This window comes from Streptopelia decaocto (genome assembly GCF_964273445.1).
Source record: "Streptopelia decaocto genome assembly, chromosome: Z".
NCBI lineage: Eukaryota > Metazoa > Chordata > Aves > Columbiformes > Columbidae > Streptopelia > Streptopelia decaocto.
The window spans coordinates 54,281,244-54,569,601 of record NC_138657.1 but is presented as its reverse complement, the minus strand read 5'-3'; the positions used below and the strand labels follow the sequence as shown (position 1 = coordinate 54,569,601).

Below are 288,358 nucleotides of genomic sequence, written 5' to 3'. Positions count from 1 at the left end.
TCACACAGACATTTAATTTCTGAGACAGAAAGTTCTTGTACTGTGTAGGATGCTTACTCCAATGGGACTCAGACTTCCATCCTTTAGGCCACAGCATTATACAGGACTTTGAAAAAACCCCAAAATCTGTCAAACATCACACAAGTATCAGTTAATTTCTTTAGGAAACGTATCCTCCAAATTCTATAACAGCTCCAGTGACACTACTTTTATCTCCCTAATAAATAAGATTTTTATTCCTTATTCCTTCTGGGATGCAGAAACCATTTTCTGATTACAAGATTTGGAGCAGTTTTCCAATAGAGGGTACAGTCCAAGAACTGTAATTAATGTCAAGATGGAGACCTGTTTCTTAGGGGATAAAAAAGGAAAGGACTCAATATCCAATACATGCCTTCTGTTGAAATGTCCTTTTATTCCTAAATGTCCTTGTTTTTAGAAGGTTAAAACAGGACCAATCCACGCAGTTCTGCAGAGCTGTTTTTTCAACAGCAGTTATCATAAACTATGTCATGATAAAAGGAAGCTACACATAATAGCTTAGTCTGTAAAAGTCAGAGCAAGATATCACTAGGCTGTTCTGTGGTTTAACCAGCAGCTTGTAAGACATGAGCAAAACTGAAAAAGGACAGGTAAGACCAGAGGCAAATACTCTTCTTCTGTCATTCTGCTAGGTCTGCTATATCACTCTGTGAATTATGTCAGAGAGAGGCAAATGCTGTTCCCCACTAACATAAAAGGTGATGCTTCAATTATTACAATAAAAGCTGCAGCAAGACTTCTATGAGATTTCTTGTTATGATCATTTGCTTGGGTTTTATTTGCTTGGTTGCTTTTTCCCTGTAGGCTTTTTAAGGCAGAACTGAAGAAGATCACAGTTAAAGTAAAATGTGTATGCTTAGATTTCTATGTCAAAATACGTTTTGTTAAGAACCATTGTGGTTCGGTCCATTAGCACACTGACCTAAAGGTCAAAGGAGACAGGTTTTATTACTTATTCTACAAGCAAATTTCCTTGAAGCCTAAAGTAAGTCACAGTACCTTCAGGTTTAACATACTGTCTACCTGACAGGCTGTGGCTATCAGTCTCAATGCCTTCTAGTGATGCAAACAGATAAGCTCTAAAGAAAATACCATTCAAACAAGTAGGTTTAGGAAATATCCACTTTCATGGAGTTCACCCTCTGTTCACTGACCAAACTTTACATATCGTAAAATAAAGCAATCATGTGAAGCAGCTTTAGGCCTGAGGTATTATTCACAAGTTATTATTGTATCAGCCTCTCTTCTAACCTTTTTAATGCAAATTTGTCCCCACCATGCAATTATGCTGGTGGTCTCTCCTGGTCTACACAAGTCTACTGGCAGGATAGTCTACTTCTTGCTATAAATTACTCTCATTTCTTGAATGGAAGGCTTTGGTGGCAAAAGGACATTTTCTTTAATGATGTTATCTATTTCTGCATGAGAGTTTCTGCTGTGTCAGTTAGGATATCAGATTTAAATGCAGACCAAACTGAAGATTGTGCCAGCTTTTCCATTAAAAAATTATCTCAAATTACTCATTGCTTCCTGAAACTGTTTGTTTATCATTGCCCTGAGCTAGTTTTTGCCCAGAGCTGTCATTCTGCTTCAGGACTTTAGCAAAGAGACTACCTCTAAATGTGCTTAAATCTGAAGGAAAAAAAAATGTTTTCCATACAATAATACAGTTTTGTTACTGGTCAAGGAACTCTGAGAAAGAGAAATATTCTGGTAAAAATATTTCCTCAACGAGGAAAAATGTCTTCAAAAATGTCTTTGGAAATACTGACGATGATGTTACTGCTTTATGCAAAATTCAAAATTGTATTTTGGGAATTATTCTGGTTTCATCACTTTCTTACCCAAGTAGGACTGTGTGTGCATGTGCAGTTAATTAGCTGATGGCAATATCTCCAAGGAATGCATTAAATGGAATCATAATTAGGAAGAAAAAAAGCCTATGTTTGTGTCCATATTCTTTGCTCTTTAAAAATATTCAGGGTGGGAATTGCATTAACTTGTGTTCTGAAGGCTGGAAATTAGCAGAGGGTAAAATTATGGTGTAATTCTCATGAACATATTTTAATGATCTTTCTTTTGTGCCAGATGCTTTACTGCACATATGTTATCACAAGTTAGTTCTTAACATGTAGGACACATGGCTCTTCATTCAAGCTCTCATTCAATACATCTGCATCTTTGATGAATTCATGAGCTTCCTACCAGAAAGTCTACCAGACAGCTGTTACAAAAAATGCCTATTACAGTTTGAAGGGGAACAAATCCAGGAGAATCAAAAGTCATAATTGTATGACCTGTATATAAAATCCTGCTGCAAATGTTTCTGCAATTTCCCTCCTACTGAGAATGTCACTTGTTTCAGTGTTCCTTACCACAGATCTGAGTTTCATAAAAGCTTTAAATGAAACAACGAACCCACCCCCCAATTAAATAACTTGCAATAGAAGAATAAGTCCCCAAAGGCTGGCATGCTATCTTGAAGCTATAATAACAGTGCAAATCCTACTGCCCTCAAAGGAATAAAGTCAGAAAACAAGATCCTACGGGTTCAACCTGTATAAACCTGCCTCTACCCCTGCATATATTTATGTTCTATGGGAAAATCCTTCTGAGGATGGACATGTGATTGCGAGGTTTGGAATACCAGACACAGACCTGGAAGTTAAATATCTAACCAAACATCCTCCCTTCCCCATTCCCTCAACTAAAGATGATTGCTTAACATGCCTTCTTTTCTGGAGCTCAGCATGTTTCTCTGTCACCATGTCATAACCCCAAAACCTGGAAGAGTTCCCCTTATCAGCCCTCATGGAGAAAACAAAAGACCGAGACTCTTTGCAGGAACAAATCTCAGTCATTTAATGGATCTTGACATGTGAGTTTGGCACCCTGCAATGTGGGTGTGTCTCACATGGAGGTTATAGCCTTGCAAGTAATTTTTTGTGTTTGGGGTTTTTTTGGTCATTCCTTCTTATTAATTAATTCCTGTACAATGAGGCCACTGTTCCTTTTAAGTGGAGTCATAGAATCTAAGAGAAATACAATCACAGAGCATACAATTTACACCTGGAATCAGACCCATGAAATCCACAGGGCAGATGAAAGATTTGACAGAAAGTATGTGGAGACTTCTGCCAGAATTATCCCAAAGGAAAAAATTACAGGATCTATTCATCTGTCTAGTATCCCAGTTCCAAACCTCAGTCTTGACAAGCAGGGTAACACCATAGAATAACTGACACCTGACCAGGCTGTGAATATTTGCAGAGATCAGTGTGAGATCTGTTTAGAATAATTCATGCATGAAGATCCATTTTTAATGTTACCTCACCCTAGCTTCCATCACTGCAGTCTGAACTATGAAGCACATTGAGCTAGCTTATGAAGATATTTATAGATTCCCACATAAAACCAGTGCTGCAAGTTTGTTAAAGAGATTTTTTTCATTTCTTTCCTTCTAATATACCCAATATGTTAGAAGCAACTTGTCTGGCTCCCATTTGGGATAATTTCACACATGCAGAAATTCTACGCTAAGAAACTCCTTCTAGGTGATGGGATCTGTCTTCCTATTTCAGTACTAACTGAAAAAATGTTAGGCTTGTTCCATAGAATCTGATATACAATTTGGCCAGATGAATTCTTTGTCCCTTTGTCTCATAACATTCCCAAAGCATACACAGTTGCCTCAGGCTTACACACCCTTGTCTGGATTATTGTTGTAATTAAGCCCTAGACCTATATACCTTTTTTTTTTTTTTTTTTCTTTTTTTGTATTCTGAAGTAGTCTAACAAGCAGCACTATCAAACTTTACTTTGCAGTTTCAGCCATTCCAGTCTCAAAAGCAACAACCATGCAAAAATGCCATGCAGGTGAGTGTAAAAAAATTCTCAGACAGTTTCTTGAGGCTCTCTTGGAGTTGGAAAAGACTGAAGATAAAGTTAAGTGTTCATGCACATAGCTGACAATGGCTAATTTTCTCTCTGGAAAACAGCTGCAGTAGAATTTACAAATGGAAATAAAGATAATTAAATTCCCTGGGCACTCTAAGAGAGTTCTGACCAATTTCTCAGGGATTATTTCCAACTCTATTAAAACATATGGAAAATCTCTAAATGCAACACAGTAGTTTTCTAAATAAACTGTGTGCCCATATAAGCTTAAAATGTATCCAATTCCTTTCAATTATTATTTAGCAATACTTAGTCAAAAGGATAGATCAAGGATTGTGGGTTTTTTCAGTGTCAATGCCGCAGCTTGGATCCTACTGCTGATGAAAGCGTTTGGCCAAACTGTAATATTTGAGTGGCATTACCAACCATATTTTTTTTCTGATAGGTACATCATTATCCTGGCATTTTTGCCCCCCTATGCTGGCCCTCTGATTGCAGCCTAAGCTCTGCCACTGCCCTAGGCAGGGAGCGGTCAAAGTGGGCTGTGAGAGGAGGAGAGCTCTTCTGGCTCAGAGAGGTGAAAGAGCTGTTCATTGTGACCCAGCAGAGCCAAGCACCAGAGGAGCAGCTCTTCCAGTGCTGTCTGAAGAACAGGGACAACTGAGCTCCTCAGGGCACAGAGCTTTATTGTCTGCATATATGCCTCACAATGCCAGAGAGACACCGCAGTCACTGATTATGGAATTGCCCTGCAATTCTTTGGATCACCACACATTATCGTGTTCACCCTGTTTCCAAATTATTCTTGACTATGTTTAACAGCATAGGATTCATCATAGCTTTTTATGGACTATATTGATAAATCCTTCCACCCTGAAAACTCACAGTTTATTTCTGTCTTTTAATTCCTGGTTTTAGTATATCATAGGCCTACAAGAAGATCTCATTCCATAACACTATGGTTTCCTTAAAAGCTTTTGGAGAGGAACTATAGCAAAAGCATTTTGAAAATCCAAATAAATGTTACCATTTAGGCCAAACAATCCATATCATCAATGTTTTATTCAAAGAATTCTGATAGAATTATGAGAAATTATTTTCTGTACAAAAGAAGTGCTGGCTATTTGCCACCATATCATAGTTATGAAAGTGTTGATTCATTTCATTCTTTACTGTGATTTTTATCAGTTTTGTCAATATGGTCTGTAGTTCTTTGGATCACCCCTGAAATTATTTTAAAATTGGTGGCATGTTAACTATCTTCCAGCACTCTGGTACCAGAGGATTCAGTGTAACACTTATCTAAATATCACTGTTAGCAGTTCAGTGATTTTGTATCTGAGTTATTTTAGAACTCTGGAGAGAATACCATCAGCATTAAGCAACTAGTGTTCATTATATTGATTTATTTTAGAACCTCTTCAATGGTCCCTTTATTTGAGGTGATCCCTCAGTGTAATCTCAAATGTTAATTAAGCTGATTCATTAAAATGCATTATAAAGTGTGGAAAGTAAATTACCCTACAGTTCTTAGGAAAAATGAATGCAGGCTAGAGACATAGAATCAGTGACTGCATCTTGGAAAGTTACTCATGAAAAGGATGTAGAAATCCTATTGGAAAAGCAATAAAACCTCAGCTTGAACACAAAAGATATTGGCAAGCTAGCTACTACTACCCTTTGACCAAAAAAAAAGTGAGAGATAGAGAGAAAGAAGGAGCTCCTAAGTAGGAGCTACATTGAAAACAGGATCTACACAATTTTGCTTGACAGAGACCATGGTTAAGACATTACTAGAGAACATCAGTGCTGTTGCATGTATTTTATAAGACTTCAATATATTAGGAAAAGTACAGAGAAAGTCAGAAAAATCACCTGAAGACTTTGTGAGTTATTCGCAGAGAGGCACAATGCAAGCTGAAATGAATATGTGAAACTACAGTTTCACATATTCAGAACAAGTTAGAAAGCCATTTTGGTGTATACACTTTGACAAACATTAAAAGCAACTAATCTCTCCCTTCCAAAATTCCTGTCTGTAAAGAACATTTATTTCATATGGGACTTAGGAATTTACAGTTTCCTCAGCATGCTTGAAAGTGATATCATTTCTTCCCCAGAACTCCTAGGCCTACAGCCTGAACAAAAGGGAGAAATAATATGGATGCACGTGGATGCCAGAAATTCTGCAAATCTGTAAATATATACATAAATAAATAACTCAGCTGACAGTGTGGGTAAGCACACAAATGACCCTGAATCGCTGCTGACAGCCTGATACCTGTGAGATCACACCTTTTTCTTTGGTAGAGATGTATTTCTTTTCGGACCATTTGTGTTTCATGTACTATTGAACGTAAGTTGTGTCTCAGTGATTGAATGACTGATTGAAACAAGGACAGAAAAAAACAATCATTAAACATTTAAGCAAACAAAGCCAGTTAAGTAGCTACAGGTGTTCAATTTTCATTGTACAGTTATATGAAACAGTTTTTGCACAATAAGAAAAGAAAGCTCATTCAGCATTTACAGTGGAAGAAGTCCTGTTGATAACTGATGTTTAGGTTGTTACTCTTTCCAGAAAAAGTTATTTATGCTTGCACATGAGGTCTTACACAACAAGTTAATAACTTGGGATTCTACAGCAAAATCTGGAACTATAAACCTCACAAATAACTGTGATCTACAGTTTGTCCCAATATGAGCTGTGATTACTGTCAGGCTAAACTGCATGAATTTTCCAAATTGCAGCTGACTGGAGACATGAGAGAAAATCAGTCCTGGTCATGCCAGTGGATTTGAAAGCCTAAGTTTCTCAACAGTAAAGGCATTCAAATATGAATGCAAGATCAGGCCTGGGGTGAAGGTTTGGCTCTCAGATTGTTCTAATGGAGACCTGCATCTATTCAGTGCTAATCATTCTGCTAAATCAGAACCTGTCCTCACTTGTTGTGTAACTTTAGACATTGTATTCCCCAGCCCACTCTTTGTAAAAGTTTGCAATTAACTCTCTACCAAATGGCAACATGGCATGAGACCAACTGATCTGTTGGCAAGTTTTCAGTGCAACACGTCAGTAATCCATCATTCCACTTCATTCATTGATGAAACACAGTAGGGAGCTGAACACCAGCCAGCAAAACAGTCCTGGCTATGCTCCCGGCCTCCTGTGTGATTAAGACAGACGGACTTCAGAAATGAATGGACATACAGAAGAGGGACAGGCTAGCATTTCGAGGACATTTTCTCCCACTGCTTGGACAGAGTGCAAGCTAACAATGCCATCTGGGAGAGAAATCTTTACCAAAGGACAAGCCTCTCTCACAGCTTCAACCAGGTTCACTGGGAAAATGGACCAAGTCCACTTACCTATCACATTGACCATGAAACAATCCCAAACAAGTCCCTAAAGCATGCACTCTGCAGATTACTTCATTAGCAGTGAACCACCCTTGACAGGCTCAAGTTAGTTTGGTGCCTCACGCAATGCGCAGCTGCAAATGGTTCTTTGAATGGCTATGATTGCTGATGTTCTTTCCCTCTAATCTTTCCTCTCTCTTCCTTTGTCGGCATCATTGACAAAGAGAGTTGTATTGCAGGGTTGCACGGGAATCAGAGACAAGCTTCTGGCAGAGGCCAGGTTCACGTCGAGTCCCCAAGCCCTGCTCAGCATGGGTAAATTCACAGCACACCACCTCGATACAGCTAGTTTGTACCAGAGTCTCATAAGGATGCAGTACCTTCCTCTGTACAGAACAATTCCCAGACTCTCTTATTGTACAGGAAATACATAGACTAACATCCTTCTCTGTTAGAGTCTTACCATTTTATTAACAACCTGTTTTTAACAAACATCTTCTTAAGCAGCAGAAAGTCTGCCACTACAAATTTTACTCATGGGATTACTTGTACATGCCATAGCCATAGGATTGGAGGGTGTCCTTTCAACACATTTTTGACCTCCATGATATCTAAAAAAATGTGTACTACCAACAGCAGGACTTCCAGTTACTTTTGTCAAGGTACAATGCTCATACAGGACAGGACCTGTGAGATATACTTGTATCAGAGCATGATGGAGTGCTGTGTTTGTGCACATAGAGTTTTGTTTGTGCTTCCTGCAAAGTATGTTGATCATTGTAAATTTAGACCTCATATTTACAAGCTGATGAAAGAAAAGATTTTCAGAAGACATTTCAAACACAGCAGCAAGACACTGAAACTGCCAGTTTTGTCTTCTCTGACTTGTTTTTGTCATGGAGGATTTGGAATCTTTGTGTGGTTTTTGGTTTTTTGTTTTTTTTTTTTTTCCCTAATAGATTTCACTCCATCTGGTTTGAAACTCTTTCAATAAAACTCCTGTAGCAGTATCAGCAGTGTACATAACATGAGAAGCCCACAAATAAACAAAAGGCCAACACAATTGCACAAAGATAGAGTGAAGAAAGCCTTTACAAAACAGCATATATGCTGGTGGATTCAGAGGTTCACTTTAAATGAAATAAAGTAGAAATATAGGCATGCCCAGATAGCAATAATCCAGTCTTGTAAAATTCACCCTTAGTGGGCAAGTCAAGGGTCTAAATAATTTCCCTGGGTTTGTGATAGGTCACAGTGGCTCACAGCGCCCTTACAGCTCACTGATCACTTGGTCTCACAGACCTCCCAGAAACCCTGTGGTTTCAAGGGCCCTTGGAACAGAAGAGTCTGTCTAAGTTCAGGGCATGTCAGCACTCTTCCAACAGTTCTTCAGCAATAGTTTATTCCTAAGTAATTACTCATTCTAACCACAAGCATATGTAGACTCTTATTCATAACACTCAGAGGTGTCTTAAAAATCTGAATGTTCAGCTGATTCTCATAAAAAATCTCCCATTTTCCTCAAAAAAATACCTCAAATTTCATTTTGATAGAAAACAAAGTTTGAGGTGCATGATAAAAATATTTATTACAGTAGTCTCTTTGATCTAGTGATCTGATTTTTATATGGTTGTTTGACACTTTACAGTTGGTTAGAATACAACATTACTGAGTGAAATTGTTAACTAATCTAATTATTTTTCAGCAAAGGACACTTAAAGACATTATGTGCCAGCAGAGTCAAAAAGCAAATCAGTCTGAGAACTGGAGCTTCCAACAATGGTGACGATCAATCGTTCGGTCCCTCAAGAAAGTAATTTAAATAAAAAGAGGAAACAACTGCAATGATATAAAAACATGGCTTCTTCATACAAACATGTTTTAAAAGTCTCAGTTTATATTTTTTAGAAATCTTGAAATATGACCTCTCCCCTTCCTGTGCCCAACGTCCCTCAATTCCCTCAGAAATCTTGCTGTATACATTCTACAGTAAGGCATTTATTTCCTTGACACTCTTTTTTTTGCAGACTGGAAATCACATGACAGCTCTAGAAGAGCTATAAAATGTGAAGATGGATGGTGAAACACTGGCACAGGTTGCCCAGAGAAATTATAGATGCCTGATCCCTGGAGATATTCAAGGCCAGGTTGGATGGGGCTCTGAGCAACCTGATCTAGTTAAAGATGTCCCTGCTCCTTGTAGGGGGGTTGGACTAGATGACATTTAAAGGTCCCTTCCAACCCAAACTATTCTCTGATGTAAATATGTAAATGAATAACAAAATCAGATTAGTGGTTTCTTTTTAATTCTCTTCTTTTACTGATCTCAGATTTTTTAATAACATGTCATCTGACGTAGGCTAGCCTCAGAGGCACTGTCATGCAAATCACATTTGAAAAAAAGATGCTGAAAATGCATATCTATAATTACAGAACTCTCACAAGAAGTCAAGGGTTCTGAAGTTTGAGCCCTTCCTGAGCTTGCACTGTGCTGTCAACATTAAGGAGGACAGAAGTTTTACACGAGGAGGCCAAACTCATTGCTGAAATATTAACAGAAAAAGCAGTTAAACTGTACACTGTTAGAAAGTACATGCAATTCATTTCAAAAAGACTCATGACAGCAAACTGAAAGCTATTCTGAGAGGAAAGGCCACTCTAGATGAAGTTCTGTTACTGCACAGAGACTGAAAATTCATTGGGCAAGAAAATGAACCAACTCTCTTGAATAGGAAGACACTGTCGCTGTCCTCTAGCAGATGTGAGCTGTGCCTTCTTTGGGTGATAAAAAGCATTTCTGCATTTTACCTAGTGACTATTCAACATGGAATAAGGATCTTCCCCAGAATAGGCCTGGGATGTATGATTTTCCCTCCCTGCCATATGTTCAGACTGGAACATGACACTCCTGAAGCATTAGGCTTGGAGGATCACACTAAGTACCTTGCTCCAGATGATTAGATTCTGAGTCCTTTGCAGGTGGAGGGATGGCAAAGATCTCTGACAAATGTGAAAAAGTCCTGGTGATGCATGGGACTGAAGACATGTTTTTGTTGCCACACTTCACGTGGCAGTACTCCAGGGGCCTTTTACAGATCTCCCCTGAGCAGAATCTCACTCCAAAGAGTTTAGCCCTCCATGTTACACTGTATCAAGACTTCAGGTAGGTCTTTTGATTCCCCTGTTAGGGCATGAAAAGGTAAATAGTGCAATGCTGAAAAGTGTGGAAGCCTCAGTCTCTTTTTTAATGAATGTTTCTTTCATTACAAAGCAGTAGGTTCATACATAATTGATAGTGCCTGGATAGAGAAAAAAAATGCCTTATGATACTAAACATCTCTATGGCTCTGCATATTTTCACTTCTGTGAGCAACAGAAGGTTTGTGGAGACTTGAATTTTGGTATACGAGTCTGCAAAAGGGTAAGTTCTCAAAATGACACACCTGCAGTCTTGCAGAATATGTGGTAGTTTCAGTAAAAATGAGGACAAATCCAAAGCTGCAACTATCAAGAAGAAATGGGACTTTGAAGCTGCAATGCTTCAATGAATATCTGACACTGAATTAGCCACTACAGCTTTCTAACCCAGGGAACATTTTGAAATATGAGTGCATTTGCTAAGAAAGAAGGACAGTCTCAGGGCAACAGGATCTCTTCTGTATCTCTCTTGATTCTTTATTTAAGCATTATCCATTTGGTAAACACTCAGCTCTATATAGGTCAGTCAGTGCATGGAATTATTACACTCTGAAAAGGAATATTCATATCAGAAAGGGAAACTGCCTTATTTAAATATGGTAGGAAATAATTAAGTAAAGTCAGAGATAGGGAAAAGTTCACGGAAAGAATTTGTGGCAACAGTAGGTCCTGCTTGCACAGTGAAAGCTTTGACACAAAGCTTGTGTCACTATTAGCTCAATGGAAGGTTAGTCACTCTGTATTAGTAAGCACTTGACTGCATGATTTCCTAACAGAAGGTGCAGGACAAGTCTGAACACTTTTTAAAATAGTGAGAATTCCTTTTTCACATTGAAGAACCTTAGCTCTTCCTGGAGGTGGGAGGGAACATGCAGTGCAAAGCTCTTCTGTTACTTCACAGAAATACATATCAATAGGAATGTATTTTTAATCTGTAACTACTTTCCAGCTCGACCTTCATTAAAAGTCTGCTAGGCTTCTCCTATGAATCTCTATTTTCATGACCTATATTTCAACTGTAAAGATACAGTGCAGTGTAACATTTGGCAAAAAGTCTCAGCCTCAGCACAGGTCTCACCTTCACATTTAAACCATAAATTAGTACACTATCTCTAAAAAAAAAAAAAAAAAAAAAATGCAGGATTCATGCAGGATGTTGCATGCCACATCTATCACTCAGGTATTGAAATAATTTCCTACAGCAGACTGTCTTCCTGTGCAAACACTTTCTCATTGTGTACACATGTACTAAAGGCTGGAATAGGACAGGGTTGGGCCCAGCTTCCTCACTCCTTGCTAAATGCAGGTAGATGTTGGACCCCTCATTTTAGTAGACTTAACAGTAAAGCAGATGTAGTATCAAATCTTAGTAACAGACATATCTACTGTCAAGATCACTGATATGTTGAAGTTTTTCCTAAGCTTAGGAAAGCATAGTGAAGAAATGGCTATAACTTGCACTGACCAATAATACTGCCCCAGAATAATCTGCCATGAAGTATCATTTCTGAGTGCTTCTATTGTCCATGCCTGTGCTGGACCCTGCAGAGAAAGGAAGAGGTGGTGGTTATGCCCACACAATATTCATCAAGAAGCCCATGACAAAAGATTTCCCAGCTATTTTTTTTGCAGTGCCTGGCTGGTACAAATGGATGGAAGAGGACAGAGTTCCTTCATCTTCTTGTTTATTCTAACTTCTACTGCAAATATATACACTCCAGGGTTCCTGCGTACAATACAATACAGATGGGAAGAGTACTAGTCAGTTTCCTTTCATCTCTAAAATAATTCTCCACCTCAGTATCCTTAGGCACTTCCCAATGACACATCACTAATTAAGCAGAGATATCACGGCCAAAACCCATGAACAAATGACAACATAACAACTAGGCTGCTCATACTGTCATTGTAAGGAAAAATAAAGCGCTGAGAGCTGAGTCTTTGGGGATCAGCGGTTTACTGGATACAGACTGAGCAATATTTGTTAAGCTATAAATCTTCCTAAGCTGCAACACTTTGGGCTTTTTGCCTCAGCTTTTCTGCAGGACATTTGCAATATGTTTCAGTCTACCACATCCATGGCTTTCCAGATAGAGCCTCCATAGTTACGCACGATGGAACTAAGCATACAGAGACTAAGACTCCAGTCAGTACTTGAATGAATGTATGGAGAATTTGTTACTTAATTTGCATGATGGGTTACATACTGTGATTTTAAGTAAACTACACCTTTCATATAGACCTCACTAATTGTAATTAAAATGTGTGTAGTGTAGCAAGATTTTAAAGAAATGTCCCTGGAGCTACCCAAGTAATCTTTCACATGACAACTAAAGCTTTGTATCCCTACCTCTAGTACAATGAGATGGCACTGACACATAAGCTAGCTTTGCTGTAAATGCAGGGTGATTATATCACAAAACTTTACATTTAAATAGATAATACAAATATGATTACAGCATTGTCAAGGATGATAGCAGTGGCCACTATCACAATTTTTTGTTAGTATAGTTATCTTCACTTTTGGTCCATGACACATAATGAAAAGCATCAGAAGTCTTCCTGCGTCATGAGGATATTCTAGAGAATGAAAGCCTAACTGTATTTTCAATGGCTGGAATTATTATTAAGTCATCCACTTGAGGAAATGACAGATGCTTCCAGAAGCTATAGCACTGCGTTTTAATACAAAAGAGGTATCTGGAAAAATCTCAATGACCATTTAAGAGCAGGCTTTCCCTTTGGTGTGTAAATGGAACTCAAGTTTGCACTAATTAGAATTTTCTTGTGGTATTTAAACAAACAAACAAACAAACACGAAAGTGTTTAGGAAACTACCACGCTATATTATTGTGTAATAATAAATAAAATACACATATTTAAAAGGAGAATGTTGCCACAATGCAACTATTTGATTTGGCTTATTTATACAATTTGCAAGATTAATTGCTTCTCTGGTTGGTGGTTTGTTTTGTTTTGTTTTGTTTTGTTTTCAGACTTCATTAACACTGAAAATACATCTGTCTGCTTACGTCTAATTCTTTGCTTGTAGCACCATTTCTGCTATGTTTACGTACTTCTATCAGTATGTCTCTATGGCTGAAGGACAGACATGCACAGTTTTTACTGCATGTCTTAGGAGACACAGGACAGAAAACTTAGCCCAAGAGGGCTTGAGAAAAAAACCTTGTGTTAAAGAGACTGCACACATCTGCTCACCATTAAGGCATGATAACTGCCCATTGCATCTGACTAGTGAACTGGTGACTGCCAAGAGCACTTATAAGCTGCTTCTCAATCAAAAATTACCCCAGTCGACAATTTTTCAGTCACATTCCTCTAACTGTGGGTGCTATGAGGTGCTATGAAGAGGAGCAACATTACGAGATTATGTCAAGTCCAGACTGCAATGTATATAACAAATCCCTGAGGTTTTGTTACAGAGTCTTTGCATGACATTGTAAAAGCATTAAGAGCCACAGGAGGTAGAAAGAGAATTTTTCTCAAAAGATTTTTTTTAAAGGCAAGTTACAACAGATACCCTAGGTTCTACATCCAAATTACAAGCACTGACTCCCATGCAAGCTAACCACAGTGGAATTCCTGAAGTGGTAATTGCATTCATAACACTTAACCAAGATGGGAAATTGATATTGCAAAAAAAAATTACTAAAGCTTTAGGCTGTTAGGCATCCTTGTTTGCTAAGCTTATTTTACATTTTTTGTTCTCCTCTTTTCCCAATATATAACTAGAAGATGAAATGCCAGATGGAGGTAAAAATGTTGCTCTTGCCATATTCCTGATTCAGATGTAACTCATACAAAAAATATCTTCAGATTCTGTTTCAAATAACTAAATCCAGTCACAAGTTACAGCATTTAAGAAAGTTTCCTGCAACCTGAACATTTGAGAATTTAATCATTATCTGAAGCTCATCCATTATTACTGCTTTCACCCCTTAGGGTGAAAGGCACATAGGGGTAATCTTACGCAAAGCTCACTGATATGCCACCCTAGAACTGAAAATGGTGGTAACCGAAAGATTACCCAAAGAGTTTGAATTTATCTTTGCCCTTGAACACGGAAGAACACTTCTAAGCTAACACACAATTGGTTGTACTCCTATGGATCCAAACACCCCAATCACTTGCACAGCCTCAACAAAGCATTTGTGCTTGGTTTCAATGCACATAAATTTAGACCAGGATGTGAATTCTATCTCCCCACAGTCCATTATCAGATAGAGAATTACTCTCTTTTGTGCTTTTGTTGTGAAAAGAGGACAGGGGAAGGGGTGGGGGGAGGGAAAATTTTTATCAGCCGTTATAATTAACTGTTCAAAATAAGTGTTACATTTCCATCTTCACGTCAGTGTCAAGTAATGAGATTTAAAGATGTCAGATGGGATTAGTCTAAAAGAGGTATTGAAAATGAAGTTTTATTCCAAAAGGCATGATAGAGCGGGAAAGAATGAAAAACAATTTGGCAATTGCTTGAAAAAAAAATCCAGGTTTCTTGTCTACCACATTACGTTCTGTCTGGATAAATAATGTAACATATTTGGCAACAAGTAGACAATGCAATGGCAGGCCACGAAGTACCATGTTATTCTTTCAGTTAGACATATTCACTTATGTATATATATATAGAGAGAGAGAATTATTTTTAAAAATAAATTTGTTTAACATTTCGCTTCAAAGAAAGCAGGATAAACAATACTTTTTTTTTAAATCCAGTAGAGCTGATTTGCAAACTGACTGCTGCCACAAAGAAGGGTCCGATCCCAGCCTTCTTGGTAAAATCTTATTAAAGGGGCAGGTGCTAACTAGGCTGTTGAAGCTACTGAGTGAATGACAATCAGTGAGTAACAGCATCTCCCTTTGTTTTTTGACCTTTTTATTTTTTCTTTTTTATTATTATTGTACTATCTCATAATCACATATCCTAATCTTTCAAACTGACAAGTGCTGCTTGAGAATTTAAGCAATGAACAAGACTAGGACACTCCTGTGCCAGGCAGCTGTTCCTATGTCTGGATTTTAGTGTCATGGCCACATCAACAGATTTAAAGTGCTGGCAAAGTGCCAGTTTCACACTTCATCCTTTGCTGTTATGTCTTTATATGAGTGGCATTCAAGAAAAAAGATGTTTTGGAAAAAAAAGTAAGAGATAACTTCTTTGTCTGTGTTATATCCAAGAAAGATACAGAGAACTTCTGTTGAGGGCCTTTCTCCTCTTGCACAAAATAGATCATTTTATATGGTTGCTTTTCTCAATTTTAGCCTCTCAGCCTACAGTCTTTCAAACACTCATGCATGTGATTAACTCTGACTACCCACATGCGTGAAGTGCTTGCAGGATGGGGGCTTTAATTTGTTGTGACACTGTCATGGGGAAGCGAGCTAAGTGGCGATGTGTGAGAAGAGCTGTGTAACTGAAGGCATCAAGACTGGGCTGTGTTAACCCTGTACTGGACAAGACTTTGTAAATGACTGTTGCATCTTGCATCTCCCTAGACCAGAAGTTATGTTACACTGTGTTTTGTTTCTGGAGATGCCAGAATCACTATCAAGAAGCTCAAAGGAAAACACAAGAAAGTCCATGCAAATTTTTATTTTGAAGAACTATTCTCCCCGATGCCTTTCTATTACCAGTTGACTTAGAGTTTACCCTTGGGTGTGTAATGAGTTTGCTTGCCTGTCCAGGATGACAGAACAGAGATACATCAAGTGTTTGGCATTCCCGAGAGCAGACATGCACATAGTGAAGAGCATAGCTCCTGCATCTATGCAGCACAGTGCCAGGGCATCTTTCTCTATCCATGATCCCCTGTGCCAGATGAAGCTGGTCTGCAGATTAGGGTGATTCCTTAACTGTTTGCATCTAGGACAAAGAGCAGAAGTCACAGTGCTGAGTTGTGTCCAATATTAAGAGGAGCTCTGCTTTGAAGCATTTTCTCCAGCTGCAGTTTAGCACCAAAAACACACATAAGTTGCCACAGGACTAACCCAGATTATGTGAAGACAAGAGCTATCACATGCAAAACGGAGCAGGCATGCACATACCCCAACCAGGAAAAGGTGACCATGCTGTCTCATGTGCTAGGAAAGACAAGACCTGCTACTTGGCTACCTGATTCAGTTTCAGTCATACGAGTTCACAAGATAGTGCTTTTCCTGAACTTTTGCGTTGCTTATTTTACTATGAAATGATGTTATTACTGTTTGGCATAGGTTGTGCTCACCGAATACGCCACACTGACATCCATTGCTTTTGTCTAAATTGTAAGCTCATTATTGCTTTTATCATCTTAAACATTGCAGGACGTAATAATTTCTCATTTTAATCTCAATGTAATAAAAGTTAGCGGACAAAATGGTAAGCAGAACTTATAACAAAATATTGAAATGTCACTAGGAAATGAAAAGAAAGGGTGGGCCACAAGTATTTCTTCCCAACCAGCACTAGCAAAAAAAACTATAAAGATCAGCTTGTTGTTGTAATTTAATCAGAGCAATTTAATAAAAACAAAGAATATAACTTTTAGAACTACAAGTAAAACCAATTTGTCTAATAGAAATTGGACAACATGAAGAAAATGCTTACAATTTTAGTAAGTGGCTGAGCCTCTTATATAACTCCCTGTTTCACTAGACTGTAAGTGCCTGAGGAGATTCTGCCATCATAATGTGTTATCAAGTGCCTTACCTCCAGTCTTCAGTTCTGTGAACAATTCATCAACATCTATAAATAAAAGACTTCCTATGAAATTATTCACTCCAGAGGCGGCCATCACAAACATATACGTAAACGCACAAGGAATTGAGAGGTCTCAAACTGTAAACCATTGAGACTCGAGAGAACACTATTGGGGTCATAATTCTGTATGAAAGACAGCAGGTTTTATAAAGTAAATTCTGTAATTAATGGAATGTGGAATGGATAAAAAGTGGTTGCCTATGGCTTCTTTTAGTGTGGTTTGTTTTTTCCCAAGAAAGAGCAAGCTCTCACTGGTGCTTTTCCTGCTTTCAGAATTTCTATCTCTCACGTATATTCTCAGGTATCAAAATGTGAAATGATAACATTGCAGCATTTCTACTGGTGGGAGAGCAGGAGTATCTCCACCATATGCTAGAGCCACTACTTCACAAGAGAAGGGGAACTTTAATCTAAGCCACTCTATATCACTATTAAACACAAAAGATATTGGACAAAATATTAAAAATTGTTGGTAGAAACATATAGGCTCTGACTCTATGAGCTCTACTTCTTTTGGAATTCAGGTTAGAAAACCACACACTAAAAGCTTTGTAATTTCTCCATATAGCCAGATACTTTGAAACTACATCCATAGACAAGAAACAGAACACAAGGAAGGAGAAAATCTTCCAAGAAGTATTTAAATTGCAGTTTAAGAGACTCAAAATAATTCAGGGCTCCACCTCAGAATCTAACGTGTTGGAATGACCACCATAGACAAAAGCCCCCTGTGATTTAAACTAAGGTACAGTGTGTCTACATATGGGACTCCTATGTGTATCAGTGCATAATGTGATCAGAAATCAAGGATACAGTTTGACCGAGAGTATTTCTCAGTATATCTCATTGTGAAGAATGGAAAATTTGAACCTCTATCTGATGAGTTTTATGTCTTACAGGATTGAAAAGTGTTTAACATAGCCATGGTCCTTTCAAAGTGTTTTTGTTCCACTAGACATTCAGAAGCTGGTAGGATTCAGCCAGGTTTTTTATTCCCTTAATATCTTATTTTGAATTTTCTTGATTTTCTATTTCTTTTGATCTATGGCAGCAGAGTCAATTTCTTCACAACAGACAGATGAAGCTTTCTTCTGGCCACATTTAGTGCAATTTGGGCAGATGCAGAGCTGTTGTTCTGTTGCAGATTTTGAGTGAATAGAATGGGGCAATGTTTGTACTGGAAAAGCACTTTAGCAAATTCACACATAAAAGCAGAGTCTGTGATGTAAACACATTTTCTGAATTTGATTTGAGAAAATCAAAATATTTCTGTTTCACTTCCAAAAGATTTCTGCTTCTGAAGCCTTTTTTTTCTTTTCTTTTTTTTTTTTTTTAATTTGTGTTTGATTGCAGAATATAGGCTACTTGTCCAAAGGCAAGGAGATTCAAAGTTGTGAACCCAACAGACGTGGTACATGATGCATTGTAGGACCAAGTTGCAGGTTCTGAAACAACTGGAACTTTTACCTGATCCAACACAGCTCAGACACCACATGGCTGAGAAGATGCAGAGCTGCTTTAGGATGGTGCTACCTGAGCTATTATAAGTCCTCAGTAACAATTAAATAGGGTGCAGCACTGTGCTGACATAACAATTCAGCATCCAGTTCTGGAATTAGCTGAGATACCTCTGCCTGTCACTGGATTGCAGGGTGTACACCCTGCAAAAGCATTTACAAAGAACATGATCATGTTCTGCACTATCTTGCGCTAAAGTTCTAATTCATCAAAGATCTTAGCATATGTTTAAATTCTGACGAGAGATTATTTTTTTCCTGTATCAGAGTCTTTTGTCCTTCAAATATAGAGACATGGAAAAGACATAAGGAGATGAAATAGACTACCACAGACCAGATTCATACCCTCCTACATGTTGTTAGCACAAATGGCTTGAATAGCCTGCAATACTTTTCTAATTGCAAAGGTAAAAAAAAATGAAAAAGGATGCCACTTCATGTCTTCTTAAAGTTTACAGAGTATCCCTTTTTACCTTTTTAGACATTGTCCTCCCCAAAGGAAACCCAGTGACAGTTTATGCTTCCTCAAATCAATCCAAGTCTTTTGGTGGGTTTTGTGAAATGTGGAAGTTTGCATCCTGAGTGTCACATCTGAAAGACCATCCTAAGGATGGTCAGAGTCTGAAGTTAAGTGCTTCCCTGTGGAATATCTCTCCATTGTCATACCTCCAAGGCAATTATTTTTTTCCTTCCTGGTCTTTCTGAACATAGGAAATTTAATTAGATTTTTACTAAGGTGCTAAGTATGTCTCCCGTACAGAGATAAGTATAGTCAAGCCAGCATTAAACATGCTAACTCAAAACCAAATAAGGCTGCCTCTACATTATTAAGTTCTGTACACCTCAGGTCATTCCCACCACTGAGACTTGAAATTAGCAGGCTGAAAATACCCTGTTTCTAAAATTTAAACTCCTTCATTGTCCCAAACACAATGATCACATGCCAGCTGCTTTTCAGGAATGACCTTCAAACCATGCTGATTCCCTTGCCATGTTCAGGAATTGTTTGGCCCAGAGTTAGGTGGTTCATGTTAAATGTGTGCCCAGGTCTAATGATCTAACAGTATAAACAATTGAGTTTCAGAACCTAGGAATGCTGTCTAGCACATTTTAATTTAACTGTATGATCCAAACTTCTGGACAGGTGTATTTACCCTGACTGTCTAGCAGGCTTGACCAGTCTGAACCGAGCTCTGTGGTGTGGCCACAGAACTGCTAATCAAATTGCTCTTTAAAAGTGCTGTAAGCTTGTGTTGTGTAGATAAGATATGCCCTGTCTTGTTCCAAGAGCTGTATGCTGTTCAAAAGGGAACAGCAAAGATGCTGTGGCAAGAGTGGCCCCATGATATCCTGCAATCTCAACCCACAGTCTTGTCTGAATTTATAGCGCCAACTGTTATGATTTGTTTTACCTGACAGGAAAGACACTAAAAGTCCTTCTGTAGTAGATTACGTTAAGTGTCCTTGTTTCCAGACAAGATCAGGCTCTCTGGCTGAGGCTTAGCCATTTATGTATTCTGTGATCATAAAGGACTGGCACAGTGACAGAGCAGTCCTGTGGAGATTGTTAAACACTTTAGATAGCTGTACTTTATTACACAGCAGTACACAGTTAACACCATGGGCAGCCAGCTGGACTACTTAAGAGGGCTTTTTGCAAGAGTGCCATCCAACAATGTTTGTACAAATACTTCAGTGATCATCCCAGAGCTCTTTTGGCCTAAAAGTTTGTAACGAAGATGAATTATTAGGTTAATCAATCTGTGCCCTGTCGCTGACAATGGCCAGCACTATACACTGCAAGTAAGAGATCTGAGAAACCCCATTACAGACTGTGGAGGAACAACTTCTCCAACAGGAAGTTTCATTCCACTCTCAGGCAATTATCAATTGACTCACACTCTAAAGCAACAATCTTTATATCTCCCCTGAAAAATTCAACATCTTTTATGTTATTGTGGGTGATTAAGTTTGAACAAGTACCAAGAGGCTTTTGAATTTTTTCCAAGTCTTGGCCTCACTGCATCTTTTAGCAGTTTCCCAGGCTGAATATATTTTCTCTTTTTAATGTATGCTGCAATTTCAGTATCATTGGATTCTCTCCCCATGGCATGTTCTTTGATTAGGAAATAGGACCACACAGTTTACTTTCACTCAATTATTCCTATCTCTACCATCTCCCTCTTGCTGTTTTCTTGCCTAAGCATTGCTGACATTTTTCAAACTCTAGAAGCAAACTATTTCAACAACATGTACTTGATAGGATATGTCACATACTCCCTGCAGCTCTGCATCAAGAAGATCTGAAAATAATCACTGTCTGTGTGGTTGTCTCTAGATTCGTAACGATTTAGAAAATGCTTGGGGTTTTGATCCAAGGTTCTGGGGCTTTCTTTTTTTATATACAGTGAGAAATCTTGCGCTGGAATTAAAAGAGATCTCTTGTTGGAAGGAATCTTATTTATATTATCTGCCCAACAATAATTGGAAGAAATAACAATAATTTACAGTCAACAATAATTAAAAGACAAATTAGCAAAGCTCTGTCATGAGACAACAGAATGTGTCACCTCTGTCCCCATGCATACTTAACACAACGCCTGTCTTCATGCTCTGAATGTCAGTCTGAAGTGGAAAGGAAACAGAACCCTTTTCAAACAAATTTCAATGATATGCTCTGCCTGAGAACAAAAAGAAACCAGTATGCTAGCCCTGCTCATTTCCTTTTCTTCTCTTCAGGCTTGCTGACAGTGAGAGAGAAGGCTGCAAGCCCTGCCTGGATATAAACCTCAAAGGATTTGATGACACAGAGAAATAAACTCAAACAGCTCCTTCACAAGAGGTATTTTGCACTGTTCTGTTCTTACAGTGTCTCTCTGACCGGCTGCTTTGGACCATTTCTTCAGATAAAGAAGCTCCTAAATGCTAATTTATTTCCTCTCATTCATCAGCCTTTGAGAGTATAACATCATAAGTATCTACGAAATGCAGATATCTGCTGTCCAGATAGTATACTTCCAGGGAATTTAGCATGATATGCTAAGATTTATCTTATGGATGTAAACCTGGTCCCTGAAGAGTCAGCTTTAGATTCTTTTCATAACATAGCATAGCTCTTTTCTTTGCAAAGAAGCACCAACAGACCAGTTTTAAAAATAAGGCATTGATGAGGAGGAGCAAGAAAATAAGAATCTGTTCTTCAGTGAATAATAATTATAAAGAGCTGGGAAAACGTACATGGCTCCTCAACAGGGAACAGTACCAAAAGAAAGGACGCTTCCAGCAGGTATAGCCCCTCAAGAACGTTTTGTAGAGATGGTCCTATTTAGGCCCTATGGCTATAGATATTAAGCTATTCCCCTATAATGGTCTGAAGAGGCGGACCTCATACTGAAGCCATTATGCCTCAAACAATGAAGAACAATACCTTGTAGTAGAAAAATCCTATGTATTCAGAAGGAGGAGAGAGGGTAATTTGGCAAAGATAAATGCAGTGACCTAAATCTGCTGACGAGGGGGAACAATTATCCCTTTAAATTCTACACAAAAGGAGACTTGTTTAAAAGTTCATATCAGTGTAAAGTGAACACAGCCATATAGAAACTCAAAGATTTAATACATATAATGGTTTATATTTTACCATCAGGAACAAATCCACATTTAAAATATCTGAAGTCTCCTTACCAGGAATCTCTCCAGCGTTTGTTTTGTTGGATTTTTTGTTGTTGTTGTTTGTTTGTTTGTTTTTCTGTTTAGATGTATTTACGGATTTAAAACTTTCCACAGATAAAAAAAAAAAAACACACAAAACCACACAACAAAACAAACCTTTTGTCACGTTTTGTTTATATTTTTGCAGGCAGAAAGTACAGAGAACTCCAAAGCACTAGTGAAAATTGAATGGTGTACATCAAAATGGAAGGGACAAGATGATTTCACAGAGGAAAATTTTAATTTTCTATTTTTAAAAGGGATGGGTGGTTTTTATTGTTTAAGCAGAGAAGAGGTGTTGATTTGAAATCTAAAGTAGTAGGAGGTTTAATGATACAGAGATAGAGAATGTTTGGAGATTATATGATTCATCACACCAGCATGGTTGTTTTAAAATAGTTATTTATGTAGCTAAATTGATGGCTACAGATTTTCCACTGTTTCACTTATTCACTGTGCAATGTTTTGGCACGCAGGATATGCATGGCTCTGAAGTCAAATACAATTAACATACAATACATGCATAGGGATCTGTGTGCTTTCTTTCCAAATTATTGTATATTTCATAAAAGTTCTCTGGACCTCATAATAATACAAAAGTCACAACACCTTCTGTCCTCTTCCATATTGTGCGTTAGATCATTAGATTAAGGAAAGCAAAGAGCCAGTGTCATTTTCCTTGCAGATGTCACACATACTCTCTTCTACTGAAAAGGTAGCAGCTGTACTAATGCTATCAGGTGCCAGCAGTATCGAGCTCAAATTGACTAACCACTGGTCTTGCAACACTGGTCTTGAGCCCATGTTGGGCTCTGTGCTACTGATACCCACATCAGGTGGTTTACACTATTTTGGATACATCTATAAGACAGGCCACAACAACAATATAAGCTTCACAGACTAATCTCCAGATTGTTAATATTACTAACCACTTTCTGTAGGCTACTAGGTACCAATTAGCATCAAAATTCATGTAGAAAAAAACTGCCATGCTACAGATCACCTAGCACAGCCTACAAAACTCCTGTGAGACAGAGAAAGCCCTGATAGAAACACAATCTTTGACTTTATTGATGTTATGGGTGAATGGGAGGGCAAGAGAAACTGCACAGATGTAGAAGATGTCATGCTGCACCAAGCACTGCTAAAGGAGCTTTGACCTTGTCAGCCAAAGGGTATATCTGCATCTGGATCACTGAAAACAAATTGACCATGTTAGTAACTTATGGTATTTCTATACAAGTGACTATTGTGTTTGCTTTCAATCCTGCTTCCCCATCTTTGTCAATACTTCATTTTCTATCAAGGTATGGAAGTCTTTGTCAAAAAGGTAATGAACTGTAAAGGGTGGAATATATAAATAGAAGCACCTCTAGCACACAGAAATCACTGCAAATTAGTGGTAGTTTCAGGATTCTTGATGTATTGGCCTTTAATCCCAGGAAGAGGAAAAAATGGGTCATCCTTTTCACATTGTTCTGCAGACAGTAAAATACGGTGAAATAACATGAGCTTGTTAGTTTCAGTTGATAATTTTTACCCTTTTCACAAACTATCAAATCAGTCAGCTGAGAAATGCAATGCTAAGGGCATAAGAGAATAATGCAATCAGGGGAAAAATACCAAAAAATATTTTTAGACAGTTCGATACAATGAGAAAAAAAGTCATGGTGTACTGTTGAACAGAAGTTAAAGAAAATGCGTCCATCCCCATAGGGTGCTTGAAATATAAAGCAGAGACACCAAATGTGTATTATGAGTAAATCACATATGGATTGAAGTGTTTCTTACAAAAGGAATTTTTCAAAGCTAATTGTCAAATGTCAGTTTAAAAATACAGTACATAATATTAAATAAACAATCTAGAGCAGCTAATTTATACTTCAGGCATATGAGACCAAGAAATGTATTACCTCAGATTTTTTATATTGCTCTAACAACAGAAAGGAGAAATCTGAAGACTACATTAAGTACCTGAAGAAAGGGTAAAACAGTCAGGTGAAAAAATCTGTCAGGCTTGGTCACAGGCGAGGCACTTATTTTTTCCCCTCCCTTTAGTACCATTCAAAAATTACCTGAACTTAGTGGCCTGTGCTATTCCAGCATGTAAAAAATGAGAGATTGACCTATTTTTGGTGCTTCCTGCATTCTGGGGAGCAATAAGAAGTCAGCTCAACCAGCAGGGTCAAGCAAAGCAGCTCCCAGGCTGCTCTTTGTGGTTTGTTCCCACAGCATCCAACAGATTGTAAGCAGCATCACGGAACTGGAGAATAATAGCCCCAGCCTAGAATACAGCATCTTGTGCCTACCTGCAAGATGATTCTTTTGCTAGCAGCTGGTAGACGAGTTGGCTTAGAGCTGCCCCAGCTGTTCTACAGCTTCTGTACAGCAACCTCATTGGGATTTTTCCACTGAAGCCTTGCCTACTGTTCTATATTGTAAAGGGACTGACATCCCATTGTAGCCAGCCGGGAACCGTGCCCAGTGCAGCACTAGGAAGATTGTGGATCTGATGCATGCCAGGCCTGGTTTCATTCCAAATAAGCAGCATCCAGACTGTGTTGTTTAAATAAAAGAGTGCATGAACTCCTGTATTAGATATTCACATTGTGCTAGCCCAGATCACAGCAATAAGATGTTCAATTACTTCTGGGGAGAACAAAAAAGTATATTAGCATATTTATCATTATACTTTAAAATAAGATTGAACACTCATTAGGCATGCATAAAGGAATGTAAATGAAATTAAATCCTCACAGACAATTTTTGAACACAGAACTTGAACACAAAACCTTTTGCCATGGTGCTCTGTTGAGATTAAACGTGCATGTAAATTGGTGTTTTCCCACTGCTTCTTCAAAAAATCAGTTTTCATAGTAGTTAGTATCTACTTCTCCTTTTGCTCCTGCTACCACCTGTTCACCCCTATAAATCAGATGATATAGGTAAGTAGGCTAAATTCTTTTTCTAATCCATCCAACTATCTACAGACTTTGCTAACAGCTTCCTCACTGGACCAGTTCCTGAAAGTATTAGGTGTTTAATATGATCAGTATTTTTTCCTCTTTGTGATTTATAATCTATTCAGAATAGAATTGGTTGATTCAAAGAATCATGTTGCTTTTCATGTACTAATTTATGAGTGCCTGTGTTAAGGGGAACAAACTAACTGCAATATTTAAAATTATTGTTTTCAGCAGGAAATGAGTCCTGAGACTCATGTCTCAATAAAACAGAACAGGCTGTTTGCAGATTTGTCAAATCTATGTTGTTATTTATTATGTATATATTAATAGCTTCATATAGATAGGATGCTTATAAAACAAACACAAATCTAGTTCAGTGTTCTTTTGATTTGAGACTTCACAGCAGTCTTAGAGCCTTGGATAACAAGTAACCAAGGCACAGGTTCAACCTTGAGCTTTACCAAATGCGGGAACCTTTCTTACTAAATCTATCTTACTATGCTAAATTTACATTGAAACTCTATAGTTTATACCTAGTATAAGTAGCATACTCTTTATATGTGTTGTGCTTTTCACCAGGCAGTGGGCTGGAGATAGGCTGACTAAAATCTGAGAAATATTTTACAATTTGGACTTATGTCAGAAAAGAATATTGAAGAAGTATTCCTAGCCTTGTTCTTAAATGTTTTCCATTTTTCTATGGACTGGTCACTGAAACAGTTACAGTATCACATCTGACAGAAAATTATTTTCCTTTCACTCAATTTGTAGCACATATGTCAGAAGAGGGGTTGGTTTATCTTCTGTAAAGTCAGAAGTTAAAACAGCCTCCCATCTGATATATAGTATTCACTTAGATTACAACTACGGCTACAGAAAAGTGCAGAAGATAGCCGTAAGTGGGTGAGGGAAGGTGGAAAAGTATCATATTGATGTTGCTGCTGTAAAGAATTACCTTACTGTGACACACTTCGTTATTCATGCTGATGTTGATTTGGCACAGGAGAACTGTCAAGTGTGTAAAGCTGCTTCAAAAAGCTGAGGTAAAACATGAGGTGGCTTACATTTGTCTGATGAATAATTGTACTTCAGTAGAAAAACAAGAAGTCAGATTTTTTTAGGAAGAAAATAATCAGTACATTTGCAGCATTACTGTTAGAGAATGTTAATTCATATAGCAGGGTAATTCCAAGAAATCCAAGCTGTTAAATGGTAGATGTGTATACTGGACAGGACATTAAAACCATCTGTATCTTCACAGAGAATATGATATTACAGTAGATTAGATCTTGGAAATATAGCACTTAACATCCTTGGTTTATGAGTACAATGTTTTTTATAGAACTCACAGCAATGCTTACTACAAGGCTTTGAAATTCCTGATTTTATTATTTCTAAGTATGAGGTAAAATAAAAATCAAGCCTTGCTCTGTAGCACAATGCTTAAGTTAGTAGCAAGCAGACAACGGAAATTAATATTCTGATCATAGAGTGAATGTTTAGTTCAAGTTTGAACCACTAATATGCAAAAATGAGACACAATGTTTTTAATTGCTTCACAAAGTCCAATCAGCACAAAACATTCAAAGAAGTCTGAAGGTGACAGCTCTGAAACAGATTGAAGTGTTAAGATACTGAGCACTGAAGTGTTTAACCATTAGCTGTTTACCATAACTGAGATTCAGAGACCCAACGTAAGCATAAGGATGAGGCACTTCCAAAAAGCTCTGCCAAATCAGGCGAAGAAGCTTGCCACACTCACCAAAAAGAAATATCAAAGACAAGTGTTAAAGTGTACTTCTGAAGGCCTTGGACAACTTTCCCCAATCTGTAAAGAAATGATTCTGGTTTTTTAAAGGTTAGGAAGTCTGAAACCTCAATTCAAGGTCGTTGCCTACAGCAGCCTTCCTCCCAAAACTCTGCCAGCATCTTCCCTCCCTGTACCAATAACTCAATGAATGAAGAAAGACCAGAATGTTGGATATGAGTACAACGCTAGATATGCAGTAGTTACATTTACCACAAGTTTCTCTTCTGACTTCATCTGCCAACTTTGTACCCACTGAGGGAGCAGCTTCCTTCTCCTTCTAATAACTATTTTATCCTTCACCAACAGAAAGGACGGTCAGGTAATAGTATGTATTGGGTAAGCAGTTACTTCCACAAACTAGCAAAATAATAATTCGTAATAATACTGTAGTGCAGTAGAACATGGTCCACCAGCATGGACTGTGTGTAATCTTTCACATGCAAGAAACCTTGACCAGTCTATAACTACAGACACTTGGGAAGAATATTTCCTGTCCATTAGAAGGATAACACTTATATTACGCTATCTGACTGGCAGGAAGGGAAGACAACATCCAGGAACCTTTATAGTGGTCTCTTGTAGGTGCTTTTACAATTCAGTATATGACAGTGTTCTCCTTCAACATACTGGGAGTGGCCAGCATGGATTTGCCAAAGGCAGATCAGGCGTGACCAACCTGATTGTCATCTCTGTAGAAATGACTGGTTCTGTGAATGAGGAGAGGGCAGTGGATATTGTTTACCTTGACTTTGGCAAGGCTTTAGTGTGGCCTTCCACAGTACATTTATAGAAAAATTGAAGATGAGTTTCACACGAGTAGTCTGCAAAGTGGTTGAAGAACTGACTAGTAAGCAAGGTTTTACAATTGCAGTGGTTTACCATTGGAAGTATAACCAATAGTTAGAATCGGCATTCCTGAGAGGCTGATGTGCAAGCCAATGTTGTTTAATATCTTCATCAAGGACAAGGACCATGGGATGAACTGCACTCTCAGCAAGTTCATGGATGACACTAAACTGGGGAAATGCTCAGTATTCAAGGGGAAGTGGCCAAGGGGGAATTTAGCTGAAGGCTCTCACAGAGCCTTTTGGATATGCACAATGAAACAACAAGAGTTACAACAAGGGAAACTGCAGTTGTAGGTAAGGGAAAAATTCTGCACAATGACAGTGGTTAAGCACTGGAACAGGTTGCCCAGGGAAGCTGTGGTATCTCCATCCATGAAGAGTTTCAAAACTGGAGTGGACAAGGTCCTAAGCAAACTAGTCTACCTGTTAAGTTTATCTTGCTTGGAGCAGGAGGTTGGACTAGATGGTCTACAAAAGCCTCTTCCATCCTAAATTTTTCTAAGCCTCAGTTCCTGCATTCTTCAGATCTGCATGTGTTACAGAAGCTTATGGGCAGGCACAGCTGAATATTTTCCCTGAACTAGGATATTTCCTAGAATAAAGTTTGCTTTTTACAAGTTTGCATTAAAAAAAAAAAAAAAAAAGGAAGAAAAAAGACATTGCACTTTGAAAAGTGAAGGTACCTTTCAAAGAATCTGAGAACTCTCTACAATAATAAAGATTATTATGTCACAGAAATGGAATCCACTTACTTAAAATTCACATATATGTACATACATTCATTTGTGGGTGGGCAACAGGAGAAAGATATCTTGAGTCTTGTCCTATAAATCTTTTGTATATATATAAATAAATGAAAACTATTACATTGTTCTGACACCTCAGACTTCACCCCAGTATTTATACAGGCTAGAAAAGCACCTGATCATTCATGACATTGTTTTGTTAATGGAACCTGGCAGAGTGTAGAAAAGTTTTACTTTCCCACCCATGAATCTAAGAAAGATTTGCACTTCAACATATCAAAAATAAAACATAACGTCTAGCATTACTTTGAAAGTACTTCAAGCACTGAAAAAACTCATGTTAAGAAACTTGCTTACCAGTATCACTTAAAGGTTACTTTGGCAGTGCCATGTGAGTGATGATTTATACTTCTTATACTAGGCTCATGTCCTAGGACATTGCAGAGCAGTTAGTAATTTTAAGAGGTCTGGTGCAGGCAGTGTTTTTATGTGTGAATTTCTGAAGAGCCTGACAGTAAGAAAATATAAAGTACAGTTTATGAGTGATGTAAAGGCAAAGTCTCATAAAACTGTTGAGAAGTGAGTCAGTGATGTTTACTGAATTTTTACTGAAATTCCCGTGGTACTTTCAAAACTGTATGAGAATTAAGCTTGCATTACAGTTTCCTTTTCCAGATAAACTGACGTGTATACATACCTATGCTGGGAAAGAGTTTGGAGTACTCCTATGATTATCTTCCTATAAGGAAGGAAAGGGAAAGGGAAAGGGAAAGGGAAAGGGAAAGGCAAAGGCAAAGGCAAAGGCAAAGGCAAAGGCAAAGGCAAAGGCAAAGGCAAAGGCAAAGGCAAAGGCAAAGGCAAAGGCAAAGGCAAAGGCAAAGGCAAAGGCAAAGGCAAAGGGAAAGAAAAGATTACTCTGGTTACCTTTATACCCAACAAGAATATTTAAGGATCTATTCCCAGTGGGAGAAATCCTCTCTGGTTAGCCAACTGGGAGTTAATAGGATGGATATACGTACAATTGTCCTCAGAGTACCTGCACAGCAGGGCAAAGATACCAGTGAATTGCCACAAGGGGACTGAGAAGCAGGGCTGTAAAGCAAGCCACATATGGAATGCCTCCCCAGCCTCACTGTGGGATCAGTGAACCCTGTGCTCCTTTTCAGCCTGTTCCTGAAATCTGCTCAATATGCACCAATCTTATTAACTAGTCTTAAAATGCCTCAACTTTCTTCTTCACTGTTGTACTATCACAGGATGGTTCCTCATGCAAATTGGCTCCATTGCTGAGGAGCACACTCTAAACTTCAGTTTAATCTATGAAATAACAATTTGACTATCCTTGTGTAGGAAGTTTGCGCTGGCCTGCAAAGTACTGACCCAGGTTTTATTTGGATGATGCAATATAAAATAAAATAATAAATAAAATAAAATAAAATAAAATAAAATAAAATAAAATAAAATAAAATAAAATAAAATAAAATAAAATAAAATAAAATAAAATAAAAATTTTAAAAGCATATACCAAACATTTTGAAGAAAAGTGAGGGAGCATTGTGCTCTCACAGTAGACAGCCTTCTATTCAAGGCACTTCATTTATTCTGTAGGAGTTCTTCACTATTCCTCTAGATGAACTTCCCTAAATTACCTATAAAGTATATGAAAAGGTCACATACATCATCACAATCTCCATCATGCAGGAAATTGCCATGTAATCCCAATCAAAACTGACAAACCTTAAGGAGAGAAAGCTGCCAGAATTTAACTCTTCAGTTTTACTTAGCCATAGAGTATCAGTGAATAATTTTTCCTTGTTTTCTTCCTCCTTTCCAGATATAACCTACTTTTGTAGATTCACACAAATAGAAGATGGATAGAACATTTTATTTTTGGGAATAGCATTAATTCTTACTCTTTCATGAGGTAAATAAAAAAATAAATTACACGGTACCTTGTGAGAAAACAAACAAACAAAATTAACTAAAAAAAGTGGTTAAGTAAATTTAATGTCATCAATTTCAACACAAAATCAATTTGGAAAATAAAATAGAAGTGTGAACCAAAAAAAAAAAAAAGAAAGGAAAAAAGAAAAAAAGAAAGGAAAAAAGAAAAAAAGAAAAAAAACACAAACAAAGGGAAATATCCAACATGTAAAAGCTAATGAGTCTTTTAGCTGAGTAGCTGCAGATAGGCAGAACATTGTGTTAGAAGAAGTGTTAAATTATCTGGTAGCATAATTAGAACATTTTCAGATTTTCAAAAGAGAATAATGAACTTGAGTGTCTCATTTTTTTTTGTTTAATGAGGTTCCTCACAGGAACCAGAAATGTTCACCCACTCCCTGAAAAACGTATCTTCCTTCTAACTTGGATAAAGATGAACTGCTTACATTCAGGAGGTCTAAAATTCAGCTCTGAGTAACATCACTTTTTCTGTAATTAATGAGATTTTAGTTGTCATATTATGATTTTATCTTTTGCTGCATATAGTGTTTATAAACCGCATTTAGCAGGAAAAGATTGTTTAACTTGTGATCTGCACCAGTACTGGTCCAGTTCTACTTCCAACACTAGCAAGCTAGAGCAAAGAATAAGACTGTGTGAAATGTAAACAAGTCCAGTGTTTACTGAGGAAGTCCAGCAAGTTCAAATGAAGGGAAAGCCAAAGGCGTGTGCACTTACACCAGAGGTGTGTGATGTCTTCACAGGCAAACTACAAAGACTAAAGAATAAAAGGAAGAATCAGTTGACATGACAAGGAAAACAGCTGATAAATAAGAACCGAACAAGGTGGGATGCCAGCTGTTATTTTCAGTCATCCTATACAGTAGAAAGATGTCCTGTATTAAATGACTAGATCTTACTTAGTATATTTATATATGTATATGAAAAAAAAAAAGAGAGAAAGAAGGTTTCCTCATATTTTTGCAGTATGTCTACTTTTCCCAGTGTTTCATATCCCTCATTTCCCTAACTGATGTAGAGCAGACTGTTCCAGAATTAACTATATTTCCCATACAATAAATCCAAAGAGTCGGATTTGCTGTGTGTGTACAATAGCATACGTTCATATTGACTCACTTGTGAACACTTGTAAATGTTTAGCAGCTTTGACAGAAAAAGACGATTTATTTCCTTCTTTAAACCAGTTTTCTTAAATTACGAGACAAAACTTCTTACTGGGAATGTTGGACAGCTATTGTTTTTGTGAGTTTGGAAACTATCCACAAAAGCTTTTCATGCTGAGGGGAAAAAAAAAAAAGGTCCAAAATTAGGAGGGCTGATCAAGTACAAGCAGCTCGAAAAAAGAAAGTATCATGCCTCACAGAAGATGGCAAGATTTGCAGCAGTTTTCCCAAGGAACACAGTTCCAAGCACAAGTATCAGAAACCAGCTTTTCACAAGCCGGCCTTTGAGTCTTTGTCCCAGAGTTCATCCACTGCATATTTAAGCCATGTTACTGGCAGGAGGGTGATGGGGGAGCACATTCTTTGAAGTGTGCTCCCAGGTGGTATGCATTAATGGAAATTCACTCCTCAGAGGACATGTTTAGAGTTACCCGTTTGTTGCAATTTTAAACACTGCGTGGAAACACTCTAGATCCGGAACTGGAGATTTCAGAGTTAGTGGCAGAGTCAGTGTGTTTACACAAATGGCTACAGTAGGTGTGATCACCACTGCCAATTCCAAGCAGCCTGATTATAAACCAGCTCCATCTACAAACCATATAGCTACGCCATACTCAAACTGTCCTTTTCAGGGTATATTTGGGATGACAGCTATGAGAACCAGATGCACTTTTGACTAGCTTGGAGCAACAGGAGCATAAGCTCAGGCCTGTCTCCTTCTGCCTGTGGAGATGTTTTCTCAAAAGTAATGTCTCTGGACTTGATCATGCTTTTTATTTAGTTTAATGGTTCACTGATCTTAGCAGTGTCAGCTCAGGCCATATCACCACTTTGCTGTGTCCTGTTACCCAGGTGTGTGATCCAATGGCCCATGTCCCCTACTTTGCCAATGCCAGCAATCTCAGTATCTTGGTCCAATAGCTATCTCCTTTTTCTCTGCACCATGCCCTCTGCACAGAGTGCTTGTCCTGAGTTGTTCTGCAAGTTCACTGTCCTGAATTCTCTTAAGTCCATCCCTCAGACACACTCCTTTCACAACACCTTAATAACATTGGCCAAACAGGACATATGCCCTAATTAGAATAAAACAACAAACAAACAAACCCCCTTAACTGCATTTTACCAAGCACCACCCCTTGCCAAGTGACCACATAGTCTTATTGTTGTTCCTCCTGTCATTTCTCACCACCTTATTACTCAACAATTATTCTATGTCTATAATTAGTTCACACTGCTGCAACAGGAGGTACTAACTCAGCTCCTTGGGCCTGTCTGAACAGTTCCTGAAATCAGAGGGGTTTTGCAGAGGACAGCAGCCACTGGCAGGAACTGCTTGGCAAGTCCGTCAGAACAGGGGATCTGATGTCCTTTCTCTTCAGAAAGTCACTTAGCCACCCCTAGAAATCATCAACACTGGTCACATTCCAAAAGATCTGCTATCATCTTAGGTCATTACATAATGAGAGAACTAACAACAAATATAGCTTCCCTTTCTCAGTGCAGTTCTCTTGGTATCAGTGGAATTGCTTATGTGACCCAGGTGAGCGTGATTTACCCACAATGAGCACCTAAGGCAATAAGGAGTGTCTATTCAATTTAAATTAGGTAACGATTTCACATTCCTTCATTTCTGGGAAACTTTCATCATAGACAAAGAAAGAGATAACTTCTTAAAATGAGACCAGTAAGTCAAATTCAGCCATAATTATAGAACTTCTCTACATTTACTTATTGCTCTACTAAGAAAATAAGTCAAATCTGTGCTGCAATTTTCTGTGCAGTATCTGAAATATTACAAGGTTCCTTCTAAATTTAACTTAAAACTGTTATGGATTTACTCACCCCTACATAATATTAGGTGAAGTCATTCTACTTGTTCTCTGTGCCTGCTATGATCTTGCTTTCTAGGCTTTCTTGAAAGCATGAGATTTAAAGGACTTAGAGTTTTATGGTTGTTTTACATCTGTTCAGTAGTAGAAAATATTGGATAACTGATCCCTTCTCTCTAGTGAGCTCAGAAAGACTTTAATAAGCACGATTGAAATTACAAATATGAAAATGTGCTTTCTTTAGACTATCAAGAAAAGAAATAGTGAAACTTCTAAAAGTCTTTGAAGTGGCAGACAATACACTGATTACATTTCCTCCATTTTCTAATTTAGTAGAGTCCAAATTGGTTAAAAAACAGTATTTATAAACCCCTGCTAATGAACATAATTACAGTTGCAATGTCCAATACTCAGCTTTAGAAAATGGTAGAACAAAGGTTATTCATATGACATGAACTGGTCACATAATAATTACAGGATCACCCTTTGTTTTTCTGAGACCCTGCTTTCAATAAGTCCACAGCATAAATCCACTGTTTGTGGAAAGAGTTGGGGTTAAGCAGAAAATGCCATGTTTTTCTGTAGGAACCTTTAACGGGTTTGGTTGTTTGGTTTTTGGATTTTAAAAAACACAGTAATCACTAGTTGCGAGTTCTTCATCCTCCAAGTTCCAACTTTGAGATCACAGGACCTAGGAGGAGCACTGAGCAAGGGGAGTAGTAGTTGAAACCACTAAGAGCTCTGAACATTTGAGAAACACTGTATCTCAAACTGATCAACAAATTCCATCTGAAGTCCGTTTTACTTCTGAAAAATGGATGTACTAACACTTCTTACGGACATGGTTTGGTGCTAGAGTTAGGTTACAGTTGGACCCAACGATCCTAAGGGTCTCTTCCAACCAAAATGATTCTACGATTCCTTATCCAACAGGATTGTTCCACATAGAAGTGTACAACTATCCAGGAAGAATTCGTGAAGTGGGAAGCCTTGCAGAAGAGCCCCTAAATACTAAACACATTCCCAAGGGGACCTTCAGCACTCCAGGTGTGAGTCGGGTGGATATAACATTCAAGAAGGGGAATCAGACCGTGAGTTACAGAGACAATGATGCTACAGGCTCTCGTTTTGGGTAAGGCTGCTGTTTCATGTTTGCTGAGTTGTTACTCTTTTCAGGTAACTGTATTTCCAATCTCTGCACACCTTCCTGAAATCTGTTAATATCATAAACTGTCCTGCTGGTCTGTTCTAAATGTTTCAGACTATCTGAGCTCTCTATGGCAAATTTGTGATATCTGGATACACGGGAAAATTTAAGGCTCCTTCTCTGTAGTATGTTTGTTGTTGCTGTCACTTAGGATAGCTAGTATGTGTTTTCTTACCCCTACTTCTCCAGTTACACAAACGCTGCAAGATGAAAAGTTAGACAATAACTAGTAAAACCAGGAGACTAACTCTTCTTCATTTTACGTTTTTCACTGAAGAATGCACAGTTACAATGACTTTCTGCTGTGCTTCTTCATCTGAAACTATCTGCAAAGGTAAACTTGAGGCAAAAGAAGCTACCTACTAAGAAGACACTAAATTCACTTTTTATGCATAAATTAGAACATAGAAATTATTTACATTTTCATTTATGCAGATGCTGGGCAATCAAATGAAAGCAGCAACAACAACAAAAATCAGAAAATAAACCACAGCAAAATACTTGGAGATAGGAAGATATTTCCATTGCAAGTAGCAGTACAGAACAGGTACAGCATACAAAATTCACAAATCCCGATCACTGCTGAAAGCTTAGGTTCACAAAATCAGTGGTCGCTTCTGAAAAGGCCACCCATATCTCACATACCTCAGACAACAACCATCATATCCCTGGTCATCCACCCCATGTAGTCCCTGGCCAACCTAGAGCCTGGCTTCATGGGAACAGGGTGTTTTAGTTGCCGTGCCTGTTGCTTAGTCATTAGCCTTCTTCCCTCAGAAGACTTCCAACAAGGATACCAATTAGTGCAAATGACTTGTAATTAGCAGTGATGATTTTTGTAATGTGGATACCTTCTCAGTATGAACAGGAATAAGCCACCAACTCATTTCACATGGTCCATAGGCAGCCATCAGGAGGTAAAGATTTGCAGTTAATAAAGGCCCATGTGAGAATGAAACCAGTGACTCAGAGGAGTAATGCATTGTCTTGCAATACTGGTCTCCAGTGGTAGCACCTCTAATCTAACTGGATCATTGTTAATCCTTTGTTTTACTGAGAATGTGAAAGTTTTCTAAGCACACACTTGCATATTTAATTTCCTCAGAGATGCAGATTGTGTGTAATAAGCATGCTGCCTCCTGACATGGCACCTACTCCACTACGTGAAGGGGAATTCCCTCACACTGTGTTCCTCCTGCTTTCGCCTGTCTCACCCCATTCCCATCTCCTCCTACCGGCACCCTGCCTGTGTCCACTGCCTTCACTTTCACCTGCTCCAGCACTGCTCTCTCAGCCCTCCTGGCAACAGGTGTGGAGAGGCTACTGAGTAGGCTCAGGTATCTTCCTTCCATTCTCAGCTCTGTTTAATGTGGGAAGGCTATAATTTTTCTGGGATTTTGAACTTTTCCACTTGACTCGGTCCCTTCTTGTTTCTTGACTCCTTTTGCTGCTTTTTCTCTGGTCACAACCCTTTCTCCCCTCTGTATTTCACCCCTGGTCTTTGCCAGCTGTCTTCTCTGTCAACTCCTGTACCCCCAGAGTACTGTCTCTAAACACCTTTCTTTGATACAAACTCATGAGATAACACTTGAGCTCACTCCCCGGCCCCAAACACAAGAGCTCCCACTTCCTCCTTCTTCTTCCCTTTTACTGACTGATAATGGATCAATTCCTCTGTGGTTTTTATTCACTATTATTTTCTCCTCCAAAGATCACTCTCTTCTTCCCTTCCCCAGCCCCGCTACGACCCTCATCCTGTGGCAATGGTGGCTGAAAGTGGCCCTGCCCTGGGCCTGAGCCTGCAGTGAGACCTGTCCCAGGGCTGTCCCCAGCTACTCTGGGCCTGCTGGCCACTGCCTCACCAAGCACCTCATCTGGCTGTCTCCTTTGTCTCAGCCTCCACTTCCTTCACAAGGCATTTGCTCATGAGGACTCAAAATGGGTGCCTCTGCATCCCAGAGATCTCCACTCCATCAGTTGCCCCAGCCAGCCCTGCCCCATGTTTCCTTCCCAGGGATTCCCTCCTCTGAGTCATGACTCTCTAGCACCTTCCCATTTCTGCTGGTGTTATGGGCTCCCTCACTTTTTCCAGAGACCCTCTATAAGCTCACATGTTCCCACATACCCTCTTGTGCCATGACTCATCCTCCCTAGCTAACCTTCTAATTATTTGCAATTAACAAGAAGGAACTGACATGTGGTGGAGATGATCAGGTGTGAGGATGAAAAGCTCAGTGTAAATGCTTAGAGAGACAGAAACAACATCATATACCACTGAATAATCCTGTAATCACTCTGTGTACATTCTCCTTTCCATAACCCCTGCCTGACACTATCACGCCCTGTGTCCTGTTACGAGATACCTAACCTCAATTATAAGCAGAGACCATCCACTTTCATGTCCATGGGTTCTCAGCACTAACAGACTTTGGGGTGTCTGAAAATCAGGCCAGCTTTTTTAATTTGCTATGTAAAACATCATATACAACTGTTGCAGCCTAATACATAATAAAAGGCATTTAAATTATCATGACTTGTCTCAGCTGCCTTGGATTTCCTGTACTAAAAAGTCTAGCCTTTCCTGTTCTATCCACTTATGGTACCTCATGCATTTTTTACTGCAGCTATCCATGACTTGATGTGATGGAAGGCATGAGAAGCTGGCCTTAAGGATGATAAGCAAATAGGCTTTTGTTTTTCCTTAGAGAATTAAACTTGCTTTGATGGCATAACCTTGCTACCTTTCTTCCGCTTTTATTGACTATTCTCCCCTGCCACAGCCTACTTTATAATGCACTATACTTCCCCCTTCTCCTCCCACCAGAACCAGTACTGTTTATCCATTGGAGCCAGAATTGCACTACAAAAGCTCTCTCTCTCTTCTCCACCGAACACCAATCCAAAGCCATAAACCTCCCTTGAAATTTTCAGTGTCATTGTTCATATTAAGTAAGGAAAAAAGAGTTCCGAATTACAGAGGCCACTTTTAAGAACAGAAAGCTTCATGTGTGTAGAATTTTTGTGAATTGTGAGAGTTTACCTATTAATGAGATTCTAATGCTTATGCCTGTGAAATTGATGTTTGAAACATGAGCGGCAGCCCGTAAGGTCTTCCTGAGTCTGCAATAAGATTGAAAAGGTGACCTCAGAGCTTCTTTTACTCATCTTGTTAACAGTGTTGATGTGGTTATTTAATGTGAAATGCTGTGGTCCACAAGAATATCCAAGATGACCAGGTTTTAAGTGGCTTATTTGACTTATAATAGCACTTAGTAGTCATCTGTATCTAGGAAGACCTAGCTGTATGATATGTTATCAGCCCCAAAGATCTTAAATTCCAGTAAATAATTGAAATGAGCTGATGTTTGTTCCTCAGGGTGGGATATTGAGAAAAAACAAACAAACAAACAAACAGAAAATCAGAGGAAAGGTAGAAATGAGATCTCCAGGATGGAAAAAAAAAAAAAAAAGGAGTAGCTGAGACCTCTAGTAATAATAGTAGTAAAGCACTAAATATGCTGTGGAGCAAGTATCTTAACCTTTTTTTTTTTTTTCTTTTTTTCTTTTTTTTTTTCTTTTTAACAAAAATGGTTGACTTAAATAAAATTTTAATCTGAACTATTTATCCATTCAGTAGCCATGGTCAGAATTGTGCTTGTTCTCTGGCGGGAGGACTACTGAGGCTGTGCTGAAGTGCTGAAGTCTTTCAGAAGGATTGGTGAGGAGGAAGGAAGCATTGTGCATATCTGGGGCTCTGGGCTGACTGCTGTTCCCTTCCCTTTTTTTGTCCACCTCTGCCTAAGACTCTTGGCATATGGGAAGACACCTACCCACCCACTCACAGAGCACAGTTGTTTCACCCTCACCCTCTTTTTTATCTGACTTGGAAATTATCAATGGAAAATAAGCAGTCATTTTCCTGACCATTCAAGATAAGCAAGGCAAAGCATAAAGTAATCTTGATTTCTGGCCTGCCACAAGAGGCTGCACTACTACCTTCTGACAAAATGCTTAGGAGTTTGTTCAGTTCTTTCACTCAGAATCCATCATGGCAGCAACTGTAAAGTACTTTATTGCTTTTTAACCACTATAGAAAAAGTGTTTAGTAACTCTTTACCTGAGCCAGTTCGGTACCGATAATGCTTCTGTACAAGGTACTGTTGATTTCATCAAGTCTTTAATGTTCCCATCATGACAGTTTCAGATGTTTCTTCAAATAGTAAGGAGGAAAGAGCAGTAAATGGTCAATCAAAAAGATACCTTACTCCTGTTCAGATCACATCTATGTGATGGGGACATCATAAAATGTTTTTTTCCCCATGATTTCACAGCAGAAGAAAAAAAAAACAAACAGCAATGGTTTCACACTTAGCCTAATTCTATGACAGAATCTTTCAAATCAATTTTGTTTCTATACAGAAGCTAATTTATGTGGATAAATCCCAGAAGCTAAATCTTTACTTTCTATTCCAGTAATTTTCAAACAGTGATGAACCATGATATTAATTTCCGATTACTGTATATTTAAATGGAATTTAACCTCTTAATTTTCATCTATCAATCTAACATTGTCGCAATTCATACAAAGACACCCCTGCACCATTGATGTTAATAAGGCACAAAGACTATAAAAAGAGGGGAAAAAAAAAAAAGAGAATAAAGAGTATATAAGAGTATAAAATCAGAAAGAAAAAAAATCTATGGTCTATGCCATGCAAAATTGTGGTTGATTCCTTAGGTATGCATCTAGCTAGGGGTTCATAATTATCTATCAGAACCTGTAAGTTTGTGTTTGTTTTGTTGTTTTGTTTGTGTATTTGTTTATTTGTTTTGAAAATGCACATTTACATTTAGAATCCATATAATCAGACAGGAAGTTTGCAGTTATTGATGGGTAGCTGAAGGATCATTCTCCAATCTGACTATATAAAGCTATTTCATTATTTCTGAGAAGTCACTGAACCTTTTTCTAGTTTCCTGAGTAAACTGGACAATGACAGATATTTTATTCAATATTGCAGAGCACCATGTGACCCAAACTCTATTTTTTTTCTCGTATACAGTATATGAAGTAATGTAATGAGATGGAATATCTTCAGAACACCTTAAATGGATTACAGAATGCCCTAGAACACTTAAGTGACTAGTGGCATCCCTGGCTAATATATTACATTAACATTAAAGCGTGACCTATTTGATTAGTTTGCCTGACTTGTTTGCTACTGGCAGGTTAACTCACTGGGCTGTACGTATATATGCAAAAATGTATTTTAAGATTTGATAAAGATGTTATTTCCCATGTTCTCCACTCATACCTGAGAAACCTATGCGCCAACTTTCACCTAATCCTTTAATCTCCATATTTTCATTCAAGTACATATGCTCCCAAGCTAAACTCTTATGCTGTGTTTGCTCTTGCTTTCAATAGAAAAGATTAGGATCACTGTCTGACAAGCATAAAATCCAGGCCATAAAACTTTCTTTCAGGATAAGGTAAGACATTTTTTATATAGAGTAGTGGACAAATACTCTTCTAATATTAATCTTCCCATATGAAGAATTACAACAGGGTTGTTACGTGATTGGGTAAAGAAGGTCAACTGGTGCACTACAGTGTCTTATTTAAGTCAGGATCCACCCTGGAAAAGAATTCCAGAACCTTTGTTCCTGATGCAAGTTCTTACATTACGAACTTGAAAGCAGCTTTCCCTCCTTCGGCTGAGAGAGTAGGGCAAAGGTACTGTACTTTGAAATGGGTATTTCTCCTTAACCTGATATAAACATCTCTCTTATTTTGCAATATGAAAATAAAAAGTGAGTTAAGGATTCAGAGCACTAACCAGGAAGATACAGAAGGATTTAGAAAATACCAAGCATCCTGGTACTACACACACGTCATATACAAATAACTGACTCACTTAACTGCATTTCAGTGAGGTGCATTACAACTGTGCACAACCTACTGACACCCTAAAATAGGATTTAGGGCCTTTACATCCACTTTTAAACATCTTGCACTTGGAAGTCACTTTATTTGCTTACACCAGCCTGAATTTCAGTCATCAAAAGATGGTTTTGATTCTGAAAGACATTATAGCAGATGAAATAAACGTTCATACTTTCTCCGGCACATAGACAAAGAAAGAAGAGTTTTTCTGGTGAAGCAGTTAAGTACTTTAGCTCAAGTAATTTTTTGTGTTTTGTGCACACAAACTATATGCTTACTGGTGTAATAAACAGAGAGTGAGATCTTACTTTGTAAAGGAAAAGGGCTCAACAATGGCTCCATGTGTGCTGCAAAATTAGGTAAGTCATGGCCTCCCAGGAATAAAATCAATCATTTTCCCTTGACAAAAGTAGACAGCTGGGAAGCTGAATTCTGCTCACCATACCAAATACGTATTTTAGTTCACTGAACTGCCTAGAGTCACATTAATGAATCCTTCTGAAGAACTCAATTAGTTCTTCCTGTCTAGACTTGAAAAGTAAATAAATATTACCTAATGCATGGTTTCAATACAAGGAAAACAATCACATTTATACACGCTTGCTGCAAAATGAAGCAAGCCAGTACTCCACTGCTATTTTGGGTTGACACCTGTACTTTGTTTAGTTTGCACTTTAGTTTACATGGACTGCCTGCTCCTTGCATTCAGCTGTTTTGATTGAAACACTGATGGCAATTGAGGTCTGTCTTTTAGAACAGACTTCAGTTATACAAAGATTAATCCAAATATAAGTGATCAACTACTGCTTGCTGCTGCATCAGAACAGTTGCTTGAAGACTGCTATGTGTCTATATACAGCCACATGCAACATAATATCTAGAGCCCAGCCCACAACATGTCCCCACTCTGCACCAGCTCATGCGTCCTCAAAAATCCCATGTACTTGCATAGTTTAACTGACGCATGACACTGTGTTCAGTTTAGGGAAGCAATTGCTCCAGTAAGTGTACATATATTAGCAGTGGGACTGCACCAAGCAGCAGGCCAGCCCTATGCCATCCTCACCTGTTTTGAGCTACTTTACATAGAACTTATGGAACAGCCTATGTGGTAGTTGGTCTTGGTACCTCTTGTGGTTGTTTAATGTTACCAACTTGGCAGAGTAAACCCAAATTTGATACTAAGTCAGCCTTTAATCTTCTCATCATTTTGTTTCACTTTAATGGGTTTACCATTTAACTAAGGCTAGAACAATGCTCACAATAAAGTAAAATCTACCATTGAGGTGTCAGGGTACTTCAGTCCTTTGGTAGTCAAGGGCAATGCTTGCACAGCAAGTAAGAGGAGGAAGTTATACAACTCATTATCATAGCTACTGTCCACCAAATATCATCCAGAAGTAAGGAGTTCTTTTCAGAAGTACCAGTTCTGGGATGTAGTATCTTGAAGAGATCCATACTTTCATTTTAGACCCTAGGAGAATAACTAAGTGTTAAGGCCTACATCCTTACTCTGTAAGCTCCATCAGCAGTTGCTTGAATCAGCAGCAGCATGTTGGCGCTTATGATTATGCATAAACTGCTCAGTATTAGAAAATGACATTCATATCCTGAGTTGTAGCAGATTTTCTAAAAAATGGCATAAGGAAAGCAGACCTCAAGATTTTTCATAATGCAACACAAAGCACATGAAGTTATATTGTAAAGAATGGAGAATTATGCTTCAGATTTCCGTACTCTTTATTGCCAACAGATTTATATTTAAAATGTCAAGTCAGGAAAAAAAAGTTGTATAATAAATACTTGACTTTAGGCCGTAATAAATAAAAAAAAATTATTAACAAAGAATGCACTTTTCCAGCCACAAGTGTGGGCATTTTTGAAAAATAAGGAAAAAAAAAGAAGAATATGGCCATAGTTCACAGTTAAGCAGCCAGAGGCTGCTTAGTACAATTATCCCCAACAATGTAGCTCTCCCCTCCCTTTCCAGATGCATATTCACAGTTTAACTCCATCAGAAATGCTCTCTTACAGAGCAAGCACACTCTGCTCAGAGTTCAAGTCAAAAATATCTTTAACACATACATGAAGCAAGGAAAACTATGGTCTGAAGAACTCCTTCTCACACCATTTTAATCCAACAGCAGGTTTAGGCTTCCGTCTAATAGATGTGTGCCCAGCACACTAGGATAGTCAAGTTTTCGTACCACCACACATCCACCATCAACATACTAGTTGCTCCATCATCTCCACTGCAGATTTCACAGTGAACAATAAGGTCCATTTGGTTTAATGAAGTCAGTCCCTTCAGTTACATCGCTGCAGCAGCATGTTCAGAGCATATTCCATTCTGTGCTTTAATTCCAACGAGCAGCCAGAAACTAAGAGAGTTGTCAGACGAAACGTTGTGGATATCCTTTCTTCATTGATGTAGGTAAGGAGATATTCCTCACTCTGATTGCAAATGATGATTTTTGTGTGATCATGATAGAAGTTCACCTGTAAAAGAGAAGCAAGTTCCTGTTTTTATACTTTCTCTTTCTGGCACTTATCTAGTTTTATTGCATTTAAGTATTTTAGAAACATTTTCTCCAGTGATTCTACCAAACTTACTTGAAATGTGCCATCATTGAAGAGCATCATTAATGCTTTATCAGATTTAAGCCACTGTAAGAGGTAAAGCCTGGGCCTGCGTACATCTGTTAGGCTGGGCAAATCTCCTCCCTAGGAAAGGGAACAGACTACGTTAAGCACTCAGTTCACAGGTAGTTTATTTTTAGAGCTCAAGATCCAGAAGGTGCTGAACTTACATCCATGAGGTTCTCTTCCATGTAGTGAGAGAAATACTTTAGTACAGTTACTTGGCTAATGAACTGTTCTGGAGCCTCTGTGGCTGCGAAGACAGAGCACTGGCCCAGCTCAGCATAGTAGTGGACGGTCCTGTAAGAAAAGCAAGGAAGTTAGAGATAAAAGCATTTCATGCTTAAACTGCCTTGGTGAGTTGTCAGTTTTGTAATCATTCTTACTTTTTGTCTGGTAGAAGGCTCATATGTGCCCCATTGTTGAAAAGGACACCAACAGTGTGATCTGACAGCTGGTATCCAAAGCCATACTTGTTAGAATAGTCCACCCATTTTGTAACCCACTGGAAGGATGCTGTCAGCTGTTCTTTGGGAATGCTGTCTGCTTCTGGCATGTTCTCCAGGCATCCTCGCAATACCCTTGCGACTGTATCAGCAACGCTTCCCATGGTACTGTCTTCCAGACCTGAAAGAGAAGGATTATTAGACTGACATGAGCATACGAAGAGAAGACTTCAATTCTAAACCTTTCAGTTATCTAGACTGCAATTTTAAGTTTAGCCTTTATGGCTTTCCAGTTTTAATTATTCCAAAATATTGGCTGTAAAATTTAGAGAATCAAAAATAGGGAGTTGGGAGGAAAGCAGCTGTTTGTTTCAAGTTTCTAAGTCTGAGACAAAAAAAAAAAAAACAAACCACAAACGTAAAAGGTGAGATTTAGAGATTAACCTTTGCTGCACTTACATTCACTGCTACTGCTGCAGCTTCCCAAAGTTCCTCTGACTATCATGCGAATAGAGTCTCCAATCTGTTTAGTTTCTGGTAATGCTCCCAGCTTTGCTACTGTTGTGGTAAGAGGCTGGATCTCCTAGAAGATATGTCAGACATGTAAACATCAAACATAGCACAAGCCTAGGCTTATAAGCCAGTTTTGCATGACTCTTTTTGTCTCACAACAAATGATAAATTCTAGGGAAACCGGTATTAATGTTTCCAGCAAGCACAAAGAGATGCTGTTAGACTGAGCTTAAAGAAGCACACCAGGTCTTTCCATTCTTCAGATCCTCAATTTGCATCTTACATGCTATTAATCAGTCCTCTACTCTCCTGCCCTAGCAAGAGAAGAGCTGTGTGCAGGTCTAAACACCAAATGCTAGGAGTTAGATCTCAGCAATTTATGCTTTATGAAGTCCTAGTTAATCATGAACTGAAGCCCTGTATGTGCAGTATTGGGAAAGAGTACCTGGCAGACAAGTTACCACATAGGTGACAATGGAGTCTAGGCAGATACTATAATTACTCAAAAGCCAAAATTGATAGTGTCCCTACAAAGGCTACCATACCTTGGTGAAGCTTGTTTAAGCCCTCTTAAAGCAACTCTCCTAATCATTTAAGCTTGATTATGCTGTGTACGGCCCCAGCTCCGATATCCAAGGCAAATATAATTTAATTATAGCTACTCCACCCAGCTGTGATTGGATTTGAATTGAAGTGCACTCGCATTTACCTCATCTGTTCTGTGTTTCTGGGGCTGCTGAGTTATCGATGTCTTCTTTAAATCGTGCCTGAGCTTGTAGATTTCTTCATCTTCTTTAGCTAGTCTGTCTGTAATAAAGGAAAAAATACATAATGCTGCATCTGGAAGTGCTGTTCAATTACAAAAAGCCTAACAAGTTAGCTGCAGAAAGTACATTGTCTCCCTCCCACAGCTTCCTCTAAACCTGATAGTCTTCCAGAAGAGAGGTGCAATTATAGACAAAATACCAAGAGACTATACTTCAATAGACATCACAGAATAACAGGTAGCAAATACAGACTCTCAGTATGCCATAAGAAGCATTTACTTATATAAGTTGGCTTAAGTTGCAGGCTACCATCTATATTTGATGATAAAGAGGTCTAAATTAACCCAGGGAAGCTCTGAGACAAATACAAGTGCTCTGTAGCTTTCTCATAGCTATACACTACTAGCATGACGTTGACAGCACAGAGACAAATCTCATGTATAGCTACAATCCACTTACTGTGAGTGTCGAAGTATCTGGCTTTGTCCTTTTTACCACCAAAGAGAGCAGCAGCTGCTTTTTTGAAGAAACTTTTCGCAGGACTTGACAAATGGAAATCAGGAACAGTGTGACAACAGCTAGCAGGAAGTCTATCAGGTGTAAAGCCCTGTGGAAATGAGATTAAAAGAAAATTTTAGAACACAGTGTGCGTTTTTAGGTTGGATATTTTTTCCAGTCAGAACACTAGACAGTACAAACCTGTAAGAAAAATTCATGCCGAATTATTTCATCTAAACTGGGCCGATCTTCAGGATTTTTTGACAACATGCTAGCTATTAAGTGTTTTGCAGGTGCCAAGAGAGATGAAGGCAGGCTGTATCTTGCTTCCCTTATACATCTGTATGTTTCTTTAAGATTTGTGGTCTCAAATGGGGGTCTTCCCAACAGCATTGTATACCTGTTTAAAAGCAAAGGAAACTACTGTTATTTATTTTACACAACCATAATGCTTATCTAGAACTACTGAAAAGGTTTTGTCTGTCTCCTAACACTAAGGAGAATATCTGCACTTGGTCTATACCTGTTTAAAGGGTTGCAAACTGATGCAGTACTGCATTCCCTTGGAACTATTAAAAGCCTAAGCTGGTGATAGAAATATGTAATTTCAAAGGCAACGAAGTACTTACATTACACAGCCTAAGGCCCAGATGTCAGATTCACAGCCATGCCCTTGTTTGTTGAGAACCTCTGGAGAAAGGTAATTTGGTGTGCCACATATTGTTCTGTAAATCAAAGAGGCCACAGAGCTGGTTAGCATTTCAGATAAAAAGAAGAGAGAAGCTAATTTTCATAGGGCAGGTTTTCATCTCAAGTATGGACAAGAGCTTAGAGACTCCTAAGGAGGAGCTGTACGAATGTTAATAGTGTAGACTTGTTTCATGGTGTCTTCATGATATGGGAACAGCGGATTCATATCTGCCCCATTCGTCAGTCAGATTTTTTTTTTCTTTTTTTTTTTTTTAATGCTCCTACCTCCTCCTGTGCTCCAGTGGTTCCAGCCTCGCTGCCAAGCCAAAGTCACCCAGTTTTAGTTCCATATTCTCATTAATAAAGAAGTTACCTAGCAGACAGAGAAATTCCAGTTAGTCCTTTCCTTTCAAGGTAGGAATGTACTTGCCACAGGTGATGAGTCATACTTTGTTCAAAGCCAGAAGCTGGCTAAGATTTTTTTTTTTTTTAAGCAGGAATGCTTAATGTCACCCCTTAAGCACTCCAAGTTTCCACTGTAAAGACAGACTGAGCTGATTCTATTAATTAAGTTATCACCATGCAAGTGTGAAGTGTTAAAATGCTGACAAGGCTGGAGGAGCGTCAGTAAGGCACAAAACTCACCTAGTTTGAGATCCCTGTGCAAGATTTCCTGTTCGTGAAGATACTTTAGCCCTGACACAATTTGCCTGAGGTAGTATCGTACTTCTGGTTCTGTCAATACCTTCCTCGCTTTTAGGATGTGAGCCATTGACTGCAGAGGAAAAACAAAGGCAGAAATGTCCATGAACACTCACGCACAGGATTCACCTTAAGTAAAATCAATGCAAGGAGAAATGACAGCTAAAGAAGCCACAAAAAATACCTTTTACACATCACACATTTAAATTACTTGCAGATTCCAGGTAAGTAAACACTGGATTTCTCCCAGCTGATGCTCACCCTTCTACTGCAGTACTCCAGAAGAATGTAAATATTCTCTCTGTCTTCAAAGTAGTGGTAAAACTGCACAACATGTCTATGATTAAGCTGTCTGTGCAGCTCAATCTCTTTATCAATCTGAAGAGACAAAAGGAGGAGGAAAAAAAAGTGTTGTTAGCCTTGCGTCCACAAGGTTGAGCAGACAGCTCTATCTGAACCATTTTGGGAAAACGGCTGGGCAATCCAGCACACAAGAAGAATCTCAGGAGGGAAAAAAAAAAAAAAAAAAGTCATACATGCACACACACCTTTTCCCTTTGATGAGGTTTTGCTACTCTGCTGTGAGGAATGATTTTTGCAGCATAGACTTTATTTGTTGTCAAATCCGTCATCTCATAACACTTGGCAAATCCACCCTAGAGAGACACACGAGAAAAAAGCAATTATAGCAGGTATGAAAGAAGTCCCACACTTAGTCATCCACCAGCTCATGTATTAGTCAAGGAGCGCAACTTCCTTTGCACAGAACAATTTGGTAAAAGACAGGTCTCAGGTTCATCGCGCATCTAAAGCGCGTTGCAGCTCACCCCCGCCCCGCATGCAACATCGAAGTCCTTTTCGTAGGCTTTCCCGAGCCGAAGGCGCGATCCCGCTTGTATTTAGAGGCAGATATGAATCGGGGGACAGGAAGAGTGCTCGGTGCCACCGCGTCTGGATCGGGGCAGCCCAGGGGCAAATCGGACTCCGATCAGGTTGGGGGACAAGATGGGGAGCGGCAATGCGGCGCACTCCGGTATCTCCCGGGCGAAAGCAGCCCCGCAGAAACAGCGCCCGCCGCACACACCCCGCACCGGCGCTCCGCACCGCGCTTCGCCGAAGAGGGCAGGCGGCACACCGGCCACCGCCCCGGGAGGGCAGGGGTCCCGCCACGGCTATTACCTTTCCGAGCACCTTGCCGCGGCAGTAGCGCTTCCCCGTCGTGGGGTCGGTTATAATCCGGGAGACCTCGGCGGCGGGATGGGCGTGCTGGTGCGGCTGCTCCTCCGCCTTTTTCCTCCGCGACTCACCGCCGGCTGCTCTGCCCAGAGCTGCCTCGCAGCCCTTGGCGCTGCCACCGCCCGGCGGGTATGCGATCGTCCGCAGTAGCTCCATCACTGCGCCTCGCCGGCTCCGTCCTGCCTGCTTGCCCGCCCTAGCCCACCGCCCCACTGCCGACGCGCTCCGAACACCAGGCAGCGGCGCGGATCGTCGCTTATATTGCGGGCGGTGGCTCCGCCCCGGCGCTGCGGGACGGCCCCACCGGGCCCCGGCTCCGCCCAGCGGCCTGGCCCGTCCCCGGGGCGGCGCGAAGGGACCTGGGCCGGACGAGGGCAGCCTGCTGTACCGTGCGGAGCGGTGTGGGGCCTGAGAGGGTGGAGCATTTTGTCGGGATGGGGAATAAACCCCGACGGAGTCCTGGAGCAAGCGGGCGCCTTGGGGCATCGGCCTGCGACGATCGGCTGCTCTGCTCACCGTCGCCCCCCGGGGGAACTCGGGAACCTCAGTACAAGGTGTATTTTGCTGACTTGACTGTTGGTGCCTGTGGGGCAGGAGGAGTTTCTGGTGGGCAATCAGTGCTGTGGCCCGTATGAGCTGCAGCCTCACGTATATCTGTTGGGACATATGAGGAAAGGAAGGAGTTTTTCCCACCTGTGCCTAAGCTGCTCTACCACAGCAGAGAGCCAAGGGCTGGTTTTTATCTCAGTGTGAGGCTGTGGCCCGTGGACTTGCTCAGACACTGCAAGTCATTGAGATGCATGCCTCGGTGCCAAGGAGCTACCCTGTTCCTCCTTTTGCAGGAGGAACAGGGTCACAGCAACCTGTGGCTAGTGACACCCCCAGATCTGTCTGACAACAGCCAGATCGAAAATCTTATTTTCACAAGCAGAAACGTTTTCTTAAACAGCCCAAATGCACATAAACAAATCAGTTTTGAAGGCCTCTAAAGACAATTGTAGCCCAGGACCTTCGGTCTAGATGTTTTGAGTACCAGATTGTTGAATAGTCAAGAGCGTGTATGGGAGAAAAGTTTTGAAATGTGAAATAGTTTTGCATTTCTCTTATTCTGAAGATGCAAAAATGCTAAAGTTCATTACTTCTGTAGTTTGTTACACATTTCTGAAGTTTTGCTTGCTTGTTGGCACACACTAAGAGTATTTCTGCCTGCTTTTGTTGCTGGTAAAAATCAAAGTCTGGTTGATTTAATACAAACAAATCTCAGTTCACGTAACTACAAATTATTTCAGTGTCAGTTTCTGAACATACGTAATTTCAGATCTTAAATTAACAGCAAAATATACTTATTTTACAGTGTCAACATCAGGATGCATGCTTTATCAGAACATCCTCTAACACAGTAAAAGTGAAGAACACCAATATTTACGTTTCTCTACAGAGGTGTTGCATTATGCAGGTAACACTGCTCAGCTGTCAAATATATTGGATTGTGTAGACACTACGCATCTGCCGTTTTTTACTGGACGTGCACTCCTGCATGCAGGTGTCTTACTTCCTACCTCACTAGTCAAGTCATATTAGTAGTGGTTAACCATAGGGATGGAGGTAAAAACAACAAGAGGTAAAAGTTGGGATACACAGACTGCACTCAGTCCTGTGCCCACTCACCCCGTAGCCTCACAAGCGTTGGCTTCCTGTGCAAATATTGTTTCCCTCACACAATTTAACTTTTTCCAAATTAGTATCAATTATTGCAAAATAAGTTACTTAATATAAACATTATTCTTGATGCTTTGTTTTCTGTCAGTAAACTGGTTTAGTCTGCTGTGCTGAAAAGGGAAACGGGGAAATTAGGCAGGATACACGTACAAGTTTTCCCTCCACTGGAAATAAGTGGTACTGCACATGGTAAAGCAAATTTAAGAACAACAGGCTGTGTCTGGTAATGTTTTAGGAGAGATTATTAAGCTTGACTTCAAGAGAACAAAAGCACATGGTTAAACCTGAATATACAGTGTTCTGTTAGGCAAAACTAGGACTATTTATTCTCACATACAAAGTCTTTTAACTGTGTTCCCTCTGAGTTACAAAAGGCCGTGAGACTGCCGAGCTGCCTCATGCAGCCTGTTCAGTTTGTCTAAGATTGTTTATCTCACTTTGGCAGAGGTATCATTTACATAATGCTCATCTAAAGGTGCCCTGTTTACCATACTGTTCATTGCAAGGTTTTACAAGGGAAAAGCTGTTGCAAGAGTAAGAATTTTTGACATAATTATTAACCCTGAGAAGAACTGCATTTCTACCCTTTCTACCTCTGAATTTACTCCTTCTTCTTCCCTCTTCTCCAGTCTTTCCACTGTCTTGCAAGTTCTGTCCTGCCTCCTAAGTCCAAAGATGCACATGTCATCAGGTAACTTTAGCTGTAGGTATAAGTTGAATAATTCAGTGCTCCAGCTGCCTCTAAAAGCTTATGTGGTGGCACTTACATTTCTTACACTTACATTTCTTAGCTTTCCATGAAGAGCTACTGCATATTGGGCAATTAATATATTTTACTTTTTCCCTCTAAAGCTGTTCTTGGAAAAAATAACATAAATGCAAAGACTTGAAACTGACCCTTTCGTATCTTGCAACAGGAAAGCCATCCTAGCCAGCGGTCTGTAATCTCCCACTTTTTCTTCCAAGTTACATCAGCTGAGTGCTCAAGTGTACCTGCAGCCAGCATGAGAAGCTCGTTTGCAAGCTAGCTAAGATAGCAGCAGCCTTGTCAGATTGGTATGCAGAACTGCAGTTACCCTGGCAAGAAACAGGGCTTCAGGCTTCAGGCCTTCTTGTCTCTGGCTCCAGAAAAAAAAAAAAAAAAAAATCTTATCCCTACATCTTTATTTTGACACAAGCGTACTGCTTTTTCATAAAAGCCTGATTATCCAGGATCTGGGAAGCCTGAGTGTGCATAAATGCCTGGGTCAGATGAGGATTGGGAATTTGACAGTCATAAGTGCCCTAATTACAGGCTTGTGGGAAGAAAGTCTTGGCAGGAACTACTTGTTCTGACCCTAGCGTTGGGAAAAAGAGGTGTTTGAAGACTTAAATTTCCAGAAAGAAGTGCAGTAAATCCTGGATGTTCAACTCCCTGCATATTACAGAGGCTTGGCACTGTGTTCAGGGCCACGAATTTGCCAGGGCAACCAAGTCCTTATGTGAAATCAGTACCAACATCATCTACCTGGCCTCCAGACTGTCTCACAACTTCCTTCCTACAGTGCCACCAATACACATTTCCATCACTGGTATCCCAGTCTCGGCCAATTCACTGTGCTCCTACAGTCACATACACCCATAGTCGTGCAGTCCATAGTGGGCTCAGGTGGCAGCCCACACTGTTTTGGCAGGCAGTGCTGGACTTCTGCTCAGCTGGCCTCATCACTTGCTTTCTGCTGGGACAGCGCCTGCTCTCCTGCTTCAGGTTTGTTGTCAGCAGGATCCGTCTTTTCCACTTAGCCAGTCATGGAGTGCCCTCAGCTGCTGAAATGAAGTTATGACAGTTTGTCCGAAAAGAAGCTCATTCTCCTTAAAGACGGGGAAAAATTAATGAGCCCCATTAATAGCATCATCACTGGAATACGTACCAACATATAAAAGTGATAAAAAACACGTGGCATATTTCTAGAATATCACTCTATTGAATATGTGTTATTAAAATAATGGATTTTACACAAAATGCTTCACAATCCTTTGTGACTTGTCAGAGGAGAGAGTAGTTAGGGTCTGGAGAAACTATTGCTAGCCTTACTGTATTTTAGTGATCGACTTCTCCTCTTTGCTTCTTTCCTGGCTCATTCTCCTTATTTCATTATTCTAGTTTAACCTTTTCCACATCACCAGCTTCATAACAGCCTTTTCCCATCACCCCATATGGGTCTGTACGTGCTCTTCTTTTGTGTTCCATGCTTTCTGTGTTCTCCAAGGCACTTGCTGTTCTGCTTCCAGTAAAGTTATCTTTTCACAGCCTGTAGGGTATCTGTCATGGACAGTCTCACCAGATAAAGTATAAAATAGATAAAAGCTGAACCAGATACAGAACTAAGCATTTGCTCTGACGCTGCCATGCAGATTCAGTGTGCCACCTCTGTGCAGGATTTTATTGTCACAGATCATTCTCACACACAGGTGTGATACCATTTGTCCTTCCTGAGTCACTGCAGAGCTCGTGCAAACCACTTTTTTCTGCTATAAGTCATGTATTTCCATTTTCTTTGTTTGAAACTTGGCAAAGTTTCCAAAGACCTGAATTCTGAATTGCAGTTTCATTTGAAGTGATCTGCTAATTAAAAAGCAGGCAGACTACCAAGAGCTTAAGCCAATCATATGTTTTCCCAGAAAAATCTCCAGAAAACAAGGTGCTTAGCTCAATGGTCACATAGATTGTGTTAGTTCCTTTTGGAGTGGTGCCAAGGTCAGTTCCCACCTTGGCAGTTTGGCATGGATTCCCTGGGGCTGGCAGGAAGGCAGGGCTGCAGTTGTGGTGGTTATAGGCTCCTGTGTTAGGTCCCCAAAGACACAAAATTATTTTTATTTCCTGAGTACCTACATGGTTAGGATGGATGGCTGTCCCTAAAACCTGTTCCCTCAGTGCAAAGATCAATTATGGGAAACAAGATAATTCCAGGTGTTAGGGAATAGACTGCCTTAGCTTATTGAATTATTTGGTATACTGCTTTATTATAGAACTTGTTTAGAAACTGCTTATATAGAATTCACTTGAGATAAGTAAGTCTGCTTAGCATAGCTTCTGCAACTTGTGAATCTTTGAACTTTCTGCTTTGTTAAGTAGGAAAGGCCACAGAGTCTTCAAGCGAGAAGATAAGGGGAGCTATGTCTTTGGAGATAAGTACAGAAAGTGAACTGCACCCTGCAGAAGACAAAACAGAGGAATGTTTTGTCTGTTAGCGAGAACTTATTTTCTCCAGCTGCCGGTGTAAAATAGCAAATGAAAATCAGAGATTTAATTGACAGCCTGCCTGACAAAAATGAAGAGATCCAATGAAGAACAGCAAGACCCCAGACTCTGATCTTGCTGTTGGCCTCGACTGATGCACAGGGGGTGGGGACTTGGATTGTGGAGGTATCATTGTACAAGATTTTTCTGCTGAGGGTCCCTCTTCAGGAGGCACACATCTCCAGCTGCTCTACACTGTACCCTGCAGATAAATTATTTCTTTTAGAAGAATTTCTGGAATCCATGCTTGAGTCTCTGTTACAGGAAACCTAGGGAAAAGTAACTTCTCTAACACAATCAGGTTTCAGTGTCAAGACAGTGCCAAGACAGAGACTCAGCTTTCTCTTATTCCTCACTATTCTCACACTCTGTCCCTGTGCTGCTTGGGTTGAATAATGTCTCATAGCTTGGTTTCAGGCACTAGCCCCTGCACTCAGGAAAAGCAGTTACACCTTCATACAGCTGCCTTCTAAGAGTGAAGTCAGACCACAGGTTTGCACATCCTTTTTGGTTTTTGTTTTTTTTTTTTCTTTTTCACAGCTTGACTTGTTTTCCTTGCACATACCAGACCAAAACAAAGGTCATACTAACCTCAAAGTTAATAGTACTGCAAAAGTAAAGGCTCCAAAGCCTTCGCCTTTACCACCAAGGTTGATGAAAATAGTTATTTTAAACTTTGCAAGGCTAATAGCTGAGCATGTGTTTGCACAGACAATACTGTCAGATACATCGTTTCCTTCAATGCAAATCTCTATGGCCCCTATCTGGCCCCTTTGCAATGCACTGGAGAGACCCAAGAGTGCCAACTTTATTATCCATCCATAAAGAAACAGTTTAACCTAATGACCATAAACACGTGCAAATACTCATTCAGTGTCCTGTAGGAATCACACCAACTCTTTCTCTGCCTGCAATGCGAACACTCTGAAGTGCTCCTTTAGCCAAAGGGTGTCCACAAGACATTTAGTGAGAGATCCTGGCACCCTGGTCACCTGTTCTGCCAGCAGCAACTTTTTCCAGCCACTGCTATTGCTTTTGCTGAAGCATTGGTGATTTTCATTATGCTGTTGAAGGTGCTTGGAACTTTGTGAGACCAGCACTCCAGACACTGTGTGCCAGTGATACAACAATTATGCCTAGAATTAGCCTGCCTTCCATATAAAAGACCACTAGGCCCATTATGCAACTGTATCAATCATGCAGAAGGATCAGAGATCTGTGTGATGGTAAAGCATCATGCCGCGTATTAGAGACACTTGGCTTCAAACCTGAGGAACAATCTGATTAGTGTTTTGTGCCCTAAAAGAACTGTCTAGATTTTTGCACTTTTTTGGTAGCACTTCTCAATGCCCAAGTATCTTAAATATAAAACCTCTTTGTTAAAGGAAATAATGCCAAAGGGTAGTCAAAATCCTCTAAACAGAACAAAGAGCTCACTACTTCAGTCAGCATTTTCCCTTCCTGCTCTGTGTTCTTGTTTCCAGTTTCAGTCTTCAGCTACTTCAAGACACAGGGCAGGAGACAGTTTCCTACCGATTCTGCTAAACACTTCTTTTCTTTCTATAGGTAGCGAAGCAGTTTCCTGAATCCACAGAGCAGAAGTCAGAGTTACGAGTGTTCAGATAACACAGACAACGCAGGAACAGAGTTATGAGATATATGGGGTGAGAGCCCATGTCACAGGTTATCTGTCTCCATGACACTCCTTTCTGCCAGAACAACCGTATCTGTTTTTCATGCATATGTTGCCGGTCACTAGACATGTATAGGCCACTTTTGACTATATGTTATAAACATGAATCAAAAGAGAACAAATGTTTAGGAGATTGAAAACATTTGTTGCCTTGTTTTCTGTGATTAACTATGCTTGTAGAACAACAGCTACAAAGAACTAAATGTTCTGGCAGATAGGGGTACAAGTCATTACTCCTAGTCCTCAAGAGTTGCATATAATGTTCAAACTCACCATGACAGTAATGCAGGTCTTAATGCATGTCATAGGTGTACAGGAACTCTGGGAAGTTAGGGTTGAAGGTAGAAGAGTTGACGGTCTACAGAAAACTGAGTTAACTGAGTAATTAGATACAAGCTAGTGCTTCTTTTTAGCACTGCAGGTACTATAGAGGCTACCAAAGCAAGATGTGCCAGTAGCAATCCTGAACAGAGCAGAAGAGATAGCCTGCTCAGAAAGGAGAAGTGGTCTGACAGCACCAGAGCCAAGTGAAGCAACCACATCACCTGTGAAAGAAGGGTATCCTGTGCTCTTCTGCCCACTGTGATTAGATTAAACCCAGTTAACATTTATTGCCTTTCCTAGAATTCTTCTATCCACCACTCTAATATCAAAACAATAGACTTAAGCAAAAGCATGTGGAAAGAACAGTTAGCACCATATGCTACCATCAAAGTCATTTACCAGACATCATATGACAGAGGTACGTGTGCACAGATTCTGGGTAAAGTTTTTGAGAATCAGATTTTCAATAAGCTCTGCTCTCTCTTGCATACATTAGAAGTTCTTCTAAGTGTCTCTTACCTCCATTTTGTTTTATACATAGATCAATACAGCTTTTCCAAGTAATTTATGTAAATATTTAGAAGTGACTGGCACTACATTTAGTTTATTGGAGTTACACTTGTTGAAGCATGTCATCAGAAGAGTGAAAATGGCCTCTAATGAAAGTTAAGGTATCTAGGAAATAGGAAAATATAAAATCCGGTCTGATGGCCTCTTTAAGTATAGAAATGAGAGCAGATGGTGGTTAAGACAGGATGGTTAAAAGAGGAACAAAAAGCATGCCCTATATAGCTAGGTGTGAAAGCAAAAATCCCTACTAGATTTTTTTTCTAGCAACTCATTTTATCTTTTCATTGTAGAATCCTTTTCTGATTGAAGCTATCATTAGTATCAGCCACTCAGGGAAGGTAGGTCAGCCAGTGCAGCCCCTTCTGCTTCCTGAGCTTTAGCTGTGTGCTCCACCAATAGCCAAAGACCTTGGGCAGTTATTTCACATCTGCTTTTTTTTAACTAGAAAAAACAGTACCTTGAATAAAGCTTCTCATCAGTACGAAGAAAAAACCCAGGGGAAGGCATTTGACAAGTGCAAACAAAGCCGGAACTATGACTGAAAACTTGCTGGCAAAATTATTAAGTCCACTAGACAGAAGGATGAATATTGCCCTCTGAACATGGAGAATCTGTCCAGGTGCAGCCACTGAACCCACAGACTGGACACACACTAGGGAGTAAAACATACATATGCCTCCCATCATCATAGCAGATGCTTTTCTGCACACCTGCATTAAGAAGAGGAAGTCAGGAGTACCAAAAGAGAAAATGAGAACTCAGTTCCACAGCTACAAATTCACTTAGGCATTTTGTCCAACCCAGGGGATGTTTTGGGAAAGTTTGGCTCTGTCTAACCTTCAGCTCTATTTCAAACTGACATTTTAAGCAGGCTTGGGTTGTGACTTCTCAGTCAGCCTTTAATGTTTTGTATTACTTGACATGTGGCAGTTGTTTTTGAGAGCGGTTAATAGTCACTCAGATCAAGCACAGCCAATTTATTTTGTAACAAGTACATCACACTTCCATGTCTAAAGTGCATAGTTGTAGCCCACAGCAAATGCAAAATAATGTAGAAAGATAGTGCTCAACTATCAACAAGGTGAAAATAGGAACACAGTGGTTACTGCAGTTCTGTGAAGCTGTGGTACCTGCCTGTCACGAAATATTACACGGAGGCACCCCGAGGTTAATTTAAGGGACAACAGAGTCCAAAACAACTTTTATTAAACCAGTGAGAAACAGGGTTTTAGCACTCCACAAGTGACTTAAATACAGGTTCGGATATCAGTTGAGGAAATAATTTGAAGGGGCAGCAACTAATACAACAGGCGGTCCACAGTGTGCATGCACGTGGCTGCACCAAAACAATGCCGGAGCCGTCTCTGGGTCCCGGAGAAGCACACACTTGCCAAACACGGTGCAGGATTATTTTTTTCAAAGAGATGCACGCACTCGTAGTGAGTACGGGAAGTGTACACTCGCGATTCCGTGAGGGTAAATTTATAATACACTCGCAATTGTGCGAGTGTATTAATTTACTTACACGTGCTAGTGTGCACGGAATCCTACACGTGCTTATGTGGAAGCACGGGAGGAAAATACACTCGCGGTTGTGTGAGGGGCTCTCAGCGGCCACTCGCGATTGTGCGAGGATTAATTTAAAGTACCCGTGCAAATGTGCACGGAAAATACATATGCAAATGTGCACAAAAAGTATAAATGTACTCGCAATCCTGCGAGAAGTTTACTTACACACGTGGCAGCAGGGCAAGCGGAGTCTCCATCCCGGGGAGCGGGGGGCGGCCCGTGGCTCCCGGCGGCAGTGGCCAAGCTCGTGCTCCGAGGGACCCGCACAATGGGCGGAGTCGCCAACGAGAATCCCGTTTTTTATCTGATCAGACCTGACTGGAGGCAATCTAGAAGCTTCTCTGCACCCCCCACACTGATTGTGGGTGCCCCTGAAGCCTTCCAAACATCCCCCACACTGCCTGTGGGTGCCCAGCGGCTCGGCACTCCCTTCTCCTAATGGGCCTGGCTAGTGTGCTCTGGGCCACACAAAAGAAGCTGTTAGCCTCAAGTAGCAGAGAAAGAGGGAGATGTGCCTACTCCTTCCAAACTGGGGGAGAGAAGGGGGTTGCATTCTGCCACACTGCCAAAGTGCGAGAATGGAAGTAAAATATTGCAAATACAAGTTTAGCAACAGGATGCAATAGCTCAGCCTACTACATGCATTATTGGAATTTTGAGAGCTAATTTTAGCTCTAATTTCAAGTAGAGCAGAGCACTTCCTCCAGTGAGAGAGCAGCAGTGACCTTCACAGCAAACCGTGAGGTTTCTCCTGTTGTAGTCTGCATTTAGCTTTAAATGTTCCTGCTTCTATTTTAGACTTCCAGGAGGGCTGGTGTGCTGAAAGACCTGTATCTTTTTTTAGATATATTAATGTGTGTAAAACAAAAATATTACCTCTCCCTTGACTGGTTTATATCTTTAGATTATCATGGCAGAGATACTGCCACCACAAACCTTCTGATTTTCTTTCTTAGTTAAGTGTTTGCCTTTAATGGCAGATTTGAGAATTGTGGAATCAGCAAACTTCTGACTTCAACAGACATGGACAGTTTTGAGTCTTCTGTTGACTGGTGATAGGGACTCTTGGTCAGCATTCCAAGTAACAGCCAATTGATAAGTGAAATGTATGGAAGAAATCCTTCATTACTCACTTGCACAAAATACACCTATTTTTGAAAATTAGAACTTTGTTTTCTATCCCTTTGGCTCCTTGACCATGGTGTTTCTGGTTAGACATATGGTGCTTAAGGGAACACAGCTGCTTCTAGACGAGCTGTAGACTGATTGAAAGGGGCAGAAAGAGTAATACTGGTTGAGGGCAGCAGAAAGAGTGAGCGACTTTGAGAAATGTAGTGATGGAAAACTGGTTTCCTGCCCTTTGAGCAGCCAGATTGGCTGTTCACACTTGTATGTGCTTAGCAAAAAAACAGGAAAAGGTCACCTAAGTGGAAGACAATATGGTGAGTGTTATTTTGCAACTACCTTAGAGTGCTTTACAAAAATGTACCAGAACGTTAAATATACATGACCATTTGTGGTTGGAACAAATGTTTTCAAACACACTTCAGTTCCTCACTGAGCACTGCATCAAAAACCCACTTTAGAGCTATCCTGAGTTGTCAGACTGATCCCCAAGCATGTCTTGTACAGAAAGAAACAAAGAAGACAAACTACAGATAAACAAGGTCTCTGACCAAGAAGTGCAGATGCCCAAGTCTATGGACATTAAGGACTACAGACTTTGTTGGACTTTCTTACAGTCAGGCTTACCAAGTTATTCTCCCCTGTCAACTCAGTGCATGGAAATATTGGTCACATCAGTCTGCCAGCAGAATTCCTTCTCTTGCACAGACCTTGCCATGCTTGACAATATTCACTAGGTAGTGGGGGACTTACTCCAGGTTTACAAGCACAGGTCTAAATAAGACCTAGAGAAACAATTTTCTTATATCACTGTTCACCATAGTTTACCACCAGATAACTGAAACCTTTCATGATGATGAACTCAATGCACAGTCTCATCACTGATGAGAACAAAGAACTGACCAAAGGGAAAAATAAAACAGACCATTCTGCGCTTAAATCTGTGGAAAGAACACCTGGAATTTGCGTTGGACTAATATATATTCATTCCTGGTTGAGAAAGAGACTTAGCTATTAGGATTTCTTTGCTAGAACTGATGGGAGAAAACTTTGGGAATAACAATTCTGTCCCCTAATCTCTCCTGCTTGCCTCATCTGTGACTGTTCTTTTGTTGGGTTTTTTGGGGTTAATTTGTTTTGGTTTGGGTTTTTTTGGTTGGTTGCTTGGTTGGTTTTGGGTTTTGGTTTTGTTTGTTTGGGGTTTTTTTTGTTTGTTTAGTATTTTATTTGTTTTGTTGTGTTTGTTTTTTTTATTTTGTTTGGGGTTTTTTGTTTTTTTTTTTTTTGTTGGTTTTTTTTTGTGCTTTTAATCTATCTTATCTTCTCTTAGTCTCTGTGTCCCTCTTATGATTTTTATTTGGGCGATACCCTCTGCTTCACTAATTTCTTAAGCTAAGCTGGCCTCCATGAGTCAGTCCCTCAGGCAGCTCTCAGACCCTCCTCTGCAGCCTAAACCCTTTCCAGCAGCTGCCTGGGGTTCTCTCCATCTTGAATCAATTTGGAGAGAAACGTCTTCAAGTGGAGAGAAAGTCACACTCAGCAGCACTCTCGGGAAAAATCTCAAAAGACAAAACCTGTGGAAGCATACAGAAAATTAAATATCCGGTGAGAGGGAGAGTAACCAAGTTGTATAGCCAGTGAAAGAACAAAACAATACAATAAATCCAGAGGAGACACTATATTAGAAGTTGTTACTTTGCAAGAAGTTGATGCTAGACACTAAACTAGATGCATTTTAAGGTTCGCAAGTTTTGTATCAAATAGATGTGAGTACACTTTTCTGGAGTTACTCCTAGGAGCTTTTCCCCTCACAGCTGTATGGGAAGGAACACTGTATTCAACAGTCCTCTTAGACACTGCGTCAAGCAGGATTTACTGAATTACAAGGGGTTTAGAAAGAGAAGAATTCTATGGGAAGAGCATGTGCACACCTCACTAAACAGCAGCAGACTCAGGAACTGGCAAACACCTTGTTCCACGAACATTATTATACAGCGGCTTGTTCTGCAGGCATCATCCTGTGCCTCATGAAACAGACACTTCATTGAGGGAACAAAGCAGTGCCTGTGAGGGAGCTGAGATACTCTCCAAGTAGCAATTATTAAGATACTCATCGGCTACACATTCCTTCAATAGATTTGATTCATTAATGTTCAAATTAGTTGCAGGGAAGAGGGGATAATAAATCCTATCACCTGCTGTGTGATCTTATGGGAAATTATGAGCTATTCCTCTCTCAGGGACAGCAAAAGACAAATCGACTCAGGAATGAAAAATGTAAGGTATTTATCTCTAGTTACATTTTGTTGTGTGCATTCGTTGTGGCTAAAACCAGTATTTTCCTCCCAAACTGGAGAGAAAGGTTTGCTTCTGCAGGGATGTGCTGACTGATTGCTCAGGGCATCTGAGCTACATGGTACCAGGGCCAGAGAGCATGTGGGTGCACAACTGGGGCACAGCTCCTCAGATGTGGAGGGTGCAAAACAATTAATAACAAAACTCATCTGGCTGTTTGGAGTTATCACAGGCTGACTTCGTTCACTGGGGGACAGGAGGGATCTTACTGATGGGTGCAAAATACTTATTTTTACCATTAAACAGGACTCTATTTCAAACAGTATGAGAAAGGAATAATTAATGGTGCATACTCTTTCCCAAACTGTATTGAACTTCACACAACATAAATATCTGGTCCTTTCTTCAGGCATTGCTTCTTCCAGGTCCCCAGCTATGACCCTTCTCACGGTAACCTCCTTGCAACTGAACAGATGTACACTGGCACTGTTTGGGCAGTTCCTGACTGCCCCATCCCCTATGCACCCAGGGCCTTGTTTCAATAGGCTGCAGCCAGCAGCTTCCAAGAACCTGCTTATAACACAATGAAAATGCTTTAGCTGAAAACAAACAAACAAACCAACCACCAAAACAAAACAACAAGAAAACAAACCACCAAAAAAAACAACAAACAAACACATAATGCAAAGGGAAAGAAAATAATATTAAGAGACTCTCTGTGTGGTTTTTAATTAAAGGCAAATAGGTGTAATTTATACCTCTGCCTTTTGGGGGTATGACAATCCCCAAAAGAGTGGTTCCCCACTTCCCTAGAGAGTGATTCCCACTGATATCTCTGCAGATTCCTTCCCAACAATGATCTCTTTGGAAGACATAATGGCCTCAAAATGAGCTGAACTGCCATGTCATTTAAGTATTTCCCAAGAGGAGTGTATGACAGTTCATCTCCAGCTCTAGATGTGTGATGGCTGGCAATGCTGCTTCCAAGCAAGTCCAATAAATATATCCAGCTACCATTTAAAAACTCATCAGTAACATTACTCTTGTGAACTCTTAACATGTAACTAAAAAATCCATTACAGACTTTTCCACAAAACTCCCACATTTGTATAAACTCACTCAGTTCTGAAGAACACACATCTTCTTGTGAAAACCATAACTACAAACATGAGGAAACTTTTCTCCCATCCACAGGGGATTGGTTTGGGTTTTTTTTTCTGGCAAGTAGTGGACAGGACAGAGCTACTAGTAATTTTTACTGTCTTGCCATAAGTCATTCTGATGGCTGTTTGTCATCATCATGAAAAATTTCTCTCATGTGTCAAATAAGAACCTCCCCAGGAGTAACCTATACCTGTTACCCCTCATCTTTTCCATGTGACTTCTTGTAAAAAGGGAGTCTCCATCTTCTTTTGTAGCTACCCTTTAAATACTGGAACATGGTGATGAGGTCTCCCCTAAGCCTTCTTTTCTCAATGCTGAACAAGCCCAGTTCTCTCAGCCTTTCCTCACGTGGCAGCTTCTTAGTCCTATGAGCATCTTTGTGACCCTTCTCTGGACCCTTTCCAGCCCATCCTCATCTATTTAGTATTGTGGGGACCAAAATTGAATGCAGTATTCAGGTGTGGCCTGATAAACGCTGAGTATAGTGGGATAATTACTTCTTTGTCTCTGCTGATGGTGCGCTTGTTGACGCAGCCCAGCATCCTGTTGGCTGCCTTTGCTGCAGCAGCACACTGTTCACTCATTGAGCCTGTTGTCCACCAGGACCCCCAGGTCCCTTTCCAATGTCTAGCAGTAGCGTAAACTTATGTACCAGAGTGCCTCTGATGTAGCAACTCTATATACGGACCAATAAGGACAATTTATATGTTTGTCTATTAGCACAATTAATGATTTTCATTAAGCACCTTAGTAATACGTGCATACAAAGTAGGCATATACTTAAGGAGAGCTGTTGATCAAGTAAATTGGGTGGTGGTGGTTGTGTTTTCCTCTAACGGGAAAGCTATAGGGGAGAGTCAACGACAGAAAGTCCTATTTTTTTGGTGACTTCTTTAACAGCGTATTGCTGTACAGAGTATCAGGTAGATTGAGTTGTTAATACATCATGGATTCAAACTTTAAAGAAGGAAGGATTATATTATTTTATTCAGGCAAGTAAAGCTTGGAGGAAAAAAAAAAGGCTTCTGAGTAGATAGGATATAGCTAGCTAAGTCCTTGTCTAACAATTACTGAAGTCCTTTGTTTCTTACATTGCACACGGATACTAACACCTGGGTTTTTTTCCTCTTTTGAAGGAGGAGTCACTCATAACCTCTAGGAAGAGATGATATTTGTGTTCACAGTATTTCTGTGTACCCCGCAGGAGAATAAGCAAGGTAAAATAGGCCTTTTATTCTTCTTCTGAATAGACTAGTTGTAATGTGGAAAGAACAGAGAGAAAGATACATGTTGTATTAGTGACTGTTCCAAAACAGCTTCATTGTTTTGACTGTTACAGTCTAATAACATAGTAATATGTAGGTTGACTATTTTGATGATAATATTAAGAAAAATAAACAATATAATGAGTTCATAATAACACAATCTTCACAGGGACTAGTGACCTTCCAGCATCTCAACAAGATTGTGGAGAGAAGAAAGCAGACTTTTTAATTACCAGCAGCACCTAGCAGGGCGGTTATCTGTCTCAAAACTGATTTATATGCTGCCTTCTTCCAAAAACATAGCTGCCAGCACCCAGAAACTAGCCAGTAGCCTGGGCAGCAGGACAATACTTGCAACAGACAGCACTCTTCATTCTCAAGGATGAACCTAGAGGCTCCAATACTGTGAGAGAAATACAAATCTGCCTTTGAGCTTACAGTACTCATTGTATTCTGTCATCAATATTGCCATATTGGCAATAGCATTGAAAGAGTTTCCCCGGAATGGCTGAGAGCAACAGAGACAGTGTCACTCTTTTGCACTGTGCAGCATCATGTTTTATTATCTACGCATGATGATGTCTAACCTAAGGACAATTTTTTAATGGTGTCTTGTGGCAGAGTAATAGTGGGCACAGAATCACAGAATTGTAGAATGGTTTTGGTTGGAAGGGACCTTCAAAGCTCCTCTACTCCAGCCCTCTGCAATGAGCAGGGACATCTGCAACTAGATCAGGTTGCTCAGAGTCCTGTCTAGTCTGGCCTTGAATGTCTCCAGGGATGGGTCATCTACCATGTCTCTGGGCAATCTGCCAGTATTTCAGCATTCTCATAGAAAAAATGTTTTCCTTATATCTAGTTTGAATCTCCCCTCTTTTAGTTTAAAACCATTACCCCTTGTCCTATCGCAACAGGCCCTCCTAAAAAGTCCATCCTCATCTTTTTTATAAGCCTCTTTATGTATTGAAAGGCCATAATGAGGTGTCTGTGGAGCTTTCTCTTCTCCAGGCTGAACAATCCCACCTCTCTCAGTCTTTCCTGACAGGAGGGGTGATCCATCCCACTAATCATTTTTGGGTCCCTTCTCTGAAGACAGGTCCATGTCTTTCCTGTACTGAGGGCTCCCGAGCTGGACACAGGACTCCAGGTGGGGTTTCACCAGAGCAGAGCAGAGGGGCAGAATCACCTCCCTCGACCTGCTGGCCTTGGTTGGTTTTCTGGGCTGCAAGCGCACATTGCCAGGTCATGTTCAGCTTCTCATTCAGCAATACCCCCAAGTCCTTCTCCACTGGGCTGCTCTCAACCTTTTCATCGTCCAGCCTAAGGTCATACCAGAGGTTGCCCCAACCCAGATGCAGGACCTTGCACTTGGCCTCATGGGCTCACTTCTTGAACTTGTCCAGGTCCCTCTGAATGGCAGGAACAGCTGTGACTTTGTTTAGGAGAGCTTTCCCTCAGATGAGGAATGCTTCAGAAGACATCTCCATGTTACCGACCTTGATTCACTGCCTTTGCAACAGCTCATTTTTTCAGCGAGGAAACTACAGTACATTGAGGTTTCTCTTTTAACTGGAGTGCTTCCCTTCCTGCCTCTTGCCTTGTTCAGGGCTCCTTCACCCTATTTCTCTAGGCTGTGATGAGACACTCCAGCCGTGCTTAATGTAACTTTCTTGGTAACTATTATGAAGCATGGAAAATATTTGTTGGGGTTTTTTTATTTTTAATTTTATTTCTTGTATTTGAAGTTTGGAAATGGTGCAAATTTTATCAAATGATGTTATTGTTCAAATATCCTGGTTTGTTTTTTAATCCTTTGGCAATATCATGTGTTAAAAAAAAAATAATCGACAACAAACACAAAACAAACAAATAAAAGGTATGTCATGGTCCTGAATAGGAATTAAAGTAACTGACTTTAGGACCAGACCTCATTTGTATTCTGGTTGTTAGAATCTGCCAAGAGAAGATTGTCTCCCAGTGTGAGATCTATGTCCATTTGTCTGGACTTCTTAGATAGGCTTCAGCAGTTCTTTTTCCTGCTCACCAGGAGGCATTGTCAAAATATGCTACCTCCTTTCCTGAGTAGGTAGGATTAAAAATATCTGATAAAGTGCATATTGCCCTTTACCTGATAATCAGAGCTGAATATAAAAGAGATAACCAGGTAGAAAATTATCTCCTCAAAAATGACTTTTCAACCTATGAAACCTAATTTAGTCCCTGCAGTATTCATCTTAAAACTGCCCGAAGTTTTACTGAATTATACTTCATACTTTATCCAGGCATGGGTGACTTAGACTGAGCAATACTTATATGAAATCATGCTTCCTAGAATGCCCATAGAATTAAGATTTTCTTCTTAAAGTTCAGATGAGAGGTTTAGTATTTGATAGTCAACAGAGGATATTTAACTGAAAGGTTTTTATTTTAGACCTCCTATAAGACAGCCAGGTATTAACAGATTTGTCAATTCTGTATCTCTTTGCTGGTGGCCAGAAAATGAAAGGTACAGGTGAGAAGACTAGTGTGACTAGGAGAGGCAAAACTCAAGTCCTCAGCCACAGTTTGGACTTCCCAGGGGAAGGGTGCTAACACACCACATTTGTTTGACTTGTAATGGAAAAAACTGCTCAAATAAGAGCAGTTTTCATTTCATTGGGAATCTGCTTCCCCTCTAATGTCCAGATTCCTCCTAAAATTTTTTTGTTTAAGTCAGGCATAAGGGTACCAATACAGTAAACTGGCAGAATTTCCTCATATGGCAGAAGAAACTGCTTAAGAACATGCATTTTTCTATGCCCTTTGGAACAACAGATGAGGGGTTTGCTAAAAAATAATCTTTTAGTTATTAGCTATGACGTGAATTTGCAGTGCTCTCATCACATGCTAACTGAGAGGGAGCTCATACTTCCACACGGACAGTCAAATCATAAATGCTGATACCTCCAGGCTGCAAACACTAAATTCATGTTTTGAACTGCATATGCTGTTATATCCTGAGCAATTCATGCCTTTTAGTATATTTTCAAACAAACAAACAAACAAAAAAACCCCACAAAAGCAGCCCCCCAACAAACAAAACAAACACCCCCTCCAAAACAAACAAACAACAAAAACAAAGCAAAACAAAAAAATGCAAAGATAGTAATGTTTCATTCGTTCATTCATTCATTCTTTTCTCTTTTTGTTTGCAAAGACAACACTGAGTGTGACTTACATAACTGTAAAAAGGAAGTGTGTAGCAAACAAAAGCATGAATCTTTATCTCCAAAGTGCCAGGCCAGTACTTTGTCTTTATATTGCTCTTACTGTGCATTAGACAACTTATATTTTGAATTACTAATTTAACAGAAAATTTTATTCCATTCATTCATATTGCATTTGAAGCTAGGCAAGAGACGTGGATACATTCGCAATCTTTCCCTGAACTTTCTGATACAAAAACTCTTTCAAGAATTGTTGCTTGTTATGAGTAGACTTAATAAAACCAAGCCCCAAATCAAGCTATTTCTCCTACTAATATATGTCAGATGCCATATGTTACAGTCTGTTCCCTAACACCATACAGTAGTTCAGGCATAAGTAAAATGTTAAGTTTAATTGTCATAATTGTAATCTTACATCATGATACTTCTGTTGTCTTCACAAGTTAAGAAAGTAGCAGGTAACCTACAACATTTTTTTTTTCCAGCAAACCTTAAATGTTTTAAGTATTTTGATCACAGGCTGGGAGAGGACCCGCCCCATGCAGCCTTAAAGTGTCCTCATTAGCTGGAAATCTTGTGCAGAACTGCTCCAAATTCTCTCTTTTGCAGAGCTAAGCAGCCACGTGGTGGACGACTAAATGGCCATTTAGGTAGGGTACCGTGTCAGGTTCGTATTCCACATAGTGCAGAAGGATGTAGCAGTAAATGTTTCGGAAGGTTGTAGGACAATGCTGATTTTGGTATAGAGGCTGCCAGATGAACATGGCAGAGATTAGAGAGGAGCAATCACCTTTCAGGTCACTTGTTGAAAGTGGCAAATATCTGAGGCAGCAGTTAGCTGGAGAGCACAAGAAGAGAGATTTTGAAGCTGCATGTAGATCAGAAGATAGGTAACTAAAGAAGGTCAGTGTCTAAACAAGAGAGCGCTCCTTTAGAGCAGTTGTGTATATGTTTTTGTTTCCAAATACAATGCACACTCCAAATAGGATTTCACAACTTGTGAACATTTGAGGTCCCGTGGATGGGATTTTGCACTGCCCCAGCATTACGAGGCGGTGCCTGGCATTGACTTTTGCTGTTCTCAGCACTTCCTCACAAAAACGACAGTTGTATCACTGAGGACCAGCTTATGGGCCCAAGCTGTTGGGGTGTTTGTGGGTTTCTAATGGATATTTCCCCAAGAGGAGTGATTGGATATGGACAGAGACCACCTAAGAATCCAGTGACAGCAGGTGGTGAAAGCATCAGATCCTCAGGGCCCCTTCCCACTCATCCATGCTAGGCTCTATGCCACCACCTGGCCAGTCTTCTCATGTCTGCATTTTATGGTTCTCCTGCAGGAACAAGTTGTTAGGAAGTTCTTGGTGCCATTTCAGGCAGTAACTTTATCTTAAGGATAGCAGTGGTTTGAGTAGCAGCCTGCACGCCTGGTAGCATTTGTCTGATATCTTGTTCACGGTGTTCAGTGTTATATCAGACTTCTACAGTGCATAATAATTTAGATCCCGGATCTAGAGATGTCAAAAGGTTGTATCCATAATGCCATCCCTGTATGGAATAGAATGTCTCCAAAATAAAAACCTTCAGTTTTGAAAAGCCAGTCTACCTGAATAATCTTAATTGGTTAGGTAATAAAGGCTTCATTATCTGCTCAAAACAGAAGATACAGTGTACTTTAATCATGCATTATGTTTCGTTCAGCAGAATTAGTAAGCTCCTTACTTAAACCTATATTATGTAATTTAAAAAAAATGATATATCATTAGGGAAACAGTGGGTAGAAGGTTCTCAAGCCTGATCTATTTTAAAATATAGGCTGGTTGTTAAAGGAGGATAACCGGAAAATTTAAGGGTAGAATAGGTGTGCTGCTATAACTCTTTCACATGCTTCAATTCTCCCCAGTGCCCCTTCTTTTGAACTTGTGACACTTAATGCTTCTCCAGAGGCCAAATACTAGCCTTTCACAGGCATTTTCACATGCAAACCAGTTTATAAAGGAAAGCTAAATCATCTTTTGCAGTGCCTGGTGATTGGGTTACCTCTCCAGATTATCCATGTGTGATCATCAGTGCTCTCTCTACTGTTATTACCTTTTCTAATGGTGGGAACTGGCTGTTTTATCAGTCGCTGGCCTACCTGCTTAAATACCTACCTGCAAAGCCCAGACCACCTTTCTGACATTATACCCTTGGGCTATACACTTAGCAGACTGATCTGCAGCTCTCATGGAGACAGTTGCTTTTTTCCTTATTAAAGAACTTTACTAATTGCTGCAGATATCTATGTCTAAGCTTTATTTGCAAGGACAAACTCCCTACAGGGTAAACTCTGAGCCATGGGGAACTGGTGGCTTTGCTGATACAAGATGGACTCCTGATGCAGAGCTCTGTGTCTTGCAATGGCTCAGTTGTTTATTCAGAAACAGCTTCCAAGTCTCTGATTACTTTGAAGTTATTGGCAACTATGATGAAACACAATTAGAGAGTATGAAATATTCAGGCTTTTTATTTTCTTCAGGATTTTTTGGTTTTTAACTAAATCCAGCAGTGACCCAGATTCCTCATCAGATTTAGGTTTGCTTCTGTTGCCTGGGAGTTGAAATAACAATTGCAACTGTCTAGTGCAGATCATGAATCCTTTTCCCTTATCCCAGACATCTAAATAAATTCTGACACTTTCCAGGAGCACTTTTGCAAATAGTGGACAGGATAAGTATGCGAGTTACATTCTTAGGTTTTGCTTAGTATATAGAGAAGTGTCAGTGATACTAAAATGAGCTTCCATTCATTTACCTTGAGTTGAAGTTTGCATATTCCCCTGGCTTCCCAACATTTACGTTTACACGTGGTACATATTTGTTGTGCTGCTGAAAGACGTAAATAGGATTTTTATATCCCCATATTATGGAAATGTACAAAGAAATACTGGACAAAAGGATGTTATTTGATTTTAACAGAGCATTTGAAGACTGACCCAACTGTGTTTTGTTTTTCTTAGTTTTTAATAGGTGACAAAGTGGCTCTGATTTGAAATTATGACAAGGAGTGCTCATATTCTGTATCAAATTGTGATATATAATTTGACCTCCCTTCATCTTGGAGGATGTACTTCATCTGTGTTGCCCTAATTGTTCCTTTTAGTGTGGGCATTCCTTCAGGGTAATGGAAAAATGGAGTGTGTTTCCTCAAGCTTCAAAAACCTTGACAGTGATAAAGACTCACTTTAATAAGCAGAGCTCTCCAAGCTCTAAGATCATAGGCAAACAGCACTGAGGAAAACCTTTCAGCAAGAAATTATAATTCTAAAGAATACAGCAACACAGGAAAATGAGGAGGAGGGAGGAAATTAAAAAAGAAAACAAAAAAGAAGAGGCTGACTATTTAAAGGAAGTACAAAATTATATTATTTCCTCCTCATACCCTAATAAAAAAAAAAAAATCAAATAAACATCCATAACCTTCATTTTCTGGTTCCAGCAAATGTATGTGTAGCATGAAAATCACTGAAATGGACATTTTAGACTGAAGACCAGGGACCGAAAAGATGGCAAATTATTTCTCATCCTTCACAGCACCCTCCACTCCATGACAAGAGCAATCCTGCTTGAACACTGTGCCTTGGCAACTCTTCCTTCCAGCTGCAGCTGGTGAACCACCCTCCGGAGAAACAGAGACATCTTTTTCTCTGGTCTAGGTTATGTAAAGCTGTAAGTAGCTCCTAAAGGTGAAAGGAGGCAAATAGTGCCATACTTAGTGTATATGCATTCACAGTTTCAAACTTGTGATTTATAGCAGAGCTGTAGTTGGTAACATTGAAGTGGAACCAGTTGGAATTAAGGAGTCAACGACATGAAGACTATTTCTTGCAGGTTACTGTCCAGCCTATTCACAGACAGATATTCCTAATGCTTAACTAGCCTTTCTGTTAGAGTTTTCCTCATGATCAAAACTTTACTGCAGTATAAGCCCATCATTCCCAACCCAATCTCCAGTGAATACAGAAAATAATTCCGTATTTTCCTCCTTCTCAGATATTTGGAGAATATTGTATTGCCTCCCAGTCTCTTTTTGGTAAATGAACCCATTTTATCTTTCATCTTTCCTCACACAGTTTCTGGATGTCTACCTGTATTTTCTGACTGGACTCCTCTGGATACTTTTGAATTTGCCCATAAATTTCCAAAAGCAGGATTACCATGTCAGAACTGCAATCAAAGCTTTGCAAGTCTGGTATGCAATGGAAAGACTGTGGTATGTCTTCCCAACTGTGCTCTAGATTTCATGTTTTAGCTGGTCCCATTTTTCAAAGTATTGCTCTTTTTTTTGTATGGTGGTGTTAATCATTTGATATTCTTTATGCTGTGGATACTCTTTTGCACAAGTGCAGCACAGTCAGTTTTTCTGTTTCATAAGCCATTCTCTTGATTGCTCCTATATCAATGTGTGGAAATTGCTGCTTTCCCTTCACTCATCTCATCCCCTTTTTTCAGTTGATTCTGTCCAGTTTGGGTTGTGGTGGTATTGTTGGGGTTTTTTTTGTTCGGGTTTGCTTGGTTGGTTGGTTTTGTCTGATAGGCAGAGCAGAGTGAGGAAAACACCTTGCACAATTTACATAGCTAATATTATCAGCAGTTTAACAGGAAAAAAAGAGCTTTGTCTTCTCACATTAGGAAAATAAGTGGCAAATGCTGGAAAATTCACTGATCAGGGTAATTCTGGGAGATACTGAGGACAAGGATGAGGTACACACACACCTGCCTGTGTCTGTGGTGACATTCCAGAGACAAACATGGAGATCACGTCTGGGATTTAGATGGGATCTTTATACTGCAAAAATCCCACCCTACCAGTGAAGCTGCATGGCCTTCTGTATATGGTCTTCCATGAATGGTCCCTGTCCTGTGCCTTCCCTAGGGCTGTGCCTGGGCACTGTCTTACAGGTGCAGGCAGCTGTGCTGGGGAGCATGCCAATACTTGTGCATGTGGGGTGGCCTGACCTGGTTCCCATGCTCAAGCCAATGCCCTAGCCTATCAAGGTCTGTCACAAAGATGTAGCTGAAGATCCATTTGTTGTTTGGTAGCTTACTGGCTGCTGCACTACTGAAGCGACATTCAGCCTCCCTGACAATCATGACTAAGTAGCTGAACAGCGGTAACCTGAATCCTGGTTTTGGAGGAATAATATCAATCCACAGTGCAACCTCTCATATGTAAAGATGTTTTTTATGCTGGTTTATAAAGTCAGCTTGCTGCCCTCTGCTAGCCAGGACTGACAGTGACCTACAGCATGATACACCAGATAGCTCTCTGCTTTGTTCTTAAATCAATTCAAAGGTTCAACATCAATTCCCCTGAAAGCAGACTATAACAGGACACGCTTTTCCTTGCATTTGCAGGTAATTAAAATAGCCCAGAGTGACGTGCTGTAACAGTGCACTTAGCAGCCATCAGCCATTTAAAATCCCAGAAATAGGTAGAGGGTTATTATATACTCCATCCTCTGCCAGTAGCTGTCACTCCCACTAAGATACATGATAGTAATATAATTTCCATAAAGGACACTGTTAATTCAGCAGACAAGCAGAGAAAAATACAAAAAACTTAAGCTGAAATGACAGAAGTGTCAGCATAAATGGGGCTTCCTGAGTGGAAACCAAGCATTTATTAAAATACGTATGTATGTATGTATTAAAAATTAGTCTATGTATTACTCTATATTTACTCTATTTACTCTATATTTACTCTATACTCTGAAAGTACTCTATATGTATTAAAAATTACTCCACTGGTAATATATCCTTCATGTTTGTACTCTGAACTCTGAACACAGACAGCAAGTTGAGTTCTAAATGTCTGGGATCATGGATTTAGTCTTATCAAACATATTTTGGAACATTTTACCTGTGCTTTTTGGAAAGTAATTGTATTTGTGAATAAGAGAATTGTACTGAAACTTTCAAGATTTCACATCTTGGCTACCATAATACCTTATTCATCTGTGAAGTGTATGCTGTTTTTTATTAACAATTACTGTATTCAGCAGGATTCTTTCTCTTTTTTAAATAGAAAAGAGCAGGCCTGAACCAGCCTGACCAAATCATTTGGTCAGAAACAGGAAATAATGGTTAAAATTAGCTTGACCTTTCAACTGAAAAACCTTTTGCAACTGCAGGAACATTCAAAACAAGGTTAGCTTGATAGAGCATTGGTGGCTCAGAGATGGTTTCTGTTTTCTTGTTGGGTATGGTTTCTTTGCACACTTTTTGAGTGCCCTGCCCAGCTGCTACCCCATAGCAGTTTCCAAGTAAGATCATCTTGTGTGAGAGTCTGTGCTTATTTCCCATAATGTCGATAATAATGGCTAGAAATGAGTTCTAATCGTACACTGTAATGTGCAAGGCATTTACATCAGACTTGTTGACTTTTGTACCTTAGGATGATGAATTCTGTGGTCTGTCTCAAACTGAAGTGAATGTTGTTGTCCCTCATATAACACTGCCTACCCTCCAGTAATGACAGTCCACCTGCCAAAGGATTTCTCAGATAAATAAACCTATGGTTTATCTGCTTGTTGTATTTGGCTTGTTCTCGAATGTTTTGTGCTCCCTGTGTTTTCAGTTTTGCCTATTCTCTTCTGCCCTTCACACCACTGATCTCATATCTCAGATAATAGTAAACATTTTTTCTTTTTTTTTTTCCCTTTTTTTTTTCTTCCCCAATAAAGGTTATTTGGTCTCATCTGTCCTAAAAATATAGATCAAATAATTTTGCCTAGTGATGTGTCATTTAGCCCCAACTAGCTTTTGCTTGACCTGCTGGGTTTAGGTTATTTTAGAAAGCCAACCAGTGTTGATGCTTGTTTTCCACTTGGAGTTTTTTGTATCTTGTTATCTCTTTAAATGCTTAACTGTTCTTTCCGTTCATCCTGTATCATTTCCAGTTTGTGCTTTGCTGACTTCAGCTGCAAACTTCTTACATCTTGCCTTTCACTGCTATGCTGAAATAATGTGCTACCATCAGCTGTTAGCCACATTTGCAGAGTGCAATTAAATAATCTCTCACCATTTCTCTCACAAGCTAAATCAATTAGGCATCTGTCAGCTGTTAAAAAAATAATATATACTTTTTTTGACATTTCTAAAAAGTAAGGTATTCTAACTCCAGTGCAGGTGAGAGATGTTAAGGATATGGGAAAACTGCATAACAAAGACCCAAGCATATAAAATACTTCAGTGGCCTGAAATGATGTGGCTCAGTCTCTGACTTTCCACTTACACTGTCACTTGTGGTATAGCATAAGCATCCTACATTTTAGTATCCTTCTGCCAAAGGCTTCTTTGTTAATTAAGACTGTAAAAAAAAGATAATAGGCAGAGAGAAAGTGTCACCTTAAAATGGCTGATGGCAGGAGTTATTTTTTATATAACGAGACCATCTGCCACTAGAGGCCCTTCATGTCTAGGAGACTGGCTGAGCCAAAATGCTGTAGAATATCCCTCTGGTTTGATTTAGTGCACCCAGAGGGGAAAAATTAAAATGATAAACCACCTAATTGAGAGGCAACATTCAGAGTACCTTTGTTAGGTACCTCTGACAGGATTTGGTCTCTTCTCAGCTGCTGTGTTACTCAAAATACACCCTTGATATTAAAGTCTCTTTGCTCAGGTACGTGCTTTTTTTTTTTTCATTACCTCGTCTTCATCTTATTTTTCTCAGTTGCTTAAATTGAACTGTGGATGCTGATCTCTTATATTGTTTCTGGTGTTAGTGCTCAAGGCATCTTATCTGGAAAGCAGAAGAGGACCATGGGACCCAGGTGGGAGCAGCAGCAGGGCACATAAGGAGTACTGCTGTATGTCCCTCCCCAGTTCAACAAAGTAAAAAAGTCAGTTGAATCTGCCACCAAATGGGGACTCAGACCTTTAAGTATTTATTGTGACTGCTTAGATGGAATCACAAAAGTCATTTGATGACTGTTCCCGATGTACTCTTGGGGAAGGGGATTCGCAGTGAGTTACAATTATTTATGTTACTACTATGCCAGAGCTTCAATCTGAATTAGGGTTTTGTTGCGCTAGATGCTTTTCAAATGTCAACATATGATGCTGGTACAGCTTTCAACTCTAGAGGGCTGTTGGGATGTACTGATACACTGACAAAAGAGGCTGCCAAAAGAAAAACGATCCTTTGTCTTGTAAAAGAACTAGTATGTTCTGCAAATGTACTTCCTGAACACCAGGAGTGACACCTGGTCCCCTGTACCATCACAGCCTCTTTCACAACACGCACAAGTGATGATGAGGAAAACCTGGTGTTTCTCAGGCTTCACCTGTTTTATTTTTTATTGTGTATTGTCTCTACACCAATTAGTTATCACTGTTGAGGTCATTAATGTTGTTATAATATTCATGCAGAAATTAAGATAGGATGCCAAATGGAGACTAAATGACTTTACAAGACTGTATAATAGTTGAGAGTTATTTCAAATAACTGACACCTTGTTCAGGATCAAAGTAGCCCTTTGAAATGGCTCAGCAAAACTTTGGAAGTCTGATAGGTTAAGAAGAGTCCTTGAGCTACTCAGGCCAACAATAAGAAGCAGAAGACCTGTGTGTTACTGGGAATGTTGTAACATATGAAGGATCAAGTAATTTCTCACTGTGCTAACACCACCACAAAATAAAGCAGAACTGTATCAAAGAAGGACACTAACCTTCAGCAGGACAAGAAACACATTAGTCAATAACACACTAAAAAGTTGTACTGAGTCAACAATCCTGTTTGGGGTAGACAGACTGTGAGCTGTAAACAGCATGATTAATATGGAGGGCCCATTAGAGATTACCACCTTCAGAGCTTTATAACAAAGAAACAAACTGTTCTGTTATGGAGATGTGCCCAACTTTGTGTTTTTCTTTAGTCTATATCCCTTCTTTACACTTTTCGAAAGATTATATTTTCTTGTACTTGGCTATTAATATGGCACCAGGTACTGGCTGATTAGCAAGGAAGGTAAGATATTTTCTGGTTCTGCAGGACATAGTGGTGGAAAGAAAATAGAAGCAGCAAAATGGACTATGACTTGCCCAGAAATACTCACTGGCTGAACAGAAAGCAGATTGCAAGTGATGAGGCATAACTGTAGGGTAAAAAAAATCTGAGAAGAGGCTTGTGCTATTTTAAGCTTCCTAAAGGTACAAGAAGTGCACAAAATGCATGGTGGAGGATATCTACTAGCATTTTGATTTTACCACAATATACTTTTATGAAGTGCAGATCTTCCTCAATCTTTCTTTTCCCTTTCCTTTATTGTCCTTCCCTTTACATGAATGAAGTTGTAAAGAGGGAAGGAAAAGGTTCGTAAAATGTTTGGACTGCTCTCCAATTTTTTTCCCAGGTGAGTGTGGCAGGGCACAGCTGGAGAGAGGGCACACAAGATGTGAAGGACTGCCGGCACGTGTCTGCCTCAGCCCTGCCAGATGGCACAAAGCCTGTGGGCACTCAGTGCAGGCACTGTGACACATCAGCTTTTACAATCAGATGCAGCATGACCTGTGTGTGAAACACATCGTGAGCTCAGAAATGTTGATGCCTGGGCAGGAGTCAGCAGATCCCCAGGGAGGTCCTGGGGTTTGTACCACAATGAAGGCAGGGGCAACTCTGGCCTTTATTCTTCACTTTATCTAGCTGTGACCTTCTGAGGGACATTTTCCTGGAAAATAAGTCGATGTGGCCTGATAAAAATTCAGGCCCCAAGGCGATGGAGAGGACTATGTCATTCTTCCTGTGTCATGATAAAACCCATCTGTGCCTTGTCTCTGTCGGGATTTTCCACTGCAGGCAGACACCACGCTGTGAAAAGACGCCTAAGATAATTTTCTTCAGCTGTTTCCATTTAGGTCCTTATGGCCCTGTCCTGAGTGTGTCTGTATAAGTCTGACCTAGGAAATAATGAGAACAGCTTAAGGGCGTTTGAGGTATTGGGCAAATTTCCTTTTCTCTTTGGATGCTGATTTTTCAATACAAGTTGAGGTGTGGACAGAAGTAGTTTAGATAGGCCAAACTCAGAAATAGCACCTGGTCTTTCACAGATGACACCAAAAAGGCAAGTCAGTGTTGGCAGAATAAATGGGAAATCTACAGATCTTGCCTTGACAAGATCTCCTAGAACAGAGGTGACCAGCATCTCATGTAACACTTGAGCACAAAATAGTTCTTAAGTGGCCATCATTGTGGACAAGAGGATGTTTTCTGCCTACAGAAATGGAAAAAATTAATACAATTTCACAAAAATTAGAAGCTGCTGACAACGGCATTAAATGGTGGGTGTCTGGCAGTGCTGGAGTAGGCTGTCAGTCCCATTTACTACAAGTGCAGGACTTGCTGTGGAGTGAGGATAGCTTCTTCACTTCTATCATTTACTTGGTTTTTTTTTGTCATTGTAATAGGAAAAAAAAAAAAAAAAAAAAAAAAAGGGGAAAAAAAATCAGGCATTTTACCATAACAAATTGATTATTCTTTTATCATACCCTTGCCAGAGCCTTCCTGGGTAACTCGTGATCTAGGCTTGATGCCTTTTGTGAAATCCATGGCTGTTTGGAAGGAAGGAATGGAAAGGCTTTTACAAATTCCCAGTCTTTCTCTCTTTAAATTGCTACAGCTGCGAGAATTGAACTTTGGTAACTCATTTCAGGATCTTCAATTTATCATGATGTCTGATCTTTAATGCATTTCTTTTAAAAGCAATTTTCATTACTTTCATGCTGGATGAATGTGGTCAACCCTGAGAAATGGAAGGAGTGATTGCAGCCGGTGCAATCTGGCCTTTAATTGTTATTTGATTCAGTGCCTTACAAAAACAACAGAAAACTTAATTAAAAACACCTCAGAAAAGAGCAATATTACATGAAAAGAAACTGGCTGTGCATCTGTAAACAAATGATAGCGATGGGAGGGAGAACTGCCTGGATGAGGGTGTGTATGCATATGTAGATGCTCTCTCCTCCAAGAGCCTGTTATGCCAAGCTGAATTTCAGTTCTTTATTAGTGATTGATCCAGAAGATGGAGTAAATTTTTAGCAAGTACTGTACTGGCAATACTCCCTGTGCACATTTAACTTCCAGTAAGAAATGAATAAACCCAAAAAACATTTGCTAATAGATTTGAGAAAAATCAATCTCCTAACTAAGGATTCAGTAGAACAGTAATTACTCACAAAGGAGAAATGAGACACCAGACTACCTGCAAGAGGAAAGATAGCAGAAAGCTATTTAGGTACCTGGTTGCTGTGAAACTAGACAGTTAAAAACAGATGAATGAAAGTGAAAACTCAGCCAGTATAGTTTTCATTAATATGTTGAAATATTTGTCTAGTTTGGGATTAAATGTGTTTGTTTGTCCGTATACATGAAATTCCTGTATTGAGATTCCTTTCTTGGTCCCTTTTAGCTGCAGCAACATAGCTGTCAGAAAGGGTATCTGAGAAGCAGTGCCCATTTGGTCAGAAGATATGGAAATGCACACAAAGCTGAGAACTCTTTACCTTAAAATTACATGGGATCTGAGGGCCGAATTTAATGATTTGATAAAAAAATTTTATGATATGTAACATCCATGGAGAAATGTTAACATTTATGAAATGTTAACATGCCAAGGACATCAGAAGATGCAAGAGGCACAGAAGTCCACCTTTCTGATATCCCCCTGGCTGTATCAGATCGTGGAGGAGACAATGAGGAGAGGCATGCTGCTGGACCTTGTCCTAACAAACTGAGAAGAACTGGTTGGAGATGTCATGGTTGGGGGCAGCCTCAGCTGCAGCAGCCATGAGATGGCAGAGTTCAGGATCCTGTGTGGAGGAAACAGGATAATAAGTAGGACTAGAGCCATGGAATTCAGCAGGGTGACCTTGACCTCTTCAAAGTCCTGCTTGGAAGAATCCCATAGGATAGGGCTCTAGAAGGCTGGGGCATCCAGGAGAGCAGGCTAATATTCAAGCATCACTTTTTCCAAGCATCACTTTTTCAAGCATCCATATGAGCAAGAGATCAAGCCAAGGGAGTAAGAGGCCAACATGGATGAATAAGGAATTCCTGTCAAAACCAAGGCAGAAGAAGGATGTTTATGTAACGTAGAGAAAGGGACAGACCACCTGGGAGGAACACAAGGAGGCTGTTAGAGTGCACAGGGATGTGATGAGGAAGGCCAAACTCCACTTGGAAGCAAATCTGGCCAGGGAGGGTAAGGGCAACAAGAAGAGCTTCTTCCAGTACATCAGCAGCAAAAGGAAGGTTAGGGAAAATGTAGGTCCTGTGCTGAATGAGGAGGGTTCCCTGGTGAGAGATGATACAGAGAAAGCAGTTGCTGAATGCCTTCTTCATTTCCATCTTTACTGCTAAGACCAGCCCTCAGGTATGCCAGACCCTGGAGGTAGGAAAGAGAGTCCAGCAAAAGGAATACTTTCCTGTGGTTGAGGAAGATCAGTTTAAAGATAATTTAAACAAGCTGGACATCCACAAATCCATGGACCCCCATGGGATGCACTCATGAGTGCTGAGAGAGTTGGCAGATGTTATTGCTAAGCAATTCTCCATCATCTTTGAAAGGTCTTGGAGAACAGGAGAGGTCCCTGAGGACTGGAAGAAAGCCAGCGTCACTCCAGTCTTCAAAAAGGGCAAGAAGGACAACCCAGGAAATTACAGGCCAGCCAGCTTCTTCTCCACCCCTGGAAAGGTGGTGGAACATCTCATTCTGGATGTCATCTCCAAGCGTGTGGAGGAAAAGAAGGTTATCATGAGTAGTTGGCATGGGTTTACCAAAGGGAAATCATGTTTAACCAACCTAATAACCTTCTGTGATGGTATGACTAGCTGCATAGACAAGGGAAGAAGAGTGGATGTTGTCTAACTTGACTTCAGCAAGGCTTTTGACACCATCTCTCACAACATCCTCACAGGCAAGCTCAGGAAGTGCGGGCTGGATGAATGCACAGTGAGATGGAGTATGAACTGGGTGGATGGCAGAGTTTGGAGGGTTGTGATCAATGGTGCAGAGTCTGGTTGGAGGCCTGTATTTAGGGGGGTTTCCCAGGGGTCAGTATTAGGTCCAGTCCTCTTCAATCTGTAAATCAATGACCTGAATGAAGAGACTGATGCAGCCTCAGCAAGTTTGCTGATGATCCCAGATGATGAGCCCAGAAGGCTGTGCTGCCATTCAGTGAGACCTGGACAGGCTGAGGACTGCACAGAGAAGAACCTGCTGAAACTCCACAAGGACAAGTGTAGGGTCCTGCACCTGGGGAGGAATAACTTCAGGCACCAGTACAGGTTAGGGGCAGACCTGCTGTAAAGCAGCGCTGCAGAGAAGGACTTAGAAGTTCTGATTAACAACAAGTTGACCGTGAGTTGACAATATGCCCATGGGGCCAAGAAGGTCAACAGTATCCTGGGGTGCATTAGGAAGAGTGTGACCAGCAGGTCGAGGGAGATTATCCTTCCCCTCTACTCTGCCCTGGTGAGGCCACATCTGGAGAATTGTGTCCAGTTCTGGACTCCTAGTTTAAGAAGGACAATGAATTACTGGAGGGAGTCCAGCAGCGGGCTACAAAGATGATGAGGGGTCTGGAGCATCTTTCTTGTGAGGAGAGACTGAGAGAGCTGGGTCTGTTCAACCTGGAGGAGAGAAGGCTGAGAGGGGATCCTCTCAATGCTTATACGTACCTCAAGAGTGGATGTCAAGAGGACTGGGGGTGCCCAATGATAGGATGAGGGGCAATGGGCACAGACTGAAGCACAGGAGGTTCCATCTAAGTAGGAAAAGAAACTTCTTTACTTGGAAGGTGCCAGAGCACTGGAACAGGCTGCCCAGAGAGGTTCTGGAGTCTCCTTCTCTGGAGACATTCAAAACCCGCCTAGGTTCATCCCCGTGTGATCTGCTGTAGGTGAACCTGCTGTAGCAGGTGGGTTGGACTAGAAGATCTCTGGAGATCCCTGCCAGCCCCAACCATTCTGTGATTTTATATAGCATGTGATGGAGGGGGAAGATTCTGCTTAGGGCTTTAGAACAACTTTTCTAAAGAACTTTAGAACAGCTTTAGAACAACTGTTGCAGGAAGAAAAGGAGCTACCTGGATGTATGTTTAAAATGTGATGTGTACTGTCATAGTACTAATATTAATCTTTTCATTATCTAATAGTGAAGAACTCTAAATAAAAATATTACAAAATATTCTGAAGTAAATATTGGGGCATATTCTGAAGAAGAAAGTGACATGAGTACTTGAAAGTAATATATGACAAGAGGAGGGCACAAATGGTGCAAGGCTGTTGATGATTTTATTTAATTGTCATCAGATCTGAGTACTTTGAGGCCATGTTTTCAACAGAACAATATTTTGTTGAGCAACTGAAATACAGTGAACACTAGCAAATACATTAAAATTGTTTTGGAGACATTAGGTTTTGGTTTAGTAAGCGTTTAATTTGAAACAATGTAAACAAGTTTGATAATGAGATTGAGTTAAATATAATCTGAGGCTATGGGGAGTGTTTATTTTCCTTTCTGTGCATTCAGGGATTTGCATGCAGTAGTTAACTCCTGTGAAGCCACAGAATTAACTAGATACGAAGAGTGAATCCCTTGTGAAACAGGTCCCTGTGGCTTCAAAGGGCAAACAACATGAGCAGAGATCAGTTAATTCTGTAAAATCTTTCTGCAGTGATGATTAGAAGTAAAAGAGAACAAGTCCCAAGTCCATTACAAAAGATGCTGTTCTGTAGCAAAGACATGCTGACCTTATGAAAATGAATGGAGAAACTGCTGATTTTATGGACCTGAAATTCATTGAAGGTCTCCAACACTCCAGCCGCCCACTTGAAGTAATTCTTGCTCTAGTTCAAAGCAGAATTCCACATGCTTTTTAATGCATCTTGTTAAGGGAATGATCTCTGCAACACAAAATCCATACCAAGGGAAGTGAGGCATATGAAAAGTCAAGGGACCAATTATACTAAAGGCATCTTCACAGCCACTGATGTTGGTTATTAAGATCCTGACAAATCTTGTCCAAAAATTGTTTCTAGCCTGCCTACCTGGAAAACCCTCTGCTGAACAAACAACAAACAAATAGTGGGAGGAAACAGTGCAAATTATTTTTAAAGTCAAAGTTAGCTTTGTCTAAAAAGGGGAAAGTCATTGCTCCATTAAAATATGGGACACTAACCATCACAATTATACCATCCGCTTGTAAATTGTGAACCTCTGGATATTATGTTTGTCTGGACAGTCTGAAGCTGAGGGAAAACTTAGCTTCTACAAGCCTGTATAATCAAATAACAGAGTCATAGAATGGTTTGGGTTAGAAGGGACCTTCAAACATCAGCTAGTCCAATCTGCAGTGAGCAGGGACATCTTCAACTAGATCAGGTTGTTCAGAGCCTCATCCAGCCTGGCCTGGAATATCTCCAGGGATGGGGCATCTACCACCTCTCTGGGCAACCTATGCCAGTGTTTTACCACAACATAGCCAAGCTCATATAGCTTACTCTATACAAACTAAGTATTCCCTCAGCTTATACGGTCTGGATTCTTTGGGTGGAAAAGTGCAAACAAAGCCAAGCACCAAAGTCAGGTCTGAAAATCAGTGTTAGTCAGTTCAGGATCCTAAGAAGAAGAAATAGAAGGAGGTCATCACTGAAGGATAATCAGATTAAAGTGCTCATAGATTTTTTCTCCATTTATCTCAGCTTCTGGAGGAGAAATGTTCAGCACAGGACATTTTGTAATGGCGCAAATTATATCTGTTAACACAAGCCAAGAGCTTGGTTTAGCTGCTTATTATTTTCTTGTTCAGTGCTCCAACCAGTTTCCCTCTCTCAGTTACCAGAGGATCCACTAAAAGAGATACAGCATGTGAGGCTGAGTTGCAGCCATCAGAGGCAGTATACAGATAAATGTATTTGCTGGACATAATTACATGTGAGAAGTCAATTCTGATTGCTCAGGGGTGAATTATGGGTGGATGTATTTATGACCTTGCTGAGACTTAAGGTAATACAGATTCAGAAAATATCTCATAGTGTTCAATGATGGTAATATTAAGCTACTTTCTCATTTCCTGCTGGGTGAGAGCATTTAAAGAAAGGCAGCACATGTGATCCAGCACTGCCTACTTCCTTTTTTTTTAAATTTTTTTGTACTTGAGGAGCTCTGCGCTGTTGACGCTGTTTCTCCAGAGAAAGTCTTTGAGAAGGGACTTGCCAGCTTTTCAGCACCCATTTGAAAACAAACACAAATGTTTCCTGTTAGCAAATGCAGAAAGAGATGGTAGAGGAAATGGAGTAATAAGAGTCTGCGAGCAGCCAGAAAAAGCTGTATCATGACATTAGCCAGGCCAGATGTGACATCAGCCTTTACCAGCATCCTGGAAAAGCACTGTTGAGGAGGGAATCTGGAGAATAAAGACTGCATTTTAAAGTATCCTAAAGAAACTCTTACTGAGACCCCTTAATGAGGCTTAAATAATCTCCAGTCTCCCCTTTTCAAAACAATTATGTCTTACCTAAAAAATGTACTGATAGCACTTGCATGTTAATCACAGTGTAATGACTTGACTCTGACCCAGAATTAACACCCCTTTCCTTAAACATCCATAATTATTATCTTAGTGAAAATAATTCTAAAAGAAATGAAATATACACTTTATTTGTGTACCCATTAATTAAACATTGTCCTGCCTTAAAATGAAGTCAGTGTAAATTACACATAGTTAATGATATTCTCTTTGTCCAATTTATCAAAGATGCCAGATAATAAATAGGAAATAGTCTATGATACCTACATATTTATTTTGAAAGATGTTGCTGACTTGATACTAATAGTACTCAACATCTTACTAAACTATTAGAAACATTAATTGTTACCTTGAAACACAGACATATTTTATACTTGCATCCTGTGTGTGCAAGAGAAGAAGGAAAATTACCTATGAACAGTTAAATGTTATGAATCACTTTTTTTACTTCCAATTTTAGAACAGATTCCACAATCTACTGCAGAATAGGAACAGCAGAGCAACTAGTATTTTATAACAGTGAGCTGCCAACTTTGACCTCTGTTACTTAAACTGATATTTGCAATATACAGACATGCAATATGAATGTAAATAAAAACCTCTACGGTGGGTGTTCAACATAGCGTTTGTGTGATTTATATGCAATTCTGATTAGCATAGAGAAAAATCTCCTGCACTGAAGATGTCTTCAGAGCTTAATTCTGTTTTTTTCTCAGTGCTTTTACCAAGAAACAACTGATGGTGGTTACTAGGGATAGATGACCTAGAGAAAATTATGAGGAAACCTTAGGGACCGTGGCTGGAGTCTAACACCATGTAGGTCAAAGCTGCTGGAGGACAGCAGTCATTCATTCTTCCTTGCCAACTACGCTGCATTAGAAAGTGTCCTTTATTACCAGGTGCTCTCCACAAGACTACCTTCACTGCCCAGAGCCAGAAATACTGCTATAGACTACATATTCAAAACCTGGAGTGCAGACCCATGGACTTTGGAAAAGCAGACTACTTCAGATACCTAAAACCTGCAGGAGCAAAATAAATGCATGGTGGGTAACTAGATTTGTTCTTTTATAGACAAGTGTTGTGAAGTATAGGGCACTAGTGGAAGTATTTGAGTTTGAATCGGGGTTGGGTTTATTTATGATGTGTAGCACTTACAAACTATGTTCTCAGCATCAGCTGGTCTTTTTATTTTCCAGAAAGCATCAAAGATTCTTTTAAAGAAGAATCCTGGTGTCATGAAAAGTTTGTAAGATCTTCTCCCTCTTCTGGTGATATCTGCTAAGTACTTGGCAGCCTCTGGGCAGTAATGCTTCTTCCATGTTTTGTATTATCCTCCCATCCCCCGCCCCCACATGCAAAGGCAAACACAATTGACTTCAGAATAAAGTAATTACAGAAAACCAGTTTCTGTCAAGTGTCCACAGTTATATGAATTTCCAGCGCCTTAGTCGCCCATGTTGTTGAAATGTGCATGTTTTTCATTCTCATTTCCATTCAGAGCTTGTGCACTGCACCAGTGTCCTTTCCTGAATTGAGAAGGCAGCTCAGGCAGGCTTCTTGAAACTCTTCCCTATGACAACACTTTTGGTAAACACTTTTGCCACAAATCAAACAGAATATCCAGCAACTTTTTACTGAAGAATAGGATCAAGTGCAATCCCTGTGATAAATCTTGACTCAGAAGCCAAGGAAGCCAACCTCTTGAATGCCATTTGGCATGGCTGACTCAAGAGCTGCTACATACGCACAGTGTATTGATCGATACGTCTGCTTTTACTCTGTATAATTAAAGCTCCTGCTGGCTTTTGTCTTCTCTTTCCGATGCATTGCTTTTAGAAAACACTATGTTTTTTACCTGTGTAAAATCAATTGTTCATGCAGCGAAACTATTCTCATTTGAGAGGGGCATGCTGCAAAACTCAGTTAGCACCCATGATAGAATACGCATGAATGCAGGTCTCAGGCAGAAAAATAGGTTCAGCCTTCTCATTATTGCCAGAAAAAACAAAATCAAAAGATCTAAAAGTATAGAGAAAACAAGTTTTCTGCTTAGTTATACTCCAAGCTTTTTGATACTAGACCTTTCAAATAAAACAGAAAACATATAGCTTGTTTTATTCCTTTAGCTTAAAAAAAGGGCCATCTCGGTCTAATAGATGACTTCTTTCCACAGCTGAGTTCAACAAAAGTCATTGCCCTGGCTCCTTGCAAGCTCTTAGAGCTCAGAGGTGTGATGCCAAAAGATCCATACATGAAAGATACAATGTGTTTTTCTCAACTGAGTGTATTTTTCTCCCTCTTTACTGATGTCTGACACTGCCGTTCTGGCCATCCTAAAAATATATATTTGAACAGTAAAGCTCTTGATGTAGTGCTTGGTCTATGCGTTCTTAACCAGAGTGTTCATTGCCATTGTTGGTTGACTGAACTTGTCATATATTTCAGTAGCTGTCATAGGGCTGGAATGATCTGGGGCACTGGATGAATACAAAGAGGTTGACGTTACCACAGTACATATGTTTTCACTTTCCAAAGCTGACGGGTGAGTAATTATGAAGGCAATCTTAGTGACAAATGAGATTAACAACCACAAATCTACATTTCATATTCTTGAAACTAGAGCCATATGACTTTGCTTTGTGTTTCTAACCAGAGGAGAACAATAAGGTACTAAAATCTAAGGAAGCAAATACAGCTTAAAAGTCAGTCCTTCCTTATGAATGTACCTATTCCAAGAACATAAATAACAATTCAGAAACTAAAAAAAATTTAAACACAAACTATCAGGCCCTGCTGAAAACCAACCAGAAGATCTCAGTGAATAATTTTAAAACTGTTTATGCCATGGAGGCTTTTGTTTTCCTTCTGCTATGCAAAGCTAGTAGTAAGACTTCGAGAAATACTTTTTAAAACAACATTTTCCAGAATCTTGCATTTTCTTGAGGGAATATTTTTACTTGAAGTTATTTGAAATGGCAAAATGCTGTCTGAAAAACTATCCCAAAGAGTGTTAGCAAACCCAAAGGAAGACTAAAATTTGTTGCCAGCACAACATTAATTCTTATTCCTCTGCATTTCAATACAGTTACCAGAAATATAAAAGCAAGATTCTCAGAGTATACAGCTCCAACTGTAGAATTAATTTCTGTTCTTCAGAAAGTGTATAGATAGATGCTGTTTCAGGAATAATTGCTTATTATTTTTATCCTTATTTGTAAGAACCTCTCTTTTACTGCATCATATTAAGCACCTTTTTCGAATAACATAAGGTTACTAATTTCTACAAGAACTTTTCTGTTTGTTTTGTTTTGTTTTTTGTTTTGTTTCGTTTTCCTCCCTCCCTAATACCCCCAAACCTGGCACCAATTTAGATGAAATAACAATATTATTTTGGAGAAAAGGAAATGGAGACAAAGGTACTTCCTTAAAAGCCACACAATGGATCAGTGGCAAAGGCAGAACTCAGACCTACTTTTAAACAAATTTCCAACCACATTCATTCTTCCAGAACATGCAGCTTGGCATTTTGATTACACTTGTGAGAACTAAACATGTATGCAGATTAGACTGCTGTTAGGCACCCTAGAAATGAGGAACATAGAATCTGACTGTGCTGGGAGCTTCACTGCAGCATGGCAGTGTAAGCGGAGGACTGCTCGTCACTCCTGGCTAGAAGTTGCTGCTACAGGGGAAGAGATAATGGAACGACTTGTGTAAGTGCCTGTCAACTCTGGTCGGAAATCAGCCAGCTCTGTGCTACATCTTAAAATGACACAATGGTTTCTGTAGCTAATATATAACTGTGGACTCTCTGGCCAGCTGTCAATATTTAGCTCAGTACCTTATGAAGAAGTCATGGTGGTAGAACTGTGTTAGTTTGCAAAACATTAATCTACCACATCCCATCTTTATCTACCCACCTGTATGGTATCACTTTCTACATGTTTTGCAGGTTACAGAGCACTTAGGATGAACTATGCAAACAGCCTAACTCCTCCTCACTCTCAGTCCTGTGTGCCAGATGAGCGTACCCTTAGGACTGACAGGCAAAATGAGCTAAACCACGTTACTATGGCTGAACCTGCCCTTAGGTTCAGATGTTCATGTTCAGTTATTATTTTGGTGAGATGTACAGTTTTGCAATGAGCAAATGCAAGAGAAGGAAACAGACATTCAAAATATGGGCATACTCACATGGGACACAACCCGCCCAATGCTTTTTCAAAACAGATTAAGAGGCAGTTGCTGGTAATAGAGATAGGATGTTATGATTTCTCTGAAACAATTAAAAAGCTCTCCTTTAATGGAAAATAATGGTTACCTAATGCTAGAGGCTATGCCAGCTCCCTAGCATGATAATGTACCATGTGCGTAACATGGAAGACCGTAAGTGTGGAAGCATTTGGAAAAAATAAAAAATTAAAACCATCTTGGAAATAAGGTGTAAAATGGAGGCAATACAATATTTCATTGATCATGTATAGAATCTGCCAACCAGTCAAAATCTCTACTCTGGTGAAAAAAATACTGTCTGCTTTTAGAGACTCCAAGTGATGCTTATGAAGTTGATGTGACATTTAAGGCCAAGTTGGGAGTCCTTCCTTTGTTTGAGTTTCAGCCTAAGATCTGAGACCTGATAGAAGGTGGATGCTTCTAACTGAAAGCTAATGAGATCTACAGGGGATCAGCATCTCACTGAATTACATCCTCACATTTGAACTCCAGAGGCTTATTCTTCATCTCTGTAATGAAACAGGACTGATGTCTGAGTAGGCCTGGTGATTAGTGTTTTAAGTACCTAGGCGGAATAGAAAATCAAGTAATGATTCTTCTTCTTCCTGAGTCATGCATAGCTAAGGAACCCAAAAATAGCTATCAGGTTGTTTCCTGCCACAGCAGCCTCTTCTAGCACAGCTGCAGAGTATTCATGGGAAGCACTTGATAAAATCAACATGATATCATTATCAGCAACTGTGTTTCTATCTTGAAATGCTTATTAGATGAGAAAAAGCAAGCAAAATGAAATTATGTTTGAGCTAGATAAAAGTATATTTATTTCCTCATTCATTTTTACATTTTTGGCTGAAAAAGCTGCAATCTGTCTACACGCACTTCTTTTAACTAAATGTTTCTTCTTTTCACCTTTCTTTAATTCAGTTTATAGTTACTGTGGGAAAAATTTTCGAAAGAATATCTAGTGAACTAGGACTGGGCAGAGAAGAACCTGATGAATCTCAACAAGGGCAAGTGTAGGGCCCTGCACCTTGGGAGGGATAACCCCAGGCAGCAGTACAGGTTAGGGGCAGACCTGCTGTAAAGCAGCGCTGCAGAGAAGGACCTGGTAGTTCTGGTTAACAACAGGCTGACCATGAGTCAGCAATGTGCCCTTGTGGCCAAGAAGGCCAATGGTATCCTGGAATGGATTAGGAAGAGTGTGACCAGCAGGTCAAGGGAGGTTGTCTTCCCCTCTACTCTGCCCTGGTGAGGCCGCATCTGGAGTTCTGTGTCCAGTTCTGGGCTCCCCAGTTTAAGAAGAACAAGGAGTTACTGGAGGAGTCGGGAGCATCTTTCTTTTGAGAAGAGACTGAGCGAGATGGGTCTGTTCAACCTGGAGGAGAGAAGGCTGACAGGGGATCTTATCAATGTTTATAAATATCTCAAGGGTGGGTGTGAAGATGATCAGACCAGACTCCTTTCAGTGGTGCCCGACGACAGGATTAGAGGAAACAGTCACAGACTGAAGCAAAGGAGGTTCCATCTGAATATTAAACGAAACTTCTTTACTTGAAGGGTGCCAGAGCACTGGAACAGGCTGCCCAGAGAGGTTCTGGAGTCTCCTTCTCTGGAGACATTCAAAACCTGCCTAGGTTCATCCCTGTGTGATCTGCTGTATGTGAACCTGCTTTAGCATGTGGGCTGGAGTAGATCATCTCCAGAGGTCCCTTCCAACCCCAACCATTTTGTGATTCTGTGATTCTGTGAACTGCAGAAGAACTAGTGAACTGTAGCAATGTCTGTCACTGTCATTTCCATTAATTATTGGAAGCTTTGTCCTAACATCATACTGAGGGCAGATAGAGAAGTCACATGCAAAATGAATGAACACAACACCTCTAGAAGTCTCATTCACTGTGTGTTTATCTGATAAAAACGGTAAGATTATTTCTTTAAGCAAGCAGTTTCACCAAGCATAAAAAAAAAAAAAAAAAAAAAAAAAAAATCAGCCTCCTTAGCCTGAGACCCTAAACCCCGGCTTATGGCTGCTTTTCCCTTTGGCTGTTCTGCTCAACTGCTGAATTCATTACATGGCATTTGCTGGTAGGCTGTTTTAACAAGTATTTAGGCAGTGCACAAATGATTTACCAGGAGGAACTGTGTAAAAATTCCTACCAGAGCAGAAGCCCCAGAACCCGTCTATCCAGGTCATCTGATTGACCTGAGCCAGCACTGAGCCATCAGTGTAATCCAATGACCATCCAGAACTGTGACACGGTATATCATGGATCTGACAAAACTCTGTTTTGTTTGCCGTGTTTAAGAATTTCCATGCTTGTTAGAAACTAACGCATGCTCTTTTTTCTCCATCAGATCTTCCTCTTGTTTATGACAGATCTTGTGATTAATGGTATAGAAATGCATGGATAGTAAAAGAACCATTCTTCTGGTATAGAGAAAGCTTAGGATGGTGACATTTCACTATGAATAGAAAGCTTGTTGCAGAAGCATTACATAAACAATACATTTAATCTGTAATTTAAGGGCATTTTTTTAATTTGATCATGCACACACTGCTACTAAATATCTCTACAGATATATGCACAATTCATGCATGGGTTTAGTTCCATGATTTCTATAACCCTTATAACCTGCCCATTATGATGAATACACACTGCTTTCCTCTTCCCCTTGAATGGTATGCAGACTCTGAGTGTAAAGCCCTTGTTCAGGAAACAGATCAGCAGGCATTTTCAAAAATTTTAAAGTTACACTGTGTATCAAAAACAGTGCCAGAACACTTAAAGTACTGCCACCTTCACCTCCCGGTGGCAGTTTGTCCCTTACCTGCAGAGGTCACTGGACATGCAGATGCATAGTGATGTGAATGCTCAGATTAGGTGGTGACTGTTGTCAAGAGTAAGAGGCTTTTTCTTCAGCCTGAGGACACACAGCAAAGGGAGATGCTTCAAAAGGAGATGTGTGAAATGTCTATTTGATCTCCACAGACCCAGGTGAACTTACTTAGACAAGTCAGTGTGCTATGCAATAGAAAATGAAAAACACTATGCAAGTTTTTCCCTTTTTATGCCCCAATGAGACCATTGCATATTGAATATGAAGATGCAGGAAATGTGATGGCATATCTGGTGCTGTGACCCAGTAGCCATGGCAACAACAGTGCAAAGACAGATTATCCCAGTGCTCATTTCCATCAACAGCAGAACTGAAGTGATTTATGTTGGTCCCTTATCCTCAAAAAGCTGCATTTCAGTTCTGTGTTACAGTTTTAATGGTTGCAAAGTTTAAGAGAAGAGACTGACAGTATCTTCTATTCTGTGAATCAGAAGAATTAAAAAACAAAACAAAACAGAAAAAAAACAACAGTGACAGGAACCGTTTACTTGTCTTTTGCTGTAATGCAGACCTGTCAAGTCTCATGTGATGAGCATCAGACTTGCTCTTTTAGCCACCGCTTTCTAATTCCCCACTGTAGCATCTCCAGTTCATGCATCAGCAGTGTGCTGTCATGTGGCCTGACGTGTGAGTCTCATCTGCTGGGATTGTAAGGACTTGCAGAATATGGCAAGGTCACAAAACCAAGCATCGATGCAGCAGTGAAGCATCTTCATCTGCTTTAAATATAACAACTTCCACAGTTTACTGCATGACAACATTCTGTGTTTTTCCATCTTCTAGCCCGATGAGAAGTCCCCATGGATTTTTTCAATGGGTGTGTATCTGCAATCTGTGCTTGAGACAGATCTTGTCTTGTTTCAGTGACACATCTGCCCTCAACAGAATTTCTAGTTAAATTTCAGAACTATTTTGTTAATTTATGCTTGCCTTCTTGATGAAATATTGTTTAAAAACGTCATTGGAAAGAAAGGTTCCTGGGATCTTTAATCGCCACTTTATTGCTTTCTACATTTCCTGTTTACCTAGTCAAATATAGAGATCTCATACTTTAGAAATAAATAAATAAATAAATAAATAAATAAATAAATAAATAAATAAAGTCTAAAAAAAGTGTAAACAAGTCTACCTCAATATTTACATTTTGCAAGCATAGCTGGACATGCAAACACAACAGACTGAGTGAGGGTGGACGACTTTTATTACTTAGTGAACGACCTGTGATTCTTTTTTTTCTTTTCTCTGCATCCAAAGTCCAAGCCCAGGATAAGTCAAACAGCTTGCAGGAGTAAAAGAAACTCTGTGTTCTAAAAGGTCAGGGAGAAAAAGAAAGCTATTTGACATTAAGGAAGAGAACATCAGAGAAAACATTGTCAAGAATTATAGATATTTCAAAATGGCTGTCAATTTGTATCTTGAGAGAACCTTTATTTTCTTAAATAAAAAACTGAAATAATTTGTATTTTGCACTAAAAATTACTAGATAGCTAACTCTCTTTGCCTTATTATTCTCCCTATTAACGTAGGCTTCTTTTACTTCAGAATCTTACTTACTTGTTAATTTTATAGCATGGCCTATACTTTGAAAGTTTTGAAAGCATAGAAAATATTTCCTCCCAACATATGCATTCAACTTGTGAAAATAAAGTTATATTGGATTAATTTTTACTTATGTAGACCTCTAGTGCAAAATTGAGAAACAGCTTTGTTAATGTGTCCATCATTCTAGAATTTTCTCACCCAAAGCAACTCAGCTGCATACAAATCAGCTGTTTCTTGGTGCCTTTGTTAATACAAGTTTTCTTACGTTTAGTATCCAGCCCTCAAAGTTGTTTCTCTTCTATGCACTGTAAAATTAGTGTTTTGGGCAAAAGACAAACCATGTTACAAAGATTTTAAAATGTCCTAAAATCATACCGTTCCACATCTAGATAAGTCAGGCTGATGGTACCAGCCTATCTCATGGGCAGCATACTCATTTTAGGTTAGTTTTCATGATGATGTATGTTATTTGAACAACTATTTGTCATTACCTAGGGATAATTAAAATTTCCCCTTTTTTCTTTAGTCTAAATTAACAAGCAACAACTATTTTTTTGTGTGTGTATTCCATGATCCAGCATTTGATATGAAAAAAAAAAAAATCACTCCTTCGTTAATAATTTAAAAGGAAGTAGTGTAATCAGGGTAACTGAAAACCTGAACTGATGTTCATGACTACTTCTGCAGTTTTTCTACTATTCCTCGTTAAAAATATTAGTAATTTTACTAAATTGGGTCCCTTGTATGTTAGTACCTGGTGAAAATATCTAGTCCATAGTAATTATGTACAAAAGGGAACTTCAAGTACACCATGTTCCAAAAATGTTAATGTATTGTAACCCAGTGATCAGTAATCATCAATCAACCAGTAATTCCTGCCCCACAAAAATGGTACTCTGCAGACAAGAGTATTCAGGATTACTGTCACAGCATGCCACTAGACTAAGACACTTGAGGTGCAAAACCTTAGTTATTTCTAGCATCATAGTATTTAATTCTGGTCAATTATTTTCCCCACACCATCATCAAAAGCCCCTGAGGAAGCCACAATTGACAAAGTTACTGGCTGAAGACAAATAATGAACAAAACCTGACCAATTGAAAAACAAACAAACAAACAAAAAACACACCAAAAAAACCCAGTATGATCTCCAACCAATATACAAAACGAAATCTTAGTGTTACTTCTTGCATTTTATGCCTCTTAAATGTTAAAAAACAACAAAACAAAACACAGAAAAGTATTGTTTATGCAGAGATGCCATTTCCTTTAACATTTTTATTTTAGAAAAAGAGATGATCCTGTGTTTTAAAGAAGGACATAGGACAATCTAATAAGTAATCGTATTTATGTTTCATTGATAGTTCCCTGTATGGAAGTTGTAGGTGAGAGGTTGCTTAGAGACTTCAGTGCTAAGATAAATGCCAACATAATAAAAAGATGTGGAGGATCTTTGACTTGGGATAAGTTTGTAACCCAGCATCATTTAAGTCTTGTAATTTCTAATATAGCAACTGCACTATATCTACTTTAAAAGTTTAATAGAATAATACACCCAGAGTATCTCCTTTCTAAATTATATAATCAAAAGCTTCTCGGAATACTTTAATCTCCTGTTTCAAATATCTATTCAGCTAAGATTTCAAATGACATTTCAAAATTGGAACTGTTTTATGGAAAGCTATATTTTAATATAGTCATGACTGTGTAATATATTTCTAATAGTTTCTTAAAAACAAAACTCAATAAAACACCATTTTGATAGGATGAAGAATCTTCCTGGTTTTCCCTAGTTGCAATTGATAACAAATGTTATGTGCCTTGTTTGCAGAGGAAAATTGGTTGTTACTCATGATTTTTTGGTATGTATTCACCTAAAATCTGTAACAAGAATAAATGGCAGGTTTGAAAAGCCGTAAACAAAATAAAAAATGTGCAGAGTTAGAATGACATTACTTCTGGCATACACTGTGATCCATATTCATGTCTCTATTATAGAATTTGCCTGTGCCATATATCCTATAAGTGATGTACTTTACACAACACATACCACATTCGCAGAAGTGGGCAGTCCCCGGAACAGACTGCTGTTTTCATGCTGCCTCAGCCACTGCACCTGCCTCTCCTGCCCTTCCCTCTCTGCCCAGACAATGTCCAGCTCTCAGACCTTGGGCAGACATCCCCAGAGTGAGTCACCTTTGCTGCTCACACCCATGGTTTGCCTTCACACTTTCAGTAGAGGAGAACCTGTCAAATATTAAATCTGAATACAAGACTATACATTTTCTGGCCCTCTACAGACCTGTGTATTTGGACCCAAGATAACTATGGACTCCGCGTTAGAGGGTGGGGTTATGGAAAACGTGCCAGGAAAGACTTTTAAAACATGCTGGACAGTAAGAACTAGCTCTGGGGACACATGTGGAAGGTGTGGTGCATTTTTGGTGTTTCACTTTCATTCCCTCATGATGGCTCCGATACCACCATCAAAAACAAGTGCCATCACCCAGAAGCAAAGACACCACGTCCTCGTGGGGCTGTTGCCATGGTACAGCAGCACAGCCTGATGCCGGCCTGCTGCTTTTTGGCCGAAGGTACAGAAAATCCAAGTGAGAACAGAGAAAGCCGGGACGATGGGAAATGATGACAAGGTGGAGAAATCATGGTGCGTGTAAGGTCTGTCGCTGTACAACAGTAAGGTCGTTAGCCAGCATCTGCCATGCCAGGCCCAGGGCCGACTCTGGGGAAGGAGGAGGGAGGCAGGAGAGGGCAGGTACGGTGGGCACTGCGTGCTCCCGTGGGTGCAGGAGCACGGCCGCCGCACACCATGCCCGGGGCTGCCCGCGGGGCTGGTAACGGGGCCCGCCCGGCTGCGAGGCCACAGCGGGGAGGGTGCTGCGGCGCCCCTGCCGGCGGCAACGAGCGGGACCGGCCCGGCTGCGGTGCAGGCTTAAAGGGACGTGCCCGGCACCACACTCGCTCCCCCGGCCCGGCACTGCTCATCCGCTCGGCCCGGGCCCATGGGGCCGCGGTGAGCAGCGCATCTGCCGAGGCGACGGAGCCCGGCTCCTCCAGCTCCGTCCCTGCTTTTCCGCCTCAGCGCGGACAAACCCCGCCGCACCGCCCGGCCTCTCCCCAACGCCGCCGCCTCTCCGCGGCCCCGGGAGGAGCCTGCAAAACGCCGCGCGGGCTGCGCAGCCTCCGCGGTGGCGGGCCGCGGGGCGCAGAGCATGCCGGGAGCTGCAGTCCTTCCTTCCCGCCCTGGTGGCGGCGGACGCGGGGCAGCGAGGCAGGGGGACTACAGCTCCCGGGGGCGCGCCGGAGGGGGCGGTGCCGGGGCGGAGCGGGGACAGCTCCGGTGCTGATCGCGACGCGGGTTTGCCAGCAGACCCCGGGCGGGCGGCGGCAGCGGCTGTTCGCGTGCGCGAGCGAGCGGCGAGCGGCAGCGGAGCGAGAGGCGGGCCGCGCCCGACCATGAGGCACGAAGCGCCCGTGCAGGTCGGTTTCCGGGCCGGAGCCGGATGAAAGACGAGGGGAGCGGCAGATGCAGGGCGGCCGGGAGCCCGCGGGACGGGGCAGGAGCCCCTCCACCTGCAGCGGCGTGTCGGGGCCACCCGGCCGGGCTCTCCTGCTGGTGGTCGGGGGGTGTGAGAAGGAAGGGGGTGAGGGCGCTCCTTGTGTGAGGGGACCTGACGTGTGTGTGACGCCCCGGGGTCTGTGTGGGAGCCCAGGGGTGTCTGCGATGGGGCCGTGGGGGGGTCGTTTCCCTGTGAAAGACGTCCTCGGCGGGCGGTCTCGGTGGGCGGGGGCGACCACAGCCCGTCGCAGGGCAGGGGTGCGGTGGGGCCGCCCCGTCCCCCGCGCAGCTCGGCTCCCCGGGCCGGGGGCAGCCGGAGCGGGAGGATGGGCGGCACGGCCCTGCGGTGGCCGCCGCCGTGCTGCGGGTGGGTTTCGTGTCTCATTCGGGCAACCCGAACAGGCTTTCACAGGTACTGCCCTTTGAGCGTTGTTCACAACTCTCCTGGGAGTGAGTGGATGTGAGCTGTTCGGTGATGCGATTTAAAAAGGTCCTACCTGGATGCGCAGGAAGTTGGCACGATATCTCCACTTGTTTATTCAAGGAGCAGTTAACCATCTGCACCAGGGAGAGATGGCTCATTGCTAAAACTGAAGATAGAAAAGAGGTGGTCCCTTTTCAGCAGTTTCTGTGTATGGTAAAATAAAATACCCCTTAGCACTGGAGAAACAGATGCTATACAGATACAAGTTACCATATGCGGAGTTTTTAGCAGTTTCTATGTTGTTGGTTCAAAACAGTTTGTGCTGGTGAATTGTACTTCAGTTGTTAATTAGCACCTATTTTATAATCTCATGCAGGAGCTCGGGGAGCCTCAGACTGTACACTCAAACACATGACGTTTTTAACAGATCAGTCATGTTACCAGTGAACTGATAACAATCAATCCAGCTACTTTTATGCAATGGGAATAACACTTTTGCAGTCTACTGTGAGTTAAGTTATGAAGTGCAGCTCTGTTAGTTAATTTTTTCATGCTGGGTATCTACTCTGGCAGTAATAGAATTTCGGCTTGAAAGGAAGATCTGCATCCTCCTCAATATGCACGCTCGAAAAGAAGTTTGAAATCTTAAGTTATGTGGACATGGAGTCAGGTTTGCTCAACTTTGGACAAAGACAGGTAGTCTCATAGATCTTTTACAGAGCAGTTGCTCAGATGTCACATACGGAAACCTTTCAACCAAAGAGGTGCACTAGAAATAAGCCATTCTTCAATAAGAATGTCTTTCAGTTTTCCGATTGGAAATTGGCAATACCTAGGATGCTATTTAAAATGCCTAGTTCTGCATGCTACATCCATGCATTGGAAATGTTTATGTGGTATTTACCATTTACTTAAACATGTGTATTGAGATAGTGAAGCAATGTTTAGTATTTATTTGCTTTGGAGAGCTTTTCATTAAGAGCAAATTTTCCTAGTAAAGGATGACAACTACATATTGGTCACTATTGCATTTAACATTTTCAATGGGTGTTAAATTCACTGACAATGTTAAATAGTTGTGGAAACAAAATTGTGGTACAACCCTAAACCAAAATCTAAAGAAAGGAAAGTCCACATCTAAAAAATATGTACTTGACACATATCAGAGAACAGCTTCTTGGTTTTTTATGTGATTGTCAGTACAAAATTATTGTTAAACATAATTGAATAAAAATCAGCAGAAATCACAATGTTAGTGTAAAAAGAGACAGTAGAGAGCTATAAAAAACTCTACAAATTCAGCTTTTTCAAGGCTGTTGAGATGGTCAAACAGAGTCTATTTTTAAGCATATATCATGCAAAATTATAATCACAAACATCTGGATTTTTCTGAGACGTCAAAATGAAGCCTGGCAGATGAGGTTTGATTTTCACTTGTAGTTTCTGCATGTTTTTGGTTGGTGTTTTTTGTTTTTGTTGGTGGCGGTGATTTTGTTATTGCTGGTTTTTGTTGCTGTTGGTTTTAGTTGTTTATTTGTTTTTTTGTTTTCCTTCTTCTATGTACACTGTTTCCAGCATACTCAAATATTATTAAAGATTCTAGTAAAATGATATTCTATTGTGGATTCTTCTTAACAGTTCTTTTGTTTTCCAACATTAGGCTAGTATTGTTGGGCTTTGTTCAAATGTGGTTTATACTGGTTAAGCTAATTGCTCGATTTATCTCTTCTAGCTATCTGATTTCCTATTATGTTAAACAAATGTACTTGCTTCTTTCCACACAACAGATTTATGGAACAGTCCATTACAGAGCTAACATCTCTCATTTGTAGAGCAACAGAAAGAATGATCAAGTGCATGTCTTTTGATCATGATAAAACAACACAGAGGAGAGTGTAAACATATTTATTTTTCCTTTTCCATTAAGCAATGATTAAAAATAAAACTAGAAAGTTAAAATATTTTAGCAGGGTGAGAAAAAGGGCCTGTGCTGTGGGACTGTTTTTCTATATCTATGAATTCTTTGTTTCAATCTCAAACTCATGCGATTCCTCTGTAGACAAGAAGAGCCAATGATTACCAGAAAGACAGCCCAAACAGTCCTTCCAGAAGGAGCTGCCTAGTATAAAAGTTTGCCATTGTCATCTGCTGGGTATAATTGGATCTAGGTCAGAGTTTGTGACTGCTTTTAATTTTTCTAGGCACGTTTTCAAATAACGTATTTAAGTTTTAGTAGTGCTTATGTCCATGGAGAGGGCTTTGGTTTAGAAGTCAAAAGCAATGAACTCTTTGCTGTGAAACATTGAAGTCTGTATGGTTTCTGCATGTTCTTTTAAGAACTGATCTGAATTAGTCTTTTTTTCTTTCAGTAGTTTCCCTTAAGGTTTTGGTGGCACTTTCAAAAGTGCAATTCAATGTGAAATTTTCGGTGTTTCATACACTGATTCACTTCCTTCAAATTTCACCTCTTATCTGATTGTAGCATGCAAATTTTCCACATACCTACACTTTGCCAAAAAAAAAAAAAAATGGGAAAGTAGTTTGGATAACCTGTTCTTAGTGTTTGTCAGAGCACATGGATATTAATGGTGGTAGTTTGTAGAAAATGCTAGAACTCTAGAAACTCTCTTGTTTCCTTGTGTGCTGGTTTGATTGAAATCAGGTTAATTTTCTTCATGCAGTTAGCAACCCTTGTTTTTCATATTAATAGTCAGCACTTGCATTGTTTGGATTTAGTCTGAGAATTATAAGATAGCATCCTGGGATAGAATGAATGTTTTTCTTCAAGTAACTTTCCAGTGTTTTTGAGTTGGGACAAAGCGAATGTAAGAACTTACTGTTATCTCAGCTGTTGCCTGGGAGACCAAGGTCTTTCTGTCCACAGGTGTGAGACAGCAAGGAATGGGGGCATAAATATGACAGACCTTGACTGACATCCCGGCTGATCAATGAGAATATTCCGTCCCATTAGCATCATGCTTCGTATTTAATGAGAGTTGGGTTTTCCAGCTGGGAGACTGGTTCTGGTTCTGCTCCATTTTGGTTGAGTTTGGTTTGGGAGTTCCTTTAGCTCTGTGCTTTGCTCTTCTGCTGTTTCCAGTTGGCCTCTGGGCCTTTCTGGTTTTTCTTCTCTCTCCTTGGGATCAGACATTCAGGACCAGGGTGCTCTCTCTTCCTGGGACTGGCTGCTCGGTGTGGATGGAGTTCATGAGGAATCGCATTGAGTGTCACTTTTTTTTTTTTTTTAATATTTTTTTATTTTATATATATCATTATTATTAGTTGTACTGGTAGTAGTATGTTAGTATTATTTTGTTATTTTATTAAACTGTCTTTATCTCAGTCCATGAATTTCTCACTTCCCTTTCAATTCTTTAACATATTTGGGGGTGGGATGGGGGGAGTATGTGAGCAGTTATCGTGGTTTTGATTGCTAGCTGCGGTTAATCCATAACAACTTTCCAGGGCATCAGATAATTTCAAAGGTGACTGAGGTCATAGTGGTGAGGGAAAGCTAGGAAGTGGGAAATAATCTGCAAATAATCTGCTTTGCCAAGAAAATAAATAAGAACATTTTCTCCTTAGCTTTTCATATCCTTTTTTCACTGGCAATGGTTATGTCCAGACAAAATAGGGCAATAGCAAGCAAAAAGGCTGCTTCCAGATATTTAAGAGGTTATTATAAAATTACAATGAAAAAAGCCAAATAAAAGCTATTAGACACAGGAGTTTGCATGGAAATTCATCTCCTATCTTTCAGCAAAACTATTAGTTATGTCAGTCTTGTTTCAAATTAGAAGCGCTGGAGTAGAAGAGCCTGCCAAGCCACTCAGTCCACAGAGCAAGTTATATACACCTTCCTGATAACTGATTAAGCTGCATTTGGAGTCAGTAGTTCTCTTGCTGCCACTACCCCCCTTTTCGGAAGTGTACTGAGGAAGCTTGCTCCCTTGCTGGTTGTGTACTTTCTAATCCGTAGCTCAGAGGCACTCAGAGCTAGTTCAGTGTATATTGACTTCTTCATGTCCAATGGCTGCTCCAGTATAGATCAGCCTAAATAGTTCTTATTCCCTAATGTTTACTCCATATTACTATTTACAGAAACAAACTCATGTTTGCTAACTCTTTTTGTTTGTTTGTTTCTCTTTTTTTTCTTTTCTTTTCTTTTCTTTTCTTTTCTTTTCTTTTCTTTTCTTTTCTTTTCTTTTCTTTTCTTTTCTTTTCTTTTCTTTTCTTTTCTTTTCTTTTCTTTTCTTTTCTTTTCTTTTCTTTTCTTTTCTTTTCTTTTCTTTTCTTTTCTTTTCTTTTCTTTTCTTTTCTTTTCTTTTCTTTTCTTTTCTTTTCTTTTCTTTTCTTTTCTTTTCTTTCCTTTTTTTTTTTTTTTATTTTAAAGATTTTTTTTCATCAAATAAACTCCTCATTCTTCTGGTCATCCTATTAACCTTCTTCTGTACTTCCCGGTTTGAACTCAGCTTTCATAAACATGTTTGACCACAATTGTTACTAACGGCATCACACCAGTGCCTTAGACAGTGGCATTAGCATGTTACTTTGTCTCTTGGCCTGATGCAGCTGCTCTGGCAACTGAGAAGCTGCACAGTCTTTGCTAATTTCATGACCCTGAGCGCTGCACTAAATAGGGCAAATGGCAGAGCGCTGTAGTCATCCCATCTTCATTGTTTTTCCTACAGCCTGGTAAATCCAAATTTATTTCTACTGGAGTACTTGACCTGACACAGCTTGTATTTTTTTCTTTTCAGAGCTCCATTATTTTGATGGCTTCTTCATATCCCATGTTAGACTAACCCACTTAGGACTTTATTTCTGGTTTTGCCACTATTTGGGAAAGGGAATTTCGGCCTACTACCTAGAGTGGGAATTAGAAATACATTTCTTAAGCTACCGTTTTAATGGAGAAGGTAAACTTAGGTTAAAGAAGGATAAATGAGGGATAATGCCCTAGCTCATCACAAGTAGATTCACCAGAATCCATGTGCTAGAGTCTTGCCAAACCCACTCTTTACTGCACAATGCATTCTGTTGTCCTGGGCATCTGCCAGCACCGTGACCACGTTCATGGCACTTCTGCTGATGTGAAGCAAGTAGAGCTTCTTTAAAATGTTTTAGACTCTCACCTTTCTGTATCTTCTCAATATTCCTCAACAAGACATTTCAGTATGTCGTTTATAATAAAACTTTGCATTTATAGCTACAGCTTTCAGACTGGGTTATGATATGCTTACACAAATTCATTAATCTAACATCATAATACCTTGAAGCATATAAGCTCCTCCTGATGCTGCCAAGTACATTGGTTCACAAGCTGTGCTCTGCAGATGGCTGGAAATCCATAAATTCCAATAAGTGGCTGGTGCATTGTCCACTGAACTGTGTTAAGACTTATTAATTGGTCAGTTAAAAATCAGATGATAAGGATTTGTGAGAATTGGCTGAGGTCTCTGTCTGTGGATACTGATGTATTTGTTGATACCACACCAAAAGTAAGAGAGGTAAAGCAGCTTGCCCAAGACATAGAAAGAAGGAAAACAAAAGTCAGAGGATACCTCTGTAAGAGTTAGGAATAAAATCCAATTTCTAGACTGTTGGTCTGGTATTTTACCTAGAAAGTAATTTATTTCTTCATTACTGGATTATATTGTCATAGTGTTCTTATATATAAGGATCTTGGTAACATTTTGACTACTCTGACAATGACATTTGATCTGGACATTAAAGACACTCCCTTGTGATGCATCCTACATACAGTCTGGTGAGTTACAAACATTGAATTTCCCCCATTGTATTCCACTGTTTAATATCCATTTATTATGTTTGACTAATCACATTTTACAAAAAGCAAAAAGATCACCTCACAAAAAGTCATGTGTGCAGGGAACTCTGCCTTTTTACTGGAATAATGACTACAGTCAGTTTCTTTTTAGAAAGCAATAGAAATGTATATATTTCTACACTGCTGTCCTGGTTTGAACTTGGACAGAGTTAATTTTCTCCCTAGTACCTGTTATGGTGCTGTGTTTTGGATTTAGTATTAAAATAATATTGATAATACAGTGATGTTTTAGTTGTTGCTAAGTAGTGCTTTTACTAAGTCAAAGACTTTTCAGCTTTCCATGCTCTGCCAGCAGGGAGGTGCACAAGAAGCTGTGAGGGAGCAAAGCCAGGACAGCTGACCCAAACTGGCCAAAGGGCCACATCACATCATGTCATGCTCAGTGTACAAACTGTGGGGAATTGGCTGTGGGGGACCACTGCTTGGGAGCTGACGGGGTATCGGTCAATGGGTGGTAAGCAATTGTATTGTGCATCACGCATTTTATGTATTATTATTGTTTTCCCTTTCTATCCCATTAAACTGTATTTATCTTAACACATGAGGGTTATATATATTTTTTTTTCCTGTGTTGTTTTTTTTTTTTTAATTTAAATTTATTTTCCTAATTCTCTCCTCCATCCCACTGAGGCAGGGGGAAGATGAGTGAATGGCTGTGTGAGGTGTTTGGCTGCCTGCTGGGTTAAACTGCAACAACTGTATATAGAAAAGGAGTGCTGCTCTTTGAAGCAATTGTAGATTAGCTAATCAGTTCCTATTTGTCCTTGCTGTAGATAGAAACAAGGCATTTTCCCTGGGATTACTATCAATCTTTTCCTTTAAGACGTGCATGTTACTGTAGATTTTAAAACAATGTATTTGTGAAAGGCACAAAGGAATGAACCTCACTATTTTCAATCCCATCTTTTCTGGCCTTTTACATCATAGTTTCCAGTGGCAATTCATCCTTCATTAGGCATCCAGAGTGGGGTGCATATATGTGTGCAAACTGAAGTGATGTGCAGGCCAGGGAGGTCATGGCGTGCTGCTCTGCTTAAGTAAGAAAGCTGTTCAAATTAATTTTGTCAAAAAATGAGGTCCTCTGAGGCCATAAAGAGTAACATAGCCAGATGTATTTTTATTATCGTAAAGGTGGCAGGTAAACACATATTTTTCCAGACATTTGTTCTTAACCCTGCCCTGTTTTAACCTATTCTTTTGGGATCAAGGAAACAGCTGAACATGACATTTGGAATGTACTTGGGTCTGATATAGAAAGTTCTGCTTAATGATTAAACTTGCCTGTGCCCATAAATAATCTACATTTAAGGAATTTAAATATGTGCTATAAGCAGGGAAACATACAAAGATATCGTTTTTGTCCATGGACCATATTCAAGCTGGGAATATACCTTCTCCCAGTTTTGATAAGGTACAAGCATATGAGACCTCCTGACTATAGGTCTTGTGGTCATTGTCTTGAGCTTAGATTTCCCAGTAGACTCTCAGGCCTGTCTTGAGTCCTCTATGAGTTGGCCTGAGACTGATTTTGGTCCTAAGATCCCAATAGGTGAAGGAATCTGAGCAGGGACTCATTCTACAAAAAAAGGAAGTGTGCAATATGCTAATGAAAATAGCCTTGTGCATTCTGTCTTCGGTTTTAATAAATTAGGACAAAATTTTACTGAAGAGAAAACTCCATGTGTTCTGCTAAAAGTGATGCTTATTAAATATATTCACTTAATCATTTGAGGAGATAACTTTTTCAAAATAAAGGTAAGAGGTTTTCTTTCCTGGGAACAGAATATCATAGCGTTATGAGGTTGACATGTTTATTTGGTTCTTATCCATGCATGTAGTATTTAATTACAGGTCTGAACGTGGTATTCCTAGTGATTATTTCCAGCATTGTTTCCAAAGGAGGAACATAACACCAGCACTAGCCTCTTCACATTTCTTTGCCAAATGCCTCCATAGGAGGGACAAATCCTTTCAGTAGTGAAACTGACATGTTAATACATCAGGAAGTGGGCTACGGTGCCTCTCATACCTAACTTGAAGTCAGCAGCTTGCATTTAAGAAAAAGAAGCACTGCAGGCATATTCACAAAGTTCCAGAGGAGTAAGCATCTAGGTTTCCCTTACAGTTAGCAGAAAAGTAGAGACTCCTCCAGAGTATAATTTAGAGCAGGATCCTGATGTAGATGATGTGAGTCATACTCTGAAGACTGTCTCTGTGCTTACTACAGAATAAGTGAATTTGGGAAGTAATGGCAAAGTCTTAGTACCTGTACTGAGTTTGATGTTTGTTCAGACTAGTGCAGGCATGAGTATTTTTCTAAAACCCATTTGGGTTTTGGACATGAGAAAGGATCCCTATCTGTAGTCTAGGGAGACTGGCTCCCTAGGCTAAAGTTAGCCTCTTAAAGCATTTTAATTACTATCAATACCTCACCAATCATCTCATGATTGCCCAGGTGGGAGGTGGAAAAATTAGTCCTTTTCCATGCCTTTTCTGTGCCTTCTGTATCCTGTAATAGGCAGACATACTCCTACCCCTGAAATAAAAAGCTGGCCATGTTCAATTTGCCTATAATTCTGCCTGTGGTACTGCCAGTAATGAATCCATAAGTTTAAGGCACAGTGAAGGTGTGTTTTGCTGTTGTCGTTGTTGGTTTGGTTTGTTGTCATTGCTGTTGTTTTTTAAAGATCTTTTAAGGAAGCTCCTGTGTGGGTAATGCACGTAAACATATTCATTTGGACCAGGATTGAAATGTCTTTTTGGGGAAAGTCTATGTTTAAAACCATTCACAAGAAACACTTTCTTACTCAGGAAGACTAAACAATGTACATGATTTAGCAACACTATTACTTGAATCCAGGTGTCCTGATCCCCCTGCTCACTGAATCATGCTGTTTCTGAAGTGTTAGGCATTAAAGTACATGGGGACAAATTGTAAGGCACATAGAACTGAGGGCAGGTAATGAAATGAAAGTTAAACCCCTTTTTTATAAACCTTAAGTGAGCTGAGTAAGCTACATGGAAGGCTTCCTAGGAGATAAAATCAAGAAAGGAAATTATTCTTCTTCTTGCTAGAAGTGGTAACTCCAGGTTTCAGCTGCTGCATTACAGAGAGGAGTCCGAAGGGCAGTGGAACAGGCTGCTGGGGAAAGTGTAGAGGTTACACACTGGCATTCCCAGACACTGCACAGTCTTGTGTGCTGGACTTTATTGACTTGCTGCAAACTGTACACAGAATCAGCATGCAAGTTAGGGGCAGACCTGCTGTAAAGCAGCGCTGAAGAGGAAGACCTGGGAGTTCTGGTTGACAACAGGTTGACCGTGAGTCAGCAATGTGCCCGTGTGGCCAAGATGGCAAATGGTATCCTGTGGTGCATTAAAAAGAGTGTGACCAGCAGGTCGAAGGAGGTTCTCCTCCCCCTCTGCCCTGCTGAGGCCACATCTGGAGTACTGTGTTCCAGTTCTGGGCTCCCCAGTTTAAGAAGGACAAGGAGTTACTGGAGGGAGTCCAGCAACAGGCTGCAAAGATGATGAGGGGTATGGAGCATCTTTCTTGTGAGGAGAGACTGAGAGAGCTGGGTCTGTTCAGCCTGGAGAAGAGAAGGCTGAGAGGGAATCTTCTCAATGCTTAAAAATATCTCAAGGGTGCCTGTCAGGAGGATGGGACCAGACTCTTTTCAGCTGTGCCCGACAACAGGATGAAGGACAACGGGCACAGACTGAAGCACAGGAAGTCCCATCTGAACATGAAGAGAAACTTCTTTACTTGGAGGGTGCCAGAGCACTGGAACAGGCTGCCCAGAGAGGTTCTGGAGTCTCCTTCTCTGGAAACATTCAAAACCCACCTGGACACATTCTTGTGCAATCTGATCTAGGTGAACCTGCTTTAGCAGGTGGATTGGACTAGATCATCTTCAGAGGTCCTTTCCAATCCCAACCATTCTGTGAACACATGATTCTATGATACACTTTACCATTTCATAGCTAGTTGTGATTAGATTGGTCTAACGAACATTTGATTTTCTCATGTTCTTAGCAAAATATTCACAAACAATTTTATAACCAGGGAAAGTAGTGAAAGTGGACAAGATTTGTTTCTTGGTTTTGTTACAGAAATCAGAAAGATGAAGGATAAGTGATCTGTGTCCTTGGTAATATTTAGATCCTGTTCTAAAGCTTCTTTGTTGCATGTCTGTGAAGTTAGTGAATAAATATTAAGGCTAATGCAAACACCCAGGGTGCAAACACACAGGTGCCCAAGACTACATTTAATCAAGAGCTTTAGCAAATAAAATGGTAATTCTGAAATCAAACACTCCCTACTGCATTATAATCCTGGCACTGAATTTTCTCTCAAAAGCTTTCTGCTTCCATTGTCTCCTTCAGGACTTTTTGTCCACACTTCTATATGCCTCTTCAGTAGCCCGAAGAAGCTGGCATACCGTTATTTGTACTATGAGACAGCAAAATTAACTTGGAAAATTTATGCAGTAATTGAAATTCTGCTGAGAAGGTGGGCTAGTGTGCAGGCCTAACCCTGGTTCCATCTGTCCTCTCGAACTGTCCAAATGCACTCTGAGATGTCTAACTTAGAAAGCTTTGACATGATCTGCTTTTCCATAAAGGTAGAATTTTATTCCGGTTTTTAAGTTAAAGCACACTTTTTAAAATTGAACCCATGATCTTTGAAGTCCCTAGAGGAAAATAAGCTTGCTATTTAGGAATATTGAGTAATCTGTGCTTATTCAGGTGTTTCATATGGATTAGAAACTGTATTGTAAGGACTCAAATTCAAAAACATTGATAACTGCCACTTATGATATTGCATTAACGTTGCAAATTCTGAAACTATAGAACAGACTAGAACTAGAAAAAAATCAATGTAATTTCAGAAATATATACCAAATACAGTATATAATGGTATAAATGGAAGCTGGTAAAGGCAAAATGCATTGTATAAGGTTATGGGTATTACAAAAGACAGGAGCATATTTAGAGAGAAATAAATGCTTTGAGAATTTTATCAGACATAAAACATATTAAGGCTTTGCTTGGAAATATATCTCCTGTGTCATAACACAGCATTTACCTATTGTTTTCTTCTTGTACAAGTGAAGTATCCTTGTCTATATTTTCACTATCTGTTTCATTTATCACATTTTCTGAATGTAGATCTTTTTAATGATGTACTCGAGTATGGTCCTGGATTTTTAGAATTATTATTTTTTTTTGTACCAGTCACCAGTGGCATTTACATCCTCTTTTGCAAATAGAACTATTACCATGGGTACAAGAATCATAAAAATGAATTAAACCTCTGTGAACTTCTTGAGTTCATTCAACTAGGGTATCAAAAACGCCAATAAAATCTCAGTGTTTCCAGTTTTATATGATACAAGAGACAATAAAGGTTTTTTTTATTATTTTTTAATTACAGATGTCATCTGCTCAAGATTCCAGATATGGCCAGAAAGATACGTCTGACCAGAACTTTGATTACATGTTCAAACTACTCATTATTGGCAACAGCAGTGTTGGGAAAACCTCCTTTTTGTTCCGATATGCTGATGATTCCTTTACGTCTGCATTTGTAAGCACGGTTGGGATTGATTTCAAAGTAAAAACGGTTTTCAAAAATGAAAAAAGAATTAAGCTACAGATTTGGGTAAGCCAAAAATAATAATTCTATGAACTAAGCAAGCTGTAGCAGTTTGATAGATAGCATTTAAGCTACTGTAGGTTTGCATTGAATGTCATAACCTTTATGTATGTATATATAGCATAGTAATGAAAAAAAGTTAATTATTTTCTGCATAATTTTTCTGTCTTGAGTAATAGAATGTAGTCAGTATTTTTAAGGTATTGAAGTCCAGCAGAGTATATCTTCTGAATTCAATTCCATTAAGAAATAAAACAAGTTGACACATATTGATATCTGTGCAGTGAGGTAAAAACAACTGTGCAATATACAGGCTATTGAAAGTTACTACACGTTACTAAAAACACCAGTTAATATCTAGTTTCTTCCCACAAAAATTATAAATTCATGTAGGAGCTACGATGCTGGATGTGTAACAGAAATCATAATTTTTGCTCTGTCAATTATGCTTGTTATCCTGATCACCGAACAGGTCTTCCTTCTTCTGTGGAGAAAGAAAATGTGTGGAAAGAGTGTAACAGCTGTCTCGCCTAAGTGTACAAAACCCCTTAACTCATGCCTGCACCTTAGAAATGGTAGAAGGATGCCAAATGTAGGAAAGTGTGATGCCAGGCAATAGGTGTTATCTTCCGCAAACTTTCCTCAGAAATTAAGGATAGCCAAAACTTATGTATGCGAGAGCTGCTGATGCTCACATCTCCTAAGTATTGTGTGACAGGGTGATTCTCACTTAAAGGAGAGGGGGTTTTAGGAGAACATTTAACAATGTGGGACCTGGAGTAAAAGCTTCAGGTCACTTCCATATTTCTTGGGTGCTTAAAGATTCTGAGCAATGTTTCCTTTCTGAAATAATAATAACAGCCTTATTAGGCAAGATTTTAGATTTTTTGTGCATGAATGCAAATATTTAAAAAACGTATTTAATGACGGTCAGCCTTAAATCTCAGGAAACCTGGGGTCAAATACAACCAGTTCATCTAATGTGTTTTGAACAGCACATTGAAAATTGATAATAAATTGAATATCTTTATTAATGTAGCACAAAGGTGAATTTCCCAGAGTTTCCTAGGATATAACTCCTTCATGTCTTTTAGGTAGGCTTCACTCCTTGATATCTCATATCATTTGTTGTTCTGTGCTCTCTAGGAGCTGGAACACAACCTACTTGCCTCTCAACTTCTCTACTTTTTTTAAGCTTATCTTCTTGCTATTATCATGGCAGCGCTACATAGCAGATAACTGTATGCCATGTGTATGCTTTCACTGCAATAACTTGATAGTTTCATTGTAGTACTTCGGTGTTGGAGGTGATATGCTAATTCACATAGACATTACCTTATTATTTTTTTACTATGGAGCAATAAAATTGTGTTCACATTATAGTCTTTGCACAGTTCTTCTTTTAATCATCAAGTATATAGATTTTATTGTTCATGTCTCCCCTAGCAAAAGCAGGAACCTGAGTTTATGACGTATTAATGTACTTAGTTTGACACCAGTATATTTCTCATAATGCCTTGCCACGGCAGACTACAAATAAGTGCATGGCTCAAAGCAGTCCATTAATCTAAGTGTATTCAGGGCTATCCAGGGTGCAGAGAGGATGCAGCAGCTGTATTATTGCCAGTTGGAATAAACTTCCAGTTCTGGCAAAATGGACTTTTTTTGCACATGAATGGTAGTAACATGCAAAGTCCAAATGGACCCTGACAGTCCTTGCTTGAAAAATTTTGCAATTTTGCAAGTGAAACAAACACAACAGCTCCATGGGAAGATGGAGCAGAGGTTCAGACCGCAGAAGAAACCTTTCCAAAGTCATCTACATAGGATTAGAGACAGGACTTCAGATCTTCCTTTCATGCTAAAGCTTTTTACCCCGTCCAGCAATGCATCTTGGTGTTTTTAGTTTTGTTTTGGGTTTGTTGTTGTTTTGTGGTTTGGTTTTGGCATTTGTTTGTTTTTGTTTGATTATTTGTATTTTGTTTGTTTGTTTTTGTTGTTGTTTTGATTTTCTCATTAAAACTTTATTGCCAGTTCTTAAAAGGCCTTGTCATTGCCAAATTAACTCAATTTGCAACAGCTCACTGTTGCTTTTTGCACTTTTTAGATGCAGTATTCTGCTTTGGAGCATTGTGTTGCAGTTATGCCTCCTAGTAAATTGTCTGACTGTTGCACATCTGGGATGTTAAATAAAATTAGTTAAGTACCTAAGAAAGCTACTCTAGTGTATGAATTCTGAAATAGAGCACTTTTGCTCCATCTTGTAAGCTATATCAACAGCCATTATTGTCCTTAATATACAGTATCTGTATGTGTAACATCTGTCTATGTTATACTTTATTACTTTTCTTTGATTATGCAAATGTCTTTCTAAAATGAATAGTACTCCTGCTATATCCATTTCCATTTCAAACTGAATTTATGAAACATTGCTTATATCACATAAAATAGAAAATTGAATTAATTGTAGTGAGTGTGATTTGATGTTACTTCTGAGTAGAAACATACATGAAGCTATAACACTTCTTTCAAAAATGTGTTCTGAATGACAAGATCAGAACTGAATTACTTTGCCATGTGCTGCAGTGAAGAAGTACATGGAATGCTGCTGTTCTGCTGTTGTTGCCTGGCAGTAAGATGCAGAAATGTGTGAATAGTGATGCTGTTTATTGCTAAATTTCCCTAGCTAGAGCCAGAGTTAATCCAGTATGTGTTTTGTTACAATTTTGTACATGTTCTTATTGGGTAGACATTGAAACTTCTTGTTTAATAGCCATTTCAGCATGATACTTTGTGTTCAACTTGAAGCATGTTGGAGCTTCTAACACCGATTTCCTCAGAATAAGACTGTCATATGCTTAGTTGTGAAGGGTGCAAGTTTGTTTGAAAGTCAGCATGGGCACTCAAGGAACCAAAATCATTATTTCTTAATGAAATTCACTATATGGTTATCACAGATGAACTAGCAAGGGTTAACAAGCTAAAGTAGGTGCTATCTTACATACTGGGATGCCCTGCAGGTCTTTTATTTGTTTGAGGATTTTTCTTGCTTTGAGGCAATGGTGTCTTATTCTTGGATTCAAAGGACCTGCCTTGAATTGTCTTCTTTCATGTTCAATTCAGGGAGCATGGGGCTCTCTCTAGTACTTACTGTTACATCTTTTTCATTTGGTCAGAAAAAGCCTGCTGGGAGCACTGTAACATTTGCTTTTTTTCCATCTGAGTCAAACACCTTCTTTCCACAATGTTTCTTACTGGAATTGAGAGAGGTTCAGAGTTTAAGTGCTATTCATTGGTGACAGCAAATTACATTGCCATAAGACCACCAGCAGGCCCTGAAATTTTGTTTCACAGCAAGTTATAAATGTGGCAGCCTTGGTATGGACAGATGAAGGCAGCATATTAACAGGTTTTTACCTTTTAAAGGAGAGAAAGCCATTAAAAAGATGTTTTACCTAAAAAAGGTATTGATTTCTCAACAGAAACTATATGAAACTTTGGAAAGGAATTGTATCCATATACAGCACATACATGCACAGGATAGAACTCCATTGGAGGACTTTAAGATGTTTTACAGTGTCAAACAATAAACAGCAATACATTTTTCCTCCATTTGGTTTGAGCTGGCAATATTAAAAGGACAGGATTGGAAAGCTACAAGATACTTTGTGTTTCAAACTGCTAGATTTCAAATTAGGTTGAATTATAAAAAATGACTTGTCAATACTAATTCTGACAAAAACACTCACTAAAGAAAATTCTTAAAAGCTTAAAGAGGTGCAAATCAGAAAACTAAATTAAGTTTAACTTTATAAATCTGTCACTGTATTCCCTGTGTAAATCACTGCATTCAGTATACCTGGTAGCTGTGGTGCCATAAAATTTTGCGTTACTTTTTGTAAACTCAATGGTTTAATAGAAATAAAGACTGCAAGAGCTTATGGAGAAAAATCATAGAATCATAGAATGTCCTGAGTTGGAAGGGACCCGCAGGATCATCAAGTCCAACTCCTGCCCCTGCATATGACAACACCAAAATTCACACCATGTGTCTGAGGGCAATGTCCAGCCTCTTCTTGAACACTGTCAGGCTTGGGGCTGTGACACCTCCCTGGGGAGCTGGTTCCAGTGCTCCACCACCCTCTGGGGGAAGAACCTTTTCTTAATGTCCAACCTAAACCTCCCCTGACACATCTTCCTGCCATTCCCTGGGGTCCTATCACTGGTCACCAGAGAGAAGAGATTAGCATCTGACCCTCTTCCTCCCCTTGTGAGGAAGCTGTAGACTGTGATGGGGTCTCCTCTCAGTCTCCTCTTCTCCAAGCTGAGTAAACCAAGCGACTTTAGCTGCTCCTCATATGGCTTCCCCCCTAACCCCTCACCAACTTCACAGCCCTCCTCTGGACACTCTCCAGTAGCTTTATGTCCTTTTTATCCAGTGTCACCCAGACCTGCACACAGTGCTCCAGGTGAGGTCGCACCAGTGCAGAGCAGAGCAGGACATTCACCTCCCTCTCCCGGCTGGCAATGCTGTGCTGGATGCACCCAGGACATGGTTGCTCTCTTGGCTGCCAGGGCACACTGTTGGCTAATTTGGACAGTAAAATTTTGTTAGCTAACATTTTTCAAAATAAGTCATTAGAATAAAGCAGGGGAAAGGAAAAAATAAAGTGCAGATATTGATTCCTAGGAAACAGAGTGAGATTTACAAAGATAGGTCAACATATTTGTTTAACTGGCAGTGTATCCATACCACACCTTTAGCTCATGCTTAAAATTTACTGGATCAGAACTCTCAGTGATTTCTAACTTATTTCAGTACAAATTTTGTTTGAGGAAAAATGCACCAAGTTTTTCCTCTCTGATCTGTTTATTACGCAAAAGTGTTCTAACTGCATCCATACATCAATATTTGTGAAGCTTCTGTCTGATTTCAGCACTTCGATGCAAATATAAAATAAGAGCTTTTTGCCACTTAGATTGTTTTTTCCTGGGACTAGCCATAGACTTCATGGACTAGTTAAAATGATCACACACAAGTAAAAGATACCCTCCTAGAGAAGACAGTGTAAGACCTACTTGTGTCAGCATATCCTTCCTAGAACTGTGTATGACAGTTTGATTTGATGCCCTAATTGTTGCTGTCTTCACATTAACTGTTTTCTATAAATTGCCACAGGGCTTAGGGACTAAGTGAGGACTAGGTTTTATATGCTGAATGAAGAAATCCAGTGTCACCACACAAAAAACCAACAAAACAAACAAACAACAACAAACCCCACAATAAATGTTAGGCACCTGATTTTTTTTTGTCTCTACAAGCTTCCTAACCATGCTTTAGCAGTAAAAAAGGGTTCAGTTGAAATTTTTCATGAATGTGTGTGTGATAGAGGAGTCTGTGAGAGTATCAGTGTGAATGAAACTTGCCTTGATATTGGAGTGTTTAAAGGGTATTTTACGGTAACTTGCAAGCATGAAGGCAGTGTAATATTGCAGAAATATCCCTTAACAATGACTAAGGCTACAGCATCAGTGCAAGAATCACTAAATACACTTGTTCAGAAGAAAGGTAGTGAAAGATGATGCAATAAAAGGGGAGTTCAGAGTAGCATGTGGAGATAGCAGATAGCAAATACAGCAGATGTTTCATCACAGGAATTTCAGGGCCTGACTTTGTCATGTCTGACTTATCTGAGTATTTTCAATCTATATGATAGTCACATCAATGTTTATTTCATTATTCCTTTTTCAGGTGCTTGTAACAATGCGTAGCTGCTGCTTTGAATACATAGCCTTTTTAGATGAGGATAGTAAATCTAATCTTGAAAATGAAATTTCCTCATCTCAGCATGAAAATCAAATTGTATCCATTAGTTTATAAGGCAACAAGTGACTTGAAGACAGCAATATAGGAGGCTGAAAACTGCAGGGAATTGGGATTTCTCTGGATCCATCTGTACTAATAAATTAAACATACCAAGACTGTCCTTTGGCGTTGAGTCTAGCTGGCATGGTATAGCTTTTGTCCATATGTTTAAACTCTTTACTCTCTGAAAGAGAATGGATACATCCAGATTTTATACTGGGAAAGGTCTCTGTCATGTGCTAAGTCCTGAACCTTGCCCAGGAACCATCTGGCAGAGTGCTGGCAAGCCTGGTTCAAAACTATGCTGGAAAACACACTAGCAGTTTCATTGTATAGATTAATTCCATAACCCGGAAGTGCTCCCTGGCACAACTTAATTTGGTGTTATAGACATGGCCTGAAATGGCAGCAGCTTCAGCCAGCCTTGGGCTAGGGTGACCTGTCTGTGGCGATGAGCAATGTAATGTGTTCACAAATGTGTTCTGTCAGAAGGCTCTAAAGAAACCATCCCTGGGAAAAAAAGATGGTTAATGAGGAATGCAGTTGTGATGACTAGAACACAAACTGTTGTTAGACTTTCCATTGTAGGCAAAAGAAGGTGAAATTCTGGGCAACTTTGGTTTTAGTTTAAGCTGCCCTCCAGGAGGTGAATGTAATCCCAGTTGTGGGTGGATAGTGTTAGCCTAAAATATTCCCTTTCATCTCCTTTGCTTATTTCTACACAGTGCATATCTTTGAAGAACCATGAATAATATTTACCTGAAAGTTTTAGGGTAGGATCCTGTTTTTGTACTGCTATGTTATTTCATGCAGTGCTTCTTACTTCTTCACTGAAAGCTCTTCCACTTATTTGCAAGTCATATTTGGTACAGTTTATTTCTCAGAAATATGGGCATTCATTAGTGATTATTTTTCCGTAACTGGGTTTTCTCCCCATTTGTTTTCTTGTTGTTGTTTTGTTGGGTTTTTTTTTTTTTTGGTAGCACCTGGAGTTTTCAACAACAAATATTAAGATTTTCACAGCCAAGAGAAAGCCCATTATAGTACATACATTACTATTGTATTCAGATCTTAGTCAGAGAACCACCAGGAGTTTTTAATCTTTGTGTGGCTTGGGGGTCTTAGTTACTTCCAGAACTTGTGTATTTTCCTTAATTCAGGGATTCCCGGTGCTCTCTTTACCTTGCCCAGTTTCTTCTGTATTCGGTTTCATGTTCCTATCCTTCTGTTTATATTAAAGTGTCTCCCATGGATCCAATTCAGCTCAGGTTTCCATTGTTTTAGACATGTAGCCAAGAAAAATATGGTTGAATGGCTCACTTTTAACCAGTCAAGTGGGAATGAACAGGTGGGAAGGGGAGACAGCTAATGTAGATATTTGTCAGGGAAGAAAAAACTACTTACCTAAAAAGCAGACAAGACAGCTTACCTTTTCTCTAAACTTTAATAGATGCTAGTAGTTTATATAATCTATATAAAGTATACATAATATAAATAGTTTAGACAGCTTGAAGTTTAAAGGCATTGTAATAGAAATAAATATAAGCAGAGACTGAAAAGATAATATATGTGTTGCTATTTGAAGTTTAATTGCTATTGCTTCTACAACAAAGCATGAAGTGAGAGAAAGCTCCAAAGAGTCTGAGTGAAAATGGGACCAAGAGTTTATGAGACAGGGCACCCTAAATGGTATAAAAACTTAGGAATAATTACAGATACTGCATGTGATGGCTTGTATTATTTCCTTGCAAATCACACTGCGAAAATGGTAACATATGTGATACTGCAATCAATTATTGGAAAAAATGAAACGGAAGTCTGTAAAACTTTTTGCAACAAATACAACCTTGGGACCTATTCTGCAAGTAAAATATAGATGCATCCATTATAAACAATACACATCTTGTAAAACTGCTTGATGTATTTCTTGTATAGAACCAGGACCTAGTCTCCAGTGCCGAAGAAGATCTTGGGAATGTAAAAGGAATACTCAGTTCAGATAGACTCCAGTGCAAAGAGCAGAGAGTCTCTTTGCGAGACTGGCCGCTGATGGCACTTCTAAAACTGGTATGCTTTTATTTAGAAAGTACCCCTGGCTATTCAAATATCGATGTGGTATTACAATTTTATTGATATAAAAAGCATGTGTCTTGAGGGTTTCAAACATTGGCTCTAAAGCCAACTCTAAAAAAGGATGGTGCCTATCACGTCGGCACCCTGGCTTTCACTACTGATACTGCTACTTTACTGTGATTTTAAAGTTTACTTAATGTTTTTGTTATCACAACATCAACTTCTACTGATTCATTGAGACACATTCTTATCTTTATACCTGAGAAAGCTGATAGGATGTGTAAATTTTAAGGCATATAAAGCCTTTTGGTTGCTTAATGCTGCAAGATGGTGCATGTTAGTATTGCCACTTAGCTATAAATGATGTGGTTATTTTAATGTTTCTTTTCAGCTCCTTCCCCTCCTGCTGCTTCTACTTCTAGTCTGTGAATCTCTCTACTTAGGTAAATGCATATTGGGAATTATGACTGTCTTTCAGTTGGACCATCTGTTTTTCTGTTTTCCAAATGAAGTTGTGCTGCTAAGGAACTGTGTGATTCTGGGGAATGGTGACCATGAACAGAGCCACTCAGCCTCAGGCCTGTAATTTAAATCCAGGACAGAATTGATCAGTAGCTGTTTCTGTCTGACGGCTCTTTCGTTGATCTATGTGAAATGAGTTCAGCAGTCTTAGACTGGTTTCTAATTAATGTATGTCTACTTTGCTTCTCTTAAAACTATCTGAAATTCTGATGTCACTAACATTGCTGCACTTTCTTAACGTGCATTATCCTACTGATTATTCTAGATTTAAAATTGGGTTTTAACCATTTGCTTTATGTTATCTATGTCAAAATTCCTAGTCCTTGAGTGTTAGGAGAGTAGTTGGAGAAGTATCATCTGTGCTTGCTCTATATTCCTTCCTAGGTAACTGTTTTTGGCCACTAGCGCACACTAAAGAGCCCTGCAGCCTGATCCTGTGTGCTTGCTCTTATATGCACCAAAGTGGTTGAAAACCCTTGGTGTCAGATACTTTGGAAAGGAAACTTGAGGTAAATGTCAGTCCTGCAACTGCAACTAGCATTAAATTCCACTATTTATCCTAATGTTCCAATAGTTTTGTGAAAGCCTTCTGTAATATTAGGTCAAAGATTTTACTCCTTTACAAAGTTATGTGCTTTACAAAATCCTCCATTGCCTGCTTCAAAACTTTGGCTGTATAGCTTTGCTTGCAGCATAGAAATCAGGTCTCTGTGACCAGCTTAGCACTATATATATATCACAGCTGGACTTTAAATATTCCCTGATGGAGATTTCTGTTATCAGTAAAATGATACATCTGTATTCTGAGGCAAAGATTAATTGGAAACACAAGGTGGCATTTAGCATAATTAAAATTCTAAATAAGGCTTATCTTGCTGTTTAAGTGGAAAATTCCAGGGGATTCTTTAAAAGAGGCTGATCTAGGAAAGATAGAGAAGTTTTTCATACATGTGTACCTGAATAGCAAGACCCTTGATTTTGCTTGAAGAGAGGAGTCAGGATGGAAAGGAGAAAGGGAACAGAATTATTTTGCTGTGCATTGGTCTGAAGCAAGAACAAAAATCTTGTGTTAATGTTGAAAAACAAATAAACCATTTTAATTGTTCAGGCTCAATAAAATCCAGAGAAATCTGACAGAATACTTTGAACTGTGAGACAGAGCTTATGCTTACTAAGCTATTGTTTTAAGAAGCAAGAATAAGTCTATTTCTAAAATGAAATTAATGTTGACAGCATTCCTTAAAGTGAAATCACTGTGATGCCAGGTCCTTGTGAACCATTTAGCAGCACATTTAAGACATCTATACAGCTGCAGTGAATCTACAAAGAAAAAAAAAAAAAGCCTGTATAGGCTCTTTTCTGCATTTTAATAAGATTCGTGTTGTAGATTAGAGCAAACTGTTGCACTCTTGCTGTGTAGTTGTTGCTTTGAAATCAGAGGACCAGTGCCTTGGACAGGAGCCATAATGTAAATACCATGAAAAGGAAAAGGGGGGTTTAGAAACAGTATTTAAAGCTCACTTTTGCCTTCTCCTGCTGCTCAGTGCAAGCTGTTTGCCTGTGCTGTGTTAGGACAGCTTGAAGTCATTCTTAAATTATGTGGGGTTGAGAGGAGCACAAGTGATTGAAGGAGGATGGGGTTCACACAAAACTGACTCATTTATTTGACATTACCCAGTTTGCATTGTGTTCTGGAAGTAAGCTTAAGTGCATTTTGTAAGAAGCGAGAGCCATAAGGCTCTGTGTCAGGGCAGGATAAAGTTTATAGTGGCAAACACATTATGGACAATGCACCCAGCTTTTACATGTGAAATGATGTCATCAAGCAAAACAGCGTCCCTGGAGGACTAAGCTCTATATTTACATCAGCTAAGAAAAGTCAGTTAGGATGTTTTGGTTGCATTTTTTGTAGTAGAGAAGCTGCTTTTTTCACTTTTCTTTCTTTTCAGAGTAGTTGAAGGATAATCTCCCTCAATCCTTTCTGAATAAATATATTGTTCTGTAATCACCGAGGTATTTTTCTGGTTTAGCCCAGATTTTTTATTACTCGTGGCTCATAAACAAGTTATTTCCACAGTTTTTACCTGTAATGACTTATTCATTAATTACAGTTTGAGAAATACAGAGAATTCTACTTTAGTGAATACAGTCAACAACTCAGATGGAAGTTATCAATGGTGTAATTTAACCAACTTCTTTAAAATTGGCATGGTACCTAGGTATAGAGAGTTCTTACTTTCCTGCCCATCAGATTATTTAAGTGTATTTATAAAAATGAAAGTAACTCAGGTCTGTTGTAGAAATCAGTTGTTCTGTTCTGACAGTGAGAATGACACTTAGACATTTTTGCCCAGTATAGATGGATGACCGTTGACTCTCATCTGTTTTATTTGGAAATAAAACCAACCCTGTACAAAGGAACATGAAATAACCTCTCATAGATGTTTCTGTTTTTCCCTTCTTGATGGGTTGGGTCTGTCACAGTGGCTAGCAATGCCTATATTTGTTCAGCTTAATGAATCATTCTAAGATGAGCTGAGCTAAAAAACCCTAGAAGTTTAATGTTTTGTAATTCTATATTCACCTATAACTAGGACTGGTATTTTCTGCAGTGTCCTAAAGTATTCTGGGACTTCTTATTTCTGACCTCTTCTCCTAAAGATATTCAAATTCTAGCCATAATATGAGACACTTCTTGACAGCAATAAGTGCAGTTTGATTCAACTGTAATTTCTTTGAAGAAATGTGTTCATGACGGGTTCCTGAATTTTAGTGGATATGATCACACAAAATGGCTTCACCCTTGCTAACTGTCGCTGCCCACCTGGTGTAGGGAGGCGCAACCAGCTTGTGTAGTGGGTGAGTCCCACCCACACGGTGCTGCAGCAGCGGGCGTGGTAGCTTGTGCAGCAGGGTGCAGAGAGCACTTGTTGTTTGTCAGCCCCTCTAGCTTATTGCCAGCGTCCCGGACTGCTGACGACCATGGTCGCCACCAGAAGGAGAGCTTGCCTCAAACAGACTGTAGCTACACAGACTGAGGTTCTGTCCCGAACGGTGGCTGTTCAGGTCTCCGGCTGCAGGGAGTGCCAGAGCCTGCTGCTGCCGGGGGACGGAGGCCAGCACTCCACCTGTGTGAGGTGTGAGCAGGTGCAAGATCTGCTCGACATGGTCGTCAAACTTAAGGAGGAGGTTGAGACGCTGAGGACCATCAGGGAGTGCGAAAGGGAGATCGACTGGTGGAGTAACACCCTGACGTGCCAGTCGGAAAGGTCCCAGGGAGGTACCTCCCAAAAGGAGATGGACCTCCTGCCCTCTCGGACAGAGGCAGAAGTCCTGAGACAGCCCCACCCTTGTTGCTCTCAGGCAGAGGTAGGGGACCGAAAAGACGACGAGGGTTGGAAGCGTATTCCGGTTCGGCGTCGCGGGCAGCCCCCCTCCCTGCCTGCTTTGTCTCCCCAGGTGCCCCTCCGTAATAGGTTTGAGGCCCTGGATCTTGAAGAAGAGGTAGGTGAGGAGGTGATGCCAAGCCTGCCTACAAGATCACGTAGGAAGAGGCAGTCGACTTCACAACTTAAGACTGCCTCTGATAAGAAAGAAAGAAGGGTGATTGTAATAGGAAATTCCCTTCTGAAAGGAACAGAGGGCCCAATATGCAGAGTTGACCCTCATCTTAGGGAAGTTTGTAGTCTACCTGGAGCCCGGATCAAGGATATCGCTAGAGAGCTCCCCAAACTGGTGCACCCGACGGACTACTACCCGCTGCTGGTCTTCCAGACAGATGGGGAGGAAGCTGCTTCCCGTAGTCTGAGGGGGATGAAGAATGATTTCAAGGTCTTGGGAAGGATGGTGAAAGACTCAGGGGCTCAAGTGATCTTCTCTTCACTCCTTCCATCTTCAAGTGATGATGTGGGATGGAATAGGAAAATTCACTCTCTAAATGGTTGGCTCCAAGACTGGTGCTACAGGCAGGGCTTTGGATTTTTTGATAATGGTTGGTTTTATAAGACACCAGTCTGGACACTGTCACGTGGGAAAGGTTTATCTCGCAGGGGCAAAAGGATGCTGGGGCAGGAATTAGATGGGCTCATTTGGAGAGCTTTAAACTAGGCTCGAAGGGGGATGGGGTTGTAGCTGGGCTTGTCCCAGTGGGGCTGCATTCTAAAACTGATGAGGACCAGGTGGCCTCCTATGCCCCTAGGGAGAAACTGGTGTGCTCTGCTCACTCCCTGAAATGCCTGTATACCAATGCGCGCAGCATGGGGAATAAGCAGGAGGAGCTAGAATCCTATGTTCGGTCGGGAGATTATGATCTGGTGGCAATTACAGAAACATGGTGGGACAGTTCACATGACTGGAATGTGGTCATGGATGGCTATGCCCTTTTCAGGAAAGACAGGCCAGCCAGGCGTGGTGGTGGAGTTGCTCTCTATGTGAGAGAGCAACTACAATGTACTAAATTCTGCCCAGGAGAGGATGACGAGCGAGTTGAGAGTGTATGGGTCAGGATCAAGGGGCAGCCTGGCAGGGCTGACACTGTTGTGGGTGTCTGTTACAGGCCACCAGATCAGGCTGAGGAAGTTGATGAGGCCTTCTATGGGCAGCTGAGAGTGGCCTCACAGTCACAGGCCCTGGTTGTTGTGTGTGATTTTAACTTCCCTGATGTTTGCTGGAAGGACCATTCAGCCAGCCAGCCACAGTACAGGAGGTTCCTCCAGTGCATTGATGAGAACTTCCTCATGCAGATGGTGGAGGAGCCGACTAGGAGAGGTGCACTGCTGGATCTCATCCTCACTAACAAGGAGGGTCTGGTCGAAGCAGTAAAGGTTGAGGGCTGCCTGGGTTGCAGTGACCACGAGATGGTGGAGTTCAGCATCTCGTGTGGCAGGAACAGAATAGCAAGTAGAATTGCAACCCTGGACTTCAACAGGGCTAACTTTGGCCTTTTCAAGCAATTGCTGGGGGAAATCCCATGGGCAAGACTGCTTGAAGGAAAAGGGGCCCAAGATAGCTGGGTGGCATTCAGAGATTGCTTCTTCCATGCTCAGGATCAGAGCATCCCCACACGTAGGAAGTCAAGGAAGGGAGCCAGGAGGCCTGCGTGGTTGAATAGGGATCTGTTGGGTATGCTCAAGCAGAAGAGGAGAGTTTACAGGTCATGGAAGCAGGGGCTGGCCACTTGGGAGGAATATAAGGCTGCTGTTAGAGGATGTAGGAAGGCAGCTAGGATAACCAAGGCCTCCTTAGAATTACAGCTGGTGAGAGGGGTCAAGGACAGCAAAAAGAACTTTTTCAAATACATAGCAGATAAAACTAATACCAGAGGCAATGTAGGCCCACTGAGGAATGGGGTGGGTGCCCTGGTGGCAGAAGATACAGAGAAGGCAGAATTACTGAATGCCTTCTTTGTCTCTGTCTACTCTGCCGGAGGCTGTCCTGGGGAGCCCTGTACCCCTGAGACCCCGGATGAAGCCAGGTCAATGGAGGAGTTTGCTTTAGTTGATGAGGACTGGGTTAGGGAGCAATTAAATAGTCTGGACATTCATAAATCCATGGGTCCAGATGGGATGCATCCGCGGGTGCTGAGGGAGCTGGCTGAAGTCATTGCTGGACCGCTCTCCATCATCTTTGCCAAGTCTTGGGAAACGGGAGAGGTGCCCGAGGATTGGAGGAAAGCAAATGTGACTCCAGTCTTCAAAAAGGGCAAGAAGGAGGACACGGGTAATTATAGACCGGTCAGCCTCACCTCTGTCCCTGGGAAAGTAATGGAAGAGCTTGTCCTTGGTGCCATCTCAAGGCATATCAAGGATAAGAGGGTTATTAGGGGCAGTCAGCATGGCTTTACCAAGGGTAGGTCATGCTTGACCAACCTCATAGCCTTTTATGAGAATGTAACAAGGTGGATGGATGATGGCAGAGTGGTGGATGTGGTCTACCTTGACTTCAATAAAGCCTTTGACACAGTCTCCCACAGCATCCTCACAGCTAAGTTGAGGAGGTGTGGTCTAGACAGTAGAGTAGTGAGGTGGGTTGCAAACTGGCTTAGGGAGAGAAGCCAGAGAGTGGTAGTCAATGGTGCGGAGTCTAGTTGGAGGCCAGTATCTAGTGGAGTGCCCCAGGGGTCAGTGCTGGGGCCAATATTATTCAATATATTCATTAACGATTTGGACGAGGGAATTGAGTGTACTATCAGCAAGTTTGCTGATGACACTAAGCTGGGAGGAGTGGCTGACACACCGGAGGGCTGTGCTGCCATCCAGCGGGACCTGGACAGGCTGGAGAGTTGGGTGGGGAATAACCTAATGAAATTTAACAAGGGCAAGTGTAGAGTCCTGCACCTGGGCAGGAACAACCCCAGGTTCCAGTATAGGTTGGGAGATTACATATTAGAGAGCAGTGTAGGGGAAAGGGACCTGGGGGTCCTGGTGGACAACAGGATGACCATGAGCCAGCACTGTGCCCTTGTGGCCAGGAAGGCCAATGGCATCCTGGGGTGTATTAGAAGGGGGATGGTTAGTAGATCGAGAGAGGTCCTCCTTCCCCTCTACTCTGCCCTGGTGAGACCCCATCTGGAATATTGTGTCCAGTTCTGGGCCCCTCAGTTCAAGAAGGACAGGGAACTGCTGGAGAGGGTCCAGCGTAGGGCAACCAAGATGATTAAGGGAGTGGAGCACCTCCCTTATGAAGAAAGGCTGAGGGAGCTGGGTCTCTTTAGTTTGGAGAAGAGGAGACTAAGGGGGGACCTTATTAATGTTTATAAATATATAAAGGGTGAGTGCCATGGGGATGGAGCCAGGCTCTTCTCGGTGGCAAACAATGATAGGACAAGGGGTAATGGGATCAAGCTGGAACACAAGAGGTTCCACTTAAATTTGAGAAGAAACTTCTTCTCAGTAAGGGTGACAGAGCACTGGAACAGGCTGCCCAGGGGGTTGTGGAGTCTCCTTCTCTGGAGACATTCAAAACCCGCCTGGACATGTTCCTGTGCGACCTCACCTAGGTGTTCCTGCTCCAGCAGGGGGATTGGACTAGATGATCTTTTGAGGTCCCTTCCAATCCCAAACATACTGTGATACTGTGATACTGTGAACTGTGAAGTAGGAATATGAGAGTGAAGCATGGAAACATCCCAGTTGGCTGGATGGAAATGTAAGATTCTTTAACTGTATGAACGAAAGAATCAAATACATTTCCTGGAGAAGAAGGAGTTTAGTATCTAAAAGAAGGATGGGTAAGGAGCCAATGACAAGCTGTCTTGAAAGGAGAGGTCATCAGACTTAGAATGGATTGTGGAAAGGTTTTAAGATTCATATATTTCATAAACATAATATATAGCAGGTATATGCTAATAAAACTTGTTCATGATGGGCAGTTGGGAAGTATTACCAGTATAGGAGAGGATCAGTATATCATACAGAAAAAAATAGTAACTTTCAAGTGCCAAATAGTAGAAATGGAATTTAAGTTATCAGTACTACAGAATCACAGAATTGCAGAATCACAGAAATCACCAAATTAGGCACTTTGGGAACAACAATAAAAAATTATTTTAGAAACTAGAAGTTACTGAGTCAGTAACCACTGAAGAAAGGCACAATCTGCATATACAAGAAAGAGAAAGGATTCCTACCAACCATCCAGTGAAAAACTTAATATGGCTCTTGCATGTGCCTGGTGAAGTATCCCCAGAGGGAAATAGAAAGAAACAAAAAGTGTGGCTTTTTGGCTGTAGAAAACAAAGGCAAGTCTAGTACTTTATTATTATCATTATCATTATTATTATTATTATTTTCAATAAATCTACTTGATTTTGTCTAAAACACTCAGTTCACCACTGAGAAATAGTTTGGACATGGAATATTTGCATACAGGACTGTTACATGTTACCAGTGTGCTGGTAGAAGAAACCTGTAACAAATGAACAGTACATGAAGTGATGGTCTGTATACAAGACAGAAGCTTTAATGAATTGTCTTAGAAAATGTGTGGAGTTAGGCTGACAAATCACACATGCACATGCTCCAAAATGCCCCCTCCCCAAACATACAGTGGAAATTAATGCTTGTATGCTATTCTGAATATGGCAGTGGTCTTAAAGTACCTCAAAGACTCAAGGATTTATCTTGCTTCATGTCCATTATGACCACCCTTTTTCTTATTTAGGTTGAATTCCTTTCAGAAAGTCCATCCTTGCAGATGCTAAGAATGCTTTTTTTCACAGTACTCTGCTTCAGGTAGTTTAATTAAATGAGAGCCTCAGAATATTGTCATTAGCTGGCTGCACCACATAAGACAGAACTGGTGGCAGGTAGAAAGAGCCGTAACGGAAGTCAAGGGCGATCAACATGAAATCAGTTTGGTCATTGGATATGATGAGTCTGGCAGAAAAAGAAACTCACGAGACAGCAACGGAGTGAGAACACGTATGTTTGCCTTGTTGCAGGGAGTATAGAATTTGTCAAGACATAAGGGCATTAAAAAGATAATATAGTGGCAAGGGGGCTTACAGTTGCTTTGGCTGGGAAATTAAAAGGCTTAGAAAACGAGTATGGTGCTAGTTTGAGAGGAAGAGAGAAAAAAACTATATGATTGAAGCATATATGAGGAGTCCTGTGAAAATGAATGTCAGACCTGAGGAAAGACAGTAATTAACAGCCTGAAGGATAAAGAGACCCTACAGAAAACTCACATAGTACAGGAGAAATGCCTCTACACTGAAGATAATGAAGGCCATTATCTTCTTACAGGAACATTAGCCTTAAAAGCTAAATGGGAGAAAAAATGATAGATGACATTTGTATTTAATACCCTTAATTGGACCTCAGCTCTGGGGATTAAACCCATATGGACTTAGAGCTGAAATCATGAACACTTCTTGTTTTATTTGGAAGGTTAAGACTGCCTATGGAAATGCCCTATTGTAAACCAGCCATTATAAGGGCTAGTCTACATGAGTGGAATGAGCCTGTGATTTTAAATGGATAGGGGGAAACCTGGAATCTCTTAATACAATTCTCTCAGTCCCATACATGTAGAAAAGCAATGCAAGTCCTTGATAAAGGACATTGCAAATGCTAAAAGTTTACATGAGTTAAGAGAAGTCTGGGTAAATTCATCTAAGAGGTACTCACTGGGAGTATTTATAGACATAGAAACTACTTCTAGGTCATGAAATCACAGAGCTGCAGGCAATGGGAGGTTAGGGGGATGTTAGAAAGAGTTATCATGTATGTCTACCTTGCTGTTACAATTATCCCAAAGAATTTAATCATCAATTCTTCTGTCATTAATCCATCATTATAGAGGATACCGACTAGGCATACTTTGATTTGACCCTGCAATACTGGTTGTACATAAATGTCTATTTACCTGTAAAACAGACCAGTCCTTTACCTTCTTCCAGGAAAAACTTCCCTGCTTTTTAGGAAGCTATATTTCCTAGCTACAAAGTGCAAGGAATTTCAGTCGAGCCATTTCTATACTCAGGCCTCTGTCATGTACGAATGAGCCTTAATAATTTGAAAATAGCAGGATCCAGGGAAATGGGAACTTTCTATGCCTGTCACTTGCAACAAGGTTTTCTGAGAGCTGTCATGTAGTAGTAAACAAGTAATCACAGAAGAGGTTGGGGGTGCAGCATGTTAGGACTGCAGTCTTCTTGTTTCATCATGGAGAATGGTGCAGGGTCAGATTTGAGTAAATCTTTTGGCTATACTTGTGCTTTTATTCCCATTTTTAAAGGATTGTTAAGAGGCTAAAGTTGTTATAATTATCGTGTAGTTCCTGCTAGATTACATACTAGCTCTCTTTTGCTAAATTGTAAAATTTCTTTACTTTTTTTTTAAGCCTCAGATGTTAGAGTATATTTCCTTCTGAATTCCTTTAGAAATCCTAGCCCCAATGTAATGGTACTCAGCCATTCATATTTGGGCCCATGGTGTCCTGTATGACAGCCAGACTTGATCTATGAAATGACCAAAAATTGAAAAATAAAATACATTCTCACACATGTAAACAAGGAAACAAAATAAGGGAATATTAGTAATTTACATTATTAGCCCAGGCTGTATTTGCCTAGAAATAAACCTTTTATGGGTCAACTCTGAAAAATAAGTTGAGTAACCTCGACTTAGAAAGCCCCATTTTCTCTGTACAAACACTTGGATGCTACTACCTCCTACTTGACTTGCAATTACCATTCCCTATCGAGCTCTTAGTTTCTTATTTTTTGTTCATTTTCTGGAAAAACAGTAGAGGCTGTCTCTGTTGGTAATGATGGACACATGTTCATCTAATACATCTTTCATTTCAGTGTAGTCATTGTGCAAAGCAAAGTTTCCAGCATACAGAGTGCTACCACACAGAGTCTCAAACACAAAGCAATGAAATGGGAGCACAGCATGGCAGCCCTCTCATAGTAAAAACAGGCAATGTTTTTCTAAACATTTTTAAGTTTGGAGGCTTTTTTCTCTTTTGCTTTCTGCCTAATGTACTTGCATGTAGTACAGTGAGAATGTGAGGAGTACCCATTGGGTTTGCCTAATTTAGAGCCCAACTCCAGATAAATTCTGCTGAGTGCAGATGTAATTTTTTTACAGATTTTTCCCTATGTTCAGAAGTTCTTAGGAAATAGAATCATTCTGCAGGCTGGGAAAATCCACATCTGACAGCTTTTTCTTTCTGATTATGCAGAAAGGGGCTTATGTTAATGATTTACCCAAATATAACTCTCAACAGATCAAAGTGAGCGTGTCTTTCAAGAGTAGCACTCCCCTTTTGCCATGGCTCTTTCTATTGGCAGCATATAATTAAATCCACAGGTGTAGCCAGTGGCACAGGGTACCTTAAGTGTATTTATAAACACGGCCTATGTAGAATGATTTTTAAATGCTGGAAGTGTATTGTTTTTAGCAATTGAAAAAAAATGGGTAGGGCCACCCACATAAAATGTCCATTAGTATATCTTCCATTGATTTGTCTCATTAAATATAATTCTCAACATAAGTAATGCAAGATCTTCTTCTGCCTGCCTTGTGGATTTTGTCAGTGGTGCATGAACAATGGTTTCAAATGTGGTTGACTGCCTAATAGGTTTTTATCCCATGTAACTTTTAGTAATAGGACAAATCATCCTCTATGGCAAACCACTTCCAAGTCTGTAAGAACCGATGTTGAATTACTGTGGTTCATCCTCTTGGTAACCCAAATTGTATCTCCAGGGCAGCCAGACTTCTAGCATTTTGGTGATTAATAGGCTCTGTTTTCTGTTTCTGGAAAGGGTTTTGTAGTCTGGCTTTGAATAGACTAGGCAGGAAAGAAATAAGTTTAACAACTTTTAATGTTCTTTAAGGTCTTAACTTAACTGATTGACAGTCTTTCATCCAGAACTGAATCACCTGTAAAGCTAAATTACCAGTTACCCTATAATTTGCATATTTTGGACACAACAAGGGTTGTGATCAACGGTGCAAAGTCAGTTGGAGGCCTGTACTTGTGGGATTCCCCAGGGCTCAGTACTGGATCCAGTCCTGTTCAACTTGTTCATCAGCCACTTGGACAAATAGACTGAGTACACCCTCAGCAAGTTTGCTGTAAGGATTTAGGAAAGATTCTAGCTCCAATACAGCAAATAAATGACTGAATTTGACAACAGTATATTAAGCTCACGATCTAACAGTTTTATCAATTGATGTGACTGTAGTGAATGAGTCAGCAGCTACATTGTAGGAGTTGAGCTCTGACTATTACATCAGATTTTTTCTTACACAACTAAACTAAGTGATGTTTTCTGGACCGATCCTGAAGAGATTTCCACTTGGATTTCTCAGTCTGGTAAGCTTGTGGACAGAACTTCCAAACCTGGTGAAGTTTGCTCCTAAGTGGTTCAAAGAAGAAAGCCTTCAGAAAACTATAGAAAAGCAACTTGTTGTTTTATCTGTTCTGGAATTGTAAGTAACTGTTACACTTGGGGACAGATTTTCAATTGTGAACAACATCAGTGTTCTTCCACTGAAGTGAAAAGAGACACGTTAACAAGCTTAGTAAGGTGGACATCCAGGTTTTATATTGGAAAATGGGAGGTGTAGCATAGAAGTGGAATGACAAACTTAAGGTCTTAGCTAAGATTTAGGTATCTGCTCAAAGCTAGTAGTCTACCATGGATCTGTAACTGGTAGTCAGAAATAGCTGTTTTCAGAAGGTGATTTATTCTGTGCTAAGGTTTATTCTATACCTTTCTAGAAGATAAATTCCCTGTAAAAGTTTCCTTTTTGGAAATGTATGTTCTGTTAAACTGAGAAAGAAGTAGGCCTACAATATAATAAAATAGATGCTTGTATTTTAGATGTTTCAATCCCACCCTTAGCAGCTGGAAAACAAAGGAATACCTTTGACAGCAAGAACAACCAGTGGTTGAGAGTTTACTCTTGGTTTTGTCATGGCTTTTCATAAGTTTTGCAAAGATCTGTATGCTGTAAATTAATGACCACCAGAGCACTTCGGGCAGGTTGTATGTATCACAAATGGTATTAAGGAGACAGACACTAGCTGAGGAATAAGTGGTTTGCATGCAGAAACCTCCTGTAGCTGGATGCCATTCCTCAGATGATGCCAGTGGTTTATAAGGCATTTTTTATTTATTAGAACCAGGTGCTGTGTTCTCATTCTGAATTCCACTGTCTGGTGAAGAAAAGGATTTTGCAGAGGAAAATTAAGATGAGGACTAATAATTATCAGTCAGGAAAGTTTAGAGCTGAAAGCCATGAATATGCCAGCTTTGTTAATTTTTTCTGAAAGGGGATGGGACAGTAAGTAGCCATCAATTCAGAATTTTTAAGAAAAGCAATAAAGCTTTCTAATCCCAGTGTGTATGGATAGATGCTTAGATCCATTTTACAGAAAAAAGTTATCTTCGTTGTTTGATCTGATGTCTCTATGGAGACTAAATGATTATCTGAATTTTGTTGTAATCATGGGTCTATCCTGAAAAACCTTTGTGGCAGAATCCAGAGTATTCTAGAAATTTTCTATTCTAGAAAGTATTCTAGAAAGTTTCTATTCTTGTTGATCCAGAAAATGTTGCTGATGCTGTATTTTTATGGAAAAATGGAGAACTGAGAATAAAGCTCATACGTTTTGTTTTGGATTGGGCTTATATTTTCCAGTCTTTTATGCTGTGAATCATTTTAAGAGGTGTTTGTGGTGGTTGCTTCCCATGGCAAAAGAGATTAAAAATTGCTATTTTGTCAAGCATTTCTAGTAATTATTTTTCATAAGCAAAAATTACTTTTGTTACAGTCAGTGGCATAGTGCCTCATACAGGACTTGCTAAGGAGGTTGTATGATATCTTAAGCCTTTTAAAAATTTTAAGTGATCACTTTTAAAACTACTTCTAAGAGTTGACTTCTTTCCCCAAAATCTTCTGCAAACTGATGTATTTTCATATTTGGAAAAGGATCACACAGATCTTTCCAGTCGGACATGCGCCACACAGCCAAAGGATTCCTGGAGCAATAACCAAACTCAAGAAATAACTTTAAAATGATCTGGCAAGAATTTCCTTGTTTTCTCTTCTTATCTGTGGGAGTGAGCAGAAATCTGTGCTTTATAACCATAGCTTAGGAAAAAAATATGTAATTAATTCTCTCAGTGGTGCGTTCTGCTCACCCATCCGTTTTTCTGATCTGTTTGTATTTGTCAGAGAACACTGTGTAATGCCTGGTGCCATTCTTTTTACTGTTAATCATCTGGACTGTAATTTAATTTTTCCTTATACTGTTCTGCATCAGAAATCTTAAATAGTATTTTTTCATAGAAGCCAGGCATTTCCCTTGAATACAAGCCAAGATTTTGCAGCACATGTTTTAAGTAAATGATCTGCATGTGATACTAATCATTTTGGGTTTCTCTTTCTCAGTCTGTAATAGGCTTTGGCACAAATCTGTACTTTCCTATGTCTTTTCAAAATTATTTCTAGGGCTCTTCAAAGGGGAGAGCTATAACTCATTTTTATGATTTGGCCTCCATGCCAGAAGCTGCTCACTTGCATGAAAATAACATGTTTGCCTCTACCATGCATGAATAAATTCAAGAGAAACTGTGTTCTTTGTCTTTGTACTCTCTCCTGCTTTCAGGAGCTTCCAGAACAGAAATTACTTGCAAGTGAAAATCCTAATTCTCCTGATCCTCAGTCACATGAATTAGACGATTGCAAATAGAGGTTGCTTGGACCAATAAAGACTGGAAGACCAGGTCCGTATTACCTACCCTTAAAGGTCTGCATCTGCAATCATTCAGCTTCAAATTTTACCATCAGCTTATCTCATTTAAGTCATGGTTAAATATATTTCCACCTAGGAACAATTAATTCCTGTGACAGCTGCCTGGTCTCAAATCACATTCTGTACCCATGTGCCTGTAACACATGTAGTTAATTACAACAGAGGACCTGAAAATGTTATTAGAGTCCAACCACTTAGAGACCCTCATTAATTACCCACAGGGCTATCTGTGATCGGTTACATTGTCCGCTTAGTATGATCTGTGTAGCATTGAGTCTGTATAGAGAAAAACCATAAGAATTACACATGGAGAGAGAAAGCATCTAGTTTCTACTCTGTGAAGAAGAATGCATAAGGTTCTTCAGAAACAGGAGAAAAATTCATGTTGATATCTTTCTGGAGTGTCTGATTTGTGATGTGATATCTAAAATATCAATGTTCAATTAATGTATATGTACCTTTCTTCCTGTTACTTGTTGTTAAAAGTTACTATGCTTTTTGAGGTATGTTATTGTTCTTTGGATTCCCTACTGAGCTTTTGAGCAAGGAGAGAGAAGGGAAAACAGTAGCTGAGAGGTGCACTTACAGACTTGAGAAACCCACTGCTTTTCACAGGAGACTGTCACATCTTCAGGACATGTTAGTCTTCTTGTGTACATGCATCACCTGTTCGTGTAGAGTAGGGCTAAGACTGGACCTTCTTTTTGCAGGAAAAGAGGTAGAGGAAGTCAGAATTTCAGCTATGTAGGCTGCAATAAGAGGGGACACACCATATTTAGGAGCAGAAGTATGCTATGGCATTTTTTCCCCTCTTAAAATATTCTGAAATATTAGAGTGTCTCCTCTATTTCTTTCTACGAGTGCCTTATGTTACATTTGGTAAGGAGAGAGGGTTTTTTCAGCACCTAGCAGATATGAAACATGGAATCTGCATGGTTTTTCCACTGACCCTCTTGGAATATCCTTGTAGTTGCTGGAAACAGCCTTTTGGCAATAAGATCAATGGTGATACCTCCCCCACAACATTTACAAAGCAACTGAGGTGCAGAAGATTGTCACAATTTGCCTGTAATCCTGACAGAGCAAAGCTGTTATTCTTCAGTTTTTCTCTTGCACTTTAACATTGTTTTCACCCACTGCCAATAATTTCTCAGAACATCTTTGAAGTAATCAGCATATGGCCTTCCTATGTGATTGCTAATGAGCTTATTAAAAGCTACAGCACAAAATTACAGTTGCATGTGATTTTTACCTGACTTTACATTTGGCTTTTATTTATCTGCAAGCACTTCGTGAAATACTGTGGGTTAATAACTTTGAAGAGCTATTCTCTAATGTTATTTGAAAATAGGGAATTCTGTGGGCAGGGAATACTTAGCTTGGCAAAGAAGTTTAATAACTTTTACTTAAAGCAACATTTCTCCCCCTGTCCTTGGTATAGAGAACATGCTAGATGACAATCCTGACAGTAAAACCATGAATTCTGTAGAAGTTAGGTGTACCCAAACAGTGTGTAGATCTTGTGCTAGCTATCTGTTTAGGGATAAATATCAGTCTTAATCCTAAAATGGCAGCTTGGTATCAGAAGAACATGGGACTATTTAAATAGTGAAACATTTCTTGATGAATTCCCAAAGATTTCCCATAGAATAGCAAAAGTCACTGAACTGTTTTCATCCTAAAATAAAAAAGAAATTTTCATGTCTGCCAGTAAATGAGAAAAAGGTCAACTGGGAAACTGCAAAATATTGTTCTTACTTCAGAAAACAATATTTCTGCAAGCGTATGTTTTACTTTGTTTTCAGGTGTTTCTTTCCCTGCTGCCTTTTAAGAGTTAGCATATTCATTGTAAGCTAAACATGATGTTTGTTCCTCATGTTGTTTCTTCTTAAGGATTGAACTCCACAGTAGTAAGAATTAAGTGGAACTAACTGCACTAATCTTACCCTTGGATGGATTCTGGGAGTAGCTGATTGATTCTGTTCCATTTTCACTAATTAGCTCATGAGATTCCTTCTGCTATCATTGTTCTCATCTTCACCGGATCTCCGTGTTTGCAGTGACTGGATTTTAAATAAAAACTGAGCACAGATAAAAGGTCACAACTGTCCATTTTTAAATTACCTCAATTTTTAAGCACAGTTTTCTTTGGTTTTACTATAAAACATGTCTGTCATTGGGAGATGGAGTTATTCACAGTGTGAAGTGTGAATGACACAGGTACATTTCTGTGTGCACTGTCCTCAAGGAGGCAGCAATCGAAACAACCCTAGTGTGCAGATGCTTCAGTGGAACCAGTACCTCATGACATCTTTATGGCACTCTTTAGCTTGGGACAGCAATGGTCAGAGATTAGAGCAAAGCTGCCAACAGCTGGGAAAGAGTTATTTTTATCACCTGATGTAAACAAATATCCTTTCTGTATGGGATAGATGAGAGACACATACTGAACTCCCTATAACATCACAGATCCCTTACAAACTTTCAGGATAGTGTGGCATAAGTATCATTGCTTATTCTGTCAAAGGAATTTAAGCTTATTCTGTCAGAGGAATATTATATGTTCCTTGAGAAAAAAATTAAATTAGTGACATTCTGGTCAAAACAAATTGATATGGACAAGTAGATTAATTATCCATTCATCATCCACACAGAGCTGCAAATGGTTTAGGGTTACTACCCAATTGTTATAAAATTGTACAAGTGTGAGACAGATTAGGTCTGCTTTTTTATTTATTTAATTAAAAAAAAGAAAAATCTATTTTCCAATACATAGTTATACGGTAGTACGCTAGACGACCAGCTAAGTCTGTTATTTCTTTGGCTTTTGTGGAGCTACCCTGACCTACATGAGCATGGGAACTAGTCCAGTACCAATTAACACATCAGCTAACATGCCTGAAAACTATCTTCTTCATTCCTTCTTACCTCTAGCATCTTCTTTTCACTTGACTATAAATTATAAATATTTTCTGGTGTAATTCTCTTGGCCAAGAATAGAAGTAATTATTTATTATCATACTCTCAGCTAATGTCAATATCCCAGCTGTACCATTGTCTTGGATATAGCTGTGCTACATGGAGAGGATTGCTTTGAATAAGGTACAGGAATGCCAGCACATAAGCTCCTTGGTTTCTTATGTGCAGTGTGTGTGTAAAGGAGCTTTGCTATGGTATTTTCCTGCTATATTCCTATAATATTCCTATTGTGTGGTGGGGAAAACTGACTAAAGGTGTGCCTGTAGAGTCAGGTTAAGAGACAGGATGTATTTGCTCAGATATAGCACTGTAGAACTATGTCAGTTGTGTGTCCATCCCTGCAGATACGCTCTGCAAATCAGGCTGAAATTGGCATGTTAAAAGGGATGAACCCTATTTCTTTTACTGCCTGATGAGTCTCATTTAGTTTCCACTGACACAGCACACAAAAAAGCTGTAATTTTTCTCTCTGGGACTATATAGCATATGCTCCTGACATCTGTGGAATGGGGATGCTAGAAATGATCCTTATGAATCCTTTTGGGATGTGTAAGTGAGAATCACTACACCTCAGCCAGTACAGTAAAAGAAAGTCAGTCACCAGTTGATTTACGCTGCAGTAAAACACTAGTTTTTCGATAGGTAAAATAAAATAAAGAAAATACAATAAATAAAATAAAATCTAAAGAGCAAAATGAATATTATAAATGTAAGCTCCATCATTTGATTTATACTATATTAAAATGCTGGTACCATTTTAATTTCTTGGCTTATGTGCATATTACAAAGAAAGAAACATCTCTATTATTTGCAGCTGTGTGGTTATGTAGGGCAGGGAACAGTAAGAACGGTTGTGTGCATGGTCATGTTAAAAACAAAAGTGTGTTTAGAAAAGTGTGTGTTGGCTGTAACAGCACAGAATTAATATCTACTGTTTGAACTGTAACTCAACAGTATTGCAGGAATCATTCTATATGCCCACCAATATTTGAGGTTTCTAAGTGGTAGATTTGTGTTTTTGTTGCCAAGCTGAACACTGAACCATAACACTTATGTCTCAAATGGAAAGTACAGATTCCAGGGGTTCACTTCACCCAGTTAGAGGTAGTCATGAGAAAGCGTCTACCATGTGCTGCAGTACTAAAGAGCTGGACTCCACTGACAGTTCTTGTCTAAGCCCTCTCTTTTTCCCTACAAGAAGAAAGCAGGACCCAGGAAGCACGTGCAGTGTTTGGAGGGGATGGAAGAACGGCCTCTGAGTGGGGGAGCAGGTGACAGGCTGCCAGCAGATAGAAGGAAAGGAAAGCAGCGTGTGATAGGAAAACAGGTAAAGCAGAAGAGAGGAAAGAGTGAGAGTTCAAGTTTATAACCTAAATTGATAAGGTTCATAGGCAGATTCCTGTGTGTTGTCTGTCACGCAGAGGCACTTTACTCCTCTTAGCAGTCAACTCTATTTAACATCTTACTTCATAAAAAATGTAGCAGAGTCCCTTCTCAGACTACCGTCTTATTCATGCTGAGCCACTTGGATTTTGTTACATTAGTAAAATCTATATAATATAAGAAATATCAGAATAAAGCGACAGAAAATTCAGAAAGCCTGGTTCTGTAACCAGCTTTGCCACTCTCTTTTGAGAAACATCTGTCCTCCTGCTTGTTTGCCCTGTGTGTAAGGACTCTTTCTTTCGGAAGGATCTTCAAGATCTCTGCTTGTTGCAGTGGGTACGTCTTTTAATCAAATCTTTTGAGTCGAATTCTCCTTACAGAGCAGGGAAGAGTAATTTCCAGGAGAACACTGTTTGTCGTTGTATTTTGATAAATCATATTTGGATTTGGGGTTTAATATTTCTTGGGAAAATCTAAGTGAGGGGAGCAACAGTATATTCTCTAGTCAAAGTGAAATATGGATGATATTTTGTAATTCTCTTGTTGCTCTTCTGACCAGGAGATAATGAATAAAGAAAAAAAAATCTGCTGGGGGCATTTTGGTCAGTTTCATCAAAAGTTTAAGTTCTTTTGTTTTCACCTGGTCTCTGTTTGTAGATTGTTTTCTGATTGAATATTTTGATAATGTGAGACAAAACATCTTTCTAACAAGTTTGGCATACACTGCATATTTAATTATGTGTTGTATATTGCATATAGTGCAGGCAATAGCATTTCCACAGAATCTATGGGATTACTTTCCCTTGTACCCTCCTCAATGATCATGCTGATGTTGCTTATCCATCACCTGACATGAGCATGGGAGTCAGAATAATTTTTCTCTTCTCACGTTCTTCATTTAAATTAAGAAATTACATAGATTTCCCACATTTCAGAAACATTTTTGAGAAGGTGCTTTTGCAACAAGAACAATCATGAGTTTTATTTTAAAACCTAATCCCTGTTTACAGTCATGTGTTTAAAAACAAAAAGAGGGGGGAAGGGTGGTGAGAAGAACAAAAGAAGACCCAAGCACTCCAGAATTCTGGCATTCAGCATCAATGCAAGTTTTATACATGTGCAGGCAATAACAGGGAAGGATTAAAGTACCTGCCCAACGTCTCTGGTTGCTGAAGTCCTCCTTCCCTGCTAAGACTCCATTTACTTTTAATTTTTTTACCTCCTTATTTTACATGGATTATCTGAGGACTTATTTCAGGTTTGGGCACTTTTAAGAGCATTTATGTTGTCTGATTTACTAGCTTGTGTAGATGAAAATACCATGATTTAAGCTTTACAACTAAAAATATTCTTGCATATAAAATATTTTCCAAGCCAGCCTGAATGCCACAGAAAGCTGTTCTGAGGCAGTATGTATAGAGCAAGCAGCACTCAGTGCAATCAGTCAAAATTATATTCTAAATCTCCGATTGCATCAGTGTCCCAGAAGTAAAGAGCATTTTAATTCTTCAAAAAATAAACATTAAATTAAAATGACTGTTTTATACTGATGCTGCCTGAATGATTTTCAGTTGATTTAAAAGCAGTTAACAACAGATTTTCTCTTCCATTTTTTTCCACTGTACATGGGTTTCTTTGAATTAAAAATATGCAGTTTCTTTACTTCATATTTTTACTCTAGATTTGATTTTATTTTTTTTTTTGGTATCATTATTTCAGTGGATATCTGGTATTTTTCCCTTTTATGAAACTTTTAAAATGGTTCCCCCTTGCTAGTAAATGCAAAAAGTACTTTTAATCAAGGCAACATTGTTCATCCTGCTTCATCTATGTTAGTTGTACTAATCAATGTTGATTCAGGACCCTCTCCTGCTGATAAGCCTGCAAAAGAGGTTTTCTGGGGACAGAAGACAAATCCTCAGTATTATTCAGTTGCTTCAGATACTGAATGTTCCCAAGAACATTAGCAATGCAGACTAGTGATATCTTTCAAAAGGTACACTTTGTATCTGGTTTTCTGACCCAGAAATACACTCGGCACAAGCCTTATTTGTAAATAAATGGAAAGTATTCTGGATACTTAGTGAAATTGATGCTCTTAACTCATGATGAGCGGAAACATGCTGTAGGCTATATTAAATCTCATTTCTTGACTGATGCCGTCTGTTTTTCAAACAGCTCAGGTATATTCTTAGTAACCTCCACTCTCTGTTCAGCAAACAACATCCCATAAAGCATCACTGCTGAAAAATTAACTGCAAAATGGATTCGAATTATTATATAATTGTCCATATGGTTCTGGTCTCTGCTCATAGCATCACAGAATCAGAATAATTTAGTTTGGAAGAGACCCTTGAGATCATTGAGTCCAACTATTAACCTAGCACTACCAAGTCCACCAGTAAACCATGTCCCTAAGAACTTCATCTACATGTCTTTAAAACCCCTCCAGGGATGGTGACCCCACCACTTCCCTGGGCAGCCTGTTCCAATGCCTGACAACCATCTCAATGAAGAAATTTTTCCTGATATCCAATCAGCTTGAGGCCTTTTCCTCTCATCCTATCACTTGTTACTTGGGAGCAACAGATGGACTCACACCTCGCTACAACCTCCTTTCAGGTAGCTGTAGAGAGTGATAAGAGCCTCCTTTTCTCCAGGCTAAACAGGCCCAGTTCCCTCAGCCGTTCTTCATCAGACTCATGTCCCAGACCTTTCGTCAGATTCTTTTCCCTTCTCTGCACTCTCTTCGGAACCTCAATGTCTTTCCTGGAAAAGGCAGGAAGAGGCAGTAAAATTGAATTCAGTTTAACTTGTTTCTGAATAACTATTTTCACTATTGTTCCAGATCTGCTCCTCAGTAATTAACAACTGAGGAAAATCCTAATCTTTTAATTGTTATATGGATGTATTACAGAGCTGAATATTAGCTGTGCATGTGCAGATGGCCATCTCCACTGTGAACTGTTATGCTTTAGTTTGAGCGGAAAAACATGGAATAACTCTAGTGGAATATAAATGTCTCTGTGGACAATCAGCTTACAGAAAATAGTTGACTGTTCTGGCAGAAAGGAAGGTAAACCTAAATATTAATGTCCTATGAGTGGCTAAGATGAATGGGAAGCAGCAGATCCTGCAAATTTTCCTGATACCTGAGAATTAAGGTCTCAGAGATAACTGATGTTTTTGTTAGCCTTAGTTTACAAACCCAAAAAACTGACAAGACCTGAGGTTTGGATTGGTGTAGACCTCAACACATTGGGGATTGGTGTAGACCTCAACATTTGTCATCCTTGTGACTTTTCGTGATGAGGACTTTTTGCTTGCCACTCTCCCTTGCCACATGACATGAGAGCTGTGCTCTGTGAAGAGTGTAGAAGAAAGAACTGTTGAAGAGAAAGAGCTGGAAGTCTTACTTCTACTGAAGTGAGTAGTGGGTTTGGTTCTGCTGCTGACACTGCCAAGACCTCCTTCCTGGACAGCAGAGGAAAGGAAAAGTTTCCTCTCACAGTAATGGTTTCCTGCAGGATGCAGTAAAAAAGAAGGACCTGGATTATAGCTAGGAGATTAAGGAGGAAAATATTTCAGGTAAAGTAACATAGCTCTTCTGGTATAGCAAATCTGGTTCAAACTACAGAGGAGCTGCTAAATTTAATAAATCATAGATTTCTATCATCATATTCAGGACAGAATTTCCACATTCTGCTTTGGCTCTCTTGTGTTCCCATGAGACCTATGTTTTCTGTAGAACATATAAAGGGATATGACATAGACCAGTTAAAAAAGCCTACATTTTGATAATCCAGTATTAATAAGAAGAAAATATTTGGCATCTACCATTGATTCTTGTATGTGCAACTGATTTCTTTCTGCAGCATGAGATGTGAGCAGGTATTTTTCTAAAGAATTATTTTTAAATTGTATACAAGGCTATTATCTGCAGGTCTTCTGGAACCAAGTTCATTGGTCAAAGTGACAGTAGATAACGCTAATGATATGGCTGCAACACCTGACCGGTGGATGTATTCACCACAATATTTGGCTTCTTGCAGTCCTACAGTACAGGAACAATGAGAATCTAGATCTTATGAAACAGTTTTAATCTCTATACTTCTACAATTTCAGATTTTTAATGTTCCAGTTCCTAAGTGGTACCAGAAACTGCAGGATCTTAAATACTGGTGCATAATTCTCACAATTACCTGTATGTAATAGCTGATGCTTGAATGCAAGTAATCAACTTTTCTAGCTGGGAGGAATCATATGGCAGTCATAGCAGTGTTTCCTTGCTTTCCCTTATGAACTCTTTAGTAACTTGGCCACTTTCCATAATATTAACTAAAATACTGCTTTGTCTATGCCACTGCCTGATTGTCATGGTTTTTAATCTACTGTGCACCCATCATGTGCATCCTTCTGTACTACTACTTCAATTTCAGGAAGGTCTAGTATGGTTCTCTGGAGCAAAGTTATTAATATTAAATATTTATACCTAAATAAATATATGGAGAGAAAAGTAAATCATACTCTTGCAATGTTTTGGGGCCCAATCCATCTTATATATGTAACATTAGCAGGAGAGATGCACACAGTTGTAATTCAATCTAACAGTAGAAGCCAATACTATCTGAACATTTTCTGTCCATCCATTTTGCAATAACATCGTGGTATCTGCAACTTTCACCACACAGCTACATTTATCACTAAGGCATATGCTTACATGTTAAAGTCAGTGGAAACTTCATCCTTATTTCTATGTAGCCAGAATTTCTCTGCAGAGTTCCAGCTGCCAGCTGTCCCAAAGAAGCAGGAGCTTCCTTGCACTTAACCTTGTGCATATGATAGTCCAATACTCCTTTTGAATGATTAGTTCATGTCAGGCATTCATTTCCCATAAGGAAGCCGATGTATGGGATTTAAGATGAAACATCCTCATTCTTTGAAGTGAATGTAATAATGGGATCTAATGTTTTATTTGTAAAGCATCCTTATTTACTTACAGTAATAGAAAGAATGTCTAAGAAGAATAATTCTGCAACACTTTGTGGAACATGAAAGCTGTGTGTCATTTAAAGAGTGTCTCCATCAGGCTCTAACTCAGTTATCATTTCCTAGCTTCAGGTAGCATCCTTAGCAGCTGTCAGCCTAGCAAATCCCTACCAGATGGTGTATACAGCTGACTTCATCTCCCTGCATGTACATCTCCATGTAGGGGGATCTCAGTTGTTTCTCGTTGTTATTCAGCCAGTTACTGGATTATATTGCCTTCAGTTTTTATTTTATTGTCCCTGTCTTTGGCTCTGTCCTTATCTGTCTATCAGCATCTGCACCATATTCTCCCAACCCACTCAGTTCTTACCATCATTAAGGACAAGGAATTACTGGAAAGGGCCCAGTGGAGACCGTCAAAGATGATGAGGGGTCTGTAGCACCTTTTATTATGAGGAGAGACTGAGAGACCTGGGTCTGTTCAGCTTAGAGAAGAAAAGGCTGAGAGGGGATCTTATCAGTGTTTATAAATAGGATGGGTGTCAAGAGGATGGGACCAGACTCTTTTCAGTGGTGCTGAATGATGGGATGAGAGCCAATGGGGACAGACTGAAGCACAGAAGGTTCCACCTGAATATCAGGAGAAACTTTTTTACTTTGAGGGTGCCAGAGCACTGGCATAGGCTGCCCAGAGATGTTGTGGAGTCTCCTTCTCTGGAGACATTCAAGACCTGCCTGGACACATCCCTGTGTGATCTGCTCTGGTGAACCTGTTTTGGCAGGTGGGTGGGACTAGATGATCTCCAGAGGTCACTTCCAACCCCACCCATTCTGTGATTCATTGTTGTTCCTGATCTTGTTTTCTGTCACACTGATCCTGATGCCTCTTTCTGACTGACTTTCTTTGCCCCTCTTTTGTCATGCTTGTTTCTAGCTATGAACCCTGCATTTCTTTGTCAGTGGTGTTTCTCACCTTTTACTTGCCTTCAAGCTTCATCTGGCCTTGCAGCATGTGTACACCTCTGCCTGTGGACCTTATCCAGACCTCTCATAACTCTTTTGCTTGACCTTTTAGCTTTTCTTTCTGATTTGGCCAAACTTTTACTCTTGTTTGTTCTCTAGGTCCTGTATTCTAATTGGAGCACACTGACACTCTTAAGTTTCCCATCCCCAAGTAGTAGCTTAATTTGTGTTGCCAGTTAGCCTTCAAGTACAGTAAATGAGAATGGAACTCAGAGTACATCAGTGGGTTTTTTTTAAGGTAAAACAAGAAGGAAGTTGAGCAGATCTGTGTGAAGGACTGTTTATATGTGTATGTCTGTGAATTTACTAGATCTTCAGATCTTCTTCAGACATTTTCTATTTTCATAGCAGCAAGCCAGTAAATGTTCTCAATAATTTTTGTACAACCTAATTTTTCAGGCCCAGAAGGACCTGTACAAGAAAGCCTTTTAATGTGGATGAGGTCTCAGGCATTTTCTGTCTGCTTCAGATCTTATTTTAGACCAACATTAAGTGCAAAATCTAATTCTGCTGAAGTGAGGAAATGCTCCAGGTTAAGAGATGATAAAATTATCAAATTCCACTCTTTTTCTCAGGATAGATGGTGGTTTTCTGAGAAAACAATGCTGGCTGAGTATTGAATCACAGTTGCCTCCACACAGTTGCATATAGAAAGCACTGATCTTGTATAAACTCTTTTGCTGGATTAAATTTATTTGATAAATGTTTGTGGTGCCTTTGCATGAGGCAGCTTTATATCACATTTACCTGACTCCCTCTGACCTTACATTAAATCAATAATGTCTGTCATTGTACAAATTATATACAATCATGATGTCAAATTAATTTCCACAAGGGTGCATTCTGGGTAATTCAGTGTGAATGTGTCAAGCTGCCTGTTCTAGGTCTGGATCAAATTTATACTGCACTGTGTTCCCATGTACTTGTGGAAGCATACATGTCACTAGGAAATCAATCAGAAGTTCCTAAAATATAGCTGCAAAAGACAAAATTTCTGGCAGAATCCAGTTGCTGTAATAACTGCATGTATATTCCACAAGTCTTGCTAAAACAAACTTTATACAAACATCAAGGTACAATATATTGGAAGACTACCTTTGTAGTACTAAGATCGCTAAGGAAAGCAATGAAGGTGTGTTCATTTGTTACTATCCTTGGGACATGGACATATGCAGGGAAGATGGATATTTTCCATGTTGAAGTGTAATGCAAATTTCTTACCATCTTCAGGGGTTTTCTCTAGGAAAAAAAAAAAAAAAAAAAAGAAAGAAAATAAAAGTCTACAAGCACATATTATTTCTCTATTCCTTAGAGTTCCTTAGACTTCCTAAGTTTCTTTCATAGATGGAAATATGGGACCAGTATTTCAGTGGAGTAGCCGTAATGTTTTAAGATGAGAATTATATTGGTGTGTTCCTCAGGAAATTGAAACAGCTTTTAGATTTTTACAAAAGAGCTTTTGTGGAGATGCTGAGCTGGAATAAGTCACACACGTTTAATGGAGACTGTCTAAAACATTTCCTTTCCCTTAGTAGGAAGCCATGGGTAGATATGTTGCAGGATGAAGCAAACAATCCTTTACCTTGCTCACCCTGAAAAATTATTGGTACAAATCCAGAAATACTTCTGTCTTTAAAAATTATTGTTTTAACCTAAACTTCCTTATATTAAGAAAGCTCTGCAACACAGATTGTACCATTTCTGCGTCAGTTAAGAATACAGAGAAATTAATCTTTTCCTGCGAAGGTGCTTTCTTTTTTTTCTTGTCAGGTGCACTTATTGAGATGCATAATGAGTGGATATTGGTACAAATGTTTTTAATTTCTCTGACATCTGGCGTATGGTAGTTAGCCTAAAGGACATGAAAACTGTTTATTCAAATTCTGATGTCAGCATGATTTCTCTAAAGATTTACACAGCAGACAGTAAATAAAGGATACTGTTGTCAAATTTTAAAAGATAGTTGAACCTGAGCAATGCAAATGCTGTTATGCAGCTCCCCCTTTAATAAAATTAATTAGGAAAGTAAACCAATTAAAATAGTAGTGTGCCCTTGTACTAGAATTTGCACTCATTTGATCTTTTTTTGAGGAACTAAAACTCCTAAAAGAACAAACTCCTAAAAGAAAAGAGAAAATCACAAGGAGTTTATGTTCCTTCAGTTTGGCATAGCTAAAATTATTCTGAAGGTGCTGTAAGCTGAGTTCTACAGCCCTTACAAACTGACTCATCTATTTCAACAGGCTTGAGAAGACTCTTGCTAGAAATCCACATAAATATAAAACTTTGCAATATCTCTTGAGAAAAACAAATAAAATATGTACAAAGGGAAAATCTTCAAATTAGGTCAGCCTAGCTGTGCTATGTTTGCAAACGTAATAATAATAGTAATAGTAATAATAATAATAATAATAATACAAAAAAAATCAACAAACAAACAAAAAAGTCACCAAAAAGCCCAAACAAACAGAGAAAAAAAATACAACCACCCTCAAAATGTTTAAGACCTCCAAAGAGAAAAAAAATGTACTCCCAAAAGACAGAGTTAAATGTTCTTTTTTACTACTGCCAAATGTAGCAGACTTTGTCAGTCCTTTTTAGGCAAATGCTCATTTGATGGTTTAAATGCCAACATTTTGGCTTTTTGACTGAATGAGAAGTAACTCTCTTGAGTAAATATTAAGAGAAGTACACAGACAAGAAATAAAATACTCAATGTGAGTGCTGAAAAGTTAAAAAGTCAGCCTGGAGGGTCATAAACAAAACCAAGAAACAAGCTAATGTTAAGTGTTTAATTCAGTTTAGAAATATTTACTAATTCTGTGGGTTTGAAGTTTAATTATTTCCTGTAAAAAGTTTGGAGGAAAAAATATATGATAAATAAAATAGGCTTCCATATTTGATTTTCATACAGTTCTTTTCCTAAATACGCAATATGGAAAAGTACTTTTTTGTACTCATATAGAAAGAAAGCTGTCAATCAAATGAGTCATAATAGTTCTCTTAGTATAGTTTTACATATGAAGGAAAAGGTAATCTATGAAGTAACCTGATTTATTTTAGCAGATTTACTGGGCTGTACAAAGCAATGACTTCCAGACCTCTAGCTCAGGCTAAACCCACATCACAGTACTGGATGTGTTTATAAAGTAAGTATCCACCATAGGTCAAAAAGCAATAAAATTGTAACAGGAAATAATAAGAAAATGATATAAACCTGAGTACCCTCTGTACAAGTTGCTTTGGATGAACATGCTAGGCGATCTATCCTTGAAGTTTCTGGGAACTGCAATTTTTAACTTTTTACATTTAAGAATTTTGCTTTGTGATATCATAGGCTTGGAAGCTCTGAAGAAAGAATATTAAATGCAACAGGTTAATTTGTGGGGAATGTGTTTACAAAATCAACCAAATCCAACGTTATATAACACAAAATAGAAAAAACAACTGAAAGACAGAAAAATACATTAGAACTCAAACCATTCAAGTAACAGACCCATATTTATCTTAAGAAAGACTGCTCAAATATGGTACATCTATGAACAGTGTCAAAAAACAACATTTAGTTCTATCTTTTAAGTTCAGAGTCCATTTTTTTGCTCAAACACTCTAGTAAAGTTAGAAATACAAATTTCTCACAGAGACTGTTGTGGGTTTTACATAATAACTACGTGTTCAAGCTCCTGACCTTTGAACTTAATTCTGTTGTTCCCATTTGTTAAATAACATATTCTGTTAAGATAGTGAATTACACTTAAGAGAAAGCTGATATTAGAATCATAGAATCATAAAATCATCTAGGTTGGAAGACACCCTCAAGACAAAATCTCCGTTTCCATTAACTAGAGAGGCATGCTCTGTGACTGTCCCTCAGTCTGAAAAATGCTGTTTCTTCAGCATGGTATTTAATTTGTTTGCGCCAGGAATGCAAAACTAATACTTGAATGAGGCTGGAAGAGATGATTTAGCAAATAATGGCCCTGAGAGCCAGTATTTCCTGACCTTACAGTAGCAGTAAGTTGCAGATCTGCCAAAGGCATCTGAAAGGAATGGGAGATTATGATGGTTATCAAGAGTTCTGTGTAAAGCCTGTCCTAGTAAGAGCAGCTGCATTTCCTGTAACTGTGGCTGCATTTTCCGTGTGGAAATAATTCGTATGTGCATGTCTGTATTGTCACTAAATCTCTCTTCCCTTTTCTTCTTTGTTTCTTGATATTTAAAGTGCTTTAAAAATATTTCTGAATAGTGAGAGCATATTTTTTGGCAAAGATTTGGCAGCAGAAATGTTTGGATTATTGTTCACTTCAACCACTATTGATACAAATCAAATAGCTATTTTATGAGCTATTCATATTTCTCTAAGTTGCAGTGAGGTTCAACTCTGAAGTTATTCTATTCAAAGAAAAAACTGTGACTTCCAATGATTACCCAGAATTGGCAGTTCCAATGTCCAGTTAAAAATAGAAGTTTCAGGCCTGGTAGTGTCTTAGTAAACAGTTAAAATCTTGGTGTCTTTTTAAATCCTTTTGTCATTCTAAGTCAGTATCACTGTCAAAACTTCAAGCTCAGGTCTGCCTTTCTCCTGGTTAAATTAGGGACTGGTTCTTTCCACTTTTATTTGAATTGTAAATAACTGTGGTGCAGTAGCACATTTCATGTGTGGAGAAAATGCTGCCAATTTTATACAATGATTATGAAAGAAGTCTGTCCATAGTTCAGCGGCTATCCTCCAGCATATAGATGATGGCAAATCATGCTATTGGATTTTACAGCACAGAGGTTTATCACTATTTTGTTCACCAATTGTGGTTATATGAATTTATTATGTAGTCTTTTTTTTTAATGTTTCTTTATAAAAAAGATTGGCAGCGTTTGCAGTGTGGGAGTTTTACTCTGTCCTTTTCCTAGTCATTAAGATACAGATCCATAAAGTGATTTAGATGTGCCGAGACGATTTTAGAGGTCTACTTTCCAGAGTAGAAATCATATACCTAGGTTAGACAACTACATTTCCTAGTGCATACAGGTACCTGAACACATAGGACCAGAATTTATAATAGCCAGGCAGTGTCTGGTGTGAAGGGCTGGCAACTGTAAAACAGCAATAGGAAGCATGAGAAAGGTCTGAAATTTTGTAAACCTGAATTAATTAAATTCATGATACCAGGATTCACAGCCCGAAAACGTATGTTGGATTTAAGTGATTTCTATGCTCTCTCTCTGTATGTTGAGTAACCAGCTTATTCCTAATCTGTTGGAGGTGGTAGTGGTGGTTAAATAATTTAGCCAGGATGGGGGAATTCAGTGCTCACTGCTGCCAGCAGTCAGAGCCACTGTTCTCATCTTCATGGAGAAAGTCCAGCCTGCAGGTTCTGGAGAGTAAGCCTTGTCCTTTTATGTCTGTCTGCCCCACTGAAGGAGCAATGTGAATTCCTAAGGCCAGAGATGAGAGGTCATTCACTCGGTGGGGGGAGTCAAGAAATGAGAACACTTTGCTGAGAAGTGAGAAATCGTCTTCAGCCCTTGCACTGAGCAGAGCATTGTGCTCTCTTATCTGCTTCCTGGATAAGAGGTATAACTGTGAAGTTACCATATAAAAATGGTCACTGACAACATAACCACCACAGAACTGTGGGTTTCCTTGGAAAAGAGAACTGGCAATATCTGCAGTGTTCTATGCTGAATTCAATACTGTCAGCATGTGTTGTATCTGCTTTTAAGGGAAGCTCCTTGGTGTTTTAGGTACCTGGTTTCCTAGTTTGTGGTTTCCAATTATATTTACATATAAAAAGAGGGACCTGGACATCATTAACAGGTCTATTACAAATTATAACATCAGCACATACAGCCTAAGCCATGCAGGAAAGCTATGGATTGTATTCATAGCACCTGAATTCTCCCTCAGATGTGAACATTTTACTAAACATTGAGAGCGTAGCCTCATGGTACAGCAAGACTTCAGCCAGTCTTTCTGTTTCAAGCATTTGGTTCTGAGATCAAAGTTTGAATCCTTGCTCGAAGTTCAACTCCTTGGTCAAGGTTCTTATGCTGGAATTCATTTTAGAGTGAGAGGGATTCTAATATCAGTTAGCCGAAAATTTCCCCACCCTAACTTTTTTCTGATGTCTATGGTTTACATTTGACGAAAGGTTCTTCTTGCTCTTCACTGGGCTTTTGAACAAGTCCTACAATCCAGAATAAGAATTACTAATGCTGACTTGAGAAAAGTAAACGGCTTCATTTTTTCAATTGCCAAACGATTCCAGGAGTCAAAATTCCATATGGAAGAGATGACTCCAACCCAACCATCATAATACATTTTTGACAATGGTAATGAAGTTAGGACTTACTTTACGTTTAAGGATCTGAAAAATTCTACTAACAGAGGAGTCTCTAAACACTGTGTTTAAGATTGTCTCTAAATGTTTAGTTCCACACCACACAGGACTGGAACAACATGAGATACATGGCAGTTCCTGGGTTTTAAGGAAGAAATTGCGATCGTGTGTATGTGTGATTTTTCTACAAAAACTGGGTAATAGTAGCTACCATAAGTATTAACAATTATCACAGATCACAAAAAAAACGTTTGAATATCCAAATAGGTATTAGTTGTACTCACAGCTCATATTAAATGTGGGGAATGGAAAATTTGGCCTAAAATGAATTATCTTATTCAAATAAGACAATCTCTTCTGTGTTTAACTACACCTTGACTGTGTAGTTCAAATGACTTTGCTTATGTTAATGTAATTTATAGATTTCTTTCTGAGAGCATTCAGCAGGGTTTGGTAACAGTAGGCAATTCACAATTAAATGAGTTTCAGAGCACCGCTTCCTATTAACCATGGTACACACCTTTGCATAGAAAACATCTTAATCACCGTTATATCATTGCTCTTTATTTGCAGCAATGCCCACACTGTGCTTCCTGTTTTCCACAGACTTGCCCAGCTCTTGCCCTAAGCAGCTCAGTGCAGTACTGACCAGAGGAGTGACAGGCACCAGTTTGCAACAGCTGATTACAAGAGGCCAATGGTTCACTGCGAGCAGTATAGCAGAAGAGTATAGCAGGTGACTTAAGTGGAATAGGGCCAAAGCTCTTGGAGATGAGCTAAAGAAGCTGCCCCATGCACAGTGGAGGCAGACACAGGAGAGAATCAGAAGAAAATATAGTTGTGTGGATGAATGAGTGGATGGATGAGCTGCCATCCCTGGTAAGCAGAAGCGGGTCATGCTTTGGCCGTGTGCAGTCCACAGGCTTTCTCCCTCAGTGCAATGGCATGTGGTGAATAGTCAGAGCTGCAGTATCCAACTGACGATACCCAAACTGACCAATGATAGATTGTCATATGTGAGTAGTGGCTGCCAGCTTGGACAACAGATACTGAACAGGGAAACTTCCTTCAGAGCTCAAAGCCTGAGGTGTTGCACTGGAGCTCAACACAGAAGCCTCAGCAGCAAGAGGTGTAACAGATTCCTTTTCTGCAGATAGCACTAGAATTCACACTGCAATACATCCTCATTACAGTGGTTGGCAATTATCTTCTGAAGGTAAAGTTTTTCTTATTGGGTTTTTCAATTTACAGCAACTTGGGTAAATGATACTTATAATTTTCATGTTAGTGCATGGTATTGAATCCCCTTAAAATATGTAGCAGGTATAATCTCTGTCCCTGCTTAAGAAAAATGGAAAATTATGTGATACATTTTTAATTTAAAAAGATGCCATGAATAATTCTTAAAAAAATTTTGAAACTCAGGATTTGTCTTATCTGATAAAAGTTTTGGGTTAGGTTGTTGGTTGGATTAATATAGCATGCATTTTATTTACTATATAACAGAGGATATTATCTGTGCTGTTGTTTCCTAATGATATAGATCTAATCTATAAGTATATTCTTTGAAGTTAGTAGCATACAAAATGCAGAGAAATATAAGATAGCAATTAGAAAAAGTTATCTGTATTTATAGGAGTTAATATTTTTAACTGCATATTTCTTAAAATTCATTCCTTAGTATTATGTCAATTAATTTTTATAAATGCTATCAAATTTTCTCATATAATCCAATGAAATACCCATTGCACATCTCTGAGTGTAAGTTGAAGTAATAAAAGAGTGGCAGGCATCTTTGTTCCAGAGTCAAGCATTGAATTGCAATTGCATTTTCATTATTAGAGGGAAGATATGTCATCGTAGTATACAGCAGTTTTTACTGCTTTAGGAGCAAATGAACTCTGCACTATGGATTCAGTCGCTCTTCTCAGCAAGAGAGATGGTTGGAAGGGAAGAGGAAAGATGGCATGGTTAAAAGAGATCTTGGATTTCATATTCTGTGCTGCTATACATGAACAATTCACTGAAGCTGTTCTGTGTTTCATGCACTCTACCAGGGCAGTATTCAGCTTACCTATTTCATTGTACTGTAAATAGGTTCTTAATGCACAAAGGAACTTTAAGAGTCAGAGAGAAAATGGAGAGGACAATGCATCCTGTTTAAACTGCAAAGTGTATATAGCTGTCGTATTGAGCACTAAGAAAGAAAAAAGTGCACCTCCAGAGATTTTTCTTGCTTTAATCTTCAGCATTCTGTTATACTATTTACTGAATTAGAATATTGACAAACAAACCCACAAACAATTCTGAACTTCCTAATTGAGTTTTTATTGAGCCATCATCATGGAACATGAATGATCTTAGGTCATCAGTCAGGACCCATGTTTCATTTATTGTTGTGGTGCCTCATGACCCACACCCTTGCCCATGCCTCATGGCACACTTCAGTCAGCTCAGGCTGCACTAGACCTAATCATGCTACTGCATTGATGGTCAGAGGAAAAAGTAGATACTTGTTTGGACCTAACAGGTTGAAAGTATACCACTTACCTTTGACACTATATCTCTCCCCTGTTCTCCTTTTTGGTAGGATCTAGCCTAAATTATCCTATATGAAAATGGAATTGGCAATTTTGTTTGAATGTCTATACTTTTTTTTTTTTTAAAGGGGGGACAGATATATATATATTTATACATAATAGATTTGTTGCTATACACTTTTGTACTTAACATTATTGAAATGGATAATATGTTATTTTCAGCAGTCTTACCAAAGACTTGTTAATTCACAGCCTGTTCTGAAAAAAATACATGGTGACTCTGACATTTCGTTTTTTCTATTTTTAGATAAGCATATGGTAAGTTTAATAAAATATTTGAGAGCAGAGAATAATTTTTGTGGTTAGTAATTTTGCTCCAAGTTCAGTTAAACTGTGATACGAGATTAAGATCGTGCTTGGGTAAATGAAGTGACTAAACTGAGTGTATTTTGCTTAAATTTGTGATTTAAAAGTATTAACTGGTTATTGATTGAATCTACTGTTTCCCTATATTACATTGTCAAGTAATGAAACCACTTGAACTCTTACTATGTAGTATCTGGTGATGAGTAAATGGTTTGTGTAATTTTTCCATGAATATGTTAATTTTTTTTGCTCCTGGTTTGGGAAATAGCTTCTTAAAAACAAAACAAAAAACATCAAAAGAACAGACATAATTTTTCTTTAGGAAGTACTTGGAAACTTAACTAATTAAAACATAGAAATACATAAATACAATACTGCATTATATGAAAAGGTAAAGTTATAGTGAAACCAATGACAGTAGGAATAAATCACTCAAAATTTTAATTCTTTCATTTGGAAATTTAGATCATCACTTTGCTTTGCATCAGTCTGCATTTCATTGAGCTATATGTGCTTGTTTAATTATTCTTTGTTACTTAGGACAGAACTGTACCTCCTTCCTTTTAGATTTCAACTCCTATTAATTAATTTTTAGTGTCAATTACTTCCTCAACCTTCTTGAACACCTAATCCTGTCCTATGGAACTGTCCTGATTCACAGTATTGAAGACTGGGTACCTGAAGTACTCAGAAACTGCTGTATACGTACTGAAGATAAGTTTGATTTTCATAAGTTTGATGGTACTTGAAATTGGAAAAAATGTAGTATAAAACAAAGGATTGTAGTACATCCATCTTAGCCAAAATTGTGTGTCATACAGATCACATTTTCAACATACTGAAGATTGAAAGAGAAAAAATACGACAAAGATCACATTCCCCACATTCATTTGTTGTCTCTGCTCACCCCTGGGAGACTATGTGGAGCTGACTTATAAACAAGTCTGACAAATTATCCTGCTCTTTCTTACTTCCTTGAAGTAGCAGTCATTGAGCATGTTTACATGTGAAATGACCAGAATTTGGAATTTTTATTTTAAAATTATTTTTCCCCCAGTGTATTAAAAAGTATATCAGGAGAAAACAAACAAACAAACAAAACCCACCAAGAAACCCTGCTTTCTGGTGTCAGTTCTCACTTTGATCTTTCTTTATTCAAGTCTCCTTTTTGGCTGTCAGTCTGTCTTGTCAGTCACAGTAGCGTTTTGTTAGCTGATGGATGATAATTCAGTTATGTCTGCACAATGAGAGAACATGTCCCACAATTTAATCAAATCAGGGTAGAAACAATCTTCAATTTTTATCTAGGATCAAAGAACACGTGGTTGAGTGTCTAATAATGCAATTTCTACTTAATATGCTAGTCAGTGTTATATTCAGTGAAAAGACTATTGGGGTTTCTATTCAGATTGCAACAGCCAAAGGCAGAGATTGCTTACAAGAAAAATACACATTCACCCAAAGATATGTCTTTTGCAGTGAAAGAGGCATGTAGAGGTACAGTTAAGGAACCTGAACTATGTTAACCCTGCTGTGTATTTAACAGATGCTCTATCCAGGGATTTCTTAACTTGGCCTTTGAAATTATTTTAGTCAAATCTGTATCTGAAAAAGATTTATTTGATTTACTGTCGTTTACATTTAATTTTATATTTTATTTTCTTTGGTAAATAATATATGAATCTGAAATAATGGCAATAACTTAGTGGGCTTGCATTTCTTATTCATGCTCCCGAGTTTAACTCTTCAGTAAGTTAACTCTCCTCTTTTTTTATAATTAGTGAAATGTAAATGTATATGGGAACAACTATGAATATTTTCTTCTCCTCACACTTGGATAAGGTCAGTCTGAATTCTGGGACCCTAGGCATAAATTTGCAATGTGTAAAAATTTGTGTTCTTCATCCATGACATAAAGACATAATACTTAGAGCAAGCTTACAAAAAAAATCTTTATATCACAATAGGAATAGTGGAATATGTATGTTTTATTTATGTTATATACATATGGTCATATTATATAGCTATATATACTTATAAATTTCTGTATATTTATAGAAACATGTACCTATGTGACTAGATTGTTTACAAATTAATGAAACCTACTACTACTATAAAACCACTATTTTATGACAATTAGAAGATGGGAAGGAATGGGATAGAGCTGTAGGAGGATATGGTAGCTTCCAGGAAGCTGCGTCTTAGTTTTACTGAATTTTTAAATTGCAGAAGAAATAGAAGAGTGTATAAATTAAAGCGGAGTGTATAAATTAAAGTAGAGTTGTGGTCATCAGACATCTACTGCTTCAATGTAGTCAGTGCTGCACTGTAGGCAGCAAAGCCCTTTGAAAGTTGTTTACACACAATTTGTTTTTAGACTGTTCTTTACTGTGTATGAGCCAAATGTCTGGTTTTGTAGTAGCTAGTGCTTTAATGTAGCTCTGATTATAATTATACTTGCTACAGATTTCACAGCTGGTCATTTTTCTGCTCCCATTAGACTGTAATTTCCTGTTCCTTTACAATGCATTAAAACAGAATAACTCTGATTACTGGAAAAATACCTGTAGTTTGAAATTCACAAATGAAGAATAACACTAATTATAATACATCGTATGTGTTCTAAATCCAACTTTTAGAAATTATTTTTAACGGCTTGTTTTATTTTATTGAAATATTTTCATTCAAATTTTTTCAAATAACCTATGGCAATCATTCTGCCTGGTAATGCATATAAGAATTATAGAATGTTTTTGGAAACAAAGGTGGATTTCAATCAGGCCTTCTACCTTAACAGGTCAAAATCTTTTCATTCAATTTTTCTTTGATACTTGATTTGACCTCTTGTGATGACATTGCAGTTTCAGGACTGAGATTGTCCTCCTTTACTTGATCAACATAAATGGTTTTAGATCTTCCTAAAAGGTCAGGTAATTTACTAATTACATGATCTAGGTTTTCTGTCTTTAAAGATATATTTTGCTGCTTAAAAGAAAAATAAATGTGCAAATAATGTAACTATTACAGTCACAGAAACAAGAAGACTTTTTTCTCTAATTGTATTCTGCTTGAAAATTTTGTGTTATTGGGTACCATAATCCACTGTTTCACTTGCTTAAAAAGTAAGCCGAACGAAAACAATATCAGCACTCTATAATCAGAAACTCTGTGAGTTTCTTAGAAAACAGAGGAATTGTCTGTTTGGATTCTAAAAGGACCTGTTATGTTTAGGTGGTGTAATAAAAGTGAATTTTTGAAATAGCAGTGATATAGCATCTCTTGTGACTTTGTTGTGCATTGTGCTCTGTAAGCCTGTAAATGTGAACTAGAAAACAGTCAGGCCTGTCATATCCAACAGTTTCTTTCAGCGATTTTTTTATGATTCTGCTAGTCCATAGATTTCTACAACCTATGACCTAGTACCTGTTTCTGGGGTTATTTTGTGGTTTTGGCCAGTAATTTCTTGATGGATTTGATCCAATTACTTGCTGTAGTGAAATTTTTCACTCAAATGTCATCTTCAGCAGAAGTTAATTTGGATACTTCAGCATTTTCCAATGAAATAATGTTGCATTAAAAGTCCAAAGTGGCAGTGTTACTTCTTCAGTTAATTTAACACTGAAATAATGAGTATTTTTAGTGGGGAAAAAAAAAAAATCCATAGGGTTGTATTTATTTACTGTGAGTAGTCAGCAAAATCTTGTTAATATATAACAAGTAAAAATGGTCATCACTTCTAAATGATAAAGCATCAGCAGTTTCACATTCTATTTCTGAATTTCTAAACACAAAGTATTAGTTTTACAAGTTATGTTAACCGTTACATCTCTTTCTTTACCTAAGTCTAAAAAATGAGATTTCCTTAAAAGTCCAAGTAATGTTTGTTCGTCTAGTATTTGATCCCAGAATGTGGTTACTAATCTAGTCCTTATCCAGCAAAGCACCTGCAATCTTTAATTCTTGTGGAAGTTACTTCTCTGTGTGAGGACTTCTGGACATTTCTTTTTCTCAAAGTGAATCAGCCTAAAGTTTGTCCTATACTTTTTGTTAAGAACTGGTTCTAGATTCTCTTCCCAAGTTCTGTAAACACTTGTAAAACTTGAAAGGCTATTCTTTCAAGTGTAGAAATGTTGCTTCCATTTTTTTTTCCTGATGCATTTGGAAGTATGAATATAGGACGAAAATTTCCTAGTTAATATCCTTCTTCATTTGATACTTGTTCTTTGCATTACTTATTGCTCCATTTATTGAAGAAACTTTTGAATAAAAATATCATTCTTTGAACTACTGTTGAAACCACTGTGGCTTATCCCTCTTTTTAGAAATCATAACCAAAACCAAAACCAAAAACAAATGAACAAACAAAAACCCAAACAAAACAGATTTCCTAGCAAGATTCTGATAACATCCGACATTAAATACTAGTTTTGAGTTTTCTTGAATATTTGTAAGATCATGACTATATTGCATCAGACCAAAGGCCCAGTTAGTCCAGTACTTTCTCTATGGTAGTAACCAGTAATGGATGCTTAAGAAAAAAGGCTGAAGAACATATATTTGTACCGTGTTTATATTTTTATTTACTTTTATATACTATTATTTATGGATAAATATATTAATATTAAAATTATGTTGAGGTCCTCAAATATGTCCAGAAAAGGGCAACAAAGCTGGTGACAGGGCTGGAACTCATGTCCCCTGAGAAGTGGCTGAGGACTCCAGGCTTGTCTAGGTTGGAGAAAAGAAGCCTGAGGGGTGACCTCATTGCTCTGTGCAGCTTCCTGAGCAGAGGACGTGGAGAGGGAGGTGCTGAGCTCTTCTCCCTGGAATACAGTGACAGGACACATGGGAATGGTTCAGAGCTGCACCAGGAGAGGTTTAAACTGGACATTAGGAAGCATTTCTTTACCTAGAAGGTGGTCAAACACTGGAACGGGCTTCCTAGAGAGGTGGTCACTGCCCTAAGCCTGTCAGTGTTTAAGAGGCATTTGGACAAGTTACATGCTGTAACTTTGGTCAGCCCTGAAGTGGTCAGGCAGCTTTACTAGATGATTGTTGTACGTCCCTTCCAACTGAAATATTCTAATCTAGTTTATTCTAAAAGGTCTGGCAGTTATGCTTTCTGATGGGACTGTGTTTTTCTCAAAAGTTTGAGTTAAAAATTACAAAGAAGTCATTAGAATTGCTAAATATGATTATACATATGCTAAGCACATCACCAGTGTGAGCTAAAAAAGATGGGAGACCAGGGGCCAAATTAAATAGCAATTTAGCTTAAATCTAATTTAATTATGCCACTTTATGCCAGAATTCCCCAAGAAGAGGATGCAAGGATAAGTGCACTGTACTTGAAATTATGTAAGATTCATAGATTAATCGCACCTGACATATTTAACTTCTTTTTACAACTCTCTCTTTAATAACTTACAGTCTTGAACCAGAACAACATAGAGGTCATGATTGCTTGATGTGCATTAAAACATGTCAGCTACTGACTCGTTTTCAGGATAAATAAATATTTCCTTGTCAGAATAACCTGTTCTCTCATAAATTACGTTTCTCTCAGCAAATACCAGGACATTAGAAATGTGTTCTACGTATAACCTCTTGATATGTACCCATAGTGCAGAGGTGTTTACTGACAAGCAGAACACAGAGGCGTTTAGTTTGAGTAATATATTTTCCAGATGAAAACACACTCCAAATCATATAGTACATGATATTGTTGTTTCTATTATATTTGGCATCTTAACCTTTCTTTCCTTTGTGAAGAGAGTCTAGCAGTGCTTATGGTGTATCTAAGAATTGCATCTTGTTTTGAATAGACTTTTTTTTCTTGGTGACTTCAATAGATTTCCCAAATTAATAGGCAAATCCTGTCTGGGTGTAGGTAATTGTAGCAGCATATTGATGACAAAGGTATCTTTTCATTTTAGATGATGTGTCCGAATTTTTCCACAAGGACACGAAAATAGTTAAAAGCCAGGGAAAAAAAAAGAAAAGAAAAGAAAAAAAAATATTTTCCAGGGTCTTATTAGACTTAATAAAAGATCAGCTTTGGAAGAACTAGAAAAGTCATTCAAAGTTGAAAAGTCTTGGAGCCAGATTGTTGGTCTTTTATGAATCACCTTTGTGTCACAAATTGTCTGGATGCAGTGGTGGACTCCCATGCTGTGAAAACACCTTCCAGCACCTGATAGGTGACCTGATCTGTCCTGTGCCACCTATACTTTCTCTGTCTTTCCCTCTAACACAGAAACATTTTGGACAAGTTCATCTACATGTGTTGAAGACAACAGAACTGACATGGAACTTAATGTTCTTTAATGATTCTGCCTAGCTGATCACACTGTATGATACCCATCATTGCAAACCTGAATTACTAGTCTCTGTGTTCAGAAAAGAAAGAAAAAGAAAAAGTAATTATGATGGGGAATTCAAGGATCTCACCTACAGTCACATATGGAGTGTTTGGTGATGGCTATTGGAGGGCAAAGGAGTTAAAAGTGAAAGAAAGGAGAGTTTGATGGAGACTGTCCTGCAAACACAGCTCTCAATAGATCTGTGTCAGGGAAGGGAACAACTCCCTGAAAGGCACGAATGGGCTGCATTGCTAGTGGAGAAAAGATGGTGGCATTCTGTGCCATTGATACATCAGTGCTGAAGTTCTCTGGAAAGCACCTGATGCTTTTTCACCTAAGCTTTAGAATCTCAAAATACCTGCCTAACATATGATATACAAAGAGCTACCAGAATTTCTTTGGGTATCCTTGATGTCTGCCCCAGAAGACAATATCTGCCACAGTCATAGAACGAGGATACAGAAATTATGTACAGATCATTGCACGAGGAATCTTCCAGACAGCTCTAAAGCCACAGTTTGTTGCCAAGGCAGGAGGAAACTCTTTTAGCACAGACCACATTAATCTGCAGGTTTTATAAAGCACTAAGCTGTGCCTTTTACCAGCCCTCATGGAAGTTCTGAGTGGGATTGATCTTCAACCATGGCTCAACTCTTCCAGAAATATTGCATTTACAGTTTCTTGTTTAAAATAAGTAAAATGTGGCTTGTTCTGTCTTGCAGATAGTCTCTGTTCCTTTTTATGGGTAACTGAGATTTAAAACATTTTTATGTAAAAAGCATAAGTTGATAGTAATTCTAATGAGCCTTTAAACATATTTTGTAAACTTAATATTCTGCACAGAAATCCATTCTTTTACTCCTGGGAAGGTTCAAAAGGTTATTAATATTTAATAGGAACATTCCTGTAATTTGTTCCAAATGAGAGAAACTTCACTGCAGATTTAAATACAGGGGTTTATCTCAAGGGAAGCAGAATTGGAGCAAGAGTTTCTGGCAAAAGTCCTTGTTCTATGGCTTCAAAAGATTCTTTGCACCATGATTCATTTTTGAAAAACTGTGCTTCTTCATTTTTCAAAACTGTGCTTCTAAAAAAGGCCCAGAACAAAAATGTGCTAAGCTCTGTGTTGTCATAAGGAAAGAACTATGTTCATAGCTCTCAATAGGTAAGAGGCACTGTGAGCTGATCAGTGAACAAAGATTTGCATAATATTGTAGCAAACATGATGACACTGTTATACAAATTTGCTCAGTGCAATGAGCCACTAACATAGAGCTATTATCAAAATGTCTGGTCAAACTTGTCTCTATCCATGCATCCCATATTATCCTGAATAATAAGGGTAAGTTAATTAAATATCAGTGATGAATATTCATAAAGAAACTGTCTTCAAGATGCAGAATATGACGGATTGACAAGGGAGAGAGTATGCTGAAAGCTTATTATTCTTATTTTATGAATAATAAATTCTAGACAGAAGTAGTTAATCCAAAAGAATTCTAAGTATATAATCAAAGTACAGAAATGAGAAGAGGAAGGTACTCTGGCATTCCAATAATATCTTGATGTTGTCCTCTGTTTATGTGATAATAATCTGTTTGACTCTAAGTCTCTGAACTTATATTATAGATTGGTGTTTTTTTCATAGTGCTGCTCAAGAAAGGCAAATGTCTTTAAAAATTGTGGAAGATCAAAGATGTCAAAAGCTTCAGTACAGCTGTAAAAATAATCACACCGAAACCCAAACCTAAACAAAAACCCACAACACCTCACTCCCCCCCTAGAAAAAACTAACAGACAAAAAAAAATCCTCACATTTGTCATAGGGCAAGAATACACCAGTTCTTAGGCTACCAAGTGCTTTGTGGGTGGACACGCCAGTTGGAAACACTGGCAAGTTGCAAATACATTTAACAGTCAACAAAGCCAAGTGAGACAAGGACTAAAGGACTTTTAGTGCCTGCTTCATCTATCAATGAAGTACCTTGGCTTCTTATTTTCTTAACAGGCATCAGTCTCATAGCATTAAGATTGACTCTGTTGCAACCATTCCTCATCCCACTGTAAGTACAGTGACCTGCTGTTTGTTTAGTGGCTAAATTAGCAAGTACACTTCAGGAGCTTAAGGAGACTCTCTGTCAAGTCTGAAGATTGTCCGTAGTGTATTTGAGTGTCAGGTTTCTAAGATTATCATACCTTGTAATGCTATTAGAGATCTAATATTTCTTTGTGTCCCTTTCCCTCAAAAGCAGGTTGTTCTGATCATCTCAGGCTTTACCAAAATTCAGTGCCAGATGTCAGCATTCAAAAATTATTTTGGTTTCAGTACAAGTTTTATTCCTAATGCACTAATTTTAGTCCATATTAAATGCCTTTCATTTTTTTTGATTATGCATTAGGACACATTTTTTATCTCTGACTACAAAGGTTTTCAAAAATGGAAAGAAAAACATAGCTATTCTTGTACATTCACAGGAATCTGAGAGCAGGAACTTTAAAAAAAAAAAAATTACAAAACTCAGAATATCACCTGTTTTTCCAGTGCTTCCCATTTGGTAATAGCTGCCTGTAGAACAAAGACCCTTATCACAGCTTTGGTGAATTTGTTTGTATGTAACTATTTTTTCAGACTGGCTTTCTCTTGTTTCATTCTTTTTCTGAAAAATATGAGGAAATTTTTACAGTCCCATTTACAAGTATTTAAAAATAATACAAATAGAAAGTTATTCAATGGATTTTTCCTGAGCTGTAGTTACAAGCTGGGCTCCAATATTAATTTGTCTTTTAATTTTATTAATTAAAAATACTTGTATTATCACATGATGTGCAAATTAGATTTTTTAAATTCATTATTTCCACAATACTCTTTTTGGCAGTTGTAGTTAATGTTTGATTCTGTAACAATTTTCATAAAATAAAATAAAATTTAAAAAATAAGGATCTTGAAGGCAAAACCCGAGCCTTTCCAGAAAGAGAGATTCTTCTTAAGACCTAACATGAAGCTTCATGAAAATATAAAGTTGTACTTTAATTAATCTGTCTTACCTTTGAAAGAATGCCAGGTTCTACTGTTTTGACAGGTGCTTTATAAGGTGTGTCCAAAGGTGGAGAAGAAGGACAAGAGGAATTGATACTCACTTCCAACAGATCAGGACAGACCACAGCCAAAGCAAAGACAGGACAAGGAGAAAGCTGCAGCTCATGGCAGGGAAAGAGGGAGGCATGACCTGAAATGGCAATGTGGCTCAAAACTCGTGCCAGAACCGGTGGCAACTGAGGTCAAGCTGCATTGAGCTAGAAAGGAGGCAGTGGTAGGAAGGCATGGTAGCTGAACTGCAGAGAATGAACATTGTACTCAAGTCTTAAAAATAAAGAAGAAGAGAGACGAAAGAACAGGAAGGGAGAAAATGAGAAAATTTAAAAGGAAATTAACTTCAGGCACAGTCACCAGTGGCATGGATGGAGTAAGAGAAAGCAAATCTGGCAGTAAAGTACTTTTGCAATCCCAGTTTGAACTTTCTTGGAGCCAAACTGTCTTTCTAGTGCAATCTCTGCATCACTTTCTGCCTGCCAGGAGAGCTCTCCCAGGCCCTTTTTTGCTAGCCACATTTGGAATAATGGTGCTCCCCACTGCTCTAGCCCCAGCTATTTCCAGCTGTCCCTGCCATGGTCCCACATCCCTCCTATACAATGAATTAACTGTCAGCTGTGATTTGGGGGTGAGATTTAAGGACTAGCATATAGGTCTAGCAGATATGTACTGGCAAGCTTAGTAGCTGGCTTTTCATGCTCCACATGTATATATTTCTATATGTATTTCTATATGTGTATATTTCTACAAACGCATGCATGCATACATACAGACATAAATATATATATGCATGTATGTATATAGAAGAAAGAATTCCAGGGAAACCAAAGCCATGAGAATTCTGGAAAGGGCAGCTGAGGTACATAAGCAAAGAATGAGTTGGCAGTATTCGGTGTTACATCTTTTGTGCATACATTAGCTAAATAAACTGTTTTGAACTGTGTTTCCCATTCCTACTTGTAAATGTTAATATATTAGTGTTTCTATGTGCCTAATGCTTTCTGTTGGAAGTGCTGTTTGTTCAGAAACGGTGCTCCCAGGATAGTCAGCTCCTCCTGCTCCAGCAGGTTTTCTCCTTGTCCACTTTGTGCCCTGCCCAGTTGCTTTTGCTATAAACCCTCAAATGTTCTTCCTGGGTGGTTAGCAGTGGGCTTCAGATGACTTTACCCCTGTCTGCCCCCCATCTCAAGAGGGCTTTTGCAGAGGTTGTCCCTTGCCACTCCCTGAACAGCTCTCTTACTTTTTTTCCTTTGTTTGTCCTACTTTTCTTTTTATCCTTTCTTCCTTGAGAACCCAGAGATCCCTGGGGAAATATCAGAGACACCTTTTGTGCTGCTCTGAAAGAGCTAGTTTAGATTTTCATTCACTTACTGCCTCAAGTCCTTATATATAATATATCAATAGGAGAAACCAAAGAAATACAGTCTCTTTGATGGAGTATATAAATAACCTTTGAGAAGCAACAGCAGGAAAGAAACATGAAACTCAGAAAGGAGTGGCCGATCTTGATTGCTGTGCCAATTTCATTTACCTTAACAAAAAATTTTGACCTGCGAAGTGAGAATTGACCCAATTCACATTTCTAATTTTATCTTTCTGTTTGCCTTGTCTCCAAATGTTGTGAATGTGCAGCAGAGATAAAAATTCCATCCAAGAAACCATCCTCTACTGCTGCCAGTTTTTTGACACATAACACAAGCTGTATTGTGATATGAGTAAAGCTCATAATGTGAGGAAGTGGATCTAAAAAGATATTTGTATGTTTAGCATACAGGACAGAAATGCAGAGGCACAGACTCACTCAAGTGTGCTTCAAAATAAGTTTGTGTTTTGCAGACTGGATTCCTTCATGACAGGCTCGTTAAAAATTCTTGCTGCCAAATGCTGTTTGCTTTCACCTTCAAAACTGTCTGCATTACTAATGAACAACTCCACTTGGGAGTTATTTACATAAAGTGTTGTTCCTGTGAGTAGTGCAGTGCTAGGCGAAGGTGAGAAGGAGAGCACATGTTCAGTAAATTAATTCAAGGGTCTGATTTAAGGTACTGCTCAAAAACGTTGGTATAGTCTAAGCTGGTATGGCACATTCTGGATGGAGTCTAGCTTAGAGGACTTGACAGTAAGACAGGGGGATTTACTTCTGCTAAATTAACTCAGCTAACTGACTTTGCAAGCTTAAATACTTATTATTTTTCAAGATTACTATCAGAACCTTGTTTTCTCTGTTTTGAGACTTTCCAGCCCAGTAAACTCATAACTTTGTGTGGAATACAAGTTATTTGTGAGTCATCTAGCTTGCTATTCCTAAGTGTTTCTACTATAACAGATGTCTATTATGTTATATCTCTCCTCTTCTCTGGGAGCGTTTTTGTCAGCCACTGGTGCATTCCCAATACACTACAGCCTTCAATGGTATGGCAGTTACACACTAATAATAGGAATCTGTAGGAAACTTCCTATAACATTATTGAAGGGCTGTTTCAAGGGAGAGCACAGGACAAAACCTGGTTCATGTGGTTACTGTAAAAATAAATAATATGTATTCACTTTAGGATTTATTGTACTGTCAAGTTCAGAGCCTTAAGTTTAACTCAGATGAACAGTCAAGATAATCTAGATTTACTCTTTCCATACCATTGATACATACATGTTAAAGGAGAGTTGGCCAAATACATACCAGGTTGCTATCTTGACACTGAACTAGAAACAGATAGTTTGCACTCAGTCTATACCACTACGATTTCTCTTTCACTGTCTATAGGTATGCATGCCCTATTCAGGATCTTTACTGATGGAAAAGCTTTAGTGGTCCTTTTAGCTATCGTATTTCTGGCAAAAAAGCAATAATGTTTTGTAATATGAAAGTATACATATAAGGATCCTTAAAGCAAGTGAATAGAAAGTAATACCAATGGGAATGTGATTATCAATGTTTGAAACCAATAAATTCCTCTTTGTTCGTGGTCATCCATCTATGTCACCCTCTAGAAAATCTTCTTTATCATGACATTAACATAACGTTACCTACAGGCACATATTAGATGCCTGTATTGAAAACAAAACAAAACAAAACAAAATTCAAACAAACAAAACAAACCAAACAAACAAACAAACAAACAAACCAACCAAATACCTGGTTTCTTTCCATACTGACACAAATCAAATGCCTAGGTCCGGAAGAACATCCCCTGTCCCAAAGTCAGTTGGTGTTTGGATCTTCATCTGCAACTTCATTTCCCTTTCCGTAAAATTATTTAAGAACTTTTATCTTGATTTGTCTTCCTTTACACTCATTTTTCATTCTCTGTAATCAAGAGTGCTTAAAGCCCACACTACCTACCTTTAACATTGCACAGAAAATAGTTACAGTTTTATTGCTAGGACTGTTTATTCTTATTTGCAGAGAGACTCCAATGGAAATCACCAACAGCAAAATAAGATTTGTTTCAGTGGCAGTGGGCTACTGCTTGTCATATGACTGTATTTCCAACTATGTATGTCTCTGACTGACAAACAAGTAGATAGACACTGACAAAACTCATTTGAAAATCATATCTCTTCTGTACAGAAAGGCTGTGTGCTTGCTGTAGGCCATATTTTCCTTCTGTCCCTCCCAGCTTTTTTCTCCAATATCAAGTAAATGAAATCAGCAAAACTTGTGAGAATGAAACTTACTCCATAAAAGGTATACAAATAAATGGTTTTAAGTAATGACAGGTAATACTTCTTCTGCTAATAAATCATTTTACTCAAGATTTCAATGATACTTTTTTTCTTACTGACAGACTATGACCTACTGGGAAAGAACTGACCTCTGACTATCAGAATACACACAGGCTTAGCATAAGATTCTGCATACCTTAATATTCAGTAATACCACCAGCAAATCTGGGAGTAGTTCTGTCAATGCAGCTATCCACCCTCCAGACCACAGTTGATATAGAATTAGCCACCTCAGAATATAAGCAGAAAAGGTTTAGGTCTGTCTGACCTTTGCTGCAAAGACATAACCTAACCTCCTGTGAGACCTGTTAGAGTCTGGCTTCTGCATTAGCTTTCTATCTTGGAACACTGGAACTACATCAAGACAGTAGAGGCTGCAATCCAGAATGAAGAGAATCTGTGTGTTTTACCTAAAACCTTGTTTGGTTTCAGTAACTGTCTTGGTTATGTTTCTTATTCTATAAGTGTTTTCTGATGTATGTGGAAGACCAATTATAAAGGAGTGTAGCCAGCAGGTTGAGGGAGGTGATTCTGCCCCTCTACTCCGCTCTGGTGAGACCCCACCTGGAGTCCTGTGTCCAGCTCTGGAACCCTCAATACAGGAAAGACATGGACCTGAAGGAGATTGTTGAGTGGAGGCCATGAAAGTGATCAGAGGGCTGGAACAGCTCTCCTGTGAGGACAGGCTGAGAGAGTTGGGGCTGTTCAGCCTGGAGAAGATAAGGTGCCAGGGAGACCTTATTGTGGCCTTTCAGCACTTAAAAAGAGCCTGTAAGAAAGATGGGGACAGACTTTTTAGCAGGGCCTGTTGCGATAGGACAAGTGGTAATGATTTCAAGCTGCAACAGGGATGACTCAGACTAGACATGAAGAGGAAATATTTTATTATGAGGGTAGTGAAACACTGGCATAGGTTGCCCAGAGAGGTGGCAGATGCCCCATGCTGGACTAAATGAACTTTGAAGGCCTTTTCCCACACAAACTGTTCTATGATTCTAATATCTTTTTTTTTATTATTCTATTAGCTTACAAGATAAATGATATATGTGTAAAGAAAGCTTACAAGATAAATGATATATGTGTAAAGAATGTGTATTGCCTTGTTCACAAGGCAATACTGATAGCCCAGGAACCACTTCAGAAAACATGCCAAATTAAGCGTTGTTTATCACTGGTTATCCTTCTCTCTCTCTAGGAAGGCAAATTAAATAAATTTGTCCTTATTCTAAAGTAAACTATTTCTTACCCACTCACAAAATCTGAAGTAGTTATATTAGTTTAAAAAATTCATTAAAATCTAATGCATGCAGATGATCTGTTAGTTACCAGATTGTGCTGAAATGTTACATATGTCTCATATAACATTTCAAATGTATATGGTTTAAAAATATTAAAAAGGTGTGCTGGAACAGGAAATACATATTTCCTGTATTTCAGTTATTCCTATTGTCTCACAATTGTAGTACAGACGTGGGTGGTTATGCTAGACGTTGCATATATACATATACATACATATATGTATACATATACATACATACATATAGGTATATATTTATAGCAACAGGTAGTCCCTTCTGTGGGAATTTTTTCATGGAAATAGGTAAAAGGAGCAGTCAGAGAAAGGTTGACTTACAATTCTTACTTTCAAGGCATTTGAATGAGTGTGCTGGTTTGACTGAAAATGGGTGAATTTTCTTAATGCAGTTAGAAACCCTTTTTTTTTTTTTTTCCATAGCTAGCACACTCATTATTTGTACTTAGTTTGAGAACAAAAGATAACACCCCAGCACAGAGTTCATGTTTTTAATTGCCCTGGTCTGAGAGCCAAGGACACTCTGAGTGCTCTGCCCACAGGTGTGAGGCAGCAAGGAAGGGGGGAAGGGATGGGGCAGAGCTTGACTGACATCCAGGCTGATCGATGAGAGTATACCATCCCATTAGCATCATGCTTCTTATTTAAGGAGTCGGGAACTTCTTCTTTCACTCTGTCTTTTTCTCTGGGGTGTTCTTGCTCTGGCTCTGTGGTGCTTTCTTTAGAGCCATGGGAGTTTGATCTGGGACATTTAGTTTGGCCTTTTGCCATTTTGCAGAGGCCTCTGAGCCTTGCTGCCTTTTTCCTCTTTCTTTTCTCTTTGGGATCAGCTGTTGGGACTGAGTTGCTCCCTGGGACTGGCTGCTCCGTATGGCCAGAATTTGTTGAGGAATTACCTTGAGTATCTTTTATTTATATTTTATACATATATTTACTAGTAGTGTGTTAGTATTTTGTTATTTTATTAAACGGTGTTTATCTCAGCCCAAGTTTCTCCCTTCCCTTTTGATTCTCTCCCCTGTTGTGGTGGGGTGGGGGGTGAGTGAGCGGCTATTGTGGTTGTATTGCTAGCTCAGGTTAAACCATGACAACAAGATACAGAGAATGAGGGAGAAAACTGTTTTGAGGTAATGGACTGATAGCAAACTTTTTTTTTTTTGGTCAGATATCATCCTTATTTTAAATATACTGCACCCCAGCTTTTATTTTGCAAGGCAGATTATATTGGTCCTGAAGCTGACATGTGCACCAATGGCTTAAAATCTCAAGAACAGAACAACTAGACATTTCCTCTTTGATCGGGATATTTCCAGACTTCATGATCATCCTGATCTTACAATGAAGATGCGAAGGATGCTATTTTGTCCCAGCATTTTATCCAGGATGTGAGACTTTACCTGTCCCCTCTGTTGAACTGGGAATGTACAAGGCAGGAGCAGGAGACAAGGTTCTTACCCAAGTCTCAAGCTGAATGACATGAACCCGTGAATGAGTCAGTATATATGACCTGACAGAGGGCCAGGCTATTCTGCTTCTCTCCACTTGCATCTGATGACAGAATGGATGTGTCCCTCTTATTATGATCCAATGCAGAATTCTCCTTTTCCTGTTATTCTCAGTCTTCTCCTCCTTAATTAGTTTTATGAGTAGGATTGCAGAGTTATACAATCACTGCCATCAGAGTTTTCTTTCTATTGAAAAAAAAAAAAATCATTTATTAATTTATTTGCAACATAAAAATTTTGTTTGTTATTATTTCAGGACACAGCAGGTCAGGAGAGATATAGAACTATTACCACTGCTTACTACCGGGGTGCAATGGGCTTCATTTTAATGTATGACATCACGAATGAAGAATCTTTCAATGCTGTGCAGGACTGGTAAGTAAAACCTGGAATTTTTATTAAATAGGACAGAGAATATTTGATATCAATCACCTACTGTGACAGTGTAAATTATTTTTGAAATCTTATTTCCAAATAGAGTACACAAGTATTCATATGCCTGAGTATACAGTGAGGCTTTTTTTCTGGAAAGACAAATTAATAGTTTAAAATGTGTTCCATATAATTAATTGTAACCATTGTGTTTTCTGTGATTTCAGCTGATGTATGTTATTCATACTACTAAAACCAGCTACATGTTAGTCTGGAAAGTAACTGCTAAGATACCAAGAAGTGTTTCCATATTTCACAGAAAAAAAATGAGATACCATGTGTCAGGGTTGTCTTTTAATTTAATTTTTCGTCGTGTTACTTTTAACCACAGACAGTTACACATTATGCTGTCAGTCTTATACCTCATGTAAAAACGATGAGCAAACTTCATCCAAATAGCAGAACCTAAAATTACTAGTAGTTATATTACCTTGTATTATGTGAATGTCAAGATGTCTCTGTAAAAGTGTGTCATTTTGATCAGATACGGGTCCGTCAGCATCCAAACAACCTAAGGCTTTTTTTAAGCTGACCCAAAAGGAAAGGTAAAGTTAATATCAGTGATCTGTTCCTTCACAAGTTATTTTAATATCTGAGCTCCTCCTGGCAGTGCTCTGAGTGACAGGAATAGCATTTGTCCTGTGTGTTCCATGTGTTCTCTTGTATGCCATTGCCATGAGAGAACTGTGTTTAAGAAAGGATTTTGTTCAGAGTTTTTGTGATTTGTTCAGTATGTTTCTCTGGCTTTTTGAAACTTGTTTAAAGATATGCACTACTATGTGCTTCTTTCAAGACAGGCGAGTTCAGAAACACATTTCACACTTAAAGTAAGAGGCAGTGATGCTGTGATGCCTGTTTCTAACAAGAATTGTTACTCAGCCTCAGACTCTTCAAGAAAAATAAAACTTTTCCACCCTCTTCGATTAATTATTGTAACAGAAAGTGTCACCGAAGCCATGGAACACCTTCCCTCTCTACACTTGCAGTTTTTCTTGGTCTGTATATACTGAGCCTGGTCATTAACCATTCTGAAAATAAGAACTGAGAATCTTAGCTCAATTCTGCTCTACAACTGGGATCCTGGGTTGCTTAACATTTCCCATGTAAGCATTAGGCATGCGGTCATTCGCACTCTTCCAGGGAAAAGGGGCACCTCCAGTGTGTCCCACCTTCTCCTCTTCATCAGTTATCTGTACAATTGCACACCAAATTGCTCTTATGACCATCTATTTCCATTTACTAGAGAACTGATAAGCTGACATGACGAGTATAGACCAGACAACCAGCTTTTGAACAGCTGAATGTATCTGAGAGGAGTTTTGCTTGATACTCCCAGAGGAAGACATATTTGCTCACTGTGATTTATTACACCGAAGGGATGTTCTGCCCATTTTGTATAATACAGGCTGGAGGCATTGTGCTGAGTGCTTGCTGTTACGCATTTGTGAGTGCTGTTCTGTTCAACAGCATGAGACAGAATCTCCTGCCTAGCAGGAGGTAGCTGAAAGGTTTTTTTGTAGATGCTGCTGTGAAAGTTAGAAAAAGAGGGAATAAAGGAGTACATCTAGCCAAACAGCTGAACCTGCAGTTGTGGCTGCCAGCACCTCTGAGTCCTGGGCCTGCCAGCTGAAGCACCTTCTTGCTTTGCCTCTGCTATCCTTTGGTTCATGGGCTATTTCTGTTCAAGCACTGGGTTAACCAGGTGATAATGGTTGTCCGGGACTAGCTATAATCTTCAAGTCTCATTGCCCCAACTCTGGGCAAACCAGATGGCATACCATGTATTATCTGGCTTCCTCTGACACAAAGGTTTCTTTATAGCAAGTGTAAATTTGAGCACTTATTATTGATTTTCCCAGCTGATTGTTTTCCATCATTCTAGATCTCATATGACTGGTGCTCTTTGTCTCCTGGTGAAAAATAACTAGGCTTCATACTAATTTTAAAAAGTCCCTATCAAATGAAACAAGAAAATATTTAAGAGCTATGGAGTTCTTAAATGTAGTGAAATATTATTTTTCCATCATTTTTATCTAGAAGCTGTACAAACAGTTAGCAGCTACTACAGAAATCAGGTAGACAAGAAGAATTGCATTATTATATCCCCAGATCTTCTTCTGACCAGTAATCTGCATGATGAAAGGGATGACAGAGAGGCAGAGTGCCACACTTGTCAGGATGAGACATAGATTTTCTCGTTATTTTTATTTCTAATTTTGTGAGCCCAGTTGCTGCCCTGCTTCCTCTGTTTTATTCCTCCCATCTCACAGCTGATAATCGATTTTGATTAGCCCATTCTCCAATGTTGATAGTAATTATAAAACTACAGCTTGCTTCTGAATGTGAGAGAAGTTAAAGAAAACTCTCAGTTACCAATGCTGAAGAAAAGTAGCCATGACTATGCACGTGTGTCTGCGCATTCATGAAATGCGGGGAGAGGGAGTGGGAGCTTTTAAGCCTCTGTGGGGCTTTAAATGCTTTTCTCTGTGACAAATGTGGCTCTGAAGGCAGTGGTGTCATTTCATACACTTGCACAACGGGCCAAATCCAAGCTCAAATCACATCAGCTTCAAGGCTTGATCTGGAAACCGCACTGCAGTCAGGACAATGGCCCTACAGGTACCTTTTAGATTTGGATAAAGGGGTTTGGTTTAACTTGTGAATTGGGATGTTTCTTTAAAAGCAGTTAGTTCACATTGGTTGTGCTTACATTGAAAGGCATTCTTTTCAGTCTGAAGTTTGGCTGACATTTTTCCTTTATAGCAGATGGATAGTTGTACTTCTGGATGCCATGCCGAGGTCCGCATGAGTCTATTCAGCTGTGAGGAATTCTATATCTAATTTGACTATTAACATTTTACACTTAAAAAATCATTATCTGCAATTTTATCTAACCTATTAGCACCAATACGCAACAGTATAGCAGCCAAGCATTTGTGCACCTCTCCGTGGGACTGAGAAAGGGTTTTGTCTAAAAGCTTAGCTAAATGACTTGAAGGTCCAATAGATTTCAACAATGTTGCAGAGACTTCGGAAAATATTCATACCTTCCCTTCTCTAATTGAAATTTAGAAAAACATTAAAGACTGTGAATGATGGTAACAACAAGTTACATTTGTAACCTAAATAAAGATTTTTTTTTTGTTGTTGCGATTCAAAAACGTTTGGTATGAGAAATCTGGAATTGGTACTTCTGGTAATTCTGCTTTATGTATACCCAGTGATTTATTGCCTTCAGTCTCATCCAGAGGATGATGCTAAGAATACACTGTCACTGCTCACATCCTATAGTTGTTTTGTCACTGTAGAATTGCTGCCTTCTAGGGTATATTCAACTAACCTGTGTTCTCTGAATAGCTGTGTTCCTCATATGCTTTGACATGCACTACAACAGGGGCTGTTTAAGTGAGCCTTGCTTGGCAGAGAGTTCAGACTGACATATAAAATTGACAGGTCCTTCATAATTTTTTACCATTTGAGTGTTTTTTATGTCATCTATGGACTTTATCATCAGTTAGTATAAATGTTTAGAAACTTCGATAATACAATTGAAGAGTATTTATCTTCAATTTCAGATCTGTTTCCTCTGAAAAATATGCCAATGGTACTATTCACAGCACTGAATGGAATAGATACAGTATAGTATTTATAGATACAGACTTTCAGAAGTTCACAGGGACCGATGGTTTCTGTTTTTATTCAGGGAGTGTGGATGTCTGAAAATCTGGCTACTAGCTGAAACAGTAAATTGATCATGCTTTGACTCAGCAGATTAGGTTAATTTCAAATCAAAGCCAGCAGAATGAAATACTGATTGTATGCCCTTCATCTGTGCCCATAACATGTGGGAGAGGGTTACTGGGAATTTGGTCTAGACAAAGGCAATAGAACTGAAGCAGTGGACATTAGGTAAAACCAGAGCAGGTAATTGAGCTGTGAAATATAAGTTCAGCTGTTACCAGAAAAGAGATGGGTCTGTGTTTCCTACAACATTCATGGCTAGAATTAAATTCTTCAAGGTATCGTTTGAGATTATTTTAAAGAAGAACCTTAAAGAGTGCCTATGCTACTATCAATTCAATTTAACATTCAGAATTAAGTCTTTAAAAATATCAGCATTCATTACAACATGGCATTTGTCAGCTGGATTTACTGGGCATGGCAGTACTAGTTGTCATTCTGGACAACATTGTGGAAAAAAACTGCTCAATTTCTTCAAACTTTAATCTTTTTCTTTCCGTCTAGCACCTCAAGTGAACTGTAAGTTAGTAGCTACAGTTACAGTACACTAGAAATTGCTTTTTTTTGTGTGTTCTGTCACGTCTCTCTTGTAAGAAGAGACATGATGGCATTTTTTAAATTTTTATTAAGGGAAAAAATAAAATTGGGAAATACATTAACATGTTAATGGGCAAATGTAAGAAGTCCTCAAAGCAAATTAAGGCCATCAGGTTAATGTCAGCACTGCTAAAGGGTATAATGTTTTGAATGATACCTTCTTTCTGCTTCCACCTCTAAAATTTCAGTCTTATGTTCATGCTCAGCATATACTTGATCTACAGATAGGCTATTTTTCTTTTTACCCCTCAATGTTGAATACAGTTCTATCATTTAAGAAAAATCCATTGTTTGCTGTATATGAGGGAACAAATCTGGAAAGCGCTTCTAGGCAAATTTAGCCTCCATCCCTCTTTCCCAAAAGAGATGACCTGACCTGCAGCACAATTTGTGCTGTTCTGCTGCACAGAGTGCTGACGCAAGCCATGTGTGCCATTCCCTGCGCATCCTCAGAGCTCTGTTCCCTGGGGCTCTGTCCCAACATGACCTGCACCGTGTCCACTGGCAATCCACGCACAAACTGTCCGCTGTGCAGCTGAAAGCAACTGCCACACAGCAATGCAGCTTAGAGCTGGCTGGAAAAATATTCTGAGTGTGCCAATATTAAATGTATTAACTTGGGCACAAATTTAAGCAGATTCCTTTTTTGCCATAGTTTTAGTTTTCAGCCAAGCAGGTGCAAGAAATTGTACATTGGTGGATAGTTTCATGGGGTTTTTTTCCTATTTGAAACAAAAGAATGAAATGCTAATACTGCATAAATTATATCCTGTGAAAAGAAGACAGTGAAATTTAAGGATTAATATTTCAAAATAATCACAGCTTGGTATATTTTTTTCCATTGTATCTAAGTCTTTCTTGTGACAATGGGTGAACATCAGGGAAAAGAGGACTGGCATTCTTTATAGACTTAAATATGGGAAACAAAAAACACATTTTAAAGTTTGAAATATTGTTAGTGGTTGTAATTACAGGAAATTTACAGTTTTCCCTTTTAGTGTACACTATTGGAAATCAACTTTTTTATGCACAAAATGACACTAAGATTCTTTTCACTTTTTATGCCTGTAAGAAGAAATAAGGCCAGTTGCAAACTCTATCTTATCTTTCTAAAAAAAATTTTATTCCTTACTCAAAATAGTATCAAGACATTTATCAAAAAGTTATTTTTGGTGGAATGTTTTAAAATATTTAAGCAAAACTCTGTATTCCAGGTCAGTTTGCTTAGCCATTTTTCACCCATTGTCTTCCACAACGTTTCTCCCAGCATATCCAAAAAATAATATCCCCACATTTCAAGTGCAAGGGCAGGGCATATACTTAGAGATTTGAACATCAGCATATTCTGCAACTTAATCCTACTTTAAAAAAAAATCTATGGTGATAGGAAAATGTTGCAAATAGAGAGTTTTATATTTTTAATTACAACTTCCTGTAATTTTCAGCAGATCATTCATGACAGACCAACCAAAAAAAAAAATCTTTGAAATATCTTCAATGTCATCCAAACTATTTTTTGTTTCTTGAAGTTCTGGATGTGCCAGAAATTCTTATCACTGACATTGCCAAATACATGACTTTAGTTTTTTTTTTAAAGGCTCTTCATGATAAAATATCTGATGTTAGGCTTAAACAGCACAGTAGCCTGAACAACATTACCTTGATGAAGATATTTTCTTATCTTTTCCTTTTTACTAAACATTGATTTTAAATAGGCATATTACAAATGGAAATTTATGCAAATCCTTATCTGAGTGTTTTTGTCTTCAAAATAGTAAACCTTTGATTTAAAAGTTCAAATCTCATCATAAAATGTTTTCAGTAGATTTACTGTCAAAAAAATTATTCACCCATTGTAGCAGCTAATCAGGAAATACAGCTAAGTTTAGATAACATTTTTCATTCTTTCCTATTTTTATGTTCTTAAAGCATAGAAAGAAACATACTTGTGGAACTTAAATTATCCATATGGGGTTCTTGGTCATGTTGGCCTTTACTCACACTTGCTCCTTTCATTAATTTTGCTGTGGGACTAACTGCTTCTGCAGAAGGTCCTACAGTCCCCTTGAACCTCCTTCACTATAAATGTGCCATTTTCTTAGATACTAGGCAGCCACCCCATATCAGGATGTTAATTCAACTGTCCTCAGCTGCATCAAACCATATTAACTTTGCCTACATAACCTAGTAAGAAAAAAGAATAAATACTGGCTGGACAGAATTATCTCAGGGTGACTTTCTTTTCCCTCAAATCTGAGCAGCACAGTTCAGTCATGAAGACGTTGATAGTAACTACTCACCCAAATCATGCTGGGTCACTGATGTCTGAGTGGAGCTACACAGTGGAGCTAATCTCAGTAACATGCTTCAAGAATTCACCACTGAGAGTCTCATTTGACTTCCAGTGGACCTAAGTGGCCTAGTGAATGGCTTAAATAACTGCCTTTTTTCTTCTTTTCTTTTCTTTTCTTTTCTTTTCTTTTCTTTTCTTTTCTTTTCTTTTCTTTTCTTTTCTTTTCTTTTCTTTTCTTTTCTTTTCTTTTCTTTTCTTTTCTTTTCTTTTCTTTTCTTTTCTTTTTTTCTTTTCTTTATCATCTCACATGGTAGTTGATCAGCACAGCTGTTGAAAATAACTAGACATGACTTATTGCAGCATCACAGACTGCAGCCTCTCTGTTAGCACCAGCTGCAGACTGGTAACTACATCATGAGTGTGGCTGCACCCCTTTTAGAGCCCCTACCCCTACAGATAAGGGTCGGCTACAGTTCTGGGGATTAATTTCTTCTTGTTAGAGCTGGGCAGTAGTAAGGAAGGTGGCATCACTCCTTTTCTAAGCCAGTTTTACTCACTCATAAAAATGTCTTGTGGCAGTACTGTCTGATATGAACCCACCTAAATCCCTTATTTGATGAAACCTGTCAAGTCATTCCTAGCTACTATCTACATCTGGCAAGAAGAGAGCTCTGGCTTAACTATCCTCACTCTTCAGTTCTAGTTCCCAGGACCATATGTGGCAGAATTATCCTCTAGTTGGTGAATTTCTGCCCCTTGCTCTTTACGATCACACAACAAGAAACAGAACATGCCTGTTTTGTAATCTTCTATCTCTCAGCTGGCTACCCAACTGAACACCAATTATTAATAGTAATAGTGCAGATGTGACAGTGTGAACATAAACAGACGTTGTGGGACTAGAAGTTTCACAGTGGAGTTTCATTGCATGGCTGATGAGGCAATATAAATACTCAGCTATTTAGAGAACTGTTAAATGAAGGAGGTGTCTTCTGTTCTGTACCAGATCCCACTTTTCAGAAATGATCACTGAGGGCTATGCTGAAGTAGATGAAAGCAAACCAGATGATCAGATTAACCTCTAAATGTTGCCATGCTGAACTGTTATCCATTAATTAGACTATACTGAGATACTCTTAATGAGATTTTCAGTTTTGTTTGGTTTTGCATGGTCTGTAAGATAACACTTCTATTTTTCAAAAAGTTAAAGTGGAAAACGCCTTTGAGAGGCCAGTAATGAGATGCTGGAGTTTATCAGGAAGATAAACAAACTTAATCATGGTAATATAAGCATATACTAAAGAAGGTACATGAAAGACTGATTCCAATATTGTCTAGTCTGTCTCTTTATTTCATAGACAGAGCCAGTAGCAAAAGAAACAAAACCTGGCATGTGATCATCAACTCACAATATTTAATTCTGTTGGTAAGAAGGTCATAAAATCCTGTGGCAACCATAGTTTTTATTGGCTGAACCATAAATAACGTGCTCTTTTTATCTCCCTGTAACTGTGCATGTTGACAAAGTTACACTATCAGTCAGAATTCCCAAATGAAATCTCTGCTGCCAGCCAACAACATGTGAGTCTTATCAGTGACTCAGTAATGTCTCTAAACAGTTCCCACTCAGCTCAAGCTGCAGAAGATTTACTTTTCTTCATGCTCTAATACTCTAAATCTGTTATTCTTAAATTGAGAGGAATATTATGGCCCCTACACCAAACTCAAACCTTGAGATTTGCTGAAGGAGCTCTTCCTTTGGGGGATTTCGGTTTTGCAGTTGTCTTCTGTGGATTGGGATATGTCAGTAGCACTAAAGGCTGCAGCTTCATTCATGCAGCCTGGAGGTTATCTGTTCAAAAAGCCAATAAAACCTAGACTGTGCGAGTCAGGAGCAAAGCAGTGTACAGTCTTTGGGCCATCTGAAGAGGTTTAACTGAACTCCCTCTCCCTCATTAGCTTCCTCACCTCTGTTCCCCTTGGGTCCCCTTCTTTCTCCTGCAACCTCCTCTGCTTTTGATTTCTCCCCTCCTCTGCATCTTTTTTCACCATGGCTTGTTTGGATTGTCAAGCATTCTCAGTTTTAAAAAGATGATAGATATGTGAGATACAGACTGTGCGTGGGTGAGTACAACAAGTTTTACTGGAATTCAGCCCTCTGATAAACTAGGAAAAGTGCCATCGGTGTTCTAATATTAAAATGCAAACTGCAAAGTGACATCCAATGTAAACCGATAATAGTGCTTATTGTCAAAGCACGACTTAATGCTATTTAGGTCTGGCCTAAAAATGAAGCAACCTTTCGAGTGTCTTTCATCAGAATATTGGAAAGCCTTGCCACTAAACTAAGACATTCATAGTGTATGTTTAATAATGAGTGTTTCCAATTAAAAAAAAAAAAAAAAAAAGGTCTATTTTTTTCGGTCCCTTTTGTTGTTTGAGCCACTGCCAAATCCACATAGAGAACATAAAGGCATGAAAAATATAACTTTTGGAAATTTCAGTTTCAAGTCATGAACAGTGACTTAAAACTATTATGGTAGTAGATTCCAGCTGGCTGCCAAAACTGATTGCATGGTACTTAAAGAACTGTATATTTCAGCTTCTTAGGAAGTTCAGGACACAGATATTTTCCAAACAGACTATATCTGGTACAAATCCAGCACATCTGTAAAAGCATTAAAACCTATCTCTATCTGATTCTTACAAAAAATCCAAAGCTATAGCGTCGAGAAGGAGTTTACATCAGAAATCTATTTTTATTCAGTGCAGGTGTGACAGGTATCTCCTGCTTCCAACCCCTGGTAATACAGTTAGCATAACTAATGCCATTATGTAAGGCAAACCGCCACCCTCTGTGACCAAGCTGGTCTTGTATTTGTTCCCTTTCCCCTCTTTGTGAGGCCCTGTAGATCCTGTGAAACAAGTAGACAAACCAAACAGGTTTCTTCTTCCCCTTCCTACCGGCCTCAAGGTGCCTGGGTGCCAGGCTGATTACTCCCTTCCTTACGAGCCTTGAAGGTCCCAGGCACCTGACCAACCTGGTGGTGGCAATGATCCTGTCACAGAGCAGACAAGTGTAACAGCACACAGAGCATTTTCCTTAAAATCAAACAGTTACCAATCTTAAGTGGGGAACCTGGACCAGAACCACTGCTGGACAGTGGGACCCATGACCCCACGTGGCCAGGGATGCTTCCATCACCATCTGCATCCTCTGAGGACTGAGTGAGTGTCTCGTCATCTTTCATATGATTTTTGATTTTAGATTACAGCTGTTATGCTTGTATAGCAAACCATGTATTAGGATGTGACCCATCTGCAGAGGCTCTAAGTGATTAGAAGTCATACATTAAATTCTGTGTTATGCTTCTTCTAGATTGTACTGCACTGATTCTGCTTGTAGAAATCCTGTGCCATTCTAATCGTAAATTTTGTGCTATACTAAATGTAAAATTCTGTTAAGGAAATAAAGCTTTAATTGTAACTACTGTTTAGTGCCATCATCGTTCTACCAGGCATCCCTAAAAAGAACCTGTCTGTCCCTTAGTGTCAGGTGATAGCATGTTAAAGACAAACGTTTCTGAATTTCTAGGTTTATGAATGTAGAATTATTATAAAATAAGGAAAAAAATAATAGAAAATATCTTGTTAATCCAAATCAGAGATTCTACTTCTATACAGTACTCACTCATGTTTCCCACAATACAAAAGGAATAAGGGCCCTTCTCCTTCTGAGGAATAAGTAGGACAGAAAAGCCTGTCTTCTATTTGGGCCAAGATTTTGTGTGTTTCTTAAATAGGCTTTAGCAGAAAGCGTACTTCAACAACATCTGGTTTCCCTAGACACCATGCGACACCTGTGCAGAACCAGCAGTGAAAACAGTGAACCTTGGACCTCACAAGGTGCTTATAAAACTCCTCAGGGGGACCAGAGGAGGGACTGCCTTTCTGCTTCAGTCCTTCTCTGTGCTGTCCACCACCTCAGTGGCTGAACACGTTGCCATTGCCTTTGCTGTATAATGCAGTGCTGCACAGAAAGATGCAGACTAGCTGAAATGCCCCAGTGAGATTCTGGGAAAACAGTGTTTCCAATACTGAAGCTAATTTGCTCCACACAGACTTGGGTATCTATGTGCTGTGCTTGGTTCGTGCAGTATAGACCTTATGTCCAAATTATTCCTGCAAAGTCATTGCAGTTCTCCCTGTGACAAAACCCTGCATACATAGCCTCAGCAATTTAAGTATGCTCATTGCCTGATCCATGGGATCAGGCAGTGACAGCTCAGTGATCAGGTGTAACAAGTATTTAATCTATACATTAGTGCTTCAGCAGGAGATTGTGAGCTGTGGTTTCAGTGGAGCTGCGGACAGGGAATTAGAAGGCACTGGGTCTTGGCATAACTCCTGGAAACACTGAGCAAAGTGTGGAGAAGCAGATGATACATACCAGGTCAGCTCTAATTCTGCCAGGGACAATAGGGATCTCACTCCATCCTTTCGTCTTTCTTGCTACCACTGTGATTTAAAAAAAATGCAATTAAACTTTGATTCACACATGAAATAACAGGAAGAGTTGTAGCTGCCCAGTATTCACAGCAGGGAAGGCTTTCATAAGCTCTCCACCCCCCTCTACTTGTAGCAAACATGCTCTGCCATGAATTCACATCATAAGAGGAACATACTCCAAGGGGAAGAATAAATCAATGTATTTTATCTTGAATTGCCTCCTGTCACTTGCACTGTAAATCTCTATTTACAGTGCTTTGTTCACAGCAAGTGAAAAGAAGGTGCGATATCAATTAAAAAACATGAACTGATAGGGAATTACTCCCCTGGAAAACCGTAATACTGTCAAAACTGATTTCGGGCCCAGTTTGACAGAGACAAATATGCATGATATCCCCAGTTTTTCCATATTTATATTTTAAACTGTGCATTTCAGATGTACACTAAACATCAAATCTAGAATCTGTCATGTGAGTCAGTTGTTTTTCCTGTTGTTCCTGGAGGTCAAAACTGTAGGCAATCCATACTAACTGAACACATGAAATACACACTTAGCTATATGTATGTATTAGCAGAGGCAAAGTGTACTAAAGAAAGCAAAAATAAAGAAAAAATTATGTTTCAAAACAATTCTGAAGAAAGAACAGGACTGTAGCAGTTTCTGCAGCAAGTCAGTGAGAGGAACCTGTATATTACAGCTCCCTTGCTGCAAACAAGGAGATAATAGCACTGAATTTTACACCCTCTGGGAGAAAAGAACAAAATATGAACCAGGCAGAAAGGATGGGGATGAAAACCTTCCTTTGATGTAATATTCAATATCAGTCCTTTCAGTCTTGGTTACTGGGAGAGAGTCGGCAAACACATCATCCAGACTCAGTGACAAGTCACCCACAAGAAACCTGCATCTTCAATTAAAATTAAAAAAAAAAAGGAGAGTAACATAAATTAAAATTATGTGTGTGTAAGCTGTGGGAAAGTTGAGAGAAATAATAAGTATCATTTTTGTATTACATTTTTAGATGCATAAATTATAATTAACCAACTTAACCTCTCTCCTTATTTAGTACAGCCTTTATAATCTATGTTTTTTCTAAGCTTTTAAACCACAGATGTTCCACACTTTACATAGGTAAAATTATATTTCTAAGCAGATTTAAAGACATTTCCTTCATGGATTAAGGAAAATTGATATTGGTAGTTCATCTTAAATACAAATAATTATTCATTTTTTCTTCACGGAGTTTTTTAATCTATGTGTGTGAGTAGCTTGCAGAAAATACAAAAAGTAACCAAGAATGAGCAGGAAATATTGCCTCTAGCTGAAAATTCATACAATATCTGTTAGGAGAGATTTATATTCTGAAAATCGTGGCTGTTTAAAATGACTTTTCAGTCTCCATGGAGACTCTTCACCGAGTTAGTTACTGCAGTCAAAGCTTAGATATATAAACAAAAGCATGGGTATGATGGCTAGAGGGGAAGTCTGGGTTTATCTGAGGTTGTCAAAGGGCTTTTCGTACTGTCTACCACAGTAAAACAGTCTTCTGAATCCACTATGTTACTAACAAACAAAAAATAATATTTTCCTCACATTTAAGTTAAGGTTTTCAATTTGAAGAGTTAGTTAGGTGTCTTCATTTTTGCTACTCCCTACCCAGTGCTCCCCCCCCCACCCCCAAAGATAACTTCCAGGGTTCATATTTTCAAGATATTTCGCATATGTTATGAGCTTTTTTATAAGACTATCTAAACTGCAACCCTTGAGCTAAAGCTTAATTTGTTTTAATTCCAGTTCTATTCTTAAATGCTTCTCTCTTTCCCAATAAGGTCACACAAGGAAAATCTAGTGAGAGCTTACAAGAGGTGTCCTTCCAGCTTAATATGAAATGTCCCAGGAGGCAGAAGGGAACTGCAGATGGGGGTGATGATACTGCAGTTCTCTTACAGAGACCAAAACTGCTGTCCCATACAGTAATGGAGTGTGGACAGAGAGAGTGAATGATCTGAGACCCTTTCTCCCTTTTGGAGAGGATAACAAAACCCCAATTCGACAGAAAGGAGGTTTTTAAAGAAGGGATCTTAAAATAGAGATAGGTCCTCCAAGTCAGCCAAGGAGAAGCAAAAGTGGTTGTCAAGAGTAGTAGTTATTTTGGAAAGTAGATGTATTTCTAATAGCAAAGGAGTGAAAGGTGATCAGCCATCCTTCAGAGCTTTTGTCAAGTCAGCTTCTGCGGTAGGTGAAGGGCAGCCGCTCTTGCTGAGGAGCACAGCCCTTGCAGCAGGACGGGGGTCACGGGGCTGCAGGAGGTATCACAGGTTCTGCAGGAGCCAGAAAATGTCACTAATCTGAGGTAGCTGAGTGAGGGCTGGGGAATGAAGCAGCATGAATTATCCCCCACAGCCTGAGCACCCATCTTCGGACTGTGACTGGGATGAAGCAGGACGGCTCACACTTCACAGTCACTGGGGAACTGCTGCTGGATGCTTGTCTTTATTTGATATTTCTGTTATTGATCTTTATTTAATTCCTACATCCTCTCATGCTGATTTCTCTTTTTAATCTCCACTGCAGCTCTTTAACAATCATTTCTCACCACTCTGTGGCTATTTCTACACTCTCTAGCCTGCTGACATCTTCATTTTTGTAGGTGTTCTTAATTTTTCTCCTGAGTCCAGAACACCAGCATCTTCTAGAGACTTCTCTTTAAAAAAATAGGGTTTATCCTCTCTTCACTTAGCTGGCAGAAGTCTTCATGGGAAGGGAAAAAGGAGGAAGGGAAAGGCTTTTTCTAGGAAGAAGAAGAATGCTGCAGACCAAGAATGCTGCACTGCACAAAGTAGAAAGAGGTTTGTAAAATATACTTTAACAAGTCTTGGAATGGTTCTTTTTTCACTTAGGGTCTGTGAGAACCCACTTGTGGAAACAAACATAGTGCTGGAAAGTCTCTGAAACATCCCTCTTGCATTTCAGTCTAATTTTATGTAATGAACTGCTGCAGTTCACTGTTCTGACAGCAAAGGTTGTCTTGAGAACAGTGCAGCAAAAGACCAAACAAGAATGTTTCAATATTGATCTGGTATATTCATAGCACAAAGCTGAAGCTGATAATGACAGTCCTTTCTCCACAAAATAATTTCCTGAGCACTAAGGGCTAGAGTACACTTTGGAAGCACACGCAACTTAAAACATAGGAGAACTGTGCTGTCCGAGAAGTTCTGAGGTGTCTTGGAAAAGCAGAGTTATCCCTACTTTTATGGGCAGCACCATGCTATGAGAACATAGTCAGCTCTTCTCCCTGAGCATGGCTGTTAATCGATGCTGCTTTCTGAAGGAAGAATTTCCAGTACTAGAGTTCATCCCATGAATTACAGAAAGATGGTGAAAACAAAGGTTTACAGTAGATTAGTGGATTACTAGTTAGATTAAGGCAGTTCATATTTCCACGAGGTGTGTCAAGTGAGGACAGCTGGACACTGTCTCCATACAGAGGATGTGCTAAAGTTTGCTTTTATGGCTTCCAGAGTGAAACTGCCTCATATGCAGCCAGCTTATTCCCCAGCCATGGTCCAACCTTTCTAGCATCTGTCTGTGCCAAACCAGTCCGACAGAACCAGGGGAGCATTTTGGAGTGTAAAATTGCACTGAAAGTGCATGTTGGATTAAAATGTTATTGCAGAATCCCACAGATTGTATGGGTCCTTGTCACAGCTTTACTACATGCAGGTAGTTTTTGCCTTTGTAAAGGCAAAGGTATTCTGGTGTGCAGCAATCTCACCAAAATATAGTATAGCAAAACCAGTTTCTAGATTTCATTTTGTTTAATGAAGATGCTGGAGGAAATTAATAAAAATTAAGCTTTACAGGCTCTAAAACCTGTCAAGGCAAATTTTAATGTAGGCTCATTCTTATGTACTAGAATACTTGAATCATTAGCTGTCTTATTCCATGATGTATGTACACATGCAAGTTGTTTCCTTATTTCCTATGCTTATTCACCCTGTTAATACTTCATTCTTGTAGTGGAGTCAACACTGATCTCTCCTAGACTTGGACTGACTTGGACTAAAGATCCTGATTTCAATTTTGAAAAAAATTATATTCTCCTAGTAGTAAAAGTCACAAGGAGGTGAAAAGCATAATAAAGTAACTATTCTGATATTTCAGTGTATTTAAGTTGTCTGTATTAGGAATCACTGATATGACCATTAATTAAAAACTCTAGGAAATTAAAAAAAAAAATAAAACAAAAAACACCTTAATATGCCTGAGAATCCAAGGTGGGGGAAAAGCTCATAAACACAGATGTTTGGATTCACTTTTAAGCATTATTAAGTCAAACAGTTAATGCAGATTTCATTACTTACATTTTCACTGTATTGTTTTTTGGAGGTTTTTTTTTTTTTATGCTGAAGGCATTGTCATGCTTTCCTAGGTATACTTAATTGAAAACTGTTGATTCATGACATCGGCTTCTCTCCTTTTTTTTATTTTTTTTTCTTTTTTACAGCCATGGCCAATTTCATACACGTAAGAAGCAGCATAAAAACACAATGTAATAATAAGTCACCTGACGTAACAGAAGAGATTCTATCTCTGCTGCACAGAGAGCTGAAATCCTCCACACTGTTAAAAATCAGATTTTTAATCTCTTCTGCTTTCTCACATTCAGTTCTAGCTAAGGCCATCAAGGATAAAATCAGCAAATCCTTCCTGATTTAGTGCCTAAGAAATCTGAATACTTAAAGTATTGCTTATTTAATACTCAGCAGTTAATTAGCATTTTAACATTTATTTTTATTACCGTTTCCTGGCATTCATATTTTTTTTACATTTAATTCTGCATTCCCTAAAACAAAAAATGAGGAAAAGAAGGGAGTGGAAGGAGAGAATTTCTGTAAAGAATGTGTACATAGCTTACTGTAGAGTACATGAGTTCCTTCTGAGCCTTAGTAATGAAGTATGTAGGGAATGTCTCAGTTTTGTTGGGGATTTTGATGAGGGGGAAGAAGCAAAAGGCATGAAGAAAATGAGATAGAATCTCTTCTGTTACATCAGGTGACTTATTATTACATTGTGTTTTTATGCTGCTTCTTCTCTGCACACATAAAGGTGTAAATTAGGATATTTGGGGGATGCACATTATTTCCTTGCACTTTGGCTCCTGATGAGATGACTATATAATAAAGAAGGAAAAAACGCAAGTGCAAAATAGAAGTCCCAAATTAAATGGCTACAAGAAAGGGGGGATTAAGAGTCTGAATAGTGAGAACCATGCTTAAGAAGGATAGGAAAAAATTGTAAAAATCATTTCACTTTTTTGAAGAAAGAGAATTGAGAAATAAAGTGTTTCTCATGGGCTTTAATCAGCATTGGCTGTACTTATTCCAGCCATTTTTCATTTTGGTACACTCCCCACGTCCTTGCTGATGACTGATGAGCAGTGCACGTTTTGTGCTAGCTCACCATGACACAAAAGGCCAGTCCTGCTCATTCTCCAGGCCAGGGGCAATTTAAAGCCAGAGCAAGCTGTTGTATTTAGGAGCCTCAGGAATTTGTCTGCTCAGACAGGGCACATGCCAGGACTGGCCAAGCTTCCTGGACCACCGGCATCCTTGATGTCATCAGCAGATCTTTAGACCTCCATGGGGTGGGGTTCAAGAATATTAGCCTGGAAAGTTTTAAACAAATTCCAGACAAATTCTAAGACCAAATATCATGTTCCCAGTAAAAATATGTCAAAATGTATGCCTCCTAACATATGCAAACTGTGCAGATGAAAAATGAAAGTGAAATACACTGGAGTTGATCTTGTTTCTTACTACAGACATTTATTGCTTTGCTCAGTGCAAATTCATTGCAGCACGTAATTAATAATACCCATTTATTTTAACATAGTACTACGTAATCATCTGTTATTTAGTATCTGTTATTTAGTGAGAAGGTGACAAATACAATATAAACAAGAAAGATAACAAGCACCAGAGTCTTTTGAGCAAAGCATACCCAAGGTTTGGTGTCTTACTCACATTAAAGAAGACAGAGACACTGGGTTTTAAAGTATTTAAAAAAACTTCAGCCGATCTGTTGCTTCTCATGATGATTAAAAGGACATTTCCACTGTATTCCTTAAGCAAGTTAAGATTTAAAGTAGGTTGTTTGTAGATCACCATGAATATTGTGCAATTATTTTGGCTATACCTCACACAAATTGCACCTCCAGAGTGCTTTATTGTCATTTTCAAGTATGTATGACTGTTAAAGAAGTACTTGGAAGATCTATCCACCTTTTTTGAATATTCAACATTGAAGAAACAGTTTGGTTTCAGCTCTTCAGCATAAGCAACTGTGCGTTGATGAGCAGCCTGTCCGGTGTCAGTTTTCCTGCATATATTTCAGCCAGATTTTGGATGTTGCTTATCTGTACTGAGCTATGACCACAGGAAACAAAACAAAACAAAAAAGAAACAATCTGGGGAAGAATGGGATCACAGACGTTGACAGATGTCCTAGGAAGGAACGTGTTTATCTTCAGCTAGACAGAGTTAATTAGAATAATGGATAGATATGAGAATGAAATCTGTAAAATATATTACTTATACTTGTGTGTCAATATATAACAGGAAAGCCAGACAATTGGACTTTGGGTCATTATGAACTAATTGTTGACACTTCATCCATATGAATGACTTTTATGATGGATTTTTAAACTCTATCATGTCAATAATTGTCTGATTGGAACATAGTATGCACTGAAGAAGGACCTAGAAATAAATGCTCTGATATGCTCTGAATCCAGTTCCTAATTATTTTCTTCCTCTTTGGGTTCAGCTGAATTTCAGTTAGTGAGTTTTTTGCTTTTCTTTCTTTATGCTCATTCCCCAGCTTTGGCTTTCCATGATGCCAAGGAACAGAGGGTAAATTCACCTAAAATAGTTCACACCAGATGATAATTGGTATATGTACCAGGCAACACTGACTGCTTCTGGAATTTGTTGTCATATCTCTGTGTGATGCTGTGTTGCATTGTATCAATTAAACATCCAGACTATCTAGCACATGGTGCTGTACACATGCTCTCCATCTGTATTTGTGTGTGTGTATCATCCCTACATTTATGATCCTTTCTGTTTTCACTTTCCTGTATCCTGGAGTTTAGCAGGATATGATGAGAAAGGTAGACTGATTTAGTCACAGTTACCCTTCTGTTGTTAATACACTGCATTAAAGGTCTTATCAGAACTAAGTGCCAGTTGTACTAGGTTTGATGAAAAAATGCCATGTAAAATCTCAGTTCTTATGAAAATAAAATAAACCTTTGGAGCCAAGTTCGTGGAAGACAAAATAATGCTAAATATCTGTTGGAATTTTATGCCGGGTTTGTATTAATAAGTTCTGTAATAGGATGGGGAATGGCTTGTTTCCATAATCAATAGTTTACCTATATTCATTAAGCAGTTATTTTAAATAAGACAATATGTTGGCCAAAATGTTTTTAGATGTTCACAAGTACCTCAGAATACATTGGAAATAAATTATTGTCAAGGAGATTATCTCATCCTTCTATACTTTTGCTTTTCTTTTCTAAACTCTTTCACTTTAAAGGGTTAGAATTTTAGAGAAAACAAAGTAATGCACCAAAGCAGTACACAAATTGTCAGTATTGATAGAAAGACCTTTTTGTATAAACTTGGCAAAAAGTTCCACCTTAAATCCATACACAGCAGTTGGAAATAGGTCAGTACTGAGCATCTTGTTTGATGAAAGAATTCAAACCTGTTTCCAAGGTAACCAATCTCATCCTCTATAAATCTCTGCCGTGCTCCACCTGTTTTGTGAAGCTGAATGCTTTTTTCATTTCCTGAGATACAGTTTGAACTTTAACACACATGCAGACACACACCACATGCTGCTTTCTGCCCACTGTGACAAAGGAGGCAAAAAAAGTAAATAGGAGGTGGTTAATATTTAAACTGTTAATGCAGGTGTCTCGGTAGCACATTTTTAGAGGTATTGTAAGTGGTGCCAAGCAGCACTTGAACAAATAGCTCTCACAGGAAAGGCAGATTAATTTTGGATTAATTCCTAGGTACCTGGACATCAGGACGCTGTAGTCTCCTTTGTTCTCTGCTCTCTACATAGGCTAGGAAGGATACTGTATTTTATAGAGAATAATGAAGATGTGTCAGTAAAGGCAAATGATATTCAATAATACCATTTAATGCATTAATTGTTCTCTTCTGTATTGCATTAGGTAGTTACTCCACACATCTTATAATAGCATGTAAAAGCAGAACTCCTTAGAGAGTTCTTTTTGCACATTCCACACATTTCTACACAAATAAGAATACTTTCTGTGAAACATCTGAAAGGACACTTTTTTCCTCTTAAAATTATTTTTTCTGTTGAGACAGTAAGCCTTTGGGAGGGTTGGAACACAAAATGTATGGAAGCATGGCACATAAGGGCAGAGAGTGGAGGGAGGCAATGAAAAAAAGCCTTGCAAAAGTATCTTCTATTATCTGAAAAAAGCATGGGCATGATGCCTGATTAAGGACAGTCTGAATGTTGCCAGTATTTTATAGAGAACATGTCCAATTCTAATGTATTTTGGTTTTAGTTTATTTAAATATTGACCATACAGGCAATTTAGACTTTACTAAATGGGTCTCAGAATAAATTAAAGCAAAGCAATAGCTACAATACAGAAACTGCTCCTGCTCTAATGCAATAGGAGATGTATCAAACCTATAGCTCACTTTTAATATAGGACTTAATATGATGAAAAGCCTGATCTGCTGTATAATAATTCAATATAATGTTCTGGATTTACTAACCTATTAATCACATAATTCTCTAATATTAATCAAAAAATGTCTAGCTGCCTTCAGTCATTCATAAAATAATTCCCTGCAAACTGATACTTTCTGTTTACCTTTTGAAAATTTACTTTGTTATCTGAAAAGTGACCAGTTGTATCACTTACTTAAATCGGCTTAATAAAAGCTACTGTAACAAACAGGGTCTCAGCAAAAACAAGTGATTCACCAAGTAAGATTCTGACAAGGCCTCTTCAACTATACCTGAGTGACTACAGATATCCATGCCTTGCACCTAATTTGTAACACCGAGGATCCTCTTAAACTTCAGTTTCAGAGGATATCGTAATTAGTCTTCTATTTACAGAATTAGAAGAAAAAAGCCACTCTTGGGAGTAAACTTCAAGGCTTGTAATTGCTTTGGGTATCTCTAGTGAAGGTGACTTTCAGAAGTATTTCTGTATGTAATGACAGTTGTTCAGCATCTCAGTGAAAGATGCACACTTCAAGGAGAAGCAGTGAAATAGATTCAAGTTTATTTTATGAAAGTTGCATGTCTCTAACAGCCTCTTCTGGAACGTGTCTTATAACAATCAGCATAAAATACATCATAGGTCATTTCTGCTTACATCATCAAGAAAGCAAAATGCATTCCTTTATGCATGGGTGTATTTATTTTACAATATTTACAATAATTAAATCTGTTGATATAGCAGCATCCTGTTTAGGCCTTGTTTAATAGCCTTTAACATTTTGGTCACAAGAGAAGACCTATTGTGCTATTTTTAAAACTGCTTATTATCTTGATCATACAGAAACTGCAGAACATGTACTTCATGCTCAATAAATTCATACTTTGGGGGAGTTTTGGAGGTTGTCAGTAAATGTTTGTCTTGGTAATTGTTCAGGTCAGTGCTGTGTTCTTTTTATCTTTGATCTCTCATTATATTTCTACTGCAAAGTTAATTTTCTCTATCTCTTGCTATCTAGCGTGATCAAGCTCTGAAAAGTCTGTTTACTTTCTATAGGTATTGCATATTACTCAATGTTCATTTGTCTTTGACCCTTCAGATCTGTGTAAATAGAGATGATTAAGTAATATGCTCGGTTATTTATCACAGAATTAACCTCTACTAACTTTAAAATAGGTGTTGGTCTAAGCCAGTCACCAAGGCTCTATTCATAATCAAAGAGCAGGAATAAGAAGCTGGGAAGAGAAAAGCATCTACCATACTTTTTGTCATTACAGAGTGGAATGAACTGCTCTCTGCCTGGTGCTATGCCTTTGCTTTGGCTATGGAAGGAGCCAAAGCAACTGGCTTAGAGTGGGTGCCTGGGCTTCCAGAGGCTGAAGTTAAAAGTGCTGAATCCTAGCCTTGTTGTATTGTGTTTTGGAATTATGATTGCCCACTGCTTCATGAAGAAGTAGTGTAAAAATATTGTGAACATTCAGGATCAAAATGTCAAGACACAGTATTTGAGTAGTTAGCTAAACAAGTATTCATTTAGTAGCTGTTCATGAATAAAGACGTTTTGGGTGGATTTCGGGGCACAGGGCTTTTTCACCCACTTTAACACATCATTCCATTCTTGGACCATGGACCCACAATTTGTGTCAAATATCTTGGGTTTGTCTTTTATTGGAATTTTACAACAATGAGACTTTGACAGTTTGGGAGATTCAGAAACTCATCATGTTTTCAAACGTGGTGTTGCATTGCATATAAAGAATTTTTCTCTGAAGCAGAGTATACATAGCACATCTGCAGAGCACAAAGAGAAATGCTGATGTATGCCTGGGTGACTGTAAGTGCAGCAAACTGATTTGCCACAGAAAAGCATTTTCAGAACCATGGTAAGCCACGCTTGTTGACTACATCACTAAGAAAGATGTGGCATGAAATCAGAATGCTACCTGCCAACAGGGCCTATGGGAACCCCAGAACAGTGTCTAGTTTATATCCCTATGCTAGACATTCCCCGTGGGCCACTGTTGGTGCTCACATTTTCTCATCAGCCCCCCAACTTGTCTCCAGCTGAGGCTGATAATTTATTTTTCTTTGTGTCTGGTTTTTTTGGGGTTTTGGTTTGGTTTTAAGTTTTACAGTACTGTTATTATGTTGCTTCTTCTACCACCCTTCCTAAATTGAAATTATAATCCTTTAATGTTTGTTCACAAGTTTGTAAACCTCTGATCTGTCTTTTTTCTGTCCTTTATAATCCTCCTAATTTGTCTTAAAGTGTATCATGCAAAACAGAGCAAAAGTCCTACACATGTTGAGTAGAATGAATAATCCTTGTTCTTTATAATACCTCTTCACTGCCAAGAGTCTGATTTGTCTTGTCACTGGGTTATATGCACTCAGGTTTTGGGCTCTGCAGACCCAGACTCCTTTTCTTCAGCAGCACTATCCAGTCAGTTATTTCAAAGCTCATATTTATGCGTTCGTTCTGTTTGTACAGAGAAGGCTTTGGATCAAGTGACTCTAAATTCAAGACACAGTAAGGCAAGATACAAACAGATATGTTTAAAATGCACAACATTGTTACAAATATTTATAAAGGGAAGGGTTGGCAAGCTGAAAAAGAAAAACATACTATGTCTACTTACACAAACATATAAATCAGAAGGATATTCTCCCGCTATGTAATTTGTTTGCTGTAAACTATCCTAAAAGTATTCTGGCACTGAACAAGTCACTGCAGGGTGGGTGGTGTTGTGTTTCTCTGACTCCGACGGCTGTGTGAAATGGCTGAAAAAGGCACTGACCAACTTCATGCCCTCTAGTTCTTTTATCATGGCAAGGTTTTCAAGCTCTCATTCCTAACATCTTCATAGAACATCAGGTTTCTTCTGTGTATGGAGTCAAAGATTCTTAAACAGCCTGTTCTACTAATCTACAATTATTTGCAAACTTGTCACTTCAGTGATCTGGTTTTTTATAAGAATTACTTGGCTATGGGAGGGTTAAAAGCATCCCTATCTTCTATAGTTATCAGAAGGCCTTTATTTACTTCTGTTCCCAAGCAGACATCTCCACTTTGTGTATGGCAATCATTATTGGATTTAATGGAAAAAAAAAAGTCTTGAGAATGAAGAACAGAATTATTTTTATGTAAAAGACTGAGATATGAAAAAATCTATTTTTAAATACTCCTTTTTGAGGCCTACAATTTTGTAAGCCTTATATGCTTCTCTCAGATAAAATTGTTGTTTGGCTTCTGCTACATCTTAAATAAATATTATTTTTTATTACTTCCATCCATCAGTTACAACAACTGGATGGATATTTTCAGCTTCTTCTGTTCATGTGCCCTAAACTGGTCATAACTCTGGCCTGCAGCTAAGACACCTGAAACCCCAGAACAGCTTTTCATTCAAGCACCAGGCAGCTATAATCTACTCAGTTATTCAGTCCACTGTAAGAAAACAGAATATTTTTTAGTGTTTCTTTGAAAACTTCAGAAATAACTGAACAATTTTTCAGAATGAATATGACATTTTCCAGTCAGTGAAATTAATAAAATCACTTCTCTGAACCAAAAATAAATGTAAATGAAGCCACAGTTTGTTTTAGGTACATAGGACACTGACAGTTCACAGGACATAAAAAATTCAGTTTCCATATCATAGAGTATGTTTTTTCTCAAGTCTTGTTTATATCTTAAGGCTGCTTTTATTTACATGTTTCTGTGCCAGAGTGACTACAACTGAGAAGTTCCAAGTAAGCTTCTGCAAAAAAATTTATATATTGGAGTTAATGTCTTTTTATGATGAAACCATGCTATTGATATGATAGCCATATGTCATAAAGAACAAACGGAAGAGACAGTAAAAATTAATAGAATCAAAGAATAGTTTGGGTTGGAAGGGATATTTATAAAGCTGGCATTCACCTGGCAAGAAATCAGCATCTTCCCTATGCTAGTTACTTTAGCCTCACTTCACAGTCAGTGCAAAGAATTGGGCACTTTTATCTCATAATTTATGTCATCCTAAGACAGACATCTAAAATGAGTCATATGATTTGTGCTTTAAAAGTGCCTTTCTCTCTGCATTGAGAGAGTCAGCAGTGACTGACCTGGAGTCATGAACACTGTAAATGACCTCAGGTCAGCTACGGTGAAGCCTGTTCTGTGTATTTAAAGGCAGAAGAATCACAGAATCATAGAATAGTTTGGTTTGGAAGGGACTTTTAGAAATCACCTAGTCCAACGCCCCTGCAATGAGTAGGGACATGTTCAACTAGATCAGATTGCTCAGAGCCCCGTCCAGCGTGGCCTTGAATATTTCCATCTACCACCTCTTTGGGAAACCTGTTCCAGTGTTTCACCATCCTCACAGTTAATTTTTTTTTTCCACAGCCAAAAAAACAAATAGAAATAAACATGAAATATGGACCTCCAAGAAGATGCAAAGAACTCTTTGTGCAGGGATTTCTTTGAGAATTAGACTGGTTTTAACAGGTTTTGGAATTGTGTTAAAAATTACTGTCTCCTGTTTATTTTTTATTGTGATCTCAGCTTTGAGCATGTTTTTTGTACATTGAAAGATATGTGTGGTACTCTTCTACAAAAAATTAAAAATAAATAAACCCTACAACCCTGGCCAAAATAACCCTGCCTGCAAAACCTGAATTTGGTTAATGACCTAAAATCTCCTCCTTGGACTTTTTTAGTATTCTCCTCAATTGTGCTATGCATGCAGCCAACATTTTGCCCTGTTATTTAACTGTTGTAGCATACTGAGCACTGGCTTTCATTAAGCAGCTTACAATGACACTTGAGGTTTTTCCTAAGTGATTGTAGGTAATTTAGACTTCATTAGAGAAGATGAGTACTACAAATTATCCCTTCTAATGTGTGTGTTTTAAATTTATCAATGCTAAATTTTAGCAGCCATGTGTCCATTCATTTAGATTCCTTTACTCTTTCAGGAATTTTTTTTGGTCATCTTCCACCCTCACTAACCTAACATGGATTTGTCCATGCATTCTCACTTTACATTGTTTTTCAGAAAGCTATTTTTACTGTTTTATGAAAATTGGCGGCATTTCTGTTTGGTCTTTTTTTTTTTTTCCCCACTAAATTCAATGTCAGTTTTCTTTCCCTTTGTCTTGTGTCTGTTAGCCAGCTCCTGTTCTATAATGAAATTTGGTGCTTGTAGTATACTAACTCCTTGTATTTACTACACAAACATCTGCAGCAGCCTGAGATGTTACTTCCCTGCCTCACCATCTGTAACTGCTCTTCCTCCATATTATTTCTGCTATACCCAACTCAGCAGAACAAATCATGTACCTGCACCTCAACCAGCTCACATCCCAGAACCACAGTTCATCATCAGATAAGCTTATGCCTTGCTGTTGATGCAGATGTCTGAAAGATACCACGTTTCATGTGTTACACTAAAACTCTAGCAAGAAGAGTGGAGAGAAGACTGGGATTTCATATTGCCAAATCTGCAAGCTTTCTAAAAAAGTTTCAAAATTTTAACAGTCCAAATAAACCAAGTCAACCAACTGGTTCACCACTAAGAGGAAAACAATTGTTGAGCACTATAAAAAACATACCTTCAGAGTACTTGAGCTGAGTACAGTTTTTCTTTTATAGTTTTCATGCAAAATAAATGTCATCCTCTTTGACCTGGTAGAATCACACATAAAATCCTTGAAAATACAATAAACATCAAGAGTTTATATTGTGGTTTTATTTTATTACAAAATCCTCAAAATGCTATGAATTGTGGAGGGGTATTTCATGACTCCCGTAAAGCGCCCTACATCATTCAGTCAATACAGCAATAATTAGGAGTAACTTTAAAAACAGATGCATTGCTCCTTTAATGTCGTTCTTGTTTTTTCCTTAGTGTCCTTAGTGCACAGAGTTAGCTCATATTTAGCCTTTAGCACAGCTGTTTCTCTGTGATGGAGAAATTTGTTATAATATTCAGGTATAATATCTTTTTAATTTACAAATACACATGCAGTGTCCTGTTTCACAATAGAAGCAAACAGGAGCCAGTGGTGTTTATGTGTATCAGTCCATAAAATTCTCATGTCTCCTCCTTCATCTTGGACTGGTTTTGGTTTCCTCTATTTTGACCCCAAGAGCAAGATAGCTGCAAACCAACACTATATGTAATCCTATGTGCTTTGCTCTAACCTGCTCTCTAGCTTGGTCTTTTGGCTTTTCCATCAAAGTTTGAAGCTCTCTTTGTTATTGTCAAGTCTGAGGGAGCATGTGGCATACCACGTGTTAATCACTGTACATCAATTAAAAAAAAAAAAAAAAAAAAAAAATCCCTGACCAAAATGTATGATTAAAGCATGAGCAAATGCATAAGGAATAAAAATATAAGGCAACACAAAGAAACACAGCATACCAGAGAAATAGTGAGAATTAGTTTAATAACTTCATTCACAGCATCCCAGCTGGCTACTTGTTAAACAGAGGCATCACTACACAGGTTGTTTTTCAACAGAGATTTAATGGGGGATAATATCATGCTGCGCTTTACAAAGGACAGCTTGGGAGAATGTGTTAAGGTTACTATTAGAATAATGAAAAATGTTGGCCATCCAGGCTGGAATTATCAGTAAGGCAGAGGTGATGTTTAGTAACATCATTAAATATGGGAAATGGTAGGGGCTTTGTACAGAAGTATTGAAACCACCAGCAGGAATCTGGGATTTCATAGAAAGAACAGCAGCTCTCTTCCATTTGTTTTCTTTGATACTGAAAGAATGAGCCCAATTGTGTCAAGATCACCTCAAGATCAAATATGTGGATATCTGGTATTGAAATACTACACACTCTGCTGGATACCCTTACGAAGCACTGAAAACAAGAGGCTTGCAGTTTTTCTCATGGCATGTGGGCAAGCTCAGAAAGAGGCACAGTTTAGTGTTTGCATCAATTTAGTGTATCTGTGAGAGGTCAAGACAAGCATAACTCTAACCATTCTGTGACTATTCTAACTGTCAGTCAAAAATAGACTCATAATTCCATATTGATGCACTTGAACAACCAGCCTAGTTCAGAACTCAACACCGCAAATTCAAAGCTCAGGACATTGTGACTCCAAATTTCAGATGTCATTTCCCTGAAAATCATTGTCATCACCTTTGAAGTGTTACAGCACAAAATAACATTGCTAAAAACCCAACTCAAACTAAACCAGAACCTGCTAGGATGCCACAGTTAGTATCTGTCAGTGATTTATGTAGCAATAGTTCAGATAACAAGTAAAAATACTGTCTTCCTCTTGTCCTTAGACTGAGAACTACAAGTTGTGGTGTATTTGCTTTTCCTTTGTCCTCTCTGATCAAAGGCACTAGATATCCTGCTCTTCGCAGTGAGACCTCAGGACCACCTGTGCCACTTTACTCCCTGCTGTGGATTTGCGTTCGGCAGTAAAGCTTTGTTACAGACAGGATTAGAGCCCAGGCATCCTGCTGCTTGGAGACACACACTTAACAGGGCAGGCAACACTGACTGGTTTATGACTAATTTCTTAGCTAAAGATCTGCACACAAGGAATGATCATGCAGCATGCCTGAGGGATAGTTTTGGGGAAACCTGTTTGCGCTGTCTTTCAGGGGTCAGGGTAGAGGGCATTGTCCTCAGGTTCTTTCTACTGCGGTATAGTGGAGGGTCTCTCCCTTCCCCCAGCCTTTAGCACATATACCTGCGTTAAAAAGTATTAGGCATTCTTTTAAACACCCTGAACAAAGGTGAGGGACAGAAGCACAAAAAGAGATCAATTTTGCATTACCTACTGTTTCTCTGCATGAGGGTTTTATAACACAAGTCATTTATTTGATTGCTAGGTATGCTTAAAGTGGTTGGCCAGAAAGCTTTGAACTTCACTGAAGTACAAAAAGCAAGCTGTTCATTTAATCAGCACATTTAATTCATCCTGCTTTGCATGCTGCACCACACTGTCTTCTTTCCATATAAGGATTCTGTGGTATCTTCCTGCAGCACCCCTGCCTCTCTTCTGAAAGCAGCCAAAGATGGCTTTGTGCGTATTGCTTATATATGCTGTAGGCCCAACTCCTTTTTGTTGTGCAGTGTAGCAGCTACCTCCTTCTCATATTTGTCGTCTCTTCAGGTGAGTTGTTTATATTCAAGGTTTGTTGTGGTTTTTATTTTTGTGGGTGTTTTTTTTTTTTCACACTGACTGAGAGCATGTTCTTAATTTATCTTTATTATAAATATTCATTTTTGCTCTGCATGACCAAGTGGGAAATGAATCAGGAAACTGAGTTTTGATTATGCTAAGGATTAGTATCATTTATAGGTGTCTTCTGCCTTTAGACGTTTCTTTTTGTTAAATACTGGTTATTCATCAGATTTCTCTTTAAGCAGCCATTGTTTAGAATCCAGTGAGGGTTTTCTAATGCTATGCAACAATTTTAGAGAGACTTTCAAGGCAACACTGAGGGGAGAGAGAACAGATTTTTTTAATTTAGTGATCATTATGTTGACAAAAATATAGCCTATTTGTTCTGGGCTTTAGTAAGATTCGAGCTATTTATTTTTTCTCTCAGACTCTCTCATGCATGATATATAAATATGTAACATGCAGTTTAAAACAAATTAATAGGACCTTTTGTGTCTCTTTTTGTGGTCTCTATTTTTAATTTGATTTACCTTCTTATTCTAAATTGTTTAAGAACAGTGTAGCACTTTAGCCTTCAGAGATCTGCCACAAATGATAGAAAAGGTATTTGATTATCCCTTAGCATCTGTTCATGTATACCCTACTTTACTTAACTGGATGGGTTTCAGATATCTCATAATTTGTTTCTTAGTCACATCCTCTTTTCACATTTGAGATGTAGTCATCATTTGTGTCTTTGAACGCAAGCCCTAATGAGACTGAACCACCTGCTTGAAATTTCTTCTTTTTTCTGTTTCAATACACTACCATAGACCTTCACTTTACTGCTTGATGGGCCCCACTGGCAGTTCCCCAGTCTGCAAGTCCACAATCCACAGTAGAGAAACCTACTTAGAGAGGACACCTTGTGTCTGTGAGCAGAGCTATCAATGAAGTCCTCATGATAGCTAACAATCTGGAGACAACCTTGTAACTGTCTTGGGCAAATCTTGAAAAGAAAGATCAACATTCAGACCACAGTAAAATTTGTCAGTGCTAGGAACAATTAAATTCTTTTTATGACTCTGACCTGCAGCCCCCATGCCTATAGGGTTAAATGAGCTCAGAACAGCACGTATTGCTGAGACAATGAAAACTAGCTGAAGTTTCTGAGATGCAAAGGTTTAATACCCAGTGATGTCTTGCTTTAGTCCCATCAGGTGCTGATAAAGACATATGTAAATGAAGCCAGTTTTTCTGTAACCTCCCCTTCATCTGTGGACAACAGAGAGCCCACTTTAAAATGTTGCTCTTCAAAATCAAACTTCAGTTAAATCCAGGAATTTCCATAGATGCAGACAGCAAGGACCTCTCTTTGTTGTGGGACCTGATGGTTAATACCATCAGATTTTTCAGATATGTCACTCCTTCCTTTTAACCTCTTTTGGCACTGCTGATCAGCGTAGGAAAACACATGGTTATCCCTCAAATACACTTGCAGTCCAGTGTAGTGCCACAGAGAGACAAACAGTCAGTTGAGGAATTTTCCTCCCATGGACTTTCTAGTAGGTCTGAGTTATATCCAGCAGCATTGAGTGAGGCTGTAAGTATCACCTGAGCTTTTGGTTCCCTGTAAATGCAGGCAGTAGCATTGCTTTTGCCTTCTGTTGTCAGGAGTTTTAACAACCAAAATGACTGAAATTTTACCTTTCTGGAAAATAATGAATGCCTCCTCTGTCCTTCTATCTCCAGGCTGGGGCTTCTCCATATCTCTAAAGATGAGAAGAAGGCAAAGCTGGGTCTGCAACTTGATCCAGGGTCAGCACGATATACATAAGATTTCTACATGACAGAGGAATGTCACAGTGGCATTTCCCCTCTGCCTAGCCTAGGAAATGTGTCCAGACCTTCTCAGAATTCTTAACATCCACCCATCAGGGTTTTCTTCCACCTTCCCTGGGGATGCTTGGTTAAGATTAAAACCATATGAAGGAATATGAGGAGAATAACACCTGTCCACAAAAGAGATGAAAGAGAAGAGGGTATCTTCTCCTTCTGGGAAAGTGACCAGATGGTAGAGGCTGTAAAGGAAAGGGGAAAAGGAAGATGAGTGGCAGAAGGTGGTGCCATCTTGCCCCAGACTGCAATCCTTCTGCAGTTCTGCCATACACATAGATGTGTTTGGCTGTTGTTGTAGTCTGCCACAAGATGAGTCCTGTGTTTTTCTTTCTTGAATTACAGGTAGTGAACATGCCTTAGGGGATCAGCCTTGGCTAGAAACTATTTGTAACAACAAAGCTTATGTAAGTTAATTAGCTGAACTATCTCCTGAGTGTTACAGCTCTGCAGAAATCTTTCTATGGTATGAGATGAAGTCTGCTTGGATGTCTGCTAGTTCATATCTGTAAGGTAGAGTATATGGGAAACATTCACGTTATTCTGGAGACAAATGTCATAGTCTATTAATGAGTTCTGTAGCCCTGGAGACCTTGACAGCATCCAAAGTGGTGCATGGGACTCCTCAGAATAAATTTAGCTGATACATTGCAGACATCCATATCCAGATTAAAAGTGTGAGGATCCCTTCTGGTCAATGTGGACAGCAGGATGACCATGAGCCAGCACTGTGCCCTTGTGGCCAAGAGGGCCAATGGCATCCTGGGGTGTATTAGAAAGGGGGTGGTTAGTAGGTCAAGAGAGGTTCTCCTTCCCCTCTACTCCACCCTGGTGAGACCACATCTGGCATATTGTGTCCAGTTCTGGGCCCCTCAGTTCAAGAAGGACAGGGAACTGCTGGAGAGAGTCCAGTGCAGGGCAACAAAGATGATTAAGGAAGTGGAGCATCTCCCGTATGAGGAAAGGCTGAGGGAGCTGAGTCTCTTTAGCTTGGAGAAGAGGAAACTGAGGGATAACTTGATTAATGTTTATAAATATATAAAGGGTGAGTGTCACGAGGATGGAGCCAGGCTCTTCTCGGTGACAACGAATGATATGACAAGGGGCAATGGTTTCAAACTGGAACATAAGAGCTGGAACATTCAGAAGAAGCTTCTCAGTGAGGGTAACAGAACACTGGAAGAGGCTGCCCAGGGGGTGTGGAGTCTCCTTCTCTGCAGACATTCAAAACCCACCTGGACACATTCCTGTGTAATTTCATCTAGGTGTTCCTGCTCCAGCTGGGGTATTGGACTAGATGATCTTTTGAGGTCTCTTCCAATCCCTAACATTCTGTGATTCTGTAATAGAAGAAACAGACACTTTTCACTAATCACTCATCTCATTCTAAAGTAGTTGTCTAGAATAGAGCAGATGAATTGCACTCAAAAAACCTCTGCCAGCCTATCTGTGTCAGAGCTGTGAAAAGTTGTGACATTTAACCTGTCTAGATCTGCCAAGAGAAATCTCTAATACACATGTGGTTATGCAGGCAAAACTTACTGCTTTATTTTGATTTGCTATAAGATTAGAGTTGGCAGTGCATGATAGTTTATTTCATTCCAGGGCAAAATACAGTTTTGTTGATATAGAAACCCCTACACTGGAAACACTTTCTGGTAAAGCACAGTAATTTCCTATGCTCCAGGTAGTCCATAAAGACCTGCTATCCAACTCATTCATTCATGCTTACTTGTTTGAAATTGTAGTCTTTCATTTCTGGAAGAGTGCATAGGAAATGTTTTATTGTCTTGATTTTCCAATACATTACTTCACTCTACCTCACTGTGGACACAGAACAATTTCACTGATTAACTTTTGATTTTGTGATGCTCGTCCTTACAAGCTTTCCAACCGAAGATTACTGTCTACCCAGGCACCTGTTTAATATGCAGTTATGTTCTCTGAGAGGGATCTTTACCCGTGGAAGTCAGTGATGAAGTGTCCATGAGGCAATATTAAACACTTCTCTTTTTTATTACTTGAGAGAAGCTACTGTAACCTTAGAAATGTGTTAGCTATCAGGGTTTAAAAAGCATGCTTTAAAGTGCTCACAGGCAGAGCGAGATAAACTTTAATTTCTGAAAGTTCAACATGAGCCCTAGGAGGGTTTAGGCTGTACCATGTTGAAATGCCACTGACTTCAGTTTTCAAAAGTGTTAAAAGTTTTAAATCTAATCTCCAAATTTTTTACTAAAATGTTGTATTCATAGCTGCATATGTTGCTGGCAGCTTCTGCCATACTCAGGACTTCCTTCTAGCTCTGGTTTCTGGGGTCAGGAGCAAGCACTATACTTTTGTTTTAAGAATTGTGGCGGAGAACAAAATTCAAGTACATACTAGCCAGGGCTTCAGAGGCAAATATATACTTATTTATATACACATACACGTATATGTAAATGTAGTCTTCTGATTTGTGAATCAGGTAGCAGCATTACAGACACTCTGAATGAATACACAATCCTAATTTTTTTACCACTTTTTTTCTTGATTTATTTTTAATCCTAGAAATAAAATCTAAAATCTAATGCCCCACATCATCCTCTGTGAGTCAGCAGAAATGAGCCTGCAGTTTACTTTCTTACAGGGTAGGTCAGCAAGACAATCCTGCCACCCTGTGCCAGGCAGGTTGTATACATTTAAATGGTTTTTACTCTTGTCTTTGGCTCCTGGCAGCCCCCACAAAATGCATTTTGATCAGCAGTATCGCAAAAGCAAAGTGTGACCAGATTAATTCAAAATTTATTTCCATGGCCTCAAATTAAAAATAATAATAATAATTAAAAAAAAAAATAAAAGGTATGATTATATAACTCATGCTTGGCTGATTAACTGATATCAGTTAATGGTGGGATTAAGGTAGTTGCCATTTTTCCAGCCCATTTTCAGGTATCTCTGAAAAAAGGCAAAAGCACAAGTGTTCCCATGAAGCTAGGCCACATGTTTTCTGACTCAAAATTTCAGACCTCAAATCTCTTGTGCTTGCAAGTGTACAGCCACATAGGGAAATTACTTCCAAAGAGGTATTGGTGCAAGGGCACAAACGCGGAATCACATTTTTATGCCTAGGGTTCAAGTGTAGCTCTAATTTTTTCCTCTGCTCTCCTTCCAGAACAAAATAAGATAAGTAACTTTAAAGACAAAATGAGAATACGATTTATACCAGTTCTGGTATAAAATGTCCTGTTACAGAAGTAACATATGCTTGTTTTTTTTAGTAAAACAATGCTATCTGTCTTATAAACAAGAAAATTAGGTATGATTGCTGTAACACCTTTGTTAAAACATGAACATGGGCATTTCAGAACACAATTCATGGGAATATGAGATTGAGTTGTTTATTAAAGAGTTTGTACAAAATACCAAATGAGAAAAATAAGCCACAATGATCTAACAATATCTGATATAAGAAAACCAATGACAGAATTAATTTAAACTTGAAAAATGAGAGCTAAAACAATAGAGAAAATAAAATCCAAACCAGTGAGTTTGAGGGGTGAGAAAAACTTAGAAGGCATTCCTGGTGAATCAGACAGAAAGGGATTAATAGTCACAAATACGCAACAAATTTCATAATGAGGTATGACAGTAAAAAGTCAGGGTCAGTCCATAATTCCAGAGAATTGTTTAGTGAGAATTTCCCTAAAACAGAGACGTCTTGTTCCCAAGTATTTGCTATATATATTGCAATATGAATCTGGATTTAATATTTTAGCAAAACAAGGCTGTCTGTCTTATAAACAAGACGTTACTCACATAATAGCTTGACACATGACTTGCAAGCTGGATGAACCCTTAACAAGGATAGTCCATGAAAATTTATCATTTATTTAAAAGAAAAAAAGGAAAAACAAATAATTGTTCATGACCCACCTAAATTATAGCTACAGAAATATCAAGGTTGTTACAAGCCAAAAGAACTTGACTGTGCCAGTAAAAGCTATTGCTTTGGAGATGCCATGTGGGACTGAAGGCAAGAGGCTAACAGAGAAAACCAAAAGTGCAAGAGAGGCTCTTCAGCAAATGTGAGGACACATACATATGTGCCTGTATCTGTTTTCTCATATATATATATGATCACAAAACGGCAAGCAAAAAATATTTTTAAGTGACAGCAAATTGCTCATTTACTTAAAAGCATAATATACATAAATAGATGCTGTGGTTGCTTTAGTAAATTACTTCAGTACTCCCTTATTTCATAGCTATGTTTTTCAAATAGCGGAGTTAGGGTCAGCTGTATTGATTAGAGTTATTACTCAGAGTTCCACTGACAGTCTGTGCAATCAACATAAATTGGTGATTAACAGGATCATTTATTTGTAAGCATCTGGAACATGAAACCATGGGGACAGTCAAAAGAAATGCAAGTACAGACTGTGATTTGCCTTTTATTGTTTCTATTAATATTATTTTCCTGTAAATACTTTTTTCTATCTCCTTTCAAAACCTAATTTTTGATGACTGTGTATACTGTGCACATGTAGTAGTAGCTTTGAAGGATGATAATTTAATGGTGAGTTTCTCAGTGGGGAAAAAATTAAAATGTAAAGCCTTCTGTCTGTGTGGTGAGTTGCTATATCACTTCCCACAGTATGACACAGCTTGAGGCATTATACTTGACATAAAAACTCTTCATTAACATGTGTCGTTACTGTATCCCACTGTGAAAAATGGGTTATACTAGTTGGCCTGCTCATAAGTAAACCTTGTTGTAAGAGAGGATTTTTTACTCATGTGAATAAGAATTAAATATTGAAATGTATTTTATATTGTTTTATCATTAGACAATACAAGGAAGTAGATTGGAACATCTCTTTGCTCTTAATGTCTAACACAGTATTTGATGTCTCTTCTCCACTGTCTCTGTAAAACAACATCTGTTCAACTTTTCTAAACAAAAAGCCTGGAGAATAAGTATATACTACACATCAGAAAAGGAGAGAAATGCAGTTGACTTTGACAGGGAATTTACTGTCTTTTATGAATTCTGCACACCATCAGACAAAGTCCACCTTGCCTAGGAACAGGTCAGGAGCTACCATACCAGTACTCTGTCATCTGCCTCCATAACAAAAAGGGTGTTCAATGTCAGGGTGACACACTGCATGTCAGGATCTGACTCTGCTAAAGGTTCTTCTTAGCCTGGCTGCTGGCTGTTGAGTGCTGGCTGTGAAGGTGCAGGAAAACACCTCACCTGGTGGCCTTTTCTTCTAAAGGATGGCCACTAGAGCCCAGGCACAGGAGGTTCTGGGGAGGAGGTATACAGAGTACAGTGCTAACAGCACAGTCTATTTTTGTTTGGTTTGGTTTGGTTTGGTTAGGTTTGGTTTGGTTTGGTTTGGTTGGTTGGTTGGTTGTTTTTTTGTTTGTTTGTTTGTTTTGTTTGTTTGTTTGTTTTCTGTAATGTAGTAAGTACATAATTGGTCTCCTGCCTCTCTGGTTCTGGAAAGTTGTTTCAAGGTGTATTCGACAGCTGGGAAGAAAGCAGGATACAGAGATTGTGCCAAAAATGCAAAAACTAAGGACATCTGGAACCTGATTAATACAAATTAAGCGTGCCCTGCAGACTGCTGGTCCTTCGTTGTAACTTGAACTGAAAGGACATATGTAAGAATTGCACTTTGAACATGGATGTCTTTTGCCAATAATGTATTAATTTGATACCATATACCATTATCCAGCGGACTGTCATTTTCCCGTCAGAAAATAATCTTCTGACAACAACAGCCTCTTGGTACTCTTATTTGAAACAATACAGTACAGAAAAGGTACCAAAGCTAATTCGTGGACTATTAAGAAAATTATTTGTATATTACATTAAAAATTGAATGTAATTCAATAAAGTACTCAGCAGAGGATTCTGGATGGGAAGGCATGTCCTTGTGTGAGGTAAGAACAGTTAGAAATGGTTTATTAGAAAGAAACGAAATTCTGATTGATCAATCTCTGTAATGCCTACCTCCCATCTTAGGTACCACACACCATTATGTAGTTATCAATGCCATGTCAGTTCATATTGCATTGTGTTAAATGCAGACCCAGGGCATTCCCGAGAGCGGACATTACTGAGCAAGCATATACTTCCTTATTGTAATTATGGTAATGGATGATCACTAAGCTACTTCTATAAGAATAAATGTCATAAACACACAGAGAATATCAGCTCTTACATTTTTAGCTGGTTTCTCCTTTTTCCTCTCCTTTCCTCTCCTCTTTTTTTCCCTTCCCTTCCCTTCCCTTCCCTTCCCTTCCCTTCCCTTCCCTTCCCTTCCCTTCCCTTCCCTTCCCTTCCCTTCCCTTCCCTTCCCTTCCCTTCCCTTCCCTTCCCTTCCCTTCCCTTCCCTTCCCTTCCCTTCCCTTCCCTTCCCTTCCCTTCCCTTCCCTTCCCTTCCCTTCCCTTCCCTTCCCTTCCCTTCCCTTCCCTTCCCTTCCCTTCCCTTCCCTTCCCTTCCCTTCCCTTCCCTTCCCTTCCCTTCCCTTCCCTTCCCTTCCTTTCCCTTCCCTTCCCTTCCCTTCCCTTCCCTTCCCTTCCCTTCCCTTCCCTTCCCTTCCCTTCCCTTCCCTTCCCTTCCCTTCTCTTCCCTTCCCTTCCCTTCCCTTCCCTTCCCTGCTTCTTCTTAGCTCAGTTTTGCCCTCCAAAAGAACAGGATTCATTTTGTTTATCTTTCTAACTTGGCAAAACTGAAATGTGACTTTCTAAGAAGAAGTTATGGCCTCATAAACTTGTAGCGGACTCTTCTGTTAAGGTAGCTTTTGTGGCTTGTTCACTGGCAAAGCTAATATTATTTTTTTTTCCTTAAAGCAGACCTAATTACTACCAAAACACTGAAAAACTTGATGCTCTGAGTAATGTTCATTTTTACTAGCCTGGCTGAAAATGAGCCAGATATTTCTTAGTGTCACACCCGTCACGCAGCTTCTGCATCATCAATTTATCTTCCTCCGAGGGAAGGTTAAAGATGCAGCCTTTCATTTCATGGTGTGCACTCTTTGGCTCTGCACAAGGAAGATAAAGCCTGTCAGAAGGAAGTGGTGAGTCATTGGTATTCTTCTGGTTTCTTCAAGATCAGCTTATTTCACAATCATAAGGCATTTTTTCCATTCATTTGCCCTTCAATCCAGACAGAAAACATAATATTGTATAAACAATAACTGACACATCAAATACAGTTGGTCCTGGCCAATATTCATATATCCCAGTCTGTTGCAAGAGTAAAGGGTTTGGTATATCCCATTTTTGCTACGTCCACTTCTCAGCAGATCCTTTTCTCTTGCTGCTTTGTGATACTGAGGATGGAATAAATTTATTTCATTATTTTTTCCCCTTCATTGCCCTCCATGTTCAGTACTCCTGTGTTACTCAGATATCTTAGCCTATTCTCCATCATATGTTAATAAGCATTTGCAGTCAGCAGCCACTGAAAATAAGCATCACAAATTCAGTATGCGTAATCTATTCTGGATAGAAGTGGGAATGCTAGGACGTCCACTAGATTTAAATCCTTGATGAGAAGGATTGAAGTGTGATTTCCCCATTTCTGCCACAGGTTCATCTATGTCAGCCTTCTATTTTGGTAACTATTTCCTTTATTGATTGCTTTTCTTGTTTTTCACTAATTGCTTCAATAATTACAAAGGGGTTCATGAATGCAAGAGGAAAATGAATTTGTATTAGCCGTAATCATTGATCTTTTATGGCCCTCAGCTGGAGCATGCCAGAATACTGAAAAGAGTAACAATAGTGTGGCTTTAAAAGCTGCAAAAATCCAGATCTTCCTCATCAGTAACAGAGGAATGGTCCTGAACTTTTTCTGAAAGTTATTCTCTTTCTTGGGCCGGTGTACACCCCTGGTTGCTCATCAGTTCAACTAAAATGTTAGAATCTTCTTTTTATTATTACTAATATTATTACTAATTATTTCTAGTATATTCCTACTATGCTGGTAACCATGGCTACAAGAAGTCTAGTATTCAAGTACTCCAGGACTCTTCTGCTTTGATTTTGCTCTGAGTGCTTCAAGTTTTTAACACTGTCTTCACAATCCCAATCAGAAAGTTGAGTTGTAGTTTTTGGTGGGTAGGTTTATACAATTTGGATGGCTCATATCCTACTAAAAGTGGATTGTTTACTGGAGAACAGATGGAAAGCCTGAGGCCACCTCTCTCCCTGCCCTCCCTGCATCAGGGTCTGAGCACCAAGTGCAGAGCAGCTGGCAGAGATCCAGCTTCCAAATGCCCATCTCAGCTGAGCACTTCAGTCATTTAATGTGATGTACAGAATAATCGTGTGAAGGCTCCATCTCCATCATGTCTCCAAGATGAGGGCAGCAGAGAGAAGAGATTGGCAGACTCCAAGATACAGGGGCATTCCTAATGCACATAACCTATCATGATTGCTGTGAATAATAAGGGTTTAGGAGGCATAAAGGAGAGCATGGGGAAATGAATGGAGCATGTGATACACACTAAAGTATAGAAGACACTTGGTAGTATGTCAGAGAACTCAGACTTGCCTTATGGAAACAACACCTTGAATGGGGAGAATGCCAGAGCTCCTCACAGATGAGGAGAGTGGGAAAGGGCTCCTGACATTATCCTTATCCCCTGAAAAGATGGAAATTGCAGAGCTTCCCCTTACCATCTCAGGCTCTGTCAGGGGTTGGAGAAGGCTGTGCCACACCTTCCCACATCACAGGATGCGCATTGGAGGGAGGGGGGAGGCATACCCTCCATTGCTTCAATTACAGAAGGAGAATTATGTCTCCTGAAAATGCTGGAAAGCAAGCCTTCTTGCACAGAGGTAGCCAGCCATTGGGCATGCTCATTTGCACATAAATGGAAGAAGTTCAGCTAAGGGCACTGCATGCTTTTGGACACACATCCAAATTCATAACCACTTCTCTGACACTTTCCCTCACCAAATACTTAAATAAACTGACACAGCTTTAGAATAGATAACCTGGACTCCATCCTGGGTCCCATCACTACACTGCAACCCTTGGTATTTCAGCTAATAGGCTTTGGAGGCACTGTAGTGGAGATTGAGATGGGAGAGCTTTAAGGAACAATCAGCAAAGCCAACATAATAGTAACTTCAAAAAATATAAAAGGTTTTGGTAGAGGGCTTATTTATTTGGTTTTGAGTTGGTGTTTCTTGTGTTGGGTTTGTTGAGTTTTGTGGTTTTTGTTGTTTGTTGGTGTGCTGCTGTTTGGTTTTTGTTTATTTGCTTTCATAGCAAGATAATGTACTCCAGTTAATTGTGTACTCCTTCCTGAAACGAGAACATCAGAAGTACAACATGTTCCCCAAGCTCTCTGGAATAAACATTATACATGTCCCCCTCGAGCATTTTCATTAGGATACTTGTCTGCTGTCAGTGCCTGTGACTTCCTACATAATTCATCTAAAAAGCCCATACAAACCAGCCCCTCTAGGGATGGCAGGCAACCTTGGAGGGCTCTAGGCCCAAACAGTGGTGTGTAGATTGTGGCTGGCTCTAAATTTTCATTTCCCTGGTAGATTTGCAATATGGGCATACCTTTATCGAATATATTTGTTTGCTAACCTTGCTGCCTGTGGGTGAGAATATGCTAGAGACTATTCCAGGTTAGATTAATGTTTGTTCTGGACATACATGAGTTAGTAAAAGTGACCCTCTGGAGATATATTCAGAGTGAACTCTGAGGTATGTCAATCAGTGGGTGCAACCTGAAATGTATTGAGTACAACAAGCATCACGTTTAGCTTTCTTTTTTTTCCTTTTCTTTAGCATTTTCTCCAGGGTACAATGCGGTGTTACACAGGCGTAGCCATGTTCAGGCTGAACTCTTTGGGGAAAATACATCATGCTGGATCTGACAGCCTGAGAGATGTGAGGCTGCTGTGGTTCCATGCCCTAGGTCCAGCCAGTACAGAGGCTGAAGGTGTATTTCCAGCAGGCTTGTGCACACAACACACATGTACAATATGTATATGTGCCTGTACACGTGACCAGCCACACAGACCACAGACAGACACATGAAGTGCTCACACAAACAAACAACACCAATAGCCTCATCCCACTCTGCACCCTGGCAGATCATCATGGTGGTCCACTAGTGAGAACATATATCTGTACAGCCATACATGCAGTGTGGGTCCCTCCATCAGCTGGGCTTGTACACTCAATCTGCCCATGGATCCCAGTCCCCCCAGTTCTTGACACCTGGACATACAGGTGTCCAGTGTTGGCCTGTGCTCATGGGTTTCACACCTGGACAGTGGGTCTGAGGCTCTCCTGGGACAGCCCTTGGAGGGACCCAGATGTGGTATCTCTTCTTTTGAGCCATTAATTTGGGTTGTCACCTGCCTTTGTGCCCCTGTGCTTCTCTCGATCTGTGGACATTGGACAGGCTGATGGCTCTTACAATAAGCCTGGAAGCAGCCAGGACCAGGATTTTATTTGGGCTGTACCACCTGTCTTCATGACGCTACTTCACAGTACTTTGAACCAGTAGTGGAAAAGATGAGCAAATAACATTGCTTTAATTAGCTTCCAGCAAGTGCTCTTTTCTGTTGAGGGATATGGCAGAATTGCCGTACAGGGAGAACAAGTCTTGTGTTGATCACTGAAAGTAATGGATCATTGGATTCCTGCATTAATCTGCCCCTCTGGTGTCTATACATTATAAAAATTCAAACATATTGCAGATTGCCTGACTAGCATACAACTGGAATGTGAAAGATTTACAGGGTAAATTACTATTGACATACACCAGGGCACTGAGACTGAACAAGAATTGCTGTATTCAGCTTACTGCAAACAGCAGCTTTGCCTTTTCATGTCTTCAACCTTCCCGAGGCTAAAGTTCTTTACAAAAACAATGGTTTATATTTTGGATTAATCAGAAACCTTGGTCATTTGAAAGGTCATGTATGCAAGGAACAGCAAAAATCTCTTTTTTAAGTGGCCTGTGTGTTGGCTTTTGTGGAAAATTGTAGGAATCAAAATCTATAGAAGCCATTATTGGAACTGTATATCTAAAGAGAAAACATAACAGTGCTAAGGCTATTATATTCTTTTAATCCAAGCTCCTACTAATATGGGGTTGGGCGGGGATACACTTGACTGATTTTCACAGTCACTTGCACTTGTGTACTACTGAGTCTTTTGCAAAACATAAACGTTTGGAATTGTTATCACGGACAAGATCTGTTCTCTTGTTGCTTAAAAAAAAATGCTCAAAACTAGAAGATATAAGCAAAGAAGATAAAGAAGTCTAAGAATAAAATAATTATCTTCCATAATGAGAAGCATTTGAATGAACAGGCTCATAGTTCAGAGAATGAGAAATCGTATCTGGCTGCAGTAAAATAAAGGGGATTAGATTCTTAAGCAAAGAAACTCATGTAAGGCTATGAAATGAAAGACTGCAAACTAAGGCTGAATGAATTATTTTTACATGGGTGTCATGATATTTCTTCAGCTTGTATTCTTAATTTAACCTTTTCTTATACTTTGTCTTTGCAGAATATGCAGTTAATTCCTTCTGTAAAGCTTACTATCTTTACTGTACATTTTGCTTTTAAAATGTCTTCAATTTCTGCCTGGCATAAGGGGAACAAATTGACCCTCAACTCCTAACTGTTCAAAGCTAAGCTCTTTTAGAGTCCTTAATGGACTAACATCCTCTGACGTCTGAGTTACTAGTATTTGCAAAGTTGCTATGGTGACAAAGGCAGTTCTGGTTAAAGCAACAACAACAACAAAATTCTATGTTGCTTAACCACAAATTTCAGAAGAACTCAGCATTGTTCCAAAAGAACATTTCTGCCAAAATGAGTGTGGGGTGCCCTTTATTTTCTGAACTGTATCTTTACTAAAATGTAACTGTACAGAGAAGTCTGACCTCTGCTTTGGTCACAGTACCTTGTGACCACCTATAAAACAGATTTAAAATAGCACAGTGTCCATTTCCTGAAGGAAATATCAGGGCAGGCCCAAGGGAACAATCTGCTACACAAAATGCCTGGGGCTTGCTTCAGCTTCTTTTTGGTCATTCTGATGAAGCAAAAGAACCCTAAAGGCAGTGTGATCCTTCACCTTAAATTCCTTTGCCTGGCACTGTAAACCCATCACACATGGCTGAGAGGTGCTTGGGCTCATGCAGTGGGGGCCTGGGCCTGTGGGCAATGGCATTAAACCCAGGCTTACAAAGATAGCTGTAGCAGTTTTTGCCCATGTCCATCCCTCTGGTCTTGCAATAAACAAAGTCATCTGGGAAATTTGATCCATTTTCTGGTTTTCACTGGAAATGGTTGTCAGACTATTAATACATCATGGTCTTATTTTGCTGCATGAAATATTTTGCCGACAGGGATTTGAATATGTAGGTATAATCACTGTATTATGAGAAGGGGTCACTAGTGAACTTAGCACCCAGACAGACCAGCTCAAAAACTTCAGTGACAGAAAAGAGAGAGAGATGTGCTAGGTCTTTTTCTCTCTCCGCAAATCATATGGGAACAGAAGAGATATAAATGTCCTACCAAGCACTTGACTCAAAGCCTAAAGCTAGGCATAATCACAAGCCCAAGGCAAAGGGTAAGCGCCTAGAGTAAGCTTGCTGCACCCTGTGTCACTTTCAAGGGCAGCTGCTGCTCTCAGTTAGTGGGTGGTAGCAAGCAACATCACTCCTGAATGAGCCTGAAGCCAGAATGTGGAGCTTTCCTCTCTACAGATCATTTCTGAGTATCAGCAGAGTGGTGGTAGTCAGCAGCTAAGAGGTGCTGCAAGTGTGATCCTAAGTTGCCCACTAGCATGCATCACATTCAAATTGCAGAAGACAGCTTTGCAGGGTAAGCTGTTTCACCACCAGCACTCAGGGTCCCATGGTGTTTCAAGGCCTCAGATAATCCAGTTCAGCTGTAGTCATGATCATGGCTTGTATAATTTAAATGGGAGTTAAATCAAAGTTCAAACTCAGTCCCTGCCCATGGCTTAATAATGCACAATGTAAACATTATTTAGATGCTTATTTTTAAAGATGAGAGATAAAAAATTAAAAAGCTGTTGATTTTCTTTCAAAGCTTTGGGTTTAGATGGTAAGGTTTGCATTTAAATGTGAAAAAGCTTTTTTTTAATTGTGTGGGAGAAAGTGTCACTTCTTTCTAAAAATATACAAAAAATGTTGATGGCAGGAGAAAATATTGAAAGACTGTCTTGTTTTAACAACCGAAAGTAAAACCTGTGTTAATACTATTTCTGTTATAATAATTCCTGACAGAAAATCCTTAGTTCATTCGAAATCCAGAATTAAACAGAATCATGTTACCCTACATGTCAAAATCAGTATTGTCTTTTTTGTCTTGTTACAATTCTGTTTGAAATTGATTTAAGCAGAATTTGCTTTGCTTTGACTTCTCTCTTTCTCTGTGTGTCTCTCTTTTAAGGTCAACTCAAATCAAAACCTACTCTTGGGATAATGCCCAGGTTATTTTGGTCGGTAACAAGTGTGACATGGAGGATGAACGGGTAATCTTCACTGAGAGAGGCAAACATTTAGCAGAGCAGCTTGGTAAGAACCTAATGACAAAGCTTTATGACTTCTTGTGAGAATGTCCATAGTAATGTCATTAGTTGCTACAGTACTTGTAATGAAATGTTTGTGATACCTTCACTGCAAAGAAATAGTCATACACTGCCTCCCTTTGGTTTGTGCAGGCTGAGGTCTGAACCGTAATACTGTATCATCATTAGAAGAGCCTTGTGTCCAGAGATGGCCTTATGCAGAGCTGTGACTTGTCTGTTATGTAAAAGTGTCCACAAGACCAGTGCTGGCTCAGAGTAAAGATACATCTGATAAAACATTCCTTATGCTGCTCCTGAAATAGGAAGAACTTTATGGTCTTTGTGATAAGCCGCAAGTTTAGACATGTGTCTCTGCACATGTTACAGTATGTTTGAGTAGTTATAGCTATAGACAGATATGTCCTATCCAGAACAAAATAAAAATTAAAAAAAAAAAAAGAATAAACAGAAGAATAAACACCAACAAACCAATTAAAAAAGGGGAGGAGAGGAGAGGAGAGGAGAGGAGAGGAGAGGAGAGGAGAGGAGAGGAGAGGAGAGGAGAGGAGAGGAGAGGAGAGGAGAGGAGAGGAGAGGAGAGGAGAGGAGAGGAGAGGAGAGGAGATTCAAAAAATGTAACTGTATACTTTTACCCCAAATTTAGAGCAGTCGGGCAATAAACATAAATTTTCAGTGTAAATTTTGATGCTTTTTTAAAAATCACGTATCTAATCTACTTTTTTATTCATTGAACTATTTTCCTATAGAAAGAGATTAATGCAGTGATTTGACAAGGAATTCCCAAGGTCATGAATTTAGCTAGATGAGAAGGAACTTTGCATGTTGTACAGTCAAGAATACTCAGCCGTAAGAACCAATGCTTGCCCAAAAAAAAAAAAAAAAAAAAAAAAAGCAATAGATATCAAAACTCATGTTTCAGGCTTTAGAACAAACCTTGACTCCCAGAATTTAGAATTCAGTCTTTATGGAAGCGGATTATCCTCTATTCCCATCTTGATCTACTGTTGGGTTTTCCTTTCTCAGATATACATCCTGTGGCTGTCACAAGGGCAGATTATTGTATTGGATAAATTGTGGCTCTGATCCAGTATGTCATTTACTGTTCTCAGATTGTGCACACAAATGTTTATATGTGTCCCATATAGCTGCAATGATTTCTTAAATCTGCTCAGAGGCTGTGGGTGGTGGTGTCAGGAAAAGCAGAGCAAGTTTCCCTGAATTGTACTAAGTGCTTTGGCTGTGTTGTCCAGTTTGAAGGGTGTGAGTTTTGTCAGACACTTGGGACTGTCTTTATTTTCTTTGCCAGTGAGTTGATAACATCTCTTGCAGGCAAGTTTTTAAAATAACAATATAGATTTTTGTATCAAGCAAGATGTACTTTAAAACTGTGGGTCCTTTTAATGTCATGGTCTGCAACATTGACTATTGCAAGCAAGCACAACACGAGTGCTGTACAAAGCTGTGAAACACTGTTCTCAAATGTGGTTTTATTTTCGGCCCTGGTTTATTTGAAGTCACTGAAAAATGAATACATGTACATTTTGTGCTGGGTTTTCAAAAGGTCAGAAAAACACTGGGCATTTGGCCCTCCAGGAAACATGATGTCCTGTTGAGAATGGGAAAATCATGCCTCTTCTGTGGCTGCTGACCTCTTTGAAAAGTGTGGCCTTCAGTTTTATTAACAAGGTATAATCAGTGCTGGTTTATTTCTCAAGTGTAACCCAAACAAGTTGTTTAGATCAACCAGCAATGGGTCTCATTCCCTACAAAGGTCTGGCTAAGCCAAGCCAGTCAGGTATCCTGTGGTAGCTCCAAGTACCTCTCCCACAACACTCCCGGGAGTTCACAAAAGAAAGAAGATCTGACCTTGAAGGGAAATTAACAGGATGTTTATGAAGACAAAATTTGTCTCATTTCCATTTTAGATTTTTTTAAAGTTTGTTTTTAAGGACTGTTCTGGTTTAAGCTGAGCTGGCAACTAGGACCACATAGCTGCTTGTTCATCCCCTCCCAAGTGGGATGGGGGAGAGAATCAAAAGGGGGAAAAGGAAAAAATACTTGTGGATTGAGATAAGAACAGTTTAATAGAGCATGACACTGGCGATACCACCACAGATTACAGCTGCAAGCAGAATACTGCCTACGGTGATGGCCAGAAGTAGGTGCCCTGTGAAACATATAAAAGGGCAGACACACCGTGATACTTTCCCAGACTGTAGCAAATTATATTCTTGGATCTCATGAACCAAAGGCAGTATCTTTATATTCAATAGCCTTTTCAGAACTTTAATCTATGGACCTGTCCAGTGATGTCTTTGAAACCACACAAAAACATACAAAATATGCACAGTTTATCTGAGTTACCTCTTTCTGCTTTGAATTGGTCACTTGCTAGTTTTATCTGATGTTTCTTCACTGTTGGATTCTGAGAAACAGTGAACAATTGTTTGCTGTTACCTGCTCTGCAACACTGTTGGTTTCAGAGACCTCTATCATACCCCTCCTTTTTCTCCAAGCTGCACTATTTCATCATTCCAGCCACAAAGACGATCTCACACCTTAGCTATTCCTTGTCACCCTATTCAGTACTTTTTGTAAGTGGCACATGCTTTTTTTCAGAAATGAGTTAATGATTGTTTAACATGTTAGCATCATTAAAAGAGTAATGGTAGAATAAGATTAAAACAGACGGATCAAGTAAATTCGGCTGAGTCACATAACTTTACCTCACAGAACTATCATACCAAGAAAATAACAGAAATGTGACGAACAAGCTGGTAGAGAGAACCAATTAATGTATTGTTAATATTGACACAGAAAACAAAGCAAACACATTTTAATAAGTTTGTTCACTTATCCCTAAAAAAAAGGGTTGTGGAACATAATGCTTACGCTATTTTATCCCTTCATGAATGTTTGCTCTGAGCAATACACGCATTTGTTATTGAGCAAAACCCCAATATATTCAGCACTTACATGCTTTGAAGTATTTTAGTAAAATAGGCTTTAACATCTTGCAATCAAAATACATGCACACTTCCCAGCTGCATTACTCACACAGCTTTTCTGACATGTTCATCTTGTGCTTCTCAGCTAAGTTCAAAGTTTCATACATTCATAAAAGTTTGGTGTCACTTGTCAGAACAGAAATATAAAGAATGACTCACAGATGGCATGAATGTCTAAGTTCCTTTTATTCGTGGTCTGTATGACATATTGTGATCTACATTCTGGCAAACGATTAGCAGGCAGAGGTGTGCACAGACCTTTGAACAGACTCTGAGTAACTGCTCATGCAGATGGACAGTTGCATAGTTTGTCATACAGTTTCTCCATTTATTTATATTTTGCTGTGCTTGCAAGTTAGGTACATAATTTTGTATGTGTTCTTTGTTTGCTCACATGCTTCTGTACAACTCCCATTTTCTCTGTGTGTGCTACAGATTATTTCAACACTCATTGGTTTTTAATTGCAAGTATTGTCATTACAGACTATGTTATATCTTTAAGACCAGGGCCCCTAAGGTTGCTGCGGAAGTACCATCCTGTCATAGGCCCAAGTCATACCTCTTGTGCTCACGTTGTACCAGTTACTAGGGGGGTACTGCAAGATCTACCCCAAATATCTGGTCATGTTTTCTGTAAGGTTCTGTTTGTCCTGTCTGGGGGCACCTAGCATGTCTGAGCATGCCTTAGGGTGCATTCTCTTGCTTTCTAAATGTATCCTGGAGCACTGTCTCTCCCAGAGGCCACAAACGAATGTCAGAAAAGAAAACCAAACATTTTCTGGGTGAGCTCTCACATTCACTTCCACAAAGGCTGGCAGAAGCCAGCTGTCATGCTGCATTCAGGGCCCATGCAAAGGGCTCTGTGTGCTCCATGCCCCAGTGCCAGCAGTGCCCAGGATTTCACTGTGCCCTGAAGCTTGTCGCTCAGAGAGGTAGTCATTTTACCCCTCGGATTTTAACACATACCTTATTTTGCATATTTTGGGGTGTTTTTTCCTTTCCATCCTTTTTCTTCTCATCTTTTTTGGGTGATTTCTTCCTTAAAGTCTTTATTTTCAGCTTTTTCTTTCTTTCCTTCTCTTGATTACCAGTGCTTTGAAAATAAATTCCACAAAAATGGGAAGAAAATTTTTCGCTTCAAACCAAAATTATTCTGCCTTGCTTGTTTTATTTTCATTTTGTTCTTGGCTCAGGCATGTATGTACATAAGGGTCATGCTGGAGATGCTAGAAACCTGATTCAGGGATGACTAGATTTCTTCAAATTAATCCCATTTACTACCCCAGCAAGGGTGAAAGTGGAGCATTTGTCAGTGTCATGTGCTTATGCAGGGTGCAATTCAGCATCCAGCACTTCTGTATGATCTGACTAAGCCTGCAAGACCAGGTCTGCTATTGAGATGGGGCAAGAACAGATCTGGTGTCTGAATCCTGCCAGGGCTGAGGCACAAGACAGCAGCTCCCAGCATCAGGAGTGGAGCCAAACCTCACTTGTCTGGAGGTATAAGCTCTGGGGGGTAATGTGTACAGTAGACATCTGTGGGTACACTGGGGATATTAGACATCTGTGAGTTTAGGCATTAACTGAAGAGGCATTTTTAGGGCTGTAATTTTGGCATCTGCATTGGGAATCAAGTGGGACTTGGCACCTCAGCACACAGTTTGCTAGAACAGTAAGTTCTGTTTTGCCTCTGTGGCTGGCTGCAGGCCGGGGTGCAGAAGGCAGGGTCACAGGCAGTTTCAAAAGCATGGACATATGGCTGTGTCTAACTTTGCATTAAAAATGAAAATAATTGGGTTGTGCAAGAAGATGCCTATTCATAGTTCCACCCTTCATCATTTTTTAGCTCTTTTTAAAGGGCAAATCTTAGTGCCAGGGGAACGAGACAGATAGCACTGACAAACACCAAAGTATTCCGTTTAGTTACAACACACAGAGGATACTGGCAAAGCAATTAAAGGCTCCTGTTCCCAGAATGTTTTTTTACAGGAGGGAAATGCCAACCTGCCAGTACCTTCAGACACTTGGATCTGCATTACAGGAAAGCTACTTAATGACAATGGGAAGCAAGGGATTGTGTTTGCTCAACAAATGTTTCATGTAAACAAACAAAAAAAAATATTTGCCAAGAATCTGATTTATTGCCCAAATGTACTCATTTAAAAAGTATCTGGAAGCTACAATCAAAATCAGTACAGCTGGAATTTATATGGAAGACTTATGTTCTGAAAGACTGGAAAAGGTGTTTGCTAGAGCATCACCAGTAACCGCCCCTGAAGTCTCTCCGTTCTGCCACAGATCAGAGTCCCCCTTTAGCTTTTGTTTTTCATAAATCTTGACGCCGTAAAGGTGAATTAATATCTTAGTATTTCTGTTATCAATCTTTACACTAGCTCTATCCAGAATGGTGCTGAAGCACTGCTCTTTGCTGACATAATATTAGCAAACTTCTATCTTGGGGTTTATTTTTTTAATACTTTTCTTAGTGTAGTCCAGCCCTTGGGCTTGTTTGGTCAGCAGAGGTTCCATCCAAGTAGTCTACAAAGTAGAGCACAGTATAAACGGATCTGGTACCATAATTGCAGGTGTAGGAGATGCTTTGAAGAACATCAATGGTCACCAGCTACTTTCAGCCCAGTCTCCTAGGAGACTTTGCAATCACGCCATGTGTGTTTGTCTCTCTTTGAGAGGCAGAAGTCTCAAAGATGTTAACAATTCTGAGGTAATGGACAACTGAGCAGAGGAAGAAGGCCTTGCAGTTGCCTTGACTGGCAGCCTGCAATGTGACTGCAAACCTTATTAGGTACTATTCACAGCAGACAAGCAGGTGCCTGCCAGTGCCTCCTCAGAACTGCCTACAGGATGCAAATCCAAGAAGATAAGGCATCATTAGCTCATCTTCTTTATACACTATGACATCGTTGAATGATTCGTTCCCATGGTTTCCTGGATTTTGCCTTTGTACACCATTGTGTTACAAAGGGAGTGGCTTCCCACAGCCACTTCTTGCTCTGACGTTGCAGTCGCCTACTACTACTCCTCAAAATACCGGATTGAACAAGGCACGGGCAAGAGCAGCACTATGGATCGCAGTTCACGTTTATCTTCATGGAAGGGTAGTTATTGCGGGAACAAACCTTTGAGGACATCTGTTAAACTTAACAAAGCATCAGGGGTGGTAAATAAAATTTTCTTGGTGTGGACAAACACTCTGAAACCAGATTTTCCTGATCAGCTGGTGAAACATTAACACAGCTCTTGTCTGTAATGTCTGTGGAACTGTGCTTAAAATTTACTAGATAGTATCTCCTCTTCGTGTCACTTTTTCTCAGGAAGATGAGAGGGTGCAGAATGTTCTTCCCTTTGCATATTGCTGTCTCTTCTGTTCTTGCTTTCTTCCTGTTTTTTTGAAAGCTGGCATAAACAAGAGTCAATGAGCACTGATGAAGGAGCCTTTGCTAAGGCAGGACAAGTGTGGGACAGAGAGAGAACAAAGCTGGTTAATTCAAGCTATTTATCTGTTCTAGGGAAACTATGTAATTGGCTCTATGTGCACTACAGCTCATCAGGTGTAGTGCAGCAGCATGCCAGTGTCCTCAGCAGCTCCTGCTGCTGTGTGACTCTTTGGGGGCTGCTGAAGACTTGCTAGCTTGCTCTGAGTTGTTCTATTGGGAAGAAGATAGATGAGGGAAAGAGATACGGTGTTAAGGGCAGCAAAGGGAAAACTGAATTAAATAAGAGGCATTTATATTAGAACATCGTGATGGATTTTCCACATGCATTGTTCATATGTTCAGTCAGCACTTTGATATTTTGGATATTCTCACTTTCAGCTCTGTTGTGCCTTACCTACCCATTTGCCTCTTGGGCTTTGTCATATCTTTGCAGTAATCTGTTCTGCCCAGTCTCACCCACATTGGCAATACAGATCATCATGAGTGGTGGGAACATGGTGTTCTTTGAGCTCAGATGCCCTGATCATCACCAGGGTTGCCTCACATCAGGCTTATACTCACATGGAAAATCTTTTCTCTCCATTAATAACAAGAAGAGGAAAAAACCTGGAGAAAGTCTTAAAAAAATGTAGATCTGAGGCCCTCACACACAGGCATTTTAGAGGCTTAGGGTCTCTAAGTGCTATTAGTAAAATAATTGCAAGATGAGTCGAGAGGAGAGGTCACAAGGAAAATGTCTGCAAAACATTCCATAACAAAATGGAAAAAAAACGGAGTTCAGACACACCCTTCCACGAAAAATACTCCCTAGCTCTTTGTTCCACAAAGTTTCTGTTACAAAACAAAATAAAACAAAACAAACAAACCAAAAAACACCCCCACACACACGAACAAAAAAAAAACCCATACAAAAAGGAAGGAACACCACTCAAAATTATAACACCACTCTAATTTATTGGGATATTTTGCATAAGGTAACACTCATGGGAAACTGAATCCCCTGCACAGTACAGTCAGTTGCTGTCCAAGTGGCAAGAGGAGCCTCTGTTTGAAAGCTCTTTGCAATGGTGTCTTCGGCTGCATCAGATGAGACTCTCTGAATGCCTGTTCTGCTGAATTCTTGTAATCCAGCTGGTTCTATGTGCCCAATACACATTATGATCTGGTGGCAGTGATTACTTTAAACTGCGCACAAAGCATCTCTTAACTGGCTTCAAAAGACTGTTCTGTGTGACCAGTTCTGCATCTGTAAGAACAGTTTCCACAGACAGTCTACATGTGTCTTACCTATGTGCAGCTGAATCTATTCTACAGGAAGAACTGCGTAGGGGAACCCACTGGCATGACACTTTTCTCTACTTAGGGTGTTTTTCAGCAAATTTACGCATATAAATAGTTCCTATCAGCTGGTGTATGCACAACATGGGCTGCCTGGGCGAATCTCCAGGACTGTCCAAAATGCCCATCTGTACAGTTCCTGTAAAGAATAAAGCAAACACTTTGTTGTAGAGGCAGTTGGGAGGCCAGTCACTTTCTCATAGGTCAGTGCATTGTCTCATCTATGCATGGTCTAGTTAGGCAATGTCCTGGATCACCCAGGCAATTAATGACTAAGTTGATAGGAAGTGCATGCAGGTATAGCCTGATACCCAGCTACAGCACTACTGTGACTAACATTTCCTTCTTATATCAAAATTGCAACTGAAATTCCATAGATTTCACCACAGTTGTGTCTATTTTTATTTTATTTTATTTTATTTTATTTTATTTTATTTTATTTTATTTTATTTTATTTTATTTTATTTTATTTTATTTTATTTTATTTTATTTTATTTTATTTTATTTTATTTTATGTTTGTGCTTGAACACCCTGTAATCCTCTGTCTTTCTGGGTGCCTCTAAGTTTTTCACAGTGTTCTTATGCAGAACACCCTCACTGGGGTAGTGGGCCTGTTTTCTTGATCCTGTTCACGTTTCAGTATTTCCTGACATCAGTCTCTTCTCTTTGTGACTCTTTTTCTTTCACTTTCTGCTTTTCTCTTTCCAGATCTCTTACCTACCTGTCATACCTGTCATTTCAGGATCATCTCATATACCAGTAATTCTGCCTTCCCACCTGTAAAAACTGCTCCCCTCAGAAATGTCATTAAGATCCATTCTTCTTCCTATAGTCTTCTCCAAGGCTTTGGTGTACCATTCCACATTGGCCCTCAACCCTTCTGCCCTCTAGTCCTGCTTGCTCCTCTTTGGAACCAGCTGCTTTCCTCCTGCTTATTGTGGAGCAGACACTACGAGTTGTGGAAGGACCTGACTGTGTTCCTGTGCTAGAGTTGCAGCCGGGTTTCAACACAGAGCACTGAAAATGTGGAGGATCTTCCTCCCCTAAACAGTTCCCAAGCTATCTGAAGAATATTCTCCTGCATGGAGCTCTGCAGGAGGGCTGAAGCCAACAGCAAGTGAGGCTACACAGGCTTTCCCCATTCTCATTCTAGTTTAGAACAAAGGAGACATGTAAGCCAAGCTAAATTAAACAATCAGATGTAGATTCAAACCTCCTCCCAGTATACAATTTATGTACAGGGTCTTTTACTATGCACAGCTTTCCTGCTTTCTAGAGAAATGTGGATAGAAAAAGTTTTGCTGGCAATGTGAACTCGTACCTGTGAGGTTATCCTTGCACTTCTTTCAGATATTAGTAGAAGTTGTATGACTAGACCCTGTACAATATTTATACCTCTTATTATCTAAACTGCCTATGAACACTAACTTAGGCTTGTGTTTAGCTCCTGTGCATTTAAATGTTTAATCACTTAGTGACATCTCAGCACAAGGCACCTTATGAAAATTAAAAATACAAAGAAAATTCAGAACAGAGTTAGATTTTGCATTGGTTATAAGTGCATTCTGGGATATAATACCAAGCTAAATATAAATATCTGCCTTAAATCTAGGCTACTTCTCAAACATAAAAAGCTACATGGTAAGCAGTTATAGGACTGAATATGTACATTACATCCTGTTTAGGTAGCATATAGAATACATAGGACTGACGTGATCAAAGTAGTTGCATTTAAATTTCAAATGGCCTTTGCAACAGAAAGTTAGTCCATTAACTGGAAAACACAAACATTAAAAAACCCTTTCTTCCACTGAGGGTTCAAGTGATTGATATTTTCTTACTGGGATTTTTCTCACAATAAAACATGGTAGTAGTTGCCTGTTGTTATACAGATTTAATCAGAAAGAATCAAAATATTTGTGCAAATGCTAAGCCACTTCTCTAATATTACCAGTCGATTAGATGTTTTGTGAACTGTTTCAATATTGAATCCTTAAGTAGTGGAAAGACAGAATTAAGATAAAGTTTTAAATTACCAGGGAACCCTCAGGTGAGCAATGTGGTAACTGGGAGAAAAGGTAGAGCACGGGGGAAAACACTTAGAAAACATAAATTAAAAAAGACAAATGTTTTGCAAAGGAAGCAAACACACGGGAAGATGCAGCACTAACAGAAGCCTGCTGGACCAGCAAGTTGCAAATATGGCCCAGATGAAGGAGGCAGACGTGGGAGATGAAACATGGGACGAATAGGGGCAGAGAGCTTAGGAAAGCTGTCTCTGATGATAAAAGTGTCCCTTCTGGGTTAAGGAAAGCTCTGTTTCTTTGCCTTTGGTGTAGTCATGCAAACTGATAGATTAAAAGTCCTTCTATATGAATTAAGGAACTTTTTTTTCCTTCTGTGTGTTTGTATACTTTTATTATTTTAGTTTGTGGGATTGGGAGGCCCTTTGGTCCCACAGATTCACATCTAAATTAAGTAGATATCAAATTGCAGAAATCTTTCCTGTCTTGCTGGTTTTTTAACTGCTTATTTCCAAACACAGTTGGCTACTTTAGTACCAGGTTAATGATACAATAGAAGTGGCTGTTTCCAGCTGAATAATGCTCAAAGTAAAATAATAGAGATGGAGCAGTAGATTGTTCCTTCCCGGTGGCTGGATATAGAGGGCATTTCCAAAATACTAATACCCACAAACTGGTGTCAATTTTTAGACTAAACTGTTTTAAAGTAGAATTTGTCTAAGAGAATGTATTTGGACCAGTACTGATTTTATCTGGGTTGATATAAAGCAAATAACACTAGTGTACTTTGATTGTGTTACAATTTCAACTGCTCTTGCAGTATCAGTCTTTTTAAGTTTGTGCTCTACATGTTTGTTTTCTGGGCATCTCTCAACTCTTCATCACCCAAGAGAAGTTTGTATATTTATTGGAGATACCAGAATATGCATCGAAAATAAATGTATTGTTTATTTTCTTAGGATTTGAATTTTTTGAAACAAGTGCCAAGGACAACATTAATGTCAAGCAGACGTTTGAGCGACTCGTGGATATCATCTGTGACAAAATGTCGGAAAGTCTGGAGACGGATCCCACCATTGCTGCCAGCAAGCAGAACACTCGGCTAAAGGACACCCCCCCTCCACAGCAGCCCAACTGCGGCTGTTAGTCCCGCTATCAGCAAAGGCAGCTCCAGTGTGTTTGGTTGCCAACAGAGTATTTATGAATGGTCTATATGCCTTTATTTATACTGTCTTATTAATTTATTTGGGAGCAAAGTCTTTTATTTTACATCAGCAGCTGGTCGAGTATGCATATGGAGTTGGAGAGGTTATTAGTTTGAAAGGACGATGCATTTTTTAGCATCTGGCTTTTGCATGCAGGATAGCTGTTAGTTTCTCTTTTCTTTTTACTGTTTTGCATTACAATTATTTCAGCTGGTGCCATGTCCTCAGACCGCTTTTGCCTGCAATTGGCTCTTGCTTCATCAGTTTCAAATTATATAGTTGAATCCTTAGGGTAGTGGCCAAGGTGTTTTAGAATAAGCTTCCTGATGCTACTTTTATTTTTGCCTGACTGAAAATCAATGTAGACTTATTCCTCTAGTGAGTCAATCACTTATTCTGTCCAGATCATTGGAATAAGGGACATTTTCTGAGCATGTTGCCTTGGCAAATCTACACACATCATGTTATACATCACAGCTGGCTAGAAATTACAGAAGTTGGAAAGAAGTTAGCTAGTAGACCCAAAGCCACCAAGCTTTCCTATAAGTTTCCAACTGGATGTAGGTGTTCAGTGCAGACCCTCAGAGATATTAGGTACTTCATCCTGTTTGGATAGCTAGTATGTTTACATTTCCACACAAGATGCATGCCTATCTAATACCTTTCTGAAATTGGACTTAATTTCTCATTCCATCATTACAGAGATCCCGGTAGTACCTACCCCAGCAGTGGAGGGCTGACTAGCTCTTTTCATTTCTACCTGCATGAGATATTAAACACACAGTTCTATATTATACCTGACAGAGCCAAATCCATTACACCTGGTTGTTCATAGCCAAAAACTGTCTTGTCTTGTTGCTGTCAAACATGCATCTTTACGTTTTCAGGAATTTCATCTCCCATTCAGTCACTGAGACAACCATCACTACACTGGCTACAAACACCTATATTTTACTCAGACCTATTGCAGAAGTGCTGCTGGTGTCAGCTGGTGTTTGATGTCATTTTTACTTTGATGAGGCTATCTATTTTGACAAGACTATCAGAATTTCATAAGATTTTTAAGAACTTTAATAAATTGTCAACATTTCTGGAGTTAGGCTGAATACATTCATAAGATCAGCAAAAGGCTTTGAATATAGCAGAATAATGTAAGCAAATTCCTATTTAATAAAGTGCTCAAAATAGTCATATTTCACAGTACTTAAAGGTACTTCTCTAGTAACTGGTGGCAGTTTCTTACATCTGTGCCCTGGAGTACTTTGTACAACTGTTTCCCTTGCGTCACAGTGAAGTTTTTTAACTAAATGGCACAATTGAAAAAGCATTAACTGTTTTATTGTTCCAATTAGAGAGAATGTAGGACAAGGCTGATGTTTCTTAAACTGTCTGCAATGGGAAAAATCAAAAGACAAATTTAAAAAAAAGAAGTAACACAAGGTACTTCAAACTGCTCACAACTGCAAAGAAATCCCTCTACACACATTACTTTTTCTGAAGGTAACTTATGTAACTCCTGAAAAACACTGGGAGAAAATGATCACTTTTTCTTTTCTTTTCTTTTTTTTTTTTTTCACTGACTAATTAACCTTCATACACTTCAACACAGTAAAAATTACTTCCAAACAAGGCATATAGACACATGTAAAATGGATGTGCCATCAGAGTGCTACATCAGCTGCCTAACTAAAATGAATAAATGTTCTTTCTTCAGTCTGGGGCTCTAAACCATGTCTGTCCTGTTAGCTAGTTTACTTCAGCACTTGTTTTCCTAGACACATGGAAACTGAACTTCACTTGTTTACTTCCATGAAAAGCAAGCACTGCCCTCTTTGGGGCTGATGAGCAGCCAGGCAGAAAATGCATGTGCTATCCCAACCATAACCCTGCCTCCCTCCAGGTATGCTGCTTTTCTCTCCCCTTTCTAAGGCAACATGTTGGTAACTGCACTGAAGGCCTTTCATTGAGAACCTCTTCACCCACTATGTACCAGCTGCTTTGGAAAAAGAAGTTATAAGAAGCTAAGGAAGCTTTCTGTGAGATGGTGGGCAGTTTTCTGTCCTTTTCTTGCCACGTGCAATGCTGCTGGAGAGAAAGGAGCAGGGAAGCCTTGAGACAGCACTCCGCTTCAGCCCTCAGTCCTTTAGAAAATGTTTAGATTGTATTATTAGTCTCAGCCATCACAGGCAAGGCAAGAAGAGAGGAGGACATAGTCACATCTTACTTGAGCTTGAGCATATCCCGGATCATGTAGCATGGCTACAAGTGCAAACATTCTTTCATCTATGCTCTAGGATGCTAGCTGCAAAACAATCATCTCCTGTCCACTTTATAACAAGGGAAAAAGACCCCAAAATGCCCCTTGCTACAGCCTTACCTTGCTTGTACTTCCATTGCAATGTATTCCAGAGCCTCCCTGCCTCTTTACGACCACACAGACCCTAATCAGTGGTGGTAATACATTATTAGCATATATATTTTTAAATAAATGGAGTAACAGATAAACAGTTCTTTACTTAAATAGGATGAATTAATTGCTCTTCATTTTGCATCAAGAGCCTGGGCAGAAGAGTGACAGCAAAATCAAAGAGGAAGAATCTGTCTTTCTCATTTCTGAGGCAACTAGCCTCCCAGGCATCCAACATGTCTCACCTTCTGCATGGGATGAGGAGGACGGCAGAAGCAGCTGCCACAGTAACATTCATTAGCCTGCCAGCCATGTGTTGTAAGGAAAAGGCTCACCTGATGTATCGCAGCAGAACCAGTCAGAATTTAAAAACTCCTAGTACCTTCGTATTGACATTCAACCATTGTCATAGAGTTCCAAATTAGTCAGATTAATTTTTAAAGTGTTCACATGAAACCCTAGGAGGTTTTCAAAACCAGACTGGCTAAAGCCTTGGGCAGACTGCTTGGACCTCTCTGTTGACACTGTTCTGAACAGGAGGTTGGGATGGATGACCTGATGGTATCCCATTGAACCAAATTTATCCTATCATTCCTTGCTCTGAAACTAAAATTGTTTTGAAGTTCAAGTAGACCTTTTCTTAACAATCAGGGTTACCTACTGGTGGAAAAGTAGCCTTTGATTTGCCATCACAGGTTGTTTTTTGCAGCCATGTGTTTTACAGAAATGTTGAGTTTTCTGCTATAAAGTGTGTTCAGATTTAGATCAGGAGCATCATGACCTCAGAAATTCTCTCAGCTGAAAGCTGGCTGTTGTAGAGAAACCTGGCAGACAGTAAGTCTTTAGGGTTGTAACTTAGTAACCTTTCCCCAAACATTCTAAAAATTTAGTTTGAATTCTGGGCAAACTATCAGGACTGGGATTTTCATTCAATTTAAAATTATGCCTTGGCCTGTTCATGGGGTAGGATATCCAAAAGCAGCCTGTGTCAATCTAGTTGGCTCCTTCAACCTAGTTCAGCTCCTATCAAGTTATGCAATAGAAATGCATGCAAGTAGAGTTAGGCTGAACACTTTTGGAAATCCCATCTCAATCGAACAAGGGCTAATATTTAAAAAATACATGGCTTGTTCTTCTTACATATCGAACAGTAACTGATAATGAGTTGTTGGAAGAGACAAGCAGGATTTGGTTAGATCCCTGATCTATCCACTGGTGTAGCATAGTTCCATCAAGAGAAAGTACCAGGCTATAAAGAGTTCTATTTTAGTGATGGAAGAGGGGTGGGTCATTAAATTGAAATCTGAGAAAAGAGATCCCAAACTGTTTTCAGCTTCTTGACAAATTCTTGGTGAAAAAGTACTCACACACTTTGCAGTAATTGGTTGTCTACTCTCAGCACAGAAATAGAACTGAATGTCATGGGCCTTATGGGTCCAGCCACAGATACCCCCTTCAGCTGAGATTTCAGTTTCTTACTAAGATACAGCAGTTGAAACACAGAGTGTGCTAAATTTCTGAAAGATTAGATGTTTTTGGGCAGAGGGTCCTGAGCTCCATAGTGCCAGCTGAACAAATACTATACAACTTATTTCCCAAGTTGTGATCTGGATTAAAGCTTTTAGCAGCAGGCTAAAAGGCATGGGTAATTCACCAGCCTTATCATGCTCTGACAGTGTCTTGTTTGCTGCATGACCAAACTAGTGCTCAGAAAATGCCTTGGGAGCACACGAGACCGTAGGATGTGGCTGGTTCCTGTGGTGCCTCCTGGCACTGACCAGCCAAGCGGCTAGCAAGGCCTGTTGAGCTGAACCTTCAGATGCATGTTTTTGATTCTGATAAGAGTTCATGTTCACATGCATTCTCGCCCTTATAGCATAACTAACTTAAGACTGTATCTTTTTGGTGGTGGTGGTGTTTTGTTTATTTAGACCTCTTTGTTTGGTATTTGAAATACATACGAGCTAGCCTGATTTTCTGTCAAAAAATACTCTTTCTCTCTGAACAGCTGTGTATGTGACTGTTACCTGGAACTGTTTGTTCCTTTGTGCTTATACTTAATGTAATGCTTAGAGAAACTACCTGAGCAACTACATCTATGTGGCCTTTCCAGAGCACCAGTCTGAAAGATTAAGTTTTCTTCCCAGTCTGCTCAGCTCTGTATATTCAGCTGTACCACCTGCACCTTCTTTATTTTAGGAATGAAGTGCTATTTCAAGGTGCACAAAATCTGCTGGAGTTTGATCCTAATTTTGAGAAAACTTTGAGTTTAATTGACATTTTAAGGAAAAAAAATGGCAGTACAAATTCTACATCTGAGGACGATGCCTTTGTTTCTTCGATAGAGACGAATGATGCTGCATTTGTATTCCAAAATAAGCTCCCTTCCCAAATTTCCCCCTGCCCCAACTACTCTTTTCTATATTTATTTGTGAGAGGCAAGTTTTATTACTTGTGTTTTTAAGGGCATCAACTAAATTATTGTTCTGCTGATGGACAGGTTCCTCCTTAGCCTGTTTCATATAGGTAGACACACTGTGTATGAGCCTAGTTCTTCTTTAGGGTGACAGATTTAGCAATGTGAGACCATGAGTATGTAAATTTTCATAGATAAACCCTCAGGGGGTGTAAAGCAACATGGCTACACTTAAGCCAAGAGGGGATCGAGTTGTGTTGATTTACACCATTTAATCCATACACATAGTCTCTTCAGTACATTCTGACTCCAGAGTTTCCAAGGTTCATCATTTGTCAACTCTCATTTAAAGAGGCAATTTGCCTGAATTCTTAGAATGATTTCTACTAGTTTTCTTTATTAAGGGGTAAATGTAGCTTACCTTTGAAATTTAAGCTTTTCTTTCACTTCACTTCTTTTTTTTTTTTTTTTAAGCTTTGTTTATCTGTGGATGTTCATTAAAGCAGAAAATTGAACTACGCTTGTGTAGTATACACATATACACAGCAGTACATCTTTTGACACTAATCCAGTACCCACTCATCCAGTTACGTGTTCATGTTCAGTGCAGCCTTCCCCAAATGCCACAGTGGAATTTATCCATAAACTCTCATTAGAACCAGAAATTAGCTGGATGACATTTGCAGACCATGGGTTTATTATCCATGGTTCCAGCAGATGTAGATGGCTTGTCAGTTGTAGAATAAGGTACCTGGTATTTGATTTGGGGGGAAGCAAAAGTCCTAACCTTCCAATAACTTCAGTATCATGCACAACACACAAAAATGAAAGTTGGGGATTGCTTACTACTTCTGGCGATAAATTTCCTTGAGTAATTCTGACATGTACCTGCAACTAGTGTTAAATGAAATGTTTGTGCTGTAACTCCTGTTTAATATTTTGTCAGTAATGTCAGATGTGTTGTGGTGCAGTTGGACTGTCAGAATATGTAACCTATATACTAGTGTTTGTGGAATTGAAATGTCTTAAATGTTGCATGAAAATATGTGATAAAATAGATAAGTTTTCTATTTTTGAATACCTCAAAACTGAGGGATCATGGGCCAATAAGTGCAATATTTAATTACTTACTCAGTGTATATAAACTTGTGTGAAAGGGAGAAGTGTCATGTATGTGTGATAAGCTGTTGATGATGCCTGTGTGGCTTAAGATTTCCAGTAGGTGTACGTGTCTTGTAGTAAAATTTATATAGTATACACTTTACCAGTGTAGTGTAATACTCCTCTATTATTAAGTCATTTAAACTATTTTTCATATATGAGACAATGGTAAAAGATATTTGTTTGTTTACTGCAAGTGCATGTCAATTTTACTTTTAGAATTGTGAGTGTCCTTTTTGAAAATGATCATGTTACACCAATGCTAGTGGGACAGTGCTTTCAGTCAGAAGATGCTTGTAACCATTTCTAAATTACCTGTCTATATTTTTAAAGCATGTTCTCTAGAAGCATTAAAAGAACCTCCTAGAGCTCAGCAGTTATGGTCAGTTATATATGCTTAAAGAATCACCTACATGCTCTGTCTGCCTGTATTTCATAATACAGCATGGGCATGTTTTCTTTAATCAGAAATAGTTAACCCATAATACTTACCTGAAATATTAAATAGGAGTGCCCAATACTCTTGCAGATGACTTGGCAAACTTCACTTGGTGCCCAGAGTTAACATTTTTGGGAACAGCTTGAAGATCACAGCCAAAATGGTCCAGCAATTAGATTGTGACCTTAATTAGACATTTCTGTCAATTAAGTTTCTTAACTTTTCTAAATCCTAAAGATGGAAGATACACCCTTAAATATATTGACCCAAACTTTTCACTCAACTGTTACATGGTCTTCAACATTGAACAACTCCACTCATAACAGTAAAGCTGAGGTATAAATGGGAACAAAGCCCAGAATCTAACCATGAAATTGAAAGGAGACATCCAATCATTTCTTTTTCATTTCTTATTATCCTTGTATACTTCTAATAATTCTCTAAGCTCACAAGCAAGGCTATCACTATTCAGCAAAACCCTTGGGCATATTTGGGACCTTAAACCCTGGATCACTGATCTGCCATGGGTTCCCAGATGTGCTCACAGACTCTGCAGAGGAGAAGCTCATTCTGCAAATTCTTGCTACATGTCTGGTTTCAAAGGAACTCATCATCCACCTTGGGAATTTGCTAAATAGAGACAGGCCACTGCGTCTGGGCCAAGGGGTGTAACTGGTTGTGCCAAACAATTTTCATAACAAATTATTTTCATTAGTATCACATTAAAAGGTACATAAGTAGGTTTTTTTGTTTGCTCTGATGCATTTTTGTGACAATGTATGAGGCTGATTTAGGTTTGGAGGGGTTTTTTTGTATTAGCCTGATTAGGAGAAGAACTGAACTCTAAGGCCTACTGGAAAACAATAGCATGGGTTTCCTTTCCTTTGTCATCAAATAGTTTCTCCAAGAAAGCAAAGTAGACAGATTGGATTAAATAGCACAAGATGGTACTTGCAATCACCTGAGCAGCCCTTAAAATTCCCCGTTTTTACACCTTCTGCCATGAAAACTCCTACAAAATTATACAGACCGGAATAAAATGAAAATGTATATGGAGAGAAATTTGGGACTGCTTAATGAAAGAAGGAAATTCTTCATACGTTTGTAACTGAGCAGCAAAGTATCAGTCATAATATGAGGTGCCACTTAACTACAGATATACAGACTGCTACAGGACTGAGGATATTTATCTAAACTTTTTATTGTGAAGTGACCTGACTGTTCAAGGACTGGCAGATAATTTTACCTAGTGCTTGTATTATTTCTCCTAGACCTATGATTACATACTCGAAGATAAGTGCTTAGCTTGAAAATGTGTAGCTGTTCTGGCTCCCTCAAGCCAACTTGCTTGTTGAATTGTTCTTGAAAAAAAGTTGAAGTACTTGCTTAGGATAAATTTGTGAGGGGGTGAGACCCAATCTGTTCCTCCTCCCCCAACTCTTACTGCAATATAGTTAATGTGGTTCTAAAAAATATGCTAGTTTAAGATATTGCTGGGTGACAAATTTTGTGAATCTTCTGCAGACATCCATGGGAGCTCTTGTCTGAACGTGAAGTACAAGTTTTATCCATGTGCAGAGTTTTAATTCTATGTGGACATAGAGACCATGTGTATTCCATTGGATATTCTGTTTGTATGTGACTTCTGTATACCAAGTGGATTTGATTGTTTATTTTTTTGTTGGAAGGTTTGTTTTTCTTTTTTTTTTTTTTTCCTTTGGCAATTACAATAAATATTCAAGAGACTATATTCATTAATATCTCCGTTGTGGTGATATGGTGTTACTCCCCTCCTGTTTATTTCCTCCACTTACTAAAACTGGGAAACAATTACTTCAGTTTTGACAAAGGGATAACGATACCACATCTGCAATAATTCCTTTCAATAATGTCTTCTCAATAGCACTGGTGAGTCATAGTTCTGCATGAGGCCCACAGAATTCTCGAGAGACTTTGCCCTAGAAGTTTGCATGAGAAAGATGAGACATTTACCTATCAAAAGCACACTGTTGTCTCAGCCTATACACTGGCCCTTTATAAAGTGGCAAAGATTTTTCTTTTCACTTTCACTGTACAAATTGTTTAAAAGTACCTGTGACTTTTGGCTGCTGCTATTGGTTATTCATGTAACTTAGCCTGAATGAGCCATCTCAGTTGTGGTGGGTGGTATTTCACACAAATTGTGACAGATCACTGTCCTCCAGGTATTGCTCTTTTCTAGACACACACACCCCCTTGTGCTAGTTCAAACCATACTGTGACTCCTGAATTTATCTTCCCTCCACATAAGCCCTAATGTTCAACCAATCTGTTGAACAGGTCACACTGTGTCCCCCACATCTCCTGCTCACACCTGGAACACTGGAACTCCTGGAAACTCCTTTAGCACACGTTTCTTCTTGTTGTTCCACTGTGTTTCAGTCAAGCCTCCCCATTTTTCTAGTGTATTTACATCTCATCTGCAGACTAATCATTGCCCAATAAATGCTTAGTTCTCACAGAATCACAGAGTGGTTAGGGTTGGAAGGCACCTCTGGAGATCATCTAGTCCAACCCACCTGCTAAAGCAAGTACACCTAGAGTAGATTGTGCAAGAATGTGCCCAGGCGGGCCTTGAATGTCTCCAGAGAACGAGACTCCTTCTTACTCAACACCAAGTGCTTCCTAGCTTATTGTTTGGGATCCCACATCTCTAAGCAAGTTTCTGCTGAGGGGGTCTATCTGTGCAGCTCTAAGCCCCCACTCATAGAGCTTCTCTTTCTGGAACTGGCTCTTGCTATTGAATCACCTACGAGAATGAAACTCCCTTGTTTCTCTTGGCTACCAGCAAACATAGTGTCTTCTCCATACACCTTCCTCATTCCATTGCTCTGTTGAGATTGGCCCTGATGTACTTGCTATGCCTACTTAGGTGAGCAGCAGACAGAGAATGATGAGTAAGAGGAGGATGATAACAGGAAAGGAACAGACAACTTGTCATGGGTACTTTGGAATGCAGGTATTTTTGAATTGCTGTTATTTTGAACATGTTGGGACTTTTAACATACAGAACTAGACTAGAGAAAATCACAGATGGTTAGATAAGAGCAGTGATCTACTAGGATAAAAACTGTCTCAACAACAGGTGTTCCTTGTTCAAGAAAACCCATTTTTATCTTGTTTCCAGTCAGAAGGCTGGAGACAGAAAGTTCCTAACTGCCAAAGAAAAAGACATCAGAAAATATGCTGGAAAGTGGAAATACAAAATGGCACTTTGAGTAAGAAAGGGTATACAGGCAGAATGTACCAGTGAGGTGAGAGTGGATGACTTAGCAATGTGATCCACCAAAATTAAGAAAGATAAACTGTGGGGTTACAACTGGCTGAAGGGACTCTGCAAGTTAATGAGAAAACTGGGGTAGTTAAGAGCAAAGAGGGTTAGTTGTTTTTTTCTAAAGGTCTGTGCAACTCCTGAGCTGTGAAGTGAAAAACAAAGGTGTCTTCAAAAATCTTGCGAATTGCCTGCTATATCTGTGTGTCTGTTTGCACCCAGGCAAGAGTCTGAAGCATTAAACTGAAAGCCAGAGGATCTACAGCTTAACTGGTTGACATCAGGAAAAGATGTGCTTTAAGCCATGGTCAACTCAGGCCATCAGTGGCAGGCACAGGTGACGGGAAGCTAGTGCGAGGGCCTGTCCTCCATGAGGTGCTAGCCAAAGGTTCAGCCTAAGGTCTGGTCCCAGTGCTCTGCTGGGGCTCAAGAACCTGGAGGTGCTGGAGGAGTGGCAGGATGAGGAGACACCACAGCCAAATGAGTGTCCAAGCCCAAGGGTGAGCTCAGGCAGCTTTGCAGCCCACCCCAGTGGGATGGAAAAGGAGACCAGAGACTATTCCAAAAGAAGAAAAAAATAAAATCTGGAAGGGCCAAAGCCCACCCAAACTCCCTGTTGTTAGGAAAATAAAAAGCATCTTATTGGAGAGCTAGAAACTCTAGTATTACACTCCTCACTTCCTAACAGCTGCCCCAGGGGAGGGTATCTGGGGCCCCTCTGAGCAGAAACATGCTCTCCTGAGGAGATACTGCCTTTTCCTCACATCCAAGCACAAACGAAGAAGACCTTGAGCGGGCCAATTATCATCCTTGATGATGCAGTGCAGCTAGCCTGATACAAGTCAGCCAGGCACAGACATAAGCAGGCTCACAGCACAGCAGCCTTTCTCTGCGGCCTGTGATCGGTTTCTGAGGCCCCAGGAAGTGCGTATGCATGTTTCTCAAACCAATGCCTGTGGTTAGAAAATAAGGCTATGAATAGCTGTATAACATCTGGGGATGCCACAGAGGATGTCTGACTCTCGCCAGCCTCATAACATTTTAAAGCTTAAATATAGTTTTAGGAATATAACATCAGGCAGCCATTTTTTTAAAACCCTGCCCTGCATTTCTTCCAAGAAGATGTACCCTGAGAGCAAAGATGGCCACAGCATGTCTTCATTTTCACTGTTATCTTTAAATACTTAACAAAGCAGAAAGAAGCTTAGCCTCTGACCCCGACACCACCAGATCCTTTGCAGGTCAGGAACACAATGTGTGCAGCTTGTGCTGTAGCACACACTGCCCAGCCAGCCATGCCCTGCAGCAGCCAGGCACCCATCAGCTCAGGCAGCATCTGGTGGTTGTCTCAGTGGAACTTGCCTTTGGGCAATCCCTTTTATTTCTGACAAGGAACAACATCAGAAATTGTGTAGAAAATAAAGCTCATTTCAAATGACGGCTTTGCTCTTCAGTAATTAACAATAGAAGATGGGTTTTCTGATGTTTTCTCTGCATGAGGGCACATAGCTGTCCACATGCCACCTGGCAAAGCAGAAATACACTAAGGTTTTACTGTATAACTAAAGACAACATGCAACAAATTTCACTTTGCATCTGTGCAGGACAAAAACATCTGCACTAACATTACTGACAAGCTGGTAAAACAACCTCCTTTTACCTCGCAGGGCGTAGGGACCATCTACCAAGATGGAAGTACTTGGTGGCCATTTCAAGCCTACAGGAGGTCACTTAACCCAGGGATTTCAGACCAGCATTTCATTTCACAATTCCTACGCTTTTGGTCAATAGGCTGGCTAGTATCCACTTTTATGATATGGATGCTTTCCATATCATGGTATTAAGGGACATAAGCACCTGGCCCTGGGATGAAAATTTCAGTCTGGAAATTGCCTAATTCCCCTTCTGTATGTGACTTCCAGTTTACTTCCACTAATTACTTTCCTGAAATACAATAATAGGGATTCCTAAAATATAAGAGTAGGAATTTTTCCTATTGCATTAGCAGTCGTGATTTTGCTATTACATTTCAGAGGGAGACAGAAAGGTAACTTATTAACCTGCTAACCCTTCTCTCTTGCATTACTCACCTTGGCTAAAGGTAATCCATGTCTGCACAGTCCCATAATGCAGAAATCACTACTCAGCTTGGCAAGTGCCTGGCAACTGCTACCAAAGCAAAACACAGAAATCACAGAACTACATTTTGGAGATGTGCTGGCAACAGGCTTTCCCCCTGCATTGAGTTAAGTGGAGGGCTAACCTCATGAGCTTGGGTCAGTGGCTTTGGCATCTCAGTGCTAGGCAAACAGATGTACTCTTCCCCATTCACCATTTATATTCCAAAGAGAAACTGTGACCTTTTAGTGCTGGGATGATAGGAAGTGAGTCCCTTTTTTTGAAAATGAGGTCACATAACCAGAAGAACCATTCACTATACCAGGAAAGGTGAGGATAAATGCTGCACTCAAATACTAAGCCATGGTGTATGTACATGAAGATGATGAGAGACAAACCACAGCAGGAAAAGGCAGCTGGGCCTGGATGGTTTTGATGACCACAGACACCATGCAAAGCCACTTTCAAACGTGAGCAATGGAAACTACGATCTTGTGGGCAGCCTTTTCCCTGGTCTTCTATTTGCCTTCAGCCACCCTTCATGATCCAGCCACAAGGTTTCTGAGCACTGTATTTGTGTGGAAGGTGTTGCTGCAGCCCAATAAGTGGGGAATCAGACAACTCAGCTTATGATATCATCTCACAGTGCTAAAAGGTGTGGGGAGAGGGAAAAAGAGGGTCTATAAGAGCTGCACAAAACCTTGGTGTAAAAGCAGTACTTTTCAGGTATAGGAGTAAAGTTAGTAAATCAGAAATTACCTCCAACTTTTTTCTATTTTAGAAGCCCCAGGGCTTCTGGCAAGTCAAAGCTCTGGTATGTGGAGCTAGTAAAGTTTGCAATGGGTCTTACATACTGGGCTACACAAGTCTGGGCACAGAGATCACACAGGGTGGTCACTAGGACTTGCTGTTGCAGCCCCATGGTGTTTTAGTGAGTATGGACAGTCTTCAAATTAGGTGGGATATTTCAGCATGTGTTGATGGGCTCATCCAAAAATCTCTGCTTCTGTACTTTTCTTCGCACTGAAAAGAAAATCAAATGCTGGGAATGCCTTTTAACTGACTGTCACTTCTGGTTTCACAGCAAGAACTGCTCCTTCTGTTACCCAACAACCCATTTAGGTGCTACTGGCCCAAATCTCTCCTCGCTCCTTCCCAGACTGTCTTTTCCCCAGGGCCCTCAGGAAGAAGCAGCAGGTGCCTTTCTGCTGTGCAGTTTATAATTGCGTTAGATAGCCCTCTAATGTGCGTGTGCCGTAAATGCACCTCTGCTGCACATCACAGCCACTTAGAGCCCCCCTGACAGGGCCCAGCCCTTGTCCTTGTCACCTGTCAGGCAACAAGGGGAGACACAAACATACAAGCAGGTAAAATTAACCTTTTGCATTAAATTGCCTACAAGAAAGCAGTTGAGGGGAATATGGATCAGAAGATACTTTCCTGATGGTGCCTGCAGGCTGAGGGTTCACTGGGGAGATCTGGTTGTCAAAGGAGTGGTTATTATTTGTTACTTTTGTATTTGTTATGGGTATTACTGTGATCACCAGAGCATCCACCCACCTCCCCAGATTACTCATTGCCTAGCTGATTGGAAGCCATTTTGAAAGAGGCTGGCTCAGAAACTGATCCTGTCCAGCAGCGACTTCAATCATCGAAGCTGGGGTTTTTAGGAACGCCACATGGATCTGTACTGTGAGAAATGAGGGGAGAGGGCTGAGGCATGCATGGGGCAAGATGGGCAACAGAGATGACCCTGGGCACAGCAAGAGGCCGGACGGAACCGGGCTATGGAACCGGAGCTGGGCAGCAGTAGGGGAGGTGGCAGAGCCATGTAGAGCTGTGGAGAGAGCTGGTAAACACCAGGACTTCAGGGAGAAAATTGAACAATTTGAGGAATATGGAGAGGAGGTAAGAGATGGAAGAGCTGGCAGAGCACCCTACTGATGGGAAGAAAGAGTGGGGTCCCACTGCAGAGCTGCTAAGGACACCTCTGCAGTCACAAGTGGCTGTGAAGCTGAGTGTCACATTGAGATGTCATAGGGGGTGGAAGGGCTGCCCAATTTGGTTCAGTAAATGTGCCTAAAATACTTTGATTCAGCCATGATGATTTTTTGTTTGACCTAAAAATGAGGAAAAAACAGGTCAAAACATTACAATCCTTTACAAAGGGCAGCTCTGGGGAATAAACAATGTGAACTTCTTTTGATCAGTGACGAAATCCCTTTCTTCAAACAGATTTTTTTTTTTTTTTTTCCAGAGCGTTTTGCGTTGGGACCAGTTTTGTCATTTCAGCTTTCACGGGAAGAAGTTTCTGGTTTTAACCTGCTCCTTCACCACCAGGCTGCTTTTCAGCCAGGCTGCTTTTCAGCCTGGTCGATAGATTGAACTACCCATCATGTGAAATTCACTTTTCCCACCGCTTTGATCTCTGTAGTTCAGCATCAGGCCTGAGCACCAAGCCAGGCTGCATTTTCTGGCTGTGACATTGCCCTTTCATTCACTGTGAACCACAAGGCAAGCAGGCATCCAGCACAGTCCCTCAGTGTAGGAGGGGGTGATGCCTAAGAGCTGCTATTCTGATCAGAGAAAGAGCAGAAGTGGGGGTTCAGTAAGCATGCAATGCGTGCTACTGTGCCCGTGACCATGTGTAGTCACTTTGACCACCTTCCGCTGCCTTACCCCACAGCTGTGTGCCAGAGGGACTGCAGGGACTGCTGGAGGAAAGCCATACAGGCCAGCGTTACTATATCCCAGGACCAGCCCAGCCCTAAATCTAGGAGGGATTATGTCTGAACACGCACGTTGACCTAACCGGGCGGGGAGCTCGGTCAGGCTTTGAGCCTGCTCGGGGCTGCGCCGGCAGCCGAGGCGGCAGCAGAGGGAGCGCCGGAGCCGGCCCAGCGCCGCGCAGCGCAACGCGGGAACGCAGCCGCCCCGGCGCCCCCGCAGTCGCGCCTGCTCCCGCTTCTCCTGTCGCTCCTCTCGGGAGTCAGGCGGGCTTGCTGTGCCTCTTTCACGCTCTATGTTGTTCCTCTTTCATACTTTCCTAAAGTTTTCATATGTAATTCCCTGTAGTTTGCCCTTACCTGTATGTACAGTTCTTTTTTTTTTTTCTTTTTTTTAGGAAAAGAGGAAGAAGGGCTATTTTTCTCTACGCCAGAAACGAGTGGCCTCTCTTGGCCACAATGTGGCGACATGGCTATTTGTTTTAGCTCTGTGCCATCTGCTCAGTCCCTTGAATATCTATATCCTTTTACCTGCCTGGATCCAAGTGTGGGAAAGATTTCTGCTCCTTTCTGGCCCCTTCCTCTTTTCCCACGTGGACCCCATCTCATTTCACTCACAGCAAACATTCTGATGGCAGCTGCTGATGCTTTTCAACTCTGTCTTTAATTACAGATTTCAATATTGTCTTTCTTCTAATTTCCCAAACCATGAGTCTGACTCCAAGAAAGCTGTGAGATAGGCGCCTAAAAGCTATATAATATGTTGGCTTCATCCCTTCTATTGTCTGGTGCATAGGGGTTTTTGTGCATTTGAAATGTGTGTTCATTGTGTTAAGAGCTGCTGCTTAGGTGAAGGGAGAAAGAGCAAGAAGAAAAAATACTTCATGCTTCCAGCTCTCCCATGTGTATAAAGAAAAGTGACCAAAGATGCTTTCCTGCCACCCCCCATGGGCTCTCTGGTCTTTGCCTCTCCATTCAAGCTCAGCACCACATTGCTCCACCTGCCCGACACCTCCCGTCTTGAGAGCCTTGCTCTAAGCACAAGGGGCTAGAAACGCCCTGGAGAATTTGTGCTGAGAGACTCTTTAATAATTTCCCACCACCTATAAGACATTACGGTTCTATAGCCAGAAATCACTGAAAAGCTTGGAGCCTTACCCAAACTTCTGCATTTTTTTCAGGCAGCAAGGTTGGCTGTGCAGTTGCCAGCACTTGCAGGTGGGCTTATGGAGCCACCCAAACAGGCTTTCCTGTTCAGGTCTTGCAACCTAGACAGAAGCAAGAGGTGCTGCTGCACAGGACCCTCAGCCTGCAGTGGCCTGGGCAGGGGGTTGGCAGGCAGAGAGGCTTCCCATTGGCAGCAGCTGCAGAGAGTGGGAAACACACAGCTTTAATGTGGGCCCATGATGCAGAGTGGGCTGTTTGTGTGAGCAAAGGTTTTATGTCTGTCCCTCCCATTTCCTGTCCCCCCTTTGACCTCAGACACAGGAGTGGGGCAGAGTTGAATCCAGTGAGGAGAGAGGAAACACCTTTCTCCCATTCCTTGTACCCTAATACCTCCAGCTCTCCAGTGGTCAAGGTATCCTGACATGCCATGGGAATGGGTTTTGCCAAGATAGCAAAGCAAGCAAACTTTACACAATGTATAGGAAATGCCCTGTAGCATGCTATGAATGATTCCTTGCACCCTTTGCTTTGCCACATGGCAGGTATGTGGAGCATGAGGCTACAGTCTGCAAAAATGGTGTGTGGCACTGCTAATTCGCATGATACTATTGCAGTTCAGACACTTTCTAGAGTTTCTTTTAAAATCCTAGGCCTGAGATTATCTCATCAGAATGCTCGAAAAATATTTACATTTTCTAAAACATTTATTATAGAGGTGATCTCACAAACCTCAATTTTAAAGGCTGCCGGGTCCACTAGTGAAATAGCAGGAACACCAAGTGTATTTCTTATTAACTTGTCTCCCAGAAGAAGCAGGCCCATTCCTGAGCTGTGGTCCTCTGTATGGGCAGTACGGTACATGGGGTGGTCAGGGACAGACCGGCCCCACTCTGCACTGAGCAGAAGCTGTGGATATGTCAGTCCCCTAATCATTCCATCTGCCCCGAGGTTGGGGGCCACCAGTTTTGGAGGCTTTGGCCTAGTATTTACATTATCTGGAGGTTTAAAGCTTTGAAAGAGCAGAGGTGGCTGCAAATGCTCAGCTGACCTCTTCCTAGAATACCAAGGGAGACTGCCCCATTCCTGAACTGGAGAAGAGGCTCTTTCTCTCCGTGCATCCTCCACAACTAAAATACCACAACCTACTGAACTGTCCCTGTCGAGCCAGAAGGCAAGGTGAGAAGATGCTCAGCCCACACAGATGATGCTCAGTGCTCGTGCCCTCATCAGGAAGGTGTGCAGGTTCCCTGGCCCCGGTCTCATGGCATCAGCAGGGCAGGGGGGCGGTTGCACAAAGACTCCCTTCATGTGGCACCTGGTGTTGTCCCCTCTTAACCTTTGTTCTCAACAGGGACACACACACGGCATGAATCCCAGTGCTGCCTTATGACTCCAGAAAGAAAGTTGACCTGATTTCTGAAGGGTTTTAGGGGAGGAACATGTCCTCTTGCCCTTTGTGTGCCAAAGTGGCCAGGAGCAACAGCTAAAGGAAAGGGCACAGCTGATGTGGCTACCTAAAAATGTGCTGACGGAGGGGGAAGGGAGGGGAAGATTTATGTTTCATGTAAAGTCTACTAAAGCTGTGGGTTTCTCCCTCTCAGTCTTCTCCATCACTTCCCATTTAAAGGTGTGGCTCCTTTTGTGCTCCATTTTTCCCCAAGGGAGCCAGCTTGGCCTACCCAACAGCCACAGGCAGCTCTGTTAGGGCTGTGCTCACAGGTCTCAGTATCCTGCCTTAATAGGACTGTAGCAAGCAATTAATAGAAATAGTCCAGCTCTGATTTTTATAGCAATGACAGCGATGATTGCCCACAAGAGCATGAAGCATTAAAAATAGGAAAAGCAAACCCCAGAAATTGTGGCAAAATAGAGCAACTCACTTCAGACATCAATCCCTGTGCAGTGGCTTTTCCTGGGGTGGACTGCTGTGAACAGCCAAGGGACTTGCCATGTCAATTTTCACATTCTTATGCCCCTGCTTTATCTTGGCCATCAGTTGGCTGTAGTACCAGTCAAGGCTTTGTCTCTGAATGGTGTCCTGTGGAGAGAGACCTATGTTGTAAGGAAAGATGCTTCCCCAGTGGGCCAGGAGCAGCATGGGAGAGCTCATCCCTGGTCCCAGAGCTGTTCTGGTTCTGCCTGTCCTGCAATTCCACCTGCTCTCAGTTTCTCAGCCTAAACTAAGACTGATTTTTGAGGCCCAAGAAAGCAGAGCCAGGTTTCACTGCAGAGCAGAACAGAGGAGATCCTGGGTATCAGGCAGGGAGGGGCACTTGCAAGCGTAAGGGGCAGCATGGCAGAGGATACCAACTTACTGAGAAATGTGGCAGTGAACAGAACACTTTATGAAGTGTCTGGGTGAAGGAAAAGGCATGTGAGAATTAGGAAGTATCGTGTACAGAGCAGGTTGTGAAAGTTTGCAGATATTGGGTAAAAAGTGCAAACAATAAGAAAATCTGAAACAGAGAACACAGGGGTTTCTTCAGACCATGGAAGCATCTTATTTTTTGTACCAGGCACCTCTGCAGTTACTCCTTTCTTAGAGAGAGAGAAAATGATGGCCCTCTGCAAAGGGAAGCAGAGCTTTTACAGGCCAGGGAGGACAGGGTGATAGGGGGGTTGCACATTGTGTGACCTGTGGTCATCCACAGTCACATCCTGCACCTGCATTTGATAAGGGACCATAGAAATGTGATGGTTTGTGGCTGTCTCTATAGTCCCTTCAACAGAACAGCCCTCAGGGGGACCACCAACGTTCTCATGAGGTCAGTTTCTCCCCTGCTGCCTGCCCTAACACTAGGTGAAGGCTTCCTTAATCTGAGTCCAGGAACTGCAGTGACCCTGGAGTGGCTTTGCACATAACTCTGCTGCAGGATCCAGCAATTCCAAGGAGTTGCTGGGCCATGTAAAACTGCTGGACATGGTAACCACATCTGCAATGGGAGCACAATCTGCTTCTGCCAGAATGCTTCTGCTGATGGTCAGAAGGCACAGATGAGGTAATGTAAAGCGTACAGGCAGTAGTCCCTCCCTGGGAAACCCTGAGTACAGAAGAGCCTTACAGGATGAGGGAGACATTTCCTGTCGTTTTAGTGGTAAATCCCTTCCTTGGACCCATGGGTTCTCACTGTTAGCCCTCCCAAATGCTTTAAAGCTAGATCACACGCTGACATACAGAGGAAAAAAGGAAATAATAGTCTTGGGTTTGCCATGAGATTATGCTGATTGCTGTGCTGCTGCCTTCAGTTCCTATTGTCCAAACAGGTTCCCCCACAACATACCACTTCCAGCAGACGGTGGTTTCTCAAAGAGTTTCAAGAGATCATTGCCTCATGACAACTAAGCTATAACTCTCCAAATTAAAATAATTTCAAATATCTGCTTGCAATCTTAGAAATATTATACAGTCTCTTTAATTCTCTAGTGCCTAGGCCAAAGCCTTTTTAAATTTTTTTATTTTAAGTTTTTGGAGATTAAGGTTTTACCTGCATTACAGCCACTTAGTGCTCATAAATAAATGGCACCGTTTTCAGGTTTAAAACAGGAGGAACTTCAGTTAAAATAGCTGTGTTTTCACCATCAATTATCATGAAGACTGTCTCTGGAGCAAGTTCACAGTGTGAAACATATTTGCCTTTCAGCAAAGCAAAAGAGTCTCCGAAGAGCATCAGGCTTCTTTCTGCCATGCTCCTCTGGCTCATCAAACTCTTTTCATATGGTCATGGTGAAAACAGAAGTCTCTAGAAAAAAACAATTTTTAACATACTCCAATGAAACATTTGTAAATGTCAAGGACTTCCTAATTTTTTATGTTGCTACATGACTTTTTAGTTTAGATGGGTTTTTAAAAAAAATAGTTTTGAGTCAGCAAAGCAACACAAATTAAAGACTACTGTCTTTATCTGCTAACAAAGGTTGCCTTGCCCCTGCAAAAAGGTCAGAATATATACAAAAAAGGAAGAGAAAACCAGCAGTATATAAATAGCGGTGTTCAAGACAAGACAACAGTAATTATCTAACACAGCATGGATCACTGATGAGTGCATATTAAATGTGTGAATTCTGATTCACCTTTCATGCTCATGTTAAACAAGAATTTCTCAATAAAACTCAAAAATTACCTACTACAAGGTTACCAGTTCAAAGTGCTTTATTTCCAAAAATGGCATTTTAGTGCTGCTGCATGTAGAACGAAGGTTGGAGTGTGCTGGCCACTAGGTGTATTACTTGCCTTAGGATACAGTAGTGATATAATAGTTAACCACAAAATCCTTATTCATTTAAATGCTGAAGATTACTCTCACCTCTATATGCATTGAGTTCTCTGGGTGTGGCTCAGATGCATCTTTGTTTAAGGTTTAGAAAACCAGGTGTACACAGGAGAAAGGAAAAAGGATCAGAAGCTGAGCTCTGAGGAAGAACTGCCAAAAAATGTGCAAAAAAAAAAAAAAAAAGGTAGAAGAGTGACAGAGAGAGAGAGACTAATGCAAATGGGCTTGGTGTGATCAGATTTGGTTTTGCTTGGTTTGGAGGTGAAGGAGGACTTGAGCAACAGTCAGGAATAACTGCAAGAAGGAATCCATGTACTTCTCACTCCTATACCTATTCAGAGCCTTCAGCTGTTCCTGCCTTGCTGAAGACATTGGTATCAGCTCGGCAGCTGTTCAGACAGGTGTCCATGCACCATAATTTCAGAAAAGGCTGAAGCTATTGGTGGTCTGATTTTGTCTCTGTGGTCAACCAGAAGCAACCAAATTGGTATCACCTTGTCCCGTAGCACAGGATCAAGTACCTGCACTGTCCACTTCCTTCCCCAAGCCCACTTGCACCAAAGCATTACCTTCATACTCTTCAGTGTACCTTTCCTGATCTCGAACAAGGCTTTCTAGGAACCCACATTGTCACCATGCTGTTACTTGCTTTAAGATCCTCAAAGATCCCTCTCTCTTCCCTGCAGAAATGCTCTATCAGATACATGGAGGCTGTTAACTGCACTTTTTTTTACAGATAAACCCTGGGCTAATCATGCACTGCTAAGCAGTACTGTGACAGCTGTACTGACCAATTCTTCACTCAGCGTAGAAACTTGGACATTTGAGCAATGCAGAGACTTCAGGCGGAATTTCCTAGCCCTCGGTAGCATCCTTGTGCTTTTCACTCAGACTCCCAGGGACTTTCCTGTCTTGCCAGCTCAGACAGGACTTGTGCATATAAGCAAATTCCACTTTTGAAGATGATGATTAGTAACAGAATGAATCATAATGCAACTGGGAAGCCTGTCAGTCCGGCTCTGACAGAAAAAAAAAAAAAAGTCTCTTCAGAAGAGACAGTTTCTTCAAAAGAAAGATAAAGTGCTTTGGTGCAAGAGGGTAAAAGAAAAGTCTTACAGCTATTTTAATATCACACTAGAATACATACTTTTTTTAACCAAACACTTCTTTAAGTAACTATGTGTGATTCCAAGAGCTGAAGAGGTCAGGTTACATGATCTAATGACTCTGCAATCCTCAAAGTCTGCCTGTGGATAAGTAAACGAAGAGGGAGACGGGGATTTTGGCTCTTCTCAGCTCCATGAATCTGACGTCAAAACCTCAAAGAATTCCTGCCTCCACTTTCAGTATCTATAGCTTTTCTGTCACTAGGACTGATGGTTTCTTCCCCAGCAGATCATGTCACTGGCTTTCAACAGTACATTCGCACATCGCCTGGCTCGTATGTGACACGCTAGCGAGAGCCCACCTTTAAAATAGGCATTGATGAGTCACCTGCCATTCAGCCGTGCTCTCCAAAAAACACTCTTTGAAGACTAAAACAACAGCAAGAAGAAGCACTCTGAAAATCCCTGAATCACTTCCCCTGCCACTGTTATTCACAGACAGTCCAAAAATGCTGCACGTTCCCAGAGCAGTGCAGCCTGGTTTAAACACATGGAGCACACCTGAGCATAGCTCAGGGCTGTTTAATTTTCCTTCAGTTGACAACTTCGAACAGTACTTCTGGAAGCACAAGTCAGATCTCATGGCCACCTTCCTGCTGCTTGCCAGGCTGGAAAGCCTTGCATGTTTTTCTACTGCAGGAGCTGCTAAAAGCTGGAGATAACAGGTAAAAAAAAAAAGTAAGAAAAATATCCCACACGTGCCTGCAAACGTGCAATTTTATTCTGCCACCGTTCTGTGAAATATTTTTGGCTTTCAGCTTGTTTTCACAGGGTGACATGTTAAAGCACATGTTTTCAGTATTTTTTCGGAAAAAATAATCATGAATGAATTTACTGCAGTTAGCTTCCTGAAATCAAGCATTAATAGTTTTCCATGGCTGGCATTTCAAACTCTCCATGTTTCTAATGAGGTCTGCATAGCTTCAGATGGAAGAAAAAACATCCTTTAGGTGTGTATCTGTTTCTACACATGCCCCCTCAGGTCTGCATAGCAAGATTTTTACTTTAATATGATTGAATTAGGTTGGGATCAGGTGGCACTGCCATGCTTTATCACAATGTGATTCTGGTTGTGTTGGAGGTGATTCAATAGAGGCAATGAGTGAACATGATAATACTCATTCTCTAGTTCCTCTTGTTTTCATTAGGAGTCCGAATTTCCAAGGCACATTTATGATTCTAGCTACAAGACAGCTAGATGAAATTTTCACCTGTATGGAGGATCCAGGAAGACCAGTGTTCTGCTTACATCCCCCTTCTAAGCGCTGTTTTGAACAGCTTAGTAGTTTGTATTGATTTTTGGGAATAATCACACCCATCTTTCATATCAATCAGAAGTGAAGCCACTAGGCACATCATGGTTTACTGTGGTCCTACTGGGTCACAGCATGGATTCAGCCCTAACTCTGGCCTCCTTGGAAATGTGGTAAAGATGTCAGCTTCAGCTCTCCATTCTGTTTCTGGCATCCTAAATGTGCTGGATGGGGTACAGAGTACAGGTCAAGCTAGAGAGCTCAAGCTTTTGCAGGGTATTGAGGAAAATGAACACGTCAATCCAAAATGTCTGCTTGTCTGCTTGCTTCTGCTTGTTCACAGCATTGAGCCATACAGAAATCAGGGAATTATGGCTATGTGTTGTCCTCATCCTTTTGTCCCATTCGTCTCCCCCAAAAACTTTCAAGTGCTTTGAGAGTAATTTGTAAACAAAACAGATCCTAGCAAAATTTTTGCTTTCATACCAGGCTGTCCTCTGTGTTGCTGAATGAAAAGCCTGGGAAGTGAAGTCTGAGGCTATTGTTGGCAAAGGGTTTGTGAAGTTGAGCAGGTGATTTAAGTCCAGAAGACTAACACCTTGGGAACAAGCTTTTCTCCACAGCACAAGGGAGCTGGATCTGGCCAGCACCAAGTGGCATGGACATCAGCAACCCAGGGCTGGGTTCTGCCGTGCTCACTCTGATGACCATCACCAAAATTGGGCAAAGCAGTGTTGCAATTCTGCCTTGGACAAGGCTGGCACAGCTCCCACTGCTTTAATAGGTGTTGCACACACTCACCTGAGAGCCCAGCATGATTTGGTACAGGCTAATGAAGCTTGCCTTTCCCTGTCATTGCTCGTTCTATTCACAAGTATTCAGGTTGTCACATGTCACAGCGAGAACGCAGAAAATTGAACACAACCTTATTTTTCCTCCCTTTAAAAGCTCATTCCTTCATAAGCCTCCCTTCGTGCCTTCCTTTCTTGTCAAGCTACCTCTGCATACCCAGGAGATATAGGTGAGAGTTGAGGGTGGGAGGTACCAGTCATTGCATCACATAGTTTTGCATTAGCTTGTCACCAGCATATCAGGGGATTCATTGGAGACAGGAGTAGCAGGTGACTCACAGGCCATGTGTCTGTGCTCTTGTACATCTCTGGTTCAGATAGTGTATGCGCTCGACAGATTTTATGTGTCATGCAAGTGAGATGGGGGATTTTTCAAGGCTGAATCCACCTGAGGCTGGCTGTCAATGTGGGATCCCCACCTCATGGTTCACAGTCTGCTTCCCTCACTTGCTGAGATGAGTTTTCCTCAAGGCATTCAGTACCTGGAGAGGTGTGCTGGCTGCCAGGGCTGGGCATGGACCAGAGGAGCCCTGCATGGGGCATTTCCCTGAAATAGTGGGGCCCTAAGACATGTGTCCTACTTGCAGGTCTGTACGGCTGCACCGGAGACACAGAAAGGCAGATGTCACAGTGTACATTGCCCCGGGGGGAGCACCTGCGCTGTCATAGCTGTGGCTTGCTGCACACATGTGCCCTCAAATTGCTTGTTCAATGGTCTGTGCTGCACAATTCGCATCTTAACACAGAGACTCAGATCCAGGTCAGCAAACTTGCTTATTAGGGCAGTAGCTGGCACAGGCTGTGGGGAGCACTGCCTCGCAGTCATTTCTTTTCTACATCCCAAAAGGAAAATACATCTTATGACCATCTTTTTTTCCCCACTCTCCCCTCCTTTTTTGCTTTTGTCTCCAGTTTGGGAGAAGAAATCCTTTCAGACACAGATGGGATTTATCATAGAGTGTCTTGCTCTGTGTCAGGTGTTTTGCTGAAGAGTTAGTCGTGAGTGTCCTGGAGATGTGGTGGTGTGATCTATGCTGGCTGGGCAGCTCCCTGCTCATTTCAGCAGCAGAGAACAGCATGCTATTTTCATTACTGTCTCTAATTAAATACTGGGAGGATATCCAGGACTAGCACTTAGGCACCCAGCCATAATTTGGCAACTAGCACATGTTTTCCCATGCTCCACGAGGAACCCAGGCTGCAGAGGAAATTCCTTTGGCTGGGAGATCCCTTCATGAGATAGGGCAAAGCCCTGGGCTGTCTCCAGGAGCCAGAGGAAGCCAGCTTGCACAGCAGTGCCTTTCTCTCTCTTTCACATCACCAGTGCCTTGTACAGCCTCTCCCTGTGCAATACTACAAAGACTCCTGTCAGAATGTACTGCCCTGATTCCATGCCACTCTGTGTCCAAGGCCTCTGTTTTCTGCTTGAAATGCTCCTGTTAATTGTTCTCTGCAGTTACTCAGTTGGCCCCATCTATATTATATCTCAGTGCCCATGTACAATTACTTGCTTAGCCTCAGCTCACGGACTGTTTTGCCAGGCCAGGCTGTGCACCTGGATCTGACCGCCTGTAGAACTTCTCCCACAGCACTTCTAGGGAGACCAACTGACCTGGCTTAGTGACCACATACCTGGTGTCAGCCGGGCCAGGCTCAGCGCTCCCACTGAGACACCCCACAGTTAGGCATGGTGTCAGCATGAATGCCTCTTCTTTTCTCAATATATGCCACTCAAACCCATTCTGGTTGTGGCTGTCTCTGCAGATATGTTCTGATCAGCAGTAGGATCAAGCAGGGTTTTGGAGCATAAGCCAACTCACATAAAAGATTTTACAGTATCATTGCAGGTAGTGGTAAACATCTGCCTGGCCCAGGCACTGCTCTGCCCTGACCCTCTTCCAGGCACATGCAAATAGCTCTAAGGCAGGCAGAAGATGTTCTTGCCTCCACTGAACAGATGCAGATGAGAATATGGGCTTGAGCCCAGGTTTCATCCCTTTCCAAGTGGATCACCAGCTTTTTCTGCACTTAGAACCAACCTTGACAAGTTTCGACATGGCTGGGCCTCCTCAAGCTATCCCATGGTTATACAGTATCACAGTATGTTTGGGATTGGAAGGGACCTCAAAAGATCATCTAGTCCAATCCCCCTGCTGGAGCAGGAACACCTAGGTGAGGTCGCACAGGAACATGTCCAGGTGGATTTTGAATGTCTCCAGAGAAGGAGACTCCACAACCTCCCTGGGCAGCCTGTTCCAGTGCTCTGTCACCCTCATGGAGAAGAAGTTTTTTCTCAAATTTAAGTGGAACCTCTTGTGTTCCAGCTTGATCCCATTACCCCTTGTCCTATCATTGTTTGCCACCGAGAAGAGCCTGGCTCCATCCTCATGGCACTCACCCTTTATATATTTATAAACATTAATAAGGTCACCCCTCAGTCTCCTCTTCTCCAAACTAAAGAGACCCAGCTCCCTCAGCCTTTCTTCATAAGGGAGATGCTCCACTCCCTTCATCATCTTTGTTGCCCTACGCTGGACCCTCTCCAGCAGTTCCCTGTCCTTCTTCAACTGAGGGGCCCAGAACTGGACACAATATTCCAGAGGAGGTCTCACCAGGGCGGAGTAGAGGGGAAGGAGGACCTCTCTCGATCTACTAACCACCCCCCTTCAAATACACCCCAGGATGCCATTGGCCTTCCTGGCCACAAGGGCACAGTGCTGGCTCATGGTCATCTTGTTGTCCACCAGGACCCCCAGGTCCCTTTCCCCTATGCTGCTCTCTAATATGTAATTTCCCAGCCTATACTGGAACCTGGGGTTGTTCCTGCCCAGATGCAGGACTCTACACTTTCCCTTGTTAAATTTCATTAGGATATTCCCCGCCCAACTCTCCAGCCTGTCCAGGTCCCGCTGGATGGCAGCACAGCCTTCTGGCATGTCAGCCACTCCTCCCAGCTTAGTGTCATCAGCAAACTTGCTGATAGTACACTCTATTCCCCCGTCTAAATCGTTAATGAATATATTGAATAATATTGGCCCCCGTACTGACCCCTGAGGCACTCCACAAGATGCTGGCCTCCAACTAGACTCCGCACCATTGACTACCACTCTCTGGCTTCTCTCCTTAAGCCAGTTTGCAACCCACCTCACTACTCTATTGTCTAGACCACACCTCCTCAACTTAGCTGTGAGGATGCTGTGGGAGACTGTGTCAAAGGCTTTACTGAAGTCAAGGTAGACCACATCCACCGCTCTGCCATCATCCATCCACCTTGTTACATTCTCATAAAAGGCTATGAGGTTGGTCAAGCATGACTTACCCTTGGTAAAGCCATGCTGACTGCCCCTAATAACCCTCTTATCCTTGATATGCCTTGAGATGGCACCAAGGATAAGCTGTTCCATTGCTTTCCCAGGGACAGAGATGAGGCTGACCGGTCTATAATTACCCGGGTCCTCCTTCTTGCCCTTTTTGAAGACTGGAGTCACATTTGCTTTCCTCCAATCCTCGGGCACCTCTCCCGTTTCCCAAGATTTGGCAAAGATGACGGAGAGTGGTCCTGCAATGACTTCAGCCAGCTCCCTCAGCACCCGCGGATGCATCCCATCTGGACCCATGGATTTATGGATGTTCAGACTATTTAATTGCTCCCTAACCCAGTCCTCATTGACTAAAGCAAACTCCTCCATTGACCTGGCTTCATCCGGGGTCTCAAGGATACAGGGCTCCCCAGGACAGCCTCCGGCAGAGTAGACAGAGACAAAGAAGGCATTCAGTAATTCTGCCTTCGCTGTATCTTCTGCCACCAGGGCACCCACCCCATTCCTCAGTGGGCCTACATTGCCTCTGGTATTAGTTTTATCTGCTATGTATTTGAAAAAGTTCTTTTTGCTGTCCTTGACCCCTCTCGCCAGCTGTAATTCTAAGGAGGCCTTGGTTATCCTAGCTGCCTTCCTACATCCTCTAACATCAGCCTTATATTCCTCCCAAGTGGCCAGCCCCTGCTTCCATGACCTGTAAACTCTTCTCTTCTGCTTGAGCATACCCAACAGATCCCTATTGAACCACGCAGGCCTCCTGGTTCCCTTCCTTGACTTCCTACGTGTGGGGATGCTCTGATCCTGAGCATGGAAGAAGTAATCTCTGAATGCAATCCAGCTATCTTAGGCCCCTTTTCCTTCAAGCAGTCTTGCCCATGGGATTTCCCCCAGCAATTGCTTGAAAAGGCCAAAGTTAGCCCTGCTGAAGTCCAGGGTTGCAATTCTACTTGCTATTTTGTTCCTGCCACACAAGATGCTGAAGTCCACCATCTCATGGTCGCTGCAACCCAGGCAGCCCTCAACCTTTACTGCTTCGACCAGACCCTCCTTGTTAGTGAGGATGAGATCCAGCAGTGCTCCTCTCCTAGTCGGCTCCTCCACCATCTGCATGAGGAAGTTCTCATCAATGCACTGGAGGAACCTCCTGGACTGTGGCTGGCTGGCTGAATGGTCCTTCCAGCAAACATCAGGGAAGTTAAAATCACCCACAACAACCAGGGCCTGTGACTGTGAGGCCACTCTCAGCTGCCCATAGAAGGCCTCATCAACTTCCTCAGCCTGATCTGGTGGCCTGTAATAGACGCCCACAACAGTGTCAGCCCTGCCAGCCTGCCCCTTGATCCTGACCCATACACTCTCAACTCGCTCGTCATCCTCTCCTGGGCAGAATTTAGTACATTGTAGTTGCTCTCTCACATAGAGAGCAACTCCACCACCACGCCTGGCTGGCCTGTCTTTCCTGAAAAGGGCATAGCCATCCATGACCACATTCCAGTCATGTGAACTGTCCCACCATGTTTCTGTAATTGCCACCAGATCATAATCTCCCGACCGAACATAGGATTCTAACTCCTCCTGCTTTTTCCCCATGCTGCGCGCATTGGTGTACAGGCATTTCAGGGAGCGAGCAAAGCACACCAATTTCTCCCTAGTGGCATAGGAGGCCGCCCGGTCCTCATCAGTTTTAGAATGCTGCCCCACTGGGACAAGCCCAGCTACAACCCCATCCCCCTTCGAGCCTAGTTTAAAGCTTTCCAAATGAGCCCAGCTAATTCCTGCCCCAGCATCCTTTTTCCCCTGCAAGATAAACCTTTCCCGCGTGACACCATCCGGACTGGAGTCTTATAAAACCAAACATTGTCAAAAAATCCAAAGCCCTGCCTGTAGCACCAGTCTTGGAGCCAACCATTTAGAGACAGAATTTTCCTATTCCATCCCACATCGTCACTTGAAGATGGAAGGAGTGAAGAGAAGATCACTTGAGCTCCTGAGTCTTTCACCATCCTTCCCAAGAACTTGAAATCGTTCTTCATTCCCCTCAGACTACGGGAAGCATGGCTGTATTTTACATTTTTTGTTGTTGGTTTGGTTTGGTTTGGCTTGGTTTTGGTCTTGTTTCTTTGTTTTTACATTTCTCCTGTGCTGACATCTGCCAAGACCAGTGGAACTTTTTACCTCCACAGACTTTTGTTCTGGTTGCAGTTCTTCAGGCAGCAGAGAAGGCTGCTGGGTGCTTCCATGCGAGGTGTCATCCTTGTACTGATGGACCACAGACCCATGCTCAGTGAAAAACAGAGAGCCTGTGTGCACACACAGTGAACTGTCCCACTCCATCCGGTACAGAAACGTGGATATACAGAGACATGGATACCGTCAATGTGAACACAGATACACCCATCTGGGTGGGCAGAAATATGTGATGACAGCATGCTATTTATGCTGGATTTGCTTCTATATTCTCTTATGAGCATCATCTCCGCTGTTTGAGAATTTGCCTGCCCCTTTCCTTTGCAGACGTAGGGGAAGGAAACAGGCACCCAAACATTAGTCGCTTCAGTGCACATTTCCATGTCTTTGCACAAATCCAGCTTCAGTGACGATGTCGTTGGTGATGCTGGGTTTTGCGTTGGTTGCAATGGTTGAGTCATGGTCAATGTTCCCTGCAGATGACTGTGCTGTGGGAGAGGTAGGTGCCCCAGGGGTACAGCAGGCAGGTCAGATATCCCACATGCTTGATATCTACTTCATCCAGAGTCATCAGAGGGAACCTTGCACCTCCTGTACCTGGAGTGAGCCAGCTTATGCTCTGATGAGAGAATGGGGCTAAATCTCTTTGCACAAATGCTGCAAGGTTTATTCCTAAAGCAACATCAAATATACTCTTTATGGTTGAAAATACTCGCTGTTGAATGAAGTTTACCTGGAAGGAATATCTGAGGAGGATGTTTCTGGACTCAGCACCATGAGGAAAATAAGTTTGTCTGTTATGCATCTATCCACCTGTATCACTCACTATAGGTATCTATTCCAAATAACATAATATGACACAGGTGATTTGCCCCATCCTAGCAACAGCAAAAAGAGCAGAACAACATGCTTTGCGCTGTTTAACCAAGGAAGTGGAAGGTGCAAGGGTATCAAAGTGACAACATATCAAATACAAAGAAAGAAGCCTTGTGGGACCATGAAAACAACAGCAATTTAATGTCCCAGCCTAAAAGAAAATGACCCATGTGTGCAGCAAAATTGTGAGAGTATGAGGAGCACTCAGAGGAAAGGTGTGAGATGTGATAATGAAATGTGATGAATATGATGAACTGCAGTTAAAATACAGTTGACAAGTTCTGCAGAGCTGCTAGAAAAGTGGGTTTGGAGGCAGGGCAGACTGAGACTGCAGGCCCCTCTGGCTCTGCAACATCTTCCAGCCCCTTCCCTCCGACCAGAGGCTGAGTGCTGCTATGGAGAAGGGATTTTGTTACAGCATAGCTATCAGAATGGGAGGCAATATTTAATCCCTTTCTTGGAGAATGACAGGAAAAGGAGTGAAGATTGGAGGTAACATGTTTGGGAGTGAGGGTGCAGAAGCTGGGAAAATGAATAGGCTGCTAATGCAGCCACAATGACAGCCCTTAGCACTCTGCCCATATGATAGGCTTGGTGGTACAAAAACAAACAAACAAACAAATAAACACTCTGTTATTAAAAATGCTCTGGCTAATGTGCATTATTTGAGCCAAAGGGAGCTGGAATAAAGAAGGGTTTGAGCAAAAATGCTGGCAGTAAGTCCCACAAGAGCAGTGGTAGAGGGGTGTATATCCCTTTACCACAGCTGCTGCAGCAAATTCCAGGCTTGCACAGGGACTCACCAAGAAACTTATTAACCTTAGCAGTTTTTAAGATGGCCCTGTCAAAAGTTATTGCCAATGACTTCGTAATGAACAAAAAACAGACATAAACAATGATAGAGTTCTGCAATTTTGTGCTGTTTTTATCAGAGAGCCTGTTCTGCTCCATCTCTTCATTTACACTGAAGAAAAAAAAAAAGGAGAATATGAGGCAGTATTTGGAATATTTGACCACTCACTCCAGTCTGCACAACCAGCCTCTGTGACTCCCTGGCCAGGTCACTTCTCCTGCAGCTACGGTGAACGCACAAGCAACAGGGCTGTGAGCTTGCCCCATTGATCTCAACTGAGTGTTAAATTAAAAGTGTATTTTAATCATTAAGATTTCATCATCTGTTTGATCCAAGACTTTCCTGATCATTCCAATATGGAGTGTCTGGAATACTTCTGAAGTCCAGGCAGAGTTAGTTCTGTTGAGTGATTTTCCCATGGCTCTGTTATTGCAAGCAATTTTAAGGAACGTCTGAGCTGTATTCCTCATATATAACACAGGAACATCTTATCTTTTGTGTGTGTTTATAATTACTCGTGTTTAGATACTTAATTGTCTTATATCTTGTTTCTAAGGCATGTGCATTTTGCTGAGTGTGTCCAGAGCAAGGGGAATGGTGGGTCAGGACTGCACTTCTATGCCCCAGCCATCCACACCTTCCCAGCAGAGCTGGAACAGAAGGACCAGCAACACCAGTGCATAGTCCCCCACCATAGCTTGCATGGCTGTCAGTGGTGAGCTTAGTCGAAGCCAGCAGGCTTTGCATTGAAGCTGTCAATAAACTTTCATATGTTCTTTCCTGTTGACACTTTTGCAAGGAAGGTCATTTTTTATAGACAGCCTGACCAGATGTTCACTCCTGATAACTGTTCTAATTGCTCCAGGTGGGCTCAGTAGCCTGGGGATTAATTAGCTGTGTGGGGCAACTCTTTTCTGCTCGGTGCAACTACTCCATAAGAGAAACATCTTCACCCACACAGAGCTACGCCTTCTCAACAAGTAAAAAAAGGGATGTGTATATAGACATATATATGAGTATATATACATATGAATACTTTTTTTTCACACCAAGCATAGATTATTCTATACATGTCTCACTGATAGAAACGTAATAAGCTTTCCTAAGGTACTAGTTTCAAGAGTTCAGTAAGCAATAGTGATTTCTTTAAGGTAAAATCTTATTTGGAAAGCCTTACCTCATAGACATATACAATAAACCCCATGCTGTACTGAAGTTTGTTAGCCGATGACAAAACACCAACCCACCACCTTGAAACAGATATTGCTCACAGTAAGCAGATGTTAACTTCCTTCTGTATCAGAAGTTGCTACTTTATTCTTGGTGAGATGATGAAATAAATTGTAGATGGACTAAAATAGGATCCAAATCTGCCATGCCCATGGTTAATCTCTTCACCACTGCTGTTCACCAGGGTCCGATTTACACTACATGAGCTGTCCCACAGATGTTCCGCCAAGGAATTTTTCCTTTCCACGTCCCAGAACTGTGACAGCAGGAGGTCCCTCCCTTGTCTTGTGAGCAAGCTGTGGCCCCTCTCTCTAAACGTTTTCTGGACACAAAGCCTTACCTCCACTATAAGGGTGCTCCCAGTATCCACCCATCCACCACCATAGTCTGCATTCAGATACTCACTGGGAAATGCTTCTTCAGCCCAGATTATGCCCCCCTGCACTGCCCTGCCCCATCCATCATCCCTGCCCATGGATGCCTAGGTGGGGGCCAGGCAAGCAGTGCAGCTGGGCACTTTCACAGAGCAGGTCCAGGAAGTCACAGGGTACCAGTGGTTGGCTAGTCCTTCATGTTGCTGTAACCTGCCTCATGAACAAACTCAGGCTTTTTTTAGCTGTTAAATAAGGGATCTTCAGGGTCCCTGTGCTTCCCTCTGCTCTAACAAGTGTGGTTATGTTACTGTGTGATCCTTGCTGCAGATGTCAAGGTTGTGTTTTCTATTGCGTGCTTGTTTCCTTCTCCTGGGGAACCTTCACTTCACCTTGGATGGTGCACTCACCTTTCTCACCTACCACTGTTAGCTACACCAAGAGGCACAGATTTTGTTTACTTCCCTTGCGCACCCAGCTGTCCTTTCCAGAGCTTTGACGTAAGAGTGGCTGTGCAGATCTGCAGACAGGCTCTCCCCTTTGGCTGTGACAGAAGACACTGTGGCTGAGCTCTGCTTCTCCACTGTATTAATTATTAATGAAGCTGAACACTGGAGCAGTTCAGCTGAAGCAGCACAAAGGAGAAAGGAGTGATTCATACCCACCCTCGCTAATGCTTTCAGAGTAATTCACTGGATTTCCAGAGACCCACAATTAAATGCCCCTTCCCTCCCTTTTTTTGAAGTCAGGCACAAAACTCTACCCTGTAGAGGAAATTTCAATTTATCAGAGGCAGAGTGGTCCGTATATGACTCTATCAGGCCACGTACAAACTAGGCCCATAATGAGACATGAAATGCAATATGAAGTTTTGGATATGAAGCCTGTTTCAAAGGTGTTTTTTTTTTCACCTGTTGAAATAATATGCTGCTCTATACTGAAGTGAATGTGTAGATGCTATCTTTTGCCCAAAGCAACATTTCCTGTCTGCCATGAACATACAAAATACCATTGCAGCAGCCAGTGACCAGCCCAGCCACTCCTCCACAGTCCTGCACAAGCAGAATGGCAGCAGGTTGTGCAGGCCGGGGTCATTGTGCAGCTGGCGGTGCCCCTGCAGTGAGGTTCCCATGGGTGCTAGACCTGTCCCCAGAAAGCAGTGGGAACCCACTGCCTGCTACTGGGCAGCTACTGGGAGATGAAGGGAAGGCACTGGGATTTCACCTCTGTTCTCCCTGAATCCAGTACAGCAGAGGGAAGGTTGAGTACCACTGTGAGGACACCTTTTGCTGAAAGGAGCCAAACCCTAACATCTGTTCCCCAGGAAAAAACACTGTTAGTGTTGCTAGGGAGGGCTGTGACTACAAGGAGAGCTGCAGGACTCTGCAGAGAGGCAGCAGAAAATTGTCCAAATGTATCTGAAAATACACCACCAGGCTTTTAAAGTTGGCTGGGGGTAAGCAAGAGCACAGATAGCCCAAAACCTCACCCTGCTCCCCGTAACCTGCAGCTAGTCCCCACACAACATCACCGTTGCACACAGTTGTGATTCTTGCTGTTCACCAAACACAAAGCCCTGAGGATGTTGGCAGCCCATCAACCTGCCAGAGAAACATCCTGCATTGCCACCCAGGCTTCCTCCTGCCTGGCAGCTTGTGCAAGAACCCATCTGGAGCAGAGGAGCTCCAGCACTGCTGCTGCATCTGTCCCATGGGAAAACAGCGTCAGGGCCTCAGCAGTGTCCCTTCTTGCAGAGTGCTGGGACCAGCAAATCCAGTGAAGCAGAAGGCCTGAGGCTTGAAGCCACCTGAGTCAGACACGAGGGCTGAATGGGATCTGCAGCAATATATTTTAAAAGGGCATCCCTAGACAGCAGCAGAACAGTGAGAAGCACCAGCAGGTGTTAATATTTATGAAGGTGGGGCTTGCATAAGGCATTTTGGTGGTAAAAAAAGGGACAATGCTATCAAATACTTCTAGTAAATATGAATTTGAGAGTTGCTTTGCCCACCTGCAGGGGAAAAAAACAAAACAAAACAAACACAACAGGACAAGTTCAGTTACAAGTCATGCCACTAAAGGCTCTTTCAGCTTGGACAGTCTAGAGGATAAATTGTTTGAATACTAATGGTGCTCATTCATACTAATTATTAATCATGGAGGAGGGCACTAGGAGGCAACCTGGGTCTTATGGCTCACACAGGACGCACAGGATGGTTCCTGTGGCCCTGCTGTGGGCACACTGCCTGGCACCACATCTGCCCTGACCTTGCAGTGCTGTTGGCTGTTGCAGGTCAGTCACTGCAGTTTGCTGCAGACAGCATAGGACTCTGCTCCCATTTTGGAAGCAGGATTTAAAGACCCTTTAAATATACAGACCACTCTGTCCTGTGCTGGCTGGCTCCAAGCGAGGGGGCGGTGCAGTCAGCGATGCTCTAGGGCAACCCACAGGCACACAGCAGGTTTCCCTCCCACCACGGCTGCTGCTGGTACCACCTGGGAGACTTTTGGAGGTGCATTTCAGCCTCAGGTACTGGTGGTTTTCCAGGGGGACCCATGCCTCTGATGATTTTAGAGCAGCTGGCACCCCAACCTATAGGCTGCATTTAGCAATGAGCAGCTATTCTGGCTGAGCTCAGGGAAGTCTGCTGCAGCACTACACAAGCAGGAGAGCAACTGCACAGCCTGAAACACTGGTACATGACAGTATGCAATCACAGTGGGGGGTTTTGGCTGAGATTTGTAGCTCTTTAATCCTTTCCAGAGCAACTGGTTGAGACGTTTTTTGAATAAGGCTTTGTTCCTTGGATTTCTCCCTTTTCTTCCTCTCTGTCCTTAGTCCTCCCAGCTCCTGCACAGCTTTTCCACATGGAGACCCAGGTGGCTACAGCACTGGGGGGGCCACAGACATCAGAGGACACAGCAGGAGGTTGTATCCCTGCTAAGTAGTGTCAAAACCCTGTGCCAGATTGTAATAATCTCCTTTTCAACTTTTTTTTCCCTTTTTCTCTAAATTTTCTTGAAACATTTCCCCCTTCTCTTTCCTGACCTGTGTGTTTCCATGAGAGTTTCATGCTCAACCTCAAGGCAATCCCAGACAGACCATTTTTGATATGTTTCACTGAGATCTCATTAGCTGATTGCGCCTGAGGGTGGCTTATATCAGTGACGTGCAGCAAAACTGGAGGTGTTACAGATATTCTTTTCTCCTAAAAAAAAGTATGCTCACAAAAACAAACAAACAAAACCACAAACTAAACCAACAACAACAACAACAAAAGTAAAATACAGCTGCCACCTACTGTATCCTAAGCATGCTCCTTCTACATACACAGACTAACTTGTTTAATTAAATGGAAGCATAATGGAAGGTGGCACTCACGGCTCTGATCCTCTTCCCATTCCACAAGACACCTTGGCCCTTTCCACAGCTGCCTGGTTCTGGGGGGTAGGAGGCAGAGCCCCTCTGGAGGGCATCTACCATTCCTTAGTATTTGAGATGCACTGGGAACTATCATGCTTCTTTCCTGGACAGTGCATGCCAAGGAAATGATGCCTCTGGCAAAGCAGCTCTTTCCTCTGGGGTCCAGGAGATGGCTGCTCTTTGTAAGCAGTGGAGTCCCTGTGCCCCTCGCTGCCACGAAACACACCCACACATTAATATCAGCTGCCTACACAGCTGTCTTCTAACTTTTGAACCCCTGAGCCAAATTTGACCCCACTGAAGAGCCCAAATTTCTAATAGTTACACGAAAAGCAGCCAGCTGGGAGAGAAAAACCCCACATATATATCTACCCATGCAGGAGTAGGCTCAGCTGGGAACTTCAGGAAAAACACCAGAGCAGAAGACAACCAGCATCATAAGCTCTGTGGCTTGCAGAAAGGCATAATTGTTATGTCAAGTGTTCACCTCCTGCTGAGAAGGAGTCCCTGCAAGCCTCTGAGGTGGGATGCTGTGACACCACACATCATCACGCAGCCCAGCACAATGCTCTGGCATGTCTCTGGACAAACTGAGTTTCTGCAAAACTTTCCTGCTGGCCAGGGGGAGTTTTTCCTGGCACTAGAAGCAGAGTCCCACAGGGACTTCCCTGTGGTGTCACCCAGAGAGCAAGAAACTGGGAGAAGAGACCAGGCCATGCTCCAGTTGTTGGCTGTGGGGAGTGTCTGAGCACTCTGAGGAAGTGTGCTCAGTGCTCACACACTGAGCACAGGAGGAAGGATTTGCAGCTGCTGAACAAGAGCTGTAGTTGCCTTCCTTTGAGAGGGGGAAGAGCAGTACACAAAGTGCAAGCTCCAGGAGCTGGTGAGGCCATCCAAATGTGAAGTTACCTGATGTACATGTAACGAAAGACATGTGTTCCAAAATGCGCACTAATTGCACACATCTGTGCACACAGCTGTCATACGCAAGAGCAGACAGCAGGAGCCTGCCTCCATGAGCTGCACCCATCCCTTCCTGCAACAGAGGTGTCTTCTCCCCTGGCTGGACACAGCCACACTGACTAACACAGTGAACCAACCCTGTCAAACTCAGCTACCTGAAGATGGGAGGAGAAGGTAAACCAAACCCATATTTTGGGTACAAGAAGCAGACCAGCCCAGTCCTTTTGAACACACTCACCTCACTGGCGGCACAGCTGATGAGGGTTGTGCACATTAAAAAAACAGAGGGAGGCACACGTGCAATTATACCCCACTGTCTGAATACAGACCAGGAAAACAGGGCCAAGGTCATGCTGTTAATGTGACACACAAGAGCTGCTGTGGACAGCACTATGCAATGGTCAGAGTGCTGCAGCCACATCTCCCCTCCCCATGTGGCTCACAAGTCCAGGACCCCACACTGGCATTAGGAGGGATGTGACTACCAGCACCCCTAAATCCAGCGTGTCCTTTCCCTCCTATAAGCATGTGTGGAAGGAACCAAACAACACAGAAGGTTAAACAAGAATATCAGCTCAGACTGGAGGCTGTTACTATAAATAGAGACAGAAAGCTTTTTCCCTGCAAAGAAAATACTTTGCTATTTTGCAATAAATAACCCTACTGCTTTATGGTTTGAAAACTACTGTAATAGAAAAAGCCCTTTCAAAGAGCATCTCCCTCTCCTTCAGTCCACATCCCCACCCATCATTTGCCAAAGGACCAGCCATTCTTAAGCAAAGCTAAACCAAAGTGAATTGCACATATCATTAAGTACCCTTAAGGGTAGGACCTGTGACATTAAGCTGTGTGTGCAGCTCCCAGCACACACAGCACATCCCTGCCTTGTAATGGTGACATTTCCTCAGGTCCTGGTCCCCAGTGAGGTACTTGTAAGTACAAAGAGTGAATGAAACCAGCTGATGCAGCTGCTCCATCATGCAGCCTGAATTTATCACATGCCAGCTTCCAGTGATTTGGCTCCTTTGGCAGCAGCTGGCTTTGCCTGCTAGACAAAAAAGTGGTCTGAGGGACTACCAGATTTCTGTCACCACATGATCAAACCATATCTTAATCTTCTCTTGGGTAAGATAAATAGGTCAAGTTCCTGGAATCCAGCTAGACAGAAAGATTCCAGATTGTTAACTTATTTTTCCATGGCATTTTTTCCCCTCAAACTGCATCTCCAATCTCATTTCCAAACCTGAACACTGTGATTCAAATAAAGGTTGTTTAAATAGTCTCCCATTTACTGCTTCTCAAGCTTTTTTTTTTTTTTTTTTTTTCCTTTAAGAGGCACAGCTTTGTAAGGGAGATTTCTCTACAGCTACCATCAGCACAGCATCATTGCACACATGCTGTGTCACTGATTGATTCTTTCATAGTCTCTCACCTGATAAATGTGTCGCACAGTCTTTATACCAGATGCATGTGGTTATTAGAGACATACTACCCCAGTATACAGAAGGGAATGAGAGAAAGCAAGAGATCAATTAAGATTGCTTTGAAGCAGGGTTAGAGCTGCTTCTTTGTTTGCTGCAGGCTTTGTCTTTGTGGTACATGCAATAAATAAATGTATACAATTTTAAGACTTCAGAGAGCACTTCTGTTCCCTTTCCATGTCATAGCAAAGATCCTAAACCAAATAACTGCTTTATGTGGGACCCTGTAAAAAACCCAGGTGTCAGCAGAGGTCCACAGCCACCTGAATTATAAAGGCGGCTACATCAGCTGGTCCTGCTCTTTTCATTAGAGGAGAGGCACTTCTCAATGCCTCTGCACACAAGGGATCCCTTGTGTCAAGCAGGCTTTGTATCAGGCTTTGACTAACAACCAGAGTTTAGGAGTTATACCCCTGTCTGTGGTCAGGACAGCTAATGTAAACCACCAACCACAGTCTGAGAATGCAATGGGCTATGCACAGCTCTTAGTTTGGTCAACACTGCAGTCAGTGAAGGTTTTGAAAACTTGAGTTCATAAGTGATTTTGAGTATTAATTTTCTGGATAGTTTCAGCTATGAGAAGGCATTGAAGTTTTAAAGCCACATTTAACTGTCTCATAGGCTTTTGCCTTAGGCCAACTCCTAAACATGTACAACACACATGCCAACTGTACTTTGATTTCTATGTGCTGCATAACCTGAATTTTCTTTTCCAGACTTCTTCGGATAAGCTATGGTCTCTTCTGCATATTAGAGATGCCAATATTGTAAGCATCTGAACTCCATGGGTGCTGAAGGAGGACAGGATGAGGGCTGGTGGGGGCGAGAAGTTCGGTGTTTGAAGGTAAATATGCCACGTTACTGCTGAGTTTCTGATCTGTATTTCTTTCTGCACAGCTTTTCAGCGCCAGACAGTTAATGCTATCTGGGCCACACGTCCTGTATTGTCTCCCTCTCACACTCACTAAGGGCTATTTACCCAGGTATTATGTTGTCATCGTCATCCTCCTCTTATTCTAAGGGCTTGTTTAGCAGAGATAGTCATCTGATATTTTCAGTGTCTAAGGCTGTGCTAAATTCTGCATGGTATCAAACCATTTTTTACTTTCTAAAACTCCACCTTAAATGCATATGCAGTTCTTAGTGTCACAATAACTCAAAGGGCTTCAAAGTGCTAGCTTTGCGAGGAGAAAGAAATACAGCTTGGTACCTGGGGAACTGAGACAGAATCAAACTCAGTTCTCCTAATGTCCATATCTAAGTCATGAGATTGCTTTTGATAAGATTGTTTTAGTTGAAGGGTATTTCTTCCTGTCCAGTTTTTGCTTCCAATTTGTCACTCTGATTTCTGTTTGGACTTCATATACCCTTTTATTACTTTTGTAGATTTCTCAACCAGTTTGACAGGATGAAGCTGGAGATTTTCTTTACTCTGCAGGCTACACTACATTGAACAAACTAAAGGCTTTTACAACATCTTTGAACCTTTATATATAAACATATATATATATATATATATATATATATTTTTTTTTTTTTTCCTGGAAAAACTAAACAAGACTATTGACAGCTAGTAGAGCAATTTGGCTCATCATTGCAGTAAATACTATGCATGCTAGCAGCTGCGACTTTTGTTTTCCATGCAGTAGAGAGATCAAGCAAACAAAGCTGCAGCTATTCATACGATTTGTCTCATTAGGAAATAAATACGCCATTTGTTCAAAAATACATTAAACTCCTATAGCAGCAGCTGAGTGTGGTGAAGCAGGGGATCCATTTTGGTTTTGCTCTGGAACTTGCCTATTCAGATGCATTATCACCATGCGCAGAGACTGACGAAGTGCTGCCAGAGGACGCAGGAAGCAGTGGGCTAATCCTGCCAGCTTCAGGCTCACCACACGCACAGCTGTGGTACCTGAGCTCCTTACTGAAAAAGTTTTAGTAATACCATCAGGAATTTAGGATTCCTGCTTCCCTTCATAACAGCCATGATGTATGCAAACCATTTTCCCATTAGGGCTGCCAGGAATGTGAGAGGATGAGCCTGTGGAGAGCAACAGGCACCACCTGCTTCTGCCACCAGGTTTGATTAAAAATGAGTCCTAAGGATTGGTACTCCTTGCAAACTAACCCCAAGTACAAAGAAAGATCTAAGAGACTTAAGGAAGAACTGGACATTGAATTCTTTTTTATTCAATCAGAAAGCATTTTCAGTTAAGCAATCAACCAGTCTCCTAGATAAAAACACTCACTCTGATCAAAGAGAGGTGCATGAAAGCCCCTTCAACAGCTGGACCTGAATTAAGACCACATTTCTTCCTCAAGACAACAGCTGTCATATATGAATTTTATTTAGAAAAAAAACCCCAAACTTTTGTCATCCATTTAGAGCTAACATTGTCTGGTCAATATTTAACTATGGTACCAAAGTTTTTCTTTCTCTTTGTGGTATCCCAGCACACTACTGCTCTAGGCAATCTAGTCTCTTAGCTTCTTTAAAGATAAAGTTTTATTTTCTCAGGATAAGCTGCTTTTGCCACTGAAACTAATGGCAGAATTTCCCAAAAACTAAGATTGAACACCTCTCTATATAGCTGCATAGCACCTTTGTGGATTAGACTTCTTTACAAAACACCACATTCGACTGACTCTTCTGATTTGCCCCCACATCTATTTTGTATTATCTATGCAAAACAGTATGATAATAAAAATATGGTAATCAAATTATTCTGGAAATATGCTTCCTCTTAAGATGTCATAACTATGGGATGTATGTAAAAAAAAAAATAAATTGCAAAAGAAAAGCAAATACAGTAACTAGGCAGAATCAATCCATGCTTTTATTTCCATTGCATATAAAAATTTCATATGAAGGTATTGATGTACAATACTATCCCCTATGTTGTAAGAGAGGCTAAGAAGCCAGTGAAAGAATAGTCATGTGCAATGTCACACAAGTTGCCACTCTCAAGACATCCCCAAAAGAAAAATCAAATTAACACAATAACGAAAAATTGTTCAGGATTTCTGCTGTTATAGTGTCCCTTTTATACCGTTTAAAACAAAATCAGTCGAATTCCTTTGGGCCAGGGCTGCTATAATCTACAGTTTGTGTCAAAAAGGAGGCTCTGTTTTTCCTTGAAAAAGAATCTCTCCTTTCGTAAAGAAGTTGCACGCTACAAGGGCTGGGCATCGCTGGAATGGAGAAGAGGTATTTACCTCTCTCTGGCAAAGTCACTGATTTCAGATCTACGTAGTCTGGAGCAATGTGACAAGTCAAACAACAAGAGATACTCAGTCCAACCTGCAAACCTAATAGTGTTATTACAAGATCTAAAGGTATACCACTCTCCTGTAGATCTAGTGCATTATGCTATACATAGCTGTACAAAGCCTTAGATACATTTATATAAAACAAAACTTTGGCTGCTTATAACACTAATATTGGTGTTGAAAAACATTTCCAAGATGAAAGTTTTCTTTTGTTGTTATGGTCTGCTTGCACAGTGATAATTTGTGCTACTAAATTAAACAAGGGATATTACAGATGATTGTAAAAGTCTATCACATATACCCTTTTAATTACCATTATTCAATTTCCCAATACGCATTAAAAACAAATGCTTATTAGAGATGCTTTCCAAAGCTGTTTGAGTGCAATTCAGTACTGAATTTTTTTTTTTTTCTTTTTTTTTTTTAAGAGCAAAAAATGGCTGCAGTAATCCCTGATGATAGCCTGTAAAAATATAATCAGAGGCAATGCATTTATATTGCAATGCTGGAAAAGCTTGAACTTCCAGTAGGGTCATGAATGAAAGCTCATTATAGTATCACGCATATCAGCTCGTATGAGTAAACCCATCAGTTGGCATCCAAAAACATGGTAGAAATGCCCAGCCCTAGCCCCACAGCTACCTTACTTTCAAATGCAGCAAAACAGAAGAAAATATTGTTTGAAGTTAAGGCACAGCCCTGGGACCAAAGACCTGCAGCTTTTTTTTATTGATATATCTTTATGTATTTTATACTTTTCTTGAATCTTCCATAAACAAGCTCTAAGGTGACACAGAATATATTACAGGAGAAAAAATGTACAAGGAATATGTATACACAATAATCATTCTCTCACCAAGAGTTTCCAAATACAGCAACACCACCCTGACAAGGATGATGTTATAATAAGAACTGATAATTTACAATTAACATTACAGTATGTACATTACAATAAATACATGGTTGTAAACAGAGACAAACAAGACTGTATTACAGGTAAGGTCATTTGGTGAGAAAAATGCATGGCACAAATAAAATAAATAATGCATTTGAAAAGAACTGTCAAAGCTTTCTGTAAAATCCATTTCATTCAAGTTTTTTAAACTTCTGAATGCTATTTATTCTATCTATAGTCTTTCATTATAGTTTTTTAGTAAAGACACAAAACAATTTACGAATCCAAATACAGCGTTATTGAGTACAGTAACTTGCAAGCTAAATGGTACTGTTATAAGCAAGGTGAATTTTATTTTTTCCCCCACTCAATACCAACTCACTGCATTTTCTTATGGCAAAAATATTTGGAACATATAAAAGCCACTTGTAAATTGTATTGTTTTAAAGCAGTGTGCAATGCTAAAACACACTTTGGCAAAAGAGGAAAAAAAAGATTGTACAGTGCATTATATCCCTGTCTCTAAGGAATTATATAATTTTCTATTATTTGATTGTCCACATGTATGGGTGTATATTTCACAATATGATTTTATTATTTTCATTTGCTTTCAATTAGTGCAGACACAAAACCTTTTCAGGTCCCTACTGGTTATTTTGTAATTTGTATTGCTTTTCCATTATAAGGTTCCAGGCACTCTTGGGGATTGAAAAGATTTTTAGATGCCTCAGGTTCAGGAAGAAGCAATCAACAACAACAACAGAGTCAGAAACTGAAAAAAAAATGCATGAGTTCTCTACATTCTCTTTCTTCCTTCAGCATCATCTGTACTAAGGCCCTGTGAGGGTTAAAGGTAGAGACAATTATGACTTGGATACAGAAGAATGCAAAATGCATTTAAAAGCTGAATTATTAGCAAGTCATTTTTTTGAATAGGGTTTTTTCTAGATCTCAGACACTTAAAAAAATACCTGTATTCATATCTGCAAATTTACTACAAAATTAATCCAACGGAAAATAATGGCTGTTGCTATCTTCTTTTGTTAAGAAATCATCTTCTATTGTCATTTTATCAGAATTTTAAAGTGGGAGTCTGCTGTTTTGCCTAGGCAACTATTTCTCATCTTCTACACTCAAAAGTGCAATTTTAACAGAGAGTAAAGTGGAGAAAATAAAATTTCTTCTTCTTTCATTTGACCAAACAACACGACTGGAAAATAACAAATACGAACTCCTACCTCCCTTTAACTTCCCAAGTTACAGAAGCTTTCAGTACCAACCAAACTGAAAAGCACGATTCCCTCAGCACAAGCTGAATAGAGGATGAAAGATCTGATATTGAAATAATGCAGAGTAAATGACGGTTCTCATGATTTTACTTAAAAACGTAAAAAGATTGATTTGGCTCTTCTTGCAACAGACATGTAAAATAATGCTGATCATTATTTTTATGTTGTACACATCTCAGATTAGCAAATGGTTTAACTAGATAGCTTGACAGAGATAAAAAGTTATTAAGAGAGTCAAAATTTGAAATATTACACTAATGCTTTTTTCACCAGAACAAATATCCCCATATATTGTATTAGCCTGTTCTGATTTAGCAGTCTATACGTCCCAGCCACAAATGGCCTGGAAAACACGTTTCAGAGTGATGAATTTTATTAGTATAGCAAAACAGCTGATTTTGTATTAAGACAATAATTCATGACCTTTCTCGTGGGCTCTAGTCCTGCAAATCCTAATCTTAGATGTCCCAGTTGGTTTCACTGGGACTGCTTCTTGCAATAAGACAGAATTGGCAGGATCAGGCCACTATGAGGGCAAAAGCACTATGTCAGTTTCTCTAAGATGTTTGGGAAAATGATGAAAAACAAGCAAAACAAAAACCATCAGACTGACAGCGTTTTACGTAACAAAGGATATTCATGGAACTCACTAATATATAAAATAATATACTTTTACAACTCAAAGTTACCATGAGATTCTAAGGTGCAAAAAAAAAAAAAAAAAAAAAAAGAAGGGAAGGAAAAAAAAACTAAAGTATTATCCAGTGTAGCACAGATTTGTACTGAAAACTTGCAAGTTACTCTTTGGAAAAAAAAATAACCAGTGGCAGATGAAGTCTGAAAGTGTTTTTCTTTAAATATAATACCTTGGTACATTTAATAATAAAAGTAAGCTCTACAAAAGATCTCTCTTTTACATATTATACAAAACGCAGAGGTTAGTGCAACCCACTGGGCCACACTTTCTTCAGTCACATTTCAGGAAGACTTGAAATTAGAAAATTATTCAATTTCCACAGCTCATCTTCCTATTGGTAACAGAATCATGTTGTGTCCCATCATTTATGTGCATTTGTTTTCCAGCAGGAACCTCAGTTTATTTTCTGTCCATTTCCTCTGATGATGAACATTATCCAATGCTTTGCTTGTGAAATACAATGAATTCAAAAACTATCAAAGCATACCAGCATTCGGTTGGCAGGTGGTACTCCTCTGGAAACTTATGCTTTATTTAATAAAAGCTGTCAAATGGAGAGCTTATCAAGAATAGTTTATGGATGTTATCCCCTCAGCTTTCTGATGCCATGAAGGTGAAAATTCTGGTTACAATATTCCTGAGTGCCAAACTGAGTCATCAAGGTCAGTTTTGATCAACAAATGTCCTGGCAGATGACAGCGAGTTGTGACCATGGTTGTAGCATATGACATACACTTTGGAAACCATAAACTAATAAAAATAGAAAACAAAAAAACAAACAAACAAACAAAACCAGAGAGAAAGAGGAAAAGAAAGGGCAATGGCAAGAGAGAAGTACAAGACCGTGTCTTGTTATGTGTCAGGACAATGGTCTTCTACCACACAAGGTTATGCCCGGTTCTCCTCTTCTTCTACTTCTTCCCCTACTTGCTCATCAAGAGGAATTTCAGTGGATTCTGAATCCTGGGTGCAAAGAGTCTTGGAGTCACTGCAGCTGGTGTCTTCTTCTACTTGGCTTCCACTATCCTTCTCGGTGTCTGACTCACCATCTTCCTCCAGTGTTAGTTCAAACTGGAATTTTTCAGTTTGGCCCTGCCTACCCTCTTCCTGGTCATCAGGTGCAGGAGAGGGACTTTGAGGGATTGTGCTCTGGTACCATTCTCGATTGTTCTCCAGTGTATCTAAGATATCCTGGGCATCTGGGTGAACAAGATCTGCCCACGTCTCCCACAGAGGATGAACAATGTATTCTATAAAACTCACCTGTTTCAAATAACACAAAATTAAGATGAGCTCCTACTCACAAAGAAATAAACAACTATGTCTATAAGTCACACAAAGGATGAGAAACATAATGCTGGTAAGAGACAGTAGATGCACAACCCTTAAAGGTGACTGAAAGGAAATCATGCTGTTTTATATAGTAAATAGGGTCTTTTACATTTCAAAAGTCTGATCCAGGATATTAGTTAAGGACTTGGAAAGGACCTGTTTCCAAATGAACTCTTCATTCCAAACAACTCTAATGCATCTAATGAGCCAAACAGCTGCTTTATATTTAATTCTGCTTTTGAAGAAAACCCTAATGAACAGCTGTATAATACTCTCTTTTGATGTGTATGCTTCATTACAGATCATGACAGCAATGAAATCCCTTCTATGTGCCATGCTTGCACAGTAAAATCTCACCTCCCCTCACTTACTACTCAGAAGCTGAAATAAATAATTAGGAGGAAAAAAGGGAAATACTGCATCCAGAAATTAATCAAAACGTGACTATGGACCATCCTTTTCTCTTAAAATGTCACACTGTGTTATATAACTGCCTACTCAATTCAATTACCTGCCATTTTTCCACAGATGCATTGTGCTTATCACACATGGGACTTATCTCCATTCCCCTCTCTCTTTCCCGATCTCCTTGATGGAAAAATTCCTCCATTATTCTGTCTGTCCATTGGCGGTAGAGATGGAGTGGCTTGGTTGGATTGCTTAGATCTGCACAGTGCACCATATTCTGAAGAACCTAAAACAGATTGAACACCTGCAGTGTTATTACACTGGAGAAAAATAGTTCCTTTTCTATTTACACTTTCAGTGGCTGTGAAACAGTATCTTGAAAATACATGTAGTGCAAGATTTATTCTAAACAGCAAAAACTTAGGTGGTTGGGTGTTTTTTACACTTGCAGTAATAGCCATGAATTACCTCACTTCTGCAGCTTCTGCCTGTATAAATGACAGAAAATCTTTGAGAGGAAGACTGATCACATGTTGACAATTTGAAGGGAAGGCCAAAGCCTCATTTAGTCCAGAAGTACTCTAGCGCCTTGCTACTCTCCCAGAGTGTTACTCGGTACCAAACTGAATATGTTGCAGGTAGGAAACAAAAGAGGAAGTAGAGGGAAGGTAGAGTCATGGTTTAAGCATGGACAGCAGATCTAACCCATGCTGCAGAATGCACACGCCAATGTTATTATGGATGTAAGTTAATACAAGCGACCATTTGCAGATGAATTTTCTTACCTGAATCCTGTCTGAATAGTTATCAAGAAGCAGGACACCAGAACTGGTCACTTTTTTGGTTTCAACCATAGTTTTTAAATCAGCCAATAGATTCATATGCTTAGACATGTCTGTTGCAAGTACCTTGAAAGAAACAAACAAATAAATGAATACTACGTAAATTATTCCAGTGATTTTTGAAAAAAATCGTTGAACACATAAATAAACAGTTCTGGGGGGAACTCCTAATTCCTGTGTCTGAATACACTATAAAGGTCTGAGTCCTGCATACCATTAGTGTCCAAACCAGTAAGTGTTTTGGTTATTTTTAGAATATGACAAAATGATTGTTGAGAATTGTTCAGAATGATCTGATCAGCCTAAATTTACCACCAATTTGGCAGCAAATTTCTAACTGTGGTGGTGAAACAGCATACATGTCAGTACAAAAACAGACTGAAGCAGGATTGCATACCTTCTAAAAAGAAAAAGATAGCTATTGAAACTGAGAAGAACCCACTAGTCATATTTGGATATGACATGATAAAACTTCACATTTTTACTTCATTGGTTATGGGTCTAATGACATGTAATTTATCATAAAATGCTTCTGTCCTTTCTTATTCAATTTTCTAGCACTATGGAAGAGGGACTCTCAAGCAGAACTCACAATGTCAATGACCATTTTCCTCAATGATTGCCTCTGTTTTTTGGTCAAATTCTGGAAAATGTCACAATTTTCTTCTTGCAGCAGCTTGAAGCCCACAGCTAAGTGATGATTCTCCAGTACTGATGAGTCATTGTACATCAAGGCGAGTTCAGAATCTGCAACAACAATCACAGGGCAGGATGTTACTAAAGACTGCACTTCTACCAAATCCCTTTAGATTTTTCAAATTCATTACGTTCATAACATAATTTACTTATGAACCTCTAGAAAGAGTTTATGTAGTTCACACAGTATCAAAAGTTACAGAATTAACAACTGAACATCTCAACAAATCAAGGCGAAGTATGTTGAGGAAAATAAAGAAATCACTTTGCAGTGAAGCATGTTCATGCACCTGGAGTGGCAAGTTAGGAAAAATACAAGGAAGGTATTTTTCAGAATACATTTTCACACCTGCATGAGGTCACACATAGAAAATATTATATGCATAAACACACCTAAACTAAAATACACTCTTATGTTTTCCCTTCTCATCTCTCCCATCACAGCTACTAAAATTCCATTGTTTGATGTCCAGCTATTCAGCTCTCAGGTCTGGAAAAACACAACTGAGGCTTTGCTGCAGGTCAGGCAGAGAGCACGTATCTTGGTTTTCAAACCATGTCCTTCTGCAGGTAGCTAAGGCACCCAGATGCTTTGCCAATTAGTCCATGGCAACTTGGTATTTAGAGAGGAGGCTAATAGGATGATAACAGTTATGCTTCTGGTCTTCTTCTTGGAAGGTCACGTGGCTTGAAAATGCAAGCAGGGGCCTTGCCTACTCCCTTGTATTTGAGCATGGTCAATACCTCATGCCGTAATGATGCCTTCTTCAACAGAAGTATTCTTAATTTGGTCACCCCATGCAGCTGTGAGAATAATATACACCTTGCTAGGAACGCCTGTGCTAAGGCACACACACAGGTCTGCACTTGTCTGCTGAGACCTGCTGAACAGCCAGCTTTGACAAATAAAAGCAGATATGACAATTTTCTGCATAGCTTTAGCATCTGCCTGGGGATACCACGCTCTCAGCTTGTGTATGTTTTAAGACACAGCTTGCAAATGAATCTGTCAGAAACAAATACTTTTTATGCAGTCACACTTGCCATGTGCTGATACTTACTTCTATTTATTACAGCTGTTCTATCCTAAGTCTAACCACACATGAGTCTATTCTGCTCTTTGTCCTCTTTATCTTCTTTTACAGCAGCTTTGTTTTAAAATCCCTCTGGCTCAATGGGGTGCCTATAAAAGCTCTGCTCTTCAGATTTCTCATTATATCCATTCAGATGTCTCATTATATCCATTCTCCTGCTGTCTTCCTCTCCTGTCTTGAGTACACTGATCTTTTGAATCAGGAAACCCTTCCTCTACCTGTCTTTATTCTGATGGCAGCAAAACCACAATAGCAAAAGGAAAAAAGAAAACAAGTCTGTCAAATGAGCTTCCTTTCATCTTTCACGAACATTCACAGAGCTTGCGTATTTACTATTTTTCTTACAAATAAGACAGGACTAGTTTATTTTCCTTTCAAACAGTCTTCTGATGAGCCCCAACTGCAAAATACTCAACACTGACAAAATACTTTGGGTGGGCTGGAGCTAGACAGAGCTAAAATGTGCTGAACTTTGTAATGGAACTGGAAATGGAAGAAAGTTCCCCCTTGGTAATCTCTGTAACATATTATAAGCTCCAAGAGTATTTGTCTGGAAGGGCAGAGTTACAGTGATCAAATAAGCATCTCCTGTGATGCTAATAAAATTTGTATTTGTTTGTTCTTTCATAGCATTCAAGAGGGATCAGATTTTTAGATAACTGTGTAAACAGACTTTAAATCCTTATATAGGTAAATAACAGTCAGAAATATCACGTGCCTAATTGTAAAGAACAAGCTGACATATGGCAAATATGTACATACTTAAGCAACTTGCAAGTCTATTATGCTTTTTAAAATGTATTCTTGTACTTCTTAGTGAAATGTTAATACATTGTAAGGTTCTCTGGAAAACAAATCTAGGTGGAAGCAAATGATCTTCTAGAGCTTAGGAAAACTTAGTATTTGAGAGACCTAAATTAGATGGTCTTTGTCCCTACATTTTCTTCCTTGTACACACAGCGACTCACAAGGGATAAAAGCCCTTTCCCTCTTTCTGCTTGGCAACAGCAGTTCCAGTTGTTGATGTCACCTGATTGACACAGAAGCCTACTCTATTAAAATCTAAATTGAGAAAAACAAGACATTTCTTCCAAGTCACTTAATAAGCAGCATCAGAATCACTCCTAACTTAGCTGAATTTGAACTGTCTGCCTAAAAGTGAAAGCTTTATGTGTCACTACTGATCCCTTCGGCTAGTCAGTCATCCAGCTTAAACTTGAACTACTTGGTGATTTCCCTGTAGCACCTTTGCGACACCAATATATCATGAAACCAAATTTCTCATTAAACAAACAAATAAAAACTTTTCTTACATATGTCCACTTTTAAGAATTTAGGTATTACACACTGTTTTGTGCACAAAGGTTGATTCACTCTCTTTCTATACCATGCTGCTGAACTGCACTGGTTACCAACAAAGCACCAGAAATCTAGAGTCCATCCCAAGCCTCGTCCTTGCAGATGACTCATCAAATTGAATTCCACTACAGGGCAGCCCTCAGGCCATTAAGGCAAATAAAATTAGATGCAGGCTAAAGTGGAGTGGACGTCTTATTTGAATGTGCAGCAGCAATGAGTCAGAAGAGGAGCTCCATTTTCCAAACTATACTGCTGACTTGGGGTCATGCTATTCTAGCACCAGTGCAATAGATTCACCCAAGTGGGAGAATGACAATACCTATAAATGTGCAACCAGATGGGTCAAATACACAATATTAAGCATTTCCATTTCCATAGCTTTTTCTTCTCATGTGCTTGGACTATTAATACTATTTTAACTTCTGTACTTCTAGGTCAGCTATCATAGAAGGCTAAGTTGTGTCAGATGGCAGAGGAAATACCATGATATGACAGCACTTGCACTGACCTACAATGTGCTACTCATTTGTAATAGTAACATAAGCCACTGAAATAAAAGCAGGTTACATTGTGGCAACAAGCCATTCAGCTCAATGCAGCCAATACTTTTTTCTTCTAGTAGTGGAGAATAGGGAAAGGTTCATGCAATGCTGCAGAGAACAGCCTTGAGGAATGCGGAACAAGTGCACTGGGTTTCAAATCTGGAGATGACATTAGGGTCTCATTTCATTAGGGCTTTTTCCTCCACGCATGGAATGGCAGCAAGAGACTCACACAAAAAAAAAAAAAAAGAAAAAAAAAAGAAAAAAAAAAAAGAAAAAAGGTTTGCCATAGACGGCAAGGACATGCTAGGAAAACTCAGTCTGCATAAGTATGCAGAGATCAGAAACCAAGTATGGCAGCCAGGGAGAGGCAGAGATGGGCCTGCCAGTCTGCTTGCTAAGAGAAAATGTTTTCTAAATTTCTTAAAAACATATGCCTATTCTTGGTCATATCATATGCTTCCGATACTAACACAAACTGTTCTCTGCTTATTCTGATTTTTATTTAACCTTCCTTCATTTTTCTCATAGAACTTTATTTATTTTAACTATCTAATTTTCAGGGGAGTTAACATCCAACACACTGAAACAGTGCCATGAGTATAGTTCACGTCTTAGTAATTCTTGCTACAGGGTACTGTGTATACTATTTCTAAAGTTACATGAAATGCAAAATAATATCCAGTTTAAAATACAAACACCTTATCTATTTACTGAGAAAAGGCACAGACAGAAGCAAACAAGGAATGAACTGTGCATTTTTCAGGTGCTATGTGCAGATATTGCAGCAAATTTTTGAGAAAACCACTGGACATCAAACTTACTTGTGTTGATAAGAAACTGGTTTGAAACCCCAGGATGATCTACATCATGTATTGCACTGGCAAAAATTGCTGCAAGAATCTCCAAATCAGTGAACACTGCCTAGAAAATCATGAAACAGAAATGACAATCACTAATCAATGAAAAAGTGTTTTCAATAAAAAAGACTCTACTTTGAATCTAGATCTGAACAAGCAAAACACATTTGAAATGTATCAGGGATTTGAAGAGATTTCACACACAGGCTATCTCAATCTTTAGTAAAATAGTCACATAGAATTTCATAAGTTGAGCCAAGTAAAATGATCCTTAATTCACACTGACAGCATCACTAAATTCCATAACAACTGAAGTTTTTTCAGCTTTAGTCTGTAAATTAACTCACTTTTATCAATCATTAAGTACAGATTAGATCATTAAGTACAGGTTTCCAACCTACAGCACAAATTGAAGTAAAACATTTCAGCCTGATTCCTACATTTTGTCCTATAGTTGAAAGATGCATGTCTCACAAATCATGCTAAAGGACATTGTGACAGACTACAAGGCATCTTACTTAACATTTACTGATTTTTCTTCAATATGAGATTGTTAGGAAGATGGGAAGAGAGGACTGCAATGGACCTTGCATGTCACTGAGTCCAGTTCCCTGTTTTCATAACCACTCATATATAATTGCTTTCATAACTGATCAAGAACAGCTCAGAAATGTGTAGGTCAGCAGCAGCACTGGGCAGATATTGCTGTTTTACTGGCTAAATCTCTGCTGAGAACAAGGCCATGAAAAACAGTTGATCTGGAAAAAAAAACAATGAAAATACTGCTGACGGCCACTTCAGCTGTTTGAAGAAGGCAGTGGTAATTCAAGAACACAATGCGACCTCCCTTCTTAAGATAAAGAAAAACTTTCGCAAGCGAATTCCTAAATCTTTGAGGATCGAGACCAGTTCTCCTTGAAAATGAATGCAAAACCTTTTGGACTACTAAAATTTCAACTGCTTATTTGATCTGCCTTTTTCCAGCAATTTACTGGGACATATCAATGTTTGCTATGCTAAGTCCAGAGTTGTGCTTAAAATAGAGTAGTGATTTCTATCTCCCTTCCACTTTCTTCCATTCCAGAAATTTAAGCACTTTCAACAAGACAATTCTTCAGAAAATAACAAAAAATGTTTTGTTTTGTTTTTTCCAATTTTAAATATTTATTAAAAAAAACAAGATAGTCCAGTGAAAATTTAGTATATGTCCCACTCTGCCTGAGACACAAACATAAACATACACTTTCAGGACCAGAATGAATATGCACAAGGGGAAAAACAAAACAAACAAACAAACAAAGGCCCTATTGAGGGAATCCCACTTTATAACTATCTTTCCTAAGCAATTCCACTAACTGTGGTTAGTGAGAATCCCACATGGGAAATAGTGACAAAACAAGATGTGTTATTAATAAAGAGATGATGGAAACAAGTTATGCATTGTATTACAATGAAAAAGGTTACAACATCACAGATCTCTAAGTATAAAACCATGATTTAAAAAAAAAATCTGACATTTTCAGCACAATATTTACATGTAAATAAGCTTTGATACTCACAAAATGTCTTTAAAAGTGCATAATTCATGAAGGAAATTTTATGATCTCTTTTAAAGATACTGCAGAAACTAAGATCTTTAATATTTAGTTTAGAAGAGTCTCAGTACGTCCCTTTCTCTCATGTCTGCCTCTTTCCCACCTCAGCATAGTTTACCTCTAATGCCGGGGTTGATAGCAGGACATGGGTTGACTGAACAACATCTGCAGCATGTATGTTATTGTGATATGCCACATCTGCATGGTAATGGTCTTCTAGGGTCATCAAGTAAGTTATTAAAGTGTCTACTGGAATCTTAAATGTTTTTAACAAGTCCCGTTCCTAGAAATGGAAAAGAGAAACAACTAAGATAGCAAAGCACAGAAATTCTGTAAGATAAGCAAAAAGCAGTGCAGTTGCTGCTACTTGCCTGAAAAATGGTGTGCATGATGACTGTTAGAGGTCTGTTTTCAGATAACTCTGCTACTCTGAAAACCTGAAGGCCCCACTTGTTCACATCTTCTAGTTCCTAGAGCAGAATCGAGCAACAGACATGTTGAAACGTAACACACACATTTCAGCGATTCCTGATTGAAACAGCTATGAAAAATTCAAAATGCAAAACTCTACAATTAAATTAATAATTACTTTATGCCAGTTTTGGATTATTGACAACTAGTTAGCTGCTGTTGCAAAAATCATAGGAAATGTCACTAGAAACAAAAACATAAATGATGCACACAAAATGATACAGCTAAAGATAACACCTAGAAGGACAGCTCTAACACCATATAACAGTTGTGCATTTTCAAAAAAAGTATGGTTGCTATTTATTTTCATTCCTGTGATACTGTATGGTATGTTTACTCTTCATTCTTCAGATATTATTAATGAATAATCAGCTTTATTAAAGCACAAGAAATGCTAATTTACATTCCCTCTCCAATTGAAATCTTGTTCACATGGAAATTGACTCTTATGACCTGATTCTAATTTTACTTGTTATTCTTCCACTTCACCAATGTTATACTACTTCAATTGAGACCAGCCTTCGGTGGTACAGCTTGAAATCGATGGTTATAAGCAGAGGACGAAACAATACTGACAAGTCCAGCCTCTATTTTAATTCACTGGTTTAAATTCAAGGATTTATATATTCTTTACCTTGGCAAGAACATCTTCTTGGTCTGTTTTAACTCCAAATCTGGGAATACTAGAATTAGTTAGACTGGAGCTGTGCATCAGTTTTTTGACTCCACTGATCTGGGACATTGGCCTCTTCTTTTTCTCTTTCTCTTTCTGTGTTGGAGAAGGGATTTCAACTTCATGTTGTTTGTCTTCAAAAGAATGAAGAAAAAGAGCATAATTTTTAAAGGAATTACAAATATTTTTGTCCATTTCACTGTTGAGTTGCATCTTATGGATACTATAATTCTTAACAAACCATTTTTTATTTTTATGTTTGGACAGTTTGCAGCAGATACTTCATATCAAGAACAGTAAAAACATGAAATGATAAACATAGCCCTATTCCTCAGTATAAGCAGATATCTATTTCACAAATTGCCTCATATTTAAAGCCAAATTGGCTTTAAATATGACTTGTGACTTCTGATTTCCACTTCTGCACCCCTAGTGTTGTAGAGAGGGTCAATCCTTTCATTACAAAATATCATTACAATTGAACAGAAATCTAAACTTTCATTTTGCAAGAAGCTTAAAAATGTCTCCTTTTCCAGGGAAAAACACCCTCTGAAATTGTATTTCAAGAACAATCAAAATGGTATTTCATGTAAGCCTCTGCAAAAAGTTCTTATGACTTGAAGGACATAGTACCTGAGGACTGGTCCTGCTTGCGTTAAGACTGTACAACTCAGAAAGCCGCTTGCCAGCCACATCTACAAGTGCTGTGGATGTCAAGACATCTCACACCAGCAAGGCAGTGCATTTCTGCACCTCACAACCAGAGTAAGCAATATTGATTAAAAAGGACTGTTTTGCTGAAAGCAAACATTTTGCTGTGGGCTTTTGCCTCCATAACAGTATCAGCAGCATCACTTCATATGCTTTGTCAATGTATGTGCCAGCAAAACTTCAGACAAGGACTAAACTGAGCTTGCATGTATACTTAGGCCACTGCCAGCTGATCGATGAAGAAAGAGTATGGGGGTGTAGGATATTACAGACATCAGTGGTCCACAAAGAAACCCAGGTTAGTGCAACAAAGGACGCTCTTGACAAAACTGCTAGGAATTTGCATTAATTTTTGTTCTTTTTCATCATACTGTATTTTAACACAGAGTTTTAATGATTCTCTCCAAATGCATGACATGAAGCTGCACCTTTTCTAGACCTCAAGGAATATTCCAGCAAAACCAGAAAAATCCAGAAAAGATGTTTCTAACATAGGAGTCTAGCAAAAACTATAATTTTAAAAACACCTTAGAAAAAAAGAATTAGTTTTTTTAAAAAAGGAGAAAATTTTGGCTTTTTAAAACATGTATCTATTTTCCCTTCCTGCAAAAGTAACTTTCAATAAAGACACTGAAGACAGATAAAGGTAGCAAGTCCATTTCTAATTTCCAGATTGTCATAGTGTTTGCTTCTTCACTTTTTTTTTTTTTTTTTTTTAAATTACCCTTTAGCAGACACATTTACTGGGCACCTCAAATTCCCAACAAATCACAGCAAAGAGGAGACTGTGGAAATGTCACCAAGCTTTAGCCTGCAGCACCAAGTTCCCCGACTGCCCTTGCCATACTTCACCACTCTCCTCATATGGGCAATCAAAAGAAGGGGGAGGTAAAGCACTGCAGCTCTTGACTGGTGCAAACCGACAACAGATGAAGAGCAGTGACTCGTGTTCGTGCTTTGATGTTTATGGTTTTGGTCATATGCACAAAGTTTAGATCCATCATAGGGAGGTTCGTAAGCTGAGCTGTCAGAGTAACTCAAGTGAAAGGAAATGTCTGTCTGAACGACTTTAGATCTCTGGAGGAATTCCACGGGTCTGCCTCTGCTTTTGTAACTATGAGCACACAGGGAAAAGGATCCTGTGCCCATCTGAACATTCAGAAAAGACTGCTTGCCATTTTGACCCTGGTTGTGCTATGCTCATTGGCAGATTCTCTTACATTTTACATTTGTAGGAAAACAGGTTAATGACACTGAAAAATAAAAACCTTGCATATTATTATACTCAATGCAGGAGCCTTAATTCTTGCACAACCAATATATTTGTTATAATTATGAATAACTTGATATATGTTATATAGCTCTACCTGGGAAAACAGTCCACTTTTTTGAAGAGTAAGAACCAAAAAACCTGTTTTCTCATGACATGTTCCTAATTTCCAAATGCGAGAAAGTCTGTAGATGTTCAGGACATATATTATGTATTAAAAAAATTTAAGTAACTATATTCATCAAAATTTTATGTGAAGGGAATGTTTTCCCTCTTCACATTGTTGCTCAGAACATATTGACTTAGACTGCATATTTTGAAAATATTCTATTTAAGTAATAATTCTGTAGATTAGGTGCTTTCCCCATTGTATTCCTCCACACGTACATTTTTAAGTATCCTAGTTTTTAATGCAGCCATAAAACAGTACCCATGGCTCAGTAACTTAAGAGGTGATTGCCTCTCCAGCCCTCTTTCTGTTCAAGGCTGAGGTCTCATGTGAAAGGCTGACAGATGCATTTCCTCACACTGTTGAAGTGAGCCTTAAGTTTTCTAGTAAAAGCAAGTATAAACTGGTATCTCAATCTAAATTTCAGCCTAAGTGGGTCAACTTCTCAGCCAACTGTGACTTTCGGGGCTGCTGAAGCTGTGTAATATTGCTTCTACATGACAGAGGTTCATCCCTTGATGTCTGAAAGCCGGCTGTGCCGCAACCCTCAGGCACGCTACCGCAATTGTGGGTAAACAGAACAGACTCATTAAGCAATCCACTTAGGATATGGTGACAAGCAGGATAAAATATACTAGAAAAAAAGAAAAAAAGGTTCTTTGAAAAACCACAAAAAGTACCAGTTGTATCTCACATAAATAAAACAAGAAATACCTTAACAAGTGTGACTGGCACTTATAAAGTTCTTATTATCCTAATTCAGTCGCATTCAGTTGTACCTTCCTTTACACACACAGTCTTTATGAACCAGTGGTGTTTTGCTCAAACTATTTTTGAGATCAGTATATTACCTTTATCTCCATGCTCAAAATCAAAATGACAGAACCAAGTTTTATTCATTTTCACTAGTTTTAGCAAAAAAAAAATATACGTAGTTCTGCAAAGCCACAGAGGAGAAACTATACTCTGTAATACTGTGTTGGGCTTTCTTTAATTCTTACAGCCCACCATTGCAAGCTCATGAGCTGCACAAATTCTCCTTGCAGCAGTTTGTTCAGATGTTGACTTAGTCATATTCCTCCACCTGCTTATGGGCAGGCAGGGAATATCAAAACATCAGAACTGTGTGCTACAAGCTTTTATGAGGTTACTTGTGCTTCTGTGCTTCCAGCACACTGAAACCTCCTTGTGATAACTTTCCTAAGGGAAACAGAGTGGAAGAATTATTTTTAATATATAATTAATTCATTATATATCAATTTCTTAACACAGCAGCAATAATGTAATGTTACATAAAATACATATATGAATATTTATCTGTCATTACACACACAGGGAAACCACATACACAAACTAAATGAGCTGTGAGAAAATGGATCTAACAATCTCTCTGCTCAAACATGGGACAATGAAATAATAAATGTACAGTTTGAAAACAGAAATTACTATGAAAAGCTACTTGCTTTTAAGATCTACCACAGCTCAGAGATATAAAAACAAAAGGCAAAAACATTAACTTCCACTATAGTCTTACCTAAGAATGTGTTTGAGATATATTCTGAGACTTGATTGCCTGACCTGCTCGTCGCAGATAGGTGGGTTAGCTCCCGATTGAGCATTCTTTTAAACTGGAAAACAAAACAAAAAGCTTAAAGTTAGCAATCAAGATGTATTTTAGTTAGGATGAGAAAATGTAGTCAATTTATAATCGGGGAAAGGACATGATGTCAAGAACATACACTAAAGTAAGATAACCATGAAAGCAAAAACTAAATAAAACAGCACCCTGCCCTACTAACTTATTTGTGGGTTGGACAATGTAATTCTGAACCTCCTAAAATATGCCATAGGGATTCAATTACTAAGGAACAGGGTCCTATTAGTAACTGAAAAGTATATGACATATGTATACACACAAATAATTATTACACCATCTTTTCAATTTTTAAATTTTAATTTGGAAAGAAAATACCAGTCTATTTAAAAAGGACCCCTTCTCTTCTAGGGTTTTCTCATAATATTTGTAAATTGATCTATTTGTGCATTTTTTTGCAATTCATTTCATCATATTTCAAGTTCATCTTTCTATCATTAATATATATTTGACAGCAGTGTTCAAAACAATCAAAATATCTTATTAATTTCTTACACACCAGTATGAATAGAAGTAGATTGTCTTTTACTTAAAATTATTATACTGGATCAGACCACTGACTTGCCCATTCCACAGTATTAGAAAATTGTCAGTAGCCATATGAAACAACAGAGCAGAAAATACCATCTGTCGAAATACCACCTTCCTCTCCCCTCAAGTTATCAGTTCACTGTAGGCACTCTACAGGATACAAGTGGATATTAACATTCCATGAAATGTATACATTGATTAGGTGCTTATCATTGAGTCTTTCTTGATTCCTTCTAGACACCAGGGTTAAATGATATCTTGTGACATTGTGTTCCCCAGATTAATTGCATAATACGACTCTAGCTATCTTACGCGCATTTTCATTGACTATAGCTCTGCTTTGATATTATCAACAAATAGAACTCAGCAATATGTATTAGCAATTCAAACAACTCTTAACAATGTAAATTAGCGCCCATCTGTCACTACTGAATTTTGTCTCCCTTTGTGCCACCCTTTCATTTTGCTGTTAGATTTCTCAGTCATCTTTTCTCTTAACAAAGTCTAATGATTTGTGCCATTTTCAGAGCCATCTTTCACCTTGTTCACTTGGTTATGACTACTTACTACATTAAGCAATAGCTATCCTTAATATATACCCCTGTAAGCATTCCTCTATATTGAAAACTGGTAATTTATTCTTCTATATAAGATAAAGAAACAGACTAAACATTAACCATCTATTTTCCATCCCATTGGAACCATCAAAGCCCTTTCTTCAAAGAGGCCTTGCATAGTGAAAGACATTATTCTCTTCACAATGACTTTGTAAATAACCAATTACTGTACTGCTCACAGTGTGCAAGATACAAATTACCCTTAATATAACACTCCAACCATTAGTCACTGCATTTTCCTGCAATCTTGACATACCATCAGCTCAGGAAGCTCCTGCTACAAAGACTGAACCCTACTTTAGTCACAAGCCAAAGGCTCAGCTTTGATCTCAGATATAGCTGTGAGCTAGCAAGTGCTCACCACATTTCTGAATATTAGAACCATACTGCAAATACAGTCACACATACTATGAACTACAGGGCTACACATTCTGCATTAAACCAGCATCAACCTCTACAGTGAGGTCTGACGTTTGTTGCCCATGTCAAAAATCAAGCTTACCAAGCAGTGAAGTGATTGGTCCAAAAACACTAAGAGTATTCTTAAAAGGTTTTCTTCAAACTTTTAACACACACGTAAGTGATGCTTGCATGCTTTTTCTTTTGTACCCATGAAGGTGAGTAACTTAATTATTTAAGGCAAAAACTGAAGATCTCATAAAACTCCAGATGGTATCCAGCTTCAAATTAAACATTGCGTATAGGAATCTTAACAAAAGGTCAGAAGTTGACAAAATTGCATTAACTTCCAGGCCTGTCATAAGTATATCCATTACTGCTCCAATATTCTCTCTTCCTTAATTTAATCCAGCTAGTTCACCAGATCCCAACTAAATAGGTCCTTGTCCATCTGGTTGTTTCCTAGAAAACCCTTTTAGATGATGCTCAACACTGCAACTCTGTTTTTGCTGCAGAACAATACTACTGGGTCACGTTCCTCATTTGGGAAAAAAGACTATGTAGCCACCACTGGTACATACTTTTCAGGAGCTCTCTTTAAAAGTTTTCCAGGTTTGAAATGTAAATGTATTGCTCTTCGTTTGCACTACACTTTTTCTGCAGCTTCCCGACACAATGAGAAGGAAGGATTTATTTCTTTTTCTTCTCCAAATAATAAATCTAATTGCAGGGAGTAGGTAAGGAGAAAGTTTGTTATTGCATACTAGGAATCATCTTGTGGAACTTAAGGAGCACAAGTTCTTTGAGAATTTTCAACTAAATATTTATTATATGGATGTCTGCAATAAATGGAATGTTCCCCACTAGCCAGATGCAAAGCCTTATCTTCCCACCTCCCACTACCTCGTAACTCACTAGAACTAAAAATCTCAACGACCAGCATGAAACCTGTGGCACAGTCTGTGTTGCTGCTGAACATGGGGGTACAGTAAAAGAAGATCCCCAGCTTCTGCAAAGCCCTCCAACTAACAGCAAGTTCAATGGGAGAAGCCTTTGGCTTTGAAGAACTGCAGCAGTGTGATTTCCTCATACTCTTTCACATGTTGCTGACACCACAGCAACTAGAGTTTTATTGACACTTATTTTGAAAACATCTGGACTAAGCAGGAGTTCAGAGAACTGGTTTGATTTTCTAATTCTATGACAAAGCCTTACAGCCATCATACATATTGGAATAGACAAAGTTGAAGACCATATGCAGACAGCAGTTTCTCATGCAGAACAATAATGCTCTTTGAGAACATAAAAAACCCCCAAGAGAGATGAACAATGATGTTCAGATATTTTTGCTAATTATACAATGCATCTGCATGTTACTTAATCCTCAGATGGTTAATAAGTTGCATTTTGAGGGAAGGGAAAAAAAAGGCAAAACCAATGTTTTTTATCTAAGAAAAACTAAAAAAGAAAAACCTCAAGGCCCCTACTTCTTCCTGATTTTACCTATTTCTCAAAGATGGCATGTGGGCCCAAGTGTACCCATACATGGTTGCTACTTCAAAGAGCATCAGCCTTCCATATATTTATACATCCCTGCACAATTACTTTATAATGAAACTCTACCTAACTCTGACATGCCTCCCACAAGTCCTTATTGCGTATCAGAGAAGTTTCTGTTACATCCAAGTCAACACTGTTTCAGTCATCCAGCAGACACCTCTTAAGTGCATTAAACTTGCCCAGACTGTCCATACTCTCATTTGTGCTCTCAGTAGTAACATGTAGCACTTTATTCAAAACAAGTCAAATGAGACATGAAACCATCTTGTCATTAACAGTACATGTTACTGTACTTTAAATAAGAACACTAAAAATATGAATGCCATGTACTGTCCTAGTTGAAAAAATAAAACCCCACAATTATAATGCATCAAAACTCTTGTTGCTAATAAACATTAACATGATACATGTTAATTATGCTATTTTCAGCTCAGCATAGGGAGGAAACAGAGGGTTTTGGCTAATCTAAGCATATATTCTATTCTTCCTCAGAAAGAAAGATTTTTTCCCCATTAAGAATAGATGGTGTTAGATTGGAAAAAATACACCTGTATCCCTTTGAAATATCAAACCCTTTGACTATGGTCTAGGAAATTCCCCCTGGAAATGGACAGGCTATATAATGTCTATTAAGCCAGTTATACAGTTCTTCATTGCTGAATGCTGATGTCACAGCAAAAGAGCAGTCAAATACGTCTGAAAAAACACTCTAAAAGTATTTCCTCAAGCAGAATTTTAAAATTCCACTTGTTTTTACTGGTTTTAATGTTTTTATTTGATTCTCAGTATGGGGGAGGGTTAGCACAACACAAATACAGGCACAATATTAAAATATCATTAAAAGATCTTCCAAAGTGACTGAAGTACATGTGCACTTCTACCCTCCTACACAAACTTGGGAAATCTGATAATGGGAGAACTGTAATGCATGAAAATAAACATGCATATGTTGATGAGACAAGAATATTTTCTTAAATCATGGTCATTTCCAAAGAACAGATAACACACAAGGAACTGAGGTTGGTATTTCAGGTCTTTCAGGGCTGAAGCCCAATGTGTGCATGTCTCTACATATATATTACTGCTGTAAACCTAGGATAAATATACATGGGTCTTTTGGGGAAAAAATAGAATACTTTTTTGATGTCAGCAAAGGTACACAGAAAAATGTAGACAAATTTTTGGAGTAACCATGTTCCCACAGATGGCAACCAGAGCACTGATTTTATTTTGGGAAAACTTTGCACCTATACTAGAAGGGAACTTGAAGTGCAACTCGAAAGACATGGAGTCAGTTTATGGCCACGAAAATGTTTGGGCTGTATGCTTAATATATATCGAGCTTATTGATTACACTTCAGAACATTTTACATTTTTTGCATAAAATTCTTGTCTCAAGAGCACCTGAAGCCTTTCACTGCACTGGCTCCCAAGCCCACATGGAAAGAGATCCCAGTTTTAACCTTTCTGATCACCTCTTTTCTAGGTAACTTTTCTAAAGAATACATTCATGTAACATAGATTCTATACTTGGAACATTACACTTACATGACTAAATTTTATTCCTGGAGTATCTATCAGGTATTCTAAAAATATGTTTGTAACTCAAAAAGAGAAAAACCTACATTAATTTACTGGATTTCAAAAGTCTTGTGTTCTAAAAAACAAACAAAAAAACCCAAACCAAAAAAAAAAAACCCACATACTATACAAAAAACAAGACTTTAAATAAGCCAGTCTTACAAATTAATGTAAAGCTTCTGTTTATATTGCTTATCAATGCAAAACTATCTTTGATTTTAGCAGCAGTCTTAATACATAAACAGCATTCTTAATACATAAACAGCATTCTTAATAACTAAAGATTTGGGTTGGAAGCTCAGGTGTTTAATTAAGATCATGCACTGGTTTTTATATATAAGCTACAGTGAGGTATGTATCTCTACGCCTGGCATTGTGATTGATAGTGGTGCTCATTGTTCCAAGGGAATATACTCAATGAAAGCTGGGGGTAAACACTTCACATGACAAGCATTCTCCAAAATATAATTAACAGAAGATAATAAAGTACAGTCTGAATCACACATAAATTACAGAAATATACAGATAGTATGGGATGTAAACGTATATCATAATCTCTGAGACTAACACGCTTCATTCTTCCTTAGAATTTCATAAATACCCTAAAACATTCTGTTTTGAATGTCATAAAAATCAGATGTTCTTTGCCTCTCTTTGCAGTTTTCCTATAATATGTATACTGTGAACTCAAAAAACACTGTATCAAAATTGTGGTCAAATACTATTTAGCTTCTTAACTAAAACCATGCCTATAGACAGCAACTGCCACTGTCCGTAGGGAGGACCATTTTTTCCCTGTATAATCAATTACAGCTACCATGCTCCCTGCTGAACTTCAATTAGCAAAAAATCTATTCACTTCAAAGGCTAAACAGTAAGAATGTATATTTTTTGAAGATCAGTGATTAAATTTTTCAAATTTAGCAAGTAGGAACATGACAGCAGCTGCCTAGAAATGCAGGAAATACTTCCAAGTAAATTACAATTAATACCTTGCTTTTAGCTGAATGGAAAGTAATTTCATCTTGGTTTTTAGAAAAGGAGAAAGGAATCCACATAGCAAGCATAATGGCATCTAATTTCTTCACAGATGACTTATCAAAATCCTTGAGAATATACTGTAACAATTCTGCTTTGGCAGAAAACGGTCACAATGACCTAATCGGACACAATGACCTGATGAAGGTTTTACATTTCTATCTAAAAAAAACCCAAAACTATCTATAGTAAAGGTAGGTATCAATACAAGTAAGTGTAAGAGATTTAGTCACGTGTGAATATAATGCTTGTATTATTTTTAGTAATTAAATTCAACACTTGCATTATTTAGTTCAGGAGAAATCAGATTTTTCTTTAAAACAGGATGATTTGGAACAGTTATTGTATGTTAACTCTAGGATGATGTTTATTTTTCCTTCTTTTATACACTTGATAACAATTATAAAGGCAGTATCATCTTTATTAAGCACAAAAGAGTAAGTAGGGCTAAAACAAAGCCCATATGAGGTTTCATAGTAAGTGCATTTTGACAGGCATATTGATTTAATTCCTTAGTGCAAAACTTTTCCATAAAAGATATACAAGCTTATTTAATTCAATTTTCTAGTAGTATTGCTGTTTCAAGCTAGTTCAAAGCTGCTCTACATAATAACATAGATCAATATTAAAAGATGACAATTTCCAGTGTTTTAAAATCAATAAGCTGTCACACACACACACACAGAGGCTACCAAAAAATGCTGCTGAAACATACTGTTGATAATTTCATATTTCTTCAGCTATTAAAACCATTACGAGTCACGCACTCACCCATTATCCTCAGCCTCTTAACTCATGATCTCTCCTGTTGTATGGTATCTCAGTTTTTAGGTTTTTTGTGTTTTGTTTTTTTTTTTTTTTAATCTTTTAATATCTAGAAATAGTTTCGTACCAATCTTTTTGTGAAAGCACACAAAACCTTTCTGCATTTCTTTGGCTTTAGACTTGGTCTGATTATGCATTAAAGCAACATTATTTTAAAAGTCCCAGCACAGTTTCTAAGAAAGACTGTATACTGTGCGGTTCATTCTCATTGCTGAACAAAGGCTTGCTTTTCTGATTTTTTTATTTGCATTCACATTACTCATAGTCATATCACCCACAAATACACTATCCAGTTACGATGCAATCATGCACTGCAGATCAAGGTTCTTAAAAGGTAAAACAAAATCCTACCTTTATGTAGCCCCAAGAAACTGAGAGTAAATAGTTTGCCTCAGGCATTTTTGATTTTTTTACTTTTCTCTATAGTACCAATCTAAGCTGATCAGTTCTTTGCTATCTGATACCGCAAAAGACTTCCAAGAAGCAGGATTCCTTATTTTCTCTCCTAATTCTTTTTGCTGATCTTCAGGTTCTCTGCAACTGTGTGCACAGGAGGCATACTGCAATGAAATCCAACCGTGTGGTCTTCCGAATGTATAAATGCCATTTGTAAAAATCCAGGCATTCAGAGGCAACGCTGAAGAGACATATTGTACGAGCTGAAGAAATATCTGAAGAGATAGGGATATGCATATTTCCTGAACACCAGGACTTAATGAATAATGTATGTCAAGATGTTCAGCTGCTGGAAAGACTTGCTCTATCAACAGCTACCAAATAAGGACCTGAAGGGGAAGCCACAGACAGTGCCAGTAATCCCTCCCATAGAGACTAACTAGCAGCCAATAGCATGCCACCCTAAAACATATAAATCTAAGGGGCTGGTGACATGATGTGCAGAATTTCCCATTGGCCAGCACCAGGGGCTCTCCTGGGCATGGGGTATTTCTTTTTTTTTACAGCAAATGCCATTTAATAACAGCATCCCACGCATGCAGCATTCACACACCATTCAAAAAGAATCGGGTTAAGGTCTCTTCATTTCAGCAGTATTTACCAGCTCTCTTCAATGAATGCACCATCTAAGCAGTAAAAATCAGCATTGTGTATATTCATGTGAAATGTCAAGCGATTTTAATTTTTCATATGGAAGCTAAATACCTTTTGAGGTTTTCATGAAGAAAAAACAATAGAAATAGTATGATCAGGTTTCTTGAGCAGTCTGTAGTGTACTGTAACAACCAAAATGTTTTTGGTTTTTATGTCACCTAGATTAAAAACTGATCTGCTTAGACCATTGGGACAGTCTGTCAGTTTCTACTGCTTTTTTATTTTATGAGATAAAAGCCATTATTATTAAGATAAAGCAAGTCATGTATCTTACAATTCTCTGTAAACATTAAGTTTCCATGGAGAAGTCACAAGTGAGATAATAAGAGTCCTCAAATTCTCACTGTATTTATTTAACTTTTGCTCCTCCTGGCTTGGCAGATTAATATAATCAATTACAGCTATACATCATAGAAAAAAAAAAAAAGGATTAATTGAAAGCATGTCAGTAAGCTGGCTCAGACCATTAAATAAAATATCCCACCATCTGCCATTTAGAGACCAAAACTTAAAAGGAGAAACACTTTATCTGTGCAAGGCATGTGCACTACTGTGGCAGATTTCTGCACCTTTGTTGTATCAAAAAGAGAGTTTCCCAGTATGACAATGGGCAAATGTCCAAGGACAAGCTGAGTGAGGCGCAGTGCTCAGCCTAAGCCCACGCTGATGATTCACTGGAAGACGCTGAATGACAGCAGTCATAAGGGAGCTTTTGGCTGAGTGGTTTCTACTTCTCTGGGTGATGCTACACAGCAATGTCAGCAACACTAAGTGCTTGAGAAAGAATTGAAGCTGCAAAAATCAATAGGGTAAAGTATGATATAACAAATTTGTTCCTTACAGGAGAGAAATGTTTAGCAATGTGACAGAAGGATACAGTCAAGCATACTGTTTTCCTTAAAATAGATAATATAAATGTGAACAAACATATTATTGATACATTTCCTGCACAGTTATACCCGTCCTGGATCTATACAATTAAGTTTTGAAAACAGACCTGGGTTATTAGAGACTCTGCAAGACATTAAATTAGCCTAAAATGTATTTCTGTAATATATTTCTCCTGATCCTTCCAGCTCAGCTTTGTAACGTTTAATATAAAGCTTGTCTACATCTGTCTCGCATTGTTTTCCAATCACTCGCAAGAGAGCACAGCAGCCACCTACTCAGCATCAACAGTGAGAATTTAAAGTATGCTGCCTCCCTTTCTAAGGCAATTTCAGTCACAACTTAGAAAATGACAAAATAACAGCAATTATACTTCTGGCTACATAAGAAGGGAAGCACGTGGGTGCGAAAGTTTGGTTGCAACCGGTAGTACAAACAGACCCTGGAAAGCTGAGTTTTTAAATCACTTCTCTCTGTTAATTTAAAGGCTCGTTCCTCCTTAAATCTGATTAACAACTGCCTCCCAAGGCATGAAATTTGTCTCAGATAAGGAATGTTTAAAATGGCTGCTATGTAAATTACACTAGTTGTTTAGCATGTACAAAAAAAACAATCTTCCTTGAAATTTTTTATTCTCCACCAATGTATGAGACAAAGACACATCCCCAAGAGTTACTGAACTATATTTCATTGAATTTACTGAAAGATGGCGTTTACAGAACCTTTATCTAGATAATTTTGATTTAAAACCATGGAAAAAAAAAATCCTTCGATGTACATATGTTACAACAATTTATTTTAGCTGAATATTAACTATATTGATAATAGGAAATTACACCTGATATTGACAGCTTATTATTGATTTCTACGACTTTTCCAAGATGACAGCCTCAACCTCATAGAACAAATCACTGTGATATAATTTACTAGTACCTCACTGACTCAGAAAGCATACCCTCAGACTAGAGCCACATGTAAAAGTATGACCCTAGAATTAATAGTTGGGAAATTCATACCAGCACTCATTTATAGTAATTAATTTGGCTGACTTTCATCCTCAACTCCGAGGTTTGAATGAGTGGATAATTAGCTTTAGAGGAGGTTATGGCAGATAGATGAGTGCACAGTAAATAGCTGCTGCACAAACTAAATACCTAGAGTAATTCAAGAT

At 39.6% G+C, this 288,358-nt stretch overlaps 3 protein-coding genes across 5 annotated transcripts in view; 1 reads left to right on the top strand and 2 right to left on the bottom strand.

Moving 5' to 3' along the window:
• Positions 1-42,688: 42,688 nt before the first annotated feature.
• PLK2 (polo like kinase 2) lies at positions 42,689-48,677 on the bottom strand. 2 transcript variants are annotated; one of them, XM_082074161.1, is made up of 14 exons: positions 48,402-48,677; positions 47,771-47,878; positions 47,484-47,600; positions 47,166-47,295; positions 46,806-46,893; positions 46,460-46,555; positions 46,032-46,230; positions 45,792-45,939; positions 45,269-45,372; positions 44,512-44,635; positions 43,993-44,233; positions 43,777-43,906; positions 43,580-43,690; positions 42,689-43,465 (listed from the first exon to the last, which is right to left on the bottom strand). In XM_082074161.1, the coding sequence occupies exons 1-14, from the start codon at positions 48,612-48,614 to the stop codon at positions 43,274-43,276; spliced, it is 2,001 nt and encodes a 666-aa protein (XP_081930287.1). In that variant the 5' UTR covers positions 48,615-48,677; the 3' UTR covers positions 42,689-43,273. The 2 variants fall into 2 exon arrangements, with proteins under 2 accessions (XP_081930287.1, XP_081930288.1); XM_082074162.1 differs by having other exon boundaries at positions 45,275-45,372.
• A 58,528-nt stretch (positions 48,678-107,205) lies between these two features.
• Positions 107,206-220,760, top strand: RAB3C (RAB3C, member RAS oncogene family; the record flags this gene model as incomplete). The annotated part of the gene is made up of 4 exons (XM_082074991.1): positions 107,206-107,433; positions 166,036-166,154; positions 209,649-209,773; positions 220,573-220,760. 4 exons carry the CDS (start codon positions 107,206-107,208, stop codon positions 220,758-220,760), a joined length of 660 nt encoding a protein of 219 aa, XP_081931117.1.
• A 40,866-nt stretch (positions 220,761-261,626) lies between these two features.
• The window catches only part of LOC309451561 (3',5'-cyclic-AMP phosphodiesterase 4D), a gene marked incomplete at its 5' end in the record, with an annotated part of 350,513 nt that continues 323,781 nt past the window's right edge, over positions 261,627-288,358 (bottom strand). For both annotated transcript variants that reach the window (XM_082075311.1, XM_082075312.1), the window contains 9 exons: positions 261,627-266,225; positions 266,806-266,988; positions 267,488-267,610; positions 268,137-268,291; positions 272,060-272,159; positions 273,809-273,973; positions 274,062-274,160; positions 274,796-274,968; positions 278,519-278,612. In XM_082075311.1, coding sequence (XP_081931437.1) covers positions 265,851-266,225; positions 266,806-266,988; positions 267,488-267,610; positions 268,137-268,291; positions 272,060-272,159; positions 273,809-273,973; positions 274,062-274,160; positions 274,796-274,968; positions 278,519-278,612 — 1,467 coding nt within the window. In that variant the 3' untranslated portion in view covers positions 261,627-265,850. The remainder of the gene's footprint in view (positions 266,226-266,805; positions 266,989-267,487; positions 267,611-268,136; positions 268,292-272,059; positions 272,160-273,808; positions 273,974-274,061; positions 274,161-274,795; positions 274,969-278,518; positions 278,613-288,358) is intronic.

Coding starts and splice junctions, on each gene's coding strand:
- PLK2 (XM_082074161.1), bottom strand. CDS start 48,614: ATGGAGCTACTGCGGACGATCGCATACCCGCCGGGCGGTGGCAGCGCC. Junction 44,234..44,511: donor CTGCAGCAGTAGCAGTGAAT/GTAAGTGCAGCA, acceptor CTTCTCTTTCAG/GTCTGGAAGACAGTACCATG. Junction 43,466..43,579: donor TCAATGATGGCACATTTCAA/GTAAGTTTGGTA, acceptor TCTCTTTTACAG/GTGAACTTCTATCATGATCA.